At 48.0% G+C, this 238654-nt stretch overlaps 10 protein-coding genes and 2 long non-coding RNA genes across 25 annotated transcripts; 3 read left to right on the plus strand and 9 right to left on the minus strand.

Annotated features, from left to right (window-relative positions):
• Positions 1 to 7309: 7309 nt before the first annotated feature.
• ccser1 (coiled-coil serine-rich protein 1) lies at positions 7310 to 74332 on the minus strand. The gene is given in 11 exon segments (XM_048977897.1): positions 7310 to 9399; positions 9401 to 9694; positions 33482 to 33559; positions 34966 to 35049; positions 39110 to 39187; positions 41032 to 41188; positions 52245 to 52365; positions 54396 to 54486; positions 64165 to 64358; positions 67795 to 68972; positions 74179 to 74332. Coding segments are annotated over 10 exon segments (2415 nt in total). The 5' UTR covers positions 68936 to 68972; positions 74179 to 74332; the 3' UTR covers positions 7310 to 9222.
• A 41-nt stretch (positions 74333 to 74373) lies between these two features.
• On the plus strand, positions 74374 to 76750 carry LOC125709496 (uncharacterized). The gene is made up of 2 exons (XR_007382733.1): positions 74374 to 74714; positions 76552 to 76750. It is a non-coding gene; the product is annotated as an uncharacterized LOC125709496 (long non-coding RNA).
• On the minus strand, positions 76175 to 96664 carry trim36 (tripartite motif containing 36). Of its 5 annotated transcripts, XM_048977942.1 has the most exons (12): positions 96100 to 96655; positions 94830 to 94912; positions 92420 to 92660; positions 91101 to 91130; positions 88683 to 89032; positions 87779 to 87925; positions 87168 to 87263; positions 84417 to 84670; positions 83603 to 83727; positions 80890 to 81183; positions 78905 to 79202; positions 76175 to 78696 (listed from the first exon to the last, which is right to left on the minus strand). In XM_048977942.1, exons 3-12 carry the CDS (start codon positions 92448 to 92450, stop codon positions 78348 to 78350), a joined length of 1974 nt encoding a protein of 657 aa, XP_048833899.1. In that variant the 5' UTR covers positions 92451 to 92660; positions 94830 to 94912; positions 96100 to 96655; the 3' UTR covers positions 76175 to 78347. The 5 variants fall into 5 exon arrangements, with proteins under 5 accessions (XP_048833899.1, XP_048833866.1, XP_048833881.1 ...); XM_048977909.1 differs by lacking the exon at positions 94830 to 94912 and having other exon boundaries at positions 96100 to 96664; XM_048977924.1 differs by lacking the exons at positions 94830 to 94912; positions 96100 to 96655 and adding an exon at positions 93197 to 93840.
• Positions 96665 to 97950: 1286 nt separating this feature from the next.
• pggt1b (protein geranylgeranyltransferase type I, beta subunit) lies at positions 97951 to 109619 on the minus strand. Its single transcript, XM_048978007.1, has 9 exons — positions 109450 to 109619; positions 108593 to 108711; positions 105146 to 105213; positions 104529 to 104680; positions 102924 to 103056; positions 101285 to 101330; positions 100109 to 100293; positions 99383 to 99491; positions 97951 to 98780 (listed from the first exon to the last, which is right to left on the minus strand). The coding sequence occupies exons 1-9, from the start codon at positions 109575 to 109577 to the stop codon at positions 98632 to 98634; spliced, it is 1089 nt and encodes a 362-aa protein (XP_048833964.1). The 5' UTR covers positions 109578 to 109619; the 3' UTR covers positions 97951 to 98631.
• Positions 109620 to 109709: 90 nt separating this feature from the next.
• LOC125709468 (coiled-coil domain-containing protein 112) lies at positions 109710 to 117945 on the minus strand. Of its 6 annotated transcripts, none has more exons than XM_048977969.1 (12): positions 117757 to 117945; positions 116862 to 116995; positions 116416 to 116537; positions 115384 to 115473; positions 114992 to 115067; positions 114320 to 114569; positions 114065 to 114202; positions 113265 to 113681; positions 112894 to 112989; positions 112254 to 112372; positions 112104 to 112174; positions 109710 to 111116 (listed from the first exon to the last, which is right to left on the minus strand). In XM_048977969.1, the coding sequence occupies exons 1-11, from the start codon at positions 117865 to 117867 to the stop codon at positions 112144 to 112146; spliced, it is 1584 nt and encodes a 527-aa protein (XP_048833926.1). In that variant the 5' UTR covers positions 117868 to 117945; the 3' UTR covers positions 109710 to 111116; positions 112104 to 112143. The 6 variants fall into 6 exon arrangements, 5 of the variants coding, with proteins under 5 accessions (XP_048833926.1, XP_048833911.1, XP_048833936.1 ...); XR_007382721.1 differs by having other exon boundaries at positions 109713 to 110230; positions 110345 to 112174; positions 117757 to 117944; XM_048977954.1 differs by having other exon boundaries at positions 109744 to 112174; positions 117757 to 117944.
• An 11561-nt stretch (positions 117946 to 129506) lies between these two features.
• fem1c (fem-1 homolog c) lies at positions 129507 to 135999 on the minus strand. The gene is made up of 2 exons (XM_048984768.1): positions 134495 to 135999; positions 129507 to 131997 (listed from the first exon to the last, which is right to left on the minus strand). The coding sequence occupies exons 1-2, from the start codon at positions 135036 to 135038 to the stop codon at positions 130688 to 130690; spliced, it is 1854 nt and encodes a 617-aa protein (XP_048840725.1). The 5' UTR covers positions 135039 to 135999; the 3' UTR covers positions 129507 to 130687.
• A 1156-nt stretch (positions 136000 to 137155) lies between these two features.
• tmed7 (transmembrane p24 trafficking protein 7) lies at positions 137156 to 143031 on the minus strand. 2 transcript variants are annotated; one of them, XM_048984770.1, is made up of 4 exons: positions 142748 to 143031; positions 142241 to 142433; positions 141109 to 141354; positions 137156 to 140404 (listed from the first exon to the last, which is right to left on the minus strand). In XM_048984770.1, exons 2-4 carry the CDS (start codon positions 142409 to 142411, stop codon positions 140168 to 140170), a joined length of 654 nt encoding a protein of 217 aa, XP_048840727.1. In that variant the 5' UTR covers positions 142412 to 142433; positions 142748 to 143031; the 3' UTR covers positions 137156 to 140167. The 2 variants fall into 2 exon arrangements, with proteins under 2 accessions (XP_048840727.1, XP_048840726.1); XM_048984769.1 differs by lacking the exon at positions 142748 to 143031 and adding an exon at positions 142551 to 142737.
• Positions 143032 to 144713: 1682 nt separating this feature from the next.
• On the minus strand, positions 144714 to 152505 carry LOC125713749 (uncharacterized). The gene is made up of 2 exons (XR_007383634.1): positions 152366 to 152505; positions 144714 to 149764 (listed from the first exon to the last, which is right to left on the minus strand). It is a non-coding gene; the product is annotated as an uncharacterized LOC125713749 (long non-coding RNA).
• A 2522-nt stretch (positions 152506 to 155027) lies between these two features.
• On the minus strand, positions 155028 to 162161 carry cdo1 (cysteine dioxygenase, type I). Its single transcript, XM_049001109.1, has 5 exons — positions 161939 to 162161; positions 158721 to 158798; positions 157686 to 157843; positions 157153 to 157322; positions 155028 to 155827 (listed from the first exon to the last, which is right to left on the minus strand). The coding sequence occupies exons 1-5, from the start codon at positions 162106 to 162108 to the stop codon at positions 155798 to 155800; spliced, it is 606 nt and encodes a 201-aa protein (XP_048857066.1). The 5' UTR covers positions 162109 to 162161; the 3' UTR covers positions 155028 to 155797.
• A 4584-nt stretch (positions 162162 to 166745) lies between these two features.
• On the plus strand, positions 166746 to 182508 carry ap3s1 (adaptor related protein complex 3 subunit sigma 1). 2 transcript variants are annotated; one of them, XM_048997830.1, is made up of 7 exons: positions 166746 to 166942; positions 171396 to 171487; positions 173300 to 173411; positions 173535 to 173606; positions 174354 to 174461; positions 178578 to 178619; positions 181930 to 182064. In XM_048997830.1, the coding sequence occupies exons 1-6, from the start codon at positions 166874 to 166876 to the stop codon at positions 178611 to 178613; spliced, it is 489 nt and encodes a 162-aa protein (XP_048853787.1). In that variant the 5' UTR covers positions 166746 to 166873; the 3' UTR covers positions 178614 to 178619; positions 181930 to 182064. The 2 variants fall into 2 exon arrangements, with proteins under 2 accessions (XP_048853787.1, XP_048853778.1); XM_048997821.1 differs by lacking the exon at positions 178578 to 178619 and having other exon boundaries at positions 181930 to 182508.
• Positions 182509 to 185442: 2934 nt separating this feature from the next.
• Positions 185443 to 191546, minus strand: LOC125722923 (sodium-dependent glucose transporter 1-like). The gene is made up of 4 exons (XM_048999188.1): positions 191257 to 191546; positions 188906 to 189074; positions 188138 to 188254; positions 185443 to 186764 (listed from the first exon to the last, which is right to left on the minus strand). Exons 1-4 carry the CDS (start codon positions 191443 to 191445, stop codon positions 185695 to 185697), a joined length of 1545 nt encoding a protein of 514 aa, XP_048855145.1. The 5' UTR covers positions 191446 to 191546; the 3' UTR covers positions 185443 to 185694.
• A 218-nt stretch (positions 191547 to 191764) lies between these two features.
• commd10 (COMM domain containing 10) lies at positions 191765 to 228154 on the plus strand. Of its 3 annotated transcripts, XM_048999549.1 has the most exons (7): positions 191779 to 191998; positions 192951 to 193041; positions 193202 to 193312; positions 193852 to 194007; positions 196737 to 196847; positions 227816 to 227875; positions 227968 to 228154. In XM_048999549.1, the coding sequence occupies exons 1-7, from the start codon at positions 191970 to 191972 to the stop codon at positions 228004 to 228006; spliced, it is 597 nt and encodes a 198-aa protein (XP_048855506.1). In that variant the 5' UTR covers positions 191779 to 191969; the 3' UTR covers positions 228007 to 228154. The 3 variants fall into 3 exon arrangements, with proteins under 3 accessions (XP_048855507.1, XP_048855508.1, XP_048855506.1); XM_048999550.1 differs by lacking the exons at positions 227816 to 227875; positions 227968 to 228154 and adding an exon at positions 215277 to 215384 and having other exon boundaries at positions 191765 to 191998; XM_048999551.1 differs by lacking the exon at positions 196737 to 196847 and having other exon boundaries at positions 191768 to 191998.
• Positions 228155 to 238654: the final 10500 nt, after the last annotated feature.

The raw sequence follows: 238654 nt of genomic DNA on the forward strand, positions 1-238654 counted from the left end.
GGCTACGCCAGTGGTCTCGGCCAGGGGGATAAATGCCGGCCAATCAGAGAGAGGCACAATATGAGTAAGCAGACATAAGCTCCCATTGCAGCACACTCAAAAAGGTAAGCAAGGGAGATTGTAGGATTTTTTAAGGCAGGGAGCATGAAAGGGACCATAATTCATAACAGAAGGGACAACCAATGATATGTTTGGAATTGGTGAGTGATTATGGGAGGAGGCACTCCAGGGACCAATTAGCTTTCAGCTAAGGCCAGGGTTCCTGTGGCCCCGCCCCTTCAAGTACACCTTGCATTGTCTATAGATACTTACTGCAGCTGTTTATATGAAAGCGTAAATGGGATAGACTTATGGGCACATCAGTGGAAATCTCAAAGGCTTGCTATGGTGAGAAACTGAGGTACAGCGCACCTAAGAATGGAGCCCCTGACTCTCCGATCGCTCCCTAGTCTGATCAACTGGCCTTTGATACACTGTGGCAATTAAGCCAGTGCGACAAGAGTCAGCCGGCCATCATTAATTCCGGGTGGTCAGCACCTGGCTGGCTGTGAGGTTATAGACCAACCTGTGCTGGCCTTGGGCTTTTTGGCAAATCCTGGCGCAGCACGTTTATTTCTGTGATTCTGAGCTAAAACGTCGACGGCTATTCTAGAGCAACCTAATTCTTTGGTGCAAAAATCCAATAAAATGTTTTTCTTTTCCATGACTCACGCTCCAGTTTCCAGCAATAGATCCTATCAGGATGGATATTAGGGTTAGGGGAAAGTGGCCCTCTTCTGGGGGTCAGGGGGAGAGGGGCAGCATCCCCTTAATGTGCCACCTGGTGTACAGGATGAAGCATTGCATCACAATCCTTGGGACAATTAAATATTGATTTTTGCTATCATTTTACAACGAGCTTTCGGTAAAGTCTCACATTAATTCCCAGCCTCTCGACAGCGCGATTCCACTTTCTTACACTATTTGAAGGCTTAACTGACATCTTTAACCCGAGGTGAACTTGCTCAGCAAGCTACTCACACAGTTAGATGGTGAATGGTGACACGGCGAAGTTTACTGCTGAATGCTCTGCACAACTAGGCCCCCCCCCCCCCCCCCCCGCCTCGTCGCTAAACCGTGAGGAAGATCTTTTTATGCGGCATCCAGTATAGAGTGGCAATATCTGCAAGTTCGAGTTGCGACATTTTTGGTCCCACTGATGCGAGCTTGCTGTCCTTCAGCCCACAGCACCCCATAGGCAAAGATGCCCCTCCCACACACACCCCTACTGAATAAAATCTGGGGGGTTTTGCAAAAAGGAGCCCCACCCAAAGCTGCATCATGGGAGGCCTGGTGGGCGCCCCTGGCAGGAGAGTGAGACAGACGAGCGGAGGAGAGGAGTGATGGAGCACCTCAGCTTCAGCTCCCGCTGGCACCCGCTGCCGTGTCCAGGCCGTGATGGACTCCCCCAATGCCAGGGAAGGGCTCTGACCCAGCTGTCTGTCATCCTGAGGCGGCCAGGGTCCGCCAAGCGTCGGCCACCTTGACACACAAAGAAACTTCCCAAGTAAGTTTAAAAAGCGAAATCGAAGCAAAAAACTTGTCAGCGGGGGCTTAATGGATCTGGGTAATGAACGGAGAAGGCGGCCTTGGGATGCGGCGGCTGAAGCGGATCAGGGCAGCGCGGCCCTGACGAGAATCGCCGGGTCCCCGCTATCGAGCGGCCGCACAGGGCCGGGCCTGCAGAGCGCCGGCTGATCCCGTTACATGCAGCCGGCACTGATGCCAGTGCAGGACTATCGGTGGTGGCTCCCCCACGGCAGGTGCGTGTGTAGGGCGGGGGCGACGCTTGCCATGGATGGTCCGCTCTGCTAGCAGAGCGTTGAATTTTGGCGCCCCACCCCCCCTCCTCTTACAGGCGGAGGCACGGCTAGTGGCGGGATGCAACCCCACGCGGGGCACAGATCCGGAGTGCGCGGAGCGTCTGCCTGCAGGCTCGTTTTCACGGTACTCTTTAAGGCAGGCGGCAATGCCTGCGGCCTCCAGATCACACGACACCGGTTGGCGGGGATTTGGGGCTCAATGCCCACCCCCCAATGCCCCCCTAGCAGCCCAAAACCTTGCTCTTCATCTGTCCTTGACAGAAGAGGAACCCAGAATGATTTACAGCACAAAGAACGTTTCTTTCTGTCAGAATGGATACATGGATGGGGGTGCGTGGGGTGGGAGGGGCATCCTGCCAGGTAGGGAGTGCTGGTTATTGATGTGTCTGTGGGTTTATTTTATATATACAACTTGACAGTAGCATCCCAGTGTGCTATCAGACGCAGCGGTCCCAAAATAACAGACCTCCAGATGGCGGGCCCCTGGATTGCATAACAGGGCCACAGGGAGACCGCTGGGGGGTGGTGGGGGGAGGGGGGGTTAGGAATAGGGAGGTAGGGTAAAAATCTGTCTGCTAATCGCACACCAAATGATATGGGTGATAGAGAAGAAGTCACACTAAAAAAGTTCACTGTACAAGTGCACTTGCTCCTGCATTGTATGTGTGCGTGTGTGTGTGTGTATGTGTGTGTGTGGGTAGGTTATATATATACAAACATATATAACAAAATGTCCCCACAATGTGATGAAAACCTGTTGTTATGATGTTGTGGGGACCAATTTTTCAATATCCACATGGGGAAACGACGTTATAAAAATCTGTGACTGCAATCAAAAATCTAAAATAGCCAAATTGTATTTTGTTTGGTTACTTATGGTTAGGGCTGGGTGGGGATTAAAGATGTCACTGGGGGAGGGGGGAAGGGGGGCTTCACCTGAACGTTTTACCCTATTTAATTACAATTGCAAGCTGACCTGAACCTCTTTGGTTCTCTCCAAATGGGCAACCACTCTGGAAGAGACTGACAAGGCTTCTGGTGTCCAGTGAGCTCAAGGCCAATGAGGTACTGGCTAATCCAGTGAGCTCAAGGCCAATGAGGCACTGGCTAATCCAGTGAGCTCAAGGCCAATGAGGCACTGGCTAATCCAGTGAGCTCAAGGCCAATGAGGCACTGGCGAATTGGCACAAAAAGTGCAAACATGTACCTGCTAGATGTCCATCCTTCACACTAGAGGGCAGCACCTCTCACCTCCAAAGTTGGCATCCATGCTGACAGTGACAGTGAACCACACTCAGCAGACCTCTTGCTGTATTCATGGGACAGGGATCTTCACGTTCTGTGTGGTTTTTCAAATCCGGGTTAAGGCTCTGCTGAGGGTGAGACTGGTTCATAATGTAATCCCTTATGGGATCATCATCATCTTCACCAGGATCATCAGCATAGACAGTAATATAAACACTGTCCCGTCACTGTGGCAATAACAACTGCAACAAATCAAACAAGACTTCCATCCATTCAACAGAATTGCTTATCTGGCACAAGATTGAAGTGAAGTGTTATTATGAATAACCTTACAGGTTATTTTTTAAAAGAAGGAAGTAAATGCAGTAAAAAGGTACCCCACTCCCCATGGGGAATCTGGCCATCTGCATGTGTCAGCACCTCCCTGCTAGTGGTGGGGGTCACAGTCGCTCCCCCAAGGGGAACCCCAGTGCTGGCACCAGCCTTGGCAAACAGAAGCGTGTGGGAATGCCAGCAGGGCTGGGTGGGTGTGTGTACTGGGCGGTTGTGGGTGCTGGGCGGGGCTCCGTGCAGGGCAGGCCTGCATACCATCTTCTTCGTCCCTTAAGGAAGCCTGAGCCTGCTGCTCCATCCTGCCACTTCAGGGAAAAACATGGAAATCTGTCATGGACAGGACCAGCCCAGGTACAGGAGCTTCAGTAGCTAAATACTGTCAGCCTCTGCACCGACTACATTCACTATCAGAATCTCCACCAAGAACACTCCAGCTGAAGGGGCTCACTGTCAGAATCTCCAAGAACTACAATCCAAATGCACAGTCTCACTGTCACTGTCAGAATCTCCAAGGACTACAGTCCGAATGCACGGTCTCACTGTCATAATCTCCAAGGACTACAATCCGAACGCACAGTCTCACTGTCACTGTCAGAATCTCCAAGGACTACAGTCCAAGTGCACGTTCTCACTGTCACTGTCAGAATCTCCAAGGACTACAGTCCGAATGCACGGTCTCACTGTCATAATCTCCAAGGGCTACAATCCGAACGCACGGTCTCACTGTCACTGTCAGAATCTCCAAGGACTACAGTCCAAGTGCACGGTCTCACTGTCACTGTCAGAATCTCCGAGGACTACAGTCCGAATGCACGGTCTCACTGTCAGAATCTCCAAGAACTACAGTCCAAATGAATGGTCTCACTGTCATGGTCAGCATCTCCACTAAGTACAGAACGATCTCATTTCCTGTCATGATCAGAACACTAGTGTTTATGATACCCTTTCACAGGACAAACTCCACTGTAATTCTAAAATGACACAAACTCAGCATACTACATTTAATTAGTGATGCATCTGAGTGCACTCTTACCCCCCCTCCACCACCCCCTGCCCCACCGCGCCCCACCCCCAGCACAGTGACAGAGGTTCCCTTTGAGGAGAGCAGTCAGGGTAGGTCAGACCCACTCTGTGTTTTTACTAATGAGTTGGACAAGAGGCCCTGCTGTGCTGATGTTGGGCTCACACAGAAAGCTGCGACATGTGCTGATATCTCTGTAGAATGTCTTCATGAAATGCCCGTAAAATTCATCTCCGGTGAATCACAGCCCAGAGTAAGAGTGCTGGGAGTTTCTCAGACACTCTGGGGCATTTCCTGAAAAAAAAAGAAAAAACAAAACAAAACAATTTCACAGCAAGAGACACGATCAACAAAATAATTTCAGACTTCTATCCTGGTTCCCTAGAAAAACATCTTTGCACGACTGCCTGTTTCAGCAAAGGACCTGTTCCAACATGGAAAACGGGTGAAGCACAGGAGCAGCACAGCAAAACCAGGCCAATGGCAGCAGCCTAGAAAAGCGGGAGGAGAAAGGGCAGCCTCTGCTTACAATGTCATCACCGCATAGCCGGACAGAGCCTGGAGCCAAGATGGCCACCGCACTCAACTATCGCACTATGCATAATGTGGAGCCAAGATGGCCACCGCACTCAAGTATCGCACTATGCATAATGTGGAGCCAAGATGGCCACCGCACTCAAGTATCGCACTATGCATAATGTGGAGCCAAGATGGCCACCGCACTCAAGTATCGCACTATGCATAATGTGGAGCCAAGACGGAGACCACAGTGTGTCCGGATGCATTTGTACTGTTCTCATGCATACATACAATTAGGGCTGCCACATGTTTGGGTTTCCCTAGACACAACCTTTTTTTGAGCACCCATCCGGCTGGTTTTTCAAAAATCGGCAGTTTGTCCGGGTTTAACACTGTAACCCGTATGACCCAGTGTCGCAAATTGCAGAGTAGTACGAAGTGATGGAAAAGGCACCAACTTAGTATATATAGCAGCCGCTCACTCATCACATAGTGATTTAAGGCTCGTGCACATGTTTACTTTAAAAATTAAATGATAAGCACATCCCTACGTGCCACGCTGATCACGAGTGACATCAGCCTCCGGAAACCACTGGCATTTTGACACTTTTTTTTCGTGGTGAACAGTGAACTGTGTCATTTGCTTGAAGTTCGACAAACTTCAGCTCATCGTTTTCTAACTTTTGTTAAAAAACAAATGTATACTCATATATCGTGTCGATTGTCCATGAATTGTAAATCAAGTGTTAACTGTAAGGTACTCCATATGTGCAGGTTTCTCCAGATGCAAATTTTCATTTACAGGGTGGTTGGGGAAAACACGTTAAAATTCATAAAAGAAGTGCCACCTGATTGGCCAATGAATGCCAAAGCTCATTAATATTCATGACAAAAGTGCTACCTGATTGTTCAGTGAATGTGAAAACTCATTATGATTCTGATCTCTGAACACGTCCTCCTTTTTGTTTCGCCAAATATGGTAGCCCTACAGTACATACTACCTTAATGGTAGAGCAGTAACCTTTGGAATAAATTTCAAGTTTTATTGTTATATACAGATAACAATGTAGCATCATTACCTGCAATGAAATTCTTAGTGTCATGTTCCCTCAACTTTACATATGCTCACAAGCATATAGACATATAACACATAGAAAAGTATACAGACAAAAAAAACACATTATAACAAAAATAGTGCAAAATAATGCACAGAGATATTTAGAATGTGGGATGCAAAATTGTGCAGTGAGGATTTAAAGTGACATTGTTTAAGGTGACATTGTGAAGAGTCCTGCAGTTGTGGTGAGTGTATATTGGTGCGTGCAGAATGTCAGCAGTTCAGAAGCCTGATGGCTTATGGGTAGAAACTGTCTCTGCGTCTGCTGGTGCGGGTCTGCATGCTCCTGTACCGTCTGCCTGACGGCAGGAGCGTGAAAAGTCTGTGGCTGGGGTGGCTGGGATCAGAGAGGATCCGCTGCGCTGTCTGTAGAGGTCCTGCATGGCTGGCAGTTCAGTCCTGGTGATGCGCTGTGCTGATCTCACCACCTTCTGCAGAGCTTTGCTGTCCAGAGCGTTACAGCTGGTATACCAGGTGGTGATACAGCCAGACAGAATAGTCTCTATGGTGCATTGGTAGAAGTTTGCGAGTATTCTGGAGTCCATGCCGTAACTTCTGAGGCGCTGTAGTAAGAGCCGCTGTCTTGCTTCTTTTGTGATCGCACCAACGTGGTGTGACCAACTCAGATCCTCGCTGATGTTGATGCCCAGGAATCTGAAGCAGCCGACTCTCTCCACCTCTGCTCCCTCGACGTGGATGGGGGTGTGGCCTCCTCCCCGCAGTCTCCCGTAGTCCACGATGAGCTGCTTGGCTTTGCTGATGTTGAGCAGCAGGTTATCATCGCGGCACCATGACGTCAGGGCTCTCACCTCTGCCCTGAATGCAGACTCATCTCCATCAGAAATGCAGCCGTTGACAGTGGTGTCATCTGCAAATTCAGTACATACTAGGGAAGGACGCAATTTTGGGAGCACCCTACATATAACGCGGAGCCGAGATGGCTGCCACACTCAAGTATTACCCAACGCATAAACGTGCAGCAAGTGCTAGGGTCAATCAGAAACAAAGCACCAACATGTGCAGTGAATGCACAAATCGTCAGGTGACATATTCTTACGAGTGAAACAGGTGTGAAAAGAGCAGAAATCCTCATCAGGGCCAGAGAGTGTGTGCGCATCACCAGGCGTGTGCTTTAGCGTGTGCCTGTTTCAGCATGCATGTTTTGCATCTGTACCTGCGTTATTTCAAAGGAAAATGAAGCACCAAACACAGTTGTAATGTTACAATTATTTAATAGAAGGAAATACAACCATTCAAAACCATCATTTTGCCAATTCCCTTCGTTGTTTGGGCCTGACACACACTGACGGCCGTGTGTAGCATGAAGTCCACGTACACTCTGCCAGCCCCCCCTGTGCACAGTTCAAATAAGGGTGGGGGGGGGGAAGCAGGGTTCTTACCTCATTCCTAACACAAAGTGCCAAACCACAGCAAAGTAGGACGTGACCAGAAGGTCGTACTTCACAAACGTAACATAATAAATACAGAAAAAGAATAAATAATGTAGAGGAACTGTACAATGTGCGTCTCATGACAAGAATCCCCACCTCCTACGATCCTGGGAGGTCCATGTCTGGGAAGAGATGCTCTTGCTGGCACATGACCAACGTGTGTGGTTCTGGTCCAGGAAATACTCCTGGCTGGGCGTGTCAGGCCCGTTCCAGTGAGAGAGTGGGGCACACAGCAGAATCGCGAGAGGGATGTCGCCCTGACCTCGGTGACGTGCGACGCCCGCAAAGCCAGGCCCGCCTGCGGTTCTGCTAACTCTGTTAGCAGGTCGGCCCACTGGCGTCTCCTGGGAGACACGATGAGGCAGGGCTGACTCCAGCACCAATCGTATGAGTTTCCAAAGAATGAAAGATTAATATCAGGACAGAGACTGTCGTCTGAGCACCACACACCCAGGAGTGGTTCTGCAGGGGGCGGGGCCAGGCGACGAGGGTGTGATGTTCCCTGCAGAATGGGAAAGTGGAGCGAGGGGCCGCAGGGAGCAGACTGGGGGGGGGCAGAGCGCGTCTTCAGGGCTCCCTTCACCTCCAAACGTCCTTTCGTTCTGCCCCCCGCCAAGTCACTCTCTGCTCTCTCCGTACGGCAGGAGACAAGGGTCAGGGGGGAGAGAGAGACAGCCTGTGACCTGCGACCGCCTACGTGCAGGAGAGCTAGCGCAACATGCGCAAACACACAGACAGGCGCACAAACACACACACACACACACACACACACACACACACACACACACACACACACACGCAGAGATCCTCTTCCCCACACACAGACATATACTCTCACCCAGATAATCACTGTACATCATTAATCTTACTGTAGTTTTTGACCTTGTACCTCCTATTCGATCAGCATTATGTCTTGAAAGAACATTGTGTGTGTGTGTGTGTGTGTATGCTGTTATCAAAGTCACCATCTAGAGCCTACATTTACAACCAATAAACTTGATTTTCCCACAAACTGTGTGTGTCTTAAATGATCCTTTATAAATGGCATTACACAGCAGGATCCGAGTGAAATCGTCTACCTGCTTTTTATAAAGAGTCTGACATGGGGCAGGAGCGGCGGCTGTGTAAAGGGACATTTCTGTCCTCCATTCAGCGTAGAAAAATGGCTCCGATGAGGTCTAATGTGTCTCTTAAAAGCATGCGCTTACAGCGCCTGTATTGCTAAAAGGGACGCTTACGTCAGGATGGAGTGATAACAGACCTGTAGTGAAAAAGGCAGCTGGCTCTTAAACAGAGAATTTGGCAAATTTCTGGAACTGTAACCTGTGTAGAACGGCCCCCATTCCAGCCAAAGGCCAGAGCAGAGGTGATTTCCAGTGTCTATACTGGCATGGGGTTTTGGCACTGGTCTGGAGTGCTGGCTTGCAGTCCCCAGTCTGGGCAGCGGACCCAGAGTGGTGGTTCAGTGAGGCGTTCTCCAGGGGAATGCCGACATTATCAGCACAGCTGGGAAACAGAAGACGGGACGAGTCTAGCGGACAACAGTGGGAAGGTAAAAGGGGGTGGCCGTGTCATAAGTTGGGCATGAGGGGGACAGGGTAGCTGAGGGGGACATTGAAATGGGAACGGGAGGGAGGGCGGTGGTTCACAGCCACATGGAGGTGTTGGGGGCCCTCAGCTGTCCTGCTGTGCCAGGGCCTGCAGCTCAGCCGTGTGCAGCGAGTGCTGCAAGAAGACGTTCTTCCGGCTGTACATGTGCAGGGACAGTGGTCCGCGGGGGGGTTGGCCCAGGCGCCCTGTGAAGGAGGCAGTGGCAGGGGCCTGACGTGACATGGCGGCCCTCTCGCCGCCAACCCGGGGGGCCCCGTTCACTGTCCGACGACTGGCTGCCCTGTGACGGGCTCCCTGCCCGGCCGCCGAGGCCCGAGCCGCCGGCCCCCGGCACAGCTCGCGGGATCTGACTGATGGGCCCATCCGGCACCTTCCGCAAGCCCGCAGTCTCCGGTGCATCCCGGCCGGGGCACTTCCTGTCCTCGGTGGCCAGCGCTGGTGTTGCTGAAGTCGGGCGATCTGACAGGAGAGGGCGGCCCAAACGGCGTTCCCGGACGCTAGAGCTTTGGCTTGGAGTGTGGTTAGGGAGGAAGGCCTTGACGGCGGGGACGAGGGAGGTGGCGGGAGAGAGAGAGGAGACAGAAAGAGAAAGGGATAGACAGGAGGAGAGAGAAAAGAGAGGGACAGATATAGAGAGAAATCAAATGTCAGTCCAAGGAAATGACATACTTCAACATCATATATGGCGATACGTGTGACAGCACTCAAAATGGGAAAGCTTGCTGACGTTTATGAAGCCATTATGGTAAACAAGAGAAAAATCCATCCAAATGAGATTAAAAATGAAACTGGGAAAGATTTTTCCTGTCGATACCCATTAGAACTCCGGAGAGGATCCACTCTGGGAAGATAATAACTAATGAAGATGCTGCTGTCTATAAGCTTACAGAGCTGGCAGCCTGGAACGGGAATGCCAGCTAGGAGCTGCTCATGTTAGCCAAACAAAGTGACAAGCCGGGTCAGATGTACCCCGTCCCACCTGGTCGCTGAATGCTTCAGCCAGCTAACAGGTGTCTGGCAGTATGACATGACCGTGGCGTGAGGTGGAGGCAAGGACAGCGAATGGGAGCATCTCAGGCCAAACCGGGTCAGAGCATCGCGAAAAGCAGCACTGGGGCTGGCCTGGCGGTGGGTCGATGGGGTCCGGTGCGCCTATTAGCATTTCCGCGGCGTCCCTAACACATCTCATCAGGTGTGCCGATATTAATCACATTCTGCCAGAAGTGCAAGCACAGTTACTGTGGAACTGTCTCTTTCCAAATACCAGTTGCATCCCCTACACTCACTCTAGCTCCTGCCCAGAACCCATTGTTCTTGCCTGTGTCCTGCTCTCATCCCGGGTGGGGTGTTGAGGAGGAGAAGGCAAGGAGCTGCTTACTGGGGGCTCCAGAGAGGTTGCGACATGATGGATGGGGGGGGAAGATGGAGGGCTTAAGTAGAGCAGGCCGAGGAATTGGGGGGGGGGGGGGGGGGGGGGGGCGGGGGCAGAGGTACAGGCAGAGGAGCGGGTTGAAGATGAGGGGCAAGAATACTGGAAGATGGAGAGAAGTGGCTGAGGTGAAAGAATATGGAGCAGAGGGCCAAGGATACAAGAAGATGGACAGGAGCGGCTGGGGTGAAAGAAGGTGGAGTGGAGGGTCAAGCATACGGGAAGATGGAGAGGAGCGACTGAGGCAGAGAGCGGAGGGGGGAAGCGGGGCAGGGCCAGGGCCAGGCAGGACTCCGCAGTGACCCCGAAAGAGACTCCACTACAGGCAGGGCTAGGGCCAGGCAGGACTCTGCAGTGACCCCTAAAGAGACTCCACTACAGGCAGGGCCAGGGCCAGGCAGGACTCCGCAGTGACCCCTAAAGAGACCCAACTACAGGCAGGGCCAGGGCCAGGCAGGACTCCGCAGTGACCCCGAAAGAGACTCCACTACAGGCAGGGCTAGGGCCAGGCAGGACTCTGCAGTGACCCCTAAAGAGACTCCACTACAGGCAGGGCCAGGGCCAGGCAGGACTCCGCAGTGACCCCTAAAGAGACCCAACTACAGGCAGGGCCAGGGCCAGGGCCAGGCAGGACTCTGCAGTGACCCCTAAAGAGACCCAACTACAGGCAGGGCCAGGGCCGGGCAGGACTCCGCAGTGACCCCTAGAGAGACCCAACTACAGGCAGGGCCAGGGCCAGGCAGGACTCCGCAGTGACCCCTAGAGAGACCCAACTACAGGCAGGGCCAGGGCCAGGCAGGACTCCGCAGTGACCCCTAAAGAGACCCAACTACAGGCAGGGCCAGGGCCGGGCAGGACTCCGCAGTGACCCCTAAAGAGACCCAACTACAGGCAGGGCCAGGGCCGGGCAGGACTCCGCAGTGACCCCTAGAGAGACCCAACTACAGGCAGGGCCAGGGCCAGGCAGGACTCCGCAGTGACCCCTAAAGAGACCCAACTACAGGCAGGGCCAGGGCCAGGCAGGACTCCGCAGTGACCCCTAGAGAGACCCAACTACAGGCAGGGCCAGGGCCAGGCAGGACTCCGCAGTGACCCCTAAAGAGACCCAACTACAGGCAGGGCCAGGGCCAGGCAGGACTCCGCAGTGACCCCTAGAGAGACCCAACTACAGGCAGGGCCAGGGCCAGGCAGGACTCCGCAGTGACCCCTAGAGAGACCCAACTACAGGCAGGGCCAGGGCCAGGCAGGACTCCGCAGTGACCCCTAGAGAGACCCAACTACAGGCAGGGCCAGGGCCAGGCAGGACTCCGCAGTGACCCCTAAAGAGACCCAACTACAGGCAGGGCCAGGGCCAGGCAGGACTCCGCAGTGACCCCTAAAGAGACCCAACTACAGGCAGGGCCAGGGCCAGGCAGGACTCCGCAGTGACCCCTAAAGAGACCCAACTACAGGCAGGGCCAGGGCCAGGCAGGACTCCGCAGTGACCCCTAAAGAGACCCAACTACAGGCAGGGCCAGGGCCAGGCAGGACTCCGCAGTGACCCCTAAAGAGACCCAACTACAGGCAGGGCCAGGGCCAGGCAGGACTCCGCAGTGACCCCTAGAGAGACCCAACTACAGGCAGGGCCAGGGCCAGGCAGGACTCCGCAGTGACCCCTAAAGAGACCCAACTACAGGCAGGGCCAGGGCCAGGCAGGACTCCGCAGTGACCCCTAAAGAGACCCAACTACAGGCAGGGCCAGGGCCAGGCAGGACTCCGCAGTGACCCCTAAAGAGACCCAACTACAGGCAGGGCCAGGGCCAGGCAGGACTCCGCAGTGACCCCTAAAGAGACCCAGAGGAGACCAAGAGACTTTTTTGATTGCATTCACAGATTTTTATAAAACTGAGGTTATCCAAATGGGGACCTGAAGAAGTAGGGAAAAAATTTCCCCAAAAGTAGGGAAATTTCAGGTTTTACTGACATTTTGGTCCCCAAATGTGATCTATGCAAACCCACAAACACACACACACACACACACACACACAAAACACGAGGACAGTCGTCTAAACACAGATGGGGGCCTTGATTATGGGTGGGGGGCAACAGGAAAAGCCAGACAAAGGCCACACGTCTCCATAGAGGGTCACGATCTCACTAAACCATACCCTCCTGTCCCCCCGCTTCTGCTATCCCAGGAAATTAAGCAAACTAAAAGCAGGCCGAGCGGCTCTCCCCCAAAAGACACATAAAAGGAAATTCATGTCAAATTAGCACTCGATAAGTGCAGCGAGTGGCCGCTATTTCATACCTGACTGTATTACGGAGAGAAAAGGAAAAGGGAGCGGGTTATGTAAGATGGCTCAGAGACAAAAAGAGAAGTCATTAGAGGAAGAGAGAGGGAGAGAGACAAGGAGGAAAGGAGAGAGGTATTGAAAGAATGAGGGGGAGACACAGACAAGGAGAAGGAATTTGAGCAAGACAGAATAAGAGTGAAAGGCGGAGAGGGATAGAAAGGGAGGGAAATGTAGAAAGAGAAAAAGAGAGAGAAGGTAAGAGGGAAAAGAAAGATGGAGAAAGACAGAGGGTGAGAGGGAAATGAAGAGGCAGACAGAGAGGGAAAGAGAGACAGAAAGAGAAAGACAAAGGGAGAGAGGGAAAAGAAAAGAAGAGAAAGAATGGCGAGACAGAGAGCGAAGGAAAAGAGGCAGACAGAGAGGAAAGAGACAGAGAGATCGAGACAGAAAGAGAGACAAAGTTGCTCCTGTGATGTGTGGCATGGATGGATTTTCACACAGCAGGCCACATCCCAACTGGCGGCAATGCTACAAGGCAGCAGGGGGCGTAGTGGTCAATCACACATCTTAACGAATTGTGTCTTCTCATGCAACTCTAGTTTCATATTATTGACCATTGTATGAATATACAGTATAGTCAGAATTTAAAATAGATACGTAATGCAGTAAACTATGAAATAATTATGGAAAATGTGTTTTGCTTGCTGGCATGTGAATCAAGGTTATGTGCGATTCAGGAGAAGAGTCGGCGTGATAGAAAAATCAGCAGGCAGGCCAGCTATTTTTAAGGTAAAGACAGACAGGAGTAAGTTATGAATACAGGGCTTAGACAGTGATACAGACAGGCGAGCTGAAAAGCACACTATCTTCAGAGCATGTCCCCTTTAATGCCCTGAACCCATGACCCGAGGGGCTGAAACAAAACTGCTGGTGTAATTAAAAAAGACATGGAGGAGCGAGGTAATACCACAGCCGCATTAGTAAATACCCAACAGTACACCAAATATGGCGCTTCTGATAAACGCTTCTGCTAATTAGTGCCATGTGGTGAGGAGCAACAGCACTCCCCCAACAGCACGCCTCGTTCTGCGAGACGGTCAACGTCAGTTGTGGGGAAACAGCACGGCACGGATCAAAGAGCTCACATCCTACCGGTGCCCTCGAACGGCTGTCTGTGTGGAGGAAATGGCCCTGTCGGCCATGCTGCTAGTCAGGCCTAGATTAACAAAGGGGGAGGATGACTGTAATCGGGAAAGGGGGAGAGCGAGAGGAACGAAAGTTAAGATTCTCGCAGATTCTGGGGTTTCAGTGCCGTCTTGCTGGGCTGGGAACCCAATGAGTGACCTGACTGTTTAGAGAAGGGTGTTAAGCATCAGCAAAGAGTTTTCAGGAGATGGATGTGTCACTGTTTGTTTTTGGAACTTTGAGTCTCATTACAAGAGTTATGTTGTGGTTCGTCATGCTGTTACAGGTGTGACACATTGATTGGTCATGACGTTACAGGAGAGGTAATGTGATTGGTCAGTCTGTCACTGGAGTGACACAAACTGCAAAGTGGCCTGATGATGCAGTACCCAACACACTGTGCTCTGCAGATACCCCATTAATTCATCCGATTTAGATCAAGCCCCTTTCACAATGATACCCTCAAACCAGCAACCTAGTGGCCACAATAAGATGACCCTCCAGGAACTGCCGAAACCTTTTGAAGGGCCCCTGGAGAAATGCCCCCCGTCAGCCCGCTCCAACGCATCTAAATTAGGATTCAGTGAAAGATAACTTATGCAGAGTTAATAAGTTATTTTTCTATTTTTTTCTTCATTTAAATCCATCTTGCAAAAAAAAAAAAAAAAAAACCAACGTATGAAATAAGATTGTGGTCGATTTCATTAAAGCTAGCCTACATTCTTCACCCGAATATTAATCTCCAAAACGTTTCTAAATGTCCTATTTTTGTGCATTAGTACGTGTGAAGAAACGGAAGAAGCTGCCGATTTACTCGACCTATTACCCTGCAAATCCTATAATTCCATGTTTTCATTAGTTTCCTAAAATGATTACTCTGACTATTATCACTCAGTGGAATCATGGTGAATGACAGCGAGGACTCACCTAAAAGGTGCCGTAACACATCAATAAGCAGAAACCCACCCACAAAGCACATTCTACTCCACTGCGATCGGTCCCCCAGACAGACCCGAACTCTGCACAGACAACCGCGTGGCCCACTTGGGACACCGAGAGATGATGGAAAGACCTCGACATTTTAGGCCAAGAACTTCAAAATGGATCCGGGAGCAGAGGTGTGTGGAAAATTCTAACAATGGGGTTTATAAGTAACGTCAGTGCATTATGATTCTATGAGTTATGAGCCGCACCCACGCCCCCTCCCCCGGCCAGGTCTCGAACCGAGCCGTTGACCTGGGTCAGAGGAAACAGAACCAGGCCACAGCACAAATACCACCCTGCAGCCCCCCAACCAAAGCTCCCCTTCAGCAGCATGGTGCCAAGAGCCCTGTTCCATATTGTACTGTGCTGTTCTATATTATATTGTTCCATATTGTACCGTGCTATTCTGTACCATATTGTATCATGTGGTTCTGTATACCACTGTTCCATATTTGACTGTGCTGTTCTGTATATTGATCCATAACATACTGTGCTCTTCTGTACCACAGTGTTCCATATTCTGTATTGGTTCTGTATAGTGCGGTTCTGTATCGTATTGTTCCATATTTTACTGTGCTGTCCTGTGTCATATTGTTCCATATTGTATTGTGCTCTTCTGTACCACATCGTTCCACACATTGTTCCTGTTGTTCTGTATCATATTGCTCCATATTATACCATGCTGTTCTGAACCGTATACTATGATGTTCTGTACTGTATTGTTTCATTTTGTACTATGCTGTTCTTTATCATATTGCACTGTGCTGTTCTTTACCGTATTATTCCATATTGACCTGTGCTCTTCTGAACCATATTGTTCCATATTATACTGTGCTGTTATGTATCATATTGTACTGTGCTGATCTACACCATATTGGTCCATGTTTTATTGTGCTGTTCTGCATCATATTGTTCCATATTATACTATGGTGTTCTGTTCTGTAGTATCAAATTGTACCATGCGGTTATGTATCATATTGTATCCATATTGTGCTGTTGTGTATCGTATTGTTTCAAACTGTAGCATGCTATTGTCTACTATATTGTTCCATACTGCACTATGCTGTTCTTTACCATAATGTACTGTGTTGTTCAGTATCACATTACTCCATATTATACTTTGCTGCTCTGTATCATATTGTTCCATATTGCACTGTGCTGCTGAATATCATTCAGTAAGTGTGGAGTGCTGGCTCTGAGAAGAGAGATCGGTGCCAGCCATTGGAAGGTTGCTGGTTCAAATCCCATGAATGCCTGGAGTGATTCTACTTAGCTGGGCCCTTGAGCAAGGGCCTTAACCTTCAATTTTTTAGACCTGGGTATAATTTTAATTTACATCCAACACTATAAGGAAGTCCTCCAATTTACAGGGGAAAAACTGAGGGGCAGGTGTCAGGTTTGGCACTCCAGCCACCGGGAAAAAAACTCACATTGGTCCATTTGGACTAGCGTGGTGCTGAAGTATCGCTCGCCACACGGCTACACTCAGGTTCTCATCCCTGAGGGGGTTTATTGCGCAGTGGGTGCGGCAATGCACTTAGCACATTCTACATACCTCTCCTCTGAATATCATCCATCCATCCATCCATTTTCCAAACCGCTTATCCTATTGGGTCGCGGGGGGTCCGGAGCCTATCCCGGAATCAATGGGCACGAGGCAGGGAACAACCCAGGATGGGGGGCCAGCCCATCGCAGGGCACACTCACACACCATTCACTCACACATGCACACCTATGGGCAATTCAGCAACTCCAATCAGCCTCAGCATGTTTTTGGACTGTGGGGGGAAACCGGAGTACCCGGAGGAAACCCCACGACGACACGGGGAGAACATGCAAACTCCGCACACATGTGACCCAGGCGGAGACTCGAACCCGGGTCCCAGAGGTGTGAGGCGACAGTGCTAACCACTGCACCACCATGCCGCCCACTCTGAATATCATATTGTTCCAAATTGTACTGTTGTTCCTTACCATATTGTACTGTGCTGCTTAGTAGCATATTGTACTGTTCTGTTCTGTATCATATTGTTCCATATTATACTGTGTTTAGTATCATATTGTTCCATATTATACTGTGTTTAGTATCACATTGTTCCATATTATACTGTGTTTAGAATCATATTGTTCTATATTGTACTGTGTTTAGTATCATATTGTTCCATATTGTACTGTGTTTAGTTCCATATTGTACCATGCTCTTCTGCACTGTATTATTGTATATTGTACTGTGCTGTTCTGTATAATCTGGTTCCATATTTTACTTTGCTGATATGTACTGTATTGTTCCATATTGTACTGTGTGGTTCTGTACTGTTCCATATTGTCCCGTGCCGTTCCGTACCATCTCATACTTGATTGCAATGTAGAGTGCCATAGTACATTCTACCGTACTATTCCATATTGTACTGTGCTGTTCTGTAACATACTGTTCCATATTGTACTCTTGTACCATACTGTATTGCAATGAACTGTCCGTACTGTTGTGTGCCATAGTGCATTGTGCAGTACTGTTCCATATTGCACTGTGCAGTACTGTGCTGTGCCCCATCCTATGCCATGCCATGCTGTATCACACTGTTTGTTTGGTGCTGTACTACACTGTTGTGTGCTGTTACATACTGTACCGCATTGTTTGGTGTTGTACTACACTGTTGTGTGCTGTTACATACCGTACCGCATTGTTTGGTGCTGTACTACACTGTTGTGTGCTGTTACATACCGTACCGCATTGTTTGGTGCTGTACTACACTGTTGTGTGCTGTTACATACTGTACCACATTGTTTGGTGCTGTACTACACTGTTGTGTGCTGTCACATACTGTACTGCATTGTTTGGTGCTGTACTACACTGTTGTGTGCTGTCACATACTGTACCGCATTTTTTTGGTGCTGTACTACACTGTTGTGTGCTGTCACATACTGTACCGCATTGTATGGTGCTGTACTACACTGTTGTGTGCTGTTCATACTGTACCGCATTGTTTGGTGCTGTACTACACTGTTGTGTGCTGTCACATACTGTACCGCATTGTATGGTGCTGTACTACACTGTTGTGTGCTGTTACATACTGTACCGCATTGTTTGGTGCTGTACTACACTGCTGTGTGCTGTCACATACCGTACCGCATTGTTTGGTGCTCTACTACACTGCTGTGTGCTGTCACATACCGTACCGCATTGTTTGGTGCTCTACTACACTGCTGTGTGCTGTCACATACTGTACCGCATTGTTTGGTGCTGTACTACACTGTTGTGTGCTGTTACATACCGTACCGCATTGTTTGGTGCTGTACTACACTGCTGTGTGCTGTTACATACTGTACCACATTGTTTGGTGCTGTACTACACTGCTGTGTGCTGTTACATACTGTACCGCATTGTATGGTGCTGTACTACACTGCTGTGTGCTGTTACATACTGTACCGCATTGTATGGTGCTGTACTACACTGTTGTGTGCTGTTCATACTGTACCACATTGTTTGGTGCTGTACTACACTGTTGTGTGCTGTTACATACTGTACCACATTGTTTAGTGCTGTACTACACTGTTGTGTGCTGTTACATACTGTACCACACTGTTTGGTGCTGTACTACACTGCTGTGTGCTATTACATACTGTACCGCATTGTTTGGTGCTGTACTACACTGTTGTGTGCTGTTCCATGCTCCAATAAAGGTGTCCAGCACAATAATAATTCCCAAGGGTATCTGCGGAGCAAAGGCACCAACAGTCACCCTCAGGGCTGAATGCCGCTTGGGTAGGGGTCTTCCCTCAAGCAGGACACACAATTTCTCAAAACCGAGGCGATTCTCTTTGTCGCATGTTAGTTTTTCACGCTTGTCACTGAAACACTCTTTGTGGCTCATGCCTTGAGGGCATCGAAAATACAGAATAGAAAAGAATGGTTCATTAATATTCATGCTCCCTTTTCCTGTTGATAATGTTACAGTAAATGACTGGAGATGCTTTCTGGAGAACCATGCTCAGTTTGCACTCTCCGGGACATCGGCGTGCAAATTAACCACACATTTTGGCCCTTGTGCTTAGCTGAGATAAGGACGGTGTCAGACAGAAGCAGCTGACCCTGGATTAAAGAGCTCCACCACCCCCGAGTGGCTCTCCGCCATTGCCGATACCAGGGCGGGGGGCAGCAATGGAGGTCTGAGGTTCTCACACAACCACTGCCCTACTTTTGTTGTGACTAATGAACCCAAAGTGTCCTGATTCTGCCCTGTAACAGGCAGGGTGGTGGGGCCCAGAATTGCTGGTTGGGGCCTAGGGTTGCTGTGTAGAATAGGACCCAGGGCTGTGGTGTTGGTCCGATCAGTACCCGGGGCTGTGAGGTCAGGTGGCCCAGGACCCTAGATTGTATGTCAGTTACTCAGAGCTGAGAGGCAGCAAGAACATGGTTCCTTCAGTCCCATCCAGCAGTAGAAATAAAAGAATGAGGCAGCAGGAGGCAGCAGTGAGTCTTGTGGGGTCCAGTCTGCCTGGCCTCTCTTTTTATGGTCTCTCTCTTCCCTCTCCCGACTTCCCCACCCTTTAACTTCCCCCTCCCGATTCCCTTGTCCATTCTATAGCTACCCACTTTCTCAGGCTGTTAATTAACTTTGTTTTTATTTATTCTCCTCAAGTTGTGAAGGTTATATGCAGATGTGATGGCTTTCCATCATAGCTGTGATCCAGGCCATAATGTGTTATGGGAAGCACACATCATCTCTGTGCCTAAGCCATCATATCTCCATTAGCCACAGCTTATTTCCATTTTCATTGGGGAAAAGAAGGCATCTCCGCATTAAATATTTAACATGTAATTACTAAACTTTTTGTAAAAAATGTAAACGGTCACACTCATGGGCTCAGGACATCAGCGAACAGCGCTAAAGTCACAAGCCGTGTTGGAAAAGGCACAAGCCGTGTTGGAAAAGGCACAAGGCAGCACTGACACTGTAGCCACACAGGAAAATACACAATCGGCCTTCCGGAAGTATCCCTGAAGTAGCCTCTCTTGCTGCTGCCAGAAATCCAACTATCCCAGAGTTCTCTTACCAAATGCACCACGCATGTTTCCTTACACCAAAAAGCCATTGAAATCATTGAGACTCAGAAGAGTCGGTTACCAACTTACTGTAACAAGTTTCATGATACCACAGAGAATTTCAGACGAAAAGGTGGTTTGGACACCACCTTAAAATCTTAATAAAGCTCACTGAAGTTCAGCAAAGCCAGAGTGGATCATGTATGGAACCCTAGGCAGACTGGCAGCCATCTTAATGAAGTTTAATTAAATCAGAGTAGATCACAGTTGAAGCCTGGACAGACTGCCCACCACCATAATGAGCTTAAAAAAGCCAGTGGACTGCAGGTGAAACCCAGATGCCGTCGTCATAACGAACTTAAGGCCTAACAAAGTCGGAGGGGATTGCAGATGATAACCGGATAAATGAACACCCTAACAAAGCCAAATAAATCTTAAGGAATTATGGATAGGATGTGGGGTAAACTTGGACTGCTCAAACACCAGCTAATTTAGATTAACACATTTTAATGAAGCTTGGGTAGACTGGATGAACCCTGGGGCCTGTACTACGAAGTGGGGTTACTGGCTTATCGGGGTAACTTGCCGGATTTAAGGTAGTCTGGGCAAAATGTAAGTGAATGAATATGAAGTACATTTAAACTGTGGTACCTTAAATCCGACAAGTTACCCCGATAAGTCAGTAACCCAGTAACCCCGCTTCATAGGACAGGACACTGGACAAATCTGACACCATCTTAACATAGAATAGCAAATTTTAATGACTTGGGTAGATTATAAGATGGTCAGAAATCATGTTGATGACACTTAACAAATCTCAGGAAGATCACAGTTAAACCTGAATTGTCAATGTTAACGAAGCTTAAGGAAGTCCGGGCAGGGGCTGGATTCTGCAGCTACTTCGGTAATACCCACAGTGAATCAGCACTTAGTATAACAGCGTGACAGCTAATGGTGGCCAGAAAAAGCCCCTAGCAAGGCCAGGCGGCCACAAGCGCAGAGAGGCTCCATTAGCGACTGTCAAGTGTGTGCATTAGGGATGCGCGGCAGGAGCATGTGCAGTGTCACGGCTACAGATGTGCTTTTATTACACATTATGATCACACGCTGGAGGTGGGTGGGCAGCCGGAGGTGGTCGGCCGCGGGGGGGGGGGGGCGGCCCGAGGTGCCACTGGGGGGGCAGCAGGGGAGCCCGATGAGGCTCACAGGCTGCAGACGGGCCACAGCCTTTAACCCTCTGGGGGGTCGAGTGTATCGTCGCCGACGCAGCGCACTTTTGTATTTCAGTTTATATCTCGCTGAAATCTTCATGAATTAAGTTTATATCAGTTACTTAATTCTCTTAATTAGGGTTAACCCTCTGGGGTCTAGGGGTAGGGAACACACTTTCACTGGGGCATGATCACACATTTCTTCAAATATCATAAACTTAATTCATGGCACATAGATAATTTCTTATATATTTGTTTTGGCATTACAATCATCTTCATTTTAATGTATATTGTAAATATGTCATATTTATGTTAAGTTTGTAATTTGACATCAAAGTATAGACAAAATTCAGTTCAGTTTGGAACACTTGCAGAAACATTATAAAAGTACATAGTAAGCAATGGTGGCAGTTTGTTTTGATCCCAGATATCTGATCACCAAAGTCTGGGCTACATGAAGATGACTAAATGGTGTCGTTGCAACATTCAGTTGGATAAATAAATAAGAAAAACCAAACTCATGTCACTATTTCTGGTCTCCTTCCATTGAATATGTAGCAGCTTTCATATGTATGCATCAGCCATTCACACCTGGTCACATCTCCCCCCCCCCCCCCCCCCCCTTTTTATGGTGCTGATGGGGATGTATCTGGATCGCGTTTCAGTGCTGCGTTGTTCATCAAATTACCATGCAAATGCGATTTGAATGCGTGGAAATGCGGCTATTTAGAATGCGAATAGCGATCTTCAAGTGAGGGCGGCACTACACGCCCCCGATGCAGGTGAAACAAAGAAAGGTGACATGGTTTACTTTTTTGCTGATTTAACCTGATTTTAAAAACTTTAATACTTCCGACAATGCACATTTTGAAAAGAAGACAGATTACGGATTTAGTCAGCAATTTTTCCATGATTCTACATACAGATTTCAGCGAGAAATAAACTGAAATAGACACGAAAAATACGCTGCATCGCCGACAATGTACTCCACCCCAGAGGGCTAAGGGAGCCCTGTACGGGCATCTGCCGAGCTGCCTGCATCAGAGACGTGGCGGTGGGGAAGAAAGGCTCAGAGATCGCAGGGGGCCCTCAGCCTTTAACGGCACCCCATACAGGAGTCTGTACAGCTGCCTGCATGAGATGTGCTCACCACCAAAGGTGGTGGTGACGAAAGGCGAAGTGTATCAGCAAGCTGTGCTTGGAAGCTACCGCAAACAACGAGAGCTGGACAGGAAGTTCAAGTGAACTACGCTGCTACTTAAGTCTCTTTGTCGGCATCTGAGTAGTGTGTCAGTGATAGAGGCTCCCTACACCATGGGTGGGGGGGGGGGTGTCAGGTCTGCACACAGCTGCTCCGACCTGCTGTGGATAATCTCAGGAATGCGGCCTCTTGCGGAGAGCCAAGGACGGCTGATCCATCCGCGCCATGCCCGCATGCCCGCATGCCCGCAAGCCAGCCAGCCAGCCAGAGAATCAGCCCGCCGCCAGCCCCTGACGTCTGGTTGCCCGGCAACAGCATCCTGCGTTCTAAAGACTTTTCATGAGAATGGATTTTCCCACGGGCCGGGAGAGCGATCGCAGCAGGAGGCGTGTGCGCTAAAAGAACGGTTCGAAGGATTCGGTTAAATTCTTCTTTTATAATTCCGGGAGGGCTGTATAACTGCATGATCTGAGACACGACATTTCAGTGTCATTTCTTGGAGTAAGTGTGTCATTTTTTCATATACATCAAATCTACAATCGACTTGCATAAAGCTGGTGTTTAACAAGTGAGACGCAAACTGTTTGGGGAACTAGATTTCTGTACTGACCTGTTTGACAGGCCTTGCCAGTTTGATATAGACAGAAAAGTGCATTACCTTTAATAACTACTGCAAAGTGCCTTTACATCATAGTTATTACTGCATTGCTGTAATTAACACACATTTAAGGGAGGCATTATTAATTCCTTAACCAGGCCCATGTAAACATTAATCAAGGCTGTTCCAACCTCCTCCAGCTGGAGCGCCATGTGCCCTTTCAAGGTTTCGCATTTGTCACATCTCCTTGCGGTTAGACAGTCCACTGCCCATCTTCTCTAAAACGCTGGCCTTAGCCAACTCAAACAAACTAAAATTAACGGCCAGTGTGTTTCCCACTGAAGTCCTAAAATTGACTAACGATATGACCGCCTCACAGAAGTGATCAGCGGAGTAGCGGACACATCGACTAATTGCCTCCGTCTAATGGGAGAAGCCATCGCAGTGGACAGCGGGAACGCGACTGTCCAAAATTGCGCCCCCGTGTTCCCACCAGAAACCTTGGCCATAATAATCACAGGGTCCTGTAGCCATTGCTGCTTTGATTCCAGCAGAGGGAAAAATGCACTCAGTCGGTCTAAAAACAGACCCCAAAACGGAAGCGTGGAACAGGTGCTAGGCAACGTCCCCATTTAATGACATCATTATCCATACCCCATCCCACATTACCAAGCACCACCCTGCCGTCCGAGCCCAATGATGGAAGTCCACCAAGCTGAGAGCTTCTGACTCACGTTGGGGTCGATCTAAACAGATCCTCATCGAATTAATTAAGTATAGGGCGTGCTCCAAAGCAATTAGCATCAAGGTACTCAGCTCTGCCCTTCACAATGATGCTAAAAATATCCCAGAGTCATTGGGGCAGGAATGTTGTGGAGGGGGTGGGGGATAATCTATGCTAAACCCAGTCCCACGGGAGGGGGGCTGTTTGTAACAAGATTGAGTGAATAACAGCAGAGATGCAGCTAGAATCCAAGCTTTGCAGGTGGCCAGGGAGACGGTTGTCATGTGACCTGTTTTCTGGCAAGACGTGGAAGGAAGCAGCCTCCTGAGAGCCACTGGCACACCAAGCCCGACCGCCATCCAGAGGATGGGAGGGGCGGAGCTAGAGCAGCCTATTGGCCAAGTAAAACTCCAAAGCATCATCCCCATGTGCCACATGGACCGTTGGTGGGCAGGCCCCACCACCCCATAGGCTTCGGCCAAATGACGGACAGTTGGATGGATGAATGAAATGTGCTTTGGAGGCAATCTAAACGGATTAGGCCAAGAGTTGTTGCAGCATCGGATTGTGTGCTGGCAGCCCCGGTCTCTCCCGAGTGGGCTGGCCTGGCTTTCCATGCCCTGGAATTGCTTGCTGTGAGTTATCTGCGCACGATCCAGTCAATGTGCACAAGGAATCACGTTTTAGCGAGAAGTACGGGACCTAAATCGAGGACCTGATGGGCATAGGAGCCGTGAAGGTATCACCATGAAAGTATCACATTGGTGACTGTCTCCATATTGAAATTTAGTAACAGTGACTATATCTTCTTAGCAAGAGCTCTAACCTCCCGTCTGTGTCCCACACACGCACACACACCTTTGTCTTTGGGCTAATTACGGAAGTTCAGCCGTACCTGATACCATGCGAACTCGTGTGCCGTCTGATAAATGTATCACCCTTTTCTCTGTCTACCACTTAATGGCTTGAGGGAATTGCGAAGATTAAATGCAGCCAGGTGTAAATTGTTCCCCACCTTTTTATTTAGCTACTTTTTTTGTGGCAGTGGGAGGAGCCAGACCCAGAAAGGGGACCATAAAGGGCGGATACAGGGAGGTCTCCCCCCCCCCCCCCCCCATTTCCATGTGACAAAAGCATTGTACCTTGAGAAAACAACCATCAAGTGCTTATCCCACATTTCCCTACTTTCTTTATACACTCTACTCTTCTTAATGTTTAAACTCCCTCCTTCCTGCTTAAAGAGGACAGAGGCACAAACAGGCGACCTCGAGGGGTCCTCTTTTGTACCTTGACCTGGTTTGCCCCAGTGAAACACCCAGATGGGTGAAATGGTCACTTTAGCTGAAAGTGCTGACTCAGAGCAGTGGTTCAGGTCACCCCAGCCTGGCCTAAGAGGAGCGACTGCCAGGCCAGAGCACACAGTCTGCTTCCTAACACATTCTCAGTGCCTTTCATCATGCAGGGATCCATCCATCTTTGCCACGCATGCACCCACGCAGTGTGCATTACACCTCTGGCCAAAACCACTGCTTCTCCTTTGATATATGACACGCTGTTGCTGAGGGAAGCACAGTCTTGCCTGCTCCTGCTACGTCTTCAGGGCCGCCCGTTATCCATACCGTGCGCCATGTAACTGTGCCGCTTGCATTTGACACTCGCCCTGGGGCTTGACGTAGGGCTCTCCACGCATCATGGCAATACTCTACGATGCTATGGCGACAGTTGTCAGGTGTTTGCTGCGCTTTCACAGACGCAGTTGGACGGCTGATCTTCACCGCGGGCAGTGACAGGTGAGAATTTGGGCCACCACAACCCCAGGAGCCTAATGAGAGATAAGGCAGATGTCCATGGTTTCAGAGGCTCAGGGATATAGATAAAGAGCTGCCCAAGCTCCCCTCCTGAAACAGACAGCATCACCATGGAGACCTTTGCCCTGAACGCTTTGAAGGCCTCCCACAGTTGTACGGGGCAGGACCGTGCTATGTCTCTCTGCGGATTCGCCAATGCTCAGGGCACAGCTCAGCAAATCCGGCGAATGGCGCTCAGCTTCGTCCGGAAGGCTGCCATGGATTCATTTTCAGGTCACCGTTTTGGCACCGCACATGACTTCAATTCATACTACCGTTGATCGCAAACCACGATTTGTAGGAAAAGAATATGAGGAAAGGAGGCAGAGTTTGGGATCCAGCGTGGAAGTGGCCGGGACCTCCAGCTGCGGCACCCTAATCACGAATTACAGTACAGACACCCAACACTGAGAGCGAGCTGCCGGCATTTACAGCAGATGTTAGCCATAAACCAGCCAGCCAGCTACACACAGTCTATTAATTAGGCTACTTAAGCCGCTAACGCTGTGAATGTGCGTCTATTTATCCGCGTCGAAGCTGTACCAGCTGACAGCTCATTTTAAATGCCGGGATCATCGCAAGGCACCACTACTGAGGTTCTCAGAGCAGAGAACAGTGTCAAACACATTTCTGGCCCAAAAAGCAACTGGAATGCCATAGCGTAACTTCAGCGAGGCCGGGACTTATCACGACGTCAGCCGCGGAGCGAGAGAAAATTCCAGAATAAAAATCACTGATATGAAAAGATTCTCTCTTTCTCTTGTCTGGGCTTTTCCCCCCTTAGGTCACAGACTGGTCACTGCTGTATCGCACTGCACTTATCGAAGAAGAAGAAGAGTGGCGGGGACAGGGAGTGACAGGCAGGAAGTGTGGCCTACCTGCGCGTAGATCCCCTCCAAGTCACCATGGGTGGAAGTTACTGCTCCAGCAGGGGGACAGACACATGCAACAACAAGGAGAGATGACATGAACACGACGGACACAGTATGGACACGATAGAGATGGTATGGACATGATGGAGATTATGACAATGTCATGGACATGGTGGAGATGGTGCAGTTGACATGGACATGATGGGGATGGTATGACCATGGTGAAGATGGTGGAGATAGCATGGACATGATAAGGTTGGCATGTATACGATGGAGTTGGGATACACATGGTAGAGATATCAAGAACATGGTGGAGATGGTGCACATGACACAGACCTGATAGGGATAGTGTGGACATGGTGGAGTTGGCAAGGACCTGATAGGGTTGGTATGGAGATGGGATGGACATGATGGAGATTGTGGAGATGAGGATGAACCCTAGCAGTTTCTTCATCCACCCCTGCCATAAACACCTCACTGGGAGGTTCTCCTATGCTTATGCACAAACATATAGAGAGTCCATGCAACAGTGGTGAACAGTCAGATCGCATCTGACCTCCCAATGCCACTCAGAAGATGTGAGACACACAGAATTAATGGGCGGACCGGTGGCGGTAGTGGCAGGCAGCTCATGGGGACGTTAATAAATACTCTCCTGACCTTGAGGAGGATTTTAAAGACATCTGAGGGAAATGGGAAGAGAAACGAGCCAAATGACAGATGGATGGAAACAAGCGGATGATATTAAGGGGCAGGAGGGAGGAGAGGTTCCGTGGGAAGGAGAGGCCCCAGCTTGCTGTACAGGCCGCCGCGGTCCAAAGGGGATGCTCCGCGTGACCCCCCCATCATACACAACATGCTCCCCGGCTGCTGTCCAAACAGCCAACTTCCCCAGATTCCTGCAGAACCACGGGCTCGCAACACAGACGCCGAGTGCTAAATCCTGCCCGAGTTATTAGCCTGGATAATTGAAAACGTTAATCCTGCCCGGCCACTCGCCGCACCTTTGGCATTCTCTCCGCGATGCTCCCCGACGCACGCAACGCAGCCAGGCAGAAAGTTAATATTTTAACTGCAGAATATGAAATTAACACACAGGATCAGCCGACCTGCCCTGGCTGATCAACAATAAAAGTGAAGCGTCGAAACTTAATGCTAAAATAACTGCAGACAAGTGTCATGCAAATATTTCTAATTACAAACTACAGTCTCGAACAGTTTTCTCAGTGATCTGATTACAAAGAGGGCATATAACGTGAAGCTGCCTGACACAAAAGTGGAGGGGAAGGGGGTACGTGTCGTTTTTTTTGGGGGGGGGGACTGAAAGTGAAACTGAATCCAACAGCATGACATCCTGGAAATGAACGTGTTTCGACTGATGAATGCAGAATTGAGAGGCTCAGCGAGGGTGAAAAAGCAGGGGACGTGTGGGGTTAAAGGGAGAGGAGGCTCCATGGCACATGGAGGGCGAGCAGGTGGGAGGAGAGAGGGTGACATGGCACGTTAAAGACCAAAAACTGCTAAATGGTTTCACCATCTGACCTTTAACTACAGTCACAACAAGATCTGACTAAACCGCGCTGACCTACTGTGAAGGAAAATCTGCTTGCATCCTCCCCCCACCACCATCCCAACAAAGATCCCCCTTCCAATGCAGGGAGAGCTCATCAACCCCAAACCCCACCCCCTACCTCAGACCCACCCAAGCTGAACTCTCTTTTGCAATATGCCGAAGTGCAGCTAGGGGGCGCCATACCTTAGAGGTGAAGTTAGCAAGCTGAGGGGAAACTCCCGTACTGCCTGTAAGTAGGCCGCCCCACGCTGCCGCCCGCTACTTTCTGCCTTTATTTACTCCTCTATTTCTAAACTACTTCATTGTGCCGAGGTGCTCCCGCGTCTCCAGCCATCTGTCCACAGCGAGGCGCGGCCCGGCCATCCTGCTCCGTGTGCCCGCAAGGGAACCGTGCCGGCTGGAGCCCCCCCGGCAGGGTGACTCCGCGGGGACGGGGGCGGGGGGGGGCCGTCTGTCGACGCTTTCTGTACCTTGACAAACTCATCATGGGGCGGGGCAGGTGAACAAGTCTGTCAAGGCGGAGGATGAGCTGGGCTCTTCAAGGTATCCCTTCTCGAACTGCTCGCATTCCCAGTTTGGTGAACAGACAGTCCATGACATTCCCAATGAACTGATAAAATGATTAGGTGTTGACAACACCCCCCCATTGACAAACCATGCTTTGGACGACACGCAACTGGAGCAACTATAAGCAACTGCAGGGGTGTCCAACTGGGGCAACCATGCTCAAAATGTGGGGGTGTCCAACTGGGGCAACCATGCTCAAAATGTGGGGGTGTCCAACTGGGGCAACCATGTTCATATGTGGGGGTGTCCAACTGGGGCAACCATGTTCATATGTGGGGGGGAGTTGTACAGGGTCAAAAATGAGCAGCTGTGGGGGTGTCCTACTGGGGTAACCAAGCACAATTGTGCAGGTGTCCAACTGGGCCAACCATGCTCAACTACGGAAAAATCTCACTGTTAATAAACATGGGACAATACAATCAGAGTAGCAAGGACAAATGTGGGTCCATACCTGCCACTACAACAGCTCTGTCTCGTCACGCTTGTCATGCTATGCATAAGAAACAGCAGTAATGAAGCTGGACCTCACATAATCAGAGTGATCACATGACCAATGATGCTCCATCTCCAAACCATGGTGCAAAGACACGATACCTCCACATGTCACAGACACGCACAGAAACACACACACCTTGCTCTTCGTCTGCTTTTCAAACCCTTTTCATCTTAAGAAACTTATGTAACCCAGGACATGCAGCAACTGAGTATTTCCATGAGAGTGAAATAAGTTACTCCCGCAAATCAGGTTAGGCTCGAAGCCCAAGGGTACAACAGCAAGGCATCCTCTTGTGGCACGCCAGCATCAGACTGTCCCACATGACACTGCAGATCTAATGCAGCCAACACTGCACTCCTGCAGGAGTCAAGCCAAACTGACAGGGTGTAGCAAACCCGCCCCCCCCCGGCCACCTTTTTTTTTCCCATCTCCTAGACCCCTCAGTGACTGAGGGGACAGGGCAGGGGAGACGCTCACTCTGTCAAACACACACAAAACAACACATACACACGCACAAACACCACCTATAACGTTAAGAGTAGGGTTGGGTCAGCTATTATCAGGATATTAGAGCTTGAGTCAAATGTAAGGCCTCCATTTTGAGGCTGAAATGAATGAATTCTGTGTCGGGGGTCATTAATCTGCCTGATTTACATAAACGATGAGGATGGTGACACACTTTAATACAGGAAGTACAACAGAAAGCAAACAGGCAATGCTGGAACAGCACCTAGGAACGTCAGCGCGGACTCTCCGTGAACAAGGGCACAGGCTCGGTAATCCGCTGGGACAGACAGACGCGAAGCCCAGCTGCATTTAATTCATTTCCATACGACGGTGGCAGTTCCCAGTCTGACAGACCCTGTCGTACTTTATGTGAGAAGGTCACAGGCCCCTATCCCTCTGTAGTCCTGGGTGAAGGTGACCGTGGGAAATGACCGAGGCAGAGCTGAAGCGGAGAGTCGAAGCTGGAGGACTGCTTCAAGGAGAAGAGTGAATAAACGAGAACTCCCCTTACAGGGTGGGGGGAGGAGTTTGTCTCCCGCTTACAGGAGCGAGCCTGAATGCAGAAAGATGAACGAGATGTTCCCCTCCCACCTAATAACGTTTATGAATGTGCAAAGCAGTTTCTGACATACCACAGCCATATGAAATGGGGGCAAACACAGCCCTTGGGGAGGGGTGTCCACACAGGAGTGACAGAATAGGTGGTTTTCACTGATTGAGCTCAGTCACACATAAAGCCCTGTGATCTCTAGGCTAGGTCGAAGGAAGGAACGAAGGACGGATGGACGGACGGAAGGAAAGAAGGAATAACAGAAGGATGGAGAGATGCGCTTGATTAGCAGACACGAGAGAGGAGGGATGAGCTAGTCTTCAGCCCTGGCTACCCTTGAGCTGATAGGCCTGAGGTCAAATTACAAAAAGTTCAAGAACTGGGAAAACCTTCTGGTCAGACACACAGTCAATGCCCCTTCTTTCCAAGCAAGGGATTTTGATTTGAGGATCCACAGGTGAAGGACAGATCTAAAGCAATCGGCCAATCAAGACGCGCCAGTAGAGTGTGAAGTTATACATGAGGCAACAGGACCAAGAGGATATGAGTCGCGGTGTAAGCAGTGAAGAACCTTCCCCCCCAACAAGGCTTATCGTCTTCCCATCCCCCAAGACCACTGATCAGTGGGCCTAAAGACCACAAACCCCTCGATCTGCTTCTCTCTTGCTCTCCGTGCAACCCACCTCCTCATTCCCTACACAGTTAGGCTATCTGCAGTTTCCTTGCCCCCCCCAAGGAAACAGACAGTGTCTCCCATTCACAGCCACCCCCCCCCCACCCCCACGTTGCTTTCATTTCACGCCATGAATCATGCTTGCCTGTGATTGGTGGAGCCACTCGGCCGTTGCAGAATCCCGCCGTGCCACATTATTTTATCTGGCAGCCAGGGGCTCCCAGGCTCACGCCGGGAATGACGCGACTTGGATCAGAAGACCGCCTGGTGCCCGGAAACAGCTGTGCGGTTGCATGCAGACAGCCCTCGGCGGGCAGGACCATGAGTCTGACACCCCCCCCCCCACTGCCCCTCCGCTCCAACCACCGCGTGCCGGCTGCTCCGCGCTGCATATTCAATTACAGCAGCTGGCCAGAGATCACAGTCCTCACTCATAAAGCAATCAGGTTAATATCACATCCGCTTGCAGGCTCCTAATTATACTCATTATGCAGGAGAGCGCCGTGGCGTTTGTGAGGCCTGGTCCCGCCCAGTTCCGCCCAGTTCCGGCAGCCTCGCGGTCGCCTCCGCAGGCCCTTTAGACGGTCCGGTTCCTGTCGAGCCACATTACTTGTGGTTGGGATACAGGTTCAGGGATGGCGCCGCTTGGCCCGCAATCCGCACACTCTGGAGAGCGGCTTGAGGGAGCACACATGGCACTCGACACGGGCCGGGCATGTTCAGTCAGGGAGGGCTGGCTACACTTCATGGCAGTTGCATTCCTCACAATTATGTGCTGGGTAGTTAGGTAAGGAGGATTAGTCCATTTCACACGAGGGGCGGGTATAAAATAAACAGGAATAGCATATATAATTTAGCCGGTAATTGTGGGTAGAATAACACAGAACATCACAATGACAAGGACACCAAATAGACATGGGGACAGGGAATGGACGTGGGGACACGTCCTGGGTTTCTGTTCACTGGGTTTCTCCATGGGCAGCTGCCTGTCCCCTTTGTGCCAGACAGGCATGGGATATGTTCAGGAGGACTCACAGAGACATGGTGAGGCAGGAGGGGGGGGCTGTGGAAAAGTAAGAGTCTACACTTAAACCCCTGCCAGCTTGTTAAGAAGGACTCACAGTGGCTGCAGCCTAGGTGAGGGCCAACGGGGTCACCTAGGGAACGGGGGCCTGACACCTACGGCTGCCCACGTTACTGGAGCGAGTCAGGGTACACCCTGAGAGTCAGGAGTCCATGACACCGCCGCACAGGTGGACAGGGTAGAGGGGGAGTGGAAAGGAAGGCCGAGCAAGTGGAGAGGAAGGAGGATGCCCCCCCCCCCAATGAACTATGGAGGCAACCAGCTCACTGAACCAGTGTCAGATGGGAGGGAGACTCTCCAGATGCTCAAATTCGCTCTCAGTTACACTTACTGGAGCTGCCTCAGAGCCTAACAGTGCCTATCAGCTGACCATCAGCACCAATCAGCACACGGCAGCCTTTCTTCTGGCCCATGATTCCATTCCCAAGCTCCGCTCAATCATGGTAAATGACCACGGGTCTCCATCTCCCCAGCACCTCCGTGTGCTAATCCATCTGACCTCTTCCTTCCTTCCATTTTGGACCCTCCCCAGGTTACATATCTTCCCAAATCCCACACCCCCGCCACCCCCGACCTTTCCCTCCACTCACGCCAGGCCTGACAACTTCTCAAGACTTTGAGAAGTCTTTGGTACGGGCCGACAGCGGCTGCGGCGGCACGGGCGAGAGTGGGCCGGAGAAGCGGGCCGGGCCGTTCCCCGCGGCTGCGCTTGGCGGAAAGCACGCGGGAGTCTCGCGCCTCCTCCTCCCTTTCAGCTAATTAGCTCAGCTGGAAAAAAAAAAAGGCTCATTTTTTTAAGAGGCAGAACCTCCTCCTGTCGCATGAAGCCTTAGAAATAGCTGACCCACTTGTGGAAGCACTTTCAGGACCAGCATGTCCTCAATGCGGTAACCTAGTTAGTACCGGTGCTCCGTCTATGCGTGGCAACCTATAAAACGTACAGGCCGGCCTTGGGCGCGTGCGCATGTGGGCGGGGGCATGCATGCCACCATGACTGTGGGACAGACCAATCATCAAGCATGTCACAGGGAGCTGCAATGGCACACAGAAACAGAATGAGAAAAATAATATAATTCCCTTTGAGTTCCAGGAACATGTGACTGTAGGGCTTTGAGGGCAGATAGATGATCATTTTTAATGCTTTGCCACCTTCCTCCCTCCTCACTTTCCTCGCTCCGTCCCAATCCGCCTGAAGACAACAGGTTCAGCCGAGATACTAAATAAAATCGGGATCCTTAAAGTACTGCGACATCACATCTGCCCAGTACCTGACACTCAAACGTGAGGTATGTTTCTACGTGTGGGCAAATCTAAGAAATCTACATTCCCCATTTCAGGCCCCAGAAGGCCAGAGAGACCAGCAAGGTTTCTGTGCTGTGGAAAGGGTGCTGCCTTCATCCCTGTAAAGGGTTCATTTTCACAGCATAGGATTCTGGTGCTTACTGAGACACACACACAAGCAAACACACATAAGCAAACACACGGGGCAGCTGACGCTCACCTCAGGGCTGCCTGGCTCTGTCTGCGTTGACTTGTCGGCTCTCGAACAGCTTGGTCTTTGAGCCCCCTTGACTTTGTCCTGCACACAGGAAGGTTGAGAGTCAGGCAGCCAATACTGTCCAGAAAGCAGAACCCAGCCACAAAGTCCTGCCCCACAAGCTTCGAACATCAGAACAGTGAGCAGCAATGAACTGCAAGCTGGCAAATGTTCACGAAGCCCACTGCCACAGAAACTAGACTCCCTTAGGATGATGGGATGCCAGGAGACACTCACTCCGACCAGAGAGTGTGAAACACAGGGCACCCTCCTCCAGGACTCACACGCTACCCCACCCATCCTCCTCAACACTGTACAGTTAAAAGGAGACCACGGCTTATGGCAAGAAGGCCTCCTGTAGGGTGGCATATTGCGCAGGGTCGACTTCCAAAGACCAACACCTTTTGCAGCCAGTCCGATGCACCTTGCCCCTGAGAAGTTGAGGGGTAAGATTACAATAGTGACACAAACAGGTGAGGTCTGCACACAGGCCATTAAATGGAGTGTCAAACATAGGCAAGCGTGGATGTGGCTCCATGTCTCAGTCCGCCAGGTTACCACCCCCGTCTCCCGTGGGGGGGTTCACACCTCTATTGCTGTCCTGGGCTTGAGTGGTGCCCAATCAAATAGGGCAAAACACATCTTCCACATGGAGTGCCAACCGGGGCAACTCCAGCTCCCGCTCCATCCTTGCCCCCCCCCCCCCCCCCCCGTGACTGTCGACCACCCCGGCTCTTCCTGAAACTCTCTCATTATTGCCAGGGGTACGTGCCAAGTCATGCTGAGTCTGTAAGCGGCAGGAGCAGCCATTATTTACTGAGCATTCTGAGCACCCAGGCCGGTGCGTTAGCCGCTCTCTCCTGTGCCGTACAACATACTGTACACACACACACACACTCCTATGGACACAGAAATACACAGACGCCCTAAAGACACGCACACTGTACAGACACACGTTACTCACACACATACTCCTACGGACACAGAAATACACAGACGCCCTAAAGACACGCACACTGTACAGACACACGTTACTCACACACACACTCCTACGGACACAGAAATACACAGACGCCCTAAAGACACGCACACTGTACAGACACACGTTCCTCACACACATACTCCTACGGACACACAAATACACAGACGCCCTAAAGACACGCACACTGTACATGTTCCTCACACACATACTCTACACATACTCTTTAGACACACACACTGTACACAAACACACTCACAAAAAACACACACGAGAGAGACACGTATATGTATCCCACATAAACACTCTACACAAGCACACTCTGTACAGAAACATTATACAAGCACACAGTCTCAGACACACAAATTTGACCTCTTTCTCACACACACACACACACACACACACACACACATACACACACACACACATACACACACACACAGTCACACCCCCCCACCCCACCCCTCACCAGCTCGGCCTGTAGCCGCTGTATCAGCTCCTCCCTGTCCTTCAGTTGCAGGAGCAGTGATGAGTTCTCATCTCTCCCGAGGTCCTGCAGGAGAGGGGAGGATTGGGGGGGGGGGGGCGAGATCAAAGGGTTAACAAGTCTGGGGACCAGAGAGGGAGGATGGGGGGGATCCGATTGTGGCCGGCGGGGCGGCGCTATGGGATGAAGGGGGACTGTAATAAAAGTGAGGCTACGGGCCATTCTGCTGTAATTTAACGTCACCAAAGCCCCTTCACGCACAGAAGGGAAGGAGCCCTCAGGACCACAGGGCCCAGCGCCTGACAGGCTCTTGGAGAGCTGGGAGGGGGTGTTGGCAGTCATGTGACACACACAGACACCCCCGTGAGGACTCCCCACCCGGGTACAGGGTTGAGGGTTTATGAGCTGTGATAACCTGCTCCCTAACATTTCTCATTGACAGGTACTCCTGAGACAGAGACTTAGAGAAGCGTTTTGTCACGCCGTACCAACCCTCAAGGGGTGGGGGGTGAGGGGGAGCCCCCTCCCCCAATTAAATTGCAGCAGAGAATCTATGCACCTGTCTCACTGCAGCACGGGCGGGGGGTTGCTGTGTTAGTCATTCTGCACCCGAACTACAGCATTGAGGCCCGTGCTGCCACACCCACCCACCCGCCTGTGCTTCTCAAAAAGGTCATGTCCTAAACGAGGGCCGCACGCTAATGAGAACGAGACCCTAACAAATCCTGCTTCACACGGAGCACTATCTTAATTAGACAGTCACCCTCAGTAGCTGGAGGGGGGGAGGCCAGAGGCCCAAGATCAGGCTGCGACCGCAAAGACCGAGCCTATATTTGATCATGACCATAAATTAGATCACAACCCCGCATAATGACACTAACTGGAGATTAGATCATGACCCCAGATCACAGCACCGTCCCTAGATCAGATCACGACCCTACAGCAACCCCAAATCAGATCACAGTTCCAACATTAGAATAAACAGCACAAAACTGATTTTACTTTTAATATACATTATGATTGAAAGAAATAATCTTAATTGTATACATATTGGGGGCGGCATGGTGGTGCAGTGGTTAGCACTGTTGCCTCACACCTCTGGGACCCGGATTCGAGTCTCCGCCTAGGTCACATGTGTGTGGAGTTTGCATGTTCTCCCCATGTCGTCGTGGGGTTTCCTCCGGGTACTCCGGTTTCCCCCCACAGTCCGAAAACATGCTGAGGCTAATTGGACTTGCAAAATTGCCTGTAGGAGTGCGTGTGAGAGTGAATGGTGTGTGAGTGTGCCCTGCGAGGGGCCCCCCATCCTGGGTTGTTCCCTGCCTCGTGCCCATTGCTTCCGGGATAGGCTCCGGACCCCCCGCGACCCAGTAGGATAAGCGGTTTGAAAAATGGATGGATGGATGGATGGATGGATGTATACATATCTCTATAAAGCTCAGCTTTGTGCTTGGTTCCCGGATATGGGGGGGTTTGAGTTTGTATACACACAAAAACACCTGGGTGACTCATCACATCCATCTGAAAATGTCTGTGTGAGGGGGGGGGCACTCTACCACAACGGTCTCATATAGCGGATGTGCTGCGACGGATTTCCAGAAATGGGGGTGTCACTGCAGTAGCCCGCACGACAACGTGAGAAACAGGCCGAAGCCTCTGCAGAGCTGGACACGGTGCCAAAGGGGATCTCAGCCTCGTTAAGGACATGCCGGCCTTCTTAAAATGCCACCGGAGCACACACTGTGGCTGTGTCCGGCACGGTAAGCATCAAGACAAAGCCTTCATACCACATTCAGGCTTGTGGTCTAGGTTAATCCACGTTCTGCAAATTCGCAAGCCCAGATTAATGGCCACTACATGAAGCTGTTTCTTAACCAAACAGACCACCAGGGACATAAGGGACTGAAGAATCACAGCAGCGCAGGTCCGCTATGGCGGCAACATGGCTGATCATCAGATGGGGCTACAGGCGGACAGAGCGGCATCAAACGCTTCTTGAGAAAACCTGGAAATGCTTCTCTCCAGAGCTTCGGTAAAAAGCCACACTGCTTCGGGACTTAGCGCTGCGTGTCAGTGAAGCGTGTCAGTTACTCACTGCATTACTGAGTCACCGCTCTGCCTGACCAACGCGTCTTTGGATGGTGCCAGATCACCTGAAGCAGGAGCGTTACTTGAGATTCATGAAAAAGGGGGACAAGCCTTTGCTGGAGTCAGATTTCAAGGAAAATGAATGATAAAACGCCATTTAAACGAATTAATATCAATTTATTTCTGGGGCGGGGGTTAGGGTTCGAAGAAACAGAGGATAGATGCAAACTCCACCCGCATAAAGACGAGCTTTTACTCAAACCCAGGAAGGGTGGGGGGAGCAGTGCTACAAAGCCATCAAACTGTGGCAGATCACATTGTTGGAATGGAACAGAAAGTTATTAACAGACACAGCCAGCAAGCGCTGCTATCACAGAGCCTTTAAAAAGCAGCAGCTTCAGCACAACAGGAAGCCAATGAAGCAGATAACAGGAAGCGGATTAAAGCCGCCAGTGATGGACAGCATGCTGTAACCCCGCCCATCACGGGTTACAAAGCCTATTCACCATCGCTGGTTAGCACCTCTGATCAAAATTATTTTATCATGCCTAAAATTCTATAAGAGGATAAACTGAATGAGGCAGTTTCCAGTCCCTTGTTTCTCTGTCACATGTGACATTTCTGACCAATCAGCAGCTGAGGGATGCATCGAGAACATAAAGTTGCATCTGATGGGTTTAAGCGTCATTTTTCAGCAGTACAAACACGTTTAACAAGCACACACACACACAAACACACACACACAGGGTGGAGAGAAAAAAACAGCAACTAAACACAAACACACACTTAGTGGCACATAGTACACAGTCATCCAATATACGAACTGACACTCCAGACTGTCATTAAGACAAATATTTAAGTTTCATATACATATAAAATATTTCACATGCAAGTAACATGCATAGATGATGTTTATAATACCAGATGATTTTAGGAAGGTTTGTATTACTATAAGGTCTTAAATACTTTATTATCATGTGGTTTAAATCCTGCATGTAATATGTTTTAAATGTTGTGCCTATTATTATGAGGCTCAATATAACAGCAAAGCCTTCTGAGCTCTGCGTATGACGCTGCCTGAACAGACTCAGTTTAACGCGCTTTTATAAATAGGCGACGAGTGGATCCGGCCTGGCAGGAGCAGCAGGACGATCGCGCCCGTGCCCGCTTCCGTTCCCCGCACAGAGCCGCGAGAGGCCGGCCGCTCCCCCCACCCGCCGGGGCCGTGCCCGCCGCGGGAAGCGCTTTCCACGGGCACTAATTATAAAAAGGCACGGATGACAAATGTTCGCCTGAGGAAGTTTATTCTCAAAGTAGGACGAGGACTGACACGGTTTCGTCTCAGGTGGCCCTCGGACTTATTTTTAAAACCGATTTTCTGGAGCGGCGGGACGAGTCCCACATAACCCCCCCCCCCCCCCCCACAAAGTCAGATACGTGGGGGGCTATTCTGAGCTGCACTCCCTGCAAGGGTATGGGCGGCGGTCGGGCAGCAGGCGGGCGTTCGGCAAGGGGCGGGGCCATCACATGGCCTTCCACGGCTGCCGTGGACGCTGCATGTAGGTCAGTAACGAGGACGGACGCAGCCCCCGTTTGCTCCGGCACGCCAGGAGATCACACCAACCTCCACTGCCTTGGAAACACCTCAAAAGTCTCTTCAAACGCCCGCCTGGGGTCCCCGAAGGGTCGGGAGCGTACTGCGCCCGTCACGACACGCCACCGCCGCCGGTGGGGCCGGGGAGAGTCCCGCGCATCCCAAAATAAAAAAAAGCCTGGCTTGCGCATTTGCGAAAGCTAACATCTGCTGACGGCGAGAAGCACAGCGAGGGGAGGAAGGGGACTTGTGGGGGTCCACCTCAGCGTCGGAACTGTCGGGTGGCGCCACGGAGACCCGCGGCGGGAACGCAGACCCAGAACCCAAAGCCTGTGATCAGGAAGCAGGAGACGGTGAGAAGAGGGGCTGCCAGAGGCCTCTCATCGCCGGCTAAAGAAAACGTTAGTACACAGCGGGCAGGGAGAGACAGAAGGAGATGCTTACCTTGAAGGGAAGAGACATGTCACTGCAGGGGCTTATGGGTAATGAGTGAAGACTGCTTGCGGGACTCGTCTCTGTGCTCTGAAGAGAGAGATAAAACTTACAACTTACTTAGTGTTATTTTACAGAGTGACTGCCATACTGCTAAGGAACGTCAGGGTAGGGGGACGAGAAAAAAGGTTGAGCCAGGAGGACGAGGAAAGAGGCTAAGGCAGGGGGATGAGGCAGGGGGGTGAGGAAAGAGGCTGAGGCAGGGGGATGAGGCAGGGGGGTGAGGAAAGAGGCTGAGGCAGGGGGATGAGGCAGAGGGGTGAGGCAGAGGGGTGAGGAAAGAGGCTAAGAAAGGCAGAAGGCCATGTCAGGCTCATTCAAAAAGATTCTAAAGCAGCCATCTGCTGTGGCGGAACCTTGAGCCCAGTTCTACTCACTCCAATATCATCTCCAAAGGTTGAAATCTATACTCATCCTCTACTGACAAATTATTATTATTTTATTTTTTTTTTTTAAGGAAAAGGGCAATTTCCCCATTCCTTATCTAATCTCACACAAGATAACCCTGGCTGCTCTGATCTCCACATACCATTCGTGGAATTGTGGGACCATAGCGGCAGCAGAGAAAGGCGGGGCCTGACAGGGGTCCAAGAGGGAGGCGCTGGACCCTCGGTGCGGAGCGTGACCCAGGATCACACCCGGAAGCGGGAAGGAAGGCCTGGATAAACAGGCTGAGGTGGCGGCTGGCTCCCCAAATCCCCCTGCATCCCGCATCACCGGTACTGTGGCCACCGCCTCAGGCTGTGGGACTGTCACCCTGACGCTGGGGAGATGCCCACGCGGAGCGGCGGAGATCGAGGATGAGCAGGGACAGCAGAGCACTGAGCACAGGGCCGGAGGTCAGCCAAACAATGACGAGAAGATGATTAAGTAATTTCAAGCTTTTCTTAGTGGGTGGTTTAAGTACTGTGATGTATGATGGGAAAATTTGCAATTTAATGAGAGTACGGGGTCAGCAGTGAGGACAAACAGCATCCTCTTTAATATTCATGTGCTTCTGCTGTGTTTATTCCCTGGACCTCGCGTTACGGCCCCTTAATTGCCGCTTAGGTCTGGGTCTGAGAGGGATTTGTTTGTGCGCGCGTCGCCTGCTAGTGCGCGAGAGGTACGAAAATAACGCAAGGCAAATATTTTTAAAGATGTAACATAACAGGCTGACATGCGCTGACGCTGCGAGGATGCCGAGCGCGGTGACTAACCGCTTGTTTACTGGGATGACTCTCAAGTTCAGCGGCAGAGAAGCGGCAGCAACCTCCTGGCAGCGATGTAGATGCGGAGAACATGGCCCCCTCCCAGAGCGCAGCCCGGGACATGAAAGGCCTGCCGCGCTATCTGCCTCAGAAAAGCCTCCTCCTCCTTCTTCTCCAAGATGAAAGCGCTCGAGGATCCTACGAGAGCAGCGGCTACAGGACCCAGGAACTAAAGCCAATGGGGAACTGGGGCCTGAATTCCTCAAAGCGCAGGTCCGGCACTTTACCCACGAAATTCCGCTAACGCTGCAGCGGTGAGGCCGTAATGTAGGCCGGCTTCCCAGATCGGAAACGGACATTCCCCAATGACTCGTTGCACTGTGAACAGCCCAGATGTAGGGCACCTGCATGCCCATAGTTACGAAACAGGCGTCATTGCGTTTCGTTCTCCCTGGCGTCCCTTCTCCCAACTCAGATCCCGTTTACGGGCCAGAACCGCGATCGTCCTCCAAAAGCCACAGTGAATGACATTTGCCAGGCTCTTGACCAAACACTAGACAAACTCGAAGTTCACCCACTCATCATCTGGAAGTTCCGGTGCCCCCAGGCCCCCAGGGCTCCGGTCAGACGCCAGTCTCCAGACCGGTGACATCGTGAAAATGGGGGTTTGGCGACATCGCTCACCTCCTGAAGCAGCTTGCGCAGGCGATGCAACAGGGTTTTCACAGCCGTGCAGTCCTGCAGCATCAGCCGCAGGGGCAGCCCCTCCAGGCCCAGCAGCTCATCATCCCGGGGAAGGCAGCAGTCGGGGGGTAGCAGGGAGGTGGGCCGCACTGGCTCTCTGCAGAGTAGGGGGTGTGAGAATCACCCTGAGGAAGAAATGCCTACAGACGTACAGGACCAGAGTGGTGACCACACAACCCCCCTCCCCAGTTTGGGTTTAGTGACCGACAACAGCGCCCCCAGGCACTCACACCTTAGTATGACACCTGGCCTTTATTTCACACCAAAACCAGCTACGGTCACCCCCCGCCTGCTGCTAATGAGTACCTCCCCACTGCAGGTGGCCATTTCAAACCGGGGAGGGCGAGGATGGAGGCCGGAGTCACATTATAGCTCCCACATCGCAAACACTCAATCAGATAAAGACCCCAGGGCCTCAGATTCACCTGGTCTACATCGGCAATTGCAGAAGCAAGGTGTCACACATGTGCAATGCCCTGCCACTTCCTCACGAAAGCTACCTCGAAGGGCTGCAAAATCTCCAGGTCCTGACTGCTCCATAATAACCCCTCGCGAGGAGGTAGACCCCCACCTCAGAGGTCAGTGATGGTCGCCCAAACACTCTTAAGTCCCTGCTACCCTTTTTCTGCAGCTTACGGTCACTGAAAACTTCAGAGATTTCATTTTCCCTCCAGAGCTAAACAACCAGTTTAAATCCCTCTTCCAGTGGCCTAGGATCCATCCTGTTTACCCCCCCCCAGCAACGCCGCCCACACCTCCGTCCCGCCTGGATGTCAGGGGGAAAAGTACGACTCCAGACACTGACATTTCCACATGACATTTACCAACAAAAATACGTGATTAAAGAACCCAAACTTTCCCTGCCTCTCTTCACCGACGTATAGCAGCGGCGGGCAGAACTGACAGGTGGTGGCGTCCCGAGGCGGGAAACACTCTGCCCATGTTCACATGACCGGATGAGATTTCCAGCTGTGCCACTGTATCGCCACACAGCAGTGCTACCAGGATGCCATCCCGAGGAGGGCATTTCGGTATACTGGGTGGGCAACAGTGTGTGAATTGCGCCTTAAGGTTTTCGGTGGAAGGGGGGAGGTCGAGGCCACTGTTCGCAAGAAAGGGTCCACTGCATATCCACATGCGCCAACTCACGTGCGAAGAGCGGTACTTTATTCCTAGGAGCACGCGCACATTTATGGCGGCACACGTGGGCTCACCGAGGTCACTGGCACAGCGCCGAAGGCCCGAACTGGGTCTGTAACTGCTTATTATGGCACATTAGCGACGGGCTCCCAGTCACGTTTCATTCCCACCGAGAGCTTCCTGGCAGCAGAGTGATACGAATTTCTATTCAGGATAGAGCGGGCGCGTATATGGGCTCCGGGCACTCTCAAGGTCCAAATGAAGCCAGGACGTCCTCACGCAGACAGAAAGCCATGAAGGCTTTGAAGTTACGGCGCGCTCATGCGGTAAAACGTGCCCTTATGAAGACCGCGATTTATGGCTCTTCACGCTGGGAATAGTGTGAAATGGGCCGATTTTCCTGTAACGTTATTTCCTGAAGAAATATTCTGTAATGACACCTAATATGCGATTCACAAAATAATTTAAGAGTGGGGGGAAAAAAAATGAACCAATACCCAATATTACTTCCATGTATAAAATGGGTAGGCAACCTGTCAGGATCAGAAATGCAGAGTAAAAAGATGTATGCGGCTTTTCATACCAAAGCATGATAAAAAAGCTTGTTTTACAGACGTTTTATTTTGTCTAAAGCAAATCAGTATGCAAGGTAAATATATACTTCGGGAAGGCAGGGCAGTCAGACTTCATCCGGAGATGTTTCAAAGGGGTACTTTGCAGAGGCAGCTCTCTAAAGCCACACAGCCCCCCCCCTCCCCAACAGATGATCAAACCTCTACAGACATCAATGTCCCTGTCAATCCTGTGCGTCCTTTCCCCTCCTTGACCGAAATGTCGGCCTTCAGGCCTGTCGCCCAGGTCAGACCTGGGTAGGCAGATAAGATGAGAGGACATCACCCAGGGCATAAGGACCCTTTCGCAGAACCGGGCAGGCAAGACAGCCCTCACAGATAGCGGTTTTACACCAGGGGTGGGGAACCTTATCCGCAAAGGGCCAGGGTGTATGCAGGTTTTTAGAATAACCTTTAGGTCAGCTGTTCATACCCAGCAGTGAGGACTCTGCAGCCAATCAGTCCGCTAACTAGCAATCTATTTAGGGAGTTGCAGCGAAAACCCGCATACACACCGGCCCTTTGCGGATAAGACCACCCCTGTTTTACACTCTGCCCGATTACACAGCCTCTTATTTACTGGGGCATCTGGGTTAAGTGCTTTGATCGGGTTGGGGGGGCAACAGCCGGGCACTTGGTGGCACCTGAAAGAGAGCTGGTAATGGCTCCTCGATATTATTTATGATCATCTGGAAGGACACCAATGCCTTCGGTCGCACTTTTCAGCCGGAACGTCGGGCCTGCTGGAGAGAAGCGCGTCTGAGCCGAGGCCTCGGAGCTTGCGGCTCCATCAGCACAGCTCTCAAACTAAATATATCGCTGGGATGAACTTCAAATTAACTGGAACGGCGACAAGCACCCACAGCCGGGAGAGAGAAAAGGGCCCACGGCTCGTGCCATTCGCCTAGGAAAGCGACGCGGGTGATTTTTACCACCCAGCCGTTTGAGCGAGGTATCATTGGAAGGCCCTGGCAAACGGAAATTATTTTTGTTTGATTGAGACGAAACACACGCTTATTTAACATCAAAGCAAACATTCATTAGTCTTTTTAAGATTAAAGGAAACCATTAAAGTGGGACATGTTTCAGGAGACACAGTCAATCTCTCTGCACCAGCATGGGATTTGGGAATTAAATTGATAAACGGTCCAGGTGCAATAAAAATGATGCATAATAACCATGTTTTTTTATGGGAAGGAGCATTAAATGATGTACATCCAGGGAACTGCATTATAAACATAATCTGCGCATTCAGGATAAATCACGTGACGCTGACACTGTGGTAATGGGGGGTGGCGGGGCGGTCACGCGTTCGAAGGTGGCTGAAGACGGCGTTGTAGCGATGCTCTGGTCTGTAGCTGTGCTTATGCACCGTAATATGTGACACGTTCAAAAGTGAGGCTCCAGCAAGCCACTGCATACGCTTGTGAGAAATAAGGTGGGGAAGAGGGATCTTTAACAGGACACAATCACACCCAAGGGGTCGAGGTGGCACGACTGAGGAGACCTATCAGCTGGGTTTTTCAAAACAAGTTTAACGTGAAGAAACAATTAAATTGCCTTAAGAGCCCTGACAGCATTGTTTCATTTATAATACAAATCCAATATGCTGGGGGCAGACGCGATTACGGCTCCCTCTCTTTGTTGAAGCCTGCAAAGACGAGAATCCATATTAATGTTACAGTCAGTTTACTGTCATCTGCTGCTGAAGGCGCTGGTACGCGTTTGATGTTTGATTCCCCATTAACAAGTCTGCCCAGGGTCCAGAATGGAGACATAACCTCCTGCAATGTCCTAAAAAACAAGCGCTACACACGACACGTTTGAAGCTGCATGTTCTGTTTCAAGAAAGTGGCTTTCCTTCATTAAACATGTAATATTATCTATCCATTACTGTAGTAACAGCCTGGTGATGTACTTAACATTTAGCTACTGGATTCCTTTCCTCTGCACAGTTTCCCGTCAGGTAAAGGACAGGGGGTGAAACTTTCCAGTTGCACAATGCGGACACCAGAAAACAACCTTGACATCTCCGTTGAGTGATTTAAAATCCTGGTCCGTGACGGACAGATTCATTTCACAAGTCACAAGCAAAGAAACACTCAGAGATGTGCTCTACAGACCTACACAGCAAAACACTGAACAAGCATCAATTTAACAAACAGCCATGCTGAGACGAAGGTCAGCTCACAGATGACAACTTGGGGCTTTGTACCTTGCACTAGCATTTAATTGACTGATGGATGGATGAAATGATTCACTTCATTAATGATGTACCGATTTAAGGAGGAAGACTTTAATCGATTGAGACACTGATGGTTTACACCCAGAACAAGCAGGTGATTTTTCTATTGAAATAGAAGCTGAACCGTCAGCTGAACATTGAGGAACCCTCAGACACGCACACACACGCGCACACGCGCACATAAAACCAACTAGGCTGGTGCTGAGCCACCATACAAAGTTCCTGTTGCACCGCTATCCTGCAATTCATCTCCTGGTCTTTAAGAATGATTTTCTTAATCAGTTTTCCTCCTTTTTGACAGAAACAACTGGATGGATCCTATGTTTAAAATCTAACTGATTTCACGCTGAATGAGCTTGCAGTAATTCTCTCTTTCAACATCATGATAGCTGGACATGGTGGGGGCTCAGAATTCAAGGTTCCATTTCGTAAGGAACATCCTACTCATGACTGTAAAGGTGGAGCCTTATGCTGAAATCAGTGACCAATAATTAGCAGTAGAACGTGGATGCCATTAAAAGAGCAGAGGCTGGCTGTTACTGCCTCTCTCTCATTCACACATTTAGCAAGATCTAAAGGCTAAGACACAGACCCAGTGAACACAGTGAAGAGTGAAATAGATCACAAATTGCCAGGTATCCAGGCCTTCCTGGACCTCAATGTTTATTTACAAAGGCAACAGGTAAATGGTGAGGCAGCACGGGGTTGCAGTGGTTAGCACTGTTACCTCACACCTCTGGGCCCAGGGTCTGAGTATCCGTCCAGGTTCCATGTGTGTGGAGTTTGCATGTTCTCCCCTTGTCGTAGGGTTTCCTCTTGGTACTCTAGTTCTGGTTTCGGTTGCCCTCCCCACCCCACCCCACCCACGAGTCAAAAAAACACACTGAGGTTACTACAGTTACCACATTGTCTGTAGATGTACATGTGTGAGTGAATGGTGTGTAAGTGTGCCCAAACGATGGGTTGGCACCCCATTCTGGGTTATTCCCTGCCTTGCGCCTGTAGCCTCCAAGGTAGGACAACCTGCGACTCTGAATAGGATAAGTGGTTACAGAAAACGGATGGATGGAAAGGTAGGTGATTCAGGATATGAAGCCTGAAGAAAGTAATGCTCCATGCAATTCACTGAACCTCAACTTCTTCAAAAAAAATTACCAAATATAAAAGCTGGAGGTCCCACCAGATCTCAGTGCAAAGCCTACAGCATCATCACAAAGCTATAGATCACACCATGTTAGTCACAACATCCCAACATTGTTACCATCACCTCTACTGTGATCCTACATCCAGATGGGACGTTCATCTGGGGCTGAGTGTTGCCTACGAATTCTCCCACCATTGACGGGAAAAAGCAGAAAATAGCTAGAGCATAAACAAGGTCCAAACAGCTGTTCAGCATTAAACAAGCACACAAGCGAGTGCACATAGCATAAAGCAAATGCACCCTGCAATTTACAACACAAAAGCCCCCTTTTGGCACATGCCCCGCTGGTAAGAGTGGATGGAAGCACAGTGGGGGGGGGGGGGGCAGAACCACCACCAGAGAAAGAGTGGTGTTATAAGCATGGTGTATGTGCTTTTAAATATGCATCCGATATACTGAGAGGGGTAAACAACAACAAACAGAGGAATGCCAGACATGCACTGCTTAATCTGTGTGCTTTTTAAGGCATGTCATTTTATTACTTCGTCATTCATCCATCCAGGCATCTCTCGAAATGCTAATCGCGGTCACGTTTGCAGGGGATTACATGATCAGTGTTCAAGAGAAAGAGCAGAAAAATCAGGAAGACGTATACATTAATCAGAAACACAAAGAGTACAAAAAGGATTTGAAAACAGGCACAGCAGGACACTGGTTTAGGAAATTAAACACTATTAACGTTCTGTTAAAAAAAATAAATAAAAATTTAAGAACTATACTGAATTAGCAGCATAGCTTTCAGAATCATACATCACCGACAGCATTTTGCCATGCAAATGAAAATATTTTTAACACCGGAAACACAGACCTTTACAGCAGACGAGCTCTAAATTAGCTGACGATCGTTGAACTTTGTTCCTGAACTTCAACACAAATATATATGGTAATATGAATAGAGAAGAGCCATACCACCCTTAGCTTACGAAGACAACATTTCTCCGTGTAAATGCTTCAGACACTGCTGATTATTCACATTTATAAACTGGCCATAGTGCTAAATGGATTCAAAGGCTCACAGTGGGTAACAGCAGTATAATGCATATGTGAATCGCAGTTTTGCGGTTAGCAGTAGGGAAGTGGTTAAGGTCTGGCTCACCTGAGCTGCGAAGGACCCAAAAGGCCATGGCTGGGGCAATACACAAGCAAAAAAGGCCAGAGGAAATAACAGCACATCAGGAGGTATTAACAAAACCCCAGTCAAACTGTACTTATCAGCAAATGCCTCCCTGCTCTTAAAACCTCTAAAATACTGCTGACGACTTTAGCGGAAAGTTGATCTTTGGAGAGGCTCTCAACTGTGGTTTGGGCAGCTTCAATGATGGAGACCACGGGGAACAGCAGCACAATCAAGTCAACGATTGAGCTGGGCTGACAATTTGCCCAGAAGAATTAAATCAAATCTTTCCACCTGTAATTTTCAGACATTTCAGAGGTTGCAAAAAAATGATTATTCAAGCAAAATTACTGCTATAATGTGAAGCAAAACACTCATCCAAGTTTAAATTACAAGAGGCGAAAATACACTTACTCTCCCTCTAAGAAAAAGGCCAGGTATGCACACCTGACACAGGCTAACACCTCACATCATATACTCGTGCAGCCACACACACACACTCGACTGAAATCATTGAGTACGCCTTGCCTGCATACCATGGCCACGCGTTCCCGGTGCATGCAGTGACCACAGTCAGATGGGAATTAAAATTCAATTAGTCCGTTTATGCCTCACATGCACCTGTTCAACACCTGCAGCGCATTTTGTTTGCAATGAACACAATCTGAAGGCATGTTTGGGTCCAGCTGTGAGTGCTTTCCGCACTATTATTTTAACCAGATGCGCCTCCCACACGATCAACCCACCAATCCACACGCCATGTGGATGTTCCTAATTAAAACGACAGAACAGAACTGGGATGCCCTTTAAAAGCATTTTATGCCCCAAGACACTGAAATCCGTAAATTAACAACTTAAATGCATGGGTTGGCATCCACTGAATGTCACCAAATTCACCCAGGCAGAAGTCAAGCAGGCAGAATTCAATATAAAACAAAACAAAGGGGCTAGGGGAAAAAAACTCACCCTGTGCTGAGGCTCTCTCAGGAAGCCAAAAACGCAGAAGCACTATTCCGATCCCAAGAGGTGATGAAAGCAATGGCGGTTGTACTTTTTTGAGTCTAGAGCATGTAAACAGCCATGTTAATCCCATATTAATCCCATTCTGTGACCATCCCTAAACTGAACCGCTTGAGTAAGCACCCTGCTGTTAAACCCACACAAAACTCATTGCTTTACGCAGTCACTTCTGGACATTTCTGACACATTCAGGCACAGTGAAGACTGTAATAATGACTAAATTAAAATAAGGGGAGGATGTTCCAGGAACCTGGCAGTCAGTCGTCTTGGGTGACCAGAAGGTCGGATTTGCAGTGAGGTACCCACTCAGCAGAGGGGGACACACAGGAAGCGAGACTCCAACAAAGGAGCCCCCATTGAAAGTACATGGTTTTGCTGAACCAGTTACGAAATGTATTGCTAAAACGATGTTGATTTCGTTTGTAGCATGCAGCAACCATAACCGTGATGCCAGGTCTTCTGCTCTCTTCAAGAGCATATGGCAAACCACCAGGCTTATAAACGATATCGGTGTTATGTGGTGATCCAATGTTTATGCATCCATACCAATGTGTGGTGATGACAGATTCTTCAAATTTGGAAAAATGAAATCAAATAAATCTGTGAATATTCAGAATTGTGGTTACTTAAAATATATACTTGAAGAGCAATCTTTTTTCAAACGATATCCAATTTTATTTTCACATCAGATTTACAACTGCATTAAAGCGTATAACAATTTACAAACGTGTGGGACATGTAATTTTCTTCTTTTATTTTAATTGGCTCTGCAAACTTGACGAATCTGCTTCCGTCTCCCGCAAAAATAGTGAATGCATGTCGCGAGACCGCGCTTAATTGTCACCAGTTAACACGTCACTCTGGGTTCTCCAGGTGGCTTGCAGCATTTTTCCAGCAAAACACCACAAGCGAAGTAAACTTAACTTGAGGGGGGAAAAAAAGCCAATTACCTTCTGCATAATGGGTCTCATTACTTCAGAACGTGGACAGAAAAGCATTAGTTCTGCTCGCAGCATAAAGCTCCGCATTTTCCCGAAAAACGCAAACCCCAACAATAATTACACATTGCAAAATTAATTTCGGCTGCCTTGACAACCTCAGCTGGAGCAATAATAAAGACGAATAAATCGTGGGCAATCGAGGGGCCGTGCCGTCGCGGGGCCGGAGTAAAGCAGCAGCCGAAAGACACCCTCTTGAGACTGCACTACCTGGCTCGACAAAGCAAACAAACACCCCATTCGTTGTTTTTCTATTACCAGAAAACAATTAAGTAGGATTTGCCTCGAAAAGCAACATGCTGTCGAGAAATCAGAGCTACATTAGACCTCAGCGAGTTCATCGGATAACGCCTCAGTGGAGACGCAATGTCTTTTAAAACAACATCAGTAAGAAAACTCGCCTGGCTCATGGCTGATTAGGCCTGACCGACACAGGCAGTCCGCCTTCAGCAAGGAGCTCAGCGTCCTTTTATGCAATAAACAGTAAACGGCTAGGCGTCGGAAGGAGGGCACGCACAGCCGGCGGACTTTTCATTATTTACGGAGTCCGAAGTCTCCAGAAATCTAATGGATAAAAACTCTGAACTTTGGAGATTTGAAGAAAGTGGGGGGAAGATGAAGACAAGAATCATCAAAAGATCCACGGCAGAACTTCAAAGCGCACTTTTCTTCTGCGACAGCTGTTTGCTACGAGTGCTTATATGCAGAATTAATATTATCTAATCAGCCACTTTTTATCACGTTCACTTCGGCAGAAGCGAAACTGTTTTATACATATATAAATAAACAAACGACGTTTAAGGAAGTCGTTAATATTAACCGCGTATAATTACGGCAAGCCTGACTCGTGAACCTCGAACCCCGTCGAAACATTTCACGTCGTCTCGTGTTCCCCGCGGGTGTCTCACTACTACACAAGCGGATGCACGCGCTCGGGGTCTCGTGCCGCATTCGCGGAAAAAGGCGGGATCGCAGAGCCACCGAATTATCCTAATGCATTATTTGAAGTGAAGAGAGATCTGCGTAGGAGTGTTCGACTCCACACATTTTGGAGTTGATTACGATTACAGCAGTTGAGAATCGATGGAATCGATTCCAGACAAATTTTCCCCATTCTCAATTCCAAAGACTTAAAATATGGGAGGAAATAGGTCTACTAAAAAGAACAAGACAGTATTATAAATGACAAGGCATCTTGTTGCTTTACAATTAATTTTATTAACTTAATCCTTTGCTGGCAAGTACACCTTTTAAAACTATATAAATAACAGTGTACCTTATCAATTTTGTCTTGTTTGCACACTTTGTACAAAAATAAAATGAATGGGTAGCTAGCTATGTCATTAATAGGGTTTATTTGCTCACTGATATATTATAATGCATACACTCATACTCCAATGTCTGTTTAATTTATTTGTTAATTTGATAGCTTATTAAGCAAAGTACAGTAATTTTGAGAGCCGACTAATTTAGCTTGTTAATGAGGGCAAAACCTGTACCTGATTTTCCTCTGTCAGCTCCTTGGGATGAGTAGACTTCAAATGTTTTATCACGGGCGGTGTTGTTTTATTAAATGCCAGCATTTTATTATAAATACTGCATTTTACTTTATTTGCTGCCTTGTTTGAAGCAAAATATTGCCAAACTATTGAATTTTACATTAATGATGGCATTTCTAAATGACAGCCAAATCCAAATTAACTTGCTTCTAACGCCTCACTCTTCTAATCACATAATGAATGGGTTCTTTATTCATTTGTACTTTTGACATACACTGATGTAAACGATGATCGAGAACCATAGTCACTAATCAAGGCAGTCATCGACACACAGCATTCGCAACAGCCTCCGTTCGCGTCCACAGGATTTCATTTTTTTGACAGCTGCACAGAAAACTCAAAATTTAAAAAATTTACTGAACTCGAGTCAACTCAAAAGCTTTGGGATTGAGTCTCAGTTCCTAGCTGCCTGGAATCAAGTAGTTGATTCTTTTTGGTATCCACTCCCAGCACTAGTGATATATCACTTTAGAAGATCAATTTTACCATTTAAGGACAAGTTCTGAAACCTGGGGACTTCAGTTAATGAAGGTGGCTACAAAATAGATGGCTGGTCAACTACAGTCCCAGTATTGAGACTGCCAATATTAAGCCAAGTGACTACCTTGCAGTCCGAAATTGTAGCCGCAAGCTAAAGGCGTCCTACGTCCAAGACAAGCACCCAAATTGATCCCTATGCCAGGCAAATTCAGAGACAGACGGGAAATAGTGATCTTTTTAATTCCTTTGTCGGGGTGTCTAATGAACTGCTGAAAAAAAGATCTCTCTGCATTCACATGTTCACGATCTAGCGGAATAGATCAGAATATGTGCCGACTGCACTCGTGTTGTGAGTAAGAAACACATAATTACTGTCTCTAGAGAAACACTCTATCAAAAGCAGCACGATTACGGGGCACATTTTCAAAATAGGCAGCTATATGCCTGCGCAGAGCTTCAGATGAAATACACGAGAATTCCCTCTACATGGAAAACTGAACTCAAAAGCGCAACAGGCTGAATGTGATTGGGCAAATATAAACACCACCTTCAAACATCACCTCAGCAACATGAGAGAGCAAAATAATAATAATAAAAAACAGGCAGAAGACATGAGAAAGGACGCATCTGCTAGCAGGTCATAGTTCAGACTCACTGTGTCCCTGTCACTTGTACTACATAAAAGCATTTGTAAAACACTCCAAAAATAAAGATTTTCACAACAGAGCTTTTGAGAAAAGGGGGAAAAGGAAAAAGAGGGGTAAAGGGGGGGGGGGTTTTACCTGTAAAGAGGTTCCACCCCTTTGGCCTCCTTCCCAAGGACCTTGTCTGCCGTTGGTTCCATGGGAGAGTGCAAGAGGGCCAGACATGAAGCCAAGGATTGGCTGGAGTCCTCCCGGGACACTGGAAGGATAACAACAGGCCAGCATGTGGTCAGAGTGCTGACATTCTTCAGAACAGCAGGGGGTGCAGTGGTTAAAGTCTGTGGTTTTAAAGCAATACATTTTGTAAGCTGCTGTTTTCCCGAGTAACTAAGATGAATACAAAAATAAGTTCAAGAAGGCACTAAACCTCTGCTCTACACAGACAACACAGGTAGTGACAGCTGTGTGAACAATCCTAAACTTTCACTATGCTAAGGTGACACAGCTAGATGACTAAGCCTAAACCTCCATTCCACTAAAATTACACATCTGTGTGTCTAACCCCTTCAGCATAAACACATTTCAGAGGTAAAACAATAGATCCAAATTGGGCTGTATACCTTGAACCCAATAATCCTGTTCCTTCACAGACTGACACACATACCCATTTTAGATTTGGACCTACAACAATTCAGAGCAGTAAATTACTTTGTGTCAAGTCCTACCAAACAGATGTACATGTTTAAGTTAAGGGTTCCATTGGGATCTATCAGACAATAAGAGTGAGAGGGAGGCTGGCTCCGTCTGAATGAATTTTAATGACATAGGAATCACACAGTGAAGAACACGGCACAAGCTGAGGGAAACCGCGTGTGCTAAAAGCCAGTCACCATGAAGGTCTAGTGCCACCTGAGCAGCTGTAGTCCTGCCGATACCGGCCGTATCAGAAGCAGTGATTGATACACAACAGCTATAAATGAATCAATGATGTTAGTGCCTGGGACATGAATCCTCTGGCAGGAACTCTGCTCAGTGATGTGAGTTTTTGCACAGTGTTAAGCACTCATGGTCTTCAACAATCCCTATGCAGAAATACCCCAAGCTTGACACACAGACTAACTGCAAACGAAAAAAAAAATTCGGTCACAACTGGTTTGTTTTTGTGAGGAATGATAACAACAACAATGTTCATTTGTGAATAAAGGCAGTTATTTTGGAGATAATTATGATTTAGGAGTGTTTATCTTTACATGAACACAGCAGTGGTTCCTGTTGGACTTCCCGATCGACAGACATACAGATATGCAAGCTGTACCATGTTCCCAAGTCAACATAAACAGGGACACACAGCTGAAATTCCTCACCGACTGGATCTGAAGAACCAATCCATGGCATTTCCAAGCAGGAAAAAAAATATGTACTGTGAAGAATGTTTTTTTATATATTTATATATATAGAGAGAGAGAGAGACACACACACACAAGGGAGTAATGTTCACCCCAAACATCCCCACTAAAATAGTGCAGTGATGTTGCTACCCCAGGGGGTGATTAGATGTTTTTGTTTGTTTTGTGGGAGGTGTGAACAGGAAGGTTTCTATCACACAGGATAAAACCACACACACACAGTGAAAAAAAGTCTGCAGCCTAATCGGAGCTCCAAACACACAGGGGGTGCTGGGGGGCACATGCCCTCCCCACACTTCCCGCCCACAGCCAATGAATAACCATCATGAGCTCTAATCGAGGCGACAGACGACTGAGCACTCTGGGAGCCATCCTTGCCTTCCTGTTGTAATTAGACCGTGCCGTTTACATGCATATATCTCTTTAAATTCATCACCAAGGATCTCACAGAGGAAAGTCAGAGCTTATCTAATTAAGCCCAAGACAGCTGCCACTGTTAGCGGTGACCGACGGGGAGGCCCACACGCGTGTGGCCGGGAGCAACTTCATCAAACATGCGTGGGTCACACGGGCAAATCGCCGTGCGGCATTTCAAAAGTGAGCCGAACTCTTGAAGATCCACAATCTTCTAATAATAACACTCATCTGCCCGCCGAGTCATACCTGCCACAAAGAATCAAAGCCAGCAGATGTAATTACTACGTCTCAAGAGGAGAGGGAGGGAGGGACTTCACAGCGACTGGGTTTAAAATCAGGAGGAGGCCCTGAGTGGGCCAGCTGATCCTCACATCATCTGATCCCGCTCCTAAAACCATCACGGCCTGCATCTCACGGACATCTGACTCGACATGGAGACATGACTTGGGCGGCGACCCGTCCCTACCACGGTGCTGCCGCTGATCGTCCGACAGGTCCAGGTCCAGCATCAGGTCATCCTCATCCAGTTCTGAGGAGCCCAGATTGTTCAGGACGTCCTTGGGGCAGACCAGGAGAGGAGGGGGAAGGGGCAGAGTGAAGAGAGAAGACACAGAACACAGCGGTCACACAAAGTTTAGAGCACTCGCCGTTTCAGGGGGCCATCTGTAGAACCTTGGTAAACGGAAAAACATGCACAGCCTGTGCCAAGCCGAGGTTACGCAAAGGCTAACGTGTTTGTAGAGAGGAAATAAAATCATCCTGCATTAATAGAAGGTAACCCTGTGGGCCTTTTCTTCCAGAGGCAACACTCCGCCTTTCATGCATAAGCAGAATGAGGATTTTGACAGGAGACATCAAATATTTGATTTGCAGGCCAAAAAAAATAATAATAATAATCCAGGGAGCATGTGGCCCGCGGCACTCAGCAAACACAAGGTCTCACTCCAATGTCCTCTGATAAATAATCTACCTTCATCACTCTTCAAGGAAAAATAAGCCAAAATTACAGCCAAATACTGCTTTTGATACAGTGACCACAACATCCCTCACCAAGCAACTAGACAAGGACAGTCTTCCTTGATAAAAAGGAATTTTGATTTGGGCAAATGGTGTGCGAATTTACCATAAAAATTTACCCAACCGTGTGTTTGCATGCTGAGCTAATGCAGATGACAAGCGGCTCAATTCGATTACAGCCATATTGGCTGGTCTTAACGCGTGGGCTGGGCCTTCAGCACCTACGACAACTAGTGAGGGAATAGCTGTGATTAAAAACATCAGTGTTTTCATGCCTAACAGTCCCAAGCCTTCAGAGGGAGGAGGGGTGTTCCACAAAGCAGGGTTTCAAGATTAGCTTCCCTTAACTTAAGCTAGAAGTCTGGACTGGCCAATAGGAATGCTCCTTACCTAAACTATTGTCAGACGATCACGACTCCTTGCTCAAGTTAAAAAAAATTCTGCTTTGTTGAACACCCTCCAGTTTTTAATGGCCACATTAACCCATCAATCATATTTGTTTCCCATGATGGATAAATTTGGGGATTTTAAAAGTAGCCCCCCCGTCCTCGTTATCAGCATGTCCCTGCAATGTTTAACAATGCAATGAAAATTTGCTAGTCGCTAAAGTTTGATGACACTGTATATCAGCAGCTTCATAGCTTAATGTGGTTGAAAATACTCTTTAAATGTATCTTTATTTGAAAATAAAAGCTGAACATGCTATGTGCAACAGACTGAGGATTTTACTGTTCCTAAACTTTGCCACGAGTGTTGAGGAGAGAAACACCTAAACCCTATGCAGTGTTTCACCCAGAGCAGCTACTCTCAAACACAAAGCCCACGTGACATTAAAATCCTGGAGAAAGTGAAGGGACCCTCCCCCATCACTTCCCTGACTGACTGACTGCAGGCAGCTTAATCAAAAGGCTTCTGCTGCCATCTTGTGGTATTTAGGCAGAACTATGGGCCTTTGGGGATTAACACATCTCATTTTCATGAGGCTGCACATCCGCAGCCGTTTTAGTGTAAATCTCAAAAGTGGTGGGGGGGGGGGAGCAGATACAGTTCAGCACTTGCCTGATAATCGTTAAGACAGCTGGAACAAGATCAGATGCTACAAAGCTAATGAATAAAATTCATGGACATGAACAACACGAGGAGCAAGGAGTCCTTCAAGGTGGAACAGGAAGCTCCCTCCCGTAGTTGCTTCTCAACATGCAGCTGGAGAACAAACCCACTATTCTGGGACCTGAACAACAGTTGCTGTGTGTCAATATTTGATCAGTAGGTGGCGTAGTGGTTTAGCAACTAGACTGGTTGCCAAAAGGCAGTAGTTTCTAATGGGGACGGTGAAGTAGCAGTTGACCCTGCAATTGTAAACCTGGAACATCTGCAGTGGACTACTATTGATGACATGGTGGCATTATTGACACACCTCCAGACAGCATTAATAACCTGGACGGCTCACAATAACATGGTCCTTTACTACTACAGATAGCCCAGAAGTGGAAGATAAATCCTGACACAGCCCTACTGGTGCTCAAGGGATTATATTAAATGGCAGGGCAGCCTTACATAGAAGACTGACTCTGCCCTGTCGCCCATTCGTTGGAGAAAAATTGGTATTTTAATTTTAATGTGTGTATGCAATTAGTACTGTTGCCTCACACCTCTGGGACCCGGGTTCGAGTCTCCGCCTGGGTCACATGTGTGTGGAGTTTGCATGTTCTCCCCATGTCGTCGAGGGGTTTCCTCCGGGTACTCCGGTTTCCCCCCACAGTCCAAAAACATGCTGAGGCTAATTGGAATTGCTAAATTGCCCATAGGTGTGTATGTGTGAGTGAATGGTGTGTGAGTGTGCCCTGCGATGGGCTGGCCCTCCATCCTGGGTTGTTCCCTGCCTTGTGCGCATTGCTTCCGGGATAGGCTCCGGACCCCCCTCGACCCAGTAGGATAAGCGGTTTGGAAAATGGATGGATGGATGTGTGTATGCAATAAAAAGTGAGACCCAATACTTGCAGCAGGGTACCAGCAGGGGGCGCAGTCATCAACAAAAGGGATGTGCTGATGTGCTTGAGCAAGCTATGTGACCTGTATTGTTAAAATACCCTGCGGCATAGGAGAAAGAATGGTGAGAGGTAAATTATGCAAGTCACGTCTGACAGAGTTATCCATTCAGCAAAGAAATGTAAATGTAATATAAATAGTGCAGACGGGGCAGTGATATATAGGGCCTGAAGAACAGGAGGAGAGTCAACACACCCACAAGATGGGAGAGGAACAAACGAACGAAGCAGGTGAAATAATCACACATACAGCTGACGCCTTGGACGGCCCTCGGATTTGGTCCTTTGAAATGCGTCCATCACTCATTGGCAGCTGTGCCGGTAAACAGAGAACCTCCAAGGAGCCGGGGAGGTGATGGGGCACGCTGTGACAGCCATAACGACGATGAGCCCTGTGGTCACGATGATCACACAGCTTTCCCATGGTCTTCAAGAAACGTCCTGGTCCTCAAGCCTTAAGACAAAGACATCTCTGGCCGCTTTTCTTCTACTTGTGAGTGCATCTCCAAGACACAGCAAAACAAGCTGGAGTAGAACATTAAGGGGTGTGTGAACCCCTCAATGCCTCATTAGCCCCAAATAGCTTCCAGGATCCTTTATACGGCACAGCTGTGTGGGCCTGAAGCGGCAGATCAGATGGAGGGAAGCCTTTATGACCCCCCTGTATAAAACTACAGATGTGGGAACACAGCAGGCAGCAGATTAAAATAATAATAAATAAACATAAAATCTGTTAAAAAAAATGAAAAATAGGGAGACATCTGCCCCCTGTTGGACACAGAGTGTAATGAAACTCAAATTAGTCAGCAGGCGTTTGAGATAAAGAGCTTTAATTAACAGAAGCTTCTTCTTGCTTTTCTTAGGTAGGAGACCTGGCTGCTCCTCACGTCACAGAAGTGCAGTCCAGTCACTCATTAGTCAAGTATTCCTTCAGCACTTTGGCCCCTCTGACCAGCCTCTTACTGCCAAGCCGGTTTACTCGGTCACTCATCAAATATTAACCTGGCACCTCAAGCCTCATTGGCGATCAGAGTCCATTTCATGGTTTGATGGAAGTCATTCCTGGAGTGCAGAGGCTCTCCAAGCTGCACCTCACATGTAAATCACTCACTAATTTCACTAATTTCGACAATGCCCCCATGCCAGAACTTCATGTTATAAACCTGGAACCTACCAGAACCCTGCCACCTGTTGTCCTCAACCTTCTAGTCAACTCTCATACATGGTGGAGTGACTTGATTCGTACACAGAACATCGCTCACAAAAAATTTTGACAGGACCAACTCCTACGATGCAATAATGCTTCGCAATGACTTTTCACGATGCTGCATATATCGAACCACCAACAAGAAAATCATGAAAGTGCCTGTATCCAACCATCCAATCCAGAGGATTCATCCGGCTAACGTGTGCCAAATCAGCTTTCCACGAGTCCCCTCAACACCACCCTCATAGAGGAATAAAGTAGTCATTTAATGTTTCCGCTCCTTCCATGGAATAGCAGCAAAATCTGTCGGTATTTATTTACAAACACGTTCACATCAATCTGAGCGATCACAGTGGTGTTTGTGTCAGGCGGTGGAGCACATCACACCTAGCTTTGGCTTCAAACATGGGCCTCTGGAGGACATCTCACAGATTATGCACTTGACAAGTTGGCATTTACTGAATGACTGATCCGTGAGCATAAACATCAGATCTTCAAATAAAACTTTAAATGAATAATTAGCCACTATTCATACAGCTAGACCTCTTTAAAGTGTTCATTCAGGTTTGATGGCTCTCTGTAGTGAATTGGTGCTCATACTTGATGGGGATGGAGGACATAAGGAACGCACACCGATATGGTGCATTGCTGCACCCACTGCAGCCGTGCAGCGGGTGATACCTCGGCACCACACTAGTTTCAGTGCGATGCAATGGTATGAAATCTTTTTCCGCTCGCTGGAGTGCCAATCTTGCCACCAAACCCCAAATTTTCCCTGAAAGCTGGAGCACATCTTTGCAGGGCTGGATATAAGGTAACATCATACCCAGGACCAAGCAAATGCAGGTTAATGGCCTTGCTCAAGGGCCCGATATAGTTAAGTCACTCCTGGCATTCCCAGGATTCAAACCGACAACCTTCTGATGGCTGGCGCAGATCCCGAACCTCAGAGCCACCACTCCGTCCCACATGGGGTGATGGGGATGACCTTAAAATAAACTACTTTATGCTTAAAAAAAGCCCCCAGCACACGAATTTCAAACACTTCTTAACCTCTACGTTTATCGCATGTATCTTCTTGTTCAGCATACCATGTATTGTATAGTAAACATTGCACTGTACAGCACAATTTCCTTTTTCTGCTTCAGTGAGGTCTCACTCACAAAAGGCTTCTAACTCCACCCTTAAAATAAAGGCTGATAGAGCCGATAAACCTGGAAAATATTCCGTTAATAGTTCCCCACAGGCAGATGACCATCATTCTCCAAGATGTATTACACGCTTGAATCACTCCTTGTATGATTTAAACTGTGTCTGGTAGTCCTTTATTAAAACATAAATAATGAGCCTGTTTAGCCGTGTCGTAAATTAGACTCATCAATAATAAAGATTTTATAAACAAAAAGGAAGAACAAATTAAATAGCTGGCATTAAGGGTACTCACTGTAACACGACATAATTAGATTTTAGTCAATAATGTACTGTTAGCAACACAGTGTTGAAGACTAATTACCTGACAGTTTTCTGTAAAGTAGGGAGTTATTTATTTGGGGAACAATGTTAAATGGTATCATGAAACATCAGCGGCCTCGGTTAAAAAAAGGAATTGATTTAAAAAGAAGCAATCTATGTAAGGTTAGCTGGAACATACAAAGCATTTTAAATGCTGGGATGACATGAAAGACATCTAAAGCAGATAAACCCTTCAAGGCACAAAAATTTATGGCTGGATTTAAAAAATGGGGCTGTCAAAAGCGGCGCTGAGTGAGTTCAGAGGAAAACAGCAGACTGAGAAAGATTTGGGTCAACTTGAATCAAGCAACTCAAATCTGCACTCATTCCATTTGTCTCTGTTCTCCATCATTAGTCAATTAGCCTCTTCCTCTCCAATTGTCCTCTGAGATGTGAGCAAGCGGCATGTGGGTTTGGCTTTCAGAAACAGCCATAACCTTCAAACTGTTTTCTCTGAGGGACAGTCATAGGACCCTTCTGTTGAATCAGCTGAATGTCTTTGTGCAGTGCTAACAGTATGCCCCCCCCCCCAAGCACAGCCCTGTGGGAAACACTGTACAGAGGCATCTGGCACTCCCAGGCTGATGTACACCCTCTACCCCTCAGAGGAGAACCCAACACACACCAAGTGCACAGTGTTCTAATAAGCCAAGCAAAACAATTCAGGTACAGATTCAGTAGAAGCCTACTGGACAGGAATAGGATTGATACTTCGTCAACCTATATAACCCAACTGAAAATACCCAGTTAGCTACAAAAATGAAGTCTGGGTCCCCAAAACGTTTCAGCAAGATTCTGGCAATCAGGTACATAGGAAGTAGTTTACCATTGCAGGTGAAGAAGAGTTCCTTTTTCAGGAACCAGAACCTTTTCTGGGTTCTGGAACCCTTTTTTTTTTAGTTCCTATTCCAGATTAGATATTTGTCATTGAAACACGAACCATTGGGGAGGCACTTACAGCAATTTCCTGCTGATTGGTTGGCCACATGAACCGGTGCAAACTTAAAAGTTACGCAGAGGTACAGGGAAAAGAGATAAAATTAACGAAGCAGCAGATGGAATTATTTTTTGGAATTATTTCAATCACATTTAATGTATCAAGGAATACATTTTTTGCACCACCTTATTTCTGCATCTGAAAATGTGATCGATAACCAATATACTTTTGTCTAATATCAGTGCCGGTGGTGAAACTTGCCAGCACTTATTAGCAAATAACGTTACACATTTTTATATTGTGGAAAGTGAAAGATTGATCTGCCAGCCAGATCGAATGAAATATAAACATGTTGTGGTTCGTATAAATAAGGCTGAGTCCTGTTTTGATCGCAATCGCTCCCCCCGATAACTAACAAGTAACTAACAGAACAACTTGTTCATCCTCCATTGTTTTGGGGTGACAGTGTAGTTTCATATTATGAATTTAGTTTAACTACGAGCTCTTTGTCTCTTCCATACTTATTTAGCATAAAGATGCCAGTTTCTGTTCTGGGGTGTGAAATCAACACACAAAAGTAGCCAGGAACTACAAAAGTCCAGGAACTTGTAACCAGGGACCAGATTCCGGAACTTCAATGTGAAAGCGCCTATTCATATATTATAATGCAAAGTGCTGTGACTTAGCATCCCCCGAGTAGAAATCATACCCATGATTCAAGGGCCCTTCACACCTTTTACTCTGTATTTTCATAGAAAATCTCAACTTGTTGTTCTTTGTCAAGGAGGGAGATGTTAAGAGCTGCTTCAGAAGCCTGGTGCCCTCCTAGTCACAGCTCTCTTTTAAACCGTTTTCCGTCACACGGGCAATTTATACGGCATCATGGCTTCCTTCCAGAGCTGAGTCTACTCTTTGATGACCCTGGGCCAGCTTTGCTCTGGGATGGTGGATCTGAAAGCCCGGCAATACATCCACCAGAAGTGAGTCATTTCCACCAAGTGTACTTCGGCCGGGGAACCAGGACCCTTGGTATAGTGTTACATACAGGACTAGCAATCATTCAACTGTCCATTCATTCATGGTGCTAAAAGCTTTTGCAAAGCAATTTAAAGTTACAAATTACAATGAGGCATTTTTCAATGAGTTAAACAAAGGAGAAAATTCACCATTACTATACAGAAATGCTAGGTCAGTATTGGGAAAGATAAGGAACACAAAGAGGAGGCCTCGGGTCAGTATAGGGAAACAGCAGGACCACAAAGAGGAGGCCTCGGGTCAGTACAGGGCAACAGCAGGAGAACAAAGAGGAGGCCTCGGGTCAGTACAGGGAAACAGCAGGGAAACAAAGAGGAGGCCTCGGGTCAGTATAGGGAAACAGCAGGACCACAAAGAGGAGGCCTCGGGTCAGTACAGGGAAACAGCAGGAGAACAAAGAGGAGGCCTCGGGTCAGTACAGGGAAACAGCAGGAGAACAAAGAGGAGGCCTCGGGTCAGTATAGGGAAACAGCAGGACCACAAAGAGGAGGCCTCGGGTCAGTACAGGGAAACAGCAGGGGAACAAAGAGGAGGCCTCGGGTCAGTACAGGGAAACAGCAGGGGAACAAAGAGGAGGCCTCGGGTCAGTACAGGGAAACAGCAGGACCACAAAGAGGAGGCCTCGGGTCAGTACAGGGAAACAGCAGGGGAACAAAGAGGAGGCCTCGGGTCAGTACAGGGAAACAGCAGGAGAACAAAGAGGAGGCCTCGGGTCAGTACAGGGAAACAGCAGGAGAACAAAGAGGAGGCCTCGGGTCAGTACAGGGAAACAGCAGGACCACAAAGAGGAGGCCTCGGGTCAGTACAGGGAAACAGCAGGACCACAAAGAGGAGGCCTCGGGTCAGTACAGGGAAACAGCAGGAGAACAAAGAGGAGGCCTCGGGTCAGTACAGGGAAACAGCAGGACCACAAAGAGGAGGCCTCGGGTCAGTACAGGGAAACAGCAGGGGAACAAAGAGGAGGCCTCGGGTCAGTACAGGGAAACAGCAGGACCACAAAAAGGAGGCCTCGGGTCAGTACAGGGAAACAGCAGGACCACAAAGAGGAGGCCTCGGGTCAGTACAGGGAAACAGCAGGACCACAAAGAGGAGGCCTCGGGTCAGTACAGGGAAACAACAGGAGAACAAAGAGGAGGCCTCGAGTCAGTACAGGGAAACAGCAGGAGAACAAAGAGGAGGCCTCGGGTCAGTACAGGGAAACAGCAGGAGAACAAAGAGGAGGCCTCGGGTCAGTACAGGGAAACAGCAGGAGAACAAAGAGGAGGCCTCGGGTCAGTATAGGGAAACAGCAGGAGAACAAAGAGGAGGCCTCGGGTCAGTACAGGGAAACAGCAGGAGAACAAAGAGGAGGCCTTTGGTCAGTACAGGGAAACAGCAGGAGAACAAAGAGGAGGCCTCGGGTCAGTACAGGGAAACAGCAGGAGAACAAAGAGGAGGCCTTTGGTCAGTACAGGGAAACAGCAGGACTACAAAGAGGAGGCCTCGGGTCAGTACAGGGAAACAGCAGGACTACAAAGAGGAGGCGTTGGGTCGGTGCAAGGAAACAGCGGGATCTTAAACAGTAGGCCTCGGGTCAGAACAGTACTTGAGCCTCACAGCAATTTAAGCAGCACCATCCTGCTTCAATTCAGGAAATTCTGTTTTGTGAGATACAGTCTAGACACAGATTAATAGCCTGTCAGGAAAAATTTGTCAAGGCTGTCTGCCAGAGTCATTTAGAGCAGGGAGACACCTTGTTACTTCGTATTTATAACGAAAGTGCCTTAATTAAAAAATAAGAGGGTCCACAATTCTTTGTCTTGTGTGTGTTTTACTGCATTTTTTTTGCAGTATAACATATAGTAGCTAATTGATCATTATCCATTAATATAACCACAGACATCTTATATTTTTATTATCTAATTACAGTTTTTATGAGCTGCTTTTAAGGATATCGGCTTAAATCTCATCTCATGCAGAAAGGAGGACATGAAGTGCCTCACCTAGACGGAACCGCACATGCATACTGCTTCCATTCACTCTTCATTTTTACACTTCATTTCCCTGAGAGAATCTGAAGAATTTAGTCTGCGTGATTTCCCGTGTGACCAGTGTTCCGTGGTTCCCCTACATATTCCCCGAAGCCTGAGGAAGGGCGTCTTCCGTCAGCATTTACCCATCTCAAGCCCAGTTCCTAACTGCCGTTAAGTAATGAACCAGATCATTTTCCCCCCATTTTCGTTCAGCAGTAACCATATTTGTCACACGACGCTGTGCACTCAGTACTATTCCTGTCTGCGTGAGACAGCTGAGCAGCTGGAACCGAAAGGCCGAAAGGGAACAGAAAAGGCCAGTGCAGACACCTCCCCAACAGGCCCTGAACCTGTCTGGTGCACTGTGTCGCAGACTCAGCTGCAGAGTCAGGCAAGGGACAGCAGGGGGCGTAGTGGAGAAGGAGCTAACTTGCAGCTAAGTTGTACAGCAACCCCAGAAAACCTACCAGACTGCCCAGCTTGGAAGAAGAAGAGGAGGTCCTGTGTTGGAGCAGGGCCTGGCCCTCAGTGAAGTGAGGCTCCCTCAGGTTCAGGTGCAGCCGCGGACCCCCTGTTCCTCCCGCCCCCTCCGACGCAGAGCGCAGCCGCCGCTCCAAGCGTTTCACCTCATGGTGGGGGCTGGCGCTGCTGCCCACTGACACTAGGGGGAGACAAACAGCAAGACACATCATCATCCTCGTCATCAGTATCATTTTAAAAACAAACAAGAATATCCAATTCAGTTAAGTTGATTTTTACAAAATTACTTTAAAACATTTAAAAAATATTTTGGTTGTCATATATAGCTTCTTTAGTACATTTTCTCCACTCCTCATAGCCTTCATGGTACCCCACAGTACAAGGCCTATTAAATCTCCGGTTCTGCCTACACACTCCTATACATTATGCAATGAAGCAACACTGAGAAATCCTACAGGACCATTTAGATCCCATTGGACTTACTTCCGCAGATTGATCAATTACATTAGTGCTTGACTGGTTAAGTCTGAGCACGATGACAGCCCCACCCCCACTACAGAACATGCACAATTATCCATTCAGAGGTAATTCACCTTTTCCATGTTCAACACTTTGATTTCACGGTCATTTTGTTACCATGTGGGACTGAAACATCAAATTTATCTCTGAATTTATTATCTCTAAATGACGACTCTAAGCGTGATGAATTTCAGAACTACATGCTGGAATAGAATAAAGGTACTTTATTGATCAGCCATGGAGAAATTAGGTCATTTTCACATATCCCATCTTTTGGTCCAAGGCGTGAGAATAATTCTGGGGTCTGCCCACACCCAATACCCCCAGAGAGGCTGGACTTCAGCGCATTGCTTAAAGTGACTAAAAGGTGTATATCCACTGTGCCAGCTTCAGGAATAAACCCACAACCTTCTGGACATTAGCACAGATATCTACCCCACAGAGCGACACACAGCTTTGGTCAGTGAACAGCAGCGTCACAGACAAAGCGAGGCCAGATTCACCCTCTCCTTCATTCCCTGAATGCTCCCCAAAACTGATCAGGTCCTGGCCCTCATACACTACTGGAACTTTCTATCCAGCTCCACTGCCTGCATGTCCCACCAAAGCTGCGCTTCCAGGAAGTGCCAGGCGCTGGCAACAGTGGCACAGCTGGGATTATGCAGCATGCCATTGGCTGGTCGGTCGTCCTCCCCCACGCACTTTGGACTTTAGCGGTGAACAGCAGGCGTGATTAGAAGTGTCCTAGTGAGAAGACACCATCCTCGGCATCACGCAGGTATGCTACAGAAGACATAGCTGGAACTGCCACATTTTCAAAGGACTTTATCTACAGAGTAACTCGGTGGGTCAAGCAAAGGCTTTGGGGGGGGGGGGGGGGGGGGGTCACTTCCACAATTCAGCTTCAGTTCAACTTCCTCTCCGCTTCAAGGCCCTTATCTTGGTTTCTTATTCAATTCAGCAGCAGAAAATGTGAAATATACATGCATTCATGGGGACTCATGCTATCCACATGGGGCTAAACGTAACTCATCCCCCATTGTATAGGGAAGTCCGGAATATTGCAGTTTTTCTACTGAGAATGATGTTAATTTGAAGGGTTTGGACAAACTCCTTCATTGTGTGTCTGTGTGTGTGTGTGTGTGTGTGTGTGTGTGTGTGTGTGTGTGTGTGTGTGTGCCCTGTGAAGGACTGGCATCCTGTCCACAGTGTATCCCCAGCCTTGTGTCCTAATCTACTTGGGATAGGCTGCATGATTTCGATCATGGTGGCTTATTATTTATCTCCATCAGTTTTCACCCACAACTACGCTTCCGAGTCCGTCCTCTAAGTCACATCATATGGTTCGAACCTTGAGCTTGCATTTCCAGCGATTATGACCATTCTTTGATTGTGCACACAAAGTGCAATGACCATCCCTTAAAAAAGGATCTTAGACTTGATTAAGAGACACTGTGTCATGGTGGGGATGCCAGCTTAATGGCCTGAAAACACTGTGCGAAAGGTCAGGTCACACTATAATGGCAGGAAGAGCTGCATCCTGAGATGGATAGTCTCTCGTCACCCTGAGGAGGAGGAGGAGGAGGAGGAGGAGGAGGAGGAGGAGCGGCCAGGAAGCCGTTCAGCTGGGATTGTGGCCTCCTCCAGGCTGGAGGGGCCCTAAGCCTCCACATGGGGGTGTCAGCCGTCAACATGAATGCTGATGATTTCTCAGGAGTCAGCGATATTGGGGGGGGGGCCCTAGCATTTGGAATCATCCAGCACATTAGCAGCATTCCCGATTCTGTGCCTCTCCCTTCATTAAGAAGGTCAAAACGAGAGCACCAATGCATTATGGGAAGGAGCCAAATCAACAGCAGAGACAGAGGTGAGCACTGAACAATGCTGGACACAGAGCAGGAGCCTGAATGCTGAAGGAAGGGAAACTTCGTGGGAGAAGCTGACTGGGGACTGGTTTCCCTCAAATGCGGAACTTGACATGCACTGGGGCAGGAAACCCATGTGGTGGCAAGATGCATGCATTCACATGCAAGGTACGGACCTTAAGGAACAGTTATAGCAGGAGAAGCAGAATGGGCACAGGGGTCAAGATAAATAAGCAGGACCGTCACACTACAGCCCCGGGTTCAGCCCTAACACACGACACGCACACTAAAAACCTGCTTTGAACAGACAATATCCTCTCAAGTCAAATGAAATCAATCATCTCCAGCACACTGGGTGCTACTGCACACATCCATACACTTACTTGCACGTTCCCCCCAGTGGTTTCTGGGCACAATCACAGGTTTTGATGCGCTTTCATTTAACTTCGAATTACAGAACAAATTCAGCAGCGAGCGAAAACGAGGCAAGTTATCACATGCACAGAGCGTCTCCATGGAGACCGACATCTACATTCATAACAACACGCGGCCTGAAATGACTCGCGCTGGTCCTAGAGGCGAGAAAAGATATCTTTGGACAATGTAATATTATGAATTCTCCCATTAAGCATGATGCATCAAAGCCAAAGCATCTGCCTTGGTTCCTGATACGCAGCTGCACAGTTCTGATGCAGATAAGAGCAGCAGCAACATCTCCCTCATTAGGCAGAAATATCCCACAGAAATACATTAGAGATCATTGATTCATGGGAGCCCTTTGTTTCAGGCACACTTGCATCAGTACCGATGTTCTCCTCGAACTCCACGCACACCAGTGACCCGTGAGACCCACAGGTGTTCCTGGTAACTTCAGGAAGTCAAAATCTTACCCCCATTGATCTTTTGATATTAATTATTTTGCATTCGCTAGACGTAGTTAACATCATATACTATAGTCAGCAATTTAGAAGTTTAAAGCAGATATCAGCTTTATATAAGGAGTTGTTTGAATCACAGTAACAACAGAGGCTACAGTTGGTCCTGCTTTTCATGACCACGCCTTTGTGCTCACTGTCTCCAAGCTGAGGTCTAGGACAGGTACTATCACCTTCATCGTGAGCCAGGTCTCACCTTCAGAAGGTCTACAAGTCACCAGGCTAGCATAAACAGGTGTTCCTGCATCCCCTCTGTTCACCTGAGAGGGGCTCCCCTCAGGAGATCTGAAGACATTACCTGTGTGAGGCTTCCTTAAGTGACTGGGTCTTGACTCCAAACCCTTCCGTGCTTCCTGCATTGGCACCACGTTCTTCGGTCTCCTCCCCATCTCCTCGCCAGGCCTGTCTTCTGGGCTCGCGGTGTCCGGCTCTCTCCGCTCCGCAATCAGCTGATCTCCTCCCGGTCCATCTGTAGAGGTAGCGTCAGGCTCCGCCCCCTCGGCAGGGGCTGTGGGAGGTGCCTGCTGTGTAGCAGTCTCACATTCCAGGCTCACCCCGCTAGCATCTGGCAGCGCAGGCGTCTCCGAGACAGGTGGGGTGGCCATGGGGGCCGCCGAGGAGGTAGGGGCCACATGGCCGACGGGCTCAGGCACGGCAGAGGGGCTCAAGACAGGCATAGCGTCCACCTCTGAGACGGAATCCTCCGTGACAGGGACAAACTCGGAGGGGGTGATGGCCGTGGTGCGGTCCTCCGAGAGAATGGGGGATTGCAAGGACCCATCCCCAAACTCGCTGGGGCAGGAACCAGGGGTGAGGAGCTTTGGAGGCTCGGCATTCACCTCCAGGGACCGGCACTGATCGGGAGTCCCTACTGAATTCTTGGAGAAGCGATGGTGGGAGGAGAAAGACTTGGGAAGGAGCTGCTTCTTGTGCCGAAAGGACCGTTTGCTGCTGTAGTCATCCAGGAAGCCGGAGTCGTCTCCTTCATTGGTCCCTGAGCTGATGCAGTTGATGAAGAGGCTTCGATTGGTGGGCCCCTTCTCAAAGTCCTCCGTCTGGGAGCGAGTGATCTTCTTGTGTCGGTGGCTACCAAAGCCAAAGGAGTGGCGAGTTTTAAAGCGGGAGCCGTCCTCCGCTCTGTGCAGACCCGGCTCGGAGCCGCGGCCACCGTGGTCCTGGGCTACGGGGGCGGGGTCGGCGCGCGACTCTTGGCTCCGCCTGCTGTGGAAGCTGATGGACGGCGTGCGGAACAGGCTGCGGCGTTTCCCTGTGCTGCTGGAGCTAGAGTTTGTGCTGGACGGGGACGAGGTGTGGACGCCATTGGCCACGCCGCCGGACGACGGCGACGACGGGAGCGAGTCCTGCCGCTTATGGGAGCTCCGCCGGAATATCGGCAGCCGGGAGACGAGGGTGGAACGGCGTTGTCCCGTCTCGCCCATCGGAGCATCCGGGTATGGAAGAACCTGAGAAGCTGGTCTGGGGCACGAGAAAGAAAAGCAAAATCAGGAAGGACAGAAACCCCCAGCTCTTCTGACATGATCAGATAATGGCTAATTAGCGATTTGCTAACCTTTATAGCGGTGCTGCAGTGAATTTATGACTAAATTAATGAAATGTCAGGCAGCGACACCACAATTCAACGTCACGAAAGATGACATGGCATTTGCACGGTTATGTGGACATTACCTCCCCTCAAGTGGTTCGGCAGAAGGTAGGCAAGGCGGATCCTTCAGAGGAATGTGATAAGTGACTAAACACTGAGAAACAGGCCGAAGTCCATTAGCACTACCTGACTGCTCAGACATGGCAGAATAGACTATTCACTGTCCGAATTAAACCAGTTGGACCTTTTACATCCCAGACTGTCCCACCACTGAGTGGACTGAGAACCATCTACAGGTTTACAGCAGAACAGAAGAGTAATATTTAATTCTTCCCCATATGGAACTTGTGTTTTCGCCTATCCCATCTTGCTCTCCATAACACACCCAGACACAAATTACAGGCGACGGCAAATATTGGAGTCACAGCACAGGGTTATCTGGTGCCCAGCCTGGAGCAATTCCAACCTTCCGATCATCTTCTGATTTTAGATGCACAGTCCTAATCTGCAGAGTCACTCCTTGCTGTTTAGAGTACTACGGCTGCAGGTTACACGCCTCCCGAAAGCACGTCTTCAGCTGTGGAAAAGAAGCAAATCTTCCAACCAGTTAAGGAGTTTCACATCCTACTGGGACCCTATCTTTCAGCCCCACACCCAGAGGCTTAAACCCAGAGGTGAACAGTCAGTTGTCCACAAACTGCCACATTCCTCGAATGCTCATCCCTCCTCATGCCACCTCCTCAGCAGCAAGAATAAGAAATCTTCTAAGCACCACTTAAGACACCTTACGGGGTTTTGGTATCGTTACCCTGTGTGGAGAGCAGACAGGGACAGCAGCACAAAGCCCAAACTCACAGAAAAAGAACAGAAACATTGTGTGCTTCTTATATTGGGAAAAGGTGTAAATGTTACGTGCTCTGATACTGCGGAAGTGACGTCATGGAAATGAAGGGACAGCTGTTACTAGTGAAGCAGCATGAAAAATTTAAAGGGGAAAGTCTTTGTGTGCAGCTACTTGACAGTTCTTAGAGCTACAGTGGCCAGCTAAGGCACTGGCTACCCTGGCTGAACAGGGTAGAGGGAGGTTACACAACGCAGAGCTCCAAGACGATCCAAGGCGGACGTTAAACCATGCAGAGATCTATGAGCAGCCAGAGCAACAGTTAAACTATCCTCCCTAAACCGCTACTCTTCTCCTGTCTACCACCTCGCATCCCCACACCTCACCACACCATCCCAAAGCCAACGCCTACAACCCTCCTCACAAAACCCCGATTCATTCGCAATGGCCGATTCATTACACGGATGGGATTTTGAAATCTTATTCAAACCGAGACTCTGATAAGACGCACGAGCCCCTGATTCATGACGTCCTCCTTCAGTTGAAAGTCATCAATTTGTAAGGTGCCCCGTGTAGCAGTCAGACCTTATAAATGATAGGCGGTATTAAGACGTGCTGGATAAAGAGCGAAACAACCTGAGATTCTAAACCAACGTGAGCAGGACAAAAGGCGAGGAAACTCGCTATTTCATCCAAGCAATGGTCCATTAGCGCTTTCAGATCACATTATGGACTCCATGACACCATGACAACGGCAGCACCCTGTCACGTCGGTGGCCCACTCTACTTCAGGCAGATCTCCAAGACGCCGGTGCTCCCCAGGCTCATAACCTGAAGATCTGCTGCTTTCCGAGTCCCAGAAAGAGCACCACCTTTGTACCTTTTAAGTGAGGTACTTAACCCAGGCTGCTCTCTAAGAATGCCCAGTTGCATTCATGGGAAAAGCCTCTAAACTGTTTCAGATGACAGGGCCGAGTTAGTGAGGAAAGAGCGAACAGGCACTGGGGAAACCAATTGGATGCCCGCTGTGTCTACACACTGCTACCAGGACCATAATGACCAGTCTGTGCCTCAGAGCACTTCCATGACCACCAGCAATCAAAACAGTGGAAATGCCTCGCTGGTGCCCAGGGTCTTTGGACAGCCACGCGTGGAGACATAACCTCCTGGGGCCCAGCTGGACTCTCGCCCATAGTCAGGAACAAAAGCTAACAAGATGTTTCAGTGCATGCGTGTGAGCCCATTCTGGGAGCCTAAAGCTACCCACTCAGGAGCAATGTAGTGTAAGCAGAGAGGGATGGGGGGGGGGGGAGAGGGGGCAAGCGGGTCAACCTCATGAATTACATGCACTGAGCCTCTCAACTTCCAGCCATAACATCCAGATCCAAAGAGCGAAACTGCAAAACAGCTCAGCATCTCCATAATCCAGAAGATCAGGCTCTGGGCCGGATTTGTAGGCTAAACATGAGAGGCGCCATATTCCACAAGAAAAACACTTTTACCATCAGAGTATTCCGGAAGCTGCACTGAGCACTGTGATGATTATGCAAGTTTCTCTATGATTTCCGCAGGATGGATGCTTGTCTTTCATAGCTTCTGATGATCTCCCACTGACACTGCTGGACATCCCAGAGATGTTCAGAAACAACCATGGCACAGCTGATCACAACGGCCATCTCCATCATCAGCAACACCCTGTCCTAGCTAGGCACACCTGGATCAGGTTATGTATAAGGAACGAGAAACAGAATCACAGTGAAACGACTGACGCTTCTCCAGTCTACAACATCTTATTTTTTGGTAACTTTTCCTGCTTATGCAATACATGCTCACTGTGAGCTTATCCCAGGAAACACAGGATACAAGTCAGTGGACACCATGGATGGGATACCAGTCCATCACAGATCACGGACTCACAGATACTAAGGGCAATTTAGAGACACCTACTCACCTACCGATGCCATTTAACTGCGGAAGAAAATCGGAAAACCCAGCGGAAACCCACACAAAACACGGGGAGATCCTCAAACTCCACAAACACAGAACGGGAGAAATTTCAGATCATAACACTGAAGGTACGAGGCCACTGGTCCTCATGTAAAATTCAGATATTTAAAAACCTTACACATCCTCCTTAACAAGCAGCATGCTGCAATATGGATATCGTAGTGACATCACAAGCCAGCAGTAAGCGCATCATAATGACATCACAAGCCAGCAGTAAGTGCATCAAAATGACATCACAAGCCAGATGTGGAGCCATAAGGCACAGCTGCATATAAGGAATGAGTGAGTGTCCATCTTACATTACTTGGAGTCATCAACAACAATCCAGTTAGCTCATTCCTGAATGAAACACCAGTGTCTTCTAAAACCTTTAGATAATCTTTCCAAAACCAAGAGATAATTTTTCCTAACTATCATGCTTTAATTCGCTAATCAATCAGGGATCAATTTAAAACAAAACAAATAAAATGTTGTACATATCGAAGTTTGGCAAACAGTCTCTCTCACCACTGGTTATCTGGGTAATAGCTCACACAAAGCTATTCTCTGTGGTGTTGTTACATGTTTAAAAACAAATCGACTTATTGTCACACCTGCTAAATTAAAATGAATGCTACCCACACCAAGGATTCCCGTATGGCCAGATTGGCTGAATCTCTACCATCGTCCAAATGAACACATCCCCCTCCGGAGCCACTCCTTATATATTAATACACTTACTCAACGTTAAAACCGTCTATCCTCACAATGACCAGGCCAAACTGCGGACTCTCCCACAGTCGCACCTTGCCGGAGAATTTAAGTGTCACGGCACATCCAGATGTTCTCCTAATCCCTTTGAAGATACCAGACCTCTCCCTCACCTTTCACATTAAGGACAGGGCTGTGATGTCATACCCAGGGATGTTACGAGATTGAAATAATTCGTGTTGAGGCCGGTGACACCACATTACGGTGACGCACCCCCCTGTTATCACAACATATTTCCTGATGAGTTTTGGCAGACATCAGAAGCACAGGCTTAAAGAAAAAAATGTAAATGATGACAGCTGCGGAAGATCCACGCACATGGACGCTTGCAGCCACAGCGACGTGCTTCCTCAGAATCAGAACCTTGGTTATATGAGGTCAGCCAGACCTGTAACCCCCCCTTAATAAACATAAGCACTGACAGAACAGCAATACAACACTGACAGCTCCCAGAATCAGCACTAACGCCTAGTTAACAGGCATCTGACAGCAGCTGACCGCCATGCTGCATTAAACACCTTAATCCCAGCCAGATCCTACGCCTGCGGTCCTGGGTCACTGTGACATCCACGTCAGCGTGCCGTTCCACTGGGATGGAACTCAGTGTGGAGTCGCTGGATCCGTGTAGGAGTCTCTCCTAGACACAGGTGTGTCTTTTAAAGCAAGTTTTGTCAGCAGAAAATAATGCGTGCACACCCTTACCTATAGAGTACAATCCAGGAGTGACACTCACAAGCTTTGCTCTGGATTCCACATGCCACACAGGTCAGACTCCAAACAAATTCAAGATAATTCAGAACTGAAGTTGAGAGTGACAGGCAGGCGTATCACAAACATAGCCACTACTTTCTACTACCTGTTACTACTAAACCTGTACTAATCTGGAAATAGGAACTGGGCGATCCGAAGCTAATAAACCGTGAGAAGGTAAGCAGGAAGTGAAGCCGATGGCAAGCGGGATGGCACAAACGTGCCACTTCTGCCCACCCTTGGATAGGCGGTGTGGAATAAAAAAAAATAAAAATAAAAAAAGCATAAAACGCGTGAGATCCGTGTAACTATTGCTACCCGATGTCTCCACCTCCACACACAAAAGCACCCAGGAAGGGGGCTCACCTGGAAAGGTGCGTGATGTCTGGGGAGTACGCGGCCGTGCCCCCGATCCGCATTCCCAGAGGGGCATGCAGGAGGACGCGGTCCGCACCGACCCGCACCACGTTACTGAATTGCAACTAAGGACGTTTTCGGATCGACATGTAGAGACGTTTGCCCGGGGATCCCGAAAAGCCCCCCCCCCAGTCCCCCTGCGATCGGCTGTAGCGCGAAGCGACGCGACCATCATCGCAATGACAGGCATGCAGCATCGCAGCCGGAGGTGTAACCGCGCTACCTGGGCCGGTTAGTGGCCGTCAGAAGAAAGGAGGAGACCGGCCATCGCTGGCGGGCAGGGGGGCTAATCATCAGCGTCGGGGCCGTCTTACCTTCAGAGGGGTCCGAAAAGGCCGAGGTCGCTGGGAAGGGGGTGTGCCTAGGTGAACGCAGCGCCGAGCGGACGCGGGTCCGTAAGGAGACAGAAATGGCAGAGTCCCCGAAGGCGTCCGGCGGCCGCATGAATGAGCCTCGGTGACGTGGAGGCTCCGCCCCTTCCGTGTGAAGGGCCGCCGTGACGTACCGCTCTCCTTCCTGCGAAGGCGCGAGCACCGGGATCGGGATCGGGATCCGGATCCGGATCAAGAGCGGGGATGGGATCTCCATCGGGATCGGGATCAGGACCGAGAATGGAATCTCATTTGGGGCCGGGAACGAAACTGGGATCGGGGACGACAAATCAAATGCATCTGCACCTGGACCGGTATCACGCCGTGACACTGCGGCAGCACCGGTACTGTGTTCGGTATTGGCACCTGTGTGCTCAGAATCAGCATCCTCCCGGGGACTCGGCCATGCGAGACTCGGATCGCAGGCTTTGGATAAGACGATGTTAGCGCTGCTCACACTCTTATTGTTTGGGTTTAAGGTAAGAAAGCAGCGGCCATAATGCTCATGAACCTGAAATAGGTGAATTTACCTTTGAAAGTTCAGTTATCATATTCTTTTAAGGGCTGGTTTATTGTTATTAGGTTTTAACTGGCTTTTTCATATAGATCATTGTTTCAATAGGTTCTTTGCAGTGACTGTGAATGCTTATAACGCCCTATGTATAAATCACTGTGTAATGCAACTTACATTATCGTAAGTACCTTGTAAGTTATATAAAGTTACACGCAATGAACGGTCATACACGTTGAGTCTTTGGTGTCACCAGTGCTGATGCCCGAGCAAATCTGACTGGGGCGTATACGGGGGGGGGGCGACGGTAAATGTATATTACAACAAAAGATATATGTTGAATAGTTAGTTCATCCCCTGTTACACTATGCTCAAATAATTGTTACACCCAGGGTCAGCGTCATGGGGGGAAATTCACGGGCCAAACGCCACTCTTAAAGATGCCGTCTTTTATTTTTTATAAAAATTAAGCCTGTTTTTCCCAAGGGCGTCGCTCCGGATCGTCTGCTTACCTGACGCCCCACTCGTCCACCTTTATCATCGGAAGTATCTAATAAATATACGTTTTTATATAGGCCTAGTGTATGTAGAACCACCTTTTACGACAGTAAGTTCAATTTTGTCAGAGTGCAGGGGGGGGGGGGGGGGCTGGTGCTGTCGTTCTTCAATTTCACCGCCAGGTGGCAGCCAGTGTTTTCAACATTGACAGTCTATTGACTAATAATTTAAAGAAACGGTGATGCATGATTGGTGATGGTCTTGGGGTCCCGTTGGCATCACGCGGAGGCCTCGTCATTCAGACCTGTGACCATCCTATTCTCCCATCAATTTACAACAAAAACCTTCACCGTGTGAAATTCTTATTCTGGTCCCGACCCAATCTTAGGGTAACCCCAGCTGACATTTTGCATGGTAACATCAGCTTTTTTTTTTTTATGCAGGCAGGACTTGGATGTGTGAGATAAACCTGACAGCAGCTCCTTTTCTATAGGACATTTAGAAGCAGTATTCTGTTTGAAAAGTTGACAGAGACATTGGTGGTGTCCTGGAGTCTTAACAGTAAGAAGTTATGCGGAGATTCACTTCAGGCTGGGTGACCGTGGGGGACAGGTATCACCGCAGTGAGCTGGTAAAACAAAACAGGCAGATATTCCCGATTTGCTGATGATGGAACAGCGGCCTGTGACAGCCAAGGCAGCAGGGGGTGCGGTAAGCTAAGAGTGGCCTGGATCCAACAGCATAGTGGCTCAGAAGAGCCAACCCTGACCCCAGTGCGCAGCTCTGCAGTGCAATATCTATCTTCTGGTATTTTAAGCAAAACAGCCCTACTGTATGTTTAATGACTATTAAAGTGTGCTTACTTTATCAATGTGGTAATGGGGGGAGGGGGGGGAGAGAGAGTAATGTATCAAACAATTAAAAGCCACACAGGAATATTTGTAGTTTATTTATATAAAACCCAAAAAACAGCAACTTAAAAAAGGTAGTTTCCAGAAAGACTACAGGACAAGCAATATAGAAGCTTTAGTGACAGAAAGCAGCTACGTCCATGACACAGGTCACCCCGTGACCTCGGCTGTATTGCACACAGATATGCATGACGGCAAAGGAACACATGCTTATAAAGTGCTAGCATCAAAATTACACACATCCTTCCTACATTCAGTCAGAATCACACTCTAGAACCAGTCTGTAGATCAGCCTAAATATAGCAGCTAATAAAAGAACCCCATGTTTCACACGGATAGTGTTAACTACAGAAAGTGACCATGAAGTGACAGTGGTACGTTCCGTTTGCTCCCCAGGTCGTGATGGTACATTCCATGAAAGTCCCACATTTTGAAAACCAGGAAAGAGACCGGTCACTGTTCTGAATTCCTGACTGGACTGAAAAGGGTTAAAAGCAAGTTTAATGGTTTGTTTTCACACCAATAAAAAAGTAAGCAAAAATCACCTTGTTACCTTGATTCTTTAGAGGGAAAAAAAAAAAAAAAAAGATTAAAATGTAATAGCCACCACAACCATAACACTTAGACTATAAAGGGAACAAAACACAAAAAAAAGATTCATCATCCCAGGCAGGAGGTGAGAGATTTTGTGAATGTCTAACAGAAGAGACCCTTTTCCCCTGTGATCTATCAAAACATGGATGTAACAATTCAGAGCAGTTTTCACATTTTAAAACAGTCACAAAACAAGCTTTTGTAAAACAGGAAAAACACAAGGAGCCCTCGTGTAGGTCAGAGAGACATTAACAATGCCAGAGTACGCGAGTTTGGTTTCGCAGAAATGGGCAACGCCTGTCCAAAGGTAAAGGCAGACCGTGCGGGTGTGCATTACAGCATTAGAGCAGGGGTAGGAGGTAGGCAGCAGAGCCCCCCCTGAGGGCTGGAACCTGAGCTTATGCATGCAGGCCTGTGGCACCCTCACTACCACACCCCCAAGCCACCTGGGCCAGAGAACTTCCGGAACACCGCCGGTCTCCCTAGCGACTCTTTCAGTAAGGCGCACATGTTGGAGAGGCGTCTAGCACCGTTGGGACAGTCAGACCTGCCACGTCCCAAGGAAACACTCTGGGAGTGAAGTTGGTACTTCCAGCCAATGCACCAGGGACACTAGGATTACACACCGATTTTAAATATTTACAGCCAAGTCTCATTTCTGCACCTTCTGGTCACAGATACCCAGTGCATTATGGGAAGGCATCTCTAGCCTCAAAGGTTTGGTTACTGGTAATATGGCTAACATGCTGGATCAGAACCATCCACCACGTAGCCCTAAGTAATTAAACACGGCACCTCTCAAAATGCGTCCCGGCTGATCTTCGGAAACCCCCCATTTCGCATTTGCACTCGAGATGCAAAGCGTTTTAACTAGTGGAGCGAAACATGGGGGTTATTCTAGTGTTTTGGGCAAGTAGGTAGTGGTAGGACAGGGTGGTCATGTGCTATGTGCAGAAGTCTGAATCTGGACACCCCTCAAATCCGTTTGTGTCATGTGACCGCAAAACCCCACACCAATCAGTGACCAAATACAAAAATGTGCAGAGTGACGATCCTGGTGAACAACTTGAACTACCAACATGTGGAAGATTTACAAACGCTTTTAAAATCTGTTTATTTCACAAGAACATTGCAAACTGGGGGAAGCAACTGAAAGTCAGGGCTTCCGTTCAGCCGGTTTTTTTTTGGATGGGGTGGGGGTGGGGGGGGATTAAAGTCATACACGTCATTCTTATGAGGGTGCAGGACAGGATCTGTTCGTCCCGTCAGGGTGGTGGGCAGGGATGCCGCAATGAAGGCTTCCTACTGCAAGGTGCACTGAAAGGAAACTGAACAAGAAGGTGCATCCAAGGATCCACCATCTGCTCAGGGCTGGAAGGCACAGCAGTGATCGTACTCCAAGTTAAACATCGCACCGTCCGCCCCGACCAGACGCTACATTAGAGATGTTTCACATCCATACAGCTGAACGCAAAGATTAAAATACCAACATGTGGAAGACAGACAATCAACCGCCAAACACCGCCCCCCTACCCGCTCTCATCCCGCCACAGCACCTCAGAAGACGGGCAAGTGGGAGGGGGCAACACTGGCGCCCTCTAGTGGTCTGCCATGGGATACTTCAGCCGGCGGTCTGCGACTAGCTTGTCGAGATGCACGGCGCCCCCACCCAGCAGGCCGAACGCGGGGTACATGATGCCCGAGCACTCCACCTGCCTCTCGTAAAGGCACCTCATGGTGTCGGCGTCGTAGAAGGACACGCGGCTCTGCTCGTAGTCCAGGCACACGCCCACGCGCCGCGGCATGGCCAGCATGCGGTTGCCGGGGTCGCCAGCGGCCTTGGGGATGAACAGGCGGCCCATGCCCACTGTAAGAAGCATGAAGGGCTGGGAGACCTCGTAGGAGGCGTCCTCGCTGCCGCTGTCATGCCCGCTGTCGTGGTCGTACCTGCAGGACGGCGGGGAAACCCTTGGTGACCATATCCATCACATACATTCTTAAATACGCCAAGAAGGGCAGGTCAACATCAACTTCCAACTTGACCCAAATCAGGCATTCTGCCATTTTTAAATGCAACACCTTTAAAGGGTCTTCTTCATGCTGCAATTCACTCCCCCCCCCCCCCCCCCCACTTGACAGAGGTGCCCTCCCATACCTGGGGCTGCTGGTGTCACGGGGGCTGTGGAACCAATCCTGTAGCTTGGAGTCGGAGACCACGCCCACCTTCACCATGTAGGAGCTGGCCTCCACCCGAAATGCCCAGAAGTGGCGGCCCTGGGTGATGCCGGTGTCGCCGATGATGTGATCCAAGCTGACGTAGCTGCCCGCCTGCACGCGCTCGGCTGCCAGCAGGAAGGGCAGGCCCGCCACGCTCTCCACAGAGTCCCGCAGCTTGCTGAGCGCCAGCCGGTCCGGACTGAAGCCACATTTCTCGCTGAACAGGAAGCCGAACACTGCATGCACACGCACACACATGCCGATTTTACTTTGGACAGCAGGTGGCAGCAGTGAGGGATTCAGATTAAAACATTGAAGGTTAATGGATTCTAATCATCATTTATAAAGCAACAGAAACCAGCTAAATTAAATGAGTCAAATTTCATTCAATTTAAGCATAATTAAATCACTGAAAATGCCTGTTCATGGCTGGGCAGTTTAGCGTATTGTCAGATTTCAGGCACACAAAACCGGCCCTAGAACCCTCAGTAAATCACCACCATCCACCCTACAGCCTGATTCACCCCGATGTTAGAAGGAACCAAACTGGCCAGAGGGGGGCGCTGTTGCCCATCGTATAATGACTGGCGATTCAACATTAAAAGCTAAATAATGCTGAAGTAGTAGAATGTGAAAAATTTATTAAAAAGGTCCCAAATCGTGCAGTTTCATCCATTTCCGAGCAAGCCTGCTCAGCCAAAATCCATGTGAAAAACAGAACACAAAAAAGAGCCAAAGATTTAAACCCCTCATGAAGATTAAAGGTACCTCCTTTTTGGCATCGGTCAGTCTAAACCAGGTGGCATGTTCACACTTATTCATCACGCCACCCTGCAGTCCCAAGTCTACACAGTAAAAGCTCAGGGCTCGTCTCATTTAAGCACGCGCCATTAAACGTCTACTGCTTTCGATTAAACCTGCGCGATTCGCTGTCCGTTTGATTACCACAGCACCGGCAATGTGTATAAATGTCACACTATAAATCAGGTGGGCTTTTTATTTTTAAATCCATTGGGAGCTGAACCTTCAATTTCTGCCTCGCCAGTCACATGTATGCAAGCCTAATACAAAGGGGGGGGCACATTTCTGGCCATTTCCCAGGAAGAAAAGCAGACATTCCTGACAAGCCACTTTTCTTCTGTAGTGCAATAAACAGCACGTGTAGAGAACGACTAAAGCCTGCAACAGCCCCAGATGGCTCGCTTTACGACACCATAACAGGAGATGACTTAGGGTTTGTATAAACCATCTTGATGTGGTGACCCCCCCCCCCCCCCACTCCCAATAGTGCATTTTGTCCTTCCATCACACTAGGGCAGACAGGGAGGCTGACAGAAACCATATAAAAGTCATCTGCTCACTAGGTCTAACCTCAGTGGATCTGATCTGAATCACTCATAAAATTCCATTTCAGATTTTCCCATTAAGAATGTTAGCAGCAGTCAATACCCAGCTCTCAGGTGAAATAACTAAAAATAACACCATTTGGGAGAGACGCCAAGCTCTCGTTGTCCTTTTCCTGACAAAATGTTTACAACGAGAAGAATCTTCATTTAAACCTTGATAAAGTATGATCACAATCCTACATGGAATTGGCTGTACAGCCAACTCCTAAATCAGTGCTCCTCAGCCCCGTCCCTGACCAAACAGTCCACTTTTCGGCCCCCTCCCAGCCCCCAAGACACGCTTACCAGGTGCTCAACGTTCATGTTTGTCCGGTACATTCATTAATTGGCTGGACTGGGTTGAAAAACGCACTGAAGAGCAACTGTACAGCCAGACACTAGATCATCCAGATTCAGAGGAGCTGTGCGTTAGGCCCTCGAGTATCAGGTACATGAGGTGCCCTTCCTGAATGGTCTACAGGTAGACGGCATGGTGTGACACAGGAGAGAGAGCATGATGGTTAGCAAAGGGACATACCGGGTGCCGGGGGGGTGTGGAAAGTGACCTCGGGGCTGTAGGGGCCACAGATGCCGTTCCGGTAGGTACGGACCCGGAAGGAGTACACGCTGTCATTCTCCAGGTTGGAGACCACCGCACTGGGGCCATAGACGCCTTCGCTGCTCTGCCAGCGAGCTGCCTCTTCTCCAGCCACCTTCCGGTATTCCAGCTCCTGCCGGTCAGTCGGGGACGAGTTGCCCGGAAGCTGCCAGCAGATCAGGCCCTTGTTGTAGACACAGCTCTGGGACCTGTCGATGATGGGGGGCTGGGGTACTGGGGTGGGGAGGGAGAGAGAGAGAGAGAGAGACAGAGAGAGAGAGAGAGAGAGAGAGAGAGAGAGATACGCCTCAGCAATGCTCCAGAGGTTATATCCACATGATGGGTGGGTGGGCCACAAAAAAAATAAAAAATAAAACACGCTTTATAAGCAGCCAACATGACATGAGTCACATTATGAATGAGCAGTAGTCAGGGTCCATTTCAACACAAAAAAAATGATTCAGCTTTTTGATCTATGACTGATTGCTTGTTTAAAATATAGAGGTTCGATATAGTGTGCAACTTTAATTCCTGTAAGCAAGGGTGAAGGAGAGAATTTGATATTGGGTGGTGGGAGAAAAGTTTCCCTCCATTTAAATGAAGTTAAGCCAAATTAAATAACGAGGGGGGTAGACATCTCCCCAAGTTCCCATACCTCTGCCTACAAAGTACTCACATTTTAATGTTAAATAAGTGGCTGGTTTTGAAGTCTTAAAATTTCACACTTTCCTTGTGTGGCCCTCCATTCACACGCAGACCCCCTAAACTGGCCCCCAATCATCGAAACTTGGAGAGCCTCTGATGTACATGTTCACAAACAAAGGGCTCCTCTGAGGAACATCACCAGCTACATGTTTAACATGGTAGAGGCCTGTAATGTAGTTGTGCTTGTATTGAACAGACTGTGAAGACAAATATCCTTATAGGACAATAAAGGCTATATCTATCCAGGCCTGACAGTCACCCGGACGCCACTCCCCACTGTCGCCCGCCTCTCCGCCCTTCGGACTCAAAGAGCCCGTTTGTTCCAGCGCATCCTTGCAGCAGTAGTTTGCACCGAGAAGAGGTCAAAGAACGTTTTGTACTGTAAACAAAGGAGATCCTTAGCAAAGTTCTCCTGAACATCCATCACCTGTGTTAACAAATCAGACAAGAACTAGGATCTGTGACCCGGGTTCTATAGAAAAATCAGGAAGACTGGCCTCTTTCAAGGCCGGTCAGAAGGGCAGAATTCTGGCTTTGCACCAGAGGTATGAATTATAATGGATTTTAAGTGTTTACTCCCTTCTGACCTTGAGCTGAAATACTATCCCCATCGATATCCTGAGGCACAAAACACAACATCTTCCCGCTGCATTACACAGCCCATTAAAAAACACAAACATTTTGTTGTACTAAATATAAAGTCAGGGGTTTAGTCACACCAGGAACAGAAATTAAATTGGCAGCAGACAGATCCACTATTGATGTGCACAAAGCTGGAGGTGTATCCACATCAAATCGTTATTCTACTTTCGGGAAACCTACAGGAAGCCCCTTCCAGCGGCTCCAAACGGACAGGTGCAGCCTGCCTCTCCAGGGAAACTCAGTCTAGTCAAATCGGCAGATCATAGAAGCACATCAAGCAACCGCTAGATGGCACTGCCACAGGAGCATGTGACCTTGGAGAGGGGAGGCTGGGTTGAGTCACGGTAGCATCCCGTCAACCTGCAAGTTCGTTCAGCCTTCCGAATGAAAAAACCTAGTCCCTGAGGATATGAGGGATTAGCATAGACTGGATTGCTGAAGGGTGCGATTAAGTAAGGCCCCTCTTTAGAGCTGTGTGACCTGGCACTCTCTGAATGTCTGTACACGCCCTCCGTTTTGCATTCATTTACATAACCTGCACAACACACATCACTCTCAGATATATGCAAGCCAGGTATGAAAGTTCCCTATGTACAAGAGCCAGATGCTCTGAGTAATATTTAACCATCCAGGAAGATCTGTAGTTCACCTGTGGACTCCTAACCCCAGAATAAGGGCACATAAATTTTGCCTGGGAGAGGGCAAAGGCTGCAGTTTGTCCTCTCATATCAAACGGGCTCTGTGAGAACACACAATGGACTACTGAATCAAGACACATAATACACAATGCACTCCCAGAATGCACTGCAGCGCCGTCGTATAACCTAGCATGTAATAAAGAGATGATCACTGCCGTAACTAGAAGGTGAATAGTTTTATACTGGTAACCACAGCTCTAGGTTACTAGGCTATGCCACACTGATCAGGCCCAGAACGCAGGGATATTGGGAGAGATCACTCACCCCACTGATAACGGAGGACTTATAATTCTCACAAAACAAAGTAACCCAGAGCAACCACAACAATACAGATTCAACCAATAGAACAGGCTTCTGTGCCATTGAATATAGCGCTTTGATTGAACAGATAATTATATACTCAGGTTTTTGAGTCAATGTTAAACCAGTGGCATGAATCTCAATATTGGACTCTTGATGACCATGCGACTGGACACCCGATCAGATGGCGTTTGGAAGAATCAGGCACACTGTGCGTCCAGTGCAGCTACAGCAGACCAGTGAAAAGCTTACTGGATGAGGTCAGGGTCATAGCTAGGAGGGGTGGCTGTGAACGGTACCAAGCTCACCCGCGTTGCCGAAGCAGAGATCCTTCAGGAGGGATTCCTCCTTGGACACATCCAGCACAAAGTCCGTGAAGGTGGGGTCAGCAGATGGGTGGAATGTCTTCACGGACTCCGTGGCCTTTTGAATGCTGGGACAGAAAATGAGACAAAAATTAGCCACTGAACTGCCGGCTTTTAAACATCTTAAGGAGATGAACATGGAACAACAGGAGCTGAAGGTGGGAATAAACACTATCAGATGCTATGGAAGAGCATCCCAAAGTAAAAATAGTGAAGATATAAACCAAAGATAAGTTATATGAGGGATTGGCACAAACAGGCTGGCCCAAACTGCAGTAGTAATTGAGATTTGCTCACACAAGCTGCTCTAACACCAGCTACACGACAGACAGATTCACACCTGACAGAGAGAGCTAGGCAAGCAAGAAAGCTGGCGCCTAAAATTATCTCCCTGACCTCAATAGTGAGCTAAAAATGGACCAGACTTTGCGGCAATGCTCAACCATCGTGGTCTGAGTCGCGCCAACTGGCAGGTGAAACAGAACCAGGCATCTCTACACTGACCTCCCATGTGAGGCCATTTGACACAGCATTCATAAGACAGCCTAAGCTCCACCCCCACTCACAGCCTAAGCTCCACCCCCACACATTCACAGGGTCACTCCTTGTCCCACACAATGATCATGCTGCAATGGAATAAACCAGAGGACTATAAACTTTTTTTTTTATATATTTTGGGGTGCTGGGTGTCTGAACCCAGGAAGCAGACCCACAGCATCCGATCACACCATCATGCCAAACCCATGGAGACAGTTACCGGGTATGCAGCTGCTTGGCAGTCTGGACAAAGCAGGACTGGTCGGTCTCTTTCAGCACCTCCTGGGCGTAACCCACCAACCCGCTGTTCTCCAGCATGCCCTGGTACTCCTCCACCTGGGCCCTCAGCTTCTCCACACGTTGGGTCTTGGATTGCGTGATCGACTGCAACATCTCCGCCCTCCTGTCCTGCAGGATGCTGAAGAGACGCTCAAAGTGCTCGTTGACCTGCCTCTCCGCCAGCTCACCATTCTCCTGTCGCACACAACAGAAAAGCGGGCATTCGATCAGCAGGCTGTTGACTAAGGCCCTTCAGACCAAAGGCTGTAATACAACATTCAGACATTCACATCCAGAGAACCTCCAACATACTGAAGTCAAATCCTAAAGCTCAGAAATGGAAACTTTTCAGAACAAATCAGTATTTATGGGAGACGTTAGCCTTTAGCAGTTACACGTTGACCTGAACTCCTATGCAGGTCAGACTCATCTCTGATGCAAATTCCGTGGTATAGTTCTGTGCAACCATAGATACCAGTCATTCTATAGCGCTTCTTGAAAGCCAACACTTAGGAGGACTAATGGCATCTTCCAAAGCATTTCCAGCTGTTGCCATCTTGTTTGAGATTTACGTAAGCGAAGGTGAAGCACAAAGATGCACACATTCAACCTGACAGTGGCGTTCTGCAGAGGACCACCCTATGGTGTATGGCAGGGGTGGGCAATCTTATCCGCAAAGGGCCAGTGTGTATGCGGGTTTTTGGGGTAACCTTTAGGTCAGCTGTTCAAATCCAGGTGTGATGACTCTTCAGCCAATCACCCTTCCAATTAGTAATCTAATTAGGGAGTTGCAGTGAAAATACACACACACACACACACACACACACACACACACACACACACACACACACACACACACACACACACACACACACACACACACACACACACACACACACACACACACACACACACCGGCCCTTTCTGGATAAGATCGGATGCCCATACACTAGGGGTGGGCCGGCATCGGCAGTCACGCCTGCGACATGTCCAACCAAGGCTCACAGTGTCTTGGTTCTCAAATTAGTGATCAACATCTCTGTCCAGTACTGAAGGACCAGCTCTCTTAAAAAAAAAAAAAAAAAAAAACAGCCCAGTGGAGTCTAGCAAAAACAGCCAGCTTGCGCCATTTTTACCCTTTTCATAGGGCAGGTTCAACATTAGAACTCAACCCAGAAGTCCAATAAGTTAACTGGGTCTATTTATTTATACTCATGTACCAGCCCAGAACCCCAATCTAAGCCTCAGAACAGATATGGGAATTGTAAACACTAGGCTTGTTTATTTATACTCCTGTACCAGCCCAGCACCCCACAGAAGCTGAGCATCAAAACAGATGCAGTAGCACGAGCACAGACCCACCCCCACCTCGCTCAGCTGAGCTCAGGAGTCTTCAAACTGCCAAGTCAGTGCAGAAGATGCTACCAGAAGTCTTTTTTCAGGTAACTGAGCATGTTCCACGCAGAAAAACATCCTTTACCCACAATGCCGATTCATCTGTAGTCATCGCCAGGCATAGTCAGCATGCACACAGCCACCAAAGACTGCAAGAGATTTTCACATTTTACTCACTTTACTCAGGCTATCAAAGTCGCTTAAGTTTTAATTTTAACCTGTCCTAAAAAAAAAAAAAAAAAAAAAAGGCAATTTTAAGAGAAAGCTGCCGGCTTCACCTCCTCGTGGACCTGGCCCCTTTCCCGTTCAGCATACCACCCTGTGCACTTTATTCCCCCCCCTGTCATCATGTAGAGTGGGGGGCCGAGAGGACACCCTTTGCAAGGCTTCCCAAGCTCTCCTCCCGCTTCACCTCCGCTCACGTAAATCTCAAAAACAAGATGGCGGCTGCCGGAAAGCTCCGGAAGACTCCTGAAGCAAGGAAATCTGCAAACTATGTCCTACAAGTTGCTCAGGACTTCAACGCAAGAAAAGCGCATTGCAGCGCAGCCCACTTAAGCTCCTCTTGGGCAGACAAACGCACAGGTTAGCCCGTAACACGGCACCATGCTCTCCATTACAAGGGCATTGATTTAATGTTTATTTCCCACAGACAGGCACATGACACCACATATCATCTCTAAAATCATTACACTACAGTCATTCACGTGCAGGCAGCACACCTAGAACCTATCAGAGGTAAACAAAACCAAGTCACTGTTTCACTAAATGCATCTCGGGGGGGGAGGGGGGGTTGGTCAGTCAATAAATGTGCCGTTTACAACCTCATCAGTTCCCAGGAAGTGTAGGAACACTATACTGACAAAGGTAACACGCTATATTTAGCCAAACCCATGGTAGTTTTGGTCGAGGGGTGGGGTTAGGGGAAGCCATTTTTCTTGTTACAGCAGGAATCAGGAGCCAGAACTCAGACAAGGTTGTTAAAGCAGCATTCATATGCAAATGAGCAGACGCTGTCAGAGGTTTACATTCATCTGATTAACTGGGCTAAGGCTCGCTATTGGGGGGGGGGGGGGGGGGGGGCAGTCTCCGGGGCTCCCATTGTCTGCGGAATGTGGGCCTCATCTGACTTGCCAGGGCCCCAATCCCAGGAATCCCTGTTTATCTGCATACGCTGCAGGGGCATGAAACCGGACTGAAGCAGGTAAGGAAAGGGAGCCGTAACCAAAGCTTACAGCAGCGCTGGGGCGGCCGCACAGTCAACTGACGCCGTCCTGCCAGAGAGGCGGAAACTCACCTCCGTCTGATTGATCAGCACGTCCAGCGCTGAAATCTGAGCTCGCACTTGGTCCTCCTTGCTGATTAGGTAATGGATACTTTTTGAGAGCTTCTCCTGATGACAGAACAACAAAGTCCATTGCAGTACCGGCCTCTGAGGTAGAAACGATATCCCTGACCTAGCGATTCCGGTTTAGAAAACCCAATATGCCCTTTGTCCTAAATCAAGAGACACAGCTTCATGCAAAAACAAACGGTCCCATCAAATATGGATGGATCCCAGCTGACTACATGCTGAAATACAGGGGAATTAGACCCTGCGACCCCCTGAAAACACTGGATTCATGAAGCTTTCCTTTGCTGAACTCCTGCTGATGAAAGGCAAGGTACTTTGTGTGGTGAGAGAGATGCCCATCTTGTGAAGTATCCATTACTAGCAAGTGGAAAACAGTACTCTGAAGAGGGCTGTAATTCATAGCAAAGGTACATAGGAGTCAATGTAACTGTCTGACACCAAGCCGAATCTACTGCCATTCTGGAAAAACACTTAGCATGCGGGGAAAGGTCTATATGCTGATGGAGATGGACTGGACTGGGGGCTCGGGGGTGGAGAGGGCAGGCAGCACGCACCTTGAGGACCTTGTAGGCGTTGCTCATGGAGGTGACCTTGTGGTTGGCATGGGAGCCGCCCAACTTGCACAGGTGGCACACGGGACGGCGACAGACCTCGCAATACATGTTGACTTTCTCCATTTCATGCTCTGGGCACATCAGCACCTGCAGGACGAGGAGAGGCTGAAGAGAAACGACTCCAGGAAGATGCTCATGGAGGGCTCTCCTTCTGACAAAGAACGTGCCGGCTAAGGAACTAAACTGCCCTTCCAGAACTATCCATGAGGCAATTGGGGAAGAAATAAATAAAAAAAAATTAAAGTGAAACTGACTAGAAAAGGACAGATGATGTAAGACCAAAGCATTTCCAGCACTGAAGGTTCCACGAACCAGCAGCAGCAGCCGCGTATCCCCAAAATAGCTCCTGATGCTCCCAGCAGACCAAGGCGGCCCCTAAGCATGCTTACCTCCTGTCACATGACCACAGTCTCCCTAGCTAAATCACAAAAGTGTCCCACTTTGTGAAAGCATGTGTGAACTGCGATGCTGAAGGCAGCATTCAGAGCCTGGATGGTTTTCCGCCAAATTCGTTCCCTGAGCAACACCAACTACGGCACTCAGCTTAATTTAAGCCTGCCGGTTTAAATTCCTAAGCAGGGAACTTATCCTGACCCCTGTCTGTAAATATCTGCTCATATGAACAATTGCGACATAATCCGTGCCCGGCCTGCATAATTCCTAGGCCTGGGACAAAATTATTTCAACCGGGGCCCCCTCAAGATGCACAATACCTCCTACCTGGGCTCTCCCCTGGGCACCCCCAAACTTCCCTAGGACCCCTTAACATGGCAGCCCTGCAGTAACCTGTCCGTCTACATGGATGTGTTAAGCAGGTAAAAGAATGGAAATGACGGAGAATAACCTTGGGCCGGAAGTTGAGCGTGGGGCCCACGTACTCGTGCTGGGCCTTGGGTGTCCCCCAGGGGTGGTTCATCTTGAAGCACTCATTGCAGTAGCTAGCCTTGCAGTCCATGCAGCTCTTGGTGGCCTCCTGCGCCGGCGGCTTGCACGCGCCACACATGATGGCGACGGCGGCGCGGGCCGCCTGCCGGTAGCGCTCCACGATGCTCTCCAGCGTGAAGTTGCGGAAGAGCATGCTGATGCCGCGCTCGCCCAGATCGATGTCGTGCTGGCAGCCCGGGCACGGGAAGGTGGTGATGCGGGGCGTGACGGAGAGCGAGGAGCGTCGCCAGCTGGGCGAGGCTGTCGAACCTGGGGACGATGGCACGGGTGGGACGGCCACGATGAGTACAGGGCAGTCGGGGGGTTTGGAGCAGCAGCAGAGAGGAAAGAACTCAAAGCATTGCCGTGCAGACAGAAAGAAAAGAAAGACAAGCTGTTCCCCAACTCCTGACATCACAGGGGCCCTGACAAAGGGCACAGGCTGGGCTGCCCAGCGTGTAGAAGGGGGCTGCAGTTTGCCCAGGATGTGCTGCGGCTCGCAACTAACGAATGCGTTTTAAACCAGGCACCACATTTTACAGCCTGACCGCGTCATTCGTCCCCAAAGAGCACCTGCCCCGCAGGGGACTGTAACCACGGATACGGGGCAGGTTTTTCACGCCTGGGGTAACCAGCGGTCTCTTTGGTAACGCCAGTGCATGAACTAAAGCAGATGGAGAGGCACGTCTGAGAGGGTGGGGAGTGGGATACACACCTGCATCTAGCAGTTAGCACAGTGTGGCTCCAAGGAACTTCACAGTTACACCCCCCAGTATTGTTTTTATTATTAAATCAGACGTTTCTTCCCCAAAGCGACATGCAATTGAGAAAGCAGGGTCAGCCAATTTAGGGATTAAGTGCCCAACTGTGAGATCACTCCCGACTCAGAGATTCGTACCGGCAACCTTCCAGTGACGGGCGTCCAAACCCGCTCAGCCACTAACTGGAAGGTGGGAAAAACTCGGAATAAAATGCTGGCTTCTGCTTATTGTGTTTAACGAAAGCCTTACACAGCGTAGACATGAGAAACAGAGCGTGCTATGAGGACACAGAATGGGGGGGGGGGGGGTACATCTAAAGATGGCCCCACCACTGATGCACAGATCAGATGTCTGAGGCGGACAGAGCTGGGGAGCAGATTGCCAACACCTAGAGCAGAACGTCATATACCAAACACCTGATTTGGATGAAAGTCGTACGCCCAGTTACTCCCAGCAACACCAGTTTAATGTTACAATACCAGTATCTAGGAGACTCATTACCGGGGAACTGGATTAGCAGAGCGGCAGACAATCACGAGGCTGAACGTCTCAGACGGAATGGAGATGTGGTAGCAGGCAGAACGAGAGACAGACCCAGAGATCATAGGACCAAAGGACACACGGGAACATGACGGAAAACCACAGGGCACAGTGGCAGGGGGCAGGCAGGACACCACATGACAGGACACCCAACACGCATGCCGTCCAAACACGTGTGTAACCGGAGTCCCCCCAAACGGGTGATGTCATGGAGCAGACGCCCGCCATGGTGGTGACTGATGTTGTAGCGGGGGCGTGGGTTGGTCACAGTGATGATTAAAGAATGAGATATCTAAATAAGCGCACACCAGCAGGCGGGCTGAGGGGAGGTGAGTGCACTCAGGTCACCAATGAGGGAGGGGGGGCAGACTCAGCACAAGGACAGTGTCACATGAATCTAGGGGGCTGTAACTGGAAAAGTCAAGGAGAAGCACAGAAGGTAATGCAACGCTATTTTGGAAAGAAGGACCTCAATTTCACAGCCCCACATTCCAACCTTTCCTTTCCCAGCAAAAAAAATATAATCCCCCCCCAATAACATTCATTTTCTGCTTGATCCAAACATCAGAGGAGGGCAGAATCGTGATGCACCCATTATCCGCATCACGGCCACTACTGGTCGATTAGACAAGGAGGCGAGCGGCCATTTTTAAACGGCTACTGGGCAGCAGACAGAAGCACTCAGAAAACTGAGAGCGAAAATGCCTCCAAGAGGGCAGCCCAGGGCAGGAGTCACTCCCAAGGTTAAAAAAGGAGAAGGGAGGGTGGAGAAATCTTGCAGCAGAGAAGCTTGACACAGGAACAGGAAGTCTGAGCTCGGACATGAGCAGCTGACTCTCACTCCAGTTAGCGGGATGTGAAGCACCGACATACCGGTCTAACTAGGTCCAACACCCAGCAGACTGGTGTCATGTCACGGGGAGTCGTGTGGCGACACGAGTCACACAGGTGCCGACAGGGGGGGGGTGGGGGGGCGGAAGGTCAACACACACTATACTCACTACGGCTACATATCGAAAGAATGGAACTGAGTCTACCTCGCGTCCCGAATGACCTCCTCAGGGAGGCTGCAAGCAATAGACAGAGATGTGGGGTGAGAGAGAGTTTTGGACAAGCCAGCAGGGCCTGAGGCGCTCCTGGGATGGGGGGGGGGGATTCCTGTTAGGAGAGAGTCTTGTACTGCAGCCTGTCCTCAGCACAGTAACCCTGCCTTAATCAGGTTATGTTACATTGACTTAACGCCATGTCAACAACTAGGGTAATATTCATGGCAAGAGTATATGGATATTAAAACAGACTTCATAAATAACTAAAATACCAGAAGCAGTTAAAACAACCTAAAGAAGCTCTGTTAAATCTAAAAGCCTCTAGTTTGACTTTAATAAAAAAGCTCTTTTATATAGTCAGTAAAATGGTATCATCGCCCAAGGGAGTCAAAAGAACGGCAGTATACTATGAATGACACAATAAAACGTGTTTAACAGAAAGGAGTTTTTTTCCCACGTAGGACATACAGGTGGATCTTCAGCTGTAAGTAAAAACCTGTGAGTCAGCCGAGAACAGTCGATATGCCACCTCCTATAGATGCCTGGGTCCCAAAGTTACCATCAGTCGCGTCTGAAATCAAACGGTCAGCTTGGTTCATTAACACAGAGACACAGACACGGTGAGACTGGGGGGCCACAGGATGAAAGTCGGCCTATAAACACCAGCACCTACCACACAATCCCACCCCAACTGTGCCTCTAGTATGTAATATTTACTGTAACAGATTAGGGTGTGGGCAGGCATGTATAATTAGGAAGCCAACAGCGTTTAAACATCAGGATACGTCTTAACCAAATATATCCCGAAACTGCGTAAACAAACATCCATCTCCGGTAACAGACATACTGCTGTCAGGGGAATAGGATGAATAAGTACATTGAGCCTGGGACCACACCCCCACCGACACACACGCCCTGCTCAGGGTCTGGAGTGGCCACAGAAAGCCCGCCTTGTCTCCATCCGTGGCATTAAATATGAAAGAAATATGAGCCAAAAAATATCCTTCCCTGAAATGACAAAGTGCTGGTTTAAAAATAGCTTTATTCAGCAACCTATAAAAACACTTGCACGCGTTATAGTCATCTTAACACACACTTCACGCCTCTGAAACTGTCTATTTGTAAAACCCTGTGGACAAAAACTGAACAAACAATTATAATCTAGCCTACTTGAAGATCACAATATCCTGTTGACGTTTCCCTTCTACACCTAAACGCCAAAACAGAAGTTAGCGCGATGTGCTGACTCACAGCGAATATATGAAACTATTAAAACCACGAAATACAAACACGGAAATGCAAGCGCACACCTGATCGCACCAGTCGGTCCAGCCTCTCCATGCTGGGAGAGGGCACTCTGGAGCGAGGGCTGCCGGGGTTGGAGGACTCGGAGCCGGCGTCCGTGCTGATGGAGTCCTCATGGTTGATGAGCAGCAGCTCCTTAACGCACTTGTGACAAACGCTGTGCTGGCAGGGCAGGATCAGCGGGTGGGTGAACAGCTCCTTACATATGGGGCAGATGAGCTCCCGCTCAATGTTCCTGATCGGAACCTAAAAAGCAAATAGGCATTAAGGCATTAAGTCGAAGTATCAGAAAGAAACGTATCAAAGCGCAATCTCCACAAACCACAGCTGGAGGGAGACCTTCAATCAGAGGGGAGTTATGGCGCAGCATCTCTAGGAGTGAGAGATGACAAACAGCCTAATACTGGTGAAAATTCCAATTAACTTGTTTTAACAGCTCTCCAGTCGCAGTTTTAAAAGATGGTAAACTTAAATGCAATCTTTATAGACGGTGCAGCCCAAAGGGGGAAGTAAAGGCAAATAGCAGCAATGCAGAAGTTACTCCTACTGCCTTTGGAAACGGAAAAAACGCCTGAAAAAAATAACCGATTAAACACCCACAGCTACCACTATAAATGTAAAAAATGATGCATTAAACATCCAAGCACTGTTCCTCTAATGAGAATGTTAAACTTGGGAGATCGTCAGCTTTCTTTGAATAACTCAAGGTGAGGTGACTACGAACTATTCACATTTAATCATAAAAAGTAAAACACGCCGCATTCAGGGAGCTTTAAACTTACCAAGAGGGAACTACGCCGCGAAACTGCCGACATTGTGCAAGGGTGAGCCGGACTCCGTCCTACTGGGACCGCAATCACAGACGCAACTTAACAATGAATGAAATAAAGCGAACTGACGCGAAAGACGGCGGCTGGGAGGAGACACGAGATTCCAAAAGGGACAATGCCGCAGCAGGACTCTTAAAGGGGGAGGGTTAGGGGCTTCCGATTGATTCCCAAAGCGAAAACCCCCGACATTGTTATACCATAACGCTATGTCATGTGACTTATTGTTATCATCATCATCATTATATGAGATGCAAAGCGTAGGCTACACCTACATGCCGCTTGCTTAATACTGCTTTACATACAGTTATCTTTTTTAACATAAGCCCGTTTTACTGGTAATATTGATTGCATTTAGCCGATATAGACAGCATGCGTAATGTGCTTTTCCAGTAAAAGCATTTGCGTTTATAAGAATGTTTTTGTGTATAAAACAATTACTGCTGCAGTCCGTGGTTGTATATGATCGGATGAAATTTCTACCTTTCTACCGGTGCTACAAAGAACACAATGAGCCCCCATTTCAGCTGCAAAGGAGGCCAGGGGTAATTAAATACAAGGGAATCTTCAAACAGCTACTACAGGTCCGGAGGGAGTCTGATACGGTGACACAGACGGGAAGAGATGCTGGACTTGGCAGGTCTGTGTGATGTGGTGGAGGAGGGGGGGGAGGGTGGGTGTGTGTGTGTGTGTGTGTGTGTGTAAATCTGCCCAACAGCCAGTACACTGGCGCATAAGGATCAGATCAGCAGCCGGACGACAGCCTGTAATGTTACACACACAAAGATCGCGTCGCATATTTCAGCACCGTAATAAATGGAAATTGTTTCAGTGAATAGCCGGATGTTTCTGCGGAGAAAGTGTGACACCTCTGGATGCACAATACATCACTGACGGTGACAATCTTGCTTTCTTGCTACAGCATTTCCATTTTGCACCGGACTGCATTACCATAAAATGTCAGGGTAAACGCAACAAATCACGTAAGGCTGGGACAGCATGTTTGTGATCGCCGCATGGTTGTTAATGCTTCATATATAAGCCTCTTTTATCTGTTTATAACACATGCCGCTGTACAGGTTTCTCCATCATCTGCGGGAGTCCTCCAGTTTCCTCCCAAAGTCCAAAGGCGGGCATGACCTTTCGGGTGCGTTTCGCTAGGTGTATGGCGTCCTGCCCAGGAAGTCATCAGCAAAGTATCCTTCTCCTTCAAGAATGAGATTCTCTGCACCATGTGCACAAAATAAGACCATCCATCCACCACTCCATTTTCAGACCTCCTGCACAGTACAATCTGCTATAATAAATGGATGGATGGATGGATGGATCTATGCATTTAACCACAGAGTAAAACAATGAGTTTGAACCCCTGTCGAAATTTCTCGGACACCCTATTGAAATTCATTTCTGGCTGCGGGCCTCGATGGATGGATGTATGAATGGCACTAAATGAGATTTCATTAAAAATGTGTGCCGATGTTTGTGTACATATAAGGGCGCCGTTTAAAGTGACGCAGCCCCGTCTCTGCAGTTGCAGTGTAAATCTCAGGATCCCGGTATTGATTACAACGAAGATCCGCTGACTTACCTTGACTATGCAACGTGCTCATCGATTCCAGGATGTTCTCCATGCTACAGCAAATTGCTATAATCAAATTACACCATAGAGCACTGCGGGGAAGCAAACGAACTCAGTTTATCCAAGGGCGTTGACACAGGCGCTTTGTGGATCTCCATCACTGAACTAGGGAGTTTCAGTTCATACTCGCCCTTACCTATTACAGTCCCGACTCCCACTGATTAAATGAATTTTAATTACACTTAAATAAAAATTTATCAGCGATATGGTACACACTATATTTGCGCTTCGTGCAACTGTTTAAGAGAAACATTTAGAATATTTAGAGGAGCATTTAAGAAAATTCACTACACATGTTGTGCAGAAGTTTTGCGCACATAACGGTGAAATATTTCATAATTAACCGCGCCTTCATACTAATTCTATATATAGAAATGGGAGACGGGTTGACCGTTTTCGGATTAGTGTATTCTGGAGGGTTGGTCATTTTATAACGACAGCACTTAAAATGGAGCGTAGTAAATAGCCTATGATGATGCAGGGGAATTTAACGCGGACAGTCACCGTATGCCTTACAGATGTTCCGTGTCAGTAACACTTTCGTATTGTCCAGATGCACTTAGCGATGCGCAACTTACTACTGTTTCCTTAAAGGTACATGTGCTTCACTTTGCGTTATGGAGAGCAAGCACCGTAACATAGTGCGAGGATATACAGGTACAACCCAGATCTGTCTTTGTGTGTCCCGTCGGCAATATGATGTGCAATGCAAACATGATAAGGAATGTTGAAAAAGATCTTAAGTCACGTCGCATCACTTTCATCAGTAAAAACTGTATCAAGGCTCCGTTATCTTAAAAACCACGATACGCGCCTTAGAGACCTGACAATACGGCAAGGTGGGGCTAACTTTCACAGACTGCTACACATTCCCTGCTATTTAAGCAAAGTATTCTGCTACAGTAATACACAGATAAGCACATAGATAGGTAACACAATTACGCGTTAAGGCAGCAAAAAATAAAAACCCATTGTGTGGTAATCGATAATTGTGGCTTTGATCAATCCCACGTCAAAAGAAAATGTTATATTTGTTATTTAGCATTTTATTGTTTCTGTAATAAAAAAACATCTGCGCCCAATTACGATTAATACCCACAAAGTTTCTTAAAATAATAGATCGTTCTCATAATTTGCCGCTAATGGAGATTATTCGGGGACGATCCGGCCCTCCTTATTACACAGAACTGTTCCAAACGTGAAATGACGCCCTGCTTACCTCGCCCTTTGTTATCCGCTCCACTATCGATCCGAATTCGGTCATATCCTCCGAGTCGGACATGGCTAAAGGTTAGGGGATTACGATGCGCTGAGACACAATGCGATGCGATACTGCGCGGTAGCATGTGGCAGACGTGCTTGTCACTCCCCGGGCCGGCCTGAGAGCACCTTGCGATCGGCACGCTGTTTCGTGCTGTATTAGACTGACCACCCCCCTAGTAAGACGTTACGGTGTAACAGGCGCATCCCGAAAGCCTCCCCAGCAAACATGATTAAATAGTAATCATCTCCAGACGCAGACCCCGCCTCGCCCTCCATACTGGGGCGTGATCGCATCGTCGAATGAATCGATCCTAACATTATAAATACGATTGCGTTTTATAGACTCTCCCCCGCGTGCTATAATAATATTTTAATAAGTCCTTAAACGAATAATTAATTCATAAGGGCTGCCATTTCCCTGCGCCACAGTCTACGCTATACTCACCACGCCTAATACTTACGTTAATTACATTTATACGTCTCTTGTGGAACATTAACCTGTTGTAATAACTCAACGAAACAGCCCGATTTAGGCGTGTTTATTCCAGAAAACAATTCACATTTGGGCGAGGCGAATCAATAGGTAGTGGGTAAACGTAAGATGCGCGAATGACTGCGGCTTTGCCATCTCGGGCAGGTAATATGCGCCCTGTAGACCGTATGGTCAACATAAAGAAAGGAATGCAAATGACCGTGGAGGGCGTGTTTCGGTCCGGTTCCGGTCAGAAACTCGCCGTGTGGACCGTACGATCACGTTTTCTCAGCTCGACAGCTGCACCCTCATCGTTAATGACTGGTTACTGGAGACATTTCGTTTTTACTTTCGTATCCTTATCGTAGGCATACGTGAGCTAATACCACCTGATCGTAAAACTTCACACAAAACTCTCCAGTAAACAATGACTGGATTTTACATAAATAGCAAAGCACCATAAATGTAATGAACAGGAGAAGCACCTTGAAGACCAAATACATATCCTGGACTGATGGAGAACGGATTTTCTAGCTCCCCTACTAACCATATGTGACCAGGCATTAATTAATGAAATCAGAGACCGCTCGTGAGGAGCCTGTGAAGAGCCGTTGACCCTGACAGCAAATTAAACTGGTGTTTCTGTGATACTGCAGAGAGCCAAGGCCCAGTTTGACACCCAACACTGTCGTATAGGAAAGTAATCTCGAGTCATATTGTTGTCCAGGAATTGCTTTTAGCAAACAAGATCAACACTCTGGGTAACTAATACTCCAGACTCCAAAAGGGGCATTACACTATTATGACCTCAGAATTTCATGCTGCTTGAGTAATGGAATATTGACTGAATTACTGATAAACGTGACACTTTAGAATCTGCCGTGAAAAGTTTTTATTGGTGGTTATGTGGAAACTAATCACCTTGAATTTTGGCTGCACTTGTAGGAAATTAAGGGACTGTAAGAAACTAAGAGATTGTCATAGTTTAACCTCCATGGTAAAATGATTCCAGAACGAAGGCAAGAGACCAATTCTTTCATGTGGAAAAACAACATCCTGACTCAACAAGTCCTGTTAAATCTTCAAAGCTGCAAGCCACCTTTTCTTGAAGTCTTTAATAAGCAGACAAGGATGAATTTTGGCTTGCGTGGAGCAGACCCCCCCCCCCCCACCAGGCAATGTTACCCACAGCGCCACCCTGACAGCCAACTCTCGCTGTTCGCAGCTGTCCGTCGTCTTCTGCCTGTCCAAACCTGGAACATTACACTTTCCCTGCAACCCAACCTGTTGATATTTCTGACACATGCAGGCATGTGGAAGGACACCCAAGATCAATCTGTGTACAAAACAGTGATTTAATCAAATGGACAGTTTACGTGGTTCCACCAAGCACAAAGCTAACATTTGTCTGTCTTTTAGCCCAGGATGCGTCCTGGCAGCCTTCAGCCCAGCATACAGGACCGGGGTGTCCGGTCCCGGGAGCCTGGGCATCCCTACAGCTGACCTTGAATGCCAGGCTGAGCACACCCCCGCTCTCTCGCCGGTCAGAGACCATCTTCTGGTACTAAAACAGAGCTGCAACCTCACACGAATCACGGCAGGCATGATTTTAAACCAGCCCCAAACCCCTAAGTGCGAATTCCACAAAGTCAACCATCAAGTAAGCCACGCTGTTGTTAAACACCATCTGAACCGAAGGGAAAGAAACATCAGAAAGGCAAAGAGTTAAGAATAAAAAGAAAATCCAAAGTATGTATTGTTAAAAAAACAGAAATGCATGTGGGGGGGGGGGGGGGGGGGCGCCTGCTGAAATCCAGTGAAGTTAAACCATACCAGTTCAACTGGGTCAAGTGTCGATTCACTGGCAGACGTTAATAATTGATGCAACTAGACCCGATAATTTATGCATGGTCTTCCCCTCCATTCGACAACAACAGTGCCAACTTAAGCGACCCACTAAGGTTAATATTGCTAAGGAGGTGTCTGGGTGGGCCGGTGTGGCTCTGAGGCGGGCTGTCATGTGCAGGACTCGCTCCACGTCCGGTGCAGCTGCTGCAGGTGCTGGAAGGCCCTCTCGCTCACGTTGAGGGCTGGGTGCACGCGCCGTAGGCTGGACTCGCCGAGGAGAGAAAGGCCGCAGATGCCGAAGTAGGCATGCAGAGCGTCTGTGGCAGGCGGTGGGGTCATGGGGGTGGGAGGGGGGCGGGAGAGAACTGGGTCAGGGCAGCGCAGGAAAACGCCCCACACGATCCCAAGGCACTGGTCTGAGAGCCTGCAGCAGCACTAAATCCCTGATGTAATCAGAAATATAACGCTCACCGGAACCTGCAGGGACGTGAAACTAGACATCTCACCAATCCTTTCACTTTGTTCACACAGAAACAGGAACGAGTGGAGTTTTCCCCCAAACCGCAGCCCCCTTCATACATCAGCCATATGTAAATAACCTTTCAGAAGCATAAGGTCTCCTTCACCAGGGCACTGGGAATATTTTTAATCAGTATGCTTTACTGCCCTTCGCATCAGAGGAATGTTCCAGAATCAGTTTGGGTTAAAATCCATCAGGCCAACACACCCACGACAATGGATGGAAACAAGGCTGGATCTTGTAACTGGACCCAGTTTCTCTCCAGTGTCCTTAAATCCATTCTGGACAGTGGCCTGATGAATTAAAGATCCACCCCGGCAAGGCTACGGTTACACTGCGGTCTCCACCGATTATGGAGGGGACGTGGGTCAGAATGGAGCAGATCTGGCGTGAAGTTACCTGGATGGCTGTCAGGCCACTTGGCAAACCCACCGACCAGGCGGTCCTGCGTCGACAGGATGTAGTTCCGGTTCTTCTCAAAATTAGAGTACTGGAAAACATCTAGTAGCTGAGGGACCACAAGCATGGAATTAGAAAACCAGAGACTCATGCTTGGAGGTGACAGCGTGTAAATCGTGGGCGTTCACCTGTAGCAGTGTTAAGATTTAGGGAAACACCGCGGGTTATTTCAGAGTACTCCCACTAATTTGCCGTCTTTGCACTGGACTTAAAATTCCATTGCGATGTTGTTCATCAAGTCAAGTGCAGCCACTCAGAAGTACATCTGCATATTTCAAGGACGGCCCAGGACATGGCCAATAAAAAAATTACTTGGCTATAAAATTGTATGAAATGCCCAGCTTCTCTGTACCTTTCTGAATTCCCAGTGGGGAACCCACCCACTCCGCAGGAAACCTAACGCAGCATTTCCCATCCCGGTCCTCAGGGACCCTGAGACGGTCCACGTTTTTGCTCCCTCCCAGCTCCCTACCAGACCATCCAAAGTAGGGAGCTGAGAGGTAACAAAAACACAGACTGTCTTGAGGGTCCCCTCGGATTAGTTTGAGAAGCACTGTCCTAACAGGTCTGAATGGAGAGTGTCTGCATGCGTCGTGAGACTCCCAGAAATGTCCACCTCTGGGCCTCACAGCGTTAGGATGTCGACTCAGGACCATGCGACGTTACCTGCAGGACGGCTCCGACCCAAAATGAGTAGCACGTGTCCACGGGCTTGTTGGGCCGGCCATGGAAGCCGCTCTGCTGCCGCATGATACACCAGCGGCGAATGCGGTTCAGCTCGCGCTCTGTGAGCATTTCCTGCAGTTTTCCCATCAGGCACAGCGCTGCTATGGCGCAGAACGTGGATCCTCCTGAGAAAGGGAGGTGGAGGCACTTGGCTTAAAAGGAATCTCCCCTTGGCACCCCCAGTGCTGGCAATCAATCAAATGTGGGGAATGTCTACCATCATGGCGCCCCCCGCAGGACAAACAAGACGAAAACTGTTAAGACTAAGGCAGTTGGTAAATCTGTCACCACACCTGTCTGGTGGGGGGGGTCCTACCATCAGGAACAGCCAGGAAGTCACAGACGGGGACCTGAACTCTCACTTTGCGTCCGACACGTATAATTAACCCCCCCCCCCGGCTTTCTATTCACACCGCAGGCAAGGTTATAATTCATGATACTGAGCCGCATCTTCAATATCGTGCCAAGGACCTATTAATCCCCCCCCCCCCCCCCCCCCCCAAGCCCTGCGGCAGAGGCATCCTCTCCGTCTTGCTCTCTGGATGGCAGTGGAAAGGCCCGGAATTGGGCGTTATAGGTGAGGAAGCATCTGCTCTGTCATTAGGAATCGCTCACTGAACACCCCAGCTGCACAGATGTCACTCGGGGGAAGAGTTTGCAAAACAGACAACGGTTTGTGCCAACTGTCTGAAAGTGGAAATTCTAACTTTTACCCTCGGTCTTTGTGAGCTATGGGAACCACAGGCATGTATGTGTGGGCGTCGTCCAAATCTGAGAGGACCGTGACCAGAGATCACTGTAAACTCTACAGGTGCGACTGTAGCATTAAAATCTCATCCTAGATCAGCCATGTCCGACTGCATACCACGAGAGGGCTCGGGGGGGCGAGCCTGCACGTCAGTGCTTACCCACACACATAGACCGCAAGACATGTGATCACCTGGCCTTCAGCATCACTGTCTAGGTTACTTCTGCACCTTCTTAGGCTGGGGGGGGCACCACTCCACGTGAACTCGCTCTCTACCTCCCAAGCGTGGCGCTTGGAGGGGGCAGAAGGCGTACCTGGCCCAGACACGGGCATCCGAGAAAGTGCCTGGCACTGCCTGCCATACTCACCGTGGGACTCCAGGCCAGCTCCCTGTCCGATTCCGTTGTCGTAAGACTGAACCAAGGACAGCGGTGAGGAAGACAGATGGAGGGAGAACGAGGGAGAGAGAGAGAGAGAGGTCACATTTTCTTAATGCCACCTCATCGCATTCTGAAGCTTTTAAAGCATCATGACGAGGAGGAAGCCCTAAGTTCACCGTGATGCTTCAGCGTGACACCGAGTGACAGAACGCGAGGCATAAGGGCCTGATGGCACACAGACACCGACCCGCGGGTGACCAGATCGCTACCGACATGTCGCCCGGCACCGGCTGACAAACCGAGCGTGCTCAAACCCCCCGCCCCCGCCACACACGCCTCCATTTACACTCTGACATTTTACACGGAGACCGAGCTGAGCACAAGGACGCAGACCGGGGAATCCGGATAGTGCCAGGGAACGGTTTCGCTGAACGTAAGGATTACAGAAGATGCCATCGTACCGCAGATCAGAAACAGACACTGAGACTGGTGACAGATGTTAAAGTCACTCTGGAGGTGGGGGGGGAGCCGATTCACTCAGGCATAAAGGGAAGGGGAGGAGTTATGGACCAATCCCAGGCCGGGTGAAGATCCTACAAAAAGCAGACTAAGAGGATTAGTCCATTAGGGGCTTCCCGTCTCAGCCCACAAAAGATTAAGAATAACCACTGACCACCTACGTCACAGCGGTTGCCAAGTGGGGTAGAAAATGTAATCCACTCTAGACATAAGGGAACATTTGGTTGCTAGGTGGTAGATTATATAATCCACAGCGGGATTAGGCCGTACAGTTGGCAAGACACGTCCCACCTCCTTACTTCCTGTTTACTCCCTGAGGTCATGTGATCATTATAGTACACATTCGACAGAGCAGTGGGCGTTTACAGGACTATTCTGTAATATTTTTACGTGCTTCGATGCTGCTCTTCCCTTGAATTAGGCATGACCTGGGCAATAGCCAGAAATGTGTCCCGTGAATAACAGGGACCGGCAAGACGACAATTAGCCTAATAAACAGGCGTGTGAGGAGACTCCCTGAAACACCATAACCTCACATTAAGCAGAAAAACAGACGTAACAGTATCAACATGATTAAGGCTGAGAGGACATTCCAGCCAAGCTCAGAAATCTGTTTAGTCAGCTTCCTGCTGGTCAGGAGTCTTCAGTGACCATGTGACACGGTTACGGCCAATCAAAGTACTGCTGTGCATGACAACTCCTCAAGCACAAAAATCGACCACAGGTCTGTGCCTTGGATGGCCGGATAAGCCCACAGCACTATGCGAATTACTCTGGTTACTTTGGAAGGAAAGTGTCACATGGAGCAACCAGGAAGCAGCACAGATGTCTGAGAGCTGGCTGGGCAGCAGGGCACTCCATGGATATACATACGTCTGTGCATGCATGTGTGAATTACATTGTAAGGGATTTCCCACAATGTGATAAAAACCTGGAGCTTTTTACCTTGTGGGGACAAGGATACTAACTAAAATGCTAAACGTCTTGTATTTTGTTTGGTTACTTATGTTAAGGTTAGAGCTGGGATTAGGTTTATGCCTACAGAAATGAATACATGGGCCGTGCATGCATTCGAGTGTGTGCATTGCGAGGGGGCCGACTTGCGTACCAAGCTACTGCGGATGTAGCGGACAGCCCTCTCCACGTCCATCCCTGACCAGTCGTCGAGAATGTAGCAGATGCAGGCCGCACAATACACAAACCTCATGTCATGTTCGCTCCCCTCCGGCACGGCATAGAAGCTGGAAGAGAGAGAGACGGCCGAGCTCTGTGTCTGCCCACCATCAGACTCGCTACGAAACGGCCCTCGGGTGAGGCACCGGCAAGGCGGATTCAGAGTACGGACACGGCGAACTCGGCACTCTACGGTAGGGGTTCCTAACCCCTGGCCCACGACGAGTGATACCCCCAGGGCGCGGAACGCTGGGGGTTTTGGGCGGGGTTGGTTGTTTTCCAGTTTTCTTGACAGAAATGGAAACGGTTAAACTTATTAAATCTGATCCGCCTCCAGAATCCCCCCCCCCCCCCCCCCCCCCCCCCGAGTGCTCCCCCACCCTGAGTGCTCCCCCCTCCCCGAGTGACAAGTTTTACCAGCCCATAAAAAAAAAAAAAAATTAACGCAACATAAACCAGTTTGCGGTCATCGATAAGTTGGGACTCCCTTCTCTTGGGGTGTGGCCTTCATCGAGGCAGTGAAAAATCACACTCCGCCCCAGAGAGACAGAAGCCTCAGTTAAAGGTACAGGCAGGTGCTGCCCGGAGAAACGAGCCAGGTCACATTCTTAGGCCATGCATCAACCGTGCTGGAAGCACCTTAACTGCAGTGCGCTGTATCGCCATTGGTCACACTGTCTGTGCACGTGGGGTTTTTGGGTTAGCAATTCGTTCCAGCAGACGCTTTGAGCTAGTGGTGAAAATTTTGACCAATGCCAATATATTTTTTCCTCATATTACCGATATCGATAACCGGCTAACTTTAAGAAGCTTATTGTCACGTGCCCAGGTGGAACATGCAGATACAATATCACAATACAGAGTGCAATGTCATCATATAAACATATAATACAGAGGATGAATATACATAAAATATATCAATACGATAGAATACAGTGAAGCTTTCCAAGGCGGGGGGGGGGGGGGGGTTACTTTGAGCCAGTGGTGATGGCAGTGAAACTTTCACAGCTTGCAGATGCTGAATAGCAGAATAAAGCTGCAGTGTTTTTTTTTTTGCCCCTCTGTGAAAAACGAAAGATCGATCTGCAGGCCTGATTTATTGATGGACTAAAAACATGTTGCAGGCCTTATAAAAGCTGCCGGTACTTTTGAGACCGGTGAAGGAGCAGAAAATGGCTGATCGTCTAACGCAATCATCTCCCTTACAGTCGTAGTTATGTCTTTAGCTCTGGAACTGCTAAATTTGAACATTGAGTAAAAGAATGTTGGCCAAGACTGACACATCGGCCTCTGCTGATGTCTTGATTTTTAATCATCAGCCAATAACGATACGTTAACAATATATTGTGCATCTCAACCTTTATCCAAAGCAACATGCATGTTTTTTTGTCCAAGACGGCAGCGTAGCAACTGGGGGCTATGGGCCCTGCTCAGAGCCTCAAAAGTAAAATCACTCCGCCGACTCTGGGATTTGAACCAATGACCCTCTGATCACAGGTGCGGACTGCCAGCTCACCAAGCCACACGCTACAGCCGTTACCTGCCATCCTCCAGCTGCAAGGCCTTCACCCCCAACAGGCAAGCCTCCTTATCCACCCGGCTCAGGTCGTCGCCCAGGATGATCAGACTGGCGAGTCCCGTATACGTCATAGCCACGTGCCCACTGTCGTAGGGGTGGGGCAAGCCTGGACCCTGGGGATGGGAGGGGGGTCACACAACAGATGCTGGCCTATTTGTACTGCCACTCTGCCCTCTGTTCAACTGTCATGTAAAGGGGAACCCATATTCACCTAACCACCCTGCCACCCCCCAAAACACTCCTATCAATCAAAATTATACCACACACACTTTTACTCAGAACAATGTGTAGTGAAATGCTTGTTTGCTTGGCTCCAACACTGTGATGACAGGAGAGATATGCGTAAAGGAACAAGCCGTCAAAATGTAATAAACATTTTAATCAATAATCCATCTATTTTCTTTACCCGCTTGTCCAATCAGTTATAAATGACCGTGTTTTTGCTCCCTCCCAACTCCTGGGAGGGAAGCAAAAACATGGACCATCTGCGTGTCCCTGAGGACCGGACTGGGAAACACTGTTAGAGAAACATCCAGAACCAGCCTGGGAGCTGGGAGCTGGGGCCCCGAAGCAGCTACCTTGGATGGGTTGTAGGGGACTCCCATGTATGACGAGCCTCGGAATCCGCAGCGTCCGATGTTTGATTCTATGGGGAGGAAGTGCATGTCAAGCCACACACTGAGGTCGGCCCAGGCTCAGTGTGTCAGGCTCAGCACACCACAAACAGACAGGTAAAAACAGCACAAAAGCCTTGGGCCCCTATACACAGGCATCACAAACACAAGTGCTGCGAACATTCACCATGTAAAAGCAGCGTGCCACAGTGTCCCAGTGCTGCCACCCAGTGGTGACAAAGGGGGTCTTCCTCCTATCAATGGTAGTCCATTTCTCCTTTTTTTTTGAGAACAAAGGGACAGAGAATGGACATCCACAAATACGATAAACACATAGCATAAAACATTCATACAATCTGCCGATATGGAAACTGAATACAGTGACGACTTTAAAAGAGTTTTGGTTATTGACTCAGGAAAAAGGCAGAAGAGGGAGGAAGGGAAGTTGGAGAAGTAGACAGGATTTCAGCATCCAAACAGTGGAGTCACTGGACTTATTTTAACACATTTATCCTTAAAGGAAAAAGCATTTTTTTCTTGTGACACAGGAGTGAATTTTATACACATTCGGCACAAGTTGATGGTTGAACCAACGTCATTCAACTGACAATGGGTATTTGAGGCACCTTTAGCAAAGATAACAGTATTTTACAAGTGGTCCAATGACAAGTACGCATTTATAAATCACATGCACCAGTACAGGTCAGGTCAGGTTGGGGAACATGCACTGATGCAGCGTGTTGCCGCACCCACCACATGGCGACCCCCCCAGGGAAACACATGGTCCAGTCCCACCCTCCAGAAATGGCCGTCCATCTGCCGCAGCCAGGTGTGAAGGTAGGCGACCCCTCGGCCTGGTCCAACTGCTCCAGTCCTCAGCAATGAGGATCCTGGGAGCCGGATCACCCTCAGGGAAACGCACCACATGGCCGTAACTGACGCTCCCTCACAGTGCAGGTAATGTGCCTCATTCGGGACTCATCTAGCAACCGCCCAATCGACACAAAGTAAAACCAGCCTTAACCAAGGATTCTCTGAAGAGACACAGTACTGATGGAGTCCGGTTGTTCATCTCAGCTCACTGGATAGTGTCCATGTCTCACAGCCATACAGCAAGACAGGGAGCAACAGGACTCTAAAGACATGGACCTTCATCCTCTTACAAAGACATCAGGAACGTCACACACCCCTTTCCAGCCACCTCATGACTCCCAATGCTCTTCCAATTCGTCTGCTGACTTCATAGGAAGAGTCACCCGAGACTTGAATGTCACTGCCGAGGTAAGTGAATCTCTTGACGAGGTCGACACCTCCCCCGCAGTCAGACACACTACTGATGGCTGTGCCTAAGAAGTCATTAAAGGCCTGGATCTTGGTCTTTATCCAGGACACCCGCAATCCCAGACAGTCAGACTCTTCGCTCGGTCTCTCAAGAGCCCTGATCAGAGCAAGATCTGCAAAACTTTCTACACTAACAAATGCCCCACAGCCGCTGGACCCCACATCCCTGCCCAACACCCAGTCCATACAAGCATTGAACAGAGTAGAAGCAAGAACCCCAGAATCAACTGGGAAGAACGCAGAGGTTTTCCCTCCACTCTGAACAGCACTCACCGGACCAGTGAACAGGCCGGTCCAGAAGCTTCAGGAGGACCCCAGGTCTCAGGATGCCCCCCAGGGGAACTCGGTCAAACGCTTAATGGAAATCAACAAAGGCTGCAAAGAACCTCTGCCGATATTCGCGCTTGCATTCGATAACCCTCAGTGCCAGGATACGGGTATATTAGACCTTTTAGGTGTCAAATCAAACTGCTCTGGTCGCAGACAGACAAGCAGGTGATCACGGATCCTGTTAAGGATGCCCCTAGCAAAGACCTTACCCAGCATTGAAAGCAGTGTTATCCCCCTGTAGATGCCTCAATCCAGGCGATCACCCTTCCCTTTCCAGATAGGGACAAGTCCTATTTTCCAGCCAGTTGGGATGACGCCTGACTCCCAAATAAAGTAAAGAGTGCCTGCAATGCCAGGAGGACAGCCTTACCACCAGCCTGGAGAAGTTCACCCTGGATTCCACAGTTCCTGCGGCCTTCGCCTGCACCCAACTGATTCACCACCCGTGCAATCTGAGTGAGATTGTGGGGTTCACAGCTGATTGGAGGATCAGCTTCGAGAACCGTGGATCCAGAGATGTCCAACATCCTGGCCGGAGGGTCACCCTTAAACAACTGCTCAAAGTAGCCGGTCAAAGTAGCAACGACAAGTCTGTGGTCAGAATTCACAAACTGGACATTTCTGTAGACCCTGAAGTTCTGCAGGAACTTCCAGCATCTGTCCACGAAGACGTGATCGATCTACTTTGCCACACCACCAGTATCTGAGTACCAAGTCCAACAATGTGGCTCAGGGTGTTGGAACCAGGATCCAGCGACCCGCAGCCCCTGACCTTTCACAGAGTCAAGAAACATGGAACCACTCTCACCCCGTTCTCCAGACCCAAGGGATCTGACACAGTCCTCACAGCCAGCCCTGTTAGTGCCAGTGGTCACATTGAAGTCACCTATGACCAGAGGAGTGTCACCTCGTGGGTACTTATCAACCACAGAGCGAAGCTGCAAGTAAAATGTCTCCCAACAAGACATCACTCACCACGGTCGAAGGAGAGACAAGATGTTCCACGTGCCTACCTGGATGGGCTGCCTCAAATTGGGACCTAAGTGTCGTCATGCAGCGGACAATGCTTCAGCACCACACTAGCCCCAATCCCCTACAGGCCTGACCCTATTAGCTCCCCCCCATCTCCTTCATGGTGCGTGCAGCCTTCCTGCAGGCAGCTGCGGCAGAGCTTCTCCCGCGGAGAGCAGAAGGGTATCATGCCTGTTGAGACTGAGCTGCTGTGAAGTGTTTTACGGTGCCTGGAGTGCCAATCCCACCACCAACCCCCAAAAATGTGTAGCCAGCACAGGTGTACATTGATTGAAAAACAAGTTGGAGGACCGCTTGCAGGGTCGGATGCAGATTAACGTCATACCGAGGACTGACTACCAGTACTCATAATGTAATAATAGAAAAAATACTCAATTTTTTCATTAGTCCTCTCTGTCCCAGCTGGCCTGCTCCGACACAAACGGCTTATTCTGTCGTACCAGCACACGGAAGCCGGTCCCAACAGGCCTCCAAAACTAGGTCCGGTTTCAGCATAAATCAGCCTGCCGCTGTAATTACTAGCTTAAGACAGCAGGCGGTGTACAGGACCGTGTTGCCACTAAATCGCTGAGTATGCCCACTCAAGTACATAGCATAATCCTGAAATTTCCCCATAGTTAACATTTTATTTCGCATTATTTTCAGCCGGGAGCCTGTACGGGGGTTTACATAGGCGAAGGCTCAATTCAGATAAGGCGACACACTTACTGTCTTCGGTGGGAAGGACCTGGAGTGAGTAAATCCACTCGATCAGCGCCGACTTGTCCACAACATCCAAGGTATCGAGAACATCAAGGCCAGAGAGGGAAAAGAATGCGATGGTCAACCTGGCGGAGAAGCAGATCGGATCAACCACTGCTGCTGCTCGACTGCACCATACGATCCCAATTGCAGCTGATGGTTTTAGAAACATCTGTTACCACCCAAACGACAGCTCAAACACCAAGTGAACCGCCCCCGCTAAGTAAACGAATTTTAAAAAATTCCGAGGATCAAGCGCCCACGCGTTTCGGACTGACACCAGAAAGCATGAAGATAACAGCTTCAATTCCCGTTAGCGTTGGAGGGGCCTGTTCGCTCCGCGGGCTTTCTGTGAGCACCCTCACTTATTTGGCTATTGCCGTTTCACCTTCAGGACGGCAAACGATGGACCAACAAACCACAAGCAAACCACGCACTGGACACGCGATGTGTTTGTAGACATTTTGAGCGCAACATCATATCTCAATATAATAAAAGCGTATATCCTTAAAATAATGAACGTGTGTGGTCTGAATTCTGGGTGACTCCATGTCTGACTAACCACCAAAAATTTCGCAGTGATTTTAACTGGCAGCGCGGTAACACGGAGGAGGACAGCCTTTGGATTAATGGTGACTTGTTTTACAAAGGTTAAATAGCTGCTAACGGGGTAATGTTACTGTAAACAAACGCAAACACGCTGTGCTGCAAGAGCACATGTGTGGAATACAGGCGCACAGCCGGGGCGAAGGGTGCCCCAGCGGACACACCGGGCTTTCACACATAACTCATGTATCAACCTCGTTAATGACTGAATACGCTACCTGTTCGTCTCCAAAGACGAATATCTTTCGGGCAACACCTGCAGACATCTCTGAAAAAATCGTACATGTCTGTCTTTGAGAAAGTCAATTTGCTCAAACTCGGAAAACGAACTCTCCTCTTCTGCCATCTTTGTGTTTAAATTAACTTCCGTAAACGTCACGTCCGAACAAACCGGAAGTGAACTCGCTGAGTTTTTACAAACGTTAGCCAATTTAGCGTAAAATAAATTTACATATCCGTTAATTAGCAGTAAGGATACCGTTTTATTCAGATTTATATGAATAAATGAATGAATTTATATCAATCACAGACAAACCAGATGCAGGACACCTGCTTTACAGTGACTAGGATGCTCACCCTCTCCAAAGATTGACCCTTTATTCATGTTGAATCATACTAACACTTATTCTAATTGTGACTGGGAAATAAATCACAAGAACACGCATAATTGGCCAGCTGTACACTTAATATGTAACTGCATTTCACTCAACTAGTACCCAGTAAATTTTATTGATTATTATATCTTAAAGAGGTGTCAATTGTACGGTTCACATTTAAAACATAAAAAAAAATGGTTTGCAGTCCTCTCTGTTTACTGCAATATCTTATTTTATGTTAGCAAGAGTGCCTTTGAAATACTTCTTCTCTAAAATGAAACTGGGGCATGATGTTGCTTAGGGGGCAGCACTATAACCTCACACATCCAGGGTCGTGGACTCAAATCCCATGTTTGTTTGGAGCTGGTTTAGATCCATGGTTTTCCTCTGGGATTCAGGTGTCCTTTCACAGTTCAAAAACATGCAGTTAGGTGAGCTGGTGTCTCTAAAATTGCCCTTAAATGAGTGTGTGCCCTTGGCAATGGAATAGCATCTTGTCTAAGATGTTTCCCCTCACCTTGTTCCCTGTGCATCCTGGGTTCTGGATCTGCGAACTGGAAGGTGTCATTGGAAGGTGGATGGATGAAAAGAATTAAATGAAATGAGTAAAAAAAAAAACTTTTATCCATGGACATATGTGAGGAATGGACTTAACGCACTTGAGAGTCATGTTTGTAATCTGTGTCACTGAATTTTGAGTAGATGGGAGAACAAACTAAAACGTCAGAGGCAAACAAAGCATGGGCAGTGAAACTCTGAGAGTCGGAGCAGCAAAATGAGGAGACAGAAATGGATCCAGCAGACTCACTTAAACAAGGCAGTGGAGTCTCAGATACCTTGTGTTGTGAGGAATGGTACAATCCTCAAAGAAACATCTTCACTTGACAGGAAATGGACAATCAGGTAAACATATACAACAAGAGGATGACACAGAGTACTACCACTGTCATGACAGAATATTCTGAATACCATAAGAAATACCATTGAAACTGAAAGATCTGTGCTGTCAAATAATATACAAGTACAATAACACGGAGGACCAAATTACTCACAATGAATTAACGATTACATTAATAATTAATTAAATGTGGCATTTTGTTTTGCAAATACATCATACAATCAGAGCCATTATCCATTATCACAATAGCTGCAGATTTACAGCCAGCTACAAAGAGAAACGCAGTGTAACAGTACCTCCATTCAGTAGGGTTTATTGCTGTTGTTCTGTTTGCGTTCATCGGGAGGTCGTCATCCTTGTCGTTGAGAACAGAATCCAAGCGATCTGCACACTAGCAAAACAGTTCAGACATCGACTGTCTTTTTGAAGCCATTTCTGTATTCATACAAGAAATTTGTGGCCAGCACAGGTGCAAATTGATTGAAAAAGCTTGGCGGAGTACAACCCAATCAAACTTTGGTAAGCTAAGCCCCTTTCTGTTGACGTTTGTGAAAAGTCAACCCACCATCATGAAAACTCTTTTGGCAAAATCAGTGTTTGGAAATAATGCATATATAATACATAGTATAGTATAATATAATATATTCAGCCACGGGAAAAAATTAAGAGACCACAGCATAATTTTTTTTGTTTCACTCATTTCTGAATTTATAAGTAAGCATCTGTGTAAACTATAAATGTTTTGCAAACTCCAGCCTGGCTAATCCCTGCTTCTTATTGATGAAGGGTTTCTTCCTAGCTTTATGGGACTTCAGTCCTGCTTCTAGGAGCCTGATATGAACTGCCCTAGCATTGCACTTCACAGCTGCACTTAATGTTTTCCATTTCTTTTGAAGGTCACTTGATATCATCCTACGATTCATGAGAAACCATCGGATAAGTTAACGGTCATCTCTGGCGTTAGGAAGCCGCTTCCATCCTTCTCCTGGCTGCTTTCTGGTCGTTCCCAGTGTCTCCTGCTTCACCTTATGCTTATGTACTGTTGTCTTAGAAATTTTGAACCTGGAAGCAACCTGTTGCTCAGAGTAGCCTCCTCACAGCAGAATCAGGACTAAATTTGTTTAAATGCAGACTTGTTTAAAAATATAGAATGGTCTCTTAAAATTTTCCACGGCTGTATATTGAGAATACTTAAATACAAATTTATGAAAGAGTGAAAAGACTTCAGTGCACCATGAAAAAGGATAACAACAGCTCTGATTTCATGATGTATTTTCACTTTAATTACAAATGTAATATTTTAATTTAAATTACTGCGAGTAATTTGGTCCTCCATGTACTACTTCACATTAAATTACATTAGTACTTAGAATTTTACAGTAGTCCACGGTTGCCATGTTTGACAGACGGGCTGCTGGTCACAGGTCTTGTCTCCATGCTGGCACAGCCCTGAGAATGAGGACAGGTTAGTGACATGCAGAGTGGAAGCACCCCCCACATGCCATGGTATCTTCCATTTCAGACCTACCTGTGAAACACATGGAATACTCGACCCCCCCCTGACGGCCCTACGTGCTTGGCGCGCTCCTCCCACACCTTGGTGGACTTCGAGAGCCTTTCAGGGTCTCGAATGACGAGCCCTTCAACCTGAGGGAATATTTCACATTTACATTTTTTTTCATTTACTAGATGTTGTTTTTCTCAACGCAACACATTTTTTTGTGAAAGTGGGGTAAGACAGGTTCTGCAGGTTAAGGGTCTGGCTCAAGGGCTCATCGGTGACATCATCCTGCAGACCCTAGCTATTTGCCAGCATGGTTTGGCTGCTAAACCTCTATGAGCTCTGAATTCTGAATGGCACCTCCCCAAACAAACCCAACTCCATGTTCATCGTGGAACAACTAGAAGAAGCTACTAGTAAGTCACAAAAATATTTTATTGTTAATAATGTAGTTCATACTACAGATGAAATTAACCAGTCTGTTCATGTTAATGGCGTTTTCACTAAACTTTTTATACACACATTCATGCACATTTGAAAAAATACTAATAATGCCTTATAAGCTTTGTAGTAAAATAACTGGCAATACTGGTGCCACACAATAATCCCTTCAGGACTCCGCCCTCCTGGAGCACGTATCCTGCGACTGTGAGATGCTGCCCCATACCTTCTCCTTCAGCCTCGCCAGCCTCCTTCCTCGCTCAGCCTCCTCATCCTTCTTAGCCTGTCTCTCCTGCAGCTTGGTCTCCAGCTTCTGAAGGTCCTGCAGGCAAAAAGAGGCTTGTCTGCACATCAGGGATGTTCAGTCAGACACAGCTGCCATCCAAACCCACATCACCATTCAGACTGCCTTTCCCACCACAGGCACAGACAGGTCCAGCAGGGCATAGGGCAGTATGGGCTTTATTGTGGTGTTTCTGTTGCACAGAGTCAAACCTTAGTCCTACCATGCAGGGTGCAGTTTTTAAGCAAAGATATTCGAAATTAAAGCCAGCGGACCACACCATCACAAGACCATGGGGGTGTTCTGAACCTCACCCGCTCCTGGAACTGTTTGATCCCTCTAGCTGCACACCTCCTTCTCTCCTCCATCTCTGCATGTTCTTGAGTTTCCTTCTCCTGCACAAGAAGCTCCTCTTGTTCCTTCCTCTGCTGGATGTAGGCCTCCACCCTCATCTTCACCTCCATCTGCTTCCTGTGCTCCTCTTTTTCCTGCCTCCTCTGCAGCACTTCCTCCTGGAGCTTACGCTGATTTTCCTGAGCCTTTTGCAGCCCGCGCTGTGTCCTCCAAGCCTCTAGGCGGACCGCAGCTTCCCGCCTCTCCTCCTCCAGCCGGCACCGGTGAGCCACCTCCAGCCCAGCCTTCTTCTGCCTTGTGGCGTCCTCTTCCTTAACCTGCTGCTGGCACTGTGCCTCCTTCTCCTGCTGCCGCTTGGCTTTCCATCGGAGGATGGCCTGGTGAGAATATCTCACTCAGCACATTACAGTAGCAGCACCAGTTCATAAAAGTCACACATCTTAATGCCAACATCAACTCACAAGGCTCTATATCTACTGCAAATGTTCTATTCTGCCACAGATTCTGGTGAAACACAGTAAACTAAATATTCCCGGAGGAGATGTAGTTATGAAATATCCATCTCTAGGTTTGTGTTCTGTGAGAACTCCCAAAATATGCAACCCAAAGTTACTGGAGTTTGGTGGATAGTTTATTTCTGTATCACACAATGATACAAAGTCAAACCCACACACAAAAATGTTAGCCAAGCTTATTGTGGTCATTATTATAGTGTGTGTGAGTTTGCGGGAGACAGCAGCACCCAAAGCAAAAAGCAGACCTCCTTCTTTTTCTCCTGGAGAGACAGGAGCATCCGATACCAATCCTCATGCTGCTGAATCTCCTCTTCCGCCTTGCCTTGCAGGTAGAGCAGAGCTTCTTTCCTGTAGGCTGGCCTGCCACTGTACTTGGTCCACACCTGTGCCAGTTGAAGAACAGAAGTTTACAATCAAATTTTGTTGATTCATATTCCAGCTGGAAGCTTCATCTACTGCTTTTTAGTAAAACATTTTTTTTTCTCATCGAATCAAATCACCTTGAGGAAGGTCTGGTGATCATACTGGTCCCAGCCTCCCAGCCTGCCTCCAGTTCGCTGTAGGAACATCTCAAGCTCCACCACCTCTGGTGGCAAGTCCTTCTCCAGGGCATGGACCAGGAGCACTTTGGCAGAGGGGGGAGGATCCTGGGGGCCTGCAGCCACACCCAAGGTCCAGGCTTCTACCTTCTTCTCAAGTGCACAAATCTCCAACCAGCAAATCCTCTCCGCTTTGCAGAGCTCCTCATAGCTACCAAATCCAAATCACATAGGGCAAGACAGAAAGGGGAGGAGGAGACTGTTTTAGGGATGAGAGAAGGGGAGGAAGAGGAGAGCGGGAAAGAGTAGACTGCTTCAGGAATGACAGAAGAGGAGGAGAAGAGATGGAAGGAAGAGATGGCTTTAGGAGTGAGAGAAGAGGTGGAGGACAAGAAAGGAAAGGAGCATCCAGCATCTGGCTTGAACATAGCAGACTGACATGTACATTCCCACCAGAAATTTGTTGACACCCATATTAAGCAGCTTCACTGACACATGTGCCCAAAGAGGATTGCATGACCATTTATATCAGGGTCCATCTTCCATTCAATCCATTGTCATAGGCACCACGCCAGTGGCTACAAGACTGCATTTTACACTGCAACAGTGAGAAGTGCAGCTCTGTCCACATACCCACGGCACTGCTCCTCCTTCAAAGCGCCAATGGAGCTCTCGACTTCAGTCATCAATTCGTTCAGCTTTTCAAGAACTAAAAACATGTGTTCAAACATGATGAAGACAAACTTGGTACAGGTTCATTACGGAAGCCTGAAGAGTTAAAAATGTTAAAAACAAACCGGACCCACAGCCTGTATAGGACTGTAGGCAACACATGCAATCCCTGGATCTACTTGTGAAAATACAAGCCCTGCATTCCTCTGAACTTTATACCACAACACCACATGAAAAACAAGCATTTCACTTGAGCACAAGCTAATCTGCTTTGCCCTGTATTCTGACCAATACAGTGGAGCATAGAATGCCATAACATGCGCGCCTTTTCTCTGCAGTAACAAAAGACTGACCTTGTGCAGTAGGCTTCATGTCAACCAGCTGCGCCCGGAAGCGGCTCACGCCATTGCAGATTTTCGCAAGTCGCTGTTGGAGTTTCTTGACTGGTTCAATAAGGAAATGAGACAGGACTAAGCCACGTCACACCCCATGTATGAAAGCTCCAGTTTCCAGCTCTCAAAAGCTCAACGGAAGGGACTTAAGAACATAAGAAATTTACAAACAAGAGGAGGCCATTCAGCCCATCAAGCTTGTTTGTGGAGAACTTAACTAATAGCTCAGAGTTGTTAAAATCTTATTTAGCTCTGATTTAAAGGAACCCAGGGTTTTAGCTTGTGCTACATTAGCAGGAAGACTATTCCATACTCTCGGTAAAGAAGTGTTTCCTCAAATTCAGTTTAAAATGTTCTCCCGTTAATTTCCACCTATGGCCACGAGTTCTAGTATTTAAACTAATATTGAAGTAGCCATTTGACTGAACAGCATCCAGACCTGTTAGAATCTTATATACCTGGATCATGTCCCCCCTTAGTCTCCATTGCTCAAAGCTAAACAGATTCAGCTCAGCTAATCTTTCCTCATAAGACATTCCTCTAAGACCAGGAATCTTTCTCGTAGCCCTACGTTGAACCTTTTCCTAGGCAGCAATGTCCTTTTTAAGGTAAGGTTACCAAACCTGCATATAATATTCTAGGTGGGGTCTTACCAAGGAATTGTATAATCGCAGCATCACCTCCCTTGACTTAAACTCCACACACCTAGAGATGTAAACCAACATCCTATTGGCTTCAGTCAACCAAAAAGACATGAAGCATGCATGGCTGACATCTGCCGGGGCTACACAGATAAATATTCACTGCAGAGTGATACAGCTGGAGCAGTGGTGCCCGCCAGTGACAGCAGTCTGTAGCACGTATTTACAGACCTGCCGCTTCTGTCACAATCACGATAAGCGAATGTCGTGAGGGACTCCATAAGAGCGAACCTGCACTGGAATCCGCTATCAGTGACACAAGCCCCCCCACCCCCAGGCCAGACTCCCCTACCCTCAGCCTTCCTGTCTTCCTGGAGGCTGCTGCCCAGCTCCTCCAGCTCTTCAAAACCACCTCTGAAGGCACTTCTTTTACTTTGAATACTCTGGAACTTCTCTTTTTCCAAGACATTAATCCTATAAAAAATGAGGAAAAGTAAAATAAACAATTAACCTCTTTTCAGGCGGAACCATTTTTATATTTTAAGGAGCCACAACATATATTTACTCATCGGTTGTTTCAACCTGGATGGCCTGGATTTGTACTTTCTGAAACTGAACTTCCCAGCTCTGATTAACATTACTTTGGGTAAATAAACAATGTTTATTAAATGTACCATTTTAATAGCACAGTAGAATGAAATTTACTAAAAGACTTTTGTGAACGGGAATAACAAGCAGGGAAAAAAAAACTTAGTAGAAATGCTGATGTTAAAAAAATTACAGGAAACTGATACATACTGTTTTCTAAACTTCTCCGCATTCCGGAGGAATTCTGCCTTCTTCTCAGAGGCCACTTTCCCTTTAAATTCCCTTTCTCCCACTTTCCTGTTAAATTTATCATCGGTTTCAGCAGCGAGGAAGGTGTCTCCCATCTGCAGAACACAAGCTGATCTATAGTGACAATCTGGGAACCCATTTTAAATCAAAGCGAGGTGTTTGCATCAAACTCAAGTGGACTGATTGTACCAGGTTTATCTGAGTTCCTGTTAGTTTGCTACCCAACAGTTATTTTGTGGGACAGACTAACCAGCTGTTAACTAGCTAAGTAACAGTGAATTATATATCTGGTATTGTACAGAAACAGTTACATGCAAACTCCGCACACATGTGACCCAGACGGATTGTATTATATATTAACACAAATTTTCCCCCCGAGGCTTATATATTCGTTATATATATATATATATATATATATATATATATATATATTCGTTATATATATATATATATATATATATATATATATATATATATATATATATATAGACAGATGACTAACTAGACTATTCACGCCGTTCAACGTAATGCCTGCAAAAAAATACACAATTAACCCATTATGTGATATACAATATGACTTTAGAATAAGTGTTATGAATGGAAAAAAGTAGTTATTCGGGAAGGTATATTTGCAGGGTACTGAGATCTATTATGAGGTGAGTGACGTGCAGGTTAGTTATATACGAGAGAATTGTACGACAATAAATACTTGTATTGCACGTTATTATTGCGTAAATGAAATACAAGCAATCATTATTTTCACATTCAATATTCCAATATTTTTACCTTGTATCTCACTCCACCCATAGTACTATATTGTACCACATTTATTTAAAAAAATAATAACTTCGTGTACCTGGAAGCATGCCCCCGACGACGCTGTTGCCATGACAGTTGCGTTTGAATAAAACTTTATCCATGACGGAAACGGCGCCATTACATCGTGCGGGTGGCTGTGAATTCGCATGCGTGTCCATTAGCCAATCAGCAAGTGGTCCGCTAGGGGGATCCTTTGCAGGGTGTTCGAACTTTAATCAATAATTTATTGGTAAAATTTTCTTGGTCCTACGCACGATTTAACGAAATATTTAATACTATATACAGTACTAGAAGGCTTTGTTGTTAGTACTCTTGGAGTTACAGGTGACTGTGTGTCTTTCTAAATTGGCAATAGTGTATGCGTGTCGTTCTTTTGTTCTTAGATGTTCCTTGCTGTTTTACTGTGAAATTGAAGTTGGTGAAATGTGACTTAAGGATCATCATTTGCATTACTTGCCTTTAAACCGGTGTAAAAGACTCCCCTGGCGCTTATTTCCGAAATATTCATGAAAAAAAATATATTGTTACTAGAATGCCGTATTTTTATGGACGTATATTTTGTTTTGTTGTCCTTTTTACCCAGCATTATGTGATATTTCGGTATTTTAATTATGGTTTGTGCTGTACTATTTTGTGGACGCATAAGCCACAATGCGCAGCTTATAGTGTGCTGTTACGTATTGTCAGGTGTTCTTGGAACATTGGCCATTAGTTTTGAGTAACCAGAGAGGTAATGTTCACATCAGCCCCTGGTAGGTGGCGGTAGATTACCTACCGAGAGGGCATGACTGCGGAATCGGTGTTAAAGTCGGGTGTTTAGTTTAACGAAATAAAATGTTAACCTTTTTGTACATATGAATTAGATGACATTATTCGTTAGTAGAGATGCTTTGTGTTAGAAAAAAACGACTGTCGTGATTGAATAGATGTACCACTAATCGGGTCCTACATTAAAAAATAGACAGGTGTGATGGCATAAATCTTGAAGTACACGGAAGAAATATCAAATGGCCTGATGGATGGACGGATGGATGGATGAAGGATCAGTAGACCAGAAACACAACAGAATAAAACATAGGTTCTACACACCTCACTGGAGCTTCTATTATTGAGCTGAGATTGTGAGTTTTAATCTTTTCAGAGCGTAAGTGTCCCTGAATAGCAACACAAATCCATTATTGAACAGAGCCTGTGAAACACGCCGTCCCTTTGCTATGAGGTCACATTTGTGCTCCCCTCTGTGTAAACAGCCGGGCCTGGGATGTGTCAGAATGAGCAGTGTGAGCCTTTTATTCCGTCTCTGATTCAGCAAACAGAAACAGCGGCACACAGATAAGGGCCCAGTGGAGGGGCCTGTTGTTTTTCTGGACAACAACTGACTGGCTATTTTTACAGCAGATCAAAAAAATCAAAGCCAACACATCAACCTAGAGAGGCCGCGGTAGGAAAACGCGGAGAACATCACCTCGAAAAGTTTCAACCACCACAAAAAAATTCAGATCTTCAACTTACCGAGACTTAACATCTAAACCAAAAGACAAAAAATATATCATCAGTATTTTGGGGGTTACTGATACAGTTATACTGCACTGTTGTGAGTCTACCATCATTTTAACCTGTTTTTATCCTCCTTTACCCCAATGAGCATGACAGTGTGAACACATCCTCAGTATATTCAGTAGTACAGCTGATTGCCATGTCAGTGTGTTACCTTCTTTACCCTGAAAAGTAAGCTGCTGATGTATGGTAGCTATTTTCGTCTTAAAGGTCTAGCTGCTTTTGATCTCTACAGAAAGGAAAATGGCATTTCAGGTGAACCTGACAATACTGGAGACTCTGTACCGAAGATCGTGGGCGTGACTCTGCCAGTTTGCGAGCAGATCCCTGCTGTACAGCCTGCATCTCACACTCTTCCTCATTGGAGGGGGATTCTTATTTAGAACCTCGCCGAAGGTAACTGGCAACCCACAGACACCTGACAGCTCTTCTCCTGAGAACCTGTGCATTACCCAAATGTGAGCTGCGAGACCATTAGACACCCAGCAGGCACCCGCAGACCTACCTTAAATAGACATACAGAGATGATTTTGTTCTTCTGTAAACTGCAAAGATAATGTTCCTGAAATAAAACACTTCTTATCATAAACTTAGGGGGATCATGTGACTAAGTTCATTTACCTCTTTCGCATTTATGTATTTAGTAGAAGCTTTCATCCAAAGCGAGGTATACCTGAGAAAGCGGGGTCAGCCTGCTACAGCAGTTACACAATTAGTCAATTAGTCTTTAGTACATTAGATAGAAATGAATGTCTAATGTGTAAAAACGTTCAGTTGGCACGAGAGGACGGCATTGAGTCGGTAGCATGTGTTTTCAGAAGCTTTCAGTTATGGGAGTTCAGTGCGTCGTTTAAATTGGCTTTTAATGCTTCACAAAATGCATTTTCTACTGATGTGTTTCTATTTAAAGGCAATGGCTTCCTTCTAGAAACACCTCCCTGTTCTGTTCAGTATAAACACAGCATGTCTCCGCAAAATAAAACTGGATTCACACCAGTTCGGCAACTACAACACTGAAGGCCTCCGGGCAAAAAGGTGATTGGTCATGATGATTATACACCTGAGCTCAAGCTGTTTCTGGGTGGTGGAATTCCCTTTCGTATTCATTACTGTTCTCAAAGCTTCTACTAATGTCTGTAGAGTTTCAAAGAGCCGTAGCTGAATGGGAACACGTCGACTAATTTACATTTAGCAGACACTTTTATCCAAAGTGAGGATCGGGCAGCAGGGATAACCACGACCCTGAAGCGACTAGGGTTAAGTGTCTTTGCTCAAGGGCCCAACGGTGAAATCACTCTGCCAGCCACAGGATTTCAACTGGCAACCTTTCAAGTTCTAACCCGCAGAACCGCACCACCACTCTCTCCGAGTATCTGAGTAAACATTAAGTATTATTAATAGCTGACCGCAGAGCTATGAATTACTTTACATAGCATACATACCTAAAAAAAAAAAAAGTGTCATAAAACTGACTGTTTAACCTCTGGGTAAATGTTTCACATTATTCATAGAGTTCTGTACACTATTTCTGTAGTGGTAAAAATTTCTGATTCAGTGTAAAAGTTTGTAACCTCCATTAAAAGTGCTTAACCTACATTTCTGTAGTAGATGTATCTACCTGTAGGTAAAAGTGTCAAAAAATTTTGACAAATTGGCAGAAGCGTGTTAGTAAACTATGGTTACACCTTTGAGCTTGAAGGCTTTTTAAAATGTGTTTGCCAGGAATTATGCTGCGTTTTATTTTGTTCCCATAATGTACTGGGTCATCCCCTGGCCAGCTGTGTCCAACAGACCTAATTTCAACAGATGGAGCTTGTTCCAGTGTAGCAGGGGGGCTATGCTATCTCTGGAGGGTGACCCAGAAAGGGAGGCTTCTCTCCATGAAGCCTGGAGCAGCCCTGTCTGTATGAGGAGATGTCAAACACTCAGAGCTAATTAATTATATTCACCTGCGTAACTCACGTTTTTACATAACAGATACACCGCAGAATATCAGGTTAAGTACACCAGACGAAGCCCTAACATTACCGGGTGTAGATATCTTCTGAATGGGCCAGCTGGTGCGTGCTGAATGAGGAGTTAGAGTTCCGTGTCGTGCGGGGGGAGGGGGCAGGTTACGTGAGCTGCTTTTCCTGCTTGGTATGTGGGGTTACTGAGGTCGGCTGCAGCAAGGCAGAATCGGTAAAACATCGTTCTGCAAGCACACAAGCACCATCCCGACCGTGGACCCTGCGATCAGCTCCGCTGCCGTCCCGCCTGTCCCGAGACAGAAAAGTTTAGTCTCATGGCCGCCCTCCCAGCCTGCCGTGTGAAATCCGAACCCGGTCTCCCTGCACAGATGGGCCCGGATCAGCGTCGCTCGGCATCTCCTGACATCAGGTCTGCGCGGGGCAGGACTGAGCGCACCCAGCCCTGAGTCTACCCCGGTATTGCCGTTAGTTTTTTTCCGCCAAAAAACTACACTTTTGCTAAAATGAAGGTCACACCCGTATAAAAAAATCTCCTGTATCCTGAAGGAGCTGTGCTATGCAAAAATATGAACATGGTGTGTTTTGTCAGGGGGAAGGGGTCCACATCAGGTGAAGGTGGAAGGACACCTCTCCACCCAGTTAATATCAAACTGCTTCCCCTAACAGCCAGGAAGGCCCCTTTCGATCCGGTTCAATCTCACATTATTAACCCTTTGATTGATTCTAAGTGCAAACATACACCATTCTTAATGGTTGAGTTTTATAACAACCCCCCACCCATCACCAAACAGTCGCGTAAAAAGTCTTTGTAGACATCACCGCTGCCCCCTCACAGCAAAATGAGACATGCATTCACTTTAACGTTACACCAATGAGGATTTAAGAGGAAGAATATCTCCCTCAGGGACACCCTTTTATAATAAGCAAAAAATAGGTCGTTTTCAGACAGAAAAGGTCGTCTGTGGAATGCTGAGGTATTCTTAAAGGCACAGAGCTCCTGAAACTCAGAGTCTGGCGAACCTGCAGGATGACTTAAAAGGAGTCTCTTCGGTTTTAATTCTGCTCGTTCTCTTCATAACTGAGGGTGACGTCAGACAGGCTGCCTGTGGAACTTTTTTTTCCTAGAACAAAGCAATGGTCCGACATGTGACTTTCTTCGCTGATTTGATTGGACAGATTAGGTAAACATTTCTTTGCAAAACAAAAGTCATTTTCATTTTAGTCATGGTGTGCTTTCCATCTGGAGGAATGCGAGTGAGGCCTGTCTCTTACGCACGTTTTTAATATCCCCCAGATTCTGACCAGCTAGAAGACAGATGGGTGGATGTCATTAACACTGAAGGTGAAAGAACGACGACTCAACATTCCAGAATTTGGAATTTGTTCAAATCTTGTCCAAGGCCCCTGCTGGCAAATCCCTTCGGTCCACAAGGCAGAATGGCTCTCGCCCGGACTTAGAAAAGCACAACTATAGCAGTTACTTTGTTCATTTTCATGCTAATGGACTCCTTATTTGATCAGGGCCTGTTTCTGCAAAGGCAAAAGGTGTGACACTTTCTACACCTCATTACAAGACAATGATCTCACCAAGTTGAAGACACCCATCTCCATCCTGCGGGGGGGGGCAGCATCGTAAAGGATTCATGCTGTTCATGTTTCCTTTCTATTTTTGATATTGAATTGTCATGGAGACACCTGGATGAGCTTTATGTGTCCGGGAGCATGGCCACCTCGCTCCGCAACTCCTGAAGAACAAACCGCGTTACGGCAGCTGGAGAAGTTGCCGTGGTCTGGTCAGGTCTTGGGAGGAAGGGTGCTGAGAAAGCACCCCGGGGAGCCCTGGGGGGGGTTCCGAATACACAGGGCTATTAATAAGGTCCCGATATACAGGCTATTTTAACATCGCAGCCCATGCTTCTCAGAAGGGTATTTGCGTCACAGAATGCCACACAATATGCCGTCTGTACATACTGCCCTTTACGGCTGCCCCGACCCCCTGCCCCGCTTTGTGCCATCTCAAACGCCAACCTCCCGCTACTTCTGCACTCCTAGAAGCTTTTCGTGTGTGAAATTGTGGTGGATTGAAAGCACCGAAAGAGTGAACACAAGATTCACGAGAACCTGCGGGGAATGACGTGAAAATGCTGAGGCAGAGAAGAACTATGAGATTAAGAATAAAATTACAGTGAGAGCCTATGGCACGAATAAGGTAAGTGTGTAGTAAGCAGGGTATATTTTCACGTGGGTGCAGAGGGAAGGTGCTATGGAGGAGGATTCCTATGGAGTCTTGACCACATCTTTGGCAACTTGTTTATGGATGGGTTCTAAAAGGGTTCATCCGAGGCCTGACCTCATGCACCTGTGTGGGCAGGGTTCCCCCAGCGCTGACGAGGCCACGGATTGGATATCGGCGCATCCGTCATTCCGCTCTTACTGACACTCACACCTGACACGTCGAAGATGGCCGAGAACCACATGGTGGGGATATTACATGTCGACCTGGTGGAAGGTGGGGGTTAGGGACGCGTGCGAGCCTCAGTCTTTACGACTCGCGCTCGGGGCAGACGGGCAGGCTGAGGGGCGATCAGAAGCCGCTGAACGTCAAGCTCCGCGGGTCACATTTCCCCCTGACAATCTGAAACTTCGGACGTCCAGAGAAATTACAACGGCGCATATTAAAATAATATAATAATAATAATAATAATAAACCCTTCGCTCTCGTGCAAACTGCTAGCTCTGGACGTCTGGAATTCGGTTCGGTACAGAACAATGCCCACTATCGCTATGAATCTGCGGTCTGTCGTGTTTGACACTCCACCAGTATTTAATAACCCAGGCAAGGGCCAGCTCTATTTTTGAGCATTTGATTGGTTAATTTCGATATATGGCTGTCATCACCTTTGCAGTCTGTCTGGCGGTCAGCCAAAAAGCTACTCTAAAGCGAAGCAAACAGCAGACGTCTCCCCTCAGTTATATAAGCCGACAGAGGGCGGAGCGTGAATAGGCAGATGGAGCGTAATATACACCCCCTCATAAAAGCGGGCAGTGCTCCCGGCCAGACTCACCGCAGGTAAACAGCCAATCAGCCACTCCCTCCTGCTTCTTCTTCAGAAGCAGAATATCATTCGATTTGAACCTTTTGAACGATTAGAAAAAAGTTTTCCTACAACAGACTGAAATGGAGTGAATTGAAAGGCTATCCTTACCAGTAGACAGAAGTAACACAACTTAAACTTATTTTCTAACTCTCGTGTCACCAAACGTGAGAATCCAAAGGGGATCTGCAGTAAATAAAACGACAGCTGCTTCTGTCCTGTTATGTCCTGTGCGCCATGAAACACAGATCTGATCCTGGGCAGGTAGGAATCCCACATACTGACAGAAATCAACCTAACCAGCAGGACATGGGTTCGAGTATCACCGTGCAATAACTCCTCCCGATGCAGGTTCTGAAGTTTCATTCTGCCACAGGGTTTGAGGGCAGGGGACCCTGTTGCTTTAACTGTGAACGCAGCTGTGATTAGAGCAGGTCACGGTAGATCTGGTTGAAGGGGCTCTGCTCATATTTAACAGGTTTATAACCCCGCATCACCATAGCAGCAAACAGCTCTCAATAGACAGTCATCACACAGGCATCTCGAACGCCGAATGACCTCATGCACATGGCATTTCCTGTCCCTTCTTTTAATACATCACGCTGTTTTTATCATTCATAACTCATCTCTGAACCTATCTGCACCTGACGTGCACGCGGAGGGCCGGGCCGGGCCAGGTTTGGACATGCTGGTGCCGTTTGGGCGCAGGGCTGTGCCTCGGCTGACAGTCTCTGGAAGCACAGGCAGGCTTTTCCCTGCCGACCCCTGCTTCCCACCAATCGAAACACTTCCCAGTTCATCCCCAGTGTAACAGCATGCCCCCATCCCTCTCTACCCCACTGCACATGCCTTCTTGTTTCTTCAGCTCTGCCCCCCAGTGTTCCTTCACAGCCTCCGGCACGGGGCTGGGGGAGGTCCTTTAAGAGCAGGGCAGGTGCAGACGCCAGCTGAGGACCCAGCCACGCTGTCACACATACCTGCCTCCAGAACCCCCCACCCCCAGGCGGGCACACACCAGCAAAATGGTTACTCGGTAATCAACAGATCTTAGCCACTCACTCAAAGTATCTACTGTCATCTTCAGCTATATTATGCATGGGTTATACACAGAGATTCAATTCTGTTCTTGTTGGCAAAGAAACAGTAATAAATAGAATATCGCAACTTAACTGATAAATTCTTCAACATAAACATGAATAAATATAAATATATGCATTTAAATCCATTTATGGCATTTGAAGAAAACGTTTTCTAATATGACTGCAACACAGCCAAGAAAACACACCTCTGCTTCTCTCCCAGGGCCCCACCTGGTCTCCTGGTACGCGACCCCACCGGGACTCTGCTCCTCTCCCAGGGCCCCACCTGGTCTCCTGGTACGCGACCCCACCGGGACTCTGCTCCTCTCCCAGGGCCCCACCTGGTCTCCTGGTACGCGACCCCACCGGGACTCTGCTCCTCTCCCAGGGCCCCACCTGGTCTCCTGGTACGCGACCCCACCGGGACTCTGCTTCTCTCCCAGGGCCCCACCTGGTCTCCTGGTACGTGACCCCACAGGGACTCTGCTCCTCTCCCAGGGCCCCACCTGGTCTCCTGGTACGCGACCCCACCGGGACTCTGCTCCTCTCCCAGGGCCCCACCTGGTCTCTTGGGTCGCGACCCCACCACTGTTACTCTGCTCCTCTCCCAGGGCCCCACCTGGTATCCTGGGACTCTGCTCCTCTCCCAGGGCCCCACCTGGTCTCCTGGTACGCGACCCCACCGGGACTCTGCTCCTCTCCCAGGGCCCCACCTGGTCTCTTGGGTCGCGACCCCACCACTGGGACTCTGCTCCTCTCCCAGGGCCCCACCTGGTCTCCTGGTACGCGACCCCACCGGGACTCTGCTCCTCTCCCAGGGCCCCACCTGGTCTCTTGGGTCGCGACCCCACCACTGGGACTCTGCTTCTCTCCCAGGGCCCCACCTGGTCTCCTGGTACGTGACCCCACCGGGACTCTGCTCCTCTCCCAGGGCCCCACCTGGTCTCCTGGTACGTGACCCCACTGGGACTCTGCTCCTCTCCCAGGGCCCCACTTGGTCTCCTGGTACGTGACCCCACCGGGACTCTGCTCCTCTCCCAGGGCCCCACCTGGTATCCTGGGACTCTGCTCCTCTCCCAGGGTCCCACCCCACCACCGGGACTCTGCTCTTCTCTCGTACTACACCATTAGGAGGATGCTGGTCTTTGATCACTCAAAGGAGTCGCATCGTGATGACAGTGAAGGCTTCAGCTTCTGAGCACTACGGACAGAAACGCAGAGCTGGGCTTTTCAGCGGATCTCTAAGATGATCCTGAGGGAAACCCTCCTACGGCCCTTTGCTTTTCCTCTCAGTTAGCAGTAAATCACTTGCACTTAACACATGGATCTACTCCCAGACCGTAATGGTGTCACCCTCTTTCACAGTCATACTCTGTTTTAAAGGTTTCCTCCCTTGCAAAAAAAAAACGTGACCAACCGGCAAAAGCCTGCTTGGTCAGTGCCACCACCTGGCCAGTGAAGAGGCCCGGACTCCATGGCAGATCATCTGGGGTTTCCCATGCCCTGGTCCACCAGCTCCTCCAGTCGACATTGTTTACATTCCCTATGTAGCCCCTCCCCCATCGTCTCTCAGGTCACACCCAACACATCGCATATCATTAACCTCCGGACCTGCCACTCTTGTCCTCCGTGATCTAAACACACGCATCCCCTGCAGCCAAAGCAAGTGAATCCCAGCTGGAATCCTCAGATGTTACTACATCAACGCCTGGGCGGTCGGGAGAAACACTTTCTGAATCCTGGGCTCCTTTAATGTCCGACACGAGAACCTAAAAAGGAAAGTCGACTAAATTCTTAGTCATCGTAAAGGTTTGATTCGCTTCCAAATTGCAGCTTTTTTTCTTATTATTATCATTGTCATTTTTAATGCTCCCTTGGGCAGCCTTAAAGGTGCCGGCCAACATGCAAACAACTAAGCAATCACTTCCTAACAAAGCGTCACCCTGCATTAATTAACATCCCTTTAAGATTAGCAAAGCACCACGTTCAGCTGTTAAAGGCGACTGGTTCAGTTCCACCCCAGACAATCAGGCACCTCCTGCATAGATACTTAAGTGTGACACGAGGCATAGAGACGTTACACCTACAATGGTCCTCATCCTCGGATTCACAAAGCTGTTCAGGTTTATGGAAATAGCAGCGAAACGACCGAAGCACTTGAGAATTACTCACGCCTGCCGCACTGGTAAGTCATGGGGGACATACACCTCTATGGGTTAGGACCCTAAACCTGTGGTCACCTGTTAAAATTCTGTGGCTGGCAGGGTAATTTCATTATTGGGCCTTAACCCCAATCACTATTGGGACTGGGCGACCCTGCCCTCTACTCTGCACTCATACATCTCCGTGGACAAAATCACCTGCTAAATAAGTAAATGTACACAGACCATGTACTACTGGGTTCTGTGCCATTTTAGCACCGTTTCAGGGCATATTAGTGTGTATATCCTTCTTTCCTGAGTTTCCCCATGTGTGTGTATGTAATGCGGGGGGGGCGGGGGGGGGGGGGTGCAGGGTTACCAGTGAGTTACAGGCGAGGTGTTAACAATGGAACATCAATTAGTCGGAGCCATGTGGCAGCAGAAAATAACCCACATGCTGACTGTGTGAGGCAGTGACTCACCATTGGAGAGGAGCAGGCAGCCAGGAGCTCTCACACGCACACACACACACACACACACACACACCCTCTAGCCAAAGCGAATAGCGCAGTCTGGTGGTCCTGCTCACTCCCACAGCTAGATCAACTGACCCTCCCATTGGCACCAAGGATTGGGACCTGGGCTGCAGATGATCAAGCGGGCAGGCAGAGCAGATCAGACGCAGAGCTCTAGCAGAGCAAAAAAAAATGTGTCTTTGAAAAGATGGGCCTCAAATTTGACTTTGCTGCATTGTTTCATTTACCTTGACACAACAGAGCAGAGCACCTGGCCGGCGGCTGGTTCATCCAACCTATCCACCGCTCTCCAGATCAGGTGGCTAGAGAATGGCACCTCCCCGGCCAAACTGACAGGGGGGGGGGCAGGGAATAACAGAACTGCCAAGCGGAAGCTTCCGGTTTCCAACTGAGAGTCAAAGTCCAGCACAAATGCTTGCCAAACATGTCCTGCAGATCTAAAAGGAGGACCCAGCCGTATGGAGGACCCAGCCGTATGGAGGACCTCTGAAGCGGAAGCCCCCCCCCCATCCAAGTCACTGCACAGCCCCCATGTCACCCGTGACACCTGCGAGACAAACGGAACACGGCTCTATGTAGGACACATTTTCTGTGGGGCATTATTCAAAGTTATTTTGAGACATGGCAGAAGTAGGCTGATCATCACATGCTGAAGGGGGTGGGGGGCGGGGGGGGGGGGGGGCACTTAAGCGAGGCGAGTGCTGTAAACACCAAGTAAAAAGGCCCGCACTTCTCCTGCCCAAATTCCTCCAGCTGAGACCGAGGACGACAGCCAACGCCCCAAGTCACATAACACAGTCAGACGTCTATGGTCATGTAGCAACTTCCTGTATTGATAATTCAGAAATTACCCGGTGGGGTTTGCTGGCTCCGTGAGGTTCAGGACTAACAAATACACAACAAATATTGTACGAAAATTGCTTTACAACAAGTAAACTGGCAAGAATTCTCTTTACCGAGCACACATTTTAGAAAAAGCCCAAAGGCTATTCATGCAGCGGCCAGAGTGCATTCACATTAAAATGGAGCCAAACGGCCGGTGAGAATGGACGACAGAAGCAGATCGACGAGAAGACCTTCGATGTCGCCGTTGCTTAAACCTCGTTAAGTCAGCACTGCCAGTAGCACACACACACACACACACACAGATGTGTACATTCAACACTTTCCACCCAGGAATGCATGCAAAAGTACAGCCAGTAGAACAGGATTACGTCGCCCACAGAAAGAAAATACCAAGCAACACGCCGGAAGAACAGCACAGGGACCGATCCCAGCATGACGCAGGGAGAGGACGTTTGTCCATGCAGCGTGAATGGGGGTGTTAACGCCGAGCCCACTGACCCAGCCTCGGATGGACGCCCGGCAGCCAGACCCCGAAGCCCACAGACTCACACCGACAGGCAGCACAAGTTCAACTGGGGTTTATTTTCAGATTTGTTCTGAAGACATTAACAGGTTTTATGCCTTATGAAATATTACACTCTGCCGTAATAAAGTGCAGGATTAATGTCTGTCACCTGATGATACATCGGAACGGTAGATTCGTTCGGGGGAAAAAAAAAAAAGACTGTAATGAAAAGCCCTTTATGCATCAACACAAAGCTTAGATATGAGAAGCTTCCAGAAAGCACAGTTAGTGCATCAGCAAATTCTGTGGCCAGAGTCACCTGAAGACCCTTCAAAAATTCATTTAAACATTCGGTTTTAGCGTGCAGCTGAACTGACGTGATTTTACTTATTAAAACTGTGTGTCAAACAGGCTGAAGACGGCAAGAGCTGGGGGAAGGGGGGGGCACAGACACGTGTCCGTACTAAAGTGCCGGACTGATATTTGGCTTGTTTTGTTTGAAGTTCGGCCACGAATTCCCATCTCAGGTGCACAGACGAGAAGGCCGGTCCCTTACAGCCCTTGTGGTCTGGACGTAGTGTGGAACGGCACGGAGAGCTCTGGGGAGAAGCCCAGACCAACCCGGAGAAGCCGTAAGAAACCTAAAAACGTATATAAATACATATATGCAAAGTATCGCACGGATTAGTGTCGACACACAACATTTGCATATTAGAACCTGTGCAACGGGAACAAAGCACTTGGCGAGACACGGCCGTTCCGTAAAGCTTTCCTCCATCCTACCATTATCCGCCCCATCCCCTCGGCCCCCGGGGGCTGGCATCATCCTTCTGGGGAGAGCAGATATGAGACACAGAGTGCAGATGTAAAAAAAAAAAAAAAAAAAACCTGCCAAATAAGGGGGCGGGGTCTCAGTGAGGGGGCGGGGTCTCAGTGAGGGGGCGGATGCATCCTGCTACGATTGCATAGAAAGAGAAAGCAAGGCGGGGCTATGGGGTGACACGTCTTCATAAATAACATGAAATACACACAAGTCCTAATGTCAAGCAGAGGAGAAAACAATGAAAACCAAAAAAGCACGCTTGGTATAAAACATGGTGCACGTCCAGAGTACAGAGCACCCATGCAATCAAGCTCCCATAGGGGTCCATGTTCTACATTCCAAAACGAAAATCACGCCTCCCCAGGGGCGCGGCGCGGACAGGATCCGGGGGCAGAAGCCCCGGTGCCCAGCAGTCATTATCTATGCAGCTGGACAAAGGCCTCCAGTTTGATGGGGATGTTGCCGTGGTAACGGAGGCCGTGCCGGACGATGACGCGGGCGGCCAGGCACTGCAGGGTGGTGTGGTTGATTGGCTGGATCAGGTTCCTGGCCATCTCCTTCTCATCCAGCAGATCACACGCTGTCTGGTTGAAGGAGTTGGTGCTGTCGAAGTGTGACCCGCAGGAGATGAGCAGGTTCATGATGTCCGGGTGGTTGTTGGAAGCGGCCACGTGCAGCGGGCTGTTGTTGTCCTGGTCGCGGCAGTTCACGTCGGCACCGCATTCCACCAGGATGGACGTCACCTGGAAAGACGGGAACTTGCAGACGGGGTAGCGACCCACGCAGGTCGTGTTCCGGTCCACGGCCAGGTGCAGGGGGCTGTAGCCGTTCTTTCCACAGGGCCGCAGCTTGAGGAACCTATAGATGGTCTCCTTCTTGAAGTGGTCCTGCTCCACAGTGCAGGGCACCTTCTCCAGCAGGCAGACGAGATGCAGGATGATAGAGAGAGCCTTGCTGAGCTGCGCCGGGTCAGCCGGAGGCTGGGTCTGCTTTATGGCGCGCTCGATCTCCAGCACGCTCTTACTTAGGATGCCCATGAGGTCGTGGAAGGAGACGGCAGTGCCCAGCAAGCCCTTGGCGCGGTCCTGCAGCATGAAGGAGAACAGTTCGGCGAAGGAGAGCAGACTGCTGGCCGTCATGGGGCTCAGCGGGTCCAGGTTGCTCTGCTGCATGTCCAGTGCATATTTCCATAGGTTGATGCAACGCTCGAAGTTCCCAGAGTCGGCATAGACAGCACCACGGTAACGGATGTAGTAGGAGGTGTCGGGGTGTGACGGACCCAGGATGCGTTCACGGATAAGCAGGGCCTGCATCCTCATCTGGTCGGGATCGGAGATGAGGCTGTCCAGCTCCTCCATGCTGCTCACCTCCTTGGAGTAATCATAGGCCATCACCAGCTGCTTGGGCTCCTCCTTGTGGACGATGTCGCTGCCGTCCCGGTACCGCAGGTCCATGGCCCGCTTCCAGTATTTCAACGCGCCGAGAAGGTCCCGCTTCTTGTCCACAAAAGTGGCCCCGAGCAGCTCCAGGGCATTGATCTTCTCCACCTGGCCGGTGTTCTGGTGCTGCGTCAGGAAGTCCACGATGTTGGTGTGCCCCGTGACGCTGGCCGACAGCAGCGGCGTCATGCCGTAGCCGTCCCGCTCCATCTTGGCTCCGTATTTCAGCAGCATCTTCATTATCTCCAGGCTCCCCGATTCGGCGCAGTCGTGCAGCGCCGTGTTACCTGCAGGACACGCAAAATGTCAGGCATGCGACGCCGCAATACTCCGTGGCAAACCCCCCGCTCGGAATGGGAACCAATCACGGCACAAACAAAGCAACAAAGACCACCGAATCGGGACGATAACCACCGGTCAGGGTGCCTGTAGAAATAACACAGGTTCAATCCTTGTGCGTCTAACGTGAAAATACTGCGGCCATAGTGATGAGGAGGAACGGCAGAGTCAGTCCTGTCTGTATAAAAAACAACCACTTTTACTAAATTAGCCATAAATTTCAGCATTTGGCAGACTGGCACAAATATGAATCCTGTAGTCAGAGTAATTCAATCATCGTTTATGGGTTTTCAGGGAATTCCTGTTGTTAATCTTCAGCCAGCTGAAAATGGGGCTAATTTTCTGTGCTAATCGTGACAGATACACACACGGCTTGTGATACGCACAGAAGCCCGCACACACACACACGCACAGAAGCACGCACACACACACACACACACACACACACACACACACACACACACACACACACGCCACTTTCCATTTCACTATCTCCACAAAGTCACGCATCTCTGAATGCCAAATGTGCTGACACTGAGCAGACAGGCGACACCACCCTCTCACGCTTTGACTTTAGGCGTCTGTCTCCCCGACCTGAACGCAAAGCTTCTTGCGTTTTCTGGAGGTCTCTCTCTCTCTCTCTCTCTCTCTCTCTCTCAAGCATCAGGAGAATCCCAGCTGAGAAGCAGTGTCCTTCCTGCTTGGGATTGCAGCCGTTGGGTCAGCGTGCTCCACATCAGGCAAGGATGTGCAACGCAGGAGGTCTGTTGCCATAGTTACTCCCTTACGGCTTGCTGGGAGAGATGTGAAAACTCCCCGCCGTCGCCCCGGCCACCCAGCCGACAGAGAACTAGCTTTCTGAAGCAGCCCTGAAGGTCTCCGCGCAGTGAGCACAAGCCAATTATAGAATTTAGGCTTCACCTTCTTGTTTTTAGACTTCCCAGAAGAACGGTTACCTTTCAGGTTCTCCAGCCACCACTGAAGGAACACAGAGCCATTTTTTACGGTCCTGCCTGGCTGTGAGGCCCCCGAAAGCCTGCAGCAGCGCCGCCGTCACAAACGCTGCCATATCCTCCAGACGCAAGTTACCGTGCCCAAAGCCGGCATGTGCATAAGGCTCGCAGGCAGAAGTAGGTGGGTGCGTTTCCTCATGAATAGAACATTAAGGATCCACCCAGGCCTGCAGAACGCGGCTCACCTGTCAGGAGCCAAACCGACTTCTCCGCCAAAGGCAGTTTACGTGACTTTTCTCAAGAACGATTTTCTCTAACCAGCAGGTCAAATTCAGTAGAGCGGAATTCGTATTATCTTCTATGAAAATATTTACAATTATAAGTTCCCAACGATGATATTACAAGTATAATAAATTTAGCAAATAAAATGAAATAAAACAATGTTTACCCAATAAAATTGGAACAGACATCTAAAAAATGAACATTAGGGAAAAGTCATTCTGTACAAATCCAACATTTTTCAAAATCTTATTGAAATTATTAAATCCTGTAAAATCTGTTTCATTGGTAAAACAGATGAATCATTGTTCGGCATTCTGGCTGTATTAACAGCAGATAAACACGGAGGTCGTTGCTATCCTGCACAGACACATGCTGTACCCCTCCCTCAATTTATCTACTCAGACAGGTTTTGTCTGAAAGAACTAGTCAGTCAACACGCACAGCTTAATCCAAGTTTGGATCCGCACAACAGGTATGCCCTGCTTTTAAAAAGTTTATATTTAGTATTTTCAGACACAAGTCTAGCCCATTCCGGCCAGGGGCCCCTATCGGGCCCCAAGAGCGTGACACGATCCTGCCATGTCAGACATGATCACGGGAGGGGGGAGGGGTCTGATATCATCAAAAATTGATTGCAACGAACAGAAACTGATGCAATCAGCTCAGATCGCTAAAAGCTAAAACGTATCGTTTTTTATCGTTATCTTCACCCCACGTGTGTTTGTCGCTCTGAATAAACAGCATGACCCCCCCGCTCCGTTACTACCTTAAGGGCTTCTCCGCTGCATATGGTATAAGATAAGTGACCTCGGCGTGTTCGGCTCCCGAGCTCGCCATGACTGCCAGCCCGAGCCAGATGAAGCTGGTCCCGGGCCAGCGAGGGATCGCTTCGGATTAGTGCGCCGTGTTGATACTGGATACACGGCGGTCCGGCCAGGCCATTCCTCTGCCCGCTTATTCACACCCTCGAGTCCAACCCGGCTGTAAAAGCGCTGACGGTTTCAGGGCTAAAGTAACACATTGACTTTTCATACATCTCCATCGAAACCCCCCGTATGCAACAGACAGGACCCTTACCATCTTTAAAGTCGTTTCATAAGGCAATTCCCCGAGATTCCTCAAACCTGGTAATAAGCTTCCATTTAACAGTGGACAGACACAGGATCCCTCGTAATAAAGCCGCATCCGCTCAGCTCCGCCGGAGACTCACCCTTGACACTTTTCCTGTTCACATCGGCCCCCTTCTCCAGCAGGTACTGGGCGATCTCTTTGTGTCCTTTGTAACAAGAGATCATCAGGCAAGTGTGGCCGTGTCGGTTCGCCACCTCCAGGTCGGCCTTGTGCTCCACCAGGTACTTGACGATGTCGAGGTGGCCGTCGAAGCAGGCGGCCCGCAGCGGGGTGGAGTTGGTCAGTGTGGTGCTGTTGACGGCCGCGCCGTGGCCCAGCAGGGACTGCACCACCTTCAGATGGCCGGCGGCCGAGGCGGCCCACAGCGGCGGGGCACCCTCGATTGTCTCCCCGTCGAAATTGACGGAGCCCCCGATCTCAACGGGGGCCAGGCAGCACTCGAGGAGGTACTCGACCAGGTCTAAATGCCCGTTTCTGGCAGCGATCAGCAGCGGAGTGGCGCCGTTCGTCTTCTCCGCCATCAGCTTGCCGAGTTCGGGTCCTGCTTTGTTTTCCAGGAGCTTCTGCAGCAGGCGCAGCTTGCCGTCCCTGGCCGCGTTAAACACCGCAGTCTTAAGATCCATCGAACCGGGTGGGAAAATAATACCTGTACTTTCCTGATGCGGAGTTTGGGAGTCGGAGCCCTATCCACGCGCCACGCTGGACCTATCTGGGTTTCAAACTGCACACAGCTGCCTCGATTAGCGACGATCACGACTCATGGTCCGCTTTAAAACGCCGATTATTGCAGAACGCGCCGAAAATTCGGCGCCGAGTTTGCGGAAATCGAGACAAGCTGGACGAGGACCGGCCAAGCTTTTGAACAATGGACGCCGATGGGTTCGCCGTCCCCCCGCGGTCCCGCGGTGGCCCGCACCGCCGAAGCCCCGACGTCCGCCGTGCGGCGTTACAATGTTACCAGCTCGCTCTAATAGTGTTACAATGTTACAATTATTCAAGCGACCAGCTCTGTAGGTGGGTCACTCCGGAATCTCCTCGACGTCGATCTCCATTCCGGATTCGTAAGGTTGCCTGTTTTCATGCCGTATTAAAAGCACCAAATATGATCCAGTGGTCCGTTTTGTGGTCTTTTTTAAAAAGCGAAAAACACCGAGCGTAAAAAACGCCGTGGGCCGAAGCGCATCACAGGCGGCCGTCCGCCCCCGCTCGGGTTTCCTGTCTATCTGGAGAAGATGGTGGAGTCGGGGCTGCTCTCTTACTCGTCTGATCGCTCTCCTTCCACACGTCACTCTCACTTCGTCCTAACGCAGCGAAGCCTTGTACTTTTTCCCCCCCTGACTGTCACTTACTCATCGTCTTTTCCAGCGAGTAAAGCTCTGGGGTTCGCGCCACCGCCATTAACCTTGTGTCGCCGGTTTCATCGCAACTAGGCGCCCGGCGTCCGGTTCTGCGGCGTAGAAAAACAAAGCGCCCCCGGGGCGTCTCCACCTCCGCGGAACAGGCAGCCGAAGAGCCCAATCAAGAAGCAGAAAGGCGCCTACGTGTCCCGCAGGCTGCGCTGAGAAATTAGCGTATATACCTGCTGTCCACCCGGCGGCCGGAGGAAAGTGTCACGGTGCCGGTCACGGGCATGATATTCAGCTGCAACTCAATTGAAATACGGCAAAACTCATCCAACAGCTGTAGGTTTAATGCATGTATAGATGGGTGTAAATTGTGGGGGGATGGGGGAGATGGTTATAATCCCCCCAATAATGAAAACCCGCAAAACCTCATTGCAGAATACTGAAAACAAATAATGGCTTTGGTTATTATTGGGCAAGAATGTATCACTGGTTCAGTAAACTGAGGGGGCTTTTTGGGACCAAATGTCATTTTCACAACATACATATAAATTGTAAATAGTTAAGTTACTTATGCATGAATCTGCACAATCCCACCTCTGTGTATGCGGAATGTAAGTGATCACCTCCGCCCGGACACTGCCTCTGGGCCTCACCTCCGCCCGGTCACTGCCTCCGGGCCTCACCTCCGCCCGGTCACTGCCTCCGGGCTTCACCTCCGCCCGGTCACTGACTCCGGGCCTCACCTCCGCCCGGACACTGCCTCCGGGCCTCACCTCCGCCCGGTCACTGCCTCCGGGCTTCACCTCTGCCCGGTCACTGACTCCGGCCCACTTGGGACCCTGACCATGATAAGCAGCTGCAAGATGGATTGAGTTCTTCAGGTATCCAGACCTACACAGGAAAACTGACCCTACAAACCACAATAAATGTGCTTTATTTACTTTACACTGAAATGGTTCTCTGCTGGGGGGTTGGGGGGGGTGTCACAGTGCAGGGTCAGCTAATGTGCAGTGCCCCTGGGGCTGAGGGTTAAAGGTTTTACTTGAATTAGCAACCAGATGCAGAGATTTAGCCTGTTGAGCCACTCACTACCACCCCCACCCCCAGACAAGTTTGCTGTAAGCGTCACAATAATAAACAGAACAGAAAATCTAAATTAAAACAACTAAAAAGATGGAGTTTTGTGATTTCTGAACAGTTATACCCTGCTTAGCTCTGGATAGGGCACAAAATACATTTTTCTGTGATCATCCTTTTAGGTACGTATCATCTAAAGATTTCCTGTAAACATTTGACAAAGACATGCATAAAATTCTAACTGCAAATATTACTGTTTCACAAATGGTGGATTTCAGACTAAGAGACAGTCCTTAGGGTAAAAGACGGAAGCTAAGTTAGAAGATAACAAGACTTTATTGTCATTGCATGTCTACAATGAAATTTTGTGTGAAAACCCACAGACAGAAAGCAGCAGTAGGTACTAAGATATAAACATAAACACAAATATACAAAATAAAAAAAAACACTCAAAAGCAAATAAAAAGATTTAGATATAAGAAAAAAACAGTACATTTCCTAAGACATACAGTGGGCAAAAAATATTTAAATGCAGCACAAAACACTCAGTTAGTGGCTAAGCTTTGCTTGTTGGGTTTGTGTGGGAGGATATTGCAGTGACCTGCGGGAACTGGATAAGCAGTGAGAACAGAAGCAGTGGATGGAGATTTAGTCAGCAACGATCAGGGCTGCTTCCCAGCCGAATGAGTCTGCGTTTGTCGGTAGCCCTGCAGTGTGTGGCGAAGGGTCCTTCCCAAGAAACCCGCCGCAGTACTGAGAACATCACCGTAGCCTTGAAGAAATGCAGGAGAACCCACACCCATCCTCCCAGAACCACAGAGGGCATCGTAAAGTCTCTTTCGAAATTAAATCGCCAGGTTCTACCTCTAGTAAAAACTAATCTTCCTGTTAGCTTTGCCTCTTTGTCTCATATTCCACGGTAAACCACTGTGTATGTAGGCCAAGGTGTGAAAAACATCTCGGGTACAGCAGTGTTTGTGAAAGATGCCGTCATTGTGCCTGTTCGTAGAACTTAAACACAGACACACACTAGCTGTGCACTGATATATTTCTCTATTATCCCAACCGTAACTTCAGCTCAATATAATCATCTAAGGTAGTTGTTTGCTTTCATTTCAGATCCAGTAACGGAGCTGAGCATCACCGCTTTAAAGCGTCATTCACTATAATTACCAAGACTTTGACTGGAGAGCTTCCACATATCGGAGATGTCCTGCAGAAACACAACACAGCTAAACCTGTACACTGCCAAGTCCTATTCGGCTATAAGCACATACCGACTATTGTCACAAATAAGAGGATTACATAGATAATTGACAGTAACTGAAGTGAATGAGGTGTCAGTCCAAATAAGCCATTGCTTGGAACACAACTAAACCTGTCTGCTTTCTCCGGTCCTCAGGAACGTTATCACAGTTATTCATCAGAATGACACTGAGCCCAATTATGCAAATGAATCAACAGTAACTTTAAAATATCGCCCCCTAGTGGACAAAAGAGCCAGTTTCAACTGATGTCCCACATTGAATATAAACGGCAGTGGAGTAGAAAAGCTAAATCTTATATCATACCAAAAACAAGCAAAACCAAATTTTCTGCCTGGGGCAGTAACATTGCATTGCTGTGCAAAAACATGCAGTGATGAGGGTTCATACTTTTGATATGAGATTACCACAAAACTAACTGCAAAGAATTTTTCAGAAGACCCATTTGATGTATAAAATGAATGGAAATGAGTCCGTTTTCCCACGTTGTAATGTAGTGATTATTTTGTAAGAAACAGACACACGAGTTAGAGACAGTTAGACAAAAGGGGAATTTTTTTTTATTCACCTGAAACAACTGCATGACATTCATACATCTGGATCAAAACGTGCAGGTGAAAATTGACCAAATCAGACTATCCTTTTGTTTTGGGGGGTGGAGGGTTTACATGTAATTTTTTAAAGCGCTACAAGGCAGCACACAAAGAACCTTAACACACATTCCCAAGCTAACAAACAAAATATACAAATGTGGGCCCAAGGATTGCTGCAACACACGGTTTCAGATCCACGGCACCGGAGAGAGAGACGGCCCACATTCAGACCACTCGGCGGTGTGTCAGGGCTGGGTCTGCCTGTCGCCCTGCCGCCCCGGAGAGACTCGGACTGAATAATCAGCGTGACGTGACCCGTGACGCATGTACGTGATGAGAAAACAGGCCGGCTCTACTTCCAGAAGCACCACGAACGCAGTTTCTTAACACACCAGCCTTAACCCGCAGCGATGGGGCGACCCCTTCCAGGCCGTTGCAGTTACGACTAAAGGAGCTTTGGCCACCCAGAGTGTCCCGCCCCATCAAGTTAAAAACTCTACACAATGCAGACGTACATTTCAAGCCATCACACAGTGCAGTGAGGTCACCACAGTAATGGCTGTACCACTGAGGGAAATGGCAGCTACTGCATCAGAACGAAAAGGTCCAAAGGGAAAAAAAAAAAAAAAACGGCACGTTTTTCAGTAGCTCAGACAGGCGGCGCCACAGCAAACAAGGTGTCTTCAGACCAGAGTATGACGGCCTGAAGCCGGATCACAGACGATCGAGTCGGAAACCACTGAACGACTTCCAGTGATGAGCCCCAGCAAAATTGGGAAGTACTGCAACTACATGAGCACACGTGCACACACACAGATACACATATACATACACAGCACTCCCAACCCAGACCACCTAGTTTGATAAAATGCCAAATAAAGCAATAAAAAATTAAACTACGGCGTGCTTATGTCAGCTTCCAAGGGACATTCGAACAGCATCAATCCGGCAAATCGCCCAGATGCGGCGAATCAGGCAGAGGCGGCAGCCCCATGACAGCACGCATCGTGACAAACTGTGCGGGAGGAGGCGAGAGGGGCCTCACCCCAGGCAGAATGCGGAGGCTGCGGACAAGCTAAACGCCTCCTCCCTGTAAGGGGGTGTCACTGCAGGCCCATCCCGACTATATAGCTTGGAGGGAGGTCCAAAGACCTTATAAATTTAGTTTCAGAACAAAAACCAGCATGACCCACAGTTCTGATACACGGCGGTGTTAAAAAAAAAAATATACAAGTAATGCAAACACCAACATAATAAATTAAATTGCTATCATGACAACAAAGGAATCCATCGGGTTTAAAAGTAATCTATATATAGTGTGGCTACCCCCACTCCCACCCCCCAATAAAAAAAAAATAAAAATAAAATCAGGATTTTCCCATAAACCTTTGCTGTCTGTGGCCTACCTACAGAAGACCCTCTTACAAGCAATCACAGCTGCGTGGGGCGGGGTGGCTTTGGGGGGGGGGGGTTATGAGCCCACCCGGGTTGTGGTAGTCTTCTTGTCCGAAAAGAAGCTCCGGAGCAGGACCACCTGGCTGATGCTGACTACCAAAAGGATGATGGCCTCCCCGACGGACCAGAACGCCACCCTGGTGTTGAGGTCCTCGGCGCGGCTACGACCCTGCGCCTCCCGCAGGCGGAAGTGAGTCTGGTAGTCGATGACAGACTTCAGGGCCTCGTGGATGGAGACACAGGCGGACTCCATCTGCAGGATCAGGCGTGATTAATTAAGCTTTGGCCCCAGGCAGAGGATACAGCTCCCTACGGCCGTCACGGTGAAACCGGGGCGTGCTTCACGCCAACAGGATCACCACGTGTGACATATGGCAGTTTCACTACAATCCATAATAGCTGGTTTGAAGGTTCTAATGGGCAAGCAGGACGACTTCCTTATTAATTTTAAAAGCACAGAACTACATAGACCAGCACCCGACACAAACGTTTTAACGCGAGTCATACTTTAATCCTCTCGGCAGGTAAAATAAAAAAGAAGAATCACAAATCGGAGTAGTTTCTTTTCCTCCAATACAAACACACTGCTAGCCATGCATCCCCGTGAGAAACATACTCTTAATTAATGAATACTATACAGGCCTGCACTGGTTCATTTGAAATACGAGTAATTTCTTGTGTAGCTCAATACTTATGAAGCCCCACCCTCCTACAAACATTATCCCAGTTCAGAGCAGCTTGGCTTTGTAAAAACGATTCATTTAGCATCACCCGAATGGGTACATCCTTCTTGGTCAATCAAATCATTGCACAGTTCTATGCACGGAATTATTTAATCGCCTGGAAGAATGAAGTAATAGTCTTATGCAGTTTAAAATTAAGACTTTTTAGTTGAGGCCAAACCAAGATTCTGGTTCAAAACTGGAATAAATGAGCTTCGGCTTGAGCACCACATACCTGAGTTAAAGCTGTGACTCGGTTCTCATTGGGAAAGAGGGGGGGATCATCTCCAACCTGGAAGTCGAAGTAGACCGTCTTGTGGGTGAAGGTGGAGAACTCATTGCTAAAGCAGAACTTGTATGTTCCGTTCTTCCCTGCTGTGAAGGTGAAACTGTCATATTGCTTCTTCATTTCCTTGTACAGGACTGTTCCGTCTGGATCCTCGAGGCGGCAGTCGACATCATAGTGTCCACCAGTCACCACCTGGAGAGGGACATCTTGTCTTACAGCAAAGCCAGCATAGAGGAAGACTTTCTATTTACAGCTGTTCCACTACTTTACATTAATGATTTAATTAAAATGGCACCTCAGTTATGTCTTACGAGTACCTGCGCATGCGGTAACCTTAAGTGGTGTGTGGTTCAGGGGGTTAGGATGCTGTGCTTGTGATCGGAAGGTTGCTGGTTCAAATCCCAGGATCACTGGCAGGCTCCTGAGTAAGCCCCACCCCCCCCTCCCTTCTGCCCCAGGAACTGCCTGACCCTGCTTTCTCAATTATCCCACAAAAACAAAGTTTTGAGAAAATGAGCTCCAAAGTAGACACATTTTTTTTTTTAAATCAGTGTGCCTATACCCTACAACTGATATATATCATAGGTAGCACAGAGGTATGACTTAGATAATAACTTATCCAATTGAAAATATTCAATAAAAAGGGGGTAGGGGTCAAAAATGTGGGATAGCCCACTTTACCTCTCAAGGGCACAGTTGTACATTGCTTTGGATAAAATCATATGCTAAGTAAATAAACCTTTACCACTGTTTTTCATACATCAAGTTTGTTAGAAGTAAATCGACTTTAAAATGTACAATTTAAGGATGCGATCTGAAGCCGATCCTTGCATTTGGCAGCACTAATTATATGGACAATAAGGATTAAATGATTGGGCCAGACAATACTTACTGATAAAGAACAAAAAGAAGAAACATATATACACAAATTGAGCATACAATTTATATACACACACACAAAAAAAAGAAATAATGGTGGATTATTATTCAAAACAACCTTGTTAACACACACGCACGAAATACTGGCCAGTCCGAGTAGGTGTAACTAATGAGAAACGTCTCGGAAGCAGCTTAGTACCTGGAACTCCAGGGTACACTTGGTGCCGATTATGATGTCTTCATGGAAGCACTGCTTGGCGTTGTCGGGCAGCTCGAAGGTGAGCTCCGAGCCGTACGCCCACCCAGCGAGCAGCTGCACCCACAATACCTGCACCAGCACTCTAACCAGGCGAGAACGGGCGAACGACATCTTCAGTGCTGCTTCAGAGTATCTACACACCGTGCGGGGGGAGAAACACAGCAGGACTGGTCACTTTGACAGACTTATTCCTAAACTAGTTAAAGCAAAGCAAGAGGCACCTGTGCAGACCCGGATATACCGGCCTTACCGGCCCGACGCCATTATCGGCGAAGATAAGCTAACTTACTTAGGCGAAAGCAATAAGGTTTTTAAATGTACTACTCTGATAATGTACGTTTTAGTTCATTAACTACACGGGACATATAAAGAACGTATCCTAAATTAAGCTATGTGTGATTTATGTGAAATAATCGTGGAACAAAAATGGTCCCACTGTCCACTCACCTCCAATCCGTGACCCGGATAAAGGAAGTCACGTCCCTACTGCGTGGCAAAGGATTGGCGGCGCCAATGACGTAGTGCCCCGGAAGTGATAAATGGCTTTTTTCTTTCGTTTTTTTAATTTTAATCAACAGCCAATACAGTTATCAAACAGAACTTTGCAAATTGTGAACAACATACTACAATTATACGCTAAATTTCATACAAGACTTAAACCTTAAAAACACACACACACATACACAAAAACAAAATAACAAATAAAGCATGACTACAACAATCTAGGAACGGTGCTTATCTAAAGCTCAATAAATTACACTTTTCGATACATTCCATGAGATTAACACTATGTTTGCTTCTCATACATTTAAAGTTTCGTTGATGGGCAAATATTACTTTTAAATGTCAATACAGGACGGGTTTTAATTCTACATTTATGTATGAAACATTCTGCTAAAATACATCGGTTATTAAGCAGGTATTGATCATTACCTTCATTAATCCAGAATCCATATGAATATAATCATATACGTATGTTTTTAGATTTTTTTTGTACAAAAGACTTTGGAAGAAATTTTAAAATCAAAGAAACTCTCTAGACACTTTTTGTTTGTGAGGGAGGCTATTTGTCAGAGAGAAAATCCTTTATGTATGTATTTTAAGCATTGTCTTTATCAGTAACCACATAGTCACCTACATACAGAGGTGATAACAGGGATTACTGTAGAATACATCCAAGCACCCTTAAAATGAAACTTCATGTCTTGTGGTATAGCATTGATCACAATATAATCCTGTCATATAGATCATGTGAAACTGATTTTTTTTAACAAACTCATCGTATCTGAAAATATCGCCACACTCATCCATCAGATCTTAGATGAAAATGATGTTTCTCTGAAACTACTCTTCAAAAAATAAAGATTTGTTGGTATGTTATAGATAACTATTGTTATATATGGATGAATTATGTGGTGAGAAATTGTGCGTGTGTGTGTGTAAATTTCCAATAAAGAAATAACAGTTTATGAAATTCTGAGAGCTCAACTGGTAGTTTGTTTATATTACGGAATATTATTTAGCACTAGACAACATAGAAAATAATCATTATGATATTATTAAAAAGTATGCCAAATACCCATGATGTAATCATTACAATGTAAACATTATAATGTAATCAACACAATGTAATCAATTGAGTATGTATTTGCACCTTTTGTTAGTCTGAGTTTCTGTTAGTTACTTTGTTAGCCCTAAATCTATGAATATCCACCTTTATTAGTGTTATACACCATCACTATGTTGAAGGACAAATATATTATCAACCCTCTAATTAGACAATGTGCAACAGACTGAAGCTGCCAAGGTTTACTATTGAGGGAAGGGAATCGCCTGAGTTCACCAGAAGTTCATAGCTGAGTATTTTCAAAAAACCAAGCGGAGATGGTCGTGCCACAATTATGTTCGGCCGAGGGACCAAACAGTAAAAGAAATGAATGACAAACTTATCACCTAGGGGTGTGGATCAAGGGAGGAAACAATGATTGCGAATGTTTGAAAGAGTGACAAGATATTGTTAAACGATAAGAACTTGTATAAGAATGAGGACTTGTATGGTGTAAAACGATCTTGGACACATTTGCAGGTGTCCGGCCTTGGTTGTAACTTCATTGTTACAATAAAGACTGATTTTGGATCTACACTAGCGGCTTCCGACTTCTGATTTGGCGGGGAAGGAAAAAACAACAATATCATAATCACACTTTAATAAAAATTCCAAACCTACTACTGTTTTAAAAATTGACATGGGAATATGATACCAAAAATAATCCTTATCGCTCAACATCGATCGAACCCTTTTAACTTTAAACATTACATTCATATGTATACATTCAAAAGAGATAGCATTAAGACCACCATCTTCTATTTTTTTTACGATTTTTTTTTTTTAAATGGTGAGCCTTATTTTTCCTTAAAATTAAGTTGGATAATTCTTATATGATCTTTGGAGGAATATGTAGAACTGAGGCATTTTATGAGGCAAATTATTCTTTTAAGACTTTCAACCATAATCATAAAAATTCTGCCAAAAACTGTGACGTCTATCCGCAACCAAAGATTCAGTCTAGTTTGGAATGTGGAAATTTGTCTTTGAAAGTCTTTAATAATTACTTTTTACTGATAATAAACGCGAATGACGTACCGACCCGGAAGTGATCACGAACAAGCCGCCACCCGGCCGTAGTTATATTATAGTTACAATGTAACGAAGCCGTAAATAGTGATCGTGTTATTGTTTCGCTCTTAAGTAATTTGATCTAAACATTAACAACCCGTTTCAAAATAATACTGTTTGTATGTACGTTTCTCGGCCGAACAATATTTTATGTGATATGCTCAGTTTATTCAGCTCAATCAAAGAATCAACATGGAAACTGACACGAACAAGAACTCACGCAGCCTGAAAAAGACATATTAGTTTGCCTGTAACATTTTACGTGTCACACTAAAAAAAAAATCACAAAATGTTCTTATTTCTATACATAGCGCTGTACGGGCCCTGCGCGGGACTGTTTTTTTAATCCGCTCCCGCGGTCTGTCTCTGTCACTCCCGTCCGCTTCCGCAATATTTCTGTACAATCCTGCCCGCACCCGCAGATCCATTAACGGATATACTGTATGATGAAATAAGTTTATATGCATTACATTTTTATTCCAATAGAACAAGAACTGAATAATTAAAACAATGTCAACAAAAGTCTCTCAACTTTGAATCGCAAATAAATGTAAACTGAGCCCAAAAACTAATCAGATGCGCAAATATCTGCAGACGCAACAAATCACTATTAACTGCTACATCATCAATTGACGTGTAAGGAAAGCGAACCACTGGGCTATTAGCATCACATCGACTTAAATGCAAATGAGTTTGAGTAAAAGCTGAGGAGAAACTGCAAAGTTCTACAAATTCCTGTAAACCAGTTTTTAAACAACCCTTTTTAATTTCTATTTAGAACAGGTGGTGTACTGGTTTAATTTCATACCAGTGACCGTCTCCAGAAGATGTTGACCAAGTTCTTTCATTATATTTTCATTAGTTATTTATCACAATATAATATTTGAACATTAACTATTAACTTTAAGTTAAGAAAATGCCAAGTTTCCTTATTCAATTTTGTGTTTTTACCTTTATTCTATTTTAATTTTTTTTTCACATAACCACGAACATGTACCCCCCATGTATTTGGCTTCGTTCACCCCCCAATAAATATACCCTTGTATTTACGTTAATGAGCTTTACCCTCCATATCAAACGCTCTGTTACGCCATTTTTTAAAGTATTATTATTAAAATACGGTCATTATTGTTCATTCATATTCTAGGGATTTTATGCCTTTTCATGGTAAACGATCCGCATGATGAATAAAAGGTGTTTTACAGACATAAGCATAATAAGCATATTATAATTATTATGTAACTATAAAGGAAACACCCTTTGAAAGCAGTAAAGATTATCTCCATTAAATTCTGATTATGAGTAACTGAGTAACGATTGATTTGATGTTCCTGGAATAAGCATTTTTGGGTTAAAACGTAAAGGGGTAATAAATCTCATTAATGCTAATAACTTCAACATTTCTAATAACACAGCTATATTAGTCTGCAATTGAAATACTTCAATATTGTAACTGAAATTGCTTAATATAATTGAAATAGATTTTATCATAGGAATTGATAATTAACAGTACAGCTCGCAACAGTCTTATCGACTAAGTGAGAAAAACACGAAATAAAGGAATTCAGTACAGGGTGTAATATTAAATATTACGCCCAGTACAGGATGTCATATTAAATATTACAATGTGTAATGTTCTGGTGAGCAGCACCTGATTGAGGTAATGTGCCCTTCACTCCGAGAAGATAGGCCTGATTAAGAAGCCAGCGTGATAAGATATGATATAACGTTGTAGAAAGAACAAAGGCAATCATTAAAAGATGCACTTGATTTGAGGCAATAAAAGGGCAGCACGTTTTCGTGGCTTAGATTTTGCTTCTGATTATTACAAATAACAATATAAAATAAACATTAGCGCTGGATGGTGCTCAGAGGCTGCAGCGTGACATTCATCTGGAGAAAAGGGTTAAAGATGGTTGGATGTTATTCAGTAACTTATTATCTACAAAGTCAAAAGGTGGGTTTTGCTTAATAACTTCGATACACAAGTACTTTGGTTGTTAATTTAGCAAGAAACACAGAAGACTTGTCAGTACAGTCCCAAATATAATTGCTGTCATCATCATCTGTGCGATTAAACTAAGATCACTCAAACAGTAATCCATTTACATTAAGTGATCAAGACTTTAGTAATTCTCCTAGTTATCAGGGTTGTTCAGTCTGAATATACAAATACTTTCAATGAGGCTGGAGATATTGATTGCCCGATGTTGCCCTTTAGTGTACGCACAGCTGTGAAACATACTGACCAGTATTTGTAACACTATCTACTGCAGCTTCTGGATCTGTGGGTGAATGCGGCTCTTGCTCCAGCGCCAACACATTATTTGTGTCCATTTTTGCGTGCGAATATCATCCAAGGGCAAAAAAATGTAACTTAATGTGTTGTTCCATTTTGACCACTAGATGTCAGTGAAGAACCCCTATCGAAAATCGATTGCATCGAGAAAATGTGAGTCGGTTGGCTGACCCGCAATCACTGCAATTTAATTGTTGGAAAACGCTTTCAAAAGTTAATTTGTTCTTGATTTATAATTGTAACAAGAGCTCTTATTTGTTTGTGTAGAATTTCATAGTTCCAACATATTGATATGAATATATGCATTGATATATGAATTGCATGTAAAATGAAGATTTAGGCTATGCTAACATAACATACAACTGCAGTTCTACAGAGATCATAGTTTTTAAAAGCACAGTTTTTAAGCACAGTTAAGAACAGATTTTTTAAGTCCAATTTATCTCATTCATTTATAAAACCTAAATGAAACAGAATCAAGCTACATCCTGACTAATAATGGATAGATATAATGTCCGCCTACTCGATATCTTACTATGTTATCAGTTAGTTCATATACAAAGCTATTAATCTGCTCAAACTAACTTAATGAAGGTTAATAATTACATCCTGCTATGGGGGGAAATTACAAGTACAGAACATCAGCTGGTTGCAAAAGCATCCTGTCAACTTTAGGCGAAGCATTTCTTATACCGTGCCATATTTCTCAGAAACCAAGTACCATTTCATATTTGACCAGGACAATTATGTAATCACTGACTGTCATGCTACCCAGATTGGCTTTTACATCCTGCTTACACTCTGATGTGGAGTGAATTTCGAATGCAGAACAAGAGTTGATGCAAAAGCATCTTGTTGTGTTAACTTCATGCAAGACATTTCTTGTAAGGTGGTTTATTCATTAAAAACGAAATATAAAACCTTTATTCTTTAATCTCATCATTGTTACATTTCCTGACTGGGCAGGCATCTTTCAGCATGATCTGACCCTGTGCCATATGTCAAAAAGGGTGGACGGACGCACTTCACCGGCCTGGAAACTCTCTGGATTTAAATCCTATAGAGAAACTGTGGTCAGTCTGCAAGCGGCACCTTTGTGGAATGGACTGTACCACAAAAGATAAGCTTATTCAGGCGTTAATTGAAGTATGGCACTGTCATCATCATAGACGGCTCAGAATTATTGGATTATTATTGGATCCTATGCCAAATCACATCCAAATGCTGCTAAAAAAACTGAGGGGGTCATATTATATATTGAAATATTGACATTGACCTTGTTTCAACTCATTTTCACAAGCGTGTGTGTCTTCACCAGCTGTATGCTGTGAGTTTTGTGGTGCTTGGCCCCAGTTTCAGCTGTTAGTCTGCACGTTGTTTTTTGTCGGTGTCCTCACTCGTCGGCTTTCCGCCGCTTCATCTGGACTGAGCGATCTGCGATCTCCAAGCCAGATACACAAACATGCCCCCTCAGTATCCCTCCCCTGCTAATCGATAGGCTGCCAGTGACACTTGGCTGAATGCACAGCCACCCTGCAGTTCAGGCAACCTACGTGCAGCTGGACACAGCACTTTTTGGGTCTCTCTCTGTCCTAGGTGGGACGGAGTGGACTTTTGGCCAGCGCTGTCCCCGATGCCAGCATCGGCCTTGACCGTATAACGTTTCTGGGCATCAGCTAGGATCAGGCTCTTGCTGGCTACAGGCTGATACAACAGGGCCCAGTTTCGCTAAGCACTGCAGATTTTAGCAGAACCCGTATGTTACTGCAGCCTTATCTGTGATATCCCGCAAAGAACTTTGTCCCTGCCTAGAGGTGTCTGGTAAACAGCTGAACACACGTAACACAAACTCTACGCTCCTGTATCCCTCTGGATGCACTCTTTACACTGTTAGAACCGCTGATGACCCAATGGCAACCCAAAATTCCCCTGCAGTGATCCATGTTTTGGAGATACCCTTAGACGTAACACAAAAGGCTGGCAGATGGGACTGCTGCTAAACTGCTCCATGGTGTGACATGGTTCTGATGGCAAAGTTAATACCCCCAATCATTTTAATAACCTCAGTTATTACACACACATTGTACATCCAGCAACTGTGTTATCTGAAGCTCAATAAATTATTGACTGATTCAGCAAAAGAGGCCTTTGTCTATGGGGCTAATACAAATTGATTGGTTGATTAAAGGATGAAGCCGCTGGACTTTAACACTGCTGATGGGATCGCACCCATGCCAGGGCCAATTTGAAATTAAAGTTGAAAATGGACTCAGGTGACAAAACATGACTCCCCCGCAACATACTTTTAGCATATCTGTGTTGCAGATATTAGCTTGCCGAAGTAGAGGTGGGTTTGAGCTTTCTTAGCCGGTGATGTGGTGTTGTCTGAGCAGGAGAGGTCCTCAGAAATGTATGACCCCAGGAACATGCACCCTCTCCACAGGGGGGTGGCGGGGGGAGGTGCTGCTGTGGCTGTGAATGACCTCTCCTGAAATCAACCACAACAGTCTTAAGAGTCTTTAGTATACTACTCACATGAAGATACTATTCACTACTCACTCAGATAATGGGAAGTCAATCGAGTGAAAGAGTAATAAACTTTTTTCGTAATTTAATTTAAAAAACTTCCTTTTTGCACCACGGATGCATATAATGCAAAACAACAAAACGTAAAATAAGCACAATTTAAGCGAATTTTAAAAATTTTAAACACAAAAAGGCCTGAATACAGCCTGTAAGTCTTTTGGTTCAACACAAGTGATCAACTATTGCCTTTAAGGACCATTCATTAAAATGACTGAAAAAACTAAACTTCCCACACGTGTATGCGCGACCGTTCTGCACACGTGACGTCTTCACGCATACATAGGCTAATTGGAAAAAAAAAATTAACATCAAAGCATTTGCATACAGATTACAAAATCATTTTTTATTAAGTAAAATACAAATTACGAAATACTATTTTGTATTTAAGATACACATTTTAAATACATGTTTTTTGCTCAGTGCCCACAAGCTGTTAAAAAGTGTGCCGGAGAACCAGGAGAAGCAGGTACGGAAATGAAACGTCATTACGTGAACCTCTCACCAATTGCCGTTAAACCAACCATGCAGCAAGATCATCTGTATATTACAGGCCGAAATTTACAAATCAAACCAACAGGCTAATAGTAACAGAGTACCATTCTGGGAAATTTATAGATGAACACCTGATATTAACGTCGGTTATCGGCCGTTGCTTCACGACCCTTTAAATCCACAAATAAAAATAATATCCGTATGCCTATATGAAGGTAATACAATCATAATTCCCATAACGAAGCGATAATGATCAAGCAAAACAAACTGAAGTTCGAAAACGTCCACCTTGTTTTAATGAAATTTATTATTTTGCTTTAAGTTTTTGGTAACAGCTTTAGTTGACGGGGTACAAGTAACTTGGTAACTCAGTTACTACTCAAGGAGATATCAAGAACAAGTGCATGAAATACATGAACCGTTATGATTAATGATGAACGAACATGGGATCAGTACGTAACTAACACTTAGGCCTAGTTTCTGGTTAATTAACAAATTAAGCAATGGGTGCTTACTAAGTGTTAAGTGTTACCGAGTTTTTAAAGTCCGACATCAGCTGCGGACTCTGAGCTCTTGTGTCCCGTAAGTTCCTTTATGAGAAGACCGAGTGCCCTTCCCATCATTTTCTGGCAGGATCCCACCTAATTGACTGGAGAATTCCAGCCCGGACCGGTGCTCACTAAAATAAAAGCAAACTGAAACCAGCATGTACCGGGTGTCGCCAGCGCCTGGACCAACACTTCGGTTAATGTTTATCTGAGTTTCATTCTTAGCGCATCGTAAGTCATTGGATATGATCGGTGACAAATGGCACACGCTTCTTCTATTTCAATTACATGTCATTAACGGGAATCACCTTCACATTTCGCAAGTGTCCGCTGTAAATGATTATCTTAAATGAAAGGTGCATCAACGACACCACAGAATTGCACGGTTCTCCTCAAACCACATCTCAATCCTGCTCGATGATGAGGGCAATGGCTCAAAGCCAGAGCCTGATATCATCCGAAGGTTTTTCTCGAACTCTCTGTCCCGGATTAAAAGTCTGTTTTCCTCTCCTACCCCAGGCCTCGCCAAATGTTTGTTTTGGTCCATTTTTCTTCCACTCCTTTTTTTAATCTATTCAGTCGCCTGTTTGAATTCAGTCATCTAGTCCAAACTCACCCATTAACTCATTTAAAGAAATAAATCAATAAAGTTGATGTAAAGGTAGTTCCCTCTTCTCCCCAATAGTCACACCGTGTTTTTCAATAATGCAAGTTAAACTAAAAAAATGGGAGTAATGCTGGCGTTACACAGAGCAGAAGTGTTTAATCAGTTTTACGGAAAACAAACAAACAATCAAACGAAAACAAGTGTCTGTGTTAAGTATTTGGTTCTGTGGTAATATTAGCTAATATTGGCAAGGAGCCTGACTTTAGTAAGAGATCAGGGATCCCAGGCGTCCGGAGTTGGTTGCATGCCAACATTGCCCAAGTACCAGACAGTCATATGGGCAAAAGCGAAAGACGCATTTCATGCGATTTGACGGTAACTTAGACTTGCTTGTGCTTCGGATTGCGCGATCAGTATCCCGGAAAAATGAGATGATCATGCAGGGAGAGACTAGAACAGACGAATCGAGCCAGCTGGCAGGCAAACTCCTCTTTCCCCCCAGACAGTCACGTATAAACCGATAAGATTTACATCGGCAATTGACAGCGATCTATTCAGATCTGAGGGACAGGCGGCTATAGCGCAGAGGACGACGCCTAGTTGCCAAATAATTAATCTGCCACGATTGCTCCTTGTTTTGGAGACCTGCCGTAAATCCACGCTACGCAGTTCTTTTCTCAGCAGCAACAAGAACTCGCTGTTCTGTTTTTCCCTCCTGCTTTGTTTTCACCCTTTTACATTTTAAGGTCTCTTTGCATGCGCTTAAGTACATGGTTTCCAACAGCGGAATTTGCACATTTGCCACGAACCACAGTAACCCCTCCCCGGGGGGCAGTAGGCTGTAATTGGCTCTTACCTCAGAGATTGCTGGGTGGGTCACATATAACGACTACTGGCCACGTATACATGAAAGACCGGTAGAAATACGATCCAGATGTACAGTAGATGCACCGTAATACAATCCACACACACACACACACACACACACACACACACACACACACACACACACACACACACACACACACTCATATGGTCATCAGTACAGGCATTCTAAATTGGGATGAGTGGGGGTTGTAATCTTATACTGGGATTTGAATCTTAATATCTGCACGATGCGTAGTGCGATTCGTTTTCCATAAATATTGTCACTTAAAAAATAGGCAGTGGATGAGCATGGAACCTATGTGGCCATTCCTAAGCTGTTTTTCCTTTATGGTCCACGACTTTGTTTGAAAACCTAATCGTTATCTGGTAAGATATTTGCCGCTGAAGTCAGGCATATGTCTTCCAGGTCGCACCCTTTGCCTTTGTGACACCTCCACGGTTTGGGGTTAAATCCCCTGTGTGTGTGAAGTTCGCATGTTTTCCGTGTATTGTGCACGCTCCCTCCGAGTACTCCGGTTTCCATTCACAAGACATTTATCAGTTAGGCTAAAATGCTATCTTTGTATCGAGCACGTTATAAGACTGCCACTGCGTGCCAGTAAGTGCCCTGTGATAGACTGGCTTCCCGCCCAGAGTTTCCCCTACATTGTGACCTGTGATGGACTGGCATTTTGTCCAGAATGTACCTCAACCTTGTGCCTCATTATGAATTCAGATCCAACGTGACCCTAATCAGGACCAGCGCTTATGAAAATCCATTGCATTAGTTGGAATCGCTGGTTTGGTTCTGATTTCCCATGATGCATCGTGAAATAGGAAATGCCAGTCATGGAGGTAGATGAAAGATAATTTAACTTCGAAATATTCACAGTTTTCTTCCGTAACCTCAGTAACTTAGTGTGCTTAAATATCGATGAAGGGAAACTTGGTCAGATTGTAAATTGAATTGTTTATTGGTAATCTAATAAGGAAGTATTTCTCCCCGAATTGTGGAACAGTCATTATTTTGTATATGTTAAATATCAAAAACAGAATTAAATCCATATGATGTATAAAACTGAGAAAATATAATGTTGTACTATAACTGTATTGCAGAATCTTAACTAAGTTATGGCCGTAATATGTGAGTAATATTTTATTATTTTATTACTTTGTTAATTAATCATGCGTCGTTCAGCCTGGTCGTTCCGGATCCCTCCCCACCCCCGCCCCTTCAGGCGATTTGTCATGCGAAATCCTTCACTATCTGCTTCTTTCTGCAGATGGACCTGCTCAATGAGTCCTACATACATTCTAAATGCACAACGAAACAGGGGCTGGACATGCTCTGCTCATGATCTCATTCCATGGGGACTGCATGGGTTAATCTCAGATGTTACTACAGTTTAGGATCATCTCACAGAGACATAGTTATCGGTGGAATGTTTTCTAAGGTAAAGTGGTAACAGCAATCAGATTGGATTGTTACTGGGATAAGCAGACCTGCCTGTGACAGTTGTCCACATCTAGATGTCTATCTGTAATGTGCTGTTTACTCAGGGCTGTTGAAAGTTGTATGTGTAGAATCCCTATTACCAGAATTAGCAATCTCCCATTACCTTTAATGGCTGTACCCCTTCACCTTTAATAGCTGTCCACATCACCTTTAATAGCTGTCCTCATCACCTTTAATAGCTGTCCTCATCACCTTTAATAGCTGTCCCCATCATCTTTAACCACTGTTCCCATCAATGTCCACATCACCTTTAATAACTGTCCACATCACCTTTAACTGCTGTTCCCATCATCTTTAACCACTGTTCCCATCAATGTCCACATCACCTTTAATAGCTGTCCACATCACCTTTAACTGCTGTTCCCATCATCTTTAACCACTGTTCCCATCAATGTCCCCATCACCTTTAAGGGCTGTTCCCATCAATGTCCCCATCCCCTTTAACGGCTATCCCCATTAAATATCCCCATCCCTTTTAACGGCTGTCCCCATCAATGTCCCCATCCCCTTTAACGGCTGTCCCCGTCAATATCCCCATCCCCTTTAACGGCTGTCCCCGTCAATATCCCCATCCCCTTTAACGGCTATCCCCATTAAATGTCCCCATCCCCTTTAACGGCTGTCCCCATCAATGTTCCCATCCCCTTTAATGGCTGTCGCCATTAAATGTCTCCATCCCCTTTAACGGCTGTCCCCATCAATGTTCCCATCCCCTTTAATGGCTGTCCCCATCAATGTCCCCTATCACCTTTAAGAATTATTCTGTCTGACTACTTTGACAAGCACAGTTTCAGGATGTGCATTGTTGTTTTCGGTGATCTACAGAAGTACAGCAGCTGGGAGCCCTCAGCCAGACCGGCAGTTCTGTCGCTCCCGGGAAAGAGGTCTGCGTCTCCCTCCTCCTTAACTTTTAATTAGTATTAACTTGTGCCTGGATGGTTTGGTAGGACCTCTGATTTAGAACTGAGGAAGAGGAAAAGCAGAGAACCGGTGCCAGAGAACTGTGGTTAGCAGATATTTTATAGAAGAAAATGGCTGGGAAGCAGCAGACAGGCGGCTCACCGCAGCCTCAGTACCAGCAGGGCCCAGGACTGGGAGGAACAAAGACAGGGAACGAAGCAGTCAGACACGCCTCTGAAAAGATGGAATATTCAACCTTTAATGTTTGCTATATGCAAGACAGGTCAAAATCACAACTTCTGCTGTAGGGTATAAAGACAGACGTTACGCTCCTTTCTGGACAGCGTGTCATGAATTATAAATATATAGCTATCATTAAAATTCCAGCCCACACATCCTGAGAGAGAGAGCGAAGTCGAGTTGATGGGAGGCTGTGACAGAAATCTGACGTCCACCTTTACTAGCCACTGAATCCCCCCCCCCACCCCCCCGCGATACGCAAGTAACGTATAACAATAACATTTACTGTAAATAAATTAGCAGTACTGGATTGTAAAAGGCTATGGCTACAGCTACAAAGCTTTTGAAGCGCACTAAATGATAAGTTTAGTCTGAATGTACAAGAAATGTTATGTATGCATAATTTAGATGAACGTAAAAAGCAATCTTAGGATAAAACAAAAAGTCAGTAAGCCTCAAGAGGAAAAAGTGCTCCATTGTTTGTAAAAGAAAGGATATTCATCACAAAAACCCGATCATCAACGCTTTATGGTCCATCGGTGGGTGTGGCCTGGGTTAGACTACCGCCAATGCTTCCAGTCATGCCCCCTAGAGTATAAACATGTAACTACAGAGGCAAGCGGTTAGACTGCGCGCCTAATCCCAGTGTTCGTGACCCCCGCTCGGACCGTACTGTTCAATTCGTAAAAAGATTTAAAAAAAAAAATAAAATCACTTTCATTATGCCTGATTTTCCAAAGCTGTGTTATGTGTCACCGTTGACTTTCAGTTGTTTTCTTGTGAGGCTGTTGTTTCCTGCAAGAAAGAAAGGTAAAAAAAAGCAGGTCACATAGTATCAGTAACTGACCAATCAGAAAAAGATCGTGCGTGAAGGCACGGATCACACCTGCAACACAGGAAGCGGACTGCCCCCACAAGGAGCAGTGAATATAGAACACAGACAGGTATTTCGTAAACAGAAGGGGAGGGGGCAGTGAGGTAAGCAGAAAGCAAACAGCAGTGAGCCAGTCAGATGTTTTACTATCTAATCTTATCGTTGGGGTTGGGGGGGTATGTTGCAAGGCCTTCTGGCCAGACAGTAGCTATTTTAATGAAATAGCACCCGTGCTACAGATAAGCATTGGCGTGTGGTGGCCCGACGATGTGGCTGGGGGCTGCCGTTTGCTCCGGGCCCGTAGTGGTGAATCATGCTCGCACATGCTGGCCCAGCGGGGGGCCCTGCCCAGTGGAACCATCTGGAACCAGATGCCTCACATTCCTGCCTACCCACGTGTGCTGAACCAGTAACACCTGAGTAGCTTGGGATGGTCTGGGATTGCAACCGTCTGCATGAAGCCCACTGAATTTCCAGGAAGGGTCTATGCCAGAGGTGCCCAACTCCAGTCCTGGGGGGCCGGAGCCCTGCACATTTTTGGGTTCCCCCTCATTTAACACACCTGATTCAACTGTACTAATTACCACACAGCTCTTGAATCATTTATGGTGGAACAGGGAAAGAACTAAGCTACACAGGGCTTAAAGTTCATTCCTTGTTACACCCTTGTTGCCTGGATTTAGCTTCGCACACGTATCTCGGAAGCCGCCGGTAGTTCCAAAGTGCCAAAGATCTGGGGGTTACCTCACCTGAGGAAAGCCTGCGCTCACTACTGTGAAACACCGCAAGGCTCAGAAAATAATTCCTCCAGAAAATCGTTTCCAAAGTAAACCGTATCACATGCACCTTGCACAAGCAAATAGCTATATGTTTCCCTGCGACATTTTCGGCTTTTATCAGAACTCTATGTGGTCATCCCTTTCTTCAGTGCATTCATTATGCAATAACCTTCCAACATTTTGATTGCTGCAGTAAGTGAGCAGGACCCTGAATCCTCTTCTGCTCTGTAATGACCAGTTTCACATGAATCCCTAGTGCAGCAGCATGCTGCGTTGGCCGTGATCCAACATAGCAGGAAATGAAATAGCCTGTTACTTAACCAAATGGATCCCTGACCTATTCCATGTTTCCCCTAACCCCACAATAGCCCACAAGACGAGAGCCTCTAGTCTGGAGAACCACTGGACCTAGGTCTTCCTAGAACATTACTGGAAGAACTTCTGAGGTGACAAAAGGCAGTACTTACATGCGGAGTTTTTTCTCCATATTTGCTCCAGAAGGTCAACTTCACTGTGTTCTTGTGTCCCGTCCGCTGGTCGAACGTCTGACAGTGCTGGAACGGGGGGCTGTAGAGGTGAAGGCTGCAAGCACGCTCTGTGTGACTCACGTTCTCCACCCGGTGCAGACCAATCGAATCTGGGCAAGGGAGACACTGATGAATATCAGGCACTCATGCATGCCGGACTGACTGGAACATCGAATGTATCATCATGCGGATGCATATATGCAATTAATAGGATTCTCAGTTTTATCCAGTGGATATTCCACTGAAAATAGTGAACTGGACCTCAGTCCTTTTCTTGGGTCTCAAGATCAATCAGAATGTAAGCAGTATTACAAACAAGTACAAACCACTGAGAATGGCTGGGTTTGATTTTCTGATCTGCACTGGTGCCCAGTTAGTTTTCACTGGCAGTAAGTTCTTGAATCAGGAATACAATTTTTTTCAAATCAGACTATTGCCCGGAATGGTGATCTCAGTGACTGCGGCTGCCTCACCGCTGATGTATGCACACTTGTTGTCCTGCAGGACCCTCTGAGACTTCTGCTTCATGCTGCCATGGGATTTGCTGTCCGGCCACATGAAGAGGGTCTCTTTCAGCTGGCCCTGCAGTATCTTCATGAAGCAGTGAGAGTTGGTGTGGTCATGGATACTGCTGCAAGGGGGGGGGGGACAGAAAGGTTCAGGGCAAGTAGGAGAGGGACCTGCAAGGCTTCCCACTGTGGAGAGCAAACCAGTAATACCAGTAAGGGACTTCTGCTATAATATATGCGACGGCATCCACACACGTTCGAGTTAAACCTACTTTTGTTACTTTATTTTGCCTGTTTTTTCACAGCTTTCAGAACTGACATCTGAAGCCTATTTGCCTTTGTTGCCTGGGGTCCTGCTGAGAGACCCAGCTAGCAAAGAGTCTCTCCGACATTGGAAATGCAAAGCAAGTGGAGATTCTGCCAAAATGAGGGCTTTGTGACCACAGTCTGGGCATAAGAGCGGAATGACGCAGGGAGTCCACTGAGCAGAAAGGAGCTGAGCTGTGTCCATGGCCGGACAGAGGCCAGTCGGCGTGCTTTCCCGACATTCGCAAAGAAAAACATAAAGACTTCAAAATTTGACTTGAAGACAGATTTAGCGAACGGCTCTCGTTTGTAACCTGGGGGGTGCCTGTAGACATGTAATTAACTGGAGCTTAAAAGTTGAAGTACATTTTGCAAACTCTGCTGCAGGGCATTCCAGAGATTCAGCGCTAGAACTCTAACCTAAACTAATAACGTACCACAAGGTAGTTGGAACCTGAGGAACTTAGTGTATGAGCCTGCATGGGTAGGAAGGAGCAGGTCCACGAAGAGCTTTGTAGGTAATAAGTATTACTTCATATTTGAAATTATGAGTTTATTTGTAATTTCCTGCAGTTGGTATCGGGGCCCTGTTTTCATAGCACTGCAGTCATCTGAGACGGTGACGAGCAGAGGGGGTCGAGGATGAGGGACAGACTCTTGTCCCTTGAGTGAAGACATCGAGCAGTTGCTTACCTGCCATGGCCTTCACCCCAACAGAGGATCATGAGGTTGAACTTCCCATTGCCATTGTCCACCAGGTTCCTGGTGTACCTAGAACACACAGAAGATGTGAGGTGAGCGTAGACATCTGACAATATTTCAGCCGATGTGCAGATCAACAAGATAAAAAGGTGGGTTGGGGGGTGAAAAATCCCAGTGTTGACGTGACCATATTCACGAGCGCTGGCTTGTCGCCAGGGGCAACAGACAGCCTTGAGGGACAGCTGGGATGTGACGGTCATCCAGATAAACACCCGTAAGCAGACGATTATCATTCTGCAGTAGTAGCTACTGACTTGAATTCCGCACTGTTTTCCTGATCTGAAAACATGATGGCCAGCATTGTTTCCTTTAGCAAGTGTTGCAGAACATCTGATTATCTACAGTTTACTTCCACCGAATTGTTATGGAGTAGCCTTATTGGGAACTCTACAAAATATATATATTTATATCAATATACTGCAAAATATACATTTCACGATTCAGGGAAAAAGTTCCAAATGTATTCCAGATTGAAAAATTTCTAATATTCAACACTGACCCTGGTTGGTAATCATATCTTTGTTGCAGCCACTGTTAATTGTCTAAATGTTTTAAAAATCCAATCATACGTACATATTAGATCCTATCCGTGGCAGCTCAGGGTTGGCGAGTACCCCAGATGGAATGCCAGGCCATCACAGGACACAGGTAATTTAAAGATGCCATTTCAACTAACTGCACGCCTTTGGGCTGCAGGCTGACATCGGAGTGTCCCTATAGCCCAGGAACAAACTACATACACATGGAGCAAACGTAGGATCTGAACCTCCAGCCTGGGAGGGGCAAGGAAATAATGTACATGTGTTAAAATGATGTATAATTTCAATATCCATCCATCCATCCATCCATCCATCCGTCCATCCATCCATAGTACACTGCCAGAAAAAAAGGACCAGTTTGTACCTTTGAGGGTACAATTACTTGGCTGGGGCTGTACCCTCAAGGGTCTGCCAATTGTACCCTAGCTTTAGGTAAATGTACCATTTAGTCTAATTTAAGGAATGGACTCTGTCAAACATTGTTTCTTCCATTGGTACATTAATGTACTTTGTACCGTGAGGAAACGGCAGCAGGACTGTATGCTTTGTTCTGACAGCACATGCTGGCCGTTCACATACACAGACAATCTGGAAACCCCCATTCACCTGAGCATGGTTTCTGACTGTGGGGGCAAACTGAGGCTCCTGGAGGAAACCTCGCGACAAGACTGGGAGTACATCCAAACTCCACGCACATGCAGGCAGGGCGGAGACCCGAACCCTAGTTCCAGATGCGATTCTATATAATAAACGTATTAAGTTCATTCACAACAATTCCCGACCAATCCAGAGCCTGTTATGGTCAGCCAAATGTCACTCTTGGTCCTGAGTATGCTAACTTAATGGGAACTGCGATCACATTCAACCCGAACAAACACTTTACACTTTGTCTCCAGCTCCCCACCTCCATCTGTAAATTAACAGGACAGCTGAGAGATTCCTTAGGGACATTAGAGTGACGATGTTACGTCACCGCTCGTTATACACACTCCAAGCCCAGAGGTGTTTAAAGAAGACGCTAACATAGTAAAATTCATTACATCAGCAGGTTAGAAAGGTTTCATTCTTTAGTCAGAGTCTCTTCTGGGGCGTTTTTGATTGTCATTTAGTTTATTCTCTTATTTCTGTTCTTTAGTCCCTGTTCTCGGGTTCACATCACACTTACGCCTTTTCATCATGAAAAGGATTACTATGGATTTTCTTCCTTTCTACTTCGGATCTCTTTTACCCAAGCATCAGACAAAAAAAAAAGATTTTTCCGTGTTACCTAATCCGATCGCAGACTGACAGCAGCTCCCTCACAACAGATTACGCCCTAGTAAAAGTTATGATCGTATTAATGTATTTGAGTTTGGGACAAAATGTTTTAAGCTTCTATCCAGAAAAGTCGACCACGCTTTCAGGCAGATTTTTGACATTGTTCAAGTAGCATACGGATGATCAAGGCAAACACTGAGCTCACACCCTGGTAGAAATGTTAAGATGTCAGTGGGCAGAGCCCTGAACATGAAGAGGTTCGGCACGCATAGCCTTACGTCTTTGACACCTGTCACCGTCTCTCACGTTCATTGAAAAACAATGACTTTCCTTTCAATAAACATGCAACTGCTGATTGGTACAAACACCATGTATCTGAGAGGAAGTACTATACAGACTGATTACAAAGCTTCTTGTACAAACTTAGGTGTAAAGATATTACATATCAGCATAGGAGTCTCTGTTTATTTGCTTGAGTGTGATTGAAAAAAAAGTCAGCGGGACATGTTGAGGCAGCGAGAGGAGGTGTAAGCATGCCGCAGCAACCTCCACTCCTTCCCAGGTAATGTCGCACAGATTGCTTCGCAATGTCCCCAGGGGCACCGGCGCATCAGCGTCGCATTATTTTAAGCAGTTCCGCGGGTGTGGGCGCGGACCGAGGCTCCGATTGGTGCGCTGGTCCCCACCCTCGGCAGCCTCTTCCAATAAAAACCCGTCGGAAAACACTCTCCACAACTCAACAGTGCCCCCATCGATCTTGTTTTGATGCTTGCATTAACACATCCTCCAAAAACTAATATTAAAAGTACTACCTTTCTATATCACATTTTTTTTCATGAAACCACTACAATTAAACTGTAATGCCTTATACTAAATTTTTTTGGGGTTAGATGTTAAGCCGGTTATATTATGCATAAATCACAAAAAAATCAGTTTAATTGGGATAATATAACTTATTTGTAAAACAAATTACAAGAAAACTAATAAATCAGAACTTTGAACACGACTTCTTTATTTTTTGTAATCTTATGCAAATAATTAAATAAACGATGACAGGCACAATTAAATGTGCATCACTTATTTATTAATAGTTATTTTCCCGTCTCACCATAAAAAAACTGGCATTTCATTTTTTTCGTTTAAAGTAATATATCTTTTTTTCAGTTTTTTCAGTTTTGAAGTTACATAACTTGCCATTACGTGGCACTAAAAAAGTTTTCAAAAAATAAATAACAATCCCGGTAAAAAGTAATCCATTTTCAAAATTACACTATATGCTTGCATATAAATTGCATCCCTTTGTTTTAAATCGTTAAAAATAAAACAATAACTGCGGAGAACAGCAATATTTACCTGTACTGGTCAAATTTGGCAAACTTCATCCATTCCTGCGGATTACTTTCATAGGCTTCCATTATAGTCTGCACTTCTTCGACGTTCACGCTGTCACTCGAAAAGATCTGATGCAAAATTTTGATCAGATCATCCAGAGTTTGCGGTTTTGTCACTTCGGTTTGCTCCATTGCTGCACAGCGACACTGAGACTATGTGTAAATTAATTCGCTCTTCTACTCTTTATATATTTTTGGGTGAATCGCTTTTGGGCTGTACCAACGTACTGAAGGGTGAATCGCATCATTGTATAAACTGTCAATCACATTATTCCCAAAATAAAGTAAAGCTAATATATGTATCTAATAGGCAAATGTGACTGTTAGTCTTAATTTATTGTTAATCGAAGAAACTTCTAGTCATGTGGATAAACACAAGAAAATCCCCCTTGGTCATGGTTCAGTCCGGCGTTATAGTACTCCCCATTAGAATGGACTTGGTTGGCTATGGTCCATCCTTAGGAATACGGGGGGGAACCTCCCTCCCCCAGCTGTAAAGAAGCGGGAGCCTGCATGTGGAAGGAAAGAAGCCGCATGTTTTCCAGTTGAAAAGAAAGGAATGTGAAGTCTGAACAAATGGGGTATCAATTAGTCATGGAAAAAACCGGCAAGGGTTCAAAAGCATTTAAAGTACTATTTAACCAAAGCGTTTAACTATTTTTTTCAAACAACTACAAGGTTGAAACTGATATTATTATTCGTTAAATCTGGTCCTTTAACTTATAGACGGTATTTAAATGACGACCAGACACCTACATTTATACATATACCGAAAAGCTTTTCGTAGGATTAATGACTTTTTCTCATGTGCGACTATTAGTTCAGTTTTTAATCTGGAATACATTACTGGTCTTTTGAAGGTGAGAAGGGTATCTTAAAATGTCCAATTTTGTATTTTTCAGTACTTTTATGGAATCCAACCTCAGGCATTTTAACACGCTGTTAAAAAAATAAAGTTATTTATTCATCAGTATATCCATAGTTTTTGCTAAATGCTGGAATTAAGAACTGTTGTCCATATGTAAAAAATATTCCTCCGTCGACCTTTTAAAATAGCAAGTGTATTCACGTGCGTCTCATAACTGCAGTAGCCTAACCATCAAGGATTAGATTCCGGCAGTTAGAAAAGAATTGAATTCAATTAACCAAGCAACTGTTATCTGAAAAATATTATAGGCTATTTTTGTTTATATCCCATTTACATTTATATATTTCTCGGGTGCTGCTGTCAGAAGCGACATAACTGAGTAAAGGTTTAGGGTCTGAGGGCAGGGCCAAGCATCCATAAAGCAGTTGGGGTTACCGGCCATTTTGCAAGCTGCCCCAACACTTTTCATACAGCTGATTTTAGCTTCATAATGGAATAACGTAGATTTGCGGTACAAGTTCATGAGTGTCGCCAGATGTGTGAGAGCTGGCGGCTCTGTGATGCCCGTCAGAACCAGGTAGTTTTGCTACATCAAAACTTAATTCCTATCATAACGTACTGGATTTAAAGTAAATGAGTAACGTCGTTTTGTTTACCACATGCTTTTGCCTGCAATTTGTATCCACTATTGGTTGTATTATGCTTTTTACATCATTGATTTTTTTTTTTACAATAATTGGGATGTGACAATAGGTGGCGCAGTGGTTAGCACTGTTGCCTCACACCTCTGGGACCCGGGTTCACATGTGTTTGCATGTTCTCCCCATGTCGTCGTGGGGTTTCCTCCGGGTACTCCGGTTTCCCCCCACAGTCCAAAAACATGCTGAGGCTAATTGGACTTGCCAAATTGCCAAAAGGTGTGCATGTGTGAGTGAATGGTGTGTGAGTGTGCCCTGCGATGGGCTGGCCCCCCATCCTGGGTTGTTTTCTGTCTCGTGCCCATTGCTTCCGGGATAGGCTCCAGACCCCCCCGCGACCCAGTAGGATCAGCGGTTTGGAAAATGGATGGATGGATAGATGAGACATTAGGACAAGATTGAAGTGCTTCCCCTAACATTAATCCGCATGCAGACTTAACTCAGTATCAGTTTATAGATTCTTAGTAATTCTGTCAGCACGTACGTGATGCAACTCGTGAGCTACATGTGCATCACTGAATGATTACGCTGTAATGTGGCACATGGCAGCAGCTGGTTGTGCAATCCGGTGGCCGTCATCCAGGCTCACAGGACTTGCCGTGCCAACTCTGCACTCCCTGCTGCGAAACAATCTCCTGTGTTTCTTTGTGGTTCTTCTCCAGTTAAACTCGGTTCTGTTCTCGTTTGTTTGTGTCCCATCAACACCCTTCACTGGATGGTATGAATTTTAGAACCTGGGCCATAACATAGTCCATCTTCGTGAGATGAGGATGTAATTCTTACAAGCAGCTTGCCAAGATAGTAAATCGTATGTTCTTTGGATAATATTATATGAATATGTAGGCCTACATATGCAGAACATACAATATTCGTATATACAATATCATATTCATACATATAATGTATACATATATGTATGCCTATGGAGATTAGCAAAAACATCCAGGAAATGGTGCGTGTTGTTCTTTTATGCCCCCATCTAAACTTCACGGCACAAATAATGAGTGTTTTCATTATCAAACCAAGGACCTGTCATCAAAACGCCCTGCGGCCCTTGAAAACTACGATTAGATACTGTAACATATTTAATAATGATCTTACGCCATCTAGTGGACAGAAAGAATACACAAGCGTATTTATGTTCAACGGCGAGGTCGAAGACTCAATTCCAAAACAACAACAACAATAATAATAACGATTTATGAAACGGAGTAGGGGTGGGGTTGATTTTAATGAAAATGAATGAGAACACTATTTAATCTAATTGGTGTATATTTATAGGGTGGGGGGGGGTGTTGCAAAAGGTACAAGTGCATAGAGGAAGAGTCCCTCTACCGTCGCCCATAGCACAGAATATGACACGCTGGAAAAGACATAGATTAGTCACTGTTACTCTGCAGGCAAACGCCTTCATTTATTTGGTAAACATTACTGCAGTATGTGGTAGCAGTACAGTTTTTGTGGGCTCTGCGTAAGGTTCATACTAAATCTGGTGATTTGGGAAGCAACAGTGTTTTGGCCATGTGTGATTTAAACTACGCTGAGTTCATTTTACAATTTTTAATATTAAGAACACCCTCCCCCCCAAAAAAATAAAAAATAAATAAAAATTATAATAAAACAAGTGAAAGTATTCCAAAATGCCCATAATTGATTTGCATCTCACAATATTCTATGTTTCAGGATATTTTATTTTCATGCTGTGTACTTTTAAAAATTGTCTGCACCACATTTACTTTGTTTGCACTGTATGTGCCATGTTTGCCCCTTGTCAGTTTGGTACTATATGCAGTACTACACTATATGTGCTATGTGGAATGAATGAAGTCCATCTTAATGTTAAGCTTAAATCTGGCCCATCATAAGTACTGTAGCCTGACCAGGAGACCCTGACCAGGATAAGCAGGTGGAGGTTGGATGGGTATTGTAGTCCCTGTTCGCCAAGCTCCGGAAGCTTGGTCTGAATGCACCCCTCTGTGATTGTCTCCTCGACGTTCTCATGTGGTGAGCGGGAGACCCTATATTTTGGCTCCCATCACCCTCAGTAATGGTGCTCCTCAAGGCAGTGAGTGGCTCAGTGGGCTAAGCCTCTGCGCCTGTGATCAGAAGGATGTTCTTTCAAGCCTGACCTTGGCGTGTCTGTGGGGCTCTTCAGAAAGGCCATTAACCCCCAGCCCCCCGGGTGCCACGATGGGTGGCTGCCCTTCATGGCCAGGCTCGCTTCCTTGGAGAGCAAGACTGGGGGGAGGTCAACAGAGAGTTTCCCCATGAGGATCAATGAAAAGTGTCTGTTATTATTATTTCTGATTGTGTGACCAAACACGGCTAAAAATAAACAGATATGCGGAAGACACAGATTTGATTGTCCTTATTTGTAAAAACTATGAGGAAGCCTTTCGGGATGGGGTGGGCAGTCTGACACAATGGTGGCATCTGTGATGACCTCACCCAGTCCAATCATGTACAGACTCAGATATCTAAAGCCAGGCATAGGCTGTACCATCTGTACCAGCTGACGGGGTTCTAGGTCTCATCAGGCATTCTTAGAACCTCTTACTTGGGAGCATCAGAGAGCCCCCTTACCACGGGAGTCCCAGCCTGGTTTGGTAACTGCTCAGCCTTCAGGTTTAGCTGAATGATCAGAGTGGCTGCCCCCCCCCACCCCCACCCCCACCCCCCTGCGAGGCTCAGAAAGAGCTTCTACCCTCCAGTTGTCTTTCTGCTTGATACGGTTTTAATCTAACATTTGCTCCTTACTCACAGACTATGCACGTTATTTGAACCATGTTACACATTTCTGGTCTTTTTTAATTAACTTTCTGTTTCTTATTTATTGCATATTTATTGTGTTGTTACTTTATGTTTTTATTATGTTTACTATTCGTAATACGGTGGCCTTTCGTTTCACGGCAGGTTATAGTGTGGTTGCATATCTTACATGTGACAAATAAAACCCTTGGATTTGTATGTGCTTGTGTGCGCTGTGGTGTAGCCTACGCAGGCCATTTGTTCTATACTGCTTAGGATTGGTTACAGGTTCCCAACGACCCTGACCAGGGTATAGGGCTTGGTCGATGGATGACCGCTCTCCTTTGAAGAGGGCTAGCGAAGGATTCGTCCATTATTGAGGCGAATGTCATTTCGAAACGCAGCGCAGGGCCTTACAGCAGGCCGTTAGTCCCACTCGGGCCACCGTAGCCTGATTGCGATGACGTGGGCGCTTCCGGACACTCAGGTGGTAGAGCTGCAGTTCGATCGGAGACCGGAGGGTTAAAGCTTCGCACCGGCCGATCATTTCGCCGCAGCTCCCTCTCCGTCTCCGCCAAGCAAAATGATTAAAGCCATACTTATATTTAACAACCACGGCAAACCCCGGTTGTCTAAATTCTACGAGCATTATGTGAGTATGGAGGACACGTATACCTTGTCCTGGGGGTTGGGTGTCATGCCTGGGAATGAAGTTTGAATTAAGTGTCTGACTCGGTGGGCAGATGCCGATGTGTATCCCGAAGGTACCAGTGCATCCTATTCTTATTTGTCGGGAGGTGAAGCAGTGAAGCTTCTGATTGACGCCGCTGTTGGCAAGTTTACTCTGCCTGCCAGCTGGTACTTCTGTTAAACTTTTCGGCGCTGGTCTGTTACTGGTGCCTGTTCTGAATCATGACTGAGCGACGTATTCCTGGCAAGGTGCTGCTTTTTTGGGTGGGAAATTCAAGGGGAATGTGAAGTATTTTGCGCTTGAGGTAAAACACGATCCGGGATACGGTAGCGTGATGCCTCCTGTCCCGTATCCCCCTCTGGAAACGTCGGCTTCGCTATCAATTATGTACAGGCGCTATATTTACGTGCCATAAAAAATGCATAGGAATTGTGGTAGGTGAAGGTGTAAGCTGCGATGGATGTGGCATCAGCGATGTCCTGTTCCTACCCTTTATACTGCTCATTACCCATTCGACTCTTCAGCACGCACCGTTTGTAAGCTAACAGTTCTAGTTAGATTGTTAGTAAATGGCTTGAAAATAGGTGAATCATCCGAAATTCACTTTCCTCTTTAAAAATCATTATTTCGGATGGTTGAAAAGTTCGTTCGCGATGTAATGATCGCGATTTTTATGAGCCAAAGCCCATCCATCCATCCATCCATCCATCCATCCATCAGTCGCCAGTCCAGTACAGGACAGTGTCACAGGGTTTGCCTGGAGCCTATCCTAGCATTTATTATCAGTACTATAAAGACCCAGTTACGAGTTGGGTTTTGAAGTTGTTCCCGGTATACAGTTCCTGTCATGGGTGACGTTGCCCGGTGCGGGTTTGTAACCTTTATCTCATATTAAATTCAAAATTACAACAGTTTTCAGTTGCATTGCCCTTCCACACTTTGTCTACGTATTTAATACTGCATTGTATTACTGACATTATAGCTTTTTCAAAGATTTCATAGACCAGTATTACGTTCTGTACCGAAGTTAACACATGCATTTGATCGACATTCATCAATTCTGCTTATATACGTGTGGATCTTGGAGAACAGTGATTGAAAGCTGTTTGGGCTCTAATTCTGTTTAAGCCCCATGAGCTGCTGGCTTTATATTGTAAACTGTATGAAATGTGTATTTTAACGTGCAATGTGTACATGTTTAAAATGGCTAATCACATATTCTGTTTCTGTGAAGCTTAATCTTTATTTAAGTGGCATTTTATTAATTTGTATTATTTAATCTGTACTAATTATTTTATTGTCTCGTTTTCCTCCGCAAGTGACAAACTAGCTAACTCCTCTTGATATTTTAGCGAATCTATCTTATCTTTAAAGCTGTGCTGAGCCTTTCAGAAAAACTGACAATTTAAGCTAAATTCTTGTTGTTAATTTTGCCTTTTGAAGTCCAACTAATTTGCAATGATGTGTAAATGCAATTTCATGCTCCCCGGACACCCAGAGGAGGATGGGGTCCCCTTCCGAGTCTCGGCTCCTCTCAAGGTTTCTTCCTGCTAGGGGGAGTTTTTCCTTGCCACTGTCACCTCAGGCTTGCTTGGTAGGGTTCTGGCCGGTTAAATGTAAAGTGCTTTGTGACAACGACTGTTGTTAAAAGCACTATATGAATAAAATTGAATTGAATGTCCACACCAAGCAAGAGCACATCTTAGCGGCAGGAAAGATTGTGCTGGGCTCAGGGAGACCCACCGGAGTATTTAATTCGGCTGATCGGCCGGTCCACTTAGACAGATTAGGCACCTGGACCCTGCAGTGTCTGGGTTTTCAGAGGGACGGCAGGTTAAGGGAGCAGAGGGTGGAGCAGAGGGTGGAGCAGAGGGTGTTGGTGTCCTGGTGTCTTCAGAAATGGCGGTACGACGTTCTAGCAAAACCTCAGCATCTGTTCCGGAAGCTAGCCTCACCCCTAACGGTTACCCTCCCGGCCTCAGCATTTATCCTCGGCTTGTTTCGCTGTGATACGCTTTACTTTATTCAGACTCCTACTTTGAGCTCCTTGCTAGATTCTCTCCTTAGCGACGGTTGTTTCCGACTGGAGGTTTTAAGCCATGGTTCTGTCGCTCTCTCTCCCCCCCCCCTCATGAAGTCCTGTCTGGTCACTCATTGGAAGCTCATCTTAGCAGCTCTTGCGCCTTGGTGGCTCCCTGACAGCTGTATATCTGTGATGATTATCTCTCTGTGTCACTTCGGACAAAAGCATTTGCTAAATAAATAAATGTATGTTTCTTTAGGGCTCTGGTCCAGGGAGGAATCGTCCTCTCTAATGTCGTTGGTGTGTGTTTACCCTGCCAAGGGTGCGTGTGTGTGTGTCTGACTCTCCCTAGGAGTAAGTATGAAAACACATGATATATCCTTAATCCCTGTGGCACTTTCACTACAAGACTGATCTCTTCCCCCCTCAGAATGCATCCATACTATAGCATGGATCTCCCACATCCCTGTGCTCGGTGTGTCTCTTTGTGTGCTGGCAATTAAACTGACATGCTGTACAAATGAAATCTCTCTCTGCATTACTAAAACGCTGTAAAGATAATGGCACACAGAGGGGATGTTTGAGTCTCAGCTGCCTGAGTAAGAGCTTGTGGTTTAAGAAACGGTGTTTGTCTTGTAGCTAATATAGATGTCAGTGGAGGGGGGGGGGGACCTTGTGTGTTTTAGCAGGAAACTGAAGCGGATGCTGGCAAATGGACAAGGCGGAGACGAGGTTCGCGTAACGTGTGTAAATGAAGCAGGGCTCCGGGTCAGCGGTGACGGTCCCTTTGTGCTGGTGCAGGCGTCCTGTCTGTGGCTCTCTCTCAAACCTCACTGTAGCGTTCGTTACAGTAGGCGGGAATTCATGTAATCTCCTGACAGCCGCAGTAGGGATGGAGTGGCTGCGGACATCAACGGGCCAGAGTTTAGCCTCGTCTCCAGCCCTTTCGCTCTCGCTCCCAGTTAGCCTCCCGTGGCTGGGCCCCGTGACCAAACACCCCGAGGAGGACACGTGGGGGGGTGCCCGTAAGCTGCAGTCGGCAGGCCAGAGGGAGGTCGGCTTCCATCTATACTCAATCAGACATTTATTATCTTATAATAATAAAACATGAGCAAAATTGCTCTTTGATGTTGGAGGTTGGATTTTTATTTATAATTTTTTTTTATTTTTTTTTTTGGTGAATTATGTCTGATTTAAAATGCAGCGGTCATCGGTCTCCAAGTCGTGGAGGGGGTGGGAATGAAACCACCCAGTGCACAGTGCCTCGTGGGTCCCGTGTCTCAGTTAAGCACTTGGTCTGTATGCATCGGTGTTTGTGGGTGAATTCATGAAAGCTGGCTGGGGCTGTGGAGGGACAGAAACAGCGAGGGACGTGTGCAAATCCCCAAATGCTTCTGCAGTGCACCCCCCCCCCCCCCCCCCAATCAGTCATTTGTAGGAGCTTAATTTTTTTTAAACGGTGCCATAGTTTGCCTTGTGGCCACACTTGCTGATCTGTGGTGTAGAGTGAGGTTTGTGATTGTGGCCACGCAGGAATCTCGATTCTTTAATAAGAGGTTTTAGCACTTCGTGATGGTGCTTAAGGTTAAAGACGTTTGCCTGAATAGCTCCATCTGGTGAACTGTGTCTGTGACATCATAGCTGTGAATATCACAAAGGACTTGGTTACGTCTGTTTGCTGTCCAAATTAATCGCTTTAAACTATTTCTAGGTTAAGATTGATTGTTGCAATGCTAGGTTGACTGCAGGCAATAACTGGGAGGGAAGCACATGACCCAGTCACCTGACTCCTCACATCACAGGGCTAATCACATAATGTGCAGCACTGAGACAGCGGCACAATAACTGGGTTATGGGAGTGAGTGTTTGTCTGCTTTCATTGGCTGGCTGTAGTCAGCTGACAACCAGTGTGTTGTTCTCAGTTAACTGGTTGGGTAAGGTCCTTTGTTAGAAATGAAGTGAGATCCATTCAGTCTCTTGCACTGGGTTCTGTTGTTTTTAACATTTAGCCTTTTACTTGGTCAGATTTTCAGTCCCTTTATTTAGACTACTGACCGAGTTAATTTTTTTTTTTCTATAGGGCTCAAAAAAGCAAGAACACATATGAAAGCTCAGCTTCCCAAAAACTGTCTACACATTTGGGGTTTAGAAACCCCCAAAAAGGGACTGAAAAACCATAAGTTGTCTATCTGTCTATGTATGTATGTATATTTGTCATCCAATCTAATCTAAGGTATGATGCATGGTGATATACTTTGTTTTAAAATCAGGTATTTCACATTAAGACTGAATGGATATGTCTTTCCAGCTAACTGTGAGTGAATAACTGTGAGTGAATAACTGTGAGTGAATAACTGTGAGTGAATAACTGTGTATGTTTGCACCCCACAGACCGAAGACACGGAGCAGCAGATCATCCGGGAAACGTTTCATCTGGTTTCCAAGCGAGATGACAACGTCTGCAACTTCCTGGAAGGCGGCATGTACGCTAACACGCTGACGCGCTGGTTCCCGGTGCAGGTGGCGGCTGACGTCCGTGAAGTGCGAGATCGGTCAGACCTGACGTGGGACCCCCCCGCCCCCGAATCTCACCTGTTCAGAGCCCCCCACACTGAAACACTGCTGCTTTACAGCTTACCCATCATTCACTGGCATCACAGGGACCCTCGTCCCTCCCCCTGTCGTGTTTTCCTCTTAAGTTTAAACGTGACATTTTTCTCCCGGTTGTGCATTTGCATCAGATGATCATTAGTTGAGCATTAGATGGTCCTGCTGCCTGTTTCACTGTGGGATCTGATGATCGTTAAGGGTGACCGCAATGCTCGATCGGTCAGGGGCTTGTGAAGGTATCACTGGTCAGCAAGTAATTTTTCCATTCTGTTCACATATTATGTTAATAGACTAAGGATACAGCAGCCATGGACTCTGTTTTGCTGCTTGTGATTTGAAGAGCTGTAGTGGGCTGGCTTCCATTAACCTGTAAATCGCTAATTAGCGAAGCTAACTTTTTCGTTAGCGTATTAGCGCTATTGCTAACTTTGAAAACCATTAGTGGACTAGTTGGCTTCCTCTAAATTTAGTTCTGCTAACCGCAAATCCGCTAACATTTTTTCGCAGGTAAAATGAATAATGTTTAATGGTGAAAAAAACATTAGTAAACCCTAAAATCATACTTATTTGTTTCTGTGAGCTTGTCTGAAACAGTCTATCCGGCGCGCTGTTGGCTGACTACGTGTAAACACAAGATGTGATTGGTCGATAACTTGTTGGGTCTAAGGTAGTCTGTGGTAAATGTGAATAAAGTCCATTTAAACTGAGGTACCCTGAAGTAAGCAGAGAACACGGGCCTGTATCACAACTTGTCGGATTTAAGGTATCTTAGTTTAAATGGACTTAATCTTCGCTCATTTACATTGAAGCCAGACCACCTGAAATGCGACAAGTGATCCAGCTATGCAAAAAATCCTACTTTGCGATACAGGGCCCCGGTTGTATTTTCTGGGTTCTGATTGACAGAGCTATAGACCAATAAAGAGCTGCAACCTTCCTTTCTAGTTCTAGGTAAATGGCACCATTTTTGTAGTCCCCAAGTGGCTTCACTGAGGACAAAATGTCAGCATGGGCCAGTTGCGAAATAGGGCTTCTCTGACAAAAGCACTTGTATCTCGCAAATGGAATATCATAGAAGAAAATTTCAGTGCAGATGAATTCTGTAGAATTTCCAAAATATAACGGTATCAAAAAAGTCCCAAATATCCAGTATTAATCTGATGGGACTTCAGCATTAAACTGGTTAAACATTTTCGCTCTCTATGTATGTTTTTTCTCTCCAGAGTTTCAGAGCCGAAAACCAAACCCAAACAAAATGAATGTAATAAAAGTTAGCCGTTATTGTTAGCTTCCGCTACGTTTTTTAGCGGTTTATTGGATGACTGGTAATTGAGGCTTTTAAACTTTTAGTTTAGCTGTGCACCCCACACCATCTCCTAAACTGTTGTACATCAGAATGTGCCCTTACGCACTTTTAATTTGCCCCCCCATTTGTGCTTTCTGGTTTGCTTAGGTGTTCATGAGGTATCCTGAAACCCAGGTCTTGACCCAGTCCTGATTCCACTTGTACCTGGGCATTCACTGGAAGGAAAAAAAACCATCTGCTAAATAAAATAAATGTAATATGCAGTGCTGACGAATGAAGGATAGTGTCATGCGACGGTAGTGCTCTTGGCTTGTGTGGATGTCCCTGAGAAAGAGGGGGGGGGTGTAAAGATGGTGTCTGTCCGCATCTCTTTCCTCAGGTTGATTGGTGGGTCGGACAACAAACTCATCTACAGACACTATGCCACGCTGTACTTTGTGTTCTGTGTCGACTCTTCCGAGAGCGAGCTAGGCATTCTGGACCTCATCCAGGTAGGTTCTCCTGCCTGCTAAAATGCACTGTTCTCCTGTCTGCTAAAATGCACTGTTCTCCTGTCTGCTTGGTCTCCAAGGAGCCTCTTACAAGAAAATTTCCTTCTTTTTTTTTTTTGACAGGTCTTTGTAGAAACGTTGGACAAATGTTTTGAGAACGTCTGTGAACTTGACTTAATTTTCCACATGGACAAGGTAGGAAAGGACAGGGGGAATCATGGGATATGGAGGTGCTATATCACTCCTGACCGACATCGGTTCCCTTGTCGGGAGTGGTTGTAGGATGCACGTCTTCTTCGTTTGATTCCCTCTTTCTGTACTCTTAAAAATACTGGCTGTTCTTGGCCTGGCTGGCCCTTGGCTGCCACAAGGGGCACTGTGGAGAGCGAGCGGAGTGCATAAATGTTTCTCCCTGGGTCAGGTTCCAGCCCAGTACTGCCGTCATCCACCTGTAGTACCCATGTAAATCCGATACAGCCGAGGCTCCAAGGATAGTGTTTCAGGTCACTTCATTCGGGCCAGTTTGAGACAAAGGTAGCGGATACAGGGCTGTGGTTAGCTGGAGGTTTTGTCTTTGAGAGACCCAGCTACCTTCATATTGATGAATATTTCACTATGGTTTTCTTTTAGGATTAAAGTAAAATGATATGTGGATGGACAAGATCAGTATTAGATGTGACTGAGATATTGCCTTATAATACCGAAAGGGGAGGGAAATCTGCCCAGAAATATAAATTAGAGCCAACTGTTAGCTAGTCAGACCATCATTATTGGTTAAAAAGTAACCTGACAGATTCCTCAGGTTTGTCGCTCACAGCGATTTTTATTTATTTATTTTTTTTTATTTTATTTTTTTACTGGTCCAGAAAAAAAACTTTGAAGATTTTGTTTCATGCTGCCTTTTTATAGAAATCTTTGCTTTTTTTTTTTTATTGCTTAAAGGTCCATAACATCCTGTCTGAAATGGTGATGGGAGGAATGGTGCTGGAAACCAATATGAATGAGATCATCACGCAAGTAGATGCCCAGAACAAGATGGAGAAATCGGAGGTAAGTGTGTGAGCGAGGGCCCCGTCTGGCCACAGGCCCCTGCATGCTCCTACAGCTGCATGCCCCGCCCCTTTGCTGGCACCGCCCCTTTGCTGGCCCCACCCATTTGCTCGCCCCGCCTTTCTTCTCTATCTGATCTAGCTTTTACGTAGATGCATGGCACTGCTGCACAGTCGCGGGGGGACGGGGTATATAATCAGGTATCCAGTGGTGAGCGATACACATCATCCCCCCATGGATCCTCCATGCTGGAGAGGCAGGAAAGGTCTCTCAGCCTGTTTCTTTCACCTGTCATGGGTACCCCACGCTACCAGTACGCCCACTTATTCCACTTTGGAGATCAGGTGAACATTCGAGGTCAGGTAAGCTGGTCTTAGAGGAGCAAAGAAATGTGATGGGTGTTAGTCAAAGGCCTATGTGAGTGTAGCATGTGGCTTGAATGATTCAGGTATTAAACCCAACAGCTGTTAAGCTCTTTCTAGAGCAATCTCTTTTGCCAAGTTCAACTTTGTTGTTAAGAGCCAAGTAACAAGCAAATGATCGTTAGATTTGCTTCATAGCCTGATAGTATTGATTATGTATGATTGGTTATGCAAATTTACTAAAACCAAAACCATTAATTAGAAACGCCATAAACGTTTTTTTTTCATTAATTGGATAATTGTATTGGCAGAGTGGTAATGATGGAAGAACTGCAGTAGTCTTGGCATGTGTTTGTTTTGTCAGTTTGTGTTGAATCTGGACAGCAGCACCGGAGACCTGCTGTGTTACAATGCTGATTAACCTAATTAATACTTAATTTGATTTTTAAAAATGAGGTAGTGAGATATGCTGATATTCCAGGTTGAATCTCAGATGAAAATGTCCCTCTGTGCCTGTCTTCCTCAGTACAGGTGTGAAGTAACACAGCACTGTAATGTTTGCGATCTGCGCAATCTGCCCCGACAGGCATTTCAAGGAAATTCTCGACGCACACACCAGTGCTGAACTGTGAGTTTATGCTAGCGTTTGACCTGCTGCCTCAGGAGGTAGCCGGATTCTCAGAAGCTGTTAACCTCCCATTCAATGTCGATTTTAACTCATAGACGGCAGGTTTCTCTCTACTGCCTCCCGAAACCTGCCCTTGTGGAAATGGAACTATGGGAAAGACCGAAGGCAGTCAGCCTCGCACATAGCAGCTCAGAGCTACTGAATTATTAATCGGATCGATACGGCCTTGATCTAAAATGATCATTCAGGTGTGATTCAGGGCCTCACAAGGTCCCTGTAATTGGTATTTTCTTGTAGGAATGTGGCATCATGACCTGCGCCAGAGGTCACCAAAATGGTGCCTCTTGGATGCCTCTTGCTATTATTCTTTAATCACATTTGCATTTATATAGATCTGAAAATGACAGTATCTAAAAAAAAAAAGCATTAAAAACGTGTTTATTACACATGAAGCTTAGATAAGTTTAAGAGGGTGTTTCAAACTGGTAGCCTTTCGTATGGCTCAGTACCCGTGAAGAAGCTCTCAGTTTAAAAAAAAGGTTGGTGACCCCTGACCTACACTATTCTTGGCACTCTGCGATTGTCGTGATTTTATGCCCATTGGGCCACGTGATGCAGGAGTTATGATGTGCTCGTTCTGAGGAATGTTCAGGTTTTACTTTGTGTGTGTGTGTGTGTGTGTGTGTGTGTGTGTGTGTGTGTGTGTGTGTGGTAATGTCTCCAAAATCTGATAATTTATTTCGACGTTTGTTTGGTCTCCACAAAAGGAAATTCAGTTTTATGAAAATCTGTGGCTGCAATCAAAAAACTAAAAATACCAGAAGATTTGTTTTGTGTGTGTGCGTGCTTTGATAAGTAGCTCAGGACATGGGGGGAAAAGGTCTGTAACAAACGGTGTGAAATGGGAGTTGAATCCATCTTGCCTCTGAATCATTTCGGACATGTTTAAGATGTCATTCTTTAATGCTTCTCCAACCTCTCTCTGTTTTTTCATCCTGGGAGCCACCACAGACTACAGACTGACCTGTCTCTACTATACCCAACCCATTCTCTGAATTCCACTCCGATTGCTGGTTGTGTGTGTGTGTGTGTGTGTCTGGACACTTCGCCAGGTACGAGTCCTGCTCAGTATTGGATGTGAGGATGTTCTCCTCCGATTTAAATAAAATTGCATAAAAGGCCTCTGTCTGCTGTGTATCTAACATGCGCAGCCACTCGTACCAGAGTTCCGCTGGGAGTCTGGAGGTGCTGGTGGCTGGCAGGCTGGTGATAGCTTAAGGTCAATGACAGGTTCGTGCCTGAATGAGTCACACTTTCTCACTGAGCAAATAAGCCAGTCCCATATTAACTCTCTCAGGCTTCTGCGTTTATCTCCTCAGGCAGAGCGATATCTCTGCACAGCTTAAGACCTGCTTATGTGGCAGCAAAAGGTCATTTTTGTGGTTCTGGGTGTACCAGAAAAGTCATCTTGTGCCAGAACCATCTTTCATACTTCTTCGGTCGATAGGGGAGTGCTGTTTTTCTTATGCAGAGTGACTTCCTGCTGGAGAAAAAAAGACACGCCTTCAGCTGCTTGGCAGCCCTGAATGGCAAGATCATGCTAGGCTGGGCACATCTGCTGCCCGACTGCACTTTCGGAGTGGGGGCAGAAGTGGTCAGTGTGTCAGGTAGAAAACGTCCTGCACATCTTAATCTATAGCTGCGATTCTTTGATTTTAAGAGTTTTAGACGTGTGCGCTATGGTATATGCTATGGTATATGCTAGGGTATATGTGCGCTAAACGGTAATCCTGCAGGACAGGGTTCATTATGTGAGGCAGTTTTCTGAGATTGATGGGTGTCTGTCAGCATGGGAGAGTGAATGTACAGCCTGTGCTTAATCGGTGTGCAAACCTGCCGCTATTCCTGGCCCCTTTGACGGTTTCTTACTGCATCTGCAGTCTGTGGTGGTTCACTTCGCTCTGTCGCTATCAGTTTGTAGGATTTATGCCTGAACCTGGAGGTGCCCATACATCACTGGTCCCATTTTGATTACACTCAAATTGCCCCCCCCCCTCCCAACCCCCAAAATAACAGGTTATTAATTATCTGGGATTACCTGGTTATCTTCAGTGCCTGGTGGTTAAGAAGTAGCCACCCGATGAGTTGGCTGCGTGTTTAGATGTAATTTTATTCATGGGCACAGATGGATGCTGGATAGAAAATGAATCAGTGTTCTGTTGGACATTTTTCCCATGCCATGTGTGTTTACAGTAAGAATGATCAATACGCAGCTTATCTCTGTATCCAATTATCCTAATGATGTCCATATGTAGATCCTGAGCATTTTCTCCATATGTCTTTGTCCTTTGTGTTCAGAAGTGTTTTAGCCTCGATTTATAACATATTCCTTTCTTCCTGACACTTGCTTAACGGCCACAAATTCGTTTTTTCTATCATAGGTAAGTCAGCTTAGAATTGCCCTGAAATATTTAGCGGTAAAATGTAATCTATTATTTACAGGGAATGGAGTGAATATGACCGTGGGTAAATATTACTACCTCGGCTCTGCTGCTGTTGCCCGGTACGTAGCGATTAGGACTGGCAGGCATTCGGGAGGTAAATAAGTCAGTTTGTAATTAATGTACGACATCCATCAAAAGGTCCGAGACGGATTTAGGCCGTGCTTAATTACATTAGTGGTTCCAGCAGCCTTGTCCTCCGCCCTCAGGCCCCCTGAGCCTGTTTGTCCCGTTGACACTTAAAGTTGAAAAATTCATGCTGGGCATGTGGTTGGCTGATAAATAAGTACGATTTTTGGGGAAGATGCTGGAGGGGGAGGTAAAGGAAAAATTGCTTCTGGGTGGTGATTTAGTGAAGGTCTTGGTTATGGAGGGATGGAGGTGTTTTTGAATCCTAACATTAATACCAGAAGAATGACATGGCTGTTTGTGTTTCTGTATCAGAGGTGTTGGAAGGGGTTCTGATTGGACGGTTCCCCTTGGAACCAGCACTGGGGACTTCCTAGTGATGCATGGGCACGAGCCGGTTCGGCTGCCTTATGAGCTGTGATCTGCTTTGATGAGCTTTTCCCATTTCTCCTATTTTCTGACCTTTGCTAGTTCTTTCCATCTTCTCTCTCTGCAGATGTTTATCTTTCAGTCTCCAGGGCAGGACAGGTAGACGAAGGTACTGCAGACTTTAAGAAAAAAAAAAAAAAAGTAACCAAACAATTTCACCCAAAGTATCTAATATGTCCTGACAGCCATTATTAACCAATTAATATTCCATAGTAGAACTAATGACGCTTCATTGAGCTCAGGTGCTCTTTTGAAGCCGTCCATCAGAGACGCGGTATTGACACGCTACGGTGACCCCCCCCTTCAGCCTCGGGGCATGTCAGCTTCCCAAATACGTAACTGCGTCTGTCCCCTAAAAAGGCCTCCTCTCTAATACTGGAACGACAATAATATCCAAAATTATTGAATATTCTGTTGCAGTATGTAAATTGCTGGGCTATATTTGACTTTTCAGTGGTTATGTAGTTCGTACTGCTGCCGTTTTCGCTCTCGAGACGAAGGCAGTGCTCTCGTTGTGCCCTGGAGCTGAAGGCCTCACCACTTTGTGCTAATACCAGCTGCTCGATGGAGGGCTCTGATCCCTCCCCCCGCTGTGGTCACTCAGCTGTCACTCAGCTCTGTGCCTCTGTCCTTTTGCTCAGTCTCAGGTAAGAGCGAGTCGCATGTCTCATCCACTCACGCGACGCGAACTTTTCTGCACCCATGCTGTTCCCGGCAGTGAGCGCAGCGTAACGCCGCTCTGTGGCTATGAAGGGTGTTTGAAGGCAGTAGATAGGCTGGGTGGTGTCACCGATGGTACAAACATAAGACGCTTCTACGGAGTGCTTCTCCTTTGAGCTGTTTACCATTTATCAGGCACCGGTTAAGTAACAGCTTACACACTACAGCTTCTCTTCCTCCTCCCAACAATCCAATCTACATCAAATTAAACTGCAAAATGCAATTACTAAAATTTTTAAAAACAATAACTACCATAACAAAAATAATAATATAAATGCAATGCTAAGTTGCCATTTTATGTTTTATTAACTACGCTGAGGTCTTGCTACCAAAGCTGTAGAGTTATTACTGGTCTAGTCAGTGGATTGCATTGTGTAAAACATGCAATAATCTCCCATTTCAGGTATTTTGGGCTTATTTTAGAGCAGTGGGGGAAGTTCACACGTTTTAGAGCAAGATTAAATGCCGATTAGAGGTATCAGTAGGTGGAATGCTGTGCTGACGCAGGGAGGACAGACACACACACACACACACACACACACACACACACAGCCAGGTGGGAATCGTAGCAGCAGCCTGGAGGTGTGAGGCTGCATCACGCCCATTGAGCCAGCCTCCCCATCACGCCTGCACATGGTTCCACTTGAGTTACTCCATCTGTCCAGCATGGGGATCTGTGTGGTTTGTAATTGCATCTTTATATAATTCTTTTTGTAATGTGCTGGCAGTCCACTGAAATAATTGTTTCATAACCGTACAGCTGCAGTTGCTGTTTACCACTTCACAGCCAAAATTCTTAACAATCAGTACCAGTACCATACCATTAATTTGCCTAGAAAAAAAATTAATCTAAAAGTTATACATTGAGGCAATGTGTGGACAAGTACGTTAATGGTACAGTTTAGGGTGTAATACTGTCAGCATGCCCTGTAGACAAAACAGTCGTGACACAACAGGAGTGCTAGCCAGCCATGGACAGATTCAAATGGGAGTCACCAGCAGGGGTTGCATGTGACGCACATAAAACGATGACACGCATGTGTGTCACATGCTCAGAGAGCACGGTCCTTTTTATGCGACCCTCTGTGGTCATGTGACCTCACGTGCTCTGTTTTGATGGCGGACACATTTCAGAGAATCAGATCCTGCACTTCTGTAAGTGATGAGCGAATGGAGTGGTTCATGTAGAAATCCAGGCATCGTTCATTTGACCATTTAAAAGCTTTTTTTAATGGAAGTGCCTTTTTTTGCGATTGTCAGTATGTGTTACAATATGAGTACTATGTTACAATATGAGTACTGACATGAGTACAATTTGAGTACTATGTTACAATATGAGTACTGACAGATTGTGATGTCAAAGAACAACCTTTGACTTTCTTGCTGGAAACATAAATGTAAAATATTGTGAAGCGGCTGAAAGATAACACCCAGATATACAGTATGTTCATATAGCTGATTTGTATAGATGAGGGGCCTTCAATAAATGAATTGGAATGGGATGTTTAAGCTGTAGATTCTGTTACCGTGGATACACCTTTAAAGGAGCTGTTCATCATGTGACCTTCACTGCATGCCTTTGTCTGGCTGAAGCTCATTAGATAAGAGGTCAACAGTGCAGCACATTATTATTAAATATAAATATGTAAGATACAGGAGTAAGAGTTTTTAAATAGCCAATGGGATTTACTGCCGTAGAAGCTGAGGATAAATGGTATACGTCCTTTGGTACATGTTATTGCAGCAGAGGACAAAAATTGTTTGTACAGTGGGCAGTGACACCACCAAAGAATCATAGTGGTCATCTCATTCAAACAGTACAATAAAACTACATTAATGTACAGATAAAGTAAACCACGCCACAGATGGAAGGCACATCGCCCTCTAGTGTCAGAGTACTGGTCATTACCGAAGTCCGGCACCTTGCCTAGCTGTGCTCGGTAAGTGGCTGAGGAGGAAGGCTGCCTGATTTTTTTTCCCGACAACCAAACCGAACATGTCACTTCAAAATAAACACAAGTGAGAAGTCTGCTTCTATATTTCCTGCTTAGGTATAGAATGGAAGGTAACAGCTGCTTCCCAGCTTGTCCTTGGCGGTGCTTTGCCAGCATCACAGAGCACTGCGCTGGAGCCATATGACTTGTAGAGCATTTGTATGCTGACACCCGTCTGTTTTATGGGCGCCGATAATTTCCCGAGTCCAAAAACGCTCCTTTTTTGTAAACTTTTTTAACGACCAAAGCATGCGTCTCTGTAAGTGCTCGGATTCTGTCCTGTCCTTACGGAGTCTGCACGGTTTTGTTTGAAGGACGGATTCAGGTGCAAGGCTGTATCCTGCATATCTGTGTCCTGTCCTTTACCATGTTCCCGTGTTCCTCTGGGTTTTACTGTGTTCTGCTTCAACTCGAGCTGCCTCTGCCCTCCACACCAGTACCTGCAACGCTCTGTTTGCTGTCACCTGAGTTTGGTTGCTGTTTGAATGAAGAAAAAAAAAAAAATCTCGTTAAAGGGTCGAACTGCATGCACTTGTGGCTGTGAAGGTGTACTTGAATGTCCATTACGTCAGTCACTCATGGTGTGCGCCGTATTCGCCCGTCCATATGTCTGTACGGTGTGTTACAAATGACTTAAGCCTGCCTGTCCGTGTGTCAATTAGCCAAAACGTCCTTTTGGTTTTAACTGCGCTTGTGTGTGTCTAGGCCGGTATCGCTGGGGCACCTGCTCGAGCCGTATCTGCCGTGAAGAACATGAACCTCCCTGAGATCCCCCGGAACATCAACATCGGAGATATCAGCATCAAGGTGCCAAACCTGCCCTCCTTCAAGTAGCAGGACGCTGGTCAGCACGTGTTAATCACCCCGCAATCCAAAATCAAAGACGTCTTTCATTAAAGATGGGGGGGGGGGGGGGGGGGAAATACATGGGTACAGTGTGATTTCTGTCTGTCACCTCTTTGGTGACACGCCCCTCGTGTGACGGTTCCTCTGAAGAAGATGAAGTTCTTACAGTATTTTCACGTATCTCTGACGCTGTGCTCTTATGTCTCGGCTGCTACACTATTTAAAGGAGAATCGGTACCTAACTAACGGTACGTAATTACGGAATATTGCTATATATATATATATATATATATGTATCCCATACTTTATCAGACTGTTGTTTTGTCTCTCCTTAATTAAGAGTATTTTAAATTTGTTTCTGTTCTTTTGAACGAGTCTTTGCTGTTACTTTTAATCAGATGTAATTTTCTGTTTGCAACAATAAAGTATTGAATCTTTTATGGGGGTTTTGGTGAACTGCAGGGTGACGGACGTGACTCGCCACGCGTTCATTTCCAAAGTGCTTCTCTTTTTCTTTCAGCTCCGTCACGCATCGTTCATCAGTCGTCTTAAGCTGCGTAATGTGTCAATGTATTTTAAATGGACTTTTTCATTACAGCAAAAGCTTTATTTGGTAGTGACATCATTGTTATTTTACTGAAACATTTTCCATGCTAAAAATGCACAACAAAAAAAGCCACATTGCTTCTAAGTAGGGAAAGGTGTATGATAAAGGGGATCTTTGGATTTTGGATAGGTAGGTACAAAATGCATCTCCTGTGAGCACTGACACGAAGTCTGATTATGGCTAGTTTAGCACCATCCAGTGGCTGGTCTTAGAATAGCAATCTGTGTATTCTGAATAATTGATGATAATTTAAATAACTACACAGAAGTTGGTTTTTGTTCTATCATCGGTTCACTTGAGTTTTATTAACTAAATCCGAATACTTTTATGAGAGTTCATTTGGAACAGAATCGGTATATTTATAAACCCAATTACCGTAATTCCTCTGAATAGTAGTTTTTCCACATCAGTGGCAGGTCTAATGACCTAGTTGACATTTACCTTAAAAATAAGTAAACCTGTGTTATTAAAAAATGTGCTGGTACTGGGATTTATTTGATGCTCTTTCTGACATCTTGAAGAGGGAGTGGAAGTCCTCAATGTCGCGTACGTATGACCAGCCTTAAGTCAGGCGAGAGTTCTCAAACGTCCAAATTTTGGTTTCGTGATCCCGGCCCGCACAGTGTGTCACTCGGCACATACGTGGTTAGAGATGCTCGCTATGGCCAGGCTCTGCTCACCTACATTCAGAAGGGCATTCATGAGAGAGGTTTCCTCAGGCAGATAGTAACCACAGATGCTTCCTGGATGGGGTTGTGCTACCTTGTTAGGGAGATCTTTCCAGCATTACTGCATCCTCTACTATAAACCCGGCACACAATTCTCCCAGGGAGCGATATGTTTCATGCTCTGTAGAGCTTCTGCCTTCATCCTGATTATATCCCTCCCCTGGGTCATCTTAGATTTACACCCTATAAAGCTCATCAGGACATGTTGTGGTTGGATTAATGAGGCCTTGAGGTGCTCCTAGTTCTTCACTCATGGACCAGAAAGGCCCCCTGCTGGTGAAAGGAAGCTGAGCCCAGTGGTTTGTGCAATACCAGATCAGCAGCTTCAGCAACAAGGCTGTCGTACTGAAGAACATCATAGCGACGTTGTCTCAACGCTGCCAGGGGACCCGCAGTGTCGCTAACCGCGCAAATTTTAAATGTGTGCCTGAACACTTATGCACTGAGCTGGGACCTGCAAGCATCTCCTAATGTCTTCACCAAGTCACCTATCAGGCTACACTTTGAGAAGCTCCATATCCCCCACCCCATGAAATAGATATACTGGTCACTTCTGTTCCTTCAGTCCAATCAAGTCTTTAAATCATGGACCCTTGGCTTCTGCTTTTGTATCTCAGCCCTTCATGTTTAACGACTTAGATGCTCCAGGTCAGACCTTCCCAGAAGATCAAAGACTTTATCCCCCCACCCCGCCATGAGGCTGGAGGATTTATCTAAACTCAAGCAGCTCGTGAGTTAAGATGGTTTTGTTCTGGAGGTGTGGAGGTTCCAGATGCAGCCGGCCTTCCTGGGGACCAACTACATTCAGGGTTTCGGGTGTTTGGTGAATATTTATCCAGCTGCAGGGTGGGTATGTCTGACTTTCCAAAGTTGCCCTTGCCCTAATTTGCACTGTAACTAGTGGGGGGGGGGCTGATGGCCAATAATATTTGCTTTGTTGTTGGTCTTTCTGAATGCCGTGTTCCTGCCAGATAGTCTCCTACCTTATGGTGGAATTTCACATTTCAAGGAAGCGTCTGCTGGCTCCCGTTATGTTCTCAGAGCAGCTCCTGCAGAATTATATTCTACTTCTCCTTTGTAGCCGACTAGCTTTGTCTTCTCATGAACATATAGTATCTGTTACTCATGAAAAAAGCTGTCCCTCTATCAGTACACGTGCTCTTCTTTTTAATCTCTGTATAAAAAGGAATTTAAGCCCAATTTCCCAGAACCGGGCCAAACCGCGCTCAACAAAGAAGTATTTATTTGCTATTTCCATTTCGGTGAGGAAACTGGATCGGGAAGCTTTTGCAATATTTAGCTTTTAAAACATTTTCTGTCAGAAGGGTCAATTGGAAAGTGGCCTTTGTCCCTAATGCATGCTGGTACGCAGTCGGGCCAAAACCATTACAGAACATAAGGGTCTGTCACACAAAAGATGGGAATGGAAATTCAATTCCTAACAGTGGCAGGGAAGTTCAAAGAGATGCATAAAAAAATGGCGCCGAATGAAAACTGAAAAATTAAATGTTAAACTGACAGGGCTGGGTGGTTGCCAAAAGGTTATTGAATAAATGAGATATGTCCATCACCCTTCCTAGGACTTCACTGCCTTCACTACAGCGAAGTCTTGAAGTGCTTCAGAAGGCCGCATGACATCCGAATGGTGAATTGCTTCCCATGATGATGCCCTCCTATGTCTGACCTGCTGTTCTGCTGCTCCGCTGTTGCGGTCAGGGAGCTGGCCGCTCTTATCTGCTGTTAGGGATCATGTCGACGGACGCCCCAGTGACAGGAAGGGGCTCCACAATGGCTCTGAGATGGCGTAATGCGGCAGGCTCACCATCACTCCTAAAATGCGGCTTTCATGCGGAATCTTCTTCCTGATTTTAGGGTAGATGGCCTAACAGGGGAATACTGAAACTTTACTGTATCGAAAATAATACGTTTCAAAAGCAAAGCATCTGAAAAAGTGCATGTCTCCCTGCTGGGGTTTGCGCAGTTCCGGTTCCACTATTCGGATTACAGGTCAGGATAAACTATATTTTCTTTGGAAAGTTTCATGTGCACCAGCTTGAGTCCTTTTGGGCACAAAGTAATTGTGCCTTTGAACATGATTTAAAGTTCAGGAAAAAAAAAAAAATACTTGCGTAACGACAGACAGCCAGACTCTCTTGCTGTGAATCAGCGGGTGGTTCCCTCCCTAGGTGAGTCTCCTCAGATATCGAAGATCTCACTGAGGCTGGGGTGTCCTTCGAGGTCGCAACAACAGCTGCGAAAAATATCAGAGTTTACTTTCATGTTGCGGAGTCATAACGTCTCGCCCTCCCCCTCCTCTTCCTCCTCTCCTTCCTCTTTATCTGTATTGATCCCTGTCTCCTTCAGGGCCTTGATGTGCTCACTGTCATCCACTGTCTGGTTCTTCCTGCCAGACCCGCTGCGTGAAGTAGCCAGCTTGTACATGATGAGGAAGAGGATGGAGGTGATCACGGCTGTGCCCAGACACAGGTACATCAGCACAGGCACTCCCTGAGCTGTCCCCAGGAGAAGCCCGACGACTGCCGGCAGCACCATCTCGCCCAGCGCCGCTCCCACCACAAAGATGGCGGCAGACCGGCCAGTCACTCTGGTGTACTGCTCCACCCAGGAGATGCCGCTGGGGAAGGTGGTGGCCATGGAGGCGCCGTAGATGGCCGTGCAGGACCACAGCGCGGCGCCGTTTCGGGAGAAGATGCTGAGCAGCAGGGAGGACAGGGCACAACCCACCAGGCTCAGCAGGATCATGCAGGCCGGCCCCATGCAGGCCGATAAGAAGATGGCCAGCCCCCGCGTGGCGGCAAAGGTGCCCCAGAAGAGCGAGTTGAGCCCAGCCGCTTGTGGCTCGGTCATACCGGCGTGGTCCTTTGCGAAGGTGAATATGAAGGATCCGTAGGCCACCTCAGCTCCCACGTACCAGAAGAAGAAGAAGAACAGGAGGAGGACAAGAGCGTTGTGATGTCTGACCACCAGTGCCTTCTCTGGGGTGGCCTGCACCGTGCCGCGTGACAGCTTGTTCTGGTAAAAATGGATGAAGAAGAGGAGAGAGACCAGCAAGCAGAAGGCGCCGATCACAAAGTATGCCCACATGGACTCCGGCATGGAGTCCGAAGCTTCGAGTGCCTCTGCTGTGAAGGCCGGGGTCAGCTCCGCAGCGGACGGGGTGCTGCCCTGGCCGTCCCAGATCCCCAGGCCGTCCGTCTGGCCCGGACGCTCGTCATCTCCGAACAGCAGCTTAGCCACGATGGGCGCCACGAAGGCCCCCGCGGCGAAGCTGAAGTGCAGCGCCTGTAGGTGAGGTCCAGAACGGGCTTCCCAGGTGTTCAGGATGACGACATTCCCACCTGCAGAGCAGGAGACAGTAAAAAAACAGCACATTATGCTAAGGCATGGCCACCTTCATCAAGGTGACCTTTGAACCTCTCTTAATTAATACAACCAATCATAATCAATCCAAAGCTCCCAGGTGGTTTGGTCAACAAAGACATAACCCTTATTGCACCGAGAGTCCGGCAACTGAGACCTGTCTACACAGTGTCATTTACCTATTGCAAGTGAGGACCCCTAGTGGTGGTTTAATTAGCTTTGTTGTGCATATTAATTAGCACTATAAAAAGAAAACACAGGCTTGTGGGGTGGTTAATTGGAGAGGAACTTCTTAGTTTCTCTAACTGGAGGGGTTCTAATCATCTTCCCTGAGAGATCAAAACAGCATTGCGAGAAATATTGTTTATGAATATTAATGCCAGGATTTTTCCTCAGGTTACCAAGCTGCATTTCCCTAATTTTCCTCAAGGTGTCCCTATAGACACTCCTTTTCGATAATCAGGCCTTTGATAATCAGGCACATGCATATGGGTCATTCTGTAATTACTGACTAAGCATAAGGTATTTGTGCAAAAGAATGCATTTGCTGCTGATCTTTTATTCTTTAAATGTCATTCCTGTAAACCGCAGCCCATAATATTATGGCATTTTTGTGTGACACACTGACGACGGTTTATTTTGCAATTTTCGGGTGATATGAGGAACTTCACAGCAGGTCAACACTCTGCAGAAAATGGAAAAAAGACAGGTTCAGGCGGATGGGCTGAAGGTCAAACGGCTATGGGGGGAGCGAGCAGCACAGTGGACAAGCCGCTCCATGGTTTATTCATGGGCTATTTGAAGTATCACTCACTGCAGACATCGCTCTTGATCAGGCCGTGTGACAGGCTGCCTCTTGTCTTTGACAAATCCCTTCTCCTTTTCCAGTCTTCCACTCTATTTTTCTCACCTACCTCTGCTGCTGAAACCTTACTTTATATTCACCTAGCAGTATATTAAGAGTAAGTGCTCTTGTTTTTAAACAATACCCTCAAGCAGTAACCATCAGGCGGCAGTAGGTGTATATATATATATATATATATATATATATATATATATATATATATATATATATATATATATATATATATATGTTTTGCATATACACACACCAGACACATATACATATTTAACTGATCATTATAAAACGGAAACAGCATTTTTCAAAAATAGCTTAAATCAGAGTATTCACCAGTCACTAATTATGCCTACAAGAAGATTAAGATCACGGAGGGTTGGTGGTGGGGGGAGCATTCTGTACGCTGTGTAATGAAACAGTATAATGGCATGTGATACGTCAAAGTCTGACAGCCATTAATCCTGGTGACAGTGTCATGGATCCTTGCCTTACCTGTGTCTAAAGACCCCATAGAAACACCCACGGTGGACATCAAGACAGCAAGCAGCGGGGCCGTCTTACAGAAGGGGACCGTCAGCATGCCGAACGCTGTGAGTGCCATGGAAAACCCTGGAAGAGGGGCAGGGGTAGGAACACTCATGGTGAGGCAGACAGCTGTACACTGGTATGTCATTATGAGGCATAAAGGTCATATCGCCATATCACACAGACACTATAGTGTATCATGCAGATACGGATGAATGGTCATTAATCAAGTCCAGCCAGTCTAACCTGACAGTACATGTGTTTGCGCTCCTGTTTATGAGCTTCTCCCAGTGTTATTTCGGAGAAAATTGCACTTACGTTCGTTTATACTCTCAGTTTGCTGTTTATTGACACGTGGAGGAAATAGTCAGACAGTTTACTGTCACCATTTTTTCCCCCTCGTGTTGAACCTCAGTTAGATTTGCAGAGCCCCCGTTAGCAGCATAAGCACCACAACCAGGCTGAAATTCAGAAAGGCTGCCCTTTGCCCTTTGACAGGTATATAAAAGCACCATTAAGGAACAGATCTGTGCAGATCACAAACACCTTATCTCAGGGACCAAAGTGCTCGAGAATGGATGTGCTGAATATTAACCCCCCTCCCCCCAGCACACATACACCTTGTCTCAGCAGCATGGTAGGTAGACTCTGCGTGCAAGACAATGATTTGTTTAACCCTTTCAGGGTGCGTCCACCTGACTGTGGGCTGCTGTTTTCCCTCTTTTGCTGACTTACCCAGCAAGAGTTGGTGGTTAATGATGTCAAAGAGGATCCCCGCCAACATGGAGCCTAACATATAGCCTCCGGAACGCCCCACGAAGATGTAGGAGATGTTGCTGATATTCTGCTCCACGTTGGTGGCCAGGTCTCCGAGAGTGGGCCCCAGCACAGAGACGGCCATTCCCTGAACAGCGAAACACACAAGGGCCAGGAGGTCCTCTTCACCATGCAGCAAAAACCCCCAGCTTCCCATACAATAATGTGTCCTCTGGCTGTTACCATGATGGAAAACAATGAGCCCATTTCAAATAAGGCAGTGTTCCCCATCCGGTCCTTGGGGACCTGCAGACAGTCCACATTTTTGCTCCCTTCTAGCTCCTGGTAGGGAGCAAAAACGTGGACCGTCTGTGGGTCCCCAAGGACCGGGTTGCGAAACACTGAAATAAGGCAATGCTCAGTACGTCTGCAGGTACCGTATTTAATGTGGGTGCAAATACCACAAAGTCAGGTCTTGTTTTGAAAACATTTGCACATTTTGCCTTTTTTAAAGCCATACTTTAGAAATACAAAACTTCAATGTACGCAAAACAGATGAAGTCTGTCTGTAGATGCATTTCAAACAGTCAACAAAGTATCTGACTGTCACATAGTCACAGCAATTGGTACACAGAGAAAGACACCGTGGGCCATTTAAGTCAGTAGAACCACGATTCATAAGTATGTAGAACCACATGTCCTGAGCAGGATCATTGATAATCAATTTTTGATTCAATTTGCATATAGGGTCTTTCCCAAACAGGATTGGCCCCAAAATTTTGGCCTTCTTCCATCGATCGATCGATCTATCCATCCATCCATTCTCCATAAGCACACAGAGTCACAGTGAGATGAATCATAGCACCTCATCAAAGTTTCAACCACACAAGATTTACAGGCATGAAATACAAGTATTTTCTTTGAACCAGACACGATACTTCTCTTTCTTGGGGCGGCATGGTGGTGCAGTGAACAGCACTGTTGCCTAACACCGCTGGGACCAGGATTTGACACTCTGCCATGGAGGTTGCATGTTCTCTCTGTGCTGTCATGGGGTTTTCTCTGGGTATGCCAGTATCCCCCACCAATCCCAAAACCATGCTGAGGTTAACTGGAGTTACCAAATTGCCCACAGGTGTGAGTGTTGGTACTCCTTCCTGGGTTGTTCCCTATCTTGTGCCCACAGGACAGGCTCTGAGACCCTGAATAGGACGAGTGCTCACAGAAAATGGATGGATGAATCATTTTTCTTTGGGTACAATGGGGTCAGTTCCAAGTGCAAGTGACATTTGCCACATCGTCTCACAAACTTCAAAGCTTTGCTGGATAAGCTTTAACTGCAATAAAAGGTTAATCCAAGGAGAATGAAACTGCAGCCCCCAAGTCCTGCCTCAGATGCAGTACTCAGAAATACCTGATATTTATTCACATATTCAAAATACTGGTACGATCACACTCACAGTATCATTCAATATATTTTAGATATTTTCAGGCACTGTGGATGGTATCAATACCTTGGTGATACGTATATTCCAGGTGTGGATTATCACTGCGCTTTCAGAGTAAAATCCATAATTCAGGACTGTCATGCATGCATGAGGAAAATTAAACCCCTTCAGTGAGAAATCCAATTAAATATTTAAAATTCTGTTAAAATGGAACAAGTTATCCAAAAGCCTTTAATTACAGACTGGTGAGTTACACTGTGCAATATTAAATCAGAAAATTAAACATGGTGGATTAAAGGTAAAGAAAGCTGGAGTTCATTAATTGTTGATTATTGTGCGTCGGGTTTTGTTCAAATATTGTTTGCTTTATTATTTTACTATATAGTGATATAGTATTCACGTGTAAAGTCGAAGGACTCACAATGAACCAGGAAGACGGAATACAAGACAGGTGCATGATTTAGCAGCAGCAAGCCACATCGTGATGTCATCGTGAACGTGACTGACCAAATCAGCAGCCACAGCTCTCTCCCACCCTGGTACCTCCTCACCATCAGCCCCATTTTTTTTTAAATACTCTTTGTTCCAGCTGAGCTGGAATTAATTAAAACGAGCGGTTTAAAATTCCAAATGTGGCAGCTCTGCATTCCTTCAGAAATCCAAATTAAATTTACAGAAAATATTTCTGTAAATATTAATAACAAATTATTTAATTTCAAGGATCTGCTACTTGCAGTCACATATGACATCTAAATGAGAATTTCATAACAGCTTCTTTAAGAAGTTGGTTGAAAGAACAGCTTAAATGAAGAAAGCTGATAGATTCTGTTATGATTTCTTCTGGTTAAACTAGATGCACCTGTCTGTTTAAATTGACATTACCAGTCCAAAAAAGGAGACGCAGAGACTCAGAGTGACCATCCATCGTTTACAGTCCCCAGAACTGCCAGCACCGGTCCCTTGTCCGGTGCCTGTGGTACCAAGTCTGTGACTCTTCTTCATCACACCCTTCGGACCTCTGGGGTCAATATACTGCTTAGGTGGGTTTTGTGAAAGAAAAAAAAATCTCATCTAAAACTGTACTGAAATAGTATAACACTGTAAAGAAAATTCAAGCGTGTGCTCTCTGAGTTCCATCTTTGAGATCCATCTGTCTAAACCTCCATCTAGGAGTTTCCCCAAGACTCTCAGAAGTCTTATCTTGCTTTTTTAAGTCGTCGTTCTTTTGACACAGGGCGGGGCAAACGATGAGTTCTAAGTTTCCATTGGTCAATTTCCATCGACTAACATAATCGTCGTAATACGTAGGTAACCCGTCGCGCACAGAGAAATCACACAAAAAACAGAGAGGCGCGGGTGTGACAACTACAGATCATTGCCAAAAAAATAGTACACGATTATTAAAAAACTTTTAACTACTATTACAACCACCACTACTACTACTAATAATAATTAGTGCATTTGGAGTGTAATAAATGCCTCAACGGCGTTTGCTTTTTCTAGTAGAACATGATTTCTAGAACTGCATCACGGCCCACGTGATCCAGACCCGGAAGTGCAGGAAATACCTCTGGGTCCGCAGTTAAACTACCGATATGGCTGCAATTATCAAAGAAACCCAAAGGTAAAAAAATAACCCTTAGATTCTATAATGCATTTAACGCGAATAACCAAATGTTTTATATGGTTAACTTTGTATAACTTTTGGTTGTGTATTGAAAATCACACACCATATTCTCCGTATTTACTTAACGATTGCGCCGGCTGTGTAACGGTGTATATTACTAGTTGGTAGGTGCTTTGCTGCTTCATAGCCCTTTACCAGTGAGCTCCTTCAGTAGTGACCGCATCTGTAAGGGATTCTGCGCCAGTCTGTCCGCTGTTACAGGTTTATTACCTGTTTTGCTCCGTTGCGGTCTGATAAAAGGTCCCACGGAAGAGATGTTTGTCTGACCTCTGAGGTTCGAGGTTAAACGTGGGAGGATTTCTGTTTGGTGGCATTATTATTATTATTATTATTATTATTTTCCAAGCTCCTTTCAAACGCCGTGCTGTATCACTGTGTCGTTTTAATGGTTTTGGATCAAAGCTGTACATAAGCAACCTATTTAAATAATCTTGCTCGAGTGGATTTTCTTACTAACAATGTAGAGAATAATGTCAAATTTCATTGGAGGTAAACGCGTCGCGGGGTATGCGTATATAACGTGTTCTTTGCTCACTCTTCGAGGTACTTATCATATCTCTATCGTAAGAAGCAGAGGGCATTCATCCATTCATTCATCCATCCATCGATCATGCAGCACATGTAATATCGTACTTAAACACTGCGGTCAGGTTCGGGTAATTGATTAGATAAATAATTTAAAATGTATTGTATTTGAGTGGCAGAAAGACTTCTAATATTCCTTTGCAAATTTACATTCTGTTGAAAAACAATAAATCATTTCTTACTCTTTTTTTTAATTGCGCATGTTATACTCCCGTGTGTTAAACTGTGCAACGTTTTTTTCCAAGTTACATCCCATCTGCACTTTATGGCCACAAACTAAAACATTTACTTCCTGTATTTCCAGCATTAAGGAAGCTGTGACTTACATCAACACTATAGACATTAACAAGTTCACCAGGCTTCTCTCACGGATCTTTCAGAGAGTTCACCTGAAGGTATGCCGCTGTCCTTATTTGTATCATCATCTTGGCGTTGACCCAAGAGGTGACCATCAGTCTGCTGTAATTCCCCTTGCTGTGTTTGTACTGATTCCAAGTTTTGCGACCAGGGTTGCTTTGGAATGGGAGCTAATGAGTGTGTGACTTAATCTGTTAGGAAGAGAGTCTGTTCAGCAAGGAGGAGGAGGAGAAGCTGCAGAGCGCCCTATCGCTGGAGAAGCAGGCCCTCAGCCTGGTGCTGGAAACCGTGTCATTCATCATAGAACAGGTAAGGAGTGCCCAGGGCTGAGTCCCTCATACTCGATCACTCCTTGTCACTCCTCATCTAGCTCTGTAGTGCAGTGTTGCCCAACAAGTTCCTTCGGGACCCCCAGACAGTCCATGTTTTTGCTCCCTCCCAACTCCCTGCCAGGCAGTCCAATGCTCTAGTGCTCCTTTGTGATTCGTAGGGCAGGTTGTGCCTAGGGCCGAGTCCTTCACAGTCAGCCATAGAGTTTATAAATGATGTACTTTAATAGTTCCTGATTTTGACAAGCTGTCCTGCAAGGATAAGTTCAACAGTTAAACCTTCTGTTTGATGTGGGTCAGGTAGACTGCTCTTGGACTGCTAGTTCAGCGTCATGCAGGGTGTAAACTGGTAGTACTAGCAGGCAGGGGAATGGGAGACTCGTACTGTCTTTTTGTAACAACGTGGGCTAAACTGTCTTTTTGCACTGCGGTTGCCAGCGTGTGGTGCAGTGCCGTGTTGCACTGTGGTGAGTCCTGGTGAGAAGTTCAGACTGCTCATCCTTCCCTTCCCCCTTTCAGGCTGTCTATCACAATGTCAAGCCAGCATTCTTGATGCAGCAGCTGGAGAACGTCCATCTCCAGCCAGACAAGGCAGAGGCCTTCTCGCAGGCCTGGGCCTCAGCCGGCCCAGACACAATCCACATGTTCAGACAGAAGATTTTTGCCCCCAAAAAGGTGAGCTCTGGCCTGGAATCCCTCCCTTTGATGTTGAGTTTGGTGAATTGTTCAATTCCTACACCACTTGTATGCATTTGCTGTGGCTAGGAAGCTTCTAAGGCCTTGAAGTCTAAACACTACCTGTGACAGGTTTGAGAAATTGGGCTCTGTGAGACTCAGGCATCTGTGACTCAGTTTTTCTTGAAGAGGGAGAAGGACAACTCAGCCATTGCCTGGTCGGTGCGGCTCTGTCATCGGCCCCCCTCAAAGAAGGTCCTTGCTCCGCCTGAGGGTGCTTTCCTATGAGCGCACCTCCCCACCCCCGCTACGCGTAGGGGCTAGGTAGACAAGAGTGTCGTCAATGGGCCTGTCATCGCAGCGTGTGACTATGCAGCGCGCAGAAAAAGTGGATTATAAATAACGGGAATGTGAGTCACTTTTCTGAGAGACAGGCTCCCCTGTGGACGGCGTCCTTTTTATCGTGAAACGGCCAGTTTGTTAGGTATTCATGCCTGGGTTGCCCGCTAACGCGGACAGCCTGCTGCAGCAAATGGAGATTCTTGTGGCTGCAGCTGAATGCAGACAGTAGAAAATTTGGGCCCAGAGGTTCACACACTGATTGTCTAAGCATTAGGATGGATAACGACTAATCCTTTTTGAATGTGATATAAAATGCTGCTTCATTTGCCATTTGCACAGGTACGGGTACACTGGAATGAGTCTTTTCACATACCCCATCTTGTCCTCCTTTGAGACCCACACACACGCAGATTTGAGAGCAAAGCTTCGGATCTGAGCCCTGGGTCGGCCATTTATCTGCCACCCCTGGGGTGTTTTGAGGGTTAAGGGCTTCGCTCAAGGGAGACGCAGAGACACGATTATTCTGCTGAGGCTGGGGCTCGAACCAGTGGCAAGCAAAAGAACATAGAGTCAATGGGATTTTGGTGGGTGAAAACACCTGGTTAATGATGGTGCGTTCCACTCGTAAGTCATAATTTCCAAGTTCCTGGTCAGAAATTTCAGTTGAAGCACCCGAAGTTGGACATCCACCTCGGAAAGTTGCAGGAACCTCCACTACCCCAACCTCACAATTAAAGATGGCTGCATCCCTCACTAACAGAAGTGAACTTTGTAGTGGTTCAAGTGGTATTGCTAACAATGGCTACAACAAACCTAGCTAGGATTGGTATTGCTAACAACGAAACTGGCTAGGATTGGTATTGCTAACAACGAACCTGGCTAGGATTGGTATTGCTTACAAGGAACCTGGCTAGGATTGGTATTGCTTACAAGGAACCTGGCTAGGATTGGTATTGCTAACAACGAACCTGGCTAGGATTCTTATTGCTAACAACGAACCTGGCTATGATTGGTATTGCTTATAACGAACCTGGCTAAGATTGGTATTGCTTATAACGAACCTGGCTAGGATTGGTATTGCTAACAACGAACCTGGCTAGGATTGGTATTGCTAACAACGAAACTGCCTAGGATTGGTATTGCTAACAACGAAACTGCCTAGGATTGGTATTGCTAACAAGGAACCTGGCTAGGATTGGTATTGCTAACAAGGAACCTGGCTAGGATTGGTATTGCTAACAAGGAACCTGGCTAGGATTGGTATTGCTAACAAGGAACCTGGCTAGGATTGGTATTGCTAACAAGGAACCTGGCTAGGATTGGTATTGCTAACAAGGAACCTGGCTAGGATTGGTATTGCTAACAAGGAACCTGGCTAGGATTGGTATTGCTAACAAGGAACCTGGCTAGGATTGGTATTGCTAACAAGGAACCTGGCTAGGATTGGTATTGCTAACAAGGAACCTGGCTAGGATTGGTATTGCTAACAAGGAACCTGGCTAGGATTGGTATTGCTAACAAGGAACCTGGCTAGGATTGGTATTGCTAACAAGGAACCTGGCTAGGATTGGTATTGCTAACAAGGAACCTGGCTAGGATTGGTATTGCTTACAACGAACCTGGCTAGGATTGGTATTGCTTATAACGAACCTGGCTTGTTGACTTGGGTGTGATGATATTCCCAGCTCCAACTTCCAGCATCCGAGTTAAATGGAACATATCATGAGGGTGGTCAGACCGGAATGGCCAAACATGTTAAAGGAACACCAGAAGTGGCTCAGTATGACAATTATGTGCAGAAATGCACCTCTGAACACGCAACTGACTGACCAAAGAAGTGGTTCTGGAGAGGGGTCCAGCCTAGTACTACATAGGGTACCGGGTAAAGTGGCCATTAAGTCTATGTGTCCTCACACAAGGAGGCAGCATCTCTGAAGCCCCACCTGAAATCCTGGGCAGTTCAGCCGCTCGTGTCTCTCTGTCTGGCTGGTGCCATTAGCGGTCTGTCTCTGGGACTGTGAGCAGATCACAGCTGCTATCCTTCCTGCCTTGGGTGGGAAACAAGATCTTCATTTGGCAGGATTATCGCTGGTTTCCGCCTCATCAGCTCCTTCTATGGGCCCGCTGGGTTCCTGTGAGCAGCAGGTTGCAGTGATTAGTTATGGGAAGAAACTCAGGCTCCTCGAAGACGGTTGTTTTGAAATGAGAATGTTGAATGAAGTCAGACTGGATCAAGTTTAAGCCTTTTCTTGTTTGCATATTCACTGGCTACACAGACTAACATCAGTATAACATTATAAAATGTTACCATCCGGACGCCTGGTGATGCTTGGAATGGTAGAGATTCGTGCGGCATCACTGATGGGTTTTACGTCTCTGGACTGCAGCTGGACCACGTCGGATGGTGCCTCAACCTCCAGATGGGCCAGTCCACGCAGGCCAAGCAGAAGGCTCCATGCGCCACGCTGGAGTTCGCCGTCAGCAGCGAGGATGTTGAGGTACGGGCCAGCCGACCCTCTGAATCCCAGCAGTCTTGGCCTGGATTGCATGCCTGGTCTGTGGACTGTGGTGGTAGTGATGGGGCTGACTAAGGAAGCGCTTGTCCCACTCTGCTTGGGTTTGGGACAGTGGGAAGTGCTTCCATTCAGAGTTTCCATTCGGTCTGCCGGGGAGTAATACTGTACACAGTACAGTGTAAGGGATGTCTGGTCAGAAACAAAAAGAACATTACATATACTGACCACACCCCCTTCCTTACATGGACCACACCCCTCCGCATACTGACCACACCCCCTTCCTTACATTGACCACACCCCTCCACATACTGACCACACCCCCTTCCTTACATTGACCACACCCCTCCACATACTGACCACACCCCCTTCCTTACATTGACCACACCCCTCCACATACTGACTACACGCTTTAATATACTGACGACACAAACTACAATCCCTCTACATGCCAACCACACCTCTCCATATACTAACCACACCCCCATCCTCTGACCACACCTCTTCCATAACTGTATTGTCCTTCTTATGCGCTGAAAGTCACTTGGAAGCCTTTCATTTCCTTTGTTTCGGCCAAGCTGTACAGCCAGATGCATTATCCTTAAAGTCAGATTACGTACCCTTGGTCTGGCCTGTTGTAATTCGATGCCCTTAATCCTGGTGCTTGGGGGAGATGCATGTGAAATGGTGCTGCTTGGTACCACAGCACCGTGCGTAAGCCCTGAGCCGGGTGCTGGCGCTGTCCAACAGGCGGCTTGCTAAATGAGCTGGCTCCCCTGCGAAACGGATGCTCGGACTTCCCCCACGCTCGGAGCCGAGCACATGGCGGATTACGAGGACGGGGGACTTGCGGAGGCTCGGGGCTTGTTAGGGCACTCACAGACGGACAACACGGGCAGATTGCTTCCCATCTGGAATTCTGGAAGGAGGGAGCCCCCCCCGGTGTAGTCTTATCCCTGAAACGGACCGAGGTGCCCGTTAGCGGGCCAGCGGGCCAGTGGGCCGGTACTGGTAGCAGACTGGGATCTGGGCTCTGACCTTCCCCTGCTGTTCCCTTTGGTTTGGACTCTCCCGGTAGGTGCCAACTGGCTTCCTGTCGTGCTCACTTCTCCCCATCGTAGTCACATAAGTCTGGCCCCGAAAAGGCCGCCAGTCACCCCAGAATTGTACCTGTTCTGGAGGCATTTCTCTGACGAAACAGGTCTCCTGGTCCTAGGGGCTGCTGGCACTGGACACCTAAGCGGATCGTCTGGCTTTGTTCTAAATGTATAAATAAATTGGTTAAAATGTGTGACTTGTCGCGGAGGTGTCAGGTTGCACAGTCTGTCAGTAAACACGTGCCGGTGTGCTCTTATGTCACGTGCCGAGGTGCTCTTATGTCACTGCAGCTTTTCTGTGTGTGTCCTGTGTTTTTCAGGACTTTTTTTTTTAAACACTGCTAAATGTGAAATGGCAGTGTGAGTATTTCACGTTTCTTAGACTGCCGTGGAAAAAAAACCCCCCCACCACATCTTAAAATAGAAATGTATTCAATTAAATATCTGAACAGGTGGGAATTACCAGAGGCCTGGAGCAAGGCAGCGTACCGTAATGGAAACGCTGCTGTGTCGGGTGCCCGCTGCAGTTCCTCTCCCGCACCCACGGGGGCACTGTTGCCACACGCCAAAAGACCCCGGGCCTCGACTATTGTTCTAGCCCAAGCCGAAGATGAATCGCCAGATAGCCGTCCAGAGTCTGTTGTTCTTCTTTTATGTTCTCAAAGTGTTTCTGGCTTTTGCGTAACTGGCTGCAGTTCCTCCAGTCTCCGTTGCTAGTTATGTTTACGCAAAACGCAGCTGCAGCGCAAAATAAAATCAGGGCTTTTCTAACCAGGGAGTGAGTTTGGCTAAGCACCGCCTGTTTATTTTTAAAAGTAGTGCCTTTCAACACGTCCTGTCGACTGAGATAAGCCCAGATTAGCAATGTGCGTTATTTATGTCCGCACGCCCCTCAGAATCCCGTGCAGCTCCTCGCGGATTTCTCCAGCGGTTCTGCTGGAAGTCCTGCCTACTTACACATTCTTCGGAACTGAAGGGGAGCCTGTGTCTCTGCCGGGTGTTACTATGTTTAGGTTAAGGAGGGCTGACTGTAAGGTTGACCCTGAGCCGTAAGGGTAGCTGACGGGTGTGGCTGTGGACACACACACACAGGTTTGTAATTATATCTTTGTGGGGACTCTCCATTCATTTCTGTGGGGAAAAATCCGATTCCCAATTATGACAGCATTGACCCCCACCCAGCCCTAACCGTAACCATAAGTAACTAAACAAAATACAAGAACTTTGGCATTTCTCAGTTTTTGATGGTATTCACAGATTTTTATAAAATTGAGGTTTATATTGTGGGGACCTGAAAAATGTCCCCACAAGCTGAAAAGTAACAGGTTTTTACTTTCTTATTTAGTCCCCACAATGTGGTAAATAGAAACAGACACACTGGGCGTCGTCCTGATTTGAGCTGATGGTGAGTCTGGTGTTTAAGTGACACTGCGACTCGTCGGTCCAGTGAAGTGGATCGTCCTGTCTTGCGCTTGTTGGTTTTTATAGGGGGTCAGAGGCCCTTTCGTTGGCGGGGATTATTTTTGCGGGGCGCTGAGAGATACCTGTCAAACAGGCAGCCAGGTGCCTTGTGCGGAAGGAATGCAGTTTTGACGGCTCTGACGGCTGAATCCTGGAGCGCGATGAGCTTCTGGCAGCCCGACTGCTGCAGGTATGAATGGCATTTCGTGCATTTTTAATTCCATTCCTTAGAAAAAAAATATTTATATCGCCCCTTTTGCTGCTCAGCGATAATCCTCCATATTTTGAGCTTTGAGGGAACTAGTTTAGACTGCTGGGTTTAAACCTGGTTCTAGGTTTCTTGGGGTGGGGAGGAGGCGGGCCAACTTCACTCACACTCAGGAGGGGTCTGTGTTTGTGTGTGTGTGTGTGTGTGTGTGTGTGTGTGTGTGTGTCACTGTGGATTTTAATTCTAGCTGGGATTCGGTTTAATTAGCCGTGATTGACTGGCCCATTTGATTTCTGACTGTGACCTGACATTTGTGTCTGTCTTTGAGAGTTTCTGAGGCCTGTTTGTACAGATAAATAACACCATATTTTATTTATTCCTCTCCTCTGAAAATAAAACAGCCAATTAACCGTAATTATTTTGTGATTATTTAAATACCTAATAGTTCAGAAATTGCATAAAATGAACTGTTACTAGTTAGCCAGAATATTAATTTTTACTGTTTTGCTCCTCTGGGTGTAAAATAGCCAGAGCGAGGTGAGAAGATGAGGGCATGGCAGAGTGGGGAGGGGGTGCTGCCCTGGTGAGCCCCTGCATGGGCTGCAGGGCCTGTAACGTTTCCTCCATGCCTCATTGGTGGTGGATCGCTGGTGGGCTGCTTGCTAGTGAAAGACAGCATGCCGTCTGCTCATGGTATTTTTTTGGCGCCGGCCAACACTCACGCGAACCTTCACTCAACGCCGACCCAGGGAATCCGCTGACAACCTCAGCTCAGTCAGCCCAGGACATGCCTCTGGGTTGAGGCAATCCTTCGGATTTCCCGCCAGAGGTGAATATGTTCCGATTTCGCGATTCCAGGTTGCCTACAGCACCCAATTGCTTGAAAACCCGCTGGATGACCAAATGATATTGTACAGCACTGATAACTAGCTGTAGATGATCAGGCCTCGACAAATCTGCTGCCCTTATACATTTTTCTCACATGGGTAGCTGGTAATTCAGAAGGTGTAGCTTAGGTGTAGCTTAGGTTCCCATGTGTGGCTCCTGGTATTGGGTACGGATTTGTCGCCGCCAGCTGGCTGAGAGCGACACCGCATGTCTCTGGCACGCGGAGCTCCGCCCTCCTCAGGACCATGTTCTCCAACCGCGTTTAATATTATTAGTTTGTTAGGCCGTGTCTCACAAAGACACTAATCTAATCCTGCCTCCCCTCCCCCAACTTATTGTAACCCTGAATCTGAATTTGTTATTCGGATTTAAAAAAATAGTTCTAGATACAAACCTGTAACTGTGAAATCTGATATGTGTGTAGGATATTGAATTACAGATTTTTATTGATTTTACCCATACATTTTTCCCCTTTAATGCCCCCCCGAGTCCTGCCGGAATATTTCTTTTTAGCCCACTGACCCTCAGAGTTGAAGCCTAAGAGCTTGAGTCCAAAAGTTAAAATCTAGCATGGCTGCCGGTTCCATCCCGGTGTTGCAGCTCATGCTCATGTTGCCCTCTTCCTTTTTCCAGCGATTGTTTACGCTAAAATGTTCGCAGGCCGTATTGTATTGAACCTCTTTCTGTGTTATCAAAGCACCAGGCTTGAAAGCGCACTCATTATAATTACTTTTTCCCGGTTCTCTCAGTGCGAAGAGGAAGGGCTTTGTAGGAATCTTCAGGGTGATGGCAGTGTCCTCGTTCCTGTCACCTGGAGAGAAGGCGTGCAATTAAAGAGCGCACTCCTTTGTGGGGGGAGCCACGGCTGGCTTCTTGGCGCGCGGAGCGCATCCGTATTCCTGACCCGTGCCGCTCATTTAACAAACGACCAGATCAAACGAGAGGGGCCGGCTCTCTGCGCAGGGCATTGTGGGAAGGGGGACTCTGCCTGGACAGTGACGGTTAGCAGAGCTCCCCATGGGGGGTGCGTGCTGAGAGCCTGTGTGTGGGTCGCTTGGTCCCTCCTGCGGCCTCTTCAGCCTCCCCCCCAGGGGCCCATTCAGCCAGCCCTTTGTCCCCCCCTGCCCCACCGTCACTGTATTGGCTGGTGCCTCACAGGCATCCTTGGCCCCCTGCTGATGTATTGCATTTATGTTGTGCTTTGCCTCTGGTTCCCACCCGCTCTGCCTTTCGGTGGGGGGGAGGGAGGGGTCATCCCACGGTTAAGGAGCTACACACAGTTTTACCTGTGGTGACGTTCACCTGAGCGTGACGCCATCTGCCTCACGTCGATGTGAAAGCCCTCGGCTCCCATGTCGGCCGGCGAGGCTCCGAGACACCGCGACCCTCCCCCCTGCGTCCGCTTCCCCGTTTGACCTGACCTGCGCTCCCGTTTCAGTGGGCCAGCGTTCAGGAACCGCTGCCGGGACAGGAGAAGCGACCAGACGTAGCAGAGGCAGGATTGAAATGCTTATGGGTGTCTTGTGGGTTTGGGGGAGGGGTAATTGTCGCCGTAGCTGGTCCAGCTTTGGTGGGATAGTCCTCTCATTTTGCATGGTTCTGGGTACGGTTTGTCTTCTCACCATAATTCAGAGGTGACCTCTGTTTACAATATTTCTGCAAAACCATATGTGATCACAGATACTTTTCCCAATTAGCTTTTTATCAGGACTGTGAGGTTACCACTGCTTTCTCCCTCATGTGGTTTTAACAAGGCCTGAGTGGAGACAAAATTACCGTAGTGGGGGCCCTTTTGTGGGAGTGGGGGGCGTTGAGCTTTCTTTGGGCTGTCATTGGGGTGTCAATGCTGATGGATGTCATGGAGCCGCTGGGGGGTGGGGGGTCCGATGGGTAGGCCCTTCCCACAGACTCCGCCGTACAGTAGAGAAGCCCCTCCCCCCACCTCTGTGGTATTGGGGGCCCATTGTGTCCACATACCAGTGGGATTGAGGAGGGAACCTAGGCGATGGGTCAGAGCTGGGAATGGCGGGGGGGGTGCGGGAGTGAGTCGTGAATGCAAAGCCGTTAGAGGCTCACCTCGCTTCGGGGCGCACATGCCACCAGCCGCTGGCATCTAGCAATGGAGACCGGGAGCGGTGCTGCTGTGCCCGCCGGCGTTAGCGCTGCTCACCGTGGCGACGCATTGTTCCCCGTCACGCCGCACTCAGAAACACGGGTGCGCTGGCATGGGTCCCCCTCACTCGCCTCCCTAATCTCCTCACGCCTACTTGTGGCGGCGAGCGCACTTGTTCCGTGTTTGTTTGTGGCAAATGAAAATGGCTAATCTGTCCTCTATGCTCTAGAGCGTCAAGGAGCTGGTCACGGGTAGCTGTGCTTCCTGGGAACCCCCCTCCTCTGCGGAGCGACGGATTTACTTAATGGCCGGGTCGTCCGGATTAGGGAGCCAAGTGTTTTCGCTGCCGTTCTCAAGCCCCTCGGAAGTGAGGAAGGGTCGTCTCACAGTGGCCCTTTGTCCCCAGGGGCCGCGGTGTGGAGGGAAGGTGCAAACCCCGGCCGACGGCGTCCCTGTGACGGATGTGCGGCTGTGTAAAATGACCAAGGTCCTTAGGACGCTTAGGAAAAGGAGAACATGCTGGCAGAACAGTGTGGCTTTTTCCAGCTCGTAGACCGTATACGGCAAAATGAAAAATGTAAAATGTCAGAAAAATCTGCTTACTGCTGGTGCTTCTAAGCCAGTGGCCCATTTATTCTTAAAAACAACAGCGGGGTGGAAGGTGGGTGGATCGTGCCTCTGAACCCCTGTACAGCCATCGTTTACGCCGGCAAAGTGCTGACCGTGCTCTCCCATGGGTGTCAGTCCGGCCACGTAATCGCGAATCAATTTTGCCTGGGAACCGTTGTGGACATTTCCCTGGTTTGCATGCAGTGCTGTGGGTTTGATTGACGGTGGCTGTTAACCAGGCTGTGAGGGGGGAGGCGGAGGTTACAGGGAACGCCTGGGGAATCGCTCTCCTTATGATGGTTCAGGGAGAAGAGCTTGGCTTGGTATTCCCTGTGCTGGGTTGCTCACAATCACCTGTGCAATGGACCTCCAGCTTACCCATGTGTAAGGTGGGTTCCTCCAGCAACACTCTTGTGTGTGGAGATGGAAACCACCCTGTTGTGACCACCAAGGGGGAACGGTCTTGTTAATATTCGCTCTCGTTTTCACGCCCTCGCCGGTGTGGATCGGGGCTGGGTGTCGCCATTGGGGGTCAGCCCCGCCGTCCGTCAGTCTCAGGTCACGGAGGCGAGCTCCTCATGTGGGCCGGGAAGCCGCCAACATCTGCAGCCGTGATCGCGGTTCTGTGGCGGGGCACGCGTGACACGGGTCGGCGTTGAAGATAAACGCGCAACCCGCGGGCTATCATGTGCTCTTCATGGTGTTGATGTGCATTCGGAGCTTCAACAGACACTCCGTCGGGGTGTGGGGGGCGCGGCTTGATGGGTAATATGGGAATTGAAGTGGATTGGCTGCCCCCTCCAGCGGGTCTGTCGTTCCCGTAGCGACGGCGCTGTGATTGCTGTAGTAAATTAAGTAACTCCTACAGCCTTAATGTAATCTCTCCCACTCCTATAGGGAATTTAAGGCAATTCCGTTTATTTGCCGCATTTTATTAAGTTTTGGGAGCCGCTGGCAGTAAGGCATTTCTCAGGCTTCTTCCGACCCGCCTCCGCGTGCTATTTCTGTGTGTTTACTCCTGCAGCTGGTAAGCTCTGTGCTCAGGAAGTGTGCATGAAATGCTGGCTTCGATAAAACTCTCGGACAACTTCCCATTTCATTAACTTAGTCGCCTTAGTGTAGTACGATAAGCAGAATCCGTGTCATTGGCACCTTAACAGGAACCATGTGGGTGAGACTGGTGATCCGGGGCTGCCAGCTCTGGAGCGTTTTTGGGTCGTGTGCAGGGTAGGGGCTACAGGGGCACTAGTGAAGGCTGAAAGCTGATTGGCCCTAGAAGTGATCTTTTCCCTGTCACTCACTGACTCAAAACCATATCATTGGCTAATGATAAGGTTGGCCCATCTGTACGAATTATGACCCCTCTCATATCCCCCACATAAAAAAAATCCAAGAATCGCCACTGGGGTCTCTCTAAAGAGTCCTTTCTCCTCGCTTTAAATGAATAAAACCCTTTGTACGCCGGGCACCCTGGCTTCTGTGAAAATACCCCGAAGTCCTCTAGCATCACAATCTAAAGCTCTGTTTTTGTTTTCCGAAGACGGTAGGTTCTGTTTTCCCTTGCGTTCGCGTCCCGCTTGGATGCTGAAGGTCCTGGAAACAGACGGATTCCATATCAGGGGTATCTTTATCCGGCCCAGACGCAGGCCGAGCCATATCTGCGCAACAGAAGATGCACGAACGCGTCGGAGAGACCAATCAGGCGACCTGACCGCAGACCCGGCCTCTTCATTGGCAACACATGGAAGACACCCTTTAAATAAGCACAAATGGCAGGACGCATGTGATGATAATTACGGCCTGCTTCCATTTGATTTATCCCCCCGTCGGCTCTTATTAGTGCCCCGTATCCCGGCGGCTGCTGAAACAGCCGGTCTGCGGCCCAGATCAGACGTTGCGTGGATGAAGCCCAAGGCGTGCTTCTGCGGACCGACTTTTGGGAAGAGCTCATGAGTAGATGCGTGCCTGACTATTTAACGGTCTAGTTCTACAGCAGATGGCCTTGACCTGCTTTGCAGACATGTCAGACCGTGTGGGAGGTGTGATACCAGCCCAAACGGGGGCGAGGTACAGTCCGGGCCGGGCTTGCCGCATTCTTGCTTCTGGTTTTCAGCGTGGTGGGGGGTGGAGGGAGTGGGGGGTCGGTGGTGGGTGGTGGGTGGTTGGAGGCATCTCTGAAATCACCGTGATTGTTTAAAGGAGCTGCGGTTGGATGAGTGCAGGGTGGGGGGTATCTCCATCGTGACTGTGCCATCAGACGCTCCTCGCCGAGCTAATGAGTAACGGATCCGGGGATCTGTGTCAGCATATGCTGCCTAATCTAATCCCCTCCACGGCGCCTTGGGAGAAGTCCCAGGAGCCCCTGCGGCTGTGGGTGTGTCCCTCCCTCTGCAGCCCTCGCACAGAGTGGGCGGCCGCATGGCAGGGTGGGGCGGGGCCTGTTTGGGAGCCTCAGGCTGCGGTACCCATCCCGAGAGGGAAAGCAGAACCGAGGTTCCGGGAAGCGTTCTGTGAATGTTCGCGGGAGGACCGTGGAAGGTTCTCATGGCTGTAGCAGGTGAGCTGTTCTCCTGGGAGAACCGTATCTGTGTCACGTCGAGCAAGGAGGAGCTCCGATTGGTGGAGGGATAGCAAATAGCGGGGCTCTGTCTGTGGAGACGAGAGAAAAACTAAAATAATAGGGAAGTATGAGAGATCCAGCGTTCTTGTGTTTGCTGGGCTTTCTGTCAGGGGATTCGCAGTGTCAGCCGATACCCTATTCTCTGGTCAGCCTTTGGAAAAAATCGTACCTTTTCAGGAAGAGCTAAAGGTAGAATGTTACTGCAAAAGTATTTTTATTATTGATATCTTATGGTGTCTTGAAGTCCGTTTTACTTTATTCACATAACACCAAAGGATCACGTCGTCTTTTTCCATGCTACTTTGACAGCGAGATGAGATTCTCGGTCATAAAATGTAAACTGGGGCTCTTACATAGATTATCACACATTACCGCAGACATGCAGTGCACAAGCAGTGCCCTACAGGAATCAAGAATCTCATAACTTTTCTTCGGTTATATGGTCTCTCCATGATTTCATGGGGGTTTTCTGTCATATTCTGCTGACACGCTTTACTGCTCGATGCCATTTTGGGGGATATTAAGACTCCCACAGATGTTGGATTAAAAAAACCCCCAAGGAAATGTCGGCTCCCTGTTTACGTTCTGGTTCTGACGTCGGAGTCGATAAGGCTGTAGCGGTCAGAGGCACCATAAAATCTATTGCCGTTACACCCTGGATCTTCGTAGGAGCTTCTGGTGCCTGTGTTTGTCTCCATACCAGCCTTTCGCTGTATCGTTTTGGTGAAGAAGTCATCCTAGATGGGGTCAGCAGGATGGAATAGTCCTGTGTGCTCGGGATCCAGTACACAATGCACATGCTACTGAGTTGCAGGAAACGGCCGATTTAAGTGTTTACCCAGCGATCCTGCCTTATATGGGGACTGTGAATGGTGTCCCACCAGAGGGGAAATGGAGGATTCTCAAGCAGAACCCTACACGCAAAACTAACACCAGCTGATTACCTGGTGTGTAGGACCACCATGAAGAAGGTTCATGTTTAACTTTGTGCCATTATTCCATGCGTCGCATTACTGTGGTCCTTCGCAACGGTTAGTATTTTACGCTCCTGCTCAGTAGCCCTGGGCCTGTGATAGGGAATCCAAGACATCGGCTGAAAGTCCTCCTGGCTGTATGAACAGCTGAGTTCATGCCCCGCTGCTCAGATGGGTAGAGCTGAAACTGTAATGATATATAACAGGTCTCATTTCATGCTGCCAAAGTATTTTACCTTTGCACCTCTGATTAGACTGAGAGCACCAAGGTGATGGGTTAAAAAAAGAGAAAAAAAAACCCTGCGCTAATTAGCCTCCAAAACTTCTGCCTGCAGATGATTTTTAACCATGCGTAACAATTTCTAGCTGCTGACAATAATCTGCAGGCGCCCACGGGACCCCTAGGTGGTCAGTGTGTTGGGCCGTTGAACTGTATTTTCAGAGGAACCGGTTCACTGATTATCATTAAGCCTGGTACCACAAAAACCAGTGGCGATGCCACTTTAATGAGCCGTCAGCAGATGGAGTGAGATCTCTGCACGGCTCAGCCACCCAGGAGAAGATCTAAGATCACCTGAAGGAGAAATGCAGAAGAAAGGTTCACACTGTGACTCGTCGGAGAAGAGCCTTGTTGTGTTGGAGTCTAGCGGGAGCAAGACTTTCGTGCCCTGGGAGTTGAATGCTGAATCATTAGCCTCTTTTAGAGCAGGCATTTTAGCTGAACCAAGCTTCTATTTTTGTTTCGTTTCAGTACCTGAATTAGCTTATCGACCTACATCTGCATTTGCTCACCTTTGTTTATAAAGTGGGTGCTTCTCTCGAGTGGCTTGAGCCTCAGTGTGTATAAGTGTTAAACATAGAGCATCGTCAGAGCCGCACAGTCGGTAAGGACAGAGGGATTTGCGCTTCATTGTGACCTGTGTGAAATGCTTCTCATAAAACACAGCGTCCTGCCCTTGAAGCCCAGACCCATACAGCTACCTATGCGAATACTTAATAATAGAGGCAACAGGCAAATCTGAAGCCGTGCGTACGTGGCATAGAGAAGAGCGTAAAGAGGGCTGCCTCGTGGATGTGATCAGGCTGCAGTCAGGAGTCGCAGCGCAGCAGATAACTCCACGCAGAGTTTGAAGGACTTTCCTCTGTCGCAACCCGGAATCCGTATCCGTAGCTGGATGATGGCGGCGCTATCGAAAGCCCGCTCTCGGCACGCTCACTCTGCTCCTCTGAGTCACGCACATAGCGGGCGTGCCTCGTAAACTCTGCCCAAACCGAACCCAAAAATGTCTTTGCGTCGTGCATTTAAAGATCTGTACCTCAAAGTTAATGAATTTTCCTTAAGGGACTTTCGTATGAATTCAGAGCCAAACAGGACATGAGCTGCCGTTTTTTTTTAAAGGTCTCTGTCTCAGCCATGGTAAGTCTGTTAGTCGTGGCTGAATGAGGCCTTTGGTTTCTCAGGTCAGCCCTGTGCACCAATAGTTAACACAACACATGGAGACCAAATTCCATGCTGTACACAATGAGACCTTTAATGAGCTCCCAGACCTCCTGGAGTTAGGCTAATCTCCCAGGATGCCAACTCTCACACTGGTTGCATCTCTCTCTCTCTCTCTCTCTCTCTCTCTCTCTCTGTCTCTCTCTCTCGCACACACACACACACAAGCTCTGCTCGTTTGTCTATCCCGTTTTGTACATAATTCGCACATTCCAGATGCTTGAAATGACTTCTGATCTAATTAGTGTATATAAAATATTCTGAGGTCTTTGAAGCGGTTCTGTGTACACATGTATGTATCATACATCATACGCCTTTCATAGACTCCCGTAGCTTTGCTTCGGCTGGTGACAGATGGACAGGGCCTCAAGCAAGAGGTCCACAGGACGCTCAACCACGGTAGCAGCATTACCCCTAATAAGTGGCCGAGCATTCATTCACCTCCGACGTGTTCAAAACAGTGGTAGCTGCGTGAGAAAACCGGCTTCATCCTAGTTTTGAGGAAGAAAGAATCGGGCTTCAGCTCGTCTCTGCGGAAGAATCTGGCTTCAGTTTTCAAGGCGAAGGTATCTGACTTTGTTCCTGCGGAGACGGCAGTTGGGTGTTTTAAGAGACCGTTCTGGTGGGACGGTGGGCTTATGCTCCTAGGATCCATGCAATTCTCTGTATAAACCATAAGAGTGTCCCTTGGTTCAGTCATATGCAGCGCGGGCACTGTGGACCCCTTCCTGGTGGCTTATGGGTATATTTTTTCTGATAGCAGTGTGCTCCCTTGGGTTTCCTCAAGCTACAGGCCGCCGTTTGCCTGGCATTGCCTTCCCCAGCAGTACTATGTTTAGTGGATGGATAGTTTCTTTATCTGTCACGCCCTCCAGGGTGCTCCTGTACACGTTGGAGCTCTGCAGCAAGGTGATGCCATAGGCCTCGGCTTTTTGTTCTGCGCCTGAACCCCAGAGAGCCCTCAGCCTTGGTAAGTGGTTCTGCCGCGGTGAGCGGAGCGGGCAGGCGAAGACTAGGGAGCGGCTGCACGGGGGGAAGGGGACTTGGCGGAGATAAACTGAGAGGAACCTTGGGTGTATTTTTTTAATTTTTTATTTGCGATTCAGCTTCTGGAGCCTCTTGCGGAGGATTGTGCATCCCTGAGGGCCATGTCAGCGGTGAGGGTGCGCCCGCATCTCAGGCTGCTGCGCTCCCGCTCGTCTGCATTAGTGCCGTTTTACGCATGGCCTGCCAGCACCTTCCGTCCTTTTGGGACCTCCTTCGGCAGGAGGAACTCAAGGACCGGTAGCTGAATTATACATCATAGGACATTTAAAGTGCTGCGTCTCGGAGTCGAGTTTGTTTTTCGTTGAGATTAGAGGATTTCGCTCACTTTGTTTACTTCAGAACCATCTAAGAGTTTGTACGGCTGGCTCAGCTGCGTCTTTTCAGTCACGGGAGGTGGCCCTGCACTTGATACGAGCTTTTCATTAGTGACTCGAGTGACAGAATGCTGGGGGGGGGGTCGAGCTCAGATGTGAGGGACTGTACCTAATGCTTCTGGACAGCACCATGTACCAGGCAGTGTGAGCCTAAACCCATCGGCTTTCATGTCCGTATCCTGTTAAAGCAGCATTCCGTTTCATGCTGCCGGAAAAGGCTGTTGGAGTGCCATTTGTAATTAAAATGGATCTCCGCGCGTTTATCCAGTGCTTCTAGAGGGAGAGAAGTGCTCAGTCTGCACTTCACTTTGCCGTACGCTGATTTAATAAGACATGTCACTGGGTACACCAGGATTTTCTAACTGGCTCCGCTGGGGGACTGTGTGTGTGTGGCGTCGTCGACCACACGCTCAGGCTTCCCAGTCGACCGCCTCGGCTCTTTTATTAAAGCACGACACTGGAATCTTCTCGTGGGGAGTCAGGAAGGACTCAAAGAATTGTCCGGTCTTCACGGTCGAGCGTATGAATTGCAAGAGTGCCGGTGTTTACCTACTGACGGCCTCCTTGCCGACAGACACAAAGACGCAACGTCCCCCCCCCGATGAATTTTTCACAATGGACGACCGAACCTGGAACAGTAACCCTGGTAACGGCAGAAATCCGGGGGGGAATCTATTGTGGCTTTTCCAGTTTTGCAGAGAATGCGGCATGCCTGCTTAGGAAACCAAGCATGAACTGTTGAAAAAGTATCATTTATAAAAGTAAAAGCTGGCCCGTCATCAAAGTACAAACGCAAACCATTCTCCTTTTGCAGACTTCTCCCAGTGTGGGTCAGCATGGTACATCTCACGCCCATTGTCTTAGCCTTCGCTAAGAGGGGGTGTAGTTACACCGGAACACCACGTGTGTCGCTGCTGAGCCTTGTGGGATCCGCATGACAGCGGTCGACATGCCCACCCTCAGCTGTCTCCTTTGTGAGAACAGGAGGCGGTCCGACACGAGATTTTGGGTATGGATGTGGTCGAAAATGACAATAGCAATAGCAGAGACATGGGAGTGATGCAAGCAGGGTGCTGTCTGATTGCTTCTGCGAGTCGAGTCAATTCACTGCATGCTGTTTGAGCCTGCTGTCAGGGAGCTCTTAGTAACATTTGGATTCTGCTGTTGAATTTAGATCTGCTGGGTTCTTGGTTCGCAGAGTCGTCTCGGCACTCCTGGTATTGCAGGAGCTCAGGGACGTGTAAGCATGAGACCAGCTGGCTGGGGGCTCGTATGTAAAGCATAGTACCCATGAGCAAAGAACCCAAGGTGTTCGTGTGCAGATCGGAGCACCTGCCACAATGACACAGGTGGCATGACACTCTTATGACCGTAGATGGATGGGGTGTGAATACTGTTAGATCCGCCTGGTTTGGATGGAAGCAGCTGCGAGGGTTAGGGGCTCGGTGGGCTTGGAAGGAACATGGTTTCTCTGGCGTGTTCTGGGCGATGAAGCACCAGATCATTACACCCTGAGGTCGTGATACATGGTAATGACATGATTAACACCCCTCGAGAACCAGTCTGTACTGGTAGACTGACAGAGCTGAGTGAACATCGAGAGAGAATTAGCAAGAGGTCCTGTTGTTTGAAGGAATTGGGGGAGATTCTAAGGAAAGGAGACTTGGGCTGTTGCATGTGTAGATTCTAGCTTTTACAGTAACAGTATGGGGGCTGTGACACTGTCAGCTGGTAAAGTACCCTCTGTTCCAGCACACGCGCCTCCCCCCCCCCACTTTATCCCCTCGTTTCTGGTTGCTGGCTGTGGAGCGCGGGGGGGTTTACATGGTTTTAATAGTCATACATATGCAAACATTATAATCGCTGACTCGTGAATATGTATTAGCCGACTGTATGGCGCATGGCTCATTACACTAGTGATTAACACACCTCAGTCTTAATTGTTCTATAGAGAGAAAGAAAAGAGCTGTAATATATAGACCTGAATGCTTTTTTTTCAGCAGGTACTGTATGCATTTGGGAGTTTTGTCTGAATATGACAAACTGTCCTTAAAGCTTTTATTCCTGTCAGCCTGAGAGTTCATCTGAGAATAATCCTTTCCAAACATGTTAGATAAATCTTAACCCGGGAGTCTTGTCGATGATCTTTAAGTGGGGATGATTGCAGTTCGGCACGGTGTGTGCGGCTCTCAGCCACAGATGTATGTTCTGGAACATCGTGTGGACCTGCTCGCTTTGTGGGAGGCCCGTTCCGCCAATCCTCTTTTCGCCATCCCCGACGAGGCTCTGATTAGACACACAGGCACGCAAGCCGTGCATTTACATTCCGAGCAGAACTGGGCCATTCCTCCAGGGCCACTCTGGGTCTCCGGGTCCGGCTCCGGGTCGTCCGCAGACAGCAGAATTACGAGGTGGCGAGGAGGAGTTCCGAGCCCTTTTTCTTGCCTCTTTCCGGCGCCGGACGGGGAGAGGCGAGGGAAGCCCTAGTGTTGCTTTTCCCTGAGAAGATCACAGCCAAAGCGGCTGTATTTCCTGTGCTTGCTGCTGTTCAGGAGGCGCCATGAACAAAGGGTTTTACTTTAATATGGAAATGCCTCCGCCGTGTTACCGGTACTGTTTACGTGTCTGTGCTAATGACCCATCTGCTCCGCAGGTACTTCACCATGACAGGTCTGCCGTACTGTGCCGCGTGGGCGGACGGGGTCACACACGTGCCATTGCTACCCGTTTTATCGTCTCGCTCTCAAACGTTGCCCGTCCATGTCCGGGTGCTTCCCAAAGGACCAGTGACAGAGATTAAAAATTGGGGGGCGACTGCATCGAGTGATAGACGTTGGGTTTATCCAAAAGACCAAGGCCTCTGGGTCCATCGGAAATGAATGGATGGGGTAATGGAGTGGCCAGAAGCCAGCCTGATCCAGTCGCAGCAGAGATTAGCGGAACTTCCTTGACAGCCTGATCCAGTCGCAGCAGAGATTAGCGGAACTTCCTTGCTAGCCCGATCCAATCACAGCAGAGATGTGTGGATCTTCCTTGCTAGCCCGATCCAATCACAGCAGAGATTAGCAGAACTTCCTTGCTAGCGTGATCCAATCACAGCAGAGATTAGTGGATCTTCCTTACTAGCGTGATCCAATCACAGCAGAGATTAGCAGAACTTCCTTGCTAGCCCGATCCAATCACAGCAGAGATTAGTGGATCTCCCTTGCTAGCCCGATCCAATCACAGCAGAGATTTGTGGGTCTTCCTTACTAGCGTGATCCAATCACAGCAGAGATTAGCAGCTGTGCCTTTAGGTGAGGCCCGTCCTGTGCCAGTTGAGTCTCCAGCTGGGTGAATGGATAAACAGTAAAATGACCTCCATATTTGCCAATGTTATGGCATCAGTTAAAAGAGGCACACACACCCTGGCCAATCTGTGACACACTGCTGCTCTCCTGTAACATTCGCTCTGCGAAGGGAGCCATCATGAAACCGAGAGCCCAGGCTTTCCTATCTGCTCGTTCGTCTCCCAACTGTTCTGCCTTAAGATGCTTCGCGGCTGGCTCGCAGTGTCCTAGCAACCGACCCCCCTGCAAGCCCGTCCGTGTCCGCGTTCTCTCTCCAGCGCCCCGCTCCAGTGACACGCCAGATGGCCCGGTCTGCTGGAAATGTGCTCTCCGCTCTTAAGGGTGGGCCCGCATGGACTGGGACCCAGGGCGGGGGGGGGCGATGGATCACTGGCACAAACATAAAGGCCTGGGACTGAGAGGAAGCAGGAGAGCGCGCGTGTTTGCCCCCTGCACCTGGGTGCGGCGATCCCTGAAAACACCGTCTGAGGGGCTGTGTGTTGGCCCAGCTGTTTGCAACATGCTTGCAGCTGTCTCCCCCATGCCACCTCTTGTTCCCATGTCCCCATCCTGTTTTCCGGTGGTGAGCTCTGCTCGCTCAGAGTGATGCTCCCCTCCTTGACTGTCCCTTTGTCGAGTCCTCCCTGGTTCCGATCGTCAAACGCACACACGACAGGTTCGGAGGTTGCCTTGAAAGTGGGCTTGCCGTGTGACTTGGAATACAAAGATTGAGGTGTAGGCAAAAGGGTCCTCCCTGACTGGTTTATCAGGACAGACGTCTCTGTCGACGTTAATTGTTATCAGCAGGGGATAACAGCAGGCTCTGCGTGTGGGTCCTGCCTGAGTACTAACCATTTTTCCATCCCGCTCAGGAGGAGATGGGCCTTTAACTGTCTCTTCCTCACGCAGTTAGCGGTAGCCTTTTAATACACTGACGAACTGGTGCCCCGCAGCTTATTAGAGGAAGATGTATGGATTGGCGAACGCTGCCAAGCTCAGGGCACCAGAGACGTGCAAACAGACTTGTGGATCCGCCTCTGCCTCTGTGCAGTATCATGCAGTAGAGCACTTTCCCCGTGCTGTAAAAAGGCCAGGAGTTGTGTTATCTTTTAGTCGGTGTGGAGTCTGTTAGGAGCCGTTTGCTGGGAACCTGCTGTCATCCATGACTCGATCGCCACCTCTCCTTTGTCTAGGAGCTTCGCCATATCGTCCATCATCTTCTGAATCTCTTCTAAACCCAAACAAGTACGGGCAGGTGGACGCATCAGCAGAAAGTGACACGGTAACTGCCTTGGTCAAGATGAAACTAAAGAAGGGGTTCCTGTCGTCCAAGTAAATGAGTTCCGGTGAGGATGTGACCTTCGGCAAAGGTTCCTCCTCCAGGTGGAGAGATGTCAGGCTGGCGTCTGTTTAATGTAATGTGTGGTACTGAGTAAGCACCAAGGGCGAAGGATGGAACAGCTGGTCGTTTTGAGAGAACGCTGGAAGGCGGCCTGGTCAGGTATGAAGCAAGTCCCATCCTTTTGGCTTGAGCCTCTGCAGTGTGTTGGGGAAAAAGGACAGCAATCGGGCAGGTGAAGGGCTAGACCGTGACAAAGAGGGCGGCCTGTGTTAACCTGCGGGGGGGGGGGACATCGACTGGGTGTGGTGGATGCAGATGTCAGAGGAACTGCTCCAGTTGCTTCCCTCAAACATGGTGCCTGTCATGTCAGCAAACCCCCCCCGTCGCAGTGCTGTGAGTGTCTTTCTACCCGCATCAATTATGGAAAGGATCAGCACTAAGTCTGTCATTACTGCTGAAACTGGGAGAAGAACGGAGACCAGCTAGCGGGTCTGTGTCAGCCGCATCGTGGCAGGGAGAGGATGAAGAGAGGCTTTGACCCGATCCAGGCGCCGGTTTAATAAGGTCCTGCAAGTTTCGATAAGAAGCACAGCCTCGAACCCAAACAAGACGCTGCCTTGTGCAGAGTAATGAAGAGATAAAAATATGGGGGGGGGAGATGGGGCGTACCGTCTTGCAATTACTCCTGCTTGGCACTTTTCTCACCCTTACATCAGAAGTTTCCAGAATCCATTTAGTCACAGCTGTGCTGGGGAAAAGTACTTAAAGAGGGCAATTTCGACCTCCTTACTTATACCTCAAATACGGCGAGGAAGTCAGTGTTTTTATATGCACATCTGCCCACTCCCCGCCAGGCTGAGACGCATCCATCGTGGGAGGCGGGGCTTTGCCGTTTCTGGAAGGAGCCGCTGTCTTGCCCCGGAGGCCTCTGTGCAGCTCGTGGGAAATAGATTTGCTGAGGAGTAAGTTGCACTCCCATTTATCTTTTTATTCATTGAACTGGTGCATAGGTCGCCGTTTGACTGTGACGCAGCGCCAGCGTCTCGTTAACAGCCCGCCACGTTAGTCATTTAATTACTGAGAGTGTCAGAGGCACCTGAGTACGGCCAGTGGTTCTGCATTCATCTCGGCACAGGTAAAATCCAGTGTGGTTCGTTGTTGGGCTCCAAGGACGGGGGACTCCCCGTCCGTGAGGGAGAGGGCCGGCGGCGCTGAACGCTGCCGAGGTTCTGTCGGGAAAGACAAACTGCGAAACGGCCAGAAGAAAGTGGATCACTTGGTCTTGGAGCCAGTTCTGTCGACCTTGTAAACTCCTGCAGGTTCTTGACTCTTGCTGGTACCAGTGCTTGTGTGTGTGTGTGTGTGTGTGTGTGTGTGTGTGTGTGTGTGTGTGTGTGGTACCAAACTCGCAGCTGAAGGAGACGACCTGTGGAGATGGGGGTGGGTTGGGGGGGGGGGCTTTTAATTCAGCAAACTACAGCAGCAGGAGGCCGTCGTGGTGCCCAGGGACGGTATATAATAGCACCATCCTGAAAAAGTACAGCATGCGGTGCTTAAACGGAGCTGAGAAGATGGTGACTCACTCCAGCTGCGTCTTCCTGGATGTTCCACGCCGGCGAGCTCTCCTTATCGCCCGCCTGCCCGCCCGCGCCTTGTTGTCACGGCGATGCAATAGGGGAGACCCTTTGAACTTCATATCAAGCAGCCCTGTGAATGTTGTCAGATGGTGTGTGCTTCGCTGCCGTGCAGAGGAGTTTTGAAGGAACTCTGCTTTTGTTGCAGGACCTGGTGGGACCCTGTGTGATCTGGTGCAGTGCGCTGTGAGGCACTCTGCAGGGCCTGAAAGTGGCACTGCGCTAGGGTTACGTACGTGGGTGCGTGCGTGCGTGCGTGCGTGCGTGCATGCGTGCGTGCGTGTGCGTGCGTGTGCATGCGTGCGTGTGCGTGGTCGTCTGTTTGTCGCTTTGTGCACAGTCTGGACTTAATGGATTCCACGTCATGTGTGAAGATTTCCACTGGCACCGATTATCCTCTTATGTGCCACAGATGTACGCTGACCCAGAATGCCTCGGGACTGGGACGCTCTGTAGCAGGACATGTACACACAAGCCTGTGAAGGGCTCGTCAAGGTACCCGGTACACCGGAGTGCCGGTGTTTGGACCAGGGGATGGACCTTGAATTCCGGCAAAGAAAAACGTCTTTCTGAGTGGGGGAGGGACTCCAGGTACACACATGCACATGTACTAGGTAATTATACTCATCAGTACAGCTTCTTGGGGCTGACCCTCTAACGATCCACATGGGTTGAAAGGTCATATGGTACGCGAGGAGGCAGTGTGTCCAAGTCTGCGGCCTGTGAGTAGTGTGCCATAATGGGGCCCTAAGCCTGAGCAGAGCCTCTCCCTCAGTCTCCGTCCCTCAGTCTCCCTTCCTCAGTCTCCGTCCCTCAGTCTCCCTTCTTAGTCTCCGTCCCTCAGAGCCCCTTCCTCAGTCTCCGTCCCTCAGAGCCCCTTCCTCAGTCTCCCTTCCTCAGTCTCCCTTCCTCAGTCTCCGTCCCTCGGAGCCCCTCCCTCAGTGCCCGTCCCTCGGAGCCCCTCCCTCAGTGCCCGTCCCTCGGAGCCCCTCCCTCAGTGCCCGTCCCTCGGAGCCCCTCCCTCAGTGCCCGTCCCTCGGAGCCCCTCCCTCAGTGCCCGTCCCTCGGAGCCCCTCGCTGACACCTGTATTCTATTCTGTATTTTCTTTCCCTTGGTTCCACCTGAATGTTCCCCACACGCTCACTATTCTCCTGGAATCAGTTTTCAGCAGACGGTCCCATCGTCTATCCCAGGGGGCACCCGCCTGCCTGTCCTGCGTCTCGGCAGGCTGACAGTGTAGCCGCGGTGTAGCGATGGGTGCCTGGCCGGGGGCGTGATGAGGCATGCCAGTTTGCCAGCCCGCCCCCTTTTTGGTAATTGCACAGAAGGTCATTAGCCAGGTGTGGGTGTCTGTGGGTGGGGTTAGTCAGGTGATGAGTTCATTTACTCTCCCGTGTCTAATGGCATAAAGTGGACTTCAGGCCACTCACACACGCCTGCGACTCAGTGATCCTACCCCGACTCAGTGATCGTTTTGTTTTCCTGTGTGTTTCCCTCATTATGGCTGTATTTTGGTTCAGTTGGTCGGGTGAGAACTTTTAATGAGGAGTATCCTATAGTTCCCCCTTTGCTAATCTGGAAATGTGCATCGCACTGCGCTCCTGTATGCTGATGTGCTTTTAATCTGACGCCTCCGAGGAGTCCTAATGAGGGTGTCCTGTATTCGTCAAACAGGTGCATTGTGGGAAAATGGGAGGGTACGCCTCACCTGTACTGTTTTCTGATGAGATGCACTGCCCTTTGTGGGGGCAAATCTGAAACAAGGTGAACGGACTTTAATAGCACGCTGGGCGATATAAAATGGTTACGATTCAGTCAAAGCGTGAGGACAGAACACTATGTGTGTGTGTTTATGTATGTGTGTGTGTGTTTATGTATGTGTGTGTGTGTTTATATATGTGTGTGTGTGTTTGTGGGGCTGGTGTGTGTGTGCGCGCATCCTTGTGTGTGTGTGGGTGTGTGCGTGCGTGCGTGCGTGCGTGCGTGCGTGCGCGTGCGTGCGTGCGTGCGTGTGTGTGTGTGTGTGTGTGTGTGTGTGTGTGTGTGTGTGTGTGTGTGTGTGTGTGTTACCCATCCTGATGGATCCCAGCTGCTAATGCTCAGAAACCTCTGAGTTCTGATGCTCTTTGAAAGCATTTTTCATCCTGCAGGTATTTTCAAGGCAACGGAAACGTGCTTCTTATCCGGAGGAGTGCCTCTTAAACCTGCTTTCCCCAAACCCTGCTGCTGTCACTGCTAATCGTGCCTTGGTAATTAATTTATCCGTTTGATTGCAGTCAAAATGGTGAAATGTGCCATCTAAGGATTTGTGAGTGTGAAGGCGTCGGATTTTGAAAAATAAAAAGTAAATAAGATGCGTGTGTATATATAATCTTTCTCTCTGTTAAATATCTGTATTTGCAAAAAGGGCTTCATCTGCCTAATTCTCGCGATTAGTTCACCAAGCGCGGCAAAAATGATCCGAACTTATTTTGATTGCTCAAATCCTTACTGCCACCCATGCATAATTTATGATGGGAATAATTCCTTATACCGAGGACTATATTTAGAAAATGGCTGGATAAAAACACGAGCAGATGCACAAGTTTTTTCCAAGTCTTTATCAAAGGGAAACGAGTCTTGTTCGTTATTAATTTGCATGTATCTGGGGCACTGCGTGGCGCTCGCCGGGTGGGCACCCGGGTGGGCACCCGGGCCGTGCCGATGCCGCTCCAGTGGAGAGCTCTGCTCGGACCAGCCTCAGCCCTCCACGCCGACATCTGGGCCGTCCCCCGGGCATGCTGCGCTCTCAGTACCCAGAAGCTCACAGCATATGCTAAGCGGGGACAGGCTCTTTCTAGGAAGGAGGAGCCTGTTGCCGCTGCGGCCCACCAGCGCCCCGTGTGGCGCCCCCCTCTGGCAGACGTACCAACTCCAAGGGAAGACTGTCAACGCAGGGGCATCCAGGCAACCGGCGTGACGCAGTGCAGCCCCGTCCTCGTCCCTCGGATGAGTGTTCATGTGAGCACCCTCGGGAGCATGGGACCCTCGTGGGAGTCGAGGGGTGCTGGGGGAGCCCGCGTCTTTATGCGGGGCTCGTGGGAAAGTGCGCGGCCGGTCAGCTCCCACGGGCTCCGCCATTCTCTGCTCCGATGCGGGCGCGTCACAGACGGCCCCACCGGGTCCCTCCTGACGGCCGGGAACGGCGGTAATCCAGAGAGTTCCAGTGGCCCGGACAAAAAGGGGAGGGAGAGCTGGAAGTGGGCCCCAGATTGTGCTGTGGGGACACCGGTGTTGCCTCCTTCCCTGACCCCTCCCCACCCCCCCCACCCCCAGGGTGTCCCCGGAAGCAGAGCATGTCAGAGAAGCGGTCACGTCCCGGTACTGTTGTCCGTCAGGACACAGAGACCCCACCGCTGAGATGAATGGTTTCTGTGTCCCCCCGCCCATTCCCATGTTCTGCGGGATGCTTGTGGGGGTCCTGGGGGGGTGGGGGGGTTAGGTGACGCTCAGCGGCCATGCAGTGATGAGGCCGCCGCTGAATGGCGGCTCTGTCCCAGGGGCCCCAGTTTCCACGGGCCTCTGAATGCAGCCCGTCCGACAGCTCGGGCCTTTGTGTTGGCCGTTGCGCTTCAGTGTGTTACTGTACTGAAAAAGAGTGTGAGAATCTGTGCTGGGAGAGCGTGCGGCTAGCTCCGGGGGGGGGCACCCGGGGGACAAAGGCCCCGTTCCTCCCCCCCGTTCCCAAAATCAGAATGGCAGCGCTAATACCTCGGACCCGCCTAGATTCTCTGCATCCCGAGCCCCCCGGTAATCGTGTTTCTTTTGTTGGCGGGCAGCCTGGGTGCAGTGTCCTGCCTTCTCCAGGGTGGGGCATGTATCTGTTTGTGGTGCCACTAGGGGAGGAGCCTCAGCACTTCCTGCCCAGTTCGTGGTGGGGGGGCCGGTGACATTCGTCGGTCGACCGTGGAGCTGGGCCTGCTCGTCGTTTTATTTGCATGTTATTTCCGTGTCGTTCACGTGTCCCATGCAGCGCTCAAGTCCCACAAGCTGACGTGGCTTCAGCCCCATGCTGTCGGGGCGGGTTCTGGTTCCGTGCCGTCCTCCCGGGTCCAAACGCAGCATGTGGCGTTCCCCTGCCAGCTCCGACTCAGGCCTGCAGGAAACCCAGTGCGGCCGTGCTGATGACGAGTGAGTCCCCTTCCTCCCGTGGTGTTTGTTTTCGGGCCGCTCTGGCGTCTCGGGTCCCCCTCGCTGTTTGTGTTCCCTGTCGCCTGAGCGGACCTTTGCCATGCTTCGGGGGAATTGGCCCGGCCTTCATCAGGCGACGGTCAGATGGGGTAGTGGATGGTTGCCTGCCTCCCTCCGCCAGCCTGTGTTTATGCCGGAGATGGCTCTGTGACCCCAGGGCGGTTCCCATTTTGAGGGCCAAGCCGTGGCATTCCGTGTTGGTCAGAGTATCGCGCTGTTCTCTCCGAAAATGACATTGGGGGGGGGGGGGGGGGGGGGGGTTGGCTGAGGGAGCCCACTGACGCAATGATCCGGGAGCCCACGGACCACGTCGGCAGAGCGTGTCCAATCCACACGGTTGGTCAGGTTCCACGTGGCTCGTCCTCCTCACCCAGAGACGTAAATGCCACTGCTTCCCCCTCATCGGCAGTGACCCGGTCAGGAGACGGCGTCCTGGTTTCCACTTGGCGGGGGGCCGTCCCGGTGGTCCTGTTGGCTGCTTTTGCGGAGCTGTTTGCAGAGGGGGGCCCAACCGTTACCATGGTGTGACCAGTCGCTTCTCTTTGTGGGGTTAGGGGGTAAGACCGCAAATCAGATCACTCCTCATCTTGGATGTTTGTTTCTCCTGTTCTGCGAGCGAAGTCGATCACGTTGATGGCGTGAGTGGATTGCGTTTCGGGGAGGTTCCTCCAGGCGTCTGCCCTGCCTCACGCTGTTCCTCGTGTCCTCATAAGGAGCGTAAGTTCCGCCTGATCCTGGCCTGCCTGTTCACCTCCAGGCCGTGCTGAACCTCCTGGCCTGTGCTTGCACAGCTGGCTGAGTCATAGTGCTTTTATTTGTATTTAAGCTCCTTTATGAAGTGGTGCCCTCACAATGGCTCCCCTGTGGCGAGGACAGACCATCCTGTGTCAGTCGTCTCTTGGCATCTCTCGGTCTGCTGTTGTAACCGGCCTGCGCCTGGCTCTCTAAGCATCGCGTAACGTGGCTCAGCCCGGCCGCCCGCGGTGACATCTTCGTTCCGGGCGGCCGCACGCAGGTGTGCGTGGGCAGGTGAGACGTCATGGCCCCAGGCTCCGCTGGCCTGCACGTGAGGTCACCACGTCCTGCCTTGCTCAGCCCTGGCCAAGCTGTGAATTTCCTGCAGGAAAATCCATCGGCATGCAAATGGGATGAACGATTTATCATAAACACACAGAGAAAGCCCAAATGAGTGATATCATGGCAGTGAAATTGCCTGGTGGGAGTTGGGTGATCTGCGGTTGCATCTTTCCCCCCGCGGTCCCCATTCCTCTTTCCCATCCCCCTCTATTCCTCCCCTCACCTCACTTTTTTGTGTCATTTTCCCCTCTGTGGTCTTATTTATCTGTCACTCTCACCGGAGCGTGTAAGCGCTCCCACACAAACACAGCAACACAGACACACATGCCTGTTTTCTGAGAGACGGGGGCTGCTCGTCTCAAACTTCTGTTCTTTTATCTTCCACCTTAGAGATGTGAATCGGTTTAATTGACAAAAGCTGGTTTTGGAGTGACTTATTCCTGGAGCAGTCTGAGGTGATGTGCAGGAGCCACCTGAGGCATTTCTGACCGCGACAAAGGCTGCAAGATAGAGGTCCACATGCTCACCTCGCTTTGGAGGGGGAGGAAGGAGGCGCCAGCCGAGGGGGGGCGAGGGGGGGGGATTTTGAACTGAGCCGGAGACAACAGGGTAGTAGAGCAAGGAGAGGTTTTGAGAGCACGGTGTCCATGGCAACCAGTTAACTGGGGTGTCCGGGGTTTTATTCATAATTAAGAATGTTTGTGGAGCAGGGAGGGCTGCCAGGAAGCAACTGCTCTGCCATGCCTCCATCAAAACCTTTGCCGTACTTTGACAAGACATCGGCGTGTGTTGGTTTAGCTGCCTGAAGTATATGCTGATGGGGGGGGGAAGCAGTTCTTTCTGCTGGGAAACAAGAAATAATGAGAAGCACAGGCCTGTGCAGGAACGCTGCGCGCTGTCACGCTGCACGTGTGCGTCTGCGCTCTGCATTAGACGGGCGCTAATGTGCGAAACGGCTTGATTTCTCCCGACCCTCCGCTTTTACCAGCACACTGTAAACACTGGCCGCATGCATCGGAGCAGAAACGCGGCCAGACTGCAGAGAGCGTCACGCTTGGAGTGAAACCCCAAATGCGTTTCACGGCAAGAGCGCATTCTCGTCAGCGTGCTGACACGGCGTGGAGGTTTACCTGCTCTGGGGGGGGGTGGGGACTGTTGGTGGGGGGGAGGCGTTCTCAATGTGTCATGCCACTCTGAAAGGCATTACTTGTGGAAAAAAATGCATTAGAGATTAACGGCTTATAAAATTAATGTGGAAGAAAAAAATCTATATTGAACTAAACATTCTATGAATTTTTAATTAGGAGGCAATTTAGAGTGGCTTGGTTAAGAGGAACTAATACAGGTGTGTCATGTGGGGGGGGGGGGGTAATGTGTAAATGTGTAAATGGGGGGTAGTGTGTAAAGGGGCCCCAAAATGGAGGCGGGGGTGCTACAGCAATGTATCAGGTCGGGGGGGTAATAGTGTGTAAAGGGGCCCCAAAATGGAGGCGGAGAGCTACAGCAATGTATCAGGTCGGGGGGGTAATAGTGTGTAAAGGGGCCCCAAAATGGAGGCGGGGAGCTACAGCAATGTATCAGGTCGGGGGGGTAATAGTGTGTAAAGGGGCCCCAAAATGGAGGCGGGGAGCTACAGCAATGTATCAGGTCGGGGGGGTAATAGTGTGTAAAGGGGCCCCAAAATGGAGGCGGGGAGCTACAGCAATGTATCAGGTCGGGGGGGTAATAGTGTGTAAAGGGGCCCCAAAATGGAGGCGGGGAGCTACAGCAATGTATCAGGTCGGGGGGGTAATAGTGTGTAAAGGGGCCCCAAAATGGAGGCGGGGAGCTACAGCAATGTATCAGGTCGGGGGGGTAATAGTGTGTAAAGGGGCCCCAAAATGGAGGCGGGGAGCTACAGCAATGTATCAGGTCGGGGGGGTAATAGTGTATAAAGGGGCCCCGAAATGGAGGCGGGGAGCTACAGCAGTGCATCAGGTCGGGGGGGTAATAGTGTGTAAAGGGGCCCCAAAATGGAGGCGGAGAGCTACAGCAATGTATCAGGTCGGGGGGGTAATAGTGTGTAAAGGGGCCCCAAAATGGAGGCGGAGAGCTACAGCAATGTATCAGGTCGGGGGGGTAATAGTGTGTAAAGGGGCCCCAAAATGGAGGCGGGGAGCTACAGCAATGTATCAGGTCGGGGGGGTAATAGTGTGTAAAGGGGCCCCAAAATGGAGGCGGGGAGCTACAGCAATGTATCAGGTCGGGGGGGTAATAGTGTGTAAAGGGGCCCCAAAATGGAGGCGGGGTGCTACAGCAATGTATCAGGTCGGGGGGGTAATAGTGTGTAAAGGGGCCCCAAAATGGAGGCGGGGAGCTACAGCAATGTATCAGGTCGGGGGGGTAATAGTGTGTAAAGGGGCCCCAAAATGGAGGCGGAGAGCTACAGCAATGTATCAGGTCGGGGGGGTAATAGTGTGTAAAGGGGCCCCAAAATGGAGGCGGGGAGCTACAGCAATGTATCAGGTCGGGGGGGTAATAGTGTGTAAAGGGGCCCCAAAATGGAGGCGGGGAGCTACAGCAATGTATCAGGTCGGGGGGGTAATAGTGTGTAAAGGGGCCCCAAAATGGAGGCGGGGAGCTACAGCAATGTATCAGGTCGGGGGGGTAATAGTGTGTAAAGGGGCCCCAAAATGGAGGCGGGGAGCTACAGCAATGTATCAGGTCGGGGGGGGTAATAGTGTGTAAAGGGGCCCCAAAATGGAGGCGGGGAGCTACAGCAATGTATCAGTTCGGGGGGGGTAATAGTGTGTAAAGGGGCCCCAAAATGGAGGCGGGGAGCTACAGCAATGTATCAGGTCGGGGGGGTAATAGTGTGTAAAGGGGCCCCAAAATGGAGGCGGGGAGCTACAGCAATGTATCAGGTCGGGGGGGTAATAGTGTATAAAGGGGCCCCAAAATGGAGGCGGAGAGCTACAGCAATGTATCAGGTCGGGGGGGTAATAGTGTGTAAAGGGGCCCCAAAATGGAGGCGGGGAGCTACAGCAATGTATCAGGTCGGGGGGGTAATAGTGTGTAAAGGGGCCCCAAAATGGAGGCGGGGAGCTACAGCAATGTATCAGGTCGGGGGGGTAATAGTGTGTAAAGGGGCCCCAAAATGGAGGCGGGGAGCTACAGCAATGTATCAGGTCGGGGGGGTAATAGTGTGTAAAGGGGCCCCAAAATGGAGGCGGGGAGCTACAGCAATGTATCAGGTCGGGGGGGTAATAGTGTGTAAAGGGGCCCCAAAATGTAGGCGGGGAGCTACAGCAATGTATCAGGTCGGGGGGGTAATAGTGTGTAAAGGGGCCCCAAAATGGAGGCGGGGAGCTACAGCAATGTATCAGGTCGGGGGGGTAATAGTGTGTAAAGGGGCCCCAAAATGGAGGCGGGGAGCTACAGCAATGTATCAGGTCGGGGGGGTAATAGTGTGTAAAGGGGCCCCAAAATGGAGGCGGGGAGCTACAGCAGTGCATCAGGTCGGGGGGGTAATAGTGTATAAAGGGGCCCCGAAATGGAGGTGGGGAGCTACAGCAATGTATCAGGTCGGGGGGGTAATAGTGTGTAAAGGGGACTCACAGTGGAGGCGGGGAGCTACAGGGGTGTCGTTTTTGGGGCATGATAGAAGGAGAGCTGAAATAGAGGTGAAGGTACCGTAGTGAGAAAAGCGTAAAAATACTAGACTTGGGGGGGTGAGGGGTGACAGGTCATGTGACTGTTACACCTGTCCACCTGCTCAGATGGGAGTGAAAACACGGGTGTTGAAAGGAGCGAGACGTGTGAGGAAAGATGAGGAGACCTTGTGAGGTCCTCAGTGTGCTGCAGGCCACCTCTGCGGAAAGGCCACCGCACACAACACCCCGCTCTGGAAATAGCAGTTTGTCACACAGCAGCATAAGATAATGCATGGCTGATGGGAAGAGATATTTCACAATCCATTCCCATACCTTCTTCGCTTCCATCTTTTACGCCGTAGTGGAATTCACTGGAGAAATGATTTTTTTTTTATGTAATTGTTTGTATTTGCGACTGATTTCTGTTCAGTGTGGTTGGTTATCTAGTTTCAGTCCTGTGAGTGAAATTGAGCACCAGTTTTAGTTTTCATATGTATTATTTATTGGTCTGGTTTCTTTTTCATATATGTGTTTATTGCCATTTTTTATCAAATGATTTGTATTGAATTGAATGTAACTGGTAATTACTGGCCCATCCTCTTTCCACACTCCTCCAGGAGTCAGTGATGTGGGCCGTAAAATTTCAGCTCATTCTGAGAAATAATTCATGAAGTGTTTTTTTGTGTCAGATTTCTTCCTTTTGGGTAAAGAAAAAATAATAAAAATAAAAATAAAAGACCCGAAGAAGCTGGGAAGCGCGGCTGCCTGTGGGCTGAGGTCCAGCAGCTCGTTAGCGGAGCCAGAGGCAGCCGGGTGCTCGACTCGCAGGCTCCATTGAGGAGGATGCTGCTCGGATCCGGGGCGGACCGCGCTGCATGGATGGAGAGCCTTCCTGCTGGGATTTCCGGCCGTGATCTAGTCGCCTGTTGGGTTCTGCTCTGGGCTTGTCAGGTCCTGGTAGCCTGACACGAAGCCGCTGATATAATGGGCGCGAAGTGTTTTCAGCTGCTTTTACTTAGCTAACGTCTCCTGAGACATTTCATCCCCTCCATCCTAAGCTGTTGCCATGAAGAAGATCCACGGCCGATGACGTGGGAGGTTCTCAAAGACCTTGTCGCAGCATTTATTGGCCCGCCAACCATGTCGTCAGTAATTAGTGCCGTAAAGATGTTTTTCAGTCATTGGACAGATTTTGTCCCATCAGACAGACGGGGGCAGTACTGTATGTTTTTATAATCATGCGTGCGTGTGTTTGTGAGCTCCTGTTCATCGAGCCAATCACATCTTAGGAATAATGATGTGGCTGTCACGTGATCCGGGCAGGGCACGTGTGGTCAATGTATGAGCAAACATGTCCCAGAGTCACCCTTAATTACAACCGCCAGGTCTCGGCAATAAGGTAGCATGTTCCACGCCAGTGATTCTCATACAGTCATTACACGGAACACGGAGAGCAGTCAGCAAACACACTGGTCACAAATGTGTTCAGCTGTGACATATGGTGTAGCAATATGTGCCCCTTTGACGGAAGCATTGTGAAATTCTGCAAACACTCACTATTAAATCTAATGCATAGGGAGGAAGCGCAGATATTCAATGCTTACTGTAGCAGCCTGTGTTTAATATATGGAAAGATTTATGAAATATACTGTATTTTTCTCAGCTTAGTATTATAAACATTATCATGAAATCAAAAAAATTATGGCATTATAAGTGAGGAAAAATAAAATATATGTTTATGAATTTTTGCAAGCAGATGTCCAACCTTTGAACGTCTAACTTCTGTGGCCTTGAACTGATGCTTCAGGGTTAAATAGCTGTCGGATTTTTCTTCTGGTGTCTGTAGGGATGCAGGCCAAGGTCTCATTGTGCTGGGAGTCGACATGAAATCCGGTTATTTAAGGATCTAATTGGCTGTGACAATTAATATTAATGTGTATATCCCAGCTTATATCCCCAGAAAAAGCGGTCAGGAAAACAGTGTCCTGGAGGACATGAAATGCTCTGGAGGGTCACTGGGAGTGAGCTCTGTAATTATGATGTTTCCTGCTGGAGGGTTTTTGGTGTCGTGCTGCCCCAGCAGAAAGGTGATGACAGTTCTCATGCCATGTTTACGCTGAACTTGTCCACGCTGACACTCGGGTTCCATCTCGCCATTTGCAGTAAGTGCAGTACGCCCATTAAGATTCTCTAGTAACTCGAGCAATGGTGAGGTCCAAATCGCGAGCTGTCCTACATTTCTATATCACCTGTCAGGAATGTTTCCCCCCTACTCAGCCCATAATTGTGGATGGTAATTCAGGATTTCGTTAATGTCACTGCTGTTAATGTGTTCTGATTCCGCAGCCCCCACTGCCAGTCACTCCAGCCCCTCAGCCATAAATGCTAGTGTGGGGGCGGCATCTTCCAAGTAACGGCACATCCCTTGATTATTTGATGTGACTGAGGAGCCGCCTGGCCTCCTTATGTCCGGAAGAGTTCCCAGGTTGGACTTCCACATCTCTCTGTCGGTGTGTTATTACCATGTATGCTTCAAATAGTTCTTTAAGAATTTGCATCAGCTGTAGAAGTAATAATTCAGCTAAACGTTGCAGGTTCAGATCCGTGGTGATGGTGGGTGGGTTCCAGGGTACCTAATCCAGTCAAAAACATGACTCTAGCAATTAGATAATGTACCAAAATGAGTAAAAATAAGCGAGAAATCTGTCTGCTGGGTGATGAAATGTCTTTCTGATAGGTAAGTGCTGTGTTTGTATTGGTCCTTGAATCCCTCATATGTTTGTTGGCCTTCAGAATCTCACTGCGTTCCTTGTCTTTAGGGTCCAGAGAGGGTCTTTGTACAGTTCAGCCACCAGGAACTGCTTGAGTTCTACAACAAGGTCAGTGTGAATTAACCGTATTTCTACTTTGTGACTTGTGGCTGCAGTGTGCGGACAGCTAACGTTTGCTTGCTTGTTTTTTTCGTTTTCAGCTTGAGATCATCCAGGCTCAGCTGGATTCGCTCACCTGATGGCAAGCTTTTCTGTTTGGCCGTGAGGAACAACAAACGAATTGCACGCTTGCAAGGAAAAACAATTTGGCCACCCTGCCGATTTTTCGATACGAACTTAACCGTCAAAAATTCCAGCCATGCCATCGCCGTCTCTCTCGGCACAGATACCCACTGTGTCGTGTGAATTGGAAGGCGACGGTGCTCCATGCCTGTCTACACTTCCCCGGGAAAGGCTGGGGAGTCTGCCTGTTATTTCATTCACTCTCTGTATGAAACAGTTTTGCTTGGTTTGTATGTCTCTGTATATCGACCCTTAATCTAACAATGCAATGTAAATGCTGGAAGCTGGACATTCCTATTGATTTCCACTGGCTACTGCCTGGTCTCAGCTGTCCAATTATGGTGCCTCATCTCCGCCGTCAGTCTGGCACTGCGTACCATTTCTTCATCAGCCGCGACCATGTGCATTGCATACATGGCCCTGGTTTTAAATATCCCTGGAAAGACCTGTAATATTAAGCATATTGACTTCTGTCTGTGCAGAGAGGAAATGAAGCAGCTCTGGAAATGAGATGTGATTAATTACTGATGTGGAATGTTTTCTGGATCGTTTGAATTATACATCCTTTGCAGTAAAATTGTTACTTTTGATGTTGGGGAATGCATTTTCTTATAGCAGAGATGCATGCAGACCTTAAATGAGTCGCTGGCACGCAAACCAAGAGCACCTTTGTTGGTGACAGGGACATGAGACAGGGACCATGGCATATGGGACATGGGGGCACAAAGCCTGAGACAGGGGACATGGCATTTAGGACATGGGATGGGGACAGTTGACACAGGGCATAGGACAGGAACATGGCTTATGGGACACAGGGTGGGAGCGTGTTACATTGTTTTCCAGTCACAGAAAGATTTGACATGCAGGACGTAACTGTCATTATGCAAGGGGGATTACACAGGAACAGTGGAACCTAGGGGATAAGGGAGATGTGGCACACAAGAGAATGGACATAGGGTGGAGGACAAAGGACATGGTGCAATACATGGGAGGTAGGATAGGGACAGTGACATTGAACGCTGGACACATGGGGATGGAGAGAGAGGACACAGGATGTGGGCCCTTTTAGCGTTGCAGAAGCAGCGAGTGTCAGGTGGAGGAAGTAATAAAGGAGAGACGGGCCATCTTTACATTTAGAATCGTCCATATGTAAGCAAATCCAGTTTAAACTGCTAATGATTTCCCTTTGATTCCATGTTCGGGTTGGTTAATTACTTGGAACACCCGTTACACTCTGTGTGGGTATGTCTATATACACTCAGTGGCAGAAAAAGTTAAGCACCCTCAAGTAGTAGTCCGATGGATGTAATTTGGGAGACGTGCAGACCAGTGATGGGTATGTAAATGATTCGATTTGCAAGGAGCTGGTCGTCTAGTCACCAGACACAGAGGACGCCTCGAAGACGCATTCGACAGCATTACCAGCACTTGACGGAGTTCGATAGGGGGGCATTGTGGGTTTGTGTGAGGCTGGGTGGTCAGATCGTGCAACTGCCCGGCATGTGGGGCCTGCAGGTGTCACGGTTGCGCATTGGTTCCAACATGGGGCACGTGAGGGTACTCACACACGGCGTGAAGCTTCCGGTTGTCCAAGACAGACCACACCAGAGGATTGTTGTATTGTGTGCCGAGGATTACAGAACCTCATGACATCTGTGCCTGCCATCCGGACACAGGTACTGGACTCTCTACAACATCCTGTGTCATCCTGCACCGTGTCTCGACGACTGGCATCAGCGGACTATGGGTTCACCATCCCCTGCATAGGCTGCCGTTAACACCAGCACAGAGACGGCTGTGTTTGGAGTGGTACCATAACTGGGAAGCATGGACTGATGACATGCGGCGTCGTACCATCAGCGATGAGTCTCGGTTCTGCATGGCCACAGATGACCAACGTGTGCCTGTATGATGGTGCCAAGGGGAGAGGACCGATCCTGCCAATGTTGTGGAGAGACACACTGGTGTTACTCCTGGCATCATGGTGTGGGAGCCATAGGGTATGACGTCATGGTGTGGGGAGCCATAGGGTATGACGTCATGGTGTGGGGAGCCATAGGGTATGACATCATGGTGTGGGGAGCCATAGGGTATGACGTCATGGTGTGGGGAGCCATAGGGTATGACGTCATGGTGTGGGGAGCCATAGGGTATGACGTCATGGTACGGGGAGCCATAGGGTATGACGTCATGGTACGGGGAGCCATAGGGTATGACGTCATGGTACGGGGAACCATAGGGTATGACTTCATGGTGTGGGGAGCCATAGGGTATGACGTCATGGTGTGGGGAGCCATATGGTATGACGTCATGGTGTGGGGAGCCATAGGGTATGACGTCATGGTGTGGGGAGCCATAGGCTATGACTTCATGGTGTGGGGAGCCATAGGCTATGACATCATGGTGTGGGGAGCCATAGGGTATGACATCATGTTATGGGGAGCCGTAGGGTATGACTTCAGGTCATCTCTGGTAGTGATTAAGGGAACCCTGACGGCACAGCGCTACGTCAGTGACATCCTGCATCCGCATGTCTAACACTTCCTGAGACAGCACAATGAAAGGATCTTTCGACAAGACAATGCCCGTACATACAGGGCACATGTGTCTCTGGGCTGCCTGCATCATGATGAGGTCCTCCAGTGGCCAGCCAGGTCCCCCGATCTTTCCCCAGTCGAACATGTGTGGGATCAGCTCAGACATCAACTCAGACCTAGTGCCAGTCTGCAGGATCTCGAGGGCCAGTTACAACAGCTCTGGGCCAACTTCAGCTGAGGATACAACAGCTATACGACTCCCTTCTGCATCGTATTGCCGCATGGAGGTGCCACACCCTACTGACATGGGACCAACAGTGTGCCCATCCTGCCAACTCTCATGTCCATTTGATCTGACATAATCATTGCAATACAGTCACATGACTTTTCACCATGTGCAGATTCATTTCATTTCCACCACTCTGGGTGCTTAACTTTTTTTGTCACTGAGTGTGTATATATATAGATAGAGAGAGAGTGTACATGCTCTTCAAGCCCTATAAGCAACTATCCTGTCAATGCTGTGATGGGCCTGTCAGGCATTTTCCTAATTGCTTTAGAAGCCACTGAGTTACTCACTTCTGAAAACAGTTTAATTGAGTCCCTGTCAGCCGCCTGCCGTTTACCGTGTCACCGGTGTGACGCCTCGTGAGCACAGCGATGTCGCGAGACTCGTGATGCGGATGTAGCCCGGCACTCCGACACTGCACCTTCTAAAATCGGCGCGCCGTCTCGCGAAAGGGCCGCTGTTCTACCTAATTTACAGTTTTTCCACCATTTGGAAAAAACGGGAAGAAGGAGAAGCACGGAGCAAACGCGGCGCCTGAGGGAGGTGCGTGTCGCTCAGCGGGGCGAGCAGATGGCGGCGCGGATCCGGCTAGGGGACGGGGCGCGGTGCCGAGGGCCCCCCGCCGAGACGTGGCAGAGCGGCGATCGCCGCGCATGGCGGCAGCGTCCTCTGTGCTGCGAGCCGCCTCCTCTTTGCTGCTGGTGCATTATACCTGCATCCCAGACCCTCCCCCCACACAAAAAAAAAATAGGCAAGCCATGCAAACTTGGGGAGCACCCCCAGTAGAGAAACATTTAAGGTGCTTCAGAATTGTTATCTACATCCTTGGCTTCATTTAAAACTGTTTACTAATCAAATACCAAAGAACGAGAGTCGGCCAGCCTGGGACAAAGGCTCTCAGCCCGAGTGACAATGGGACCCGACCACAAGCTGGACCGGGGAACCGCTCAGCCACCAATCATTTGTACACCACCATCGGGCCGCGGGAGGAGCTCCTAATGAATCGCAGCATTGTCTGAGGGACATGAAAAGCAATGATGATCAAAAGCTGCACCGCCACGGTAACCTTGTGGTAAACTCCTCCCTATTTGTGTCCCCCCCTGTTCCACACACTCCATATTGACGCTGCGGAGTTCCGGATGAACAGATAGACCCCCGTGTTGTTGGTTTGAGCCGTCTCCGAACCCCAGCATCAGCCTTGGCTAAACAGAAGACGAGCAGGAGGAAGGCATTGGGGGGGGGGGGGGGATGCTCAGTGCTCGGCTGTGTGAGCTTGCTGCTGGAGTAGGAAGGACTGTTTCTCCTCCAGCGGAACTGCAAAGCACGCAGGCTGCAATTAGAGCTCCTGTCTGCGAGAACAGCAAGCTTTACATTCACCAAGGTGGAGGAAATGGAAGGAATATCGAAACATTTCCTGTGAGGTGATGTTCGCGACATTGTGGGTAATATCTCAGCCTCCCAAAATCTCCATCAGGCCTTAATGCAAAACACAGCTTGTTTGGTTCTGATGACATGAACAAGGCTCAGTGAAATATTAGAATCCTATTATGACATTCTGTAGACAGCACCTGTAATTCAGAAGCTGCCTCTGATTGCTATATGGACTTGGACTGTGACAGCTGCAATAGCCGGATCTCCATGGGACTCTGCCCTGCCTCTTTCAGTAATATCCCATCGTTAATAGATGGTTTACTTGTACCTGGCTTCTCCCTGGACATTGTCCCTCGTCCTTTCAGGGGCTTCCCCACCCCATTAGGGTGACTGAGCATCGTAACACTCCTCCTCTTAAAGCCAGCTGCTCCTAGACCGTCCCCCAGGGGGCGAGAGTGGACCACCAGACGCCCGACCATGGCGCCTTTGGTCTTGACGGCGGCGGTTCTCCGTCTCCATTGTGGGCGTGTCTGGACTTGAAAGGAAGGATCGGCAGCGGCAGGATCCGGAGGGGCTTCTGCCCACAGCGGGGGTCTCCGGGGGATGGTGGAATTAGCACGCTGGCCCTCCTGTCGATCTGCGCGGCTGCAAGCCGATGCTCCGCGTTCTGCGTTACCTCCTGCATTGTTTGCGTAATTACACTGAAATGACAGTATAAAAACACACCGTATAATCATCCGCTGCTTTTAGTGTAGGTGGGTATAATTCTTTGGTCCCCAGGGGGGAAATTACTGAAATTACTTAGTGCTGGTCTTATTCTGCTCTTTCCCTGGAGGTAAGATGATTTACGAAGTTTTTGACATGGTGCTGTCAGCTGGCGGAGGAAGGCTTTTCTGTGAGATCAGTCCTTAAAAGCCGTCACCCGTGTCAGAATAACTTAAGTCAGTCGGCTGTCATTGCGGCAGCACAAGCTATACTGGAAAGAAAGGGTGGACAGACACCTTTCCGGATGAGTCACGCTCTGACAGGTATTACGTTCAACGGTACAGCTGAAGTTCCCCCTCTAGGATCTGAATCTAGAACCTGTAGTTGCTCTATTGCAGTTCCCTTAGTAATAACCGAGGTTTAAATGGCAATAAGCAGGTCGCTGCTGTATCTCTTAGCTGCTAACTCACTGCTGTGGCCTCATTAGTGAATATGTAATCGGGAACTCAAGGGGGTCCTGCTCTTCTCTGGAAGTTCCATCAATCACAGTCGCTTCCAGTCGCTTGCAGCTGGCTGACCCTTCATAAGCTCAGCATTCCAGCATAACAGGAGACTAAAGCGACAGCATCCACTGGCCCAGAACTGCATTACTATCAGCCTACGGATAGACCCCAAACGCCCCGTGGAAGGGTGATACCGTGGAGATGACCTACGAATGCTAACACTGTGGGTGCAGACTTCGCTCTGTCACCTTACATAGGCTGACGTGGAGAGCTGATTTAGCAATGGACTTTGGCTTTGACCTTGACCACCATCTACATCTTGCATTTAGCAAGCAATCCCACTCCCCTTTTTTATAATGTTCTTTCTTTCTTTCTTTCTTTCTTTCTTTCTTTCTTTCTTTCTTTCTTTCTTTCTTTCTTTCTTTCTTTCTTTCTTTCTTTCTTTCTTTCTTTCTTTCTTTCTTTCTTTCTTTCTTTCTTTCTTTCTTTCTTTCTTTCTTTCTTTCTTTCTTTCACAACACACCCATGTAATGCACCTTGGGGTGATACTGTTGTGAAAGGTGCTATATAAAAATAAGTTGAATTGATTTTAAATTTAAATGTTCCCAGTTCTGGCCGACCCCACATGAACCAAAGCCAGGAAATCATAGTGAGGAAGTGAAAGACTAACCTTTGACCTTGGCGTTAAGCAGCGAGGGTCTAATCTCAGGGCGAGGCTGATTCTCTGGACAGAGCTGCACCCCCTCCCCAGCAGCATCATGCATTTGATCTCCACCCACTCCTTCCTACAGTACGAGGACATCGGGTGGGGGGCTGCTCAGAGGAGGCGAGTGTCAATATTACACACTGATGTCACCATGCTGGTGACTTCACCCCGGGGTCCGTTTCCATAGCAACACTGGAGGGCACAGATGGACATGTGTGGGGGTTCTCAGGGAACGGGGGTGCCCCCTCCATAGGCCGTCCCCCGACGCTGGCGGTTCCCACAGACTGTCAGGGAAGATAGCTTGAGCTTCCCAGTGCCTCCTAATTGTCTTTGACGAACGCCATATTCTCACACCGCAGTATTTCGATGGAGATAATGTGGCCTCATAAAGAAACTCATTTCTATTTCATGTTCAAAGTTGAATCTGTTTCCAGCAGAAATCAGGAAAACTTCCAAAGGAGGGTCTCTCTGGTGAATTTCAAACAATAAGGTTTCCTCTGTAATTAGACGGCTGCGAGTAAGATGATCTGAGCTTCTGCGGTCCTCGCCGTTGTTGTTTTTGTTGTTGTGTGAGATGAAATTCCCTAATGGGCTGTGTTTCAGCTACGGCCTCCATATTGGAACTGGCAGGCCTGCTTTTCTGCAATCACGACTCTCCATGAAAAGGCTCATTTATATTTCAATTGAGGAGCCCTAAAATTAGGACAGCCGCATCAATTCTTAAAATTCCCCATTCCATCTGGAATTCTCCCACTGGCCCCCCACCCTTCCCTATTATCTGTCACTGGCTAACCTGTGCTCACCCACCCCCTACAGTGCCTCACACCGCCCCCTGCAGGGCGCCGCGTCAATCCTCGCAGCACACAAATCGTTACACACCAGCTAATCCTGTTTCACAAATCCACGTAGCCTCGGTCCCTCCGCGAAAATCCCATTTCTCCATCTGTTTAGCAGCCAAAGGCCTTCACAGCAAAGCTCTGTTTGTTCTTTTTAAGTAGGTCTGGGGTGATTATCGCTCGTTCCGAGCGTCTTGAGTGCGGCTCCTGGGTGTGGTGCTCCCGCACATATATGGGATGTAGGTCGTCCTTATTTACTGACAGACGTTCTTTTAATTAATTCTCCATTTATTTTGTTTGTTCCGAAAACAGAGATAATTTAGGATCTCCCGGGGAATGAGAGACTCTTACTGTTGCCAGCCTATGAAAGCTGCCTGTGTGCATGTGTGCGTGTGTGTGTGCGGGTCATAGTGGGATGAGGAGCGGATTAAGGAGGCGTGTTGTCGGCACACAAGTGTGCCCGTGCGTCTGTGTTAATGGGATTTTCTGTGCTAGTTAGAGAGCCGTCTGCAGCCAGGCTGCTCAATGGAAGCTGCTCCTGGTGTACAGATCCCTGCCCCCCCCACCCCCCCAGCCTGTTATCTGGCACATCCTTATTTCGCTCCCAGAGAACAGAGACACTCAGCCCACCCCGCGGCCGCCTGCCGAGGCCCGATTTCCAGGCTCCCCCATTTCCACGACAGCCGCTCAATTTGCATCACAGACAGAAAAGTGACTTAAGATGTCAGCCGCCCAAATCACACACCTCCACCCCGTTAGGTACATGGAAGATAATCAACAGAAAGTCCATCCGCGAAGGTACAAGAGTAACTCCCGTTTTAAGCAGCGGCTCTGTTCCTCTGTTGTCGTGTGACGCCAATGGCTGGCCATTAAATGGCCTGAAAGCAGTTCAAAGGTCAGGTGAAGCATTCTGGGTACTTTAGCCTGACGCGCCTCATCCGTGAAGACCAATTAAAATGCCCACTGGGGCTTTTCATGAAGCGTTTAAGTGCAGGTGGGATCAGGGGGGCTATGCTCTGATTCTGTCCAAAATGCCAAGTGGGAAGCTATGGCTGTGTGGGCACAAGAAGCCTCACACCGCGTTTGCCTGTTCGTTCTGTACGGTGGCGGGTATTTTGGGAGCCGAAATCTTAATAAGAATAATGTTTAGTAAAGGCAGAATGTTTGCGGGGAACTGGCTGCGACTCTGAGGCGAGTTCTGAAAAACAGCGTTACGTAACGCAGCGCAGGAGGACGGACGCTCAGGCTGCTGCTCTGACCTTCTTCGTGGCTGTTTGAAGATTCCTGTGATCAGTCAGAAGGACGCGGCGGACCTGTGGCCCACAGCGTATAGCGGCATGGCGGAAGCACAGCTATTGACAGAAATGCTAGCAAAATACAGGACAAAACCGGTACTGAAGATCACCTACCTACATGAAGGCCAGGGCTGGAATTAGATATCCGCCCTAGAGTTTGGGGCCCCCACGAGCAGGGGAATACGGCCCCCCAGGGTAACTTGCCGGCCCACACAGCCCTCGGCCCACCGGGAGAATGCCCGGAATACCAGATGGCCGGTCCAGCCTTGCCTACATGCGTTTAACTTACATAAAGGAACATATCTGCTGGTTTAAAAACCAAAAATATCTCTCATTTATATCCTTCTGGAAAGCTGGTCATAGCTCAACCCAGAGAAATATTACAATAACTGGATATGTAAAACATGTCATTTAAGTCTGAAAAGTACATAAGCATGTGGAATTCTTAAATGTAGCGACCATATCTTTGGCTCCATTATTAAATGTAATCATATCATTCTTATTGGAATGAAACTATTATTAAATTGAATTCTTCCAAATGGTATTAAAATCAGCTCGTTCGAAGTATTTATTTTGAGTGGGAAGCCATAAAATTCCAAATAATGCATTTAAGGAGCATTTTTACCTCAAAATTTTTCTTGTCCATTTGCTTCTTGGCACATAAAATCAGAAAACTGCTTGTTCCAAAGTGGGCTTTCACGGGCAGCTTCATGTTTTATTCATAGCACCGCTGAGGTAATTTCATTCATTTCTTTGATTTTACCAGCAGTTCTGCTTGATCTTTCTTGGTGGACAGATTGTTGGCTCCTCTCCAGGGAATTCTGACCCAGACCGGCAGCCTTGCTGTCTATTGGACCGAGACCCCCCCCCCCCCCACCCCCCATGGGACCCCCCCCCCCCAGACCTGGAGGCAGGTGACCCAGCATGCACCTCTCTCACGTGCCTGCGCTTTCGGAAATGTGGGTGTGACCGCGCGCACGCAAAGATGGCTATTAAAGGAGCACATTGTCAAGAAACTATGAGCTCATGCCAGCGGATTCCAGAGCCTGGAGGCAATTACTGTTTTACCTTTGAGCGTAGAATTGCTTCAGGTTATATCTTGCTGACCGATCAGGCAAATCTGCAAATTACTTTGCATTGTGTTTGAGATGAAAGTTTCTGTTGTAATTGTTCAAGTTCGGAAAAGTTATCTCCCCAGACACACCTATACATTTTCTTCTCCTAAATACCACGGGCATGTATGCGATTAGCTGGGGTGCATCGGCCCAGGATTGCCCACATATTCGGAACACCGTCCTACCAAACGGGCAGCTTGGGGGCGTATGTGACAAACAGTAACCCTGTGTTACCATCGCGCCCACTGACGCATCCACAGCATCATGTCAGCGTAAAGACCAAAAGTGAGATGCGAGCAGGAGCTCAGTGGGGATGGGGGAGGGAGCGAGGGCGGTGGCCCCTGTCCCCTAGAGTCTGTGACTCCCTCATCGATTATGGATGAAAAGTGGGAGGGAGGAGGGGCCGCAGCTGTGAGTGCGGACGACGCCACGTCCGTTTCATCATCCGCTGTGCCTCAAGCATCCCGATGACCCTCCTTTAGGCCGACTGGTGGGTGTGGGGGGAGACGCTCTTTTCATTCCGCTCACAGTAGACCCTCAAAAGTGTGAGGATACCAACACGTAACCGGCTGCTATGACCGGAATGCGTTACGGTAAGGGCGTAGGGGAGAGCTTGATACTTGGGGGACACAGCTTACTAATTTGAAAGTCAATAGGGGGGAGGGGAGAATGAATCCAAATTAAATATTGGGGAGGTATACGCCCCACCCACAGCCCACCCCCCCTGGTTCCTGTGTCCCTGCGTCTCTGCGTCACATGACCATAAGAAATGCTGCAGGTTAACGCACAAGTTAAGGCGTCTCAGATAAGCCGGCTCATCCAGATCTCACCCACCTCCATCCTGACGTCACTCATGCAATTTTGGTGGCTTTTTATAGGCGCCATTGTTATATAAAAGCGAAGGGAAGCGGGTGAAATGGGCACCGCTCTGGTGGCCCCGTTCCTAGATCCAAAGCGATACAGCACCCATGCCAGAGCAGAGCACGCCTGACAGACGTGCGGCTGATGGCTGGTTCGTAATCATGCGCGGACCTTTGACCTTTGGCCGAGAGAGAATAAACATCGCATTTGTCGCCGCGATCGAACGCTAACATGCTGTGTGCCATCTGTGAGCAATAAGCAAGAGCATGTTCCAATGGTTAATAAAGGATGTCAACGTGAAATGTGGACATTGGCAGGGCGGCCCCTTCTTCTGTGCCGCTTTATGCTAAATGGGTGGAGTGAGATTTGCCTTAATGTGCGATTAAA

This window comes from Brienomyrus brachyistius, chromosome 2 (genome assembly GCF_023856365.1).
Source record: "Brienomyrus brachyistius isolate T26 chromosome 2, BBRACH_0.4, whole genome shotgun sequence".
Taxonomy (NCBI): domain Eukaryota; kingdom Metazoa; phylum Chordata; class Actinopteri; order Osteoglossiformes; family Mormyridae; genus Brienomyrus; species Brienomyrus brachyistius.

What these genes read in the sequence shown, in the direction of transcription:
- commd10 (XM_048999549.1), top strand. Translation starts at nt 191,970, where the DNA reads ATGGCTGCAATTATCAAAGAAACCCAAAG. An exon ending in TGTCATTCATCATAGAACAG is followed by an intron (nt 193,313 to 193,851) that starts GTAAGGAGTGCC and finishes TCCCCCTTTCAG; the next exon opens with GCTGTCTATCACAATGTCAA. An exon ending in TCAGCAGCGAGGATGTTGAG is followed by an intron (nt 196,848 to 227,815) that starts GTACGGGCCAGC and finishes CCTTGTCTTTAG; the next exon opens with GGTCCAGAGAGGGTCTTTGT.
- fem1c (XM_048984768.1), bottom strand. Translation starts at nt 135,038, where the DNA reads ATGGATCTTAAGACTGCGGTGTTTAACGCGGCCAGGGACGGCAAGCTG. An exon ending in GAACAGGAAAAGTGTCAAGG is followed by an intron (nt 131,998 to 134,494) that starts GTGAGTCTCCGG and finishes CGTGTCCTGCAG; the next exon opens with GTAACACGGCGCTGCACGAC.
- pggt1b (XM_048978007.1), bottom strand. Translation starts at nt 109,577, where the DNA reads ATGGCAGAAGAGGAGAGTTCGTTTTCCGAGTTTGAGCAAATTGACTTT. An exon ending in AGCTGGCCTGGAGTCCCACG is followed by an intron (nt 100,294 to 101,284) that starts GTGAGTATGGCA and finishes TCCCTTTCTCAG; the next exon opens with GAGGATCCACGTTCTGCGCC. An exon ending in GTGGCCTGACAGCCATCCAG is followed by an intron (nt 98,781 to 99,382) that starts GTAACTTCACGC and finishes CGCCTGCCACAG; the next exon opens with ACGCTCTGCATGCCTACTTC.
- LOC125722923 (XM_048999188.1), bottom strand. Translation starts at nt 191,445, where the DNA reads ATGAGATTTTTTTTTCTTTCACAAAACCCACCTAAGCAGTATATTGAC. An exon ending in GCGTCTCCTTTTTTGGACTG is followed by an intron (nt 189,075 to 191,256) that starts GTAATGTCAATT and finishes TTCGCTGTTCAG; the next exon opens with GGAATGGCCGTCTCTGTGCT. An exon ending in TATGGGGTCTTTAGACACAG is followed by an intron (nt 186,765 to 188,137) that starts GTAAGGCAAGGA and finishes CCTGCTCTGCAG; the next exon opens with GTGGGAATGTCGTCATCCTG.
- trim36 (XM_048977909.1), bottom strand. Translation starts at nt 96,162, where the DNA reads ATGTCCGACTCGGAGGATATGACCGAATTCGGATCGATAGTGGAGCGG. An exon ending in GAGGTCATTCGGGACGCGAG is followed by an intron (nt 89,033 to 91,100) that starts GTAGACTCAGTT and finishes CATCGTCCCCAG; the next exon opens with GTTCGACAGCCTCGCCCAGC. An exon ending in TCTCTGCTTCGGCAACGCGG is followed by an intron (nt 81,184 to 83,602) that starts GTGAGCTTGGTA and finishes TCCCCACCCCAG; the next exon opens with TACCCCAGCCCCCCATCATC.
- LOC125709468 (XM_048977969.1), bottom strand. Translation starts at nt 117,867, where the DNA reads ATGCGAATTCACAGCCACCCGCACGATGTAATGGCGCCGTTTCCGTCA. An exon ending in CGTCGGGGGCATGCTTCCAG is followed by an intron (nt 116,996 to 117,756) that starts GTACACGAAGTT and finishes TGTGTTCTGCAG; the next exon opens with ATGGGAGACACCTTCCTCGC. An exon ending in TCAAACAGTTCCAGGAGCGG is followed by an intron (nt 112,990 to 113,264) that starts GTGAGGTTCAGA and finishes TTTTGCCTGCAG; the next exon opens with GACCTTCAGAAGCTGGAGAC.
- ap3s1 (XM_048997821.1), top strand. Translation starts at nt 166,874, where the DNA reads ATGATTAAAGCCATACTTATATTTAACAACCACGGCAAACCCCGGTTG. An exon ending in CTAAATTCTACGAGCATTAT is followed by an intron (nt 166,943 to 171,395) that starts GTGAGTATGGAG and finishes TGCACCCCACAG; the next exon opens with ACCGAAGACACGGAGCAGCA. An exon ending in ACAAGATGGAGAAATCGGAG is followed by an intron (nt 174,462 to 181,929) that starts GTAAGTGTGTGA and finishes GTGTGTGTCTAG; the next exon opens with GCCGGTATCGCTGGGGCACC.
- tmed7 (XM_048984769.1), bottom strand. An exon ending in AGTGTACCCTGGAGTTCCAG is followed by an intron (nt 141,355 to 142,240) that starts GTACTAAGCTGC and finishes GTCCCTCTCCAG; the next exon opens with GTGGTGACTGGTGGACACTA. An exon ending in GAGTCACAGCTTTAACTCAG is followed by an intron (nt 140,405 to 141,108) that starts GTATGTGGTGCT and finishes CTGATCCTGCAG; the next exon opens with ATGGAGTCCGCCTGTGTCTC.
- cdo1 (XM_049001109.1), bottom strand. Translation starts at nt 162,108, where the DNA reads ATGGAGCAAACCGAAGTGACAAAACCGCAAACTCTGGATGATCTGATC. An exon ending in GCCAAATTTGACCAGTACAG is followed by an intron (nt 158,799 to 161,938) that starts GTAAATATTGCT and finishes TGTGTGTTCTAG; the next exon opens with GTACACCAGGAACCTGGTGG. An exon ending in CAAGTGTGCATACATCAGCG is followed by an intron (nt 157,323 to 157,685) that starts GTGAGGCAGCCG and finishes TCCCTTGCCCAG; the next exon opens with ATTCGATTGGTCTGCACCGG.